General features: G+C 42.4%; 4 protein-coding genes, 2 long non-coding RNA genes and 1 other non-coding gene across 16 annotated transcripts; 5 read left to right on the forward strand and 2 right to left on the reverse strand.

Annotated features, from left to right (window-relative positions):
* Positions 1 to 12,858: 12,858 nt before the first annotated feature.
* On the reverse strand, positions 12,859 to 12,965 carry LOC137347857 (U6 spliceosomal RNA). The gene has a single exon (XR_010969031.1). It is a non-coding gene; the product is annotated as a U6 spliceosomal RNA (small nuclear RNA).
* Positions 12,966 to 15,448: 2,483 nt separating this feature from the next.
* Positions 15,449 to 38,399, forward strand: nelfb (negative elongation factor complex member B). Of its 4 annotated transcripts, none has more exons than XM_068012653.1 (14): positions 15,449 to 15,586; positions 16,209 to 16,487; positions 21,337 to 21,500; positions 23,188 to 23,287; positions 23,511 to 23,741; positions 25,349 to 25,534; positions 26,958 to 27,070; positions 27,149 to 27,251; positions 29,619 to 29,714; positions 30,993 to 31,135; positions 31,837 to 31,943; positions 35,414 to 35,555; positions 36,742 to 36,850; positions 37,461 to 38,399. In XM_068012653.1, the coding sequence occupies exons 2-14, from the start codon at positions 16,386 to 16,388 to the stop codon at positions 37,596 to 37,598; spliced, it is 1,734 nt and encodes a 577-aa protein (XP_067868754.1). In that variant the 5' UTR covers positions 15,449 to 15,586; positions 16,209 to 16,385; the 3' UTR covers positions 37,599 to 38,399. The 4 variants fall into 4 exon arrangements, with proteins under 4 accessions (XP_067868754.1, XP_067868756.1, XP_067868757.1 ...); XM_068012655.1 differs by having other exon boundaries at positions 16,224 to 16,487; XM_068012656.1 differs by having other exon boundaries at positions 16,300 to 16,487.
* Positions 38,400 to 58,574: 20,175 nt separating this feature from the next.
* On the forward strand, positions 58,575 to 72,714 carry LOC137347753 (uncharacterized). The gene is made up of 3 exons (XR_010969016.1): positions 58,575 to 58,724; positions 63,298 to 63,538; positions 71,398 to 72,714. It is a non-coding gene; the product is annotated as an uncharacterized lncRNA (long non-coding RNA).
* Positions 59,838 to 124,852, reverse strand: LOC137347752 (uncharacterized). Of its 2 annotated transcripts, none has more exons than XR_010969015.1 (4): positions 124,755 to 124,852; positions 116,016 to 116,112; positions 115,798 to 115,917; positions 59,838 to 62,117 (listed from the first exon to the last, which is right to left on the reverse strand). It is a non-coding gene; the product is annotated as an uncharacterized lncRNA (long non-coding RNA). The 2 variants fall into 2 exon arrangements; XR_010969014.1 differs by having other exon boundaries at positions 124,499 to 124,852.
* On the forward strand, positions 105,148 to 108,139 carry LOC137347445 (P2Y purinoceptor 4-like). Its single transcript, XM_068011889.1, has one exon. The coding sequence runs from the start codon at positions 105,159 to 105,161 to the stop codon at positions 106,137 to 106,139; it is 981 nt and encodes a 326-aa protein (XP_067867990.1). The 5' UTR covers positions 105,148 to 105,158; the 3' UTR covers positions 106,140 to 108,139.
* LOC137347751 (P2Y purinoceptor 2-like) lies at positions 121,372 to 135,294 on the forward strand. Of its 4 annotated transcripts, none has more exons than XM_068012657.1 (4): positions 121,372 to 121,452; positions 123,619 to 125,231; positions 130,501 to 130,574; positions 134,137 to 135,294. In XM_068012657.1, the coding sequence occupies exon 4, from the start codon at positions 134,206 to 134,208 to the stop codon at positions 135,211 to 135,213; it is 1,008 nt and encodes a 335-aa protein (XP_067868758.1). In that variant the 5' UTR covers positions 121,372 to 121,452; positions 123,619 to 125,231; positions 130,501 to 130,574; positions 134,137 to 134,205; the 3' UTR covers positions 135,214 to 135,294. The 4 variants fall into 4 exon arrangements, with proteins under 4 accessions (XP_067868758.1, XP_067868759.1, XP_067868760.1 ...); XM_068012658.1 differs by having other exon boundaries at positions 123,619 to 123,888; XM_068012659.1 differs by lacking the exon at positions 123,619 to 125,231 and having other exon boundaries at positions 121,406 to 121,452.
* A 9,309-nt stretch (positions 135,295 to 144,603) lies between these two features.
* On the forward strand, positions 144,604 to 212,692 carry LOC137347754 (glutamine synthetase-like). Of its 3 annotated transcripts, XM_068012662.1 has the most exons (8): positions 144,604 to 144,680; positions 178,737 to 178,867; positions 184,691 to 184,864; positions 184,975 to 185,136; positions 185,375 to 185,521; positions 200,984 to 201,111; positions 201,954 to 202,153; positions 211,828 to 212,692. In XM_068012662.1, the coding sequence occupies exons 3-8, from the start codon at positions 184,699 to 184,701 to the stop codon at positions 212,123 to 212,125; spliced, it is 1,101 nt and encodes a 366-aa protein (XP_067868763.1). In that variant the 5' UTR covers positions 144,604 to 144,680; positions 178,737 to 178,867; positions 184,691 to 184,698; the 3' UTR covers positions 212,126 to 212,692. The 3 variants fall into 3 exon arrangements, with proteins under 3 accessions (XP_067868763.1, XP_067868764.1, XP_067868762.1); XM_068012663.1 differs by lacking the exons at positions 144,604 to 144,680; positions 178,737 to 178,867 and adding an exon at positions 184,487 to 184,606 and having other exon boundaries at positions 184,670 to 184,864; XM_068012661.1 differs by lacking the exons at positions 144,604 to 144,680; positions 178,737 to 178,867 and adding an exon at positions 184,487 to 184,606.
* The last annotated feature ends 24,151 nt before the right edge of the window (positions 212,693 to 236,843 follow it).

Here is a 236,843-nt window from a genome sequence, read left to right on the forward strand (position 1 = left end):
GCGAGGCCCTAAAAAAATTGGCTGTGCCCCGGCAAAGCAAGGGGGGGGGGGGTCGGTTGGGGGGCGGGGGAGGAATAGTTGTGCATTGCTGGCAGCCCTCGTGAGGCACAGGGTGCCCAATCAGGAGTGCCTTAGCCTGCAAGAAGGCAGCCTGGTTTTACCAGGCGGGATTCTTGGGCCTTTGCCGTCCAGCTGCTGAGGGTAAAATACATGCGGTGGTGGGAGGAGGCCCTTAAGTGGTAGTTAATTGACCACTTAAGGGCCTTGATAGGCCTGGAGCGGGTGGGCCTCGCCACCCCGCGTAAAGTTACAGCAGGTCGGGGGGTGGGGGGTAGGTCGGGAATGGCCCCCACCACCACCAGCCTGCTCGTTTGGGGGGGGCCATAAAATTCTGGCCAAAGAATGATACAGCAGAGGAGGAGGCCATTGTGCCCATACTGACTCTCCGGAAGAGTTACCAATTGGTCCGACTCCCTTGCTCTTTCCCTAAGTTCTGCAAGTTTCCCCTTCAAGTAATTATTCAATTCACTTCTTTTGTAAGTTATTTTTGAGCCTGTTTCCATCACCCTTTCAAGCAGTGTATTCCAGATCATAACTCGCAGCATTAAAAAAAAATCCTCGTGTCATCTCTGGTTCTTTTGCTAATTGCCTTAAATCTGTGTCCTCTGGTTACTGGAAACAGTTTCTCCTTATTTCCTTTATCAAATCTCCCCTTAATCATCTCTGCTTTAAGGAGAACAACCCCAGTTCCTTTAGCCTCTCCACAAAACTGAAGTCTTTCATGTCTGGTTCCATTCTAGTAAATCTCCTCTGCACCATCTGTGTAATTGGACATTTGGCAAATGTTGAATCGAAATCATGGTCAAAGCAGTTGGTGTTGAGAATGCTCAACTCCACATTCCCACCTACCCCCAATATCATTTCACGCCCCCCCCCCTCCCCCTTGCTCATCAAGAATCTACCTCTGCCTTAAAAATATTGAATGACTCTCTTCCTCAAAAAGCAATGGAAGCAGAGTTCCAAAGACTCATGACCCTCAGAGAAAAAAATTCTCCTCACCTCTGTCCCAAATGGGTGACCCCTTATTTTTAAATAGTGACCCCCTAGTTCTAGATTCTCTTGCAAGGAGGAACCTCCTTTCCACATCCACCCTGTCAAGATCCCTCAGGATCTTATATGTTTCAATCAAGTCACCTCTTACTCTTCTAAATTCCAGCAGATGCAAGCCCAGCCTGTCTAAATTTTCCTCATAAGACAACTTGGCCATTTCAGGTATTAGTCTAGTAAACCTTCTCTGAACTGCTTCCAACGTATTTACATCCTTCCTTAAATAAGGAGACCAATACTCCACACAGTACTCCACATGTGGTCTCACCAATGCCCTGTACAGCTGAAGCATAACCTCCCTACTTTTGTATTCAATTCCCCTGACAATAAACGATAACATTCTATTAGCTTTCCTAATTACTTGCTGAACCTGCATATGAACCTTTTGCAATTCATGCAGTAGGACACCCAGATTCCTCTGAATCTCAGAGCTCTGCAATCTCTCACCATTTAGATAATATGCAGCAGCTTTTTCGGAAGCAGAGGCAGTGCGAGCGAGTGAACAGCTGGGAAGTCAGTTTCAGCCTAAAGTAGATTACCGTTTGTTTCGGTGGAACAGGGGACTGCTGGGTAAGTTAAAAACTTATATATTTGGGCAGTGTAAAATATCTTACCTTTTGTGCAGCAGCATTTTCGGAAGCAGAGGCAGTGCGAGCGAGTGAATAGCTGGGAAGTCAGTTTCAGCCTAAAGTAGATTACCGTTTGTTTCGGTGGAACAGGGGACTGCTGGCTTTTTCGGAAGCAGAGGCAGTGCGAGCGAGTGAACAGCTGGGAAGTCAGTTTCAGCCTAAAGTAGATTACCGTTTGTTTCGGTGGAACAGGGGACTGCTGGGTAAGTAAAAACTTATATATTTGGGCAGTGGCTGAACCCGAGACACTACACATGTAGTGTCTCCCACCCGCCCTCCTCCTCTAACCAAAAAAAAGGACTCTGGTGTGTTGATAAGGTAAGCTTTTTTTATTTCTTCTGTATCGTGTGATTGGTTAAAAATTTACTTTCTTTTTTTTACTTTTTTTTGATTTATCTATTGGTTATTTGAAAAAGACCATAGCAGAGAAGTATCAGAAAGTATTTAACTCGTAAATTTATATAAAGTAGTAAAGTAATTAACTAAGTAGAGATGGCTGGGCAGGTGATGTGCTGTAGCTGTATGATGTGGGAGCTGGCTGTCCCCATTGTGAACGGCAGGGACCACATCTGCAGCAAGTGTTGGTTGCTGGAAGAGCTCCGGCTCAGAGTTGATGATCTGGAATCTGAGCTTCAAACACTGCGGCACATCCGGGAGGGGGAGAGTTACCTGGACGTTTTGTTTCAGGAGGCAGTCACACCTGGTAGATTAAGTAGTTCAAATTCAGTTAGTGATCAGGGACAACAGGGTGTGATTGCAAGTGAGGCAGGTAGGGGGATCCTGAGTTCAGGAGTGGAGGAGCCTCAGCCTTTGACCTTATCCAACAGGTACAAGATACTTGCTCCCTGTGTGGATGAGGAAAAGGGCTGCGGGGAGGATGAGCCAACTGACCATGGCACCATGGTGCAGAAGGCCATTCAAGAGGGGGGAGCAAAAAGACAAGTGGTAGTTATAGGGGATTCTATAATTAGGGGGATAGATAGTGTCCTTTGCAAGCTGGATCGGGAGTCCCGCATGGTGTGTTGCCTGCCCGGTGCCAGGGTGCAGGACATCTCTGACCGGCTTGAAAGGATATTGGAGCGGGAGGATCCAGATGTTGTGGTCCACGTTGGGACTAACAACATAGGCAAGGCTAGGATGGAGGACCTGTTTGGGGATTATAAAGCACTAGGAACGAAATTAAGGAACAGGTCCTCGAGGGTCATAATCTCTGGATTACTGCCCGAGCCACGTGCAAATTGGCTTAGGGATAAGAATATTAGGGAAGTAAACACGTGGCTAAGGGAGTGGTGGGGGAAAGAGGGGTTCCATTTCATGGGGCATTGGCATCAGTTTTGGAACCGGGGGGATCTGTACCGATGGGACGGTCTCCACCTGAACCGATCTGGAATCAGTGTTCTAGCGAAACGGATAAATAGGGTGGTCTCCAGGACTTTAAGCTAGTGACTCGGGGGGAAGGGAAAGGGAAAACGACAGGGAGTATGATGATAAATAAAAAGGCAAGCAGCAGGCTAACGTGTGCATGAGGGTTTAGGTTCAAGGCAGACGATGAAAGAAGCAGAATGGAAGGATAACTCAGGAGTTATTATTAGAGATGTTGGGAATCATGAGGGTAAGAAAGCTAGCATAAAGGCACTTTACCTGAATGCTCGTAGCATTCGTAACAAGGTTGATGAGTTAACGGCACAAATCATCGCAAATAAATATGATTTGGTAGCCATTACGGAGACATGGTTACAGGTTGGTCACGACTGGGAGTTAAATATCCAGAGGTACCAGACTATTCGGAAGGACAGACAGGAAGGTAAGGGAGGTGGTGTAGCTCTGATACTCAAGGACGACATCAGGGCGGTGCTGAGAGATGATATAGGTTCAATGGAGAATGAGGTTGAATCCATTTGGGTGGAAATTAGAAACTCGAAGAAGACAAAGTCATTGATAGGCGTAGTCTATAGGCCACCAAATAATATCACATTGGGGCGGGCAATAAACAGAGAAATAACTATTGCCTGTAAAAATGGTATGGCAATTATCATGGGGGATTTTAACCTACATGTAGATTGGTCGAACCAGCTCAGTCAGGGTAGCCTTGAGGAGGAATTCGTTGAGTGTATCCATGATAGTTTTCTTGAACAGTATGTAATGGAACCGACGAGGGAGCAAGCTATCCTAGATCTAGTACTGTGTAATGAGACAGGAATAATTAATGACCTCATGGTTAGGGATCCTCTTGGAAGGAGTGATCACAGTATGGTTGAATTTAGAATACAGATGGAGAGTGTGAAGATAAAATCCAATACCAGGGTCCTGTGCTTGAACAAGGGGGACTACAATAGAATGAGGGAGGACTTGGCTAAAGTGGACTGGAAACAAAGATTTTACGGTGGGACAGTTGACGAGCAGTGGAGGACTTTGAAAGCAATTTTTCAAAGTGTTCATCAAAAGTATATTCCAGTGAAAAGGAAGGACTGGAAGAAAAGGGGTAATCTGCCATGGGTGTCTAAGGAAATAAGGGAGGCTATCAAATTGAAAAAGAAGGCATACAAAGTGGCCAAAAGCAGCATGAAACTAGAAGATTGGGAAAACTTTAAAGGTCCACAGAAAGCTACAAAAAGAGCTATAAAGAAAAGTAAAATGGGACATGAGAAAAAACTAGCACAGAATATAAAGACAGATAGCAAAGGTTTCTATAAATATATAAAACAAAAAAGAGTGGCTAAAGTAAACGTTGGTCCTTTAGAGGATGAGAAGGGGAATTTAGTTATGGGATATGATGAAATGGCCGAGGCATTGAACAGGTATTTTGTATCAGTCTTCTCCGTGGAGGACATTAATAACATGCCAGTAATTGACAAAGAGACGAACGTAGGTGAGGACCTGGGAACAATCATTATGACGGAAGAGGTAGTGTTGGGCAAGCTAATGGAGCTAAGGATTGATAAGTCTCCTGGCCCTGATGGAATGCATCCCAGGGTACTAAAAGAGATGGCGGGAGAAATAGCAGGTGCACTGACGGTAATTTTCCAAAATTCGCTGGACTCTGGGGTAGTCCCAGTTGATTGCAAAACAGCAGATGTGACGCCACTGTTTAAAAAGGGAGGTAGACAAAAGATGGGGAATTATAGACCGATTAGCTTAACCTCTGTAGTGGGGAAGATGCTTGAGTCTATTATCAAGGAAGAAATAGCAGGGCATCTCGATAGAAATTGTCCCGTTGGGCAGACGCAGCATGGGTTCATGAAGGGCAGGTCATGCTTGACAAATCTTTCGGAATTCTATGATGACATTACGAGCAAGATGGACAATGGGGACCCAGTGGATGTGGTGTACCTAGATTTCCAAAAGGCCTTCGACAAGGTGCCGCACAAGAGGCTGCTGCATAAGATAAGGATGCATGGCGTCAGGGGTAAAGTATTAGCATGGATAGAGGATTGGTTGACTAACAGGAAGCAGAGAGTGGGGATAAATGAGTGCTATTCTGGTTGGCAATCAGTCACTAGTGGTGTGCCTCAGGGATCGGTGTTGGGACCGCAATTATTTACAATTTATATAGATGATTTGGAGTTGGGGACCACGTGTAGGGTGTCAAAGTTTGCAGATGACACTAAGATGAGTGGCAGAGCAAAGTGTGCAGATGACTGTGAAACTTTGCAGAGGAACATAGATACATTGAGTGAGTGGGCAAAGGTCTGGCAGATGGAATACAATGTTAATAAATGTGAAGTCATTCATTTCGGTAGGAGTAACAGTAAAAAGGATTATTACTTGAATGGTAAAAAGTTGCAGCATGCTGCTATGCAGAGGGACCTAGGTGTCCTTGTGCATGAATCGCAGAAGGTTGGTCTGCAGGTACAGCAAGTAATTAGGAAAGCAAATGGAATTTTGTCCTTCATTGCTAAAGGGATTGAGTTTAAAAGCAGAGAGGTTATATTGCAGCTGTATAAGATACTGGTGAGGCCGCACCTGGAGTACTGTGTACAGTTTTGGTCTCCTTACTTGAGAAAGGATATACTGGCACTGGAGAGGGTGCAGAGGAGGTTCACTAGGTTGATTCCGGAGTTGAGGGGGTTGGCTTATGAGGAGAGACTGAGTAGTTTGGGATTATATTCATTGGAGTTCAGAAGAATGAGGGGGGATCTTATAGAAACATATAAAATCATGAAGGGAATAGATAAGATACAAGTAGAGAGGATGTTTCCACTGGCAGGTGAAGCTAGGACAAGAGGGCATAGCCTCAAGATTAGAGGGAGCAGATTTAGGACTGAATTAAGAAGGAACTTCTTCACCCAGAGGGTTGTTAATCTATGGAATTCCTTGCCCAGTGAAGTAGTTGACGCTTCTTCAGTAAACGTCTTTAAAGCTAAGGTAGATATCTTTTTGAACAATAAAGGAATTGAGGGATACGGTGGGAGCGCGGGTAAGTGGATCTGAGTCCACGAAAAGATCAGCCATGATCTTATTGAATGGTGGAGCAGGCTCGAGGGGCCGGTCGGCCTACTCCTGCTCCTAGTTCTTATGATCAATGCTTTTTTATTCTTCCTGCCATTTGATGAGGGCTGATGAGCTAGTAATGGTCAGTGGAGGAATTTACAGAGGTAGAAGTGTGAAGAACCAAGTTTGTGCAAGATGTTGGGCTGGAGATAATTTGAGCGATGGGGAAGGGTGATCAGAGTTGGAAGTATGTTTCTAATTGTAAATTTTCTGTCTGTAGCCCTGCTTTGAATGATCCTATGGCGAGTTAAGATAGGTTTGAACAACCCCAATTTCTGTTAGTTTTTTAAATTGCCTTTTCAATAAATAGATCATTTACTACTCGGAGAAAAGTAGTTGTAAAATAAAAATAATGCCAAAGTGGCGCATAGAGAATAGTTTTTAATAAAATTGAGGCACTTTTCTACTTTAAAAAGGAAAAATGTCAATGCCCATATTTATTGTAAACTTGTAGATTAGATTAGATTAGAGATACAGCACTGAAACAGGCCCTTCGGCCCACCGAGTCTGTGCCGAACATCAACCACCCATTTATACTAATCCTACACTAATCCCATATTCTTACCAAACATCCCCACCTGTCCCTATATTTCCTTACCACCTACCTATACTAGTGACAATTTATAATGGCCAATTTACCTATCAGCCTGCAAGTCTTTTGGCATGTGGGAGGAAACCGGAGCACCCGGAGAAAACCCACGCAGACACAGGGAGAACTTGCAAACTCCACACAGGCAGTACCTGGAATCGAACCCGGGTCTCTGGAGCTGTGAGGCTGCGGTGCTAACCACTGCGCCACTGTACAACAAACTACACAAAATGAAGTGTTAAAATTCAGAGTTTTGAACCCTATTATGACTGAAATAACCTCAAAGCATCCTTGGGAATTTTTTTAAATTCATTTCATAGGATGTGAACATTGCTGGCAAGGCCAATATTTGTTGCCCATCCCTAATTGCTCTTGAGAAGAACGTGGTGAGCTGCCTTCTTGAACCACTGCAGTCCATCTGGTCCGGGTATATACCATAATGCTGTTCGGGAGGGAGTTCCAGGATTTTGATCCAGCGATAGTGAAGGAACAGCAATATATTTCCAAGTCAGGATGGTGTGTGGCTTGGGGGGGGCATTTGCAGATGGTGGGGTTCCCAAACGTTTGCTGCCCTTGTGCTTCTAGGTGAAAGAGATCGCGGGTTTGGAAAGTGCTGTCGAAGGAGGCATGGTGAGTTGCTGCACTGCATCTTATATCTTGTACACACTGCTACCGCTGTCCGTCGGTGGTGGAGGGAGTGAATGTTTATGGTGGTAAATGGGGTGCCAATCGAGTGCGCTGATTTGTCCTGGATGGTGTTGAGCTTCCTCAGTATTGTTGGAGCTGCAGTCAGCCAGGCAAGTGGAGAGTATTCCATCACACTCCTGACTTGTGCCTTGTAGATGGTGGACTGGCTTTGGAAAGTCAGGAGGTGGGTTAATAGTGTCAGAGTTGCCAGCCTCTGACTTGTTCTTGCAGCCACAGTATTTATGTTTCTGGTCAATGATAACCCCCAGGATGTTGCTAGTGGGGGAATTCAGCCATGGTTATGCCGTTGAATGTCAAGAGGAGAGGGTTAGATTCTGTCTTGTTGGAGATCGTCATTGTCCGGCACTTGTGTGGCGCAAATGTTACTTGCCACTAGGCAGTCCAAGCCTGAATGTTGTCCAGGTCTTGCTGCATATGGACACTTCAGTATCTGAGGAATTGCAAATGTACGGATGTTCAGTACCAATCATCAGCGAACATCAACATTTCTGGCCTTTATGATGGAGGGAAGGTCATTGATGTTGCAGCTGAAGGTGGTTGGGCCCAAGACACTACCCTAAGGAACTCCTGCAGGAATGTCCTGGGGCTGAGATGATTGACCTCCAACAACCAGAACCATTTTCCATTGTGCTAGGTGTGAATCCAACCTGTGGTGAGTTTTCCCCAAATTCCCATTGACTTCAATTTGATTAGGGCTCCTTGATGCCACACTCAATCAAATGCTGCCTTGATGTCAAGGCCAATCATTCACACCTCTTGAGTTCAGCTTTCTTGTCCATGTTTGGACCAAGGCAGAAGCTGAGTGGCCCTGGCGGAACCCAAAGTGAGCATCAGTGAGCAGGTTGTTGCTGTTTATATGGCACTTGATAGCACTGACGACACCTTCAATCACTTTGCTGATGATCGAGAGCAGATTGATGGGGCAGTAATTGGCTGGATTAGATTTGTCCTGTTTTTTGTGGACAGGACATACCTGGGCAATTTTCCACATTGTTGGGTAGATGCCAGTGTTGTAGATGCACTGGAACAGTTTGGCTTAGCGTGCAGCCAGTTCTGCAACACCTGTCTTCAGTACTATAGCTGGGATGTTTTCAGGACCCATAGCCTTTTGCAATACTTGTGTTGTCAACATTTGTATCTCCCTTGAGGCTTCCGTTCGAGCTTATTTTTTCCAATACAGTAAAGGAATGCTGTTTATACCCACAACTATGTCCTATTGTGTATGTCATCACCTTGTTACGATCCTGTAGGCTATTTTTTGAGTTATATGCTTTTTTTGTGGCGATGAAAATAGTGTTTGTTTGCAAGTGCATGGTACTTAGCAACCTGGAAAACTAGCAAAAGCTTACCGTTACATTTCATAATTTTCTGCCCATTTTACCCATCAAAAAAATTTGCGAATAAGACTTTGTTTTAAAACACAACCCCTAAATGAAAATGTATTTATATTTGGATCTTTCAAAATAAATGAACCAGGCCAAAAAGTGGTTAAAATGCTAATAAGATGGGCTTTGAAGTTGTTTCCTGAAGGATTGTAAACAATAATAAACTATTAGCTTGTCCTACGAATCAATAAATACCTTACAACCATTGTGTTGGGCAGTCCCTGGTCCTAGGTGTTTGGAAAGGGTTGTCTAGCCTATGCCTTATGTCATAGTCATAGAGTTATACAGCACAGAAACAGGCCCTTCGACCCACTGTGTCCCCGCCGGTCATCAAGCCTATTCTAATCCCATTTTCCAGCACTTGGCCCGTAGCCTTGTATGCTATGGCATTTCAAGTGCTCATCTAAATACTTCTTAAATGTTGTGAGGGTTCCTGCCTCTACCACCCCTTCAGGCAGTGTGGCCCAGATTCCAACCACCCTCTGGGTGAAAAATCTTTTTTCCTCAAATCCCCTCTAAACCTCCTGCCCCGTACCTTAAATCTATGCCCCCAGGTTACTGACCCCTCCGTTAAGGGAAAAAGTTTCTTCCTATCTGTGCCCCTCATGATTTTGTATACCTCAGTCAGGTCCCCCCTCAGCCTTCTCTGCTCTAAGGAAAATAACCCTAGCCTATCCAGTCTCTCTTCACAGCTGAAATACTCCAGCTCAGGCAACGTCCTCGTGAATCTCCTCTGCACCCTCTCCAGTGCAATCACATCCTTCCTATAGTGTGGCGACCAGAACTGTACGCAGTACGCCAGCTGTGGCCTAACTAGCATTTTATACAGCTCCATCATAACCTCCCTGCTCTAATATTCTATGCCTCGGCTAATAAAGGCAAGTATCCCATATGCCTTCCTAACCACCTTATCTACCTGTGCTGCTGCCTTCAGTGATCGATGGACGAGTACACCAAGGCCCCTCTGACCCTCTGTACTTCCTAGGGTCCTACCTTCCATTGTATATTCCCTTACCTTGTAGTCCTCCCAATATGCATCACCTCACACTTCTCAGGATTAAATTCCATTTGCCACTGCTCTGTCCATCTTACCAGCCCATCTATATCATCCTGTAATCTAAGGTGTTCCTCCTCACTCTTTCCAACACCACCAATTTTCGTGTCAGCTGTGAACTTACTGAACATACCTCCTATATTCACGTCTAAGTCATTAATGTACACTACAAACAGCAAGGGTCCCAGCAACGATCCCTGTGGTACACAGACCCAGTGATCCAGGAAACTAAAGCCCTCCCTCCTGCGCCATCTCTCCAGCCATGCATTCATCTGCTGCATTCTGCTATTCCTATACTCACTAGCATGTGGCACCGGGAGTAATCCAGAGATTACAACCTTTGAGATCCTGCTTTTTAATCTGCTACCTTGCTCCCTAAGTTCATGTTGCAGGAACTCATCCCTCTTTCTACCTAGGTCGTTGGTACCAATGGGAACCACGACCTCTGACTGTTCACCCTCCCCCTTCAGAAGGTCCTGCAGCCGCTCCGTGACATCCTTGACCCTAGCACCAGGGAGGCAACATACCATCCTGGAGTCACGTTTGCAGTCACAGAAACGCATGTCTGTACCCCTGACGATAGAATCCCCTATCGCTATAGCTCTCCCACTCTTTTTTTTTCCTCCCTTCCGGTGCAACTGAGCCACCCGTGGTGCCATAGACTTGGCTCTTGCTGCATTCCCCTGAGAAGCTATCTCCCCCAACAGTATACAAAGGAAAATCTGTTAGAGAGGAAGACAGACCCAGGGAACTCCTGCACTACCTGCCTATTTCTTCTACTCTGCCTAGCGGTCACCCATTCTCTTTCTGCCTGAGCAGTCTTTACCTGTGGTGTGACCACCTTCCTGTACATGGTCTCCATGATGATGTCAGCCTCGCAGGTGCTCCACCGTGTCGCCAACCGCTGCTCCAGATCCGAAATGTGGATTGCGAGTAGCTGCAGCAGGAGCCACATCCTGCACACGTGTTCACCCTGGACACTGGAAGTGTCCCTGCCTTCCCACATTGCACAGGAGCACTGCACGCTGCCGAGCTGCCCTGCCTTGACTTTTCCTTAATTTACTCCCTTAACTTGCTCAAAAATTAGAGATTATTTACACTAGGGGCCTTGATTCCCTAAAAAAACACTACTTACTATATAAAAATAAACTGTAGACCTTACCTTTCTCTTTACTTTAGATACTAACCCAGCTATTTAGAGATAATCCCTAACAGCAATGTTGCAAACGGAGGTAGATTTTCTTTTAAAAAGGGATACTTTGTCACTCCAGTTTTTTAAAACTGAAAGCTGCAAAAGCCAGTTCAGCCAAGGACAGGAGAGCATAAGGTCCCGTGAAAACTCCAAGCTCAGTCAGGCTTTTAAAGAGAAAGCTGTGAAGGCAAGCTTTCATCAGGTGAAGAAGGCGGGATTGCAAAAGAAGTTGGAGGTTATTCGGTAAAAATTGAACATGATGACCTAATGATGTGGGGAAGCGTAGCATATTGATTCTTTTTTATAATATATATGATCAGTTGTTCTGATTGAAAAACAGAATATGATCAGAACTGTTGTGCTCCATTTTTTTAAAATAAAGATTCGACTGTCGTTTTGTCTTGCCACATACTTTCTCTCTAACCTTCAGAAAGATTGGAGCAATCCACGTAAGAGTAAATGCTAGTTCAGATCACAACAGAATATTTTACTGCATGTTAGCCTAAAAAAAAATCAGCTCATCTAAAACTCTGTTGCCGGTATCCTAACATGCACCAAGTTCCGCTGTGTTTGCTCACCTGCATTGGCCTCCTGTTCACCAATGCCTTGAATTTAGAATTCTCAGCCTCATTGAAGTCCCTCCTTATCTCTCTAGCCTTCTACAGCCCTAAAACACTTCAAACGAATTCTGCATTCTTCCAACTGTGGTCCATAACTCATCCTATGTTCCCTTCGCCCCACCATTGGTGGTCATGCATTCAGCCATCTGGTCCCTGAGCTCTTGAATTGCCTCCCTCTCGATCTCTCTTTTAAGACTCTCCTTAATACCCATTTGTTAAACCAATTTTTTAGGCTCTCTGAATATGTCCTCCTTTGGTCCATTGTCAGTTTCTGTCTGATTTACATTCCTGTGAAGTGCCTTGGGATGTTTTCCTACATTTAAGGGTGCTTCTATAAATACAAGCTGTTGTTATACAGTTGATCTTGGGCAGGACAGGCACACCCCTCAATGCACTCAAACCCTTTATGGGAGTGACTGGCATTGAGAGAGTATCTAAGGTGAGTCCTTGAATTTGTAACATTGATTAACAGCTTCAGAAAAGCTGATCACTTGAGGAAAGAACTTGGTGCATTTTATAAGGGATAGGGATGCACAACATTCCTTCACTTGTACTGATAGAAAAATAACAAAAGTACATGAAGTTGTGAAAGGAAAGTCAAAATTTTGAAGAAACACAACTGGCGCTGCATTTATTTATAGGTCTGACAGCATTATCCTTGAGAAAAATTTGTATTTGCACATTGAAGATCATGGATCCCATTCTTGGGTGTGAATATATACTTAGAAACAAACTTGAGCCCTCTACAAGTTAAGGATTAACAAGGCTTTAAATGTGTTTTTGACAGCAGGATAAACTATCATGTGAGCCACTTTGCACAATTTGATACAGTCAAGCTGCAGTCAATGATATTGAAACAGCAGCCGGATGCACTTGCTCATTGATTTATTTCCTTTGCAGTGTAAACAGTCTCTCTTCCCAGTACAGGAAAAGAGAGGTATGCACCTGTCTTTTACCAATTAAAGTCAACTGCTGGATTTTAAAGCCTCTCCGACACCGGGAACAGTGGCGGGGGGGGGGGAAGCAATGAAGATAGCAAAGAAGGAGGCCAGTCACCGACCCCAATGGCAGCAGGCCCCGTACCGATGTCTTTTTTTTTTCACGAATTTGCGTGTCATCCTTGCGCAGGGGCCATGCTAATCTTCTCTGTATCGTTCCAATTTTAGTATATGTGCTGCCGAAGCGAGCACGCGGCCGACCTGCTGCTCAGCGACGGGACCCGCATTAAAATATGGAAATGGCTACTTGCCTCTAATGAATATGTAAGCCGCAGTGACTATGCTAGTCGGTTGGTAACTTCATTCGGGCGGGCGGGCGGCAATGCCGCGCCTTTGAATCTCCGTTCGGGGAAAATGAGGTGCGACTCCTGTGGGGAGGTGGGAGGAGGAGCATTTCTCAGTGCGGGGTGGGGGAGTGGGGGTCAAACTCCTCGGATTGGGTGGGTGGGTGATGGGAAGGGATAAAGGACAAAGGATCTGAAGTTTGGTGGTGGGGAAGAGGAAAGGTCATTTAATGACGGTAGGTATTCCGTGGCAGGGGAAAAGGACTGAAATTAATTTTATAAGATTGGGGGGTGAGAAGGGCATGAGAAGACTTTTCCATTTTTTAAAAAACTTAACAGTAACTGCCCTTTTAAAAAAAAAAATTTAAATGCTCAGTTAGGGCTGTAAGCCCTTTAAAAATGGTGTCTGCGTATTGGCGCCGGACTCCATTGCTGGCGACAGCTCGCTCACCCGCCCCCTCACGTCATGGGGTGAGAAGGCGGCCGCCGCCCTGGACAAGGTAATGAGATGTTTGGAATCGTGGCAGCTCCGCTACGTGGGCCACAAATGTTTATGCCCGCTGCCTACTTTGGCAGCAGGCTCTTAAAAATGCAGCCCAACGGGTTGAGAAAGGCTGCAAGTTGGGCTTTGATTCAACCCAACCAATCCCAATCACATTTCCACTCCATCACAAGGGCCACCTCATTCTGCCTCCGTACTACCTCCCACCTTTACTTCAAACCATATGTCACTGAAACCCTCATCTATGCCTTCACATCCTGACTCAATTATTCAGATACTCTGCCTGTGGGTATGCCATGCTTCTGTTTCCATAATCCTCCCGTGAAGCTTCCGCTCATGCAAGACTTCTGCTCAAGTCCTATCATTTTTTTATTTGTTCATTCGTGGGATGTGGGCATCACTGTACCAGGCCAGCATTTATTGCCCATCCCTAATTGCCCTTGAGAAGGTGGTGGTGAGCTGCCTTCTTGAACTGCTACAAAGTCTGAGATAAGAAAATGAAACTGGATGGACCACCCGGCATCGACTGAGGCACTGGAACCGACAAGGGCAAACCCAGCCCTGTTGACCCTGCAAAGTCACTTACTAACATCTGGAGGCTTGTCACAAACTAGTCAAGCAACAGCCTGACATAGTCATACTCACAGAATCATACCTTACAGACATGTCCCAGACGCCACCATCACCCAACCTTGGGTATGTCCTGTCCCACCAGAGGTGGCAGCACAGTGGTATACATTCAAGAGGGAGTTGCCCTGAGAGTCCTCAACATTAATTCCAGACTGCATGAAGTCATATGGCATCAGGTCAAACATGGGCAAGGAAACCTCCTCCTGATTATCACCTACCAATCCTGGGAGGGAGTCAAGAGCGAGTTGGTCTCTGGGGGGAGAGGGGCTTGCTAGGCCATTTCAGATGGCAGATTTCATTCGTGAACCAAATGGGTTTTTATAACAATTGACAATGGTTTCATGTGGTCACCGTTAGTCTATTTCTTTTTTAAATTCCAGATTTAGTAATTGAATTAAAATTTCATAATGTCTTGTGGTGAGCTTTAAACCCATGCCTCTGGGTTATTAGTCCAGCGATATTACCACTATGCCATAGTCTGGCTTACCTAGAAACCCCGTCTTTCTGGCTACTGGTTCCCAAACATATCTCAAAATTAAATTTCTTATCCTGGTTTTAAAATTCCTCATGGCCTTTCCTCTCTGTATAACCTCATATAACCCCCTCCTCCTGACTTCCCTCTTCATCTGACTCTGTCCTTGCATGTTTCTCCCCTGTTCCACATGAAAATACTCCTGTTGTAAACACCAGAATCTCTCCTTCCTCTTTAAAACCCATTTCTTTGACCAAACTTCTGATCACCCCGCCCGCTCGCCCGCCGTCTCTGCTCCTTCAGCTTCGTATTTTCTCTGATGTTCTTTGGGGTGTTATAACTACATTAAACACACTAGGGGCTGAATTTTATGAATGCGCTGCAAATTGTGGCGGCGTGCTCTGATTTTGGCAGTCTTCCTGCGCGGATGCGTGTCACTGAGCCCCGTGATATTTCGCATGGGGGCTCGTTCGGTTGGAGGGGGCAGAGCCGTTGCCCCCTCTATGTCATTGGGGGCGGCTGCTCCGTCCCTGGCAACGGCGTCACCGCGCAGGCAATGGCACCATTTTTAAAGAACTTCAAGCCCTTAGAAGAAATTTTAATTTTGAAAGTTTTATATTGTGGTGCATTGTTTATAAAATATTTTAATAAATGCTGGAGGCCCTTTCCCATCCTAACCTCCCCCACCCTGGCACAAAATGTTTGTTTTTGGGCCTATATCACCAAAATGAACTTTATTCCCAACCTGACCACCGCCCCACCCCAAACCTCATAACATTTGTCCTTCAACCCCTTCCCACCATCCCCACAGCTAATACAAAGTGTTTGCCCGCACCCTCCTCCCCACCAGTGTCATGCCTCAGAACTCCGAATGGCATTGCGGCCAGTGGCCGGAGTGTTGGCATGGGACAGTCACCGGGACAAGGTAAGTTAACTTGCATCTTTTTAACTTAATCTTAATAGTAAAATGAAGGCCCCGCTGCCGAGTTTGCAGGGACCGCACTGAGGCCTCGCCACTGCCGATAAAATGCAGCGGGCCCTTCGTCCTGCTGGGGGTCGTGGCAGGCCTGTCCGCCACGACCCCCGAGGGCTAGTAAAATTCAGTCCAATATAACAGTTGTTGACAAACACGAAGTAAAGATGCCTTTAGATTTGATGGTTCGAGACTGTCATTTTATCAACTTTTCTGCCTCAATTTTAATGGTAACCATCACTGCGACAAACAATTCCACCAGCCTTCAGTTCTGCTCTCAACTGAGCCCGATAGCTTTATGCTGACAGCTTCAAATGCTATTTGAAAACAGCTGATTGTGGTGGTGAAAGGTTTTACACCTTGAAAAGATGAGCTTTCGCTTGTGTGGAAACAGGCGCTCTTTCAATTCCCCAACATTTGGAAAGTTCCCTTTCCGAGTTGGTCATGGCGATGTGTTTACGTGAATGAAAATTAAACAATTAATCAGAGAGGAAATGTAAAAGTGAGACTGAGGAGAGCTGCCTTTGCAACGACCAACGATTGTGGGCAAGTTTGTGATGGAACGTTACTTCAGTTTCTATCTCCACAGATGCTGCCAGACCTGCTGAGTATTCCCAGCACTTGCTGTTCTTTCAGACTGTGAGGAAGGTTTTGTTCGGTCGCAGGTGGAACCCGAGTGCGGGGCCGCTGGTTTGCAGCCGGAGCTGTGTGAGGGCGAACCCGGTCCCCCAGCGAGCGGGTAACAGGCGCCATGTTCTCGGGGCTGCAGGAACTCGGCATCGCGAGCGGAGACGATCTGAAGGAAACTTTAACCAACTGCACCGAGCCGCTGAAAGCCATCGACCAGTTCCAGGTGAGCGGGGCCGGGCTGAAGCTCAGGGCTTGGGCCAAGCCTGGCACCGCCCCGCAGTGTGTTGCTGTCGACCCACACCCGAGTCCAGGTCGAGAGAGTTCGGTGTTTACAGGGAGTCGCACCCTCCCCGCCCCCCCCTAAATCCTTCTCCTCCTCCCCCCCGCCCCCCAAATCCTCCTCCCCCCCGCCCCCCAAATCCTCCTCCTCCCCCCCCCCAAATCCTTCTCCTCCCCCCCCCAAATCCTTCTCCTCCCCCCCCCAAATCCTTCTCCTCCCCCCCCCCCAAATCCTTCTCCTCCCCCCCCCCCAAATCCTTCTCCTCCCCCCCCCCCAAATCCTTCTCCTCCCCCCCCCAAATCCTTCTCCTCCCCCCCCCCCAAATCCTTCTCCTCCCCCCCCCCCAAATCCTTCTCCTCCCCCCCCCCAAATCCTTCTCCTCCCCCCCCCCAAATCCTTCTCCTCCCCCCCCCCCAAATCCTTCTCCTCCCCCCCCCCCAAATCCTTCTCCTCCCCCCCCCCCAAATCCTTCTCCTCCCCCCCCCCCAAATCCTTCTCCTCCGCCCCCCCCAAATCCTTCTCCTCCGCCCCCCCCCAAATCCTTCTCCTCCCCCCCCCAAATCCTTCTCCTCCCCCCCCCAAATCCTTCTCCTCCCCCCCCCCAATCCTTCTCCTCCCCCCCCCAATCCTTCTCCTCCCCCCCCCCCCCAATCCTTCTCCTCCCCCCCCCCCAAATCCTTCTCCTCCCCCCCCCCAAATACTTCTCCTCCCCCCCCCCCAAATCCTTCTCCTCCCCCCCCCAAATCCTTCTCCTCCCCCCCCCCAAATCCTTCTCCTCCCCCCCCCCAAATCCTTCTCCTCCCCCCCCCCAAATCCTTCTCCTCCCCCCCCCCCAAATCCTTCTCCTCCCCCCCCCAAATCCTTCTCCTCCCCCCCCCAAATCCTTCTCCTCCCCCCCCCAAATCCTTCTCCTCCCCCCCCAAATCCTTCTCCTCCCCCCCCAAATCCTTCTCCTCCCCCCCCAAATCCTTCTCCTCCCCCCCCAAATCCTTCTCCTCCCCCCCCAAATCCTTCTCCTCCCCCCCAAATCCTTCTCCTCCCCCCCAATCCTTCTCCTCCCCCCCAAATCCTTCTCCTCCCCCCCCAAATCCTTCTCCTCCCCCCCAACAATCCTTCTCCTCCCCCCCCAAATCCTTCTCCTCCCCCCCCAAATCCTTCTCCTCCCCCCCCAAATCCTTCTCCTCCCCCCCCAAATCCTTCTCCTCCCCCCCCAAATCCTTCTCCTCCCCCCCCAAATCCTTCTCCTCCCCCCCCAAATCCTTCTCCTCCCCCCCAAATCCTTCTCCTCCCCCCCCAAATCCTTCTCCTCCCCCCCCAAATCCTTCTCCTCCCCCCCCAAATCCTTCTCCTCCCCCCCCAAATCCTTCTCCTCCCCCCCCCAAATCCTTCTCCTCCCCCCCCAAATCCTTCTCCTCCCCCCCCAAATCCTTCTCCTCCCCCCCCAAATCCTTCTCCTCCCCCCCCAAATCCTTCTCCTCCCCCCCCAAATCCTTCTCCTCCCCCCCCAAATCCTTCTCCTCCCCCCCCAAATCCTTCTCCTCCCCCCCCAAATCCTTCTCCTCCCCCCCAAATCCTTCTCCTCCCCCCCAAATCCTTCTCCTCCCCCCCAAATCCTTCTCCTCCCCCCCCAAATCCTTCTCCTCCCCCCCCAAATCCTTCTCCTCCCCCCCCAAATCCTTCTCCTCCCCCCCCAAATCCTTCTCCTCCCCCCCAAATCCTTCTCCTCCCCCCCAAATCCTTCTCCTCCCCCCCCAAATCCTTCTCCTCCCCCCCCAAATCCTTCTCCTCCCCCCCCAAATCCTTCTCCTCCCCCCCAAATCCTTCTCCTCCCCCCCCAAATCCTTCTCCTCCCCCCCCAAATCCTTCTCCTCCCCCCCCAAATCCTTCTCCTCCCCCCCCAAATCCTTCTCCTCCCCCCCCAAATCCTTCTCCTCCCCCCCCAAATCCTTCTCCTCCCCCCCCAAATCCTTCTCCTCCCCCCCCCAAATCCTTCTCCTCCCCCCCCCAAATCCTTCTCCTCCCCCCCCAAATCCTTCTCCTCCCCCCCCCAAATCCTTCTCCTCCCCCCCCCAAATCCTTCTCCTCCCCCCCCCAAATCCTTCTCCTCCCCCCCCCAAATCCTTCTCCTCCCCCCCCAAATCCTTCTCCTCCCCCCCCCAAATCCTTCTCCTCCCCCCCCAAATCCTTCTCCTCCCCCCCCCAAATCCTTCTCCTCCCCCCCCCAAATCCTTCTCCTCCCCCCCCCAAATCCTTCTCCTCCCCCCCCCAAATCCTTCTCCTCCCCCCCCCAAATCCTTCTCCTCCCCCCCCCAAATCCTTCTCCTCCCCCCCCCAAATCCTTCTCCCCCCCCCAAATCCTTCTCCCCCCCCCAAATCCTTCTCCCCCCCCCAAATCCTTCTCCCCCCCCCAAATCCTTCTCCCCCCCCAAATCCTTCTCCCCCCCCAAATCCTTCTCCCCCCAATCCTTCCCCCCCCCAAATCCTTCTCCCCCCCCCAAATCCTTCTCCCCCCCCAAATCCTTCTCCCCCCCCCAAATCCTTCTCCCCCCCCCCCAAATCCTTCTCCCCCCCCAAATCCTTCTCCCCCCCCCAAATCCTTCTCCCCCCCCCAAATCCTTCTCCCCCCCCCAAATCCTTCTCCCCCCCCAAATCCTTCTCCCCCCCCAAATCCTTCTCCCCCCCCAAATCCTTCTCCCCCCCCAAATCCTTCTCTCCCCCCCCAAATCCTTCTCCTCCCCCCCCCAAATCCTTCTCCTCCCCCCCCCAAATCCTTCTCTTCTCCCCCCCGTATCCATTTCTTCCCCCCCCCAAATTATTCTCTTCCCCCCCCCCCCCCACCCCCCAAATCCTTCTCTTCCCGCCCACCCCCCCCCCCCCCACTACCCAAATCCGCCCAGAATCACCATCCTTTCTCTCGCCCGCCCAGATTTCTCCTACCTGCCCGCCCGGATTTCTCCCGCCTGCCCGTATTTCTCCCGCCCGCCATCCAGGCTTTCTCCCGCCTGCCCGTACTCCTTCGGCCGCCCGGATTCCTTGCGCCCGGCTGCTCGGATTTTTCCTGCCCGCCCGCTTGCCTCGGCCACCCGCATTTCTCACGGGCCCATGGCTGCCCGGATTTCTCCCGCAAGTCCGCGGCCGCCCGGATTTCGCCCTCCCTCCCTCAGCCGCCAAGATATCTCCCGCCCTCCCTCCCTCCCTCCGCCGCCCAGATATCTCCCGCCCTCCCTCCGCCGCCCAGATATCTCCTGCCCGCCCAGATATCTCCCGCCTGCCCTCCCTCGACCGCCCAGATTTCTCCCACCCACCTGCCCGTCCTCCACCTCCCAGATTTCTCATGTCCGCCCTCCGCCGCCCTGATTTCACCCGCCAGCCCATCCAGATTACTCCTCCCCCCGCCCAGAAATTTTCTCTCCCTCCCCTCCGTCCAGATTTTCCCCTCCCCTCCGTCCAGATTTCTCCCTCCCCCCCCCGTCCAGATTTCTCCCTCCCCCCCCCGTCCAGATTTCTCCCCCGCTCTGGTTCCGCCCACAAATCTGCCGCCCTGCCTCCGCCCAGATTTCCCCCACCCACCTGCCCTCCCGACCAGAGGCCCCCCCCCCCCCCCCCCCGCAACCCGTCCCTTCTCTTGTTCTGATCTTGTCAACCCTCTCCTTGCGAACTTACATTGGCTCCTTGTCACCCAATGTCTCCAAATTGAAATTTTCATCCTAGTATTCAAATCCCTTCATTGTCTCACCCCTCCCTATTTCTTATCCAGCACCAGCCCCCAACTTTCTGTTCCTCTAAATCCGGCCTCTCATGCCCTCCCCCTCCCCTTCCCCATACCATTGGCAGATGTGCCTTTAACTGCCTAGGCCTCACGTTCTGGAATTCTCTCCTTAAACTGCACCACCTCCCTCTTCTTAATATCTCCTCTTTCAGTTCAACATCCATTTATTTCTGATTGTGCGTCTGTGAAGTGCCTTGGAACATTTTTCTCCATTTAAGGCACCATCTAAATGCAAATTGTTGCCCCGTCCCCAATTATTTTAAGCATCTTTTTCTGTATTGAAAGGAGAAATTTCTATCCAAAATAGTGATTTTAGGAAAAATTTATGATTTTCTAGTCTGCTGATCATTTTGTACTCATTGGTACTGATTTTGAATTTAATTTGTTAAATGCTAAGTTGCTGGTACTTGATAAAATAAGGGAAACGTGCTGAACGGAGGGAAGGTGCAAGCTGGCTGTAACAGCCGTTCAGCTGTAACCTTTTCTAATGATCTGTGAAGCCACAATGTGATATGTATGGTATATTGATGAATCGGCAGGAGAATGGTTATCATATTTGCATGCAAATCTGGTCAACTAATTCCTTGTTTCCTTAAATATGATGCTGAAACAAATGATCTTACTTGCTCCATGATCAGATTATAATGTCATGTACTGCTTACAGAATTAATGGTAAACAGATGTTGGTTCTGATGGTCTGCAGCTGTGACTTTGGAAAAAGCATTCAGTGCATGTGATGGAGGTGGTGTTGGAGCCTGTCTTCCTATATGCAAGTATTGCGATTCTGCTTCAATAGGTTAGGATTAAAATTTTGCAGCCATCAGATAAAAGTATAAATCCACTATTAGAACCCCACTAGTTGTTAGATTGTGGAGGAGTTGGCAACCTTTTCCCCATCTAATAGGCATGTTCAAAAGGTCAGCATCATCACACTTGAACCAAAAGTAGGATGGGATCGCAATTGATTTCTTCCCAGTTTCCTTTTGTATACAATTTGACTTGTTTTTTTTTTGATGAATTCAGATTGAAAATGGAATCTTGTTGCCATCCCTGCAGTCAGCTTTACCTTTCTTGGACCTGCACAGTATTCCCAGGCTGGAATTCCACCAGTCTGTATTTGACGAACTACGAGAAAAACTGCTGGATAAGGTTGCCACCATAGCATCAGAGGGAAAAGATGGAGACAGGTAGAGTTACATAAATCATATGGTAGTGTGGCATCTGGCAAAATTAATTAAATTTCCTCTTCCAGCTTTGTAACGATTGAGATATTTCACCTAAAATCTGATAATGAAATTTTATAACCACAAGCGGTAAATGGCTAGAGTTCGCGTTGGTTAGAAATTTGATACATGGCAAGTGTTGAGAATTATCTTGAAATGTCTATCCTGTTGCCAAGCCATGCTTGAAATGAAAGATTTCTGTCGCAGTGCAGTTTGTATATCCCTCAATAATAACTGACTTATTTAAAAAAAATACTTTTCTGAATATTCAACTGGCTTTGTAAGTTTTGTTCCTTTATCAACACTTTAAAAATGAGTGTCTTTTTCGCACATACATTGTGTCAACCTCCTTTTGAGTAGTAAACATAATATGTAGGGTTTTTAGAGCTTTTTTTGATAACATGTGTCTGACAGTACTCCAATTTAGCCCAATGTTGAGTTTGTAATCTTGTGTGAACACACACACAGATTGAAAGTTTCCACCTCCACCTCAAAATCTATTCTGTTTTATTAAGAGGGAAAAATCATTTTTAACTCTGGATAAAATTGTGAAGTCTTCAGTTTATTGAAGTAAGTTAGATGTTCAGAGTCTCAATTGCTTGTGGGGATACATTTCCCAGGATTTCAATTGTCAACAAGAACAAGAGGGGGAAAAAGTCCTGAAGTTAAGATCCACTTTATCAATGAGAAAACTGAACAAGTTAGCATTCCAGTACAGAAAAGTTACTCATACAAAATATGCAAAAAAATTACTCTGTCCATTTCCAAATCACTGATCATTCATCTATAGGTGAATGAGGTTCAAGCCAAATACATTATTTAATTATCTTAAATAAATAGAGGTGATTCCTTGATCCAGATACTTGCTCATCAAGTTAGTTCTTCATTCTTGTGCACATAGTGGGCTGGATTTTAAGAGCAGCGACCCCCCCCCCCCCCCCCGCCCCCAAAATCATGTGGAGGGGTGGGCTGTCTGATGCAGGCATTTTTAAAGGGCAGCCAGCCCTTATGGCAAATTTAAATTTTAAAAGATGCACCCCCTCCCCAAAATATATCAAATAAAATCCTAATGCTCCTTTCCAAACCCCAATAAAAATTTCATTAAGTATTTGCCCCCCCCCCCCCCCACAAAACACTTACCTTTGAAATCTGACTCCCCCCACGACTGTACAAAGTTAAAGTTCACCCCGTCCCACCATCCCCTACACTCATTACATTTATTTGACCCCGTTCCCTGCTCCCCTCACGCTAAAAATCTTAACTCTTCCCCCTTCCCCACCGGTGTCATGCCAGCTTTCCCCAGATGGGGAAGTAAAGGCGCAGGAGTGCCAGCCGCCGCACTGAAGATTGTGATGGGCCTGGAAGATTGGAGGTGAATGCATTTAAATTTATTAATTTTATTGATTTACATATTGAATTTTAGGTCCTGTCCCCCAATGGCAGGGGAGGGGACCACCATGTAGCCTCGACACCACCGGGAGAATCTGGCTGGGCCCTCCCGACTTCAAGCTCTGTGGCTGGCCTCTACTTGAGCAATCTTCGTCCCCACCCCCACCCCGCTCCCCCACCATGGAGCCCAATGTCGGGGACCCGGTAAAATCCAGCCCATTATTGCTACCATTTGGTTATTTTTCTGAACATTTTTCCTCAGGTACAACAAGCTTGAAGATCTGCTGGGGAAATGTTTTCCATTGGTTAAAGTTCCGTCTATACAGCCCGTTGTGATGTGTGTGATGAAACACTTACCTAAGGTCAGTAGAACAGCATTTGAAAAGTGACCAGCTGGTATTGTAATTAAATCTGTGCTTAAGATTTTCTCTGATGCAATTAATAAAATCTTGATCTAATTAATATTAAAAAGCTTATTGGAGTTGCCTCATGCTGGTATGTCCAATGTTCTTCCCTCCATTAGCTCTATCTCATCTAATCTTTACCTTGCATTATAATGGTCCTGTGTAACATATTTTTTCACAGGTACCAGAAGAGAAGCTAAAGCTGGTGATGGCAGATAAGGAGCTGTACAAAATTTGTGCCACCGAAGTGAAACGTCAGATCTGGCAGGATAACCAGGCACTGTTTGGAGACGAGGTCTCCCCTTTGTTGAAACAGTATATCGTTGAGAAAGAAAATGCCCTCTTCAGCAGTGAGCTGTCAGTCCTGCACAACTTCTTCTCAGCATCCCCCAAAATCAGACGCCAGGGAGAGGTATGGACCAGGGTAGCTTGTTGTCAGAAGCTTAGAGGGATTATTTCGCAACTGGCACAGAGACTCACTTCTGTCTTATACATGGATTGGTTCTTGTTCAAGCAAATCCTTTCATGTTACTTTCAGAAACTTCACAGTTTCTCACTGGCTTTTAGCTACTTAGCAGGCAAAGGCAGTATCGATGGCTGTGAGATATTTTTCTGTATTGTTGGATTCTGTAAATCTTTGTTTTAACAGTGGTTTGTCAATCTCTTCTCTGTTGGGACTCCAGTCACATTCTCAGGGACTCTTTAAAAAGCTTGGCACACTCCTGTTCTTACTTTTGAAAGACAGTATCAACTTTCAGAATAATGTGCTTTATTGGTATAAAACAATAAAAGTCACGTGATAGGTCAAGTGCAGAAGCTTAACTATTACGTACAGACAGAAATCTGAAGACCTTATGGAGCCCTGAGATCTCCCTCCCATCTCCCCATGTACCTATTGAAAATCTGTGGTGTTGACACAAGTGGATCTCCATGTTGATGGCAAGTCAGAGGTGAGGCTGATGTAGTGGCTGGTAGGAAGCAAGGATTTGGCAAGAAGTTTGAGAGAGATTGAGCAATAAAGTTAACTTTTGACAAACAATCAGAATTTTTTTTGTGAGAATAACACTTGGCATGAATGAAGACGTTCACTTGATGAAATATGCTTTCATGCCTACAACTGTATATAATTTCGCTTTTTTTGTACAATTGTAGAAAATCTTTAAATTCCTTTTCTAATCAAAATTGTGAACTATATAAAACTACATAGTGATGATTTGGAAAGTTGTGATGACTAGGGTGAACTGCTTAAGGGCTACAGACATTCTAGCTAACTTATATAAATATTCTTCTTTAAAAACCTTTGTTTTTATCTTTTAGTTTGTTTTTTCTTTTTCTTGTTGCAGATTTAGCATTACAAGTCTTACCATGGGGCTTTGTGTCAAGATAAAAAAGGGGAGGAGTTACTGGAGGATGAGAAGGCTGCTTCTTCAACCTCACCTTCATCTGGCAATAACTTAGACATGCGAACTTAGTTTTCAGAAAATGCATGAAATCATGGGCACGTGGTGGGGAACCTGAACGCTCAGTTGTTAAATTCGATGGGGATACTCTGTTCGACTTGAGCATTCCTGAGGTAGAGAGGATTTCTGCTAGTTGAAGACAAGTTTGGGTTATAGGAAATGCTGCTTTTGGTCAAGTATTTTGCCAGTATCCTGTGTAAACATGAAAATGGACACTTTGGTTGAGGTATGACAAGAAAACCAGCTAGAAGTCCATGCTTTCAACTCCAGAACAGAGGGGAGAAAATATTGAGCAAAAATAAATCAGAAATTGATCCCACAATTATGTGGAAAATGAATAGGCACTTGGGGGTTATTACTGGGGGAAAAGACATTTTATACCCAGTGTCTGTCACTGAGTATTCTCTGTCACAAGGAGGGTTTGAAAAATATTATTTATTACTTTCCAGCAATAATAAATGTAAAGTTTTGCTTTTGCAAGCCTTCAAAGTTTCATTGTCTGAAGATAACCTGCTTTGTTTGTAATATTTTCATGGTTCTGTTTCCCTTGTATGTTTAGGTTGTTCAGAAATTAACCAATATGATTGGGAAAAATGTGAAGTTGTATGACATGGTTCTCCAGTTTCTGCGCACTCTGTTCCTGCGGACAAGAAACGTCCATTATTGTACTCTGCGGGCAGAACTTTTGATGTCTTTACATGACCTAGATATCAGTGAAATATGTTCTGTGGATCCTTGTCACAAGGTACAGTGATGTTTTGACAGGTACATTACACATACTTCAACATGAAAAGTAGATCTCTCATCCCTTTTGCTGCCATATTTTTAAAGTGAGAACTAGTGACTGGGTAACAGATAACAGTTTTACTTGGCAGTAGCTTTTTGCTTGTGTCTTAACCAATTATTTTAGTGTTTTGAAGTCCAGAACATGTAACTACCTCATATAAAGAGATATTGGCTAAGAAATTCCTCGGGTTGCAATCCTATTCATTTTGCAGGGATCGTTCCCTCCAGTACTAACTCTGTTGGAGTTTTCAGTGTCATTGAGAGGGCATCCTCTTTACATGGAGCAACCTGGGCACGCCTGCCCGTGTGGCCAGAAGCAGTGGCACCCACCTGTGGTGGAGGGTTGTCCAGGGTGTTCACTTGACTGTGGAATTTAATTTTGTTAGTTACATGTTTGGGCAGTAAAAGTGCATTTGATCACATTGCATTATTCATTCACTTTTTTTGGATGCTTAATGTGGAACTTCGAAGTCAATATCAAATTTGAACTCCACTCAATGAAAACAGCTTTTATATACAGGCATTTAACCTTTTAGTATTTACATTCCGAAACTTGTCGCAGTGAAAAGTTTCTTGTGAGCTCTGAGTTGTGAGATGTCCAATTTGGAGAATTTCCCAGGTGGCCAGTGGGCATTCCTGTTGAACCCTTAGGCCTTGAAATTGCACTCTTGAGACATTAGACTTGGTTATCTCTGTTCCCCCACCACCTTGAGGACAAAAAGCTTCCAAATCCAAGAGGCGTCCTTATCTTCAGTAGTTCCAATGACCTGGCATTGTTTCAAAAAGCCTTCAGTACACTAGATATAGACTAGAAAATGATTCTCCACATTGCCTTGTTGCATTCACTATTTGAATACTGGATGCACTCTGCAGTTTTATCTTTGAACATCTCAAATTATTCCAGTTAACTGTCTTATGCTAGATAGTGCTAAGAAAGAACTGGAGATCGTATATGAAAGTACAGAATATTCTGTTATTGTAGAAATGATTTTGGTTGTGTATTAATAGATTAATGGAACAATATGATTCTTCATAATAAGCATTACATTGTATTCATTGTTTATATCTTTTCAAATTGTTTTACGATAGATGCAATTTAAATAATAAAATCGGAAAATGCTGGAAATGCTCAGTAGATCTGGCAGCACCTGTGGAGAGATAAACAGAGGACAGTGATCTTTCAGAGTTCTGAGGAATGGTCGTTAGCTTGAAACATTAACTCTGTTTCTCTCTCCACAGGTGCTGCCAGATCTACCGAGCATTTCCAGCATTTTCTGTTTTTTATTTAAGAATTCCAGCAACTAAGTATTTTTCTGTTGCAATTTAAACAACATCTTAAAACCAGAAATTGAAAATAAAAAAATTGACTTCTCTGTTTACAGTTTACCTGGTGCCTTGATGCTTGCATTCGAGAGAGATTTGTAGATGCAAAGAGAGCTCGTGAATTGCAGGGTTTCTTGGATGGAGTTAAGAAGGGACAGGAGCAGGTGTTAGGGTGAGTGAGCTCCCAGTGAACAATTATCATTCTTTATATGGGTGCAATCTGTTTTATTGGGTAACACTTTCTTTTCAGTGACCTCTCAATGATCCTTTGTGACCCCTTTGCAATAAATACTCTGGCTCTGAGTACTGTGAAAAACCTGCAGGAATTGGTCAGCCAGGATGCATTACCCAGAGTAAGTACTCATAGGTTAATTTCTGAAGACTAGTGCCCTAGTTCACCACTGTTTCATTTGAACTTAAAGTTCATAACTTGAACACACAGTTCCACCCAGTTAGTTTCCTTAACAGATTTAAATAAGGGCAGTGCAATGCCCAAAGTTGACATTCAGTGCCTGAAACAGAACTGTCATTAAGCATTTTTTAGTCAATTCTGTCACCAAAGTAGAAGTTCAAATAATAAGAAACCCCAAAGGTTTGGCTTTGGTCAAATTACAAAATGTAACCGGTCATTACATTGTGTTCAAGGTATGTCTAATGTAACTTTTGGTTTAATGTTAGTTATCAGGTAGCTTTAACCATATTAGAGAAGTGTTGAAAAATGCTAATTAGAGAATATACATATCTGCAAAGAATTGATGCAGCTGTTCAGAAAAAATGCTGATCATATTTTTTCTGGCCTTTCGTACCAGCAATACAGCATACACTCTTGATGGTCTTCATACTTATAAGCAGAAAATGTGCTTTATTGTCTATTTATTTTTATTTAGAGATGCAACACGGAAACAGGCCCTTCGGCCCACTGAGTCTGTGCCGACCATCAACCACCCATTTATACAATCCTACATTAATCCCATATTCCTACCACATCTCCACCTTCCCTCAATTCCCCTACCACCTACCTATACTAGGGGCAATTTATAATGGCCAATTTACCTATCATCCTGCAAGTCTTTGGCTGTGGGAGGAAACCGGAGCACCCGGTGAAAACCCACGCGGTCACAGGGAGAACTCGCAAACTCTGCACAGGCAGTACCCAGAACTGAACCCAGGTCGCTGGAGCTGTGAGGCTGCGGTGCTAACCACTGTGCCGCCCTATGTGAAATAACTTTCCATCCTGTTGTGTGATAAGCCATCATTTTGTTTTAATTCAGACCTTTGACAAAACTACAGAATTTGAACTTCCTTTTCCTTCTTTCCATTCCTCTGCCCACTCCCATCTCTCATGCCATTATTCTTGTTTAAATAGTAACATTAGTGCAGAAAGAATTTGGAGGGATTATTGAGCTATAGTGTGTAATTAACATCAGGTCTAACAGCAATTTACACAAATTACTTAATCAGTGATTTCAATCCAAATGTTTCAGTTCAGCTTTCTCCCACTATTGAGCTCAGAAACTCAACCAAAGTAGTTGCCCTGTGATGCAGCGGACACTTTTTAAATAATTATTGGGAAAAAAAGTTTATACTTCTTTGCAATTATTTGACATTTTAAAAGATGCCTTAAGCGTGAGACATTGACAGACAAAATGTGTAAAAAGTAAAACCACTGTAAATGAAGTCAACTGATTTTATAAAAGACATTTTTAATTGTTATAACAGTTACTTTCAATTTGTTGTTAAGTACTTAGCACCGCAGCCTCACAACTCCAGCGACCCGGGTTCAGTTCTGGGTACTACCTGTGCGGAGTTTGCAAGTTCTCCCTGTGACCGCGTGTGTTTCCGCCGGGTACTCTGGTTTCCTCCCACAGCCAGAGACTTGCAGGTTGATAGGTAAATTGGCCATTGTAAAATTGCCCCTAGTGTCGGTAGGTGGTAGGAGAATTGAGGGAAGGTGGGGATGTGGTAGGGAAATTGGGATTAAATGTAGGATTAGTATAAATGGGTGGTTGTTGTTTGGCACAGACTCAGTGGGCCGAAGGGCCTGTTTCAGTGCTGTATGACTCTATGACTTACTGCATTTCCTTTTTAGTGCTCGTTACATTAGCTTGTATAGTATTTGTTTTCCAGAACCATTTTGTGGTTAGCTTATAATATTACTATTTGTGGAATTTCAGGCTTTTTTTTTCTCTGAAAGAATTGTGAAAGCTTGTTAGTTTGAGCTCATTACTGAGTTACCAAAGCATTTCTCTTGCACTCAAAATGCTAATTTTCAGGGCAGGGGTGCCGTTCCTGTAGAGTCTAGACCCAAACTCTGGAATTCCCTCCCTAATCCTTTCTGATGTTCCACCTCTCTTCCCTCCTTTAAGACCCTCCTTAAAATCTACCTCTTTGACCAAGCTTTTAATCACCCTTCCTTTGGCTCTGCATCAATTTTTGTTGGCTTACCCTCCTGTAAAATGCCTTGAGATACTTTTCTACGTTAAAGATGCTACGTAAATACAAGTGTTGTTCCAATGTACAAACATCCATATTCTTCTTGTCTGCTACAAATAGAGGTCTGCATTATTCCATACTGCTTTGTATTTTTGTAGTTTTAGTATGATTTGATAGCATATTTTTTAAAAAGTGAGAAAGAAGTCTGTTCCTTAAAAATCTAGCTTTCCTTAAAATATCTTGAGATTACTGTATTACTGAAGACTCATAATTGTGGAACTCAACAGGACAGTCCAGACCTCCTCCTCTTGCTGCGTATGCTCTCACTGGGTCAAGGGGCCTGGGATATGATTGACAGTCAGGTGTTCAAGGAGCCAAAAATGGTAAGTTAGGAAACCTAATCTGTTGCTTTATGGTATTGGTTATTAATATTCTACACAGTAAATGAACTTACTGTGCAAGTTGAATTATATTTTGCTTGCCATGAGAATACAACTTGCATATGGTAGCCATTTCTACACCAGCTTTTCATTGTTTAACCTCTAAGGAAAAATTGAATGCCCTCCATAGAGAAGCAGCAATTCATATATTCAGTTATAAAGCACTCCATATTTGTGTACACAATATATTTTATGGGTTTATGGATAAGGTGGTGGGACATTCAAGATCCAGCTTTAGTAAGTCAGATTGTTGCCATTCATGTCACTTCCTTCAACTGATTGACAGCGTGGAACTTTTTTCCTTTTTTTAAAAAAAAAATCATTTCCTTTACACTTCCGCTACATTTTAGTAGATGTAAGATTTCAAAACGCTAACTGCTCACATTTGGTCTGAACATATGTCAATGATGATAAAACAGATGATGCAGGAGAATTCCTTCAGGCGGTGTTAACTGAAAGGTCTACACAACTGTTTTGCAGAGAAAATAGATTTACAAGGCTTAAAATAGGAACCATGACAATTATTGCATTCAAAACATATTTTTTGTTTTATTACTGATAGCTGCCATAGATCTGGCAAGGTTTTCATCACAGATTTACCATTTCCTTTAATCCTTACCTTTCTCCTCTAATTATCCCTCCTGATCCAGTTTTACAGATGGGGAGATCCAGTGCAGCACCTCGGTGACTGTTCATTGTGATTGTTGGCCAGTTAACCATGAAACTATGGGAGCTGTCACATCCAAATCTGACACTAATCACCAAGTATTTACACACGTGTACATCCAGCAGTGTTTACTGATTGACTCTTAACGAAATGACTTTTGCCTGTTTCTTAATTTGGTAGTGGGATAGTTCCCATATTTTCTGGCTGAGCTTGCATGACTTTGTGGCACACCATTTAGTGCATTTATTGACTGATTTATCACTGTGACACTTTTTTAACTTTTATATTGTGACACTAAGATGTTTAAATACCTTCTGTCTCAGTCTGCATCCAGTGCATAAAGCCTCAGTAACAGTACAAGTCTGCAGATGTTAACAGCAATATGCAAAGGCTTAGCATAATATTTATTGCCTATAATTTTTATAATAGTTTCTAAATAAGAAGATGGATGGGTGGACAAATAAAATATTTGGGGTCTAAAACAGTGGTCTTTATGTTCAAAGAATAAGTTGTTTTGTAAGTATTTTCCACTTCTGTCTGTGATCTTTCTGTAGGAGATAGAACTGATCACTAAGTTCTTACCCAATCTGATGGCATTTGTGGTCGATGATCATAGTTTCAATGTGGACCAAAAACTGCCAACTGAGGAGAAGGCTGCAAACTTGTATCCCACCAACCTGCCAGAATCTTTCATTAAGTATGTCTTTGTCCAGTTGTCAATTTTACCTTTTGAATTTTGGAAATAAATTTATTATCGCTATGAGAACAGATAGTTCATTAAGTATTGTATAGTATTTACAAAACATTTACACTGTCATGGAGGATTTGGGAAGAATATTGTCAAAAGAATTGGATTTGGCTTCTTGATACTGAGTTACAAAGTTAACAAAGCATGAAGTTAAATTATTATTTTTCAGTCACAAAATGAAAGTTTGATAGAAAAAGGGATTGAAGACACTGATAGGATTGCCCCTGAATAGTGAAGGAGGAGAAAATCGCTAACATGAATTTTCATCTTTAAAGAAAAGTGAGCATCAATACAAATAGTACTTAACATATATATTCCTTGCAAATCTCTTGTGAAGCAATGGCCTGGATTTTGCTCTCAGTGCCGAAGGAACAGAACCTGCTGACAGGTGTTGCAGGCTTATCAGCGTAAATTTCCTCTAATCCGACGTAATCCAGGGTAATTCTGGCGTCTGTGAACAGGGCGAGCAACAGCATGGTTCTTCCTCTAGTCAGAATGAAATATCCCCACTGAGACGTACGGAGTCCAAACCAGAAAGTGTAAAGCAGGAAATGATGTACAGAAAGTGAAATACTGCAGCTCATGCATGCTGCTTTCTAAGTAAAATAACTGGAGGTCAGACAAAACTTTCAGGTTTCTTCTGTTGCTAGGTTCATTCTGGAGAATCGTGTAGCTTGTGAAATCGCACTGTACTATGTGCTGCATATTACAAAACAGAGGAACAAGAATGCCATTCTCCGCTTGCTACCTTCACTGGGTGAGTACCTGCACTGATTACATGACAATTACTTTAGGAGGTTTATTTAAAAATTCCTTAATAAATATTTTACCAGCTCTACCACACATCTTTATTAATCATGTATAAAATAAAATTGGGTGCTTGGTATATCTTGACCTATGTCAGGTGCATGTATGGTGTATATACTGTGGTTCAGAGTGAAAGGGGCCAAGTGTCGTTGTCATAGTCTCTCAGTACCCATGCTATTACTGTACTGTAGTAGACACCCAAATATTTACTTTTACTCACTTCACTATCTGCAGTGTTCAGAGCTTTCATGCTTGGGATGAGTTGTGAATTGTTATATTTGCACTACTTGTAAGGATTCCAGTAAAATATAATGGTGGGTGGGTGACATCTTTGTACTGTATCCACTCCTCCTGTGGAAAAGCACCCAGCAGTAAAATAGACTTAGTCCTTCCAAACTTGGGATGTGTCTGTGGAGAGTATTTTGAAATAAAAACAGAAAAGGGTGGTAATACTCCGCAGGTCCAACAGCATCTGTGGAGAAAGAAACAGAGTTAACGTTTCTGGTCGATGACTTTTCGTCAGAACTGGAAGAAGTTGGAAATTTAACAATCTCTGAACAGGTACAGAGGCAGGGAAGGGAGGAGGGGGAGAAAAGAACAAAAGGGGAGGTCTGTGATAAGGTGGAAGGCGGGGATGATTAAATCATAAAAGGGATGATGGTGCAAGGCAAAAAGGATGGTAATTAGACATATAAATAAACAAAAGATGGCTCTGGGGGAGCTGGTAATGACAACTCCAGAACCATTACCAGCACCAGCTGTCTGAACTATAGGAGCTGTGATTATGATCTGAAGTTATTGGAATCAATGTTGAATAAAGTGTCTAATCGAAAGTTCCTCGAGTTTCCATTGAGCTTCATTATCACACTGTAGAAGGCCAAGGACAGAGAGGTGAGAGTGGGGTGTCGAATTAAAATGGCGAGTGACCGGAAGCTCAGGGTCACAATTGTAGACTAAATAGAGGTGTTATGCAAACTATTCACCCAATCTGCATTTGGTCTCCCTGTGCAGAGGAGATCACATCAAGAGCAGTGAATACAATATACTAAATTGAAAGAAGTATGAGTAAATCACAGTTCAACCTGGAATGAGTGTTTGGGGTCCTCGATGGTCGTAAGGGAGAAAATGAAAGGGCAGGTGTTGCATCTCCTGCGCTTGCTCAGGAGAGTGCTGGAGGAAGGAGAATGGGTGTTTTGAGTGATGAAAGAGTGGACCATGGTTTGCAGAAGGAATAGTCCCTCTGAGATATGCTGAAAGGGGAGGGGAAGATGCTTTTGGTGGTTTCATCACGCTGGAGGTGGCGGAGGGTAATCCATTGAAAGTAGAGGCTGGTGGGGTGTATAGTGAGAGCAAGGGAACCATATCATGGTTCTGAGAGGGAGGGGAAGAGGTAACAGCAGCGATGTGGTAAATTAATATTGTGAGTTGTATGATGCTGGCTTGAAGGACAGGTCTTTCACAGGTGGGAGAAACTTGAAGTGACAGGTTAAAACCATCACAAAACATGTTTTTCCTTCTAAAGGATATTGGTACCAAAATAAGATTCATGGCAACATTGGTGCTGTATATTTTTCTCTGTTAACTTTCAAGAGTATGCTTGCAGATTACTTTAATAGAACGGTAGCAAGAACACTGTTTTAAAATCTATCAAGAAAATTAATATCCCTCTAAAAGCATCCATCTGTTTACTATAAATTCATTTGCTGCAAGAGTAAAATTGTACTTGCAGTGATTAACTTGTATATTGCTAATTAGCGCACAGATAAGTAAAAGGTAGGGGAGAAGATTTTGGATGTGTGTGAGGTTTAGCAAAACATTAAAACTGTTTCTTATGAAACTGTATCTTTATGTTACACTTGGCAGTAGAACTGTACAGAACTATAGGGACATGTAACTGGTGCTGAGAAGCCCCAGTCCAGCCACCAAGTGTATGCAAACACTATAGATTTCACAGTCTGTGTATGAATACTGGCTACACCTCTGTAGCTTAGCATGATATTACTTCACAGATGTCTCTAGAGTCCTATTTAATTAAATTACAAAGCAATCACTGAGACCACATAGTGAGCAGTGAATACAGTATACTAAATTGAAAGGAGTACAAATAAATCACAGTTCCACCGAGGAGGAGTGTTTGGGGTGAGGATTTCTTTTTCTGCATAGAATCAAATATATAATCTGCAATATATTTCTATTTGTGAGACACCTTCCTTATTTGGGCATCACCATTCTGCAATATAGTCATGCCAATTGCTGCATACTTGTTTCATTTTGAATAGAGTTTCACAAGCTCCAGAATCTGCAGATCCCATACGTATACCTACGTACGCTATTCTACTCTGAACCAAATTTGCTTCCTCCTGATTTTCTGTGGACAAAGCAACAGGAGATCTGTTAGTGATGTTTAAAGTTTCAGTGATAGAGTTAGACTTCCAGACTGGAGTCTGTGGATACATTGCAGAGACAGAAATGACAGGAAGGATATTTTAATTGTGAATATGGTTCTGCTACTCCTAATTTTTTTAAAAGTGATGAATCATACTGCGGTACAGTTCCACTGGCACAGTCAGGTACCTTGACCGGTTTATATTCATGTATGAGCCCAGAAAATAAGCCTTGGCAGGTTATTGAACCATAGAGGGCGTCGCAGCCAAGCCCAAATTTACTTTCACCCAGTATTGATACGTGCACAGTTTTCCAAGGTGGATATTGGATATTAATCAGTGGAAACCCTGGCTTTTTTTGGTCTTCATCCATATCCAGGGTGCCAATTTTAACAGCCCAATCATTGACCAAGATGCGATCAGCTTACTCAGCACAGACCAGGAACTGAAACTGTGATCTTCTAGTCCTTGTGACTTTGTGCTATATTGGCCAGTGCCTTTACCTATTTTGAGATCTAACAATGTATTTAAATGTTTTAAAACTGTAACAGCTAGTTAAACTTGTTTTATAAAATACATTTTGGTACTGTTCTTTTCAAGTATTAACAGGAGTAGGTCTGGATCTGATCATAAGCTCAAATCTCAGGGAATGAGATGAGTGTTCTCACTTCCCAGTTTGAATGTATTAGGTAACTTGCATTCACCAATGAATTGTGCAGCAGAGTCAGACTTGCTGTAGTTTTGCAACACCAGCATAAATGTTGCTCTGACTATTTCCATTAGTATCAGGAAGGTAGGTGGGTTCCTCCATTCTGGTGGATAATGAAACTTCCACTATGATTGTCTAAATTCATATCAGAGGTCATAGAATAATTGCAAATTAGGTTTTTTGTTAACTTTTAAAGCAAAATTTCTAGTCTTTTATATTTTATGTTTGTAGATTCTCACTTCTTCCTGAAATTGAAAATGCTGCAGTTTAAGAACAAATTTCAGTGTGAACTGAGGTGGCTAAATGTCCTTTTATCTTTTATCACAGTGGAAACCTACAACGACATGGCATTCAGTGATATTTTCTTGCACCTATTTACTAGCCACTTAACATTATTGATGGAAGAATTTGCTACAGAGGAATTCTGTACTGCACTGTTTGATGGCTTCATCCTTACAACATTCTCCAGGTAAAAAACAAGAAAATTGTATATCCAGTCCCTTTTATAGAATGCATTGCAGGAAGGACTGTAATTACCAAGGAATATTTAGGGATATTTCATGCTGAAACCAATGAGGGAAAACATTTAACTCAAGTTTGCATTGTAATAAATGCTGAAACTGAATCCTGCATTCAATTTCAGTGTGTTCAAGAAGTTGGTTCCAGGAATGAGTTGAGATAAAACAGTTTGTATGGTTCAGAGTTCTGAACTAGATGTTCTTGACAAGCTTGGTATTAACTAAGTGTTTTAATGAAATCTAGTGACATAAAATCAATACTGTCCAACCTTTATTTTTCACTGCCTGTCTAATTTGGGCGGCGCAGTGGTTAGCACCGCAGCCTCACAGCTCCAGCGACCTGGGTTCAATTCTGGGTACTGCCTGTGTGGAGTTTGCAAGTTCTCCCTGTGTCTGCGTGGGTTTCCTCCGGGTGCTCCGGTTTCCTCCCACATGCCAAAGACTTGCAGGTTGATAGGTAAATTGGCCATTATAAATTGCCCCTGGTATAGGTAGGTGGTAGGGAAATATATGGACAGGTGGGGATGTGGTAGGAATATGGAATGAGTGTAGGATTAGTATAAATGGGTGGTTGCTGGTCGGCACAGACTCGGTGGGCCGAAGGGCCTGTTTCAGTGCTGTATCTCTAAATAAATAAAAAATAAATAATTTAGATAGCTTTGATCACAGTAAAATGTTGTAACTTAATCCAAGAATACTGATGTGGCAGTAAACAAGTGCTGCTTCTGTACTTTTCATGTCAGCAGCTTGGGTCTCAGAAGTAAAGGAGCAGTAATTTTTGAAGTTCTCTTGTACCAGAAATGGTGTCTGCTGTTCAGCGACTGGTCATCCAAATAACTGAACTGCTGTACAGAAAGAAAAATCTTGCATTAATATAGTGCTTTTTACAGCTCTGGGGTGTCCGAGAGTGCTTTACAGCTAAGAAGTATTTCTCGGATGTAGTCACTAGTGTAATGTAGGGAAACATGGCAGCCAGTTTGTGCACAGCAAGCTCCTACAAACAGCAATGAGATAACTGCCAGATGTGATATTGGAAGTTAGGTAACACAGATCCCTGCTTCTTGAAATGGCAACAGAATTTTTCATTTTCTAATTCTCTCTAAGGACCATAATGTTTTGACTCGCGTTCTATTACAGTAAAGAAAATGTGCACAGACATATCCTGCGACTGCTGCTACATCTTCACCATAAAGTGGTACCTTCAAAAATGGTTTCGCTACAGAAGGCATTGGAACCTACCAAACAGGTGAGGTAACCGTTTGTATAAAGATCAGAAGTGAGATATAAGGACAAGATATTGGAGACGAAGGGAAACAAGATGCAGATCAGTAATATGAATGCATGGTATTTTTTTCAGTTAATTATACAAGGAACATTAATATCAGAGCATGAGCAAGACATTCAAGCTAGTTTAAAGCCTGATTGCACTCTTATCTAACCAAACTTGGCTGAGTTTAACTTTGTTGATTAGATTGTAAGAACTGGTACTGTAATAGTATATTTTTCAGGCCATACGGCAGCGAAAGCTGTTTTACCAAAGGAAGGTGCTGTATAGATTTGTATACTTCACAGATTTGTGGTCAGAGTGGTGGGTTTATGGGTTTTGAAAGAGAATATAAATTGAAATTAGTGAATAGAAGTGCCCTTACTCAGACTGATAAATGTTTGGAATCATTTACTTGATATAGGGTGATAGAGACAAAAACATTCAGGCATTCAAATTGTAATTGGATCCTGCCTTGGGATAGTTTGGTACCAGGGGATAAGTATCAAATGGTATGTGATAGACTTTAAGGTCAAAAAATGTTAATTTTTAGCCTTGACATTTATGTACTTCATTTTAATTTTGTGTACAGAGTGCTGAAGCAGTGAAGGAGTTGTATACTCAACTTACTGAGAAGATAGAAAGCCTTAAGCAGAGCCCTGTGCCAACAGTGGAGACCCCGCCACTGGAACTGCCATTGAGGACTGTCTCTACACCAGCTGCCATCTGATTGAAGCATTATTGTGCATTCGAGATTGACTGACTTCATTTGCTATTTTAAGGTGAAGCGCAGTAACTGCATACTTATCAGTTATGTCATCCCTTATGCGTATTCATAAAATTGAAGTCCTGAGTGGTACATTTGATCGCTAAAATTTATGTTCTTCCCATTTACTGCAAAATAAAGAGAAATTAAATGAACTGTTCCATTTGGCTGCAGCCCATGTTGGGCACATGTTGGACACATAGCTCTGCAATGCCTAATTATAAGAAGCTGCAGATTAATACTTAACATAAGCACGAATGTGGCCAAAAGTCCAAATGAAGACTTCGAAGAACTGTAACTGAATTACTGAAGATCATTATCGCTGCAATTCTCTTTGAATGCATTTTTCAACTGTTTATTATTGGCATTTACTGTCCCTTACGAATATTATTTGGTTTATCCTGTCAGATATTAGCTGACCAGAAGAGGGTATGGAAACTATATTTGTCTGTAAAAGTATATACTTGGGATCGTGATCTTTTAAAAATGTTTTTTTAACAAGGAGCCGTTCAATTATTTTGTTTTAAAGTATACTGGTAACAGGAGTCACTTTCAAGATCCAAATCAGTATAGCAAGAAACTTTGTGTCTGTACTGCAATACATTACTTAATGGTGTTGCAGCAATCGAATGTTGAATAAATAATTGTAAATGTGTTTATTTCAACACGATTAACTAAAATATTTTGTTCTAATAGTTCATTTCTTATTTAAGCAATAAAAAGGTAGGTGCTGAAAACTTGGTATCATTTGTTTTTAAATAAAGTTTAAATATTGGCATTTTGTTGTGTGCACATTGCTTGGAAAAACTGTTCTCATCAACAATGTGAAGCTAATTACATTAGCTTAGAAGTTTTCTTTTGAATTATGTGTTCCCCAAAACCCCTGTTAGATCCTTCATTGTCAGTGCACTATAATTATAGTCTTGCTACTGGAAAGGTAGGATGGTGCTTAGGTGAGGTATGCACCCATAGGGTGGAAGTTATTCCTTCTCCACTGATTGATCATGCTGCTATTAATGTTGATCAACAATGAAGGAGAAGTAAAATTAGGCCAGCTTTGTCCCGTTAACTGGTATTGTTGAGGTAGAACCAATTAGGGGACTGGAGCATCTGAATATTTTTGCTGACTTTGGTGTGAGATTTAGTCGCTGAAGAGAAACATTATCGCAATGGCTAATATGATTACAACTTGGTCTACAGGGTTAGACAACTGTCAAATAAAGTGGTGTCTGTATTTAATCTTTGCCCTAAATTCTGAAATTCCCTTCCGAAACCTCCCCCGCCTCACTATCTCTCTCTCTCCTCCTTGAAACGTGCCTAATTGACTAAGCTTTTGCTCACCTATCCTAATATCTCCTTATGTGGTTCAGTGGCAAATGTTTGTTGGATAATCACTCCTACAAAGCACCATGGGACATTGTACTAGATTAAAGATGTTACATAAGTGCAATTTTTATTGTTGAAGTGTTTTAATATGCTTGATGGGCAAAACTCAACTAAATTTTGAGTTTTGGTACAATACCTGTGAAAACTGCTTTCGCTGTCCGATGACTGTAATGATCTACAATTGTAAAAATCTGTAGTAAGGAAAACTATTTTAAGTTCTGATACTCTTGGAGTAAGCAGAATTCAGAAGCATTGTGGGAGCAAAAATAACAGCTCTGGATGGGCAGTAAATGCAACTTTGCCAGTGTTGCTTGCATGCTGGAACAAATAAGAGAAACACTGAAAATGATTGCAACTAATTTGAACCTGCTGAGGAATAAATTAAGATTTTACTAGTTGCAAACACTTGTGAAATATTTTAAGATTTAGAAATGCAGCATAATTTGAGTAACTACATTTGTTTTATTGCAAAATGTTGTAAGCTGGTCAATCAATTGCAATCAGCTTCATTTCTGGAGCATCTTGACTTAACACTATTTAGCAATCTGCAAATCAAGTGCCACAGTTTAATTTTCACCATTAGCCCCAGGCAGATTTCAGTCAATGTGGTATCTTAATGTGTGACACTTTCTCTCTGTCATAAAGGTACACTTATCACAAGATGCTGAAAATTAATTTATTTGCTGACTGTAACTTCCAGTTCTGTTTTAGAAAGTACCAAAAATATTTTTGCAATGTTTTTAGCTCTGAACATTATTTGACTTTTACTTTCATTTCACATAAAGAAAATGAGTTGGCATTTATATAACACCTTCTGTGACTTTAGGATGTCCCAAAATGCTTTACTGGCAATTAAGTACTTTTGAAGTGTAGTCACTGTTGTAATATAGGAAATGCAAAAACCAATTTGCACACTAACAGCAATGAAATAATGGATAATTTGTGATTTCTTTAATTACGATATTGGTCACTCTTAAATCTATAAGAAGCATTAGGACAAATTGTTTTTTTTAAAAACATACTTATTGTCCAAATAGGTTCCTGGCTATATGTGAGTATCTACCATAGATATGGAGGCAACTATCAGGAGAAAATATGTTAATACCACTAATGAGTGAAGCTAACAAAGAGAGATGAGAGAGAGATGGCATCTGTCGGTCTCAGGAGACAATGGACTGCGCCTGAGATTTATATCACTTCTGGATTGAACGTTGTCTGCTGTGGCTGTAGAGACTGACTTGTGAGTGGCATTCCCTTCTGCAGCTGGTACAGATGAATAACGTTGGCCTGAGGTTGACTGATTTTTTTGTGCTTCCACCAGGCTCTTTTTCTTCTGCCATCTGGTTGTTTCTTTTGTCTTCTGCTTTCTCCATGCCCATTTTGACTGTTTGTCTCTGGGTATTCTGGACAGCAGCAAGGGCTTTCCATGCATCGAATCTGATCCCGGTCAACTTGAGGCCTCACTTGCAGATGTCCTTGAAACCTGGGTGACCTGCTGGTCTCCTACTGATAGCAAGCTCGCCATAGAGCATGTCTTTGGGGATGCAGCGGTCGTCATTCGACTCGCATGACCCAGCCAATGTCATCGCTGCTGACTTGAGTGCGATCATACAAGCTGGTGTACTTCTGTATTCAGCACCCTGTCCTGCCAAGAGATGCCCAAAATTTGTTGGAGGCAGCGGAGGTGGAAGCTGTTCATCTGCTTTTCTTGGGTTGCATAAGTTGTTCATGCTTTGCTACTGTAAAGGAGGGTGCTAAGAACACAAGCCTGGTACACGCAGAGATTTGTATTTTCGGTTAGTTTGCTGTTGGTCCCCACTTGCCCTCTCAACTTTGACATGACAGCTGTGGCCTTGGCAATCCTGGTGCTGATTTTTGGCATCAAGGGACAGGTTGCTGGTGATTTGTTGCTCCAAGGTATGTGAAGCTGTCAACGACATCCAGAGTGAGGTTGTCGATGCTGATGGAAGGTGGCGTCTCTGCGTCCTGGCCCATAACTTTGGTCTTCTGATGCTGATCATCAGTCCAAACTCCTTGCAGGACTGGGAGAACTGATCTACAAGCTGTTGCAAGTGAACTTGAATATGGAATGCCAGTGCGGCATCATCAAACAGCAACTTAGAATAGGACTTTATGTACTTTGGTCTTGGCGCACAGTCTTGCCAAGTTGAACAGCTTGCCGTCAGCTCTGGCATGCAGGTAGATACCTGCATTTGGGTTGCCAAAAGCATACAATAGCAGCATGGAGAAAAATACCACTAATGAGTGAATTGAAGTTAACAAAATTCACTCACATTTGGGGAAGCTGCAAGGATGGAACTGTGGCCCTGTGTCACACTGGTGCAGTAGAGGGTGCTCTTTTGATCAGGCTAAGGCATATTATTGAAGAAAAGAATCTTTTCACAATATGACCTGTAAATAATTGATCTCTTGTCATGTGTGGCTAAATTGACAAAAAAAGTTATGCTCCTCAGCACTGACGGCCTTCATCTTGATTAGAAAAATCACATTCTTCCTTCCAAAAATTTAATTGAGAGGGGGCATGTTTCTTGATTGATTTAAACTAATTTAACTAGCTGTAACTGAAAACCACATCCTTGCATTCTCAATTATGCTCTCATTGTCCTTTTTTCATGACTAACTGTCAATCTATCAATCGTTTAAAGATTAGGTTCAGCTTGTCCAGATAGCCACTGGGTTTCCTTTCTCTTTTCAAAGTTTCCTATTGCGACTCTTTTCTGACTGCTTGACTCTGTTGTGGTAGAATCTCCTGTCCTCTTGAAATGTGGAACACTAGATATGGTAAATTTATTATAATAAAAATAAGAAATGCTGGAACCACTCAGCAGGTCTGGTAGCATCTGTGGAAAGAGAAGCAGAGTTAACGTTTCTGGCCAGTGACCCTTCTTTGGAACTGACAAATATTAGAAATGTCACAGGTTATAAGCAAGTGAGGTGGGGGTGGGGCAAGAGATAACAAAGGAGAAGGTGTAGATTGGACAAGGCCACATAGCTGACCAAAAGGTCATGTAGCAAAGGCAAACAATATGTTAATGGTGTGTTGAAAGACAAAGCATTAGTACAGATAAGGTGTTAACGGACTGAAGATTGAACAGCAGCAAGTGCAAACATGAAAAAAAATAGTGGGTAAGCAAACTGAACAAACTAAGATGAAATGAAATAAATGCAAAAAAAAAAGAAAGATTGTAAAAAATGTAAAGAAGAAAAAATAACTAAAAATGAAAGTAAAATAGGGGGCTGTCATGCTCTGAAATTATTGAACTCAATGTTCAGTGCGGCAGGCTGTAGTGTGCCTAATTGGTAGATGAGATGCTGTTCCTCGAGCTTGCATTGATGTTCACTGGAACACTGCAGCAATCCCAGGGCAGAGATGTGAGCATGAGAGCAGTGGGGAGTGTTGAAATGTCAAGCAGCCAGAAGCTCAGGGTCCTGCTTGCGGACTGAGCGGAGGTCACCCAGTCTGCGCTTGGTCTCCCCAATGTAGAGGAAACCACATTGTGAGCAGCGAATACAGTATACTACATTGAAAGAAGTACAAGTAAATCGCTGCTTCACCTGAAAGGAGTGTTTGGGGCCTGGGATAGTGAGGAGAGGGGAGGTAAATGGGCAGGTATTACACCTGCGATTGCAGGGGAAGGTGCCATGGGAAGGGGACGAGGTGGTGGGGGTAATGGAGGAGTGGAGCAGGGTGTCACGGAGGGAACGATTCCTTCGGAATGCTGACGGGAAGGGAGGGGAAGATGTGTTTGGTGGTGGCATCATGCTGGAGGTGGCGGAGGATGATCCTTTGGATATGTAGGCTGATGGGGTTGTAAGTGAGGACAAGGGGAACCCTGTCACGGTTCTGGGAGGGAGGGGAAGGGTTGAGGGCAGAGATGCGGGAAATGGGCCGGACACGGTTGAGGGCCCTGTCAACAACAGTGAGGGGGAATTCTCGGTTGAGGAAAAAGGAGGTCATATCAGAAGCACCGTCATGGAAGGTAGCATCATCAGAGCAGATGCGTCGGAGACGGAGAAACTGGGAGAATGGAATGGAGTCCTTACAGGAGGTAGGGTGTGAAGAAGTGTAGTCGAGGTAGCTGTGGGAGTCGGTGGGCTTATAATGGATATTAGTAGACAACCTATCCCCAGAGATGGAGACAGAGAAGTCGAGGAAGGGAAGGGAAGTGTCAGAGATGGACCATGTAAAGGTGAGAGAACGGTGGAAATTGGAAGCAAAGTTGATAAAGTTTTCCAGTTCGGGGCGGGAGCAGGAAACGGCACCGATACAGTCATCAATGTACCGGAAAAAGAGTTGGGGGAGGGGGCCTGAGTAGGACTGGAACAAAGAATGCTCGACATATCCCACAAAAAGACAGGCATAACTAGGACCTATGCGGGTACCCATAGCGAAATCTTTTAATTGAAGGAAGTGCGTGGAGTTGAAGGAGAAGTTGTTCAATGTGAGAAAAAGTTCAGCCAGGTGGATGAGGGTGGTGGTGGATGGGGACTGGTTGGGCCTCTGTTCCAGGAAGAAGCGAAGAGCCCTCAAACCATCCTGGTGGGGGATGGAGGTGTAGAGCGATTGGACGTCCATAGTGAAGAGGAGGCGGTTGGGACCAGGAAACTGGAAATTGTCAAAATGACGTAGGGCGTCAGTCACTGATGTCGGTGGGAAGAGATTGGACCAGCGGAGAAAAGATAAGAGTCAGGATAGGAAGAAATAAGTTCAGTGAGGCTGGAGCAGTCTAACACAATGGGTCTGCCGGGACGATTTTGTTTGTGTCCGGCCCATTTCCCGCATCTCTGCCCTCAACCCTTCCCCTCCCTCCCAGAACTGCGACAGGGTTCCCCTTGTCCTCACTTTCCACCCCATCAGCCTCCATCTCCAAAGGATCATTCTCCGCCATTTCCACCACCTCCAGCGTGATGCCACTACCAAATGCATCTTCCCCTCCCTTCCCGTCAGCATTCCGAAGGGATCATTCCTGCCGCGACACCCTGGTCCACTCCTCCGTTACCCTCACCACCTCGTCCCCATCCCATGGCACCTTCCCCTGCAATCACAGGAGGTGTAATACCTGCCCATTTACCTCCTCTCTCCTCACTATCCCAGGCCCCAAACACTCCTTTCAGGTGAAGCAGCGATTTACTTGTACTTCTTTCAATGCTGTATACTGTATTCACTGCTCACAATGTGGTTTCCTCTACATTGGGGAGACCAAGCGCAGACTGGGTGACCTCTGCTCAGTCCGCAAGCAGGACCCTGAGCTTCTGGTTGCTTGCCATTTCAATACTCCCCCCTGCTCTCATACTCACATCTCTGTCCTGGGATTGCTGCAGTGTTCCAGTGAACATCAACGAAGGCTCGAGGAACAGCATCTCATCTACCGATTAGGCACACTACAGCCTGCCGCACTGAACATTGAGTTCAATAATTTCAGAGCATGACAGCCCCCTATTTTACTTTCATTTTTAGTTATTTTTTCTTTTTTACATTTTTTACAATCTATCTTGTTTTTTGCATTTATTTCATTTCATCTTAGTTTGTTCAGTTTGCTTACCCACTATTTTTTTTCATGTTTGCACTTGCTGCTGTTCAATCTTCAGTCCGTTAACACCTTATCTGTACTAATGCTTTGTCTTTCAACACACCATTAACATATTGTTTGCCTTTGCTCCATGACCTTTTGGTCAGCTATGTGGCCTTGTCCAATCTACACCTTCTCCTTTGTTATCTCTTGCCCCACCCCCACCTCACTTGCTTATAACCTGTGACATTTCTAATATTTGTCAGTTCCGAAGAAGGGTCACTGACCAGAAACGTTAACTCTGCGTCTCTTTCCACAGATGCTACCAGACCTGCTGAGTGGTTCCAGTATTTCTTGTTTTTATTTCAGATTTCCAGCATCTGCAGTATTTTGCTTTTATGGTAAATTTATTGTCTGATTGGTGTTTAAGAAGATAAAGACCAGTGGACCTGACATTCACAAAGCCCCAGATGTTCCATTGATGACGTTGTGCTGTTGCCAACTTGCACTTCATGCAATTTCTGGCACAAATTTTGGGCGGCATAGTGGCACAGTGGTTAGCACCACAGCCTCACAGTTCCAGTGACTCGGGTTCAGTTCTGGGTACTGCCTGTGCGGAGTTTGCATGTTCTCCCTGTGACCATGTGGGTTTCCACCGGGTGCTCCGGTTTCCTCCCACAGGCAAAGACTTGCAGGTTGATGGGTAAATTGGCCATTGTAAATTGCCCCTAGTGTAGGTAGGTGGTAGGAGAATGGGATTAATGTAGGATTAGTATAGTTTAGAGATACAGCACTGAAACAGGCCCTTCGGCCCACCGAGTCTGTGCCGACCATCAACCATCCATTTATACTAATCCTACACTAATCCCATATTCCTACCACATCCCCACCTGTCCCTGTATATTTCCCTACCACCTACCTATACTAGGGGCAATTTATAATGGCCAATTAACCTATCAACCTGCAAGTCTTTGGCATGTGGGAGGAAACCGGAGCACCCGGAGGAAACCCACGCAGACACAGGGAGAACTTGCAAACTCCGCACAGGCAGTACCCAGAATCGAACCCGGGTCTCTGGAGCTGTGTGGCTGCGGTGCTAACCACTGCGCCACTGTGGTTGTTGGTCGGCACAGACTCGATGGGCCGAAGGGTCTGTTTCAGTGCTGTATCTCTAAATAAATAAATAAATAAATAATTCTATTTGAAGGATGACATAAGTGCAATTCACAGCACTTGCTGCAGGGTGTGCCGCTGCACCAAATTCTGGGTCACAGATAAATGCCAGGTGGTATTGCTTGAGGGATGAATGTTGGCCTGGTGGGATCTTATCCTTCTTTTAAAAAGTGGCATGTGATCTTTTACCTGAGAGGGCAGACAGGGCCATGGTATAATGTTTCATGTGAAACTGGAAAAGCTAGGGTTGTTTTCCTTGGAGCAGAGAAGGCTGCTTGAGGTATACGAAATTATGAGGGGCATTTTGATAGGTTAGATAGGAAGAAACCTTTTCCCTTAGCGGAGAGGTCAATAACCAGGGGACATAGATTTAAGGTAAGGGGCAGGAGGTTTAGAGGGGATTTGAGGACATTTTTTTTCACCCAGAGGGTGGTTGGAATCTGGGCCATACTGCCTGAAGGGGTGGTCGAGGCAGGAACCTTCACAACATTTAAGAAGTATTTAGATGAGCACTTGAAAAGCCATAGCATACAAGGCTACGGGCCACGTGCTGGAAAGTGGGATTAGAATAGTTCGGTGCTTAATGGCCGGCATAGACACGTTGGGCCGAAGGGCCTGTTTGTGTGCTGTATAACTCTCTGACTCTTTGAAAGACACATGCATGCTCAGTTGTACAGTCAGATGGGTAAGTATAATGGTTTATTTTGTTTAATATTTGTACATTAACATCCTATAATTTACTTTGAATAACCTGGTGATATATGCTATCTTTAATATGCTAGTACCTTCAGGTTATGCAGGTGGCTCCTTTATATTCGGACATCATCAGAAAATCTCCACATCAAACAAATGGACCATGCACTGATTAAAAAAGCACATTTCAAAAGGCAACTAACTTTCTGTCAGAAATAAGATATTTCAAAATTAATTTAGAGCAGTAACCAAATCTTGGGATTATGATGACGTTGCAAGCTCCTTACTTTTTACTGTGGAGACTATTATTGATGGCTTGAAATTCACTAAGGGGTATCCATTGTCTTCACGTGCACAATGCTATGTTGGGGGGAGCCGGTGGCATAGCGGTAATATCACTACACTTGTATGCCAGAGGCACAGGCTAATGCCCTGGGGACATGGGTTCAAATTCCACCACAGCAGCTGGAGGAATTTAAATTCAATTAATTAATTAAAAAATCTGGAATTGAAAGCTAGTATCAGCAATGGTGCCATGAAACTACCATTGATTGTCATTAAAAAAAACTCATCTGGTCCCTACATGTGACTCCAGACCCACAGCAACGTAGTTGACTCTTAACTGCCTTCTGAAATGGCCTAGCAAGCCACTCAGTTGACCAGGGCAATTCGGGTTGGGCAAAAAATGCAGGCCTTGCCAGTGACGCCTACATTCCCAAGAAAGATTTAAAGAAGTATATGTTTATGCGTTGAAGAGTTATTCTTTATAGTGGAAAATGTGGTGCTTTACCTGCATTATTACTGTGATTACAAATAATTAACTTAATTGGGCACAAAGCAATACATGTTAACCCTGCCTTTGATCTAACAATAGCCACTAAATAGATGAGTAAAATCCAGTTCCTTTTTCTAATTAGATAGTTTGGCTTTTGGATATCTTTAGTTCAGAAGTTTGAGTTCTTCCTTGTGATGACTCCTTGCTTTAGTGGCAAGCACCGCAGCCTCACAGCTCCAGCAACCTGGGTTCAATTCTGGGTACTGCCTGTGCGGAGTTTGCAAGTTCTCCCTGTGTCTGCGTGGGTTTCCTCCGGGTGCTCCAGTTTCCTCCCACACGCCAAAGACTTGCAGGTTGATAGGTAAATTGGCCATTATAAATTGCCCCTAGTATAGGTAGATGGTAGGGAAATATAGGGACAGGTGGGGATGTGGTAGGAATATGGAATGAGTGTAGGATTAGTATAAATGGGTGGTTGATGGTCGGCACAGACTCGGTGGGCCGAAGGGCCTGTTTCAGTGCTGTATCTCTTTAAAAAAAAAAACTGAATCCAAATGATAGGCTTTTGATGGAACAAAAGAATTTGTCAGTTTTTAGCATTTATAACAAAGTCCAATGCAAATATGTTGAATGAATAATGTACAGCATAAATTTCAGGGATAACAGTTGACATTAAAAAGAATCTGAATAGAAATCGAATATGTTTCATGTGGTTTTCATGTTAATTCATATACTGCCATAGTTTTGACAGCACCATTGAAGAGAATATTCAATAAAAAAATCATTTTTATGTGGCTACATTTTTCTAGGTACAAATTCTTTGAGCTGCCAAAAATCTTAGGTCTACTGTGTTTTATAATCTACAGTGACCTCAGTGATGTCAGATGTTGCCAACAAAGAAAATCAAACATATCAGTTTCTTTAAGACAGATTGATCAGCTGTGAATTGTCCTGGTGAGATATTTAAGATCAGAAAATATATTAGGCAAACATCTGGCAGAGGTAATTAGCACTTGAATATTTATTTGTACTTTATGTATAGTTCTTTATTACTTCATGAATGCATTTAAGGGAAAGCTAGATAAATAAAAAGGATGAAAGGAGTAGAAAGGTATAGGGTAAGAGGAAGTTAGGTGGGAGAAGGCTCATGTGGCGCATGAACACTGGCATCGACTTGGGCTGAATGGCTTGTTCTATACAGTAAATACCATGTAATCCTACATAAGCAGTGCAACTCTTCGGGTTGATGCCATATTGAAGTCCACAGATTACTCGTGCTGATCCTTGAAGTAAAGACCTGAGAATTCTGACCAAGATACATGCAGCACCTTTTTGCAGTTCCCTGTGTAACCTAAGAATAAGATTCAAACAGGAAATCACAAAATTTTTAACATTCATCCTTAAAACTCAATAACACATTATTTAGAAAATGTTCCAAGGTGCTTTACAGAGGGGAGAAAGAAATGCGTCTGGAAGATAGGAACAAACCAGGAGAAAGTGAGTAAATTAGGAGAGCTGACCAATCGCTTGGTGAAAACCATGGGATTTAGAGTTTTTAAAGATAAAAAGTGGAGATGCGCATGTATTTTACACTGATATACATGAGGCAGTTTCAGAATATCGGTACTGAGGCAGCTTTTGGCTTTGTGACCATTGGTGAGGCAAAAGGAAAAGGGATCCCCAGGTTCAGGTGACTGAAAGATAATGGAGGGAATTTAAGGCTGGTAGAAGCTGCATAGATAAGGTGAGGTGGTGGGCGGATTTGAATTCAAGGATATGAATTTTAAATTGCGGGCATAGTCAGCATATATGAGCAATATCTAGGCAAGTAGAACTTATTGCAGGACAGAATAAGTTCAGTTGCTCTTCTGTTTGTTAGGGTAAGCATGTCAGACATTTCTGCAGCATTATAAGGTAAAGTTCAATTCATATCAACAAAGAAGTTACTTACCAATCACCTGATTTCCACTTGGCTAAACTCACTAAGAAAATAAGTCAAACGTTGGTGCTAATAACATGAAAAAGACTAAGCTAATATTTTTTCCTCACCTCATGAAATATTTTAAATAGATTTATTTGAAACAATAGAATCTCATTTCATGAAGATTGATGTCTTTAATAAAACAATCAATTTATCTCACATACAATTGTAATGGTTTTACTTCTGGGGCAATGTCAACTTTAAAATTCACTGAGTTGAATGGGTCTAAATTATTTAATAAGGGCACTTCATTATGTGCTTAAACACAGTTCAGCACAATTCTTATCCTATCAGAATTTTCCTTTGTGAGTACTGTTTTTAATCAAATACAATCGCATGTCCACAACCCTTTTATTTGGTGCCAAAAATAAACTTGAACCCATGTGTATTTATTTCTTATCTATTTTGGCATATGGAGAAGCAATTGACAATTAAAACTCAGCAAAATTGTACATTCAGGGAAAAGATGAAATTGCTGCAAAATTAATGCATTTACCTCCTTAAGTGGCTATTTTTGTGTTTTATGCACAGCCCCTTTTGGGGCCTGTGTTGCAACTTTCAGAACTAGTTTTTCTTCAGCAAAATATGACAATTTTCAGGTTTCAATCATTGGTACAATCACCTGGTTGTTTGTACTGTTTATTTGAAACAAAAATATGTCCCAAGTTCTAAAAAGATGTGTTTTCCTTTAAACTAGTTATTACTCATATGCTGCATTCTAAATTGCCACAATGGAGTGGTGCAGGATATATCCAGTGCAGGAAATAAGAAAAAAACACCTGACCTCAGCACGACATGTACAATAAATACACTGGAAGGGTTCAAGCAGTTTTCACACAACTTTATTAAATGTTCTTGTTCATGTGTGTTCAATGTTATCAACCTAAAGCAAGCGCAGACTGTAAGCCAAGATTCCAGATACAATACCTGTTTGATAAACACTCAAAGCAAAGCAGCTGTACCAACAGCTTTGAACAGGTGACGTACACCCTCGCCTTAAAGCCTGTCCTCCCATTAGTGATTTGCGATTCCAAAATATACAAAACATTAGTACGTGAAGTGAGTCCCATCACTGAGCACTCAATCTATTCTCAACTACTTAGTACTAAACTCTCTCGATCCTTTTATCTTCTTGGATTGTGTTCAGCTGTTGACAAAGCACATCTATCCCTTCCTCCCTCTCGCAAGTAGGAAGGATGTCCCATTGAGAATATTTTGACACATGGCCTGGATTTTGTGCCGGTAATGACAGTGCAACAGTCAGCATTTGGCTTCATTACTTTTGTGAAACTGACAGCATCTTCTGGAGTCTGCATGTGTGCAGTTAAATTCAGAAATGGTTGCTGGTGATTCTGTGCTTCTCCAGAGGATGCGCTGTTGGGGCTCCCCCAGACTGCAGTCAATGGAAAATCATTGAACCGATGAGAACTTCCACTCTTAGGCTCTTGGCTGTAAAAACCATTAAAAAAGTTATACCTTGCTGAATGGGTTGTAATTGGGTTTTAACAGTGTACTAACGTCATAATTACTCTAAACAGCCTCCCTGGCCCTGAAAGAGTAATTTTATTGAATATCAAATTTCTCCCTTATGACATTTCACATTTTTAAAAGAATTTTTTTGAAGTTTGATATGTGTATGCCTCAATCATTTATTTCACCAACTGTAAAAATTTAAAATTAAAACTGAAGGCATTCAGTGTTTTTTTAAACTTCCCTGTATTCTGAATGTGAGAATAGTTAAATGTGATTGGCTGGTTACCCTACTTGATGACATCACTGCTGATTGCATGGAGATCCTCTTGACTTGTCACCAGAAACAAAGAAATATCGGGAAAGGGGAAGTCTGCACCACAGAGACCACTGGATCATTGTGGGCTGCTTTCTTCGAGGTGGCAAGTGCTGTTGCTTCGCCATGACCACAAAATCCAGCTCAATTTTCTCATGTGGAGAGTGCACTATTCTCCAAGTGAAAATTATAAATTGAGAGGCTGCCATAACTATTCTGTTGATTAATCACCCTATATAATTGACCTGACTGATTTTGTAGGGGTTCAAGGACTCCAATTTCCTCAGGGAGATGTTAATAGTTGAAGTATGCAATAATGGGCTTGGAATCAGTCCAAAACGTTGTGCTTTGGGGCAGTCTCAGAAAATATGATGGAATAATTCCCTTCACCCCTTTACCAGCCACTACAATACACCAACAGAGTCAGAACGATGGTAATAGGTACATTAAAGCAGAGCCAGGTTACAATAGCATTAATAAATTATTTAATATGCTACATTTGCTGATGAATCTTGGCTCAATAATGCAGCACATTAATCATTCCCACAGAAAACTGGGTCATTGTGCTTTTTCACAGCAAATGTAAAACATGCTGGCAATTTGTTGAAAAGCAAAAACAGCATCAGTAAATTGTAAACCCAAGCTTCTTGCTGTTATTTTTCATTTCTGTTTTTATGCAGGATTTTGTTTGTTAATACATTTAAAGATCTTGAATAGCGTGACAGGATCCCCTCTCCCTCTTCTCTTCCCTGGTGTGAACAAACTCTTATTGTCACTCGGGTGCCTGATAACTAGGTATCAGATGGGTAACCCTTTGTTGCTCCTTTTCAGTGCTATGATGCCCGTCCTGTAATCTGGTGACAAGAACTCCAAACCAGTAATTCCCGATGTAGCTTGGCATCATGGCTTGTGATTTGCATTCTATTCCATGTGGTTGTGATGGAGTCCTTGTAACAGTCTGTGTTCTGTGCAGCTGACCTGTTGGGTGCTGTGACTTTGGATTCCAAGTGTGTATTTTTGAGACAGACCCTGGTCTGAAAATAAAACTAAAGGCTTCAAGGTTGTGGAAGGTTGTTGTCAGAACCAGGTTAACAAACAATTTTTTTTTAAAACAAGAGACATGTAATTGGAGCTAGGTTTCAGTTTTACAAGAAGACTCTGGGGCGGGTGGGGGGTGGTGGTGGTTGGGTGGGTTGAAACCAGCTGCAAAGCTGGGAGCCGTTGTTTAAAGAGAGAAGCTGAGAACTGCAGATTTTTGTGCTTCTGGAGAATTAGAGCAGATTATGAAGCAGCAGGCTGGAATAGTTGTTTTGACTGCAGCCAGAGAAACTTGGAATGAGAGCTCACCTTTGGAAAATATAAATTGTTATTTTTGGTGCCTTAAAGACTTACCTAAAGCAGGACCAGTGAAGCTGCACCATCAGAACTGTTGTGAGCAAAATCACAGAGGTTTTGAAAGGATGTGCAGTTTTGGTGGAGATGGTATCAGTGGGATTCGGATTGCAGAGAAACTGCCATCGAGGGGAAACCGGCATTTGCAATGTGGGAGGCGGGATGTGGAGATCTACTTGAAAAGTTCAAAGACCTGAAGGATTTTCTGACAGTTTAGCATCATCCTGCTGATAGGACTGGCAAAGGACTTGAGATACATCCTTGTTGCATCTGATAGTTAACGTGTACCTTTGATATATATATCAACCATGATTTAACTGTTAGTTCATATTTAATTTGTATTTATTTCGGTTTGAGTATAAAAGTAAAATATTGTCTGCTTGTTTTTTGTGTCCACGCTTCCCGTGTCCTGGATAACCATATGTGCAGTAATTGCTGTCAGTTGCAGTAGCTCGAACTCCAGATTTCGGAACTTGAGCAGCAGTTGACCTCACTGCGGTGCATCCACGAGGTTGAGAGTGTCGTGGATAGCACGTTTATAAATGTGGTCACCCTGCAGTTTAAGAATATTCAGGGAGAAAGGGAATGAGTGACCAGGCAGTCAAGAAGAAACAGGCAGGTAGTGCAGGAGTCCGCTGAGTGCATCTCACACTCCAACTAGTATTCAGTCCTGAATACTGAGCAAAGTGATGACTTATCTGGAGTGTGCAGTCAGAGCGAGGGCCACAGCATCACAGCTGGCTCAGCTGCACAGGGGGGTACAAAGAAGGTTGTACAAGCAATAGTGATAGGAGATTCTATAGTTAGTCATAGAGCCATACAGCATAGAAACAGGCCCTTCAGCCCACCGCGTCCATGCCGATCATAATGCCTATCTACATTAATCCCACCTGCCTGCATTAATTCCATATCCCTCTATGCCTTGCTCATTCATGTACCTGTCCAGATGCCTCTTAAATGTTGCTACTGTTCCTGCCTCCACCACCTCCTCAGGCAGCTCATTCCAGATACCCACTATTCTTTGTGTGAAAAATTTACCCCTTTGATCCCCTTTAAACCTCCTCCCTCTCACATTAAATCTATGCCCTCTAGTGTTAGTCACCCTTACCATGGGAAACAGACTCTGGCTATCTACCCTATCTATGCCTCTCATAATTTTATATACCTCTATCATGTCCCCTCTCAGCCTCCTTCGCTCCAGGGAAAACAGACCCAGCCTATCCAATCTCTCTTTATAACTCAAGCCCTCCAAACCAGGCAACATCCTTGTGAATCTTTTCTGCACCCTCTCTAGCTCAATCATATCTTTCCTGTAGTGCGGCGACCAGAACTGCACACAGTACTCCAAATGCGGCCTAACCAACATTATGTACAACTGTAACACGACGTCCCAACTCTTGTACTCAATGCCTCGGCCGATGAAGGCAAGCAAGCCTTCTATTGCAAGCCTTAGAGCAATAGACAGGTGTTTCTGTGGCTGTAGATGTGAATCTAGGATGGTGTGTGTTTCCTCCCTGTTTCCAGGGTCAAGGATGTCACTGAACCGCTTCAGAACAAATGGGTTATCTTTAAGTAAGGAAATCTTCAGGTGCAGGCTAGATACGTTCCAACAAGGCTGTAAGGTAGCGGAACCAAAAGCAGGCTGCTTGGATGACGAGGGAGGTGGAGATTATGATGAAACAAAAAAAGAGGACGTATGTTGCATGCCAGGTGAACTCATCAAGTGAGAACCAGGCCATATGCAATAAGTTGAGGGGGAGGAAAATAAGATTGGCAAAGAGAGAACATGAGAATAGAATGGCAGTCAACATAAAAGGGAACCCAAAGATCATCTACCGAGCATGTAAATAGTGAGCAAGTAGTAAGAGGTGCAGTGGGGCCTATTACCATAAAGGGGGTAATATATGCTTAGAGGCACAGGGCAAGGCTAATGTACTTAATGAATACTTTGTATCTGTGTTCACTAAGGAAATGGAATCTGACAAAATATCAGTAGAAGCAGAGAGAGTAGAGGAAATGGATAGGATTAAAAATTGAGAGGGGGGAGATACTAAAAAATGCTGGCCATGCTTAGGGTAGCTAAGTCACCTGGTCCGGATGGCTTGCAGCCCAGGTTGCTAAAGGAAGTGGGGATGGCGATAGCTGAAGGCCTTGCCATAATCTTCCAATCTTCCCTAGATACGGGGGAAGTGCCAAAGGCTTGGAGTGTGGCATATGTGACCTCTTTATTCAAGAAAGGGTGTAAGGACAGTTCTAGCAACTACAGGCCAGTTCCTTTAATTATCAGTGGTGGGTAAGGTTTTAGAAACAATAATCAGGGAAAAAATCAACACACACTTGGAGAGGTTCAAGTTAATTAAGGAAAGACAGCGTAGATTTGTAAAAGGCAGATCATGCTTGACTAATTGAATTTTTTGATGAAGTAACAGAGAAGATTGATGAAGGAAATGCAGTGGATATTGTTTATATGGATTTTCAGAAAGTGTTTAAGGTGCACATAAAAGGCTGGTTAGCAAAATTGGGGCTCATGGAATAGGGAGGGTCAGTGTTGAATTGGGTAAAAATTGGCTTCAGGACAGAAAACAGCAAGTGTAGTAAATGGTTGCTTTTCAGACTGGAAGATGGTAGGCAATAGTTTTCCCCAAGGGTCAGTGTTGGGACCACTGCATATTTGCTATATATAAATGACTTGGATCTTGGAATACTGAGTAAAATCTCAAAATTTGCTGATGACACCAAACTTGGAGGTGTGGCAAACAGGATCATATGAACCGCCTGCAACAAGACATAGTCTCGCGGAGTGGGCGGACAAGTGGCAGGTGGAATTTAAGACAGAGAAGTGTGAGGTGATGTATTTTGGCAGAAGGAATAGGGAGGGCAATATATACTTAATGGTGCAGTTCTAAAGAGTGTGCAGGAATAGCATGTGTATTGATCTTTGAAGGTGGCAGGGCATACTGAGAGAGTGGTTAGTAAAGCATAAGGGATTTTGGGCTTCATAAATAGAGGCATTGAGTACAAAAGCAGGGAAGTTATGCTGAACATCGATAAAGCTCTGGTTAGGCCCCAATTGGAGTATTGCATCCAGTCCTAATCACCACACTTCAGGAAGGATGTGAGGGTCCTTGAGAGGGTGCAGAGGAGATTTGCCGGAATGGTTCCAGGAATGGAGGATTTTAGTCACAAGGTTAAGTTGGGAAAGCTGTGTTTGTTCTCTTTTGAACAAAGGAGGTTGAAGGGAGATTTAATAGAAGTGTACAAGAGGATGACAGGCTTAGATAAGTTAGACAAGGAAAAACTGTTCCCATTAACGAATGGTATAAGGACTAGGGGACACAGATCGAAGGTTTTGGGCAAGAGATGCAGGGGGAATATGAAGAAGCACTTTTTTATGCAGCGGGTGGTAATGACCTTGAAATCGCTGCTCACAAGGGTGGTGGAAGCAGAGACAATCAATGAATTCATGAGAAAGTTGGATGGCCACTTTAGGGAAATAGATTTGCAGGGCTACGGGGATCGAGCAGGGGAGTGGGACTGATGGAATAGCTCCGTGAAGAGCTTGCATGGACTCAATGGGCCGAATGGCCTCTTTCTGTGCCGTAAATGACTGGCTTTAAATTGGGGTCAGTCGGCGGATTTGATTCTTTTGGTTTGCTGATGGTCTCTACGGGGGATCATAACATGGTAAACAATCCAACATCTTGTTTGGCTTAATTAAAGCTGGTAGATGATTTCAATAATCTTTCCACCAATACCCACAAAACCTTTTTACTGTGCTATATTGTTTAGGCTACCACCATTTAGTTCATAGTTCTCATGTTTATTCTCATCTATTCTCATCACCATGCTTCATTTTCATCACATATATTGGTGGATGAAGCACTGCGTCAGGAGTGATATTGGGAAAATCGTCCCCAAGAGATTGGTGAAAAGGCAGGTGAAGGTTTGAGTTCTATTTAAAAGGGCCAAGCTTGTTGGGATTAATGACTATTTGCTGTTCGCTAAAATCATGGTTTTCAACAAATCATCAGCCACAGTGATCACATTATAACAAAGTTCACAGAATAACAGTGAACTGTTACATGGCCTGTTCCAACAATTACATGAAATTCAGTTAAAACCGTGTTGTTATTGTACATTTTAAACCCATTAATATTGTATCAATTTTGGATCACATCAATGCCTTGTAAGTGCTCACAACTTACCATTGCTTTCATCTTTTCCATTTGAATGAAATTATTGTTCAATTGTGCACTGATAATATAATTCATCCTTGTCAAGTCTCTTCCCACTGCTCTTTGTGTCCCTTTGAGTAAATGTTTATTCCTGTTTCTTAGTTGATGTCCTGTGTGATTATGGTACTATCTTGCTCATTGCTTTTTACTATTCTAGACAAAACATAGCAGAATAAAGCAGCAAGGATGAAGGAATGTACCAGAGTCACTACAGCTGCTATGAGCTCTGCAATAGCTCAAGACAAGAAGAAAATGATGTTGATGAGAAGTACCACTAAAAATGGTAGCCCAAAATATTGCAAACCAATATTATACACCAATCCTAAAGGAAATGATTAATAACAGTAAAACATATTTTGTTATATGTTTTACATTTGCTTCTTTTGATACTGGGTAGTTAATATCTTGTGGTACAATCTGACATGTAATATATTGGCATATATTAGCAATCATACTGAAGAAAGTATGCCAGGCGTTAATAAGATAAATTGGGGAAATAAAACTATTTTGACTGGTTATAACTAGAGACCGTAAATTTAAGTTCATCACTAATAGAATGAGGGGAGAGGTTGGGTTTTTTTTTATGCAGAGATGTTATAGGACATGCATTGCCCTACCAGAAATGGTGGTTTGAGCAAAATCCATAATAGTTTTTAATAGAAAAATTGATACTTGCAAAAGAAAAGTTTAAATATTTGAGGCAAAAGGAGGGAATTGGGCAGGCCAGTCTTTCAGAGTTTTCAGATGGACCAAAGGGTTTTAAAATAGTATGAATCTAAGTTATTCCAAAATAGAAGTATTGTAGTAATATAAAAGCAAAATGCTGCAGATGCTGGAAATCTGAAATAAAAACAGAAAGTGCTGGAAATACTCAGCAGATCAGGCAGCAGCTGTGGAGAGAGAAGCAGAGTTAATGTTTCAGGTCTGTGACCTTTTATCACAACATCAGTAGTGTTGTCGGTTGAGTTTTTAGTGCCTGGTTATTGTCGGGAATTTTTTACATTTTTTGCTATTCATTCTAATTAAAAATGGTATACCAAGGTTAGCAGGATAAAAATAAATACATGCAGGTAATCAATATTTTAGTCTCTGTTTACTAATTGTTGTATACATTAGCAGGTCTGTTAATATGTGAGCTGCCTTTCAGTATATGTGAACAGCCTTTTTGCATGTGTTTGATTAACATCTACAAACTTCAGATAAAGGGATTGAGTACTCGACATTATTTACACTGCTGTCACTGGTCTGGTAGTAGCAGCTGCAGGTACCTGCTCTTCCCAAACCAGACATTTCCAGCTTCTTTCCATGGTTGTATCTGCTGCTCATATATTTAAAAGACTTTAAGATAGAGATATTTCATATTCAGGTCCCTGTGTGCTGAAGGATATTGTACGTCATAACTCTGTCCCTGCTTCTTGCTTCTATCTTCCTGATCTCTTATTTTGGATCCTATTTCCAACTCTGTCTGATTTTGTTATGCGAAGCTTAAAATTCAACCTTTTTGTGTTCCTGGTTGCCATGGAGACCAGCCCAAAGAAAACATGCAGAGAACATTTAAACCTTGAACAATGAATGAAATATCAAATGTATGATCAGAAAATCAGACTTGCCGCCCATAGTTCAATAGCAATTCCCTGGGGCTCGCCTCTTTATTGTTATTTTTCCTTTTTTAATATTGTAAAATATTACTGCCAAGAGTTAAAATTGATTTTCTATTGATCAGAACATCTGTTTTTTTCGATTTCACCTGCGATATCTGCCTCGAAATGAATGAATAGCATTCAGCGTGAGCCTGCTGCACCAACTTGAATGGGCTAATGAGTTCGGCAAATGATATAAGATGCACACTGAAATGCATCAACCTTTGGGACTCGCACATGTAGTCCAACCCCAATTGCCAAGCCCGCATCGACACCAGCAATATCTTTACCGAGCAGTCCTCCAATTATTTTGGAGGAGGCTCACTCTTGATTGAAAGACCGAAGCTGCTGCATCCTTTCGTTCCTCTTGCAATATCTATTCTTCGCTCGACACAGTCTAATGGGCTTGCAATTGGTCCCCTTATTTGAATCGTAAAGCTCCATCTTCTCAAAGACTTCCGAACCTCCTGGATCCCATCTGAGGGCTCTTATCTCGCAGTATGGAAAGGCTTGGTGCAGTATGATTAATACAAAGCGGATAATACTGTGTAACATGTATTGTTTGTATATAATTTTCATTTCCCTGTGGAATGTTCTAATGCCCTTTACGGTTAATAGCGATGTCCCCTGTAAATGTACATATGGTATTATTGCTGAAACTATGCAGACGTGATGCCATATAAGGGAAAGGCTAGACTTTACGATTGGAGCACGGAGCTGCTGCAGAATGAGAGGGGAGTCTGAGTGGCCAGTGTCTGTCTTGTCAGTGTCTGTGTCCGCTCTCAGTTCACTGGCAGACATGAGGCGAGAGCTTGTTCGGCGCCCTTCTATTCTCAGCCTTAAGCCAGGGACTGTGCTTCCACAGATACGCTCTGGAAACGCCACCGAGACGGAATGAAACTGTTTCATTCTGCATTGTGGCTGGACTGCATAATTCATGGATTATATCAGAACGAAGGGAAACTGCCGGAATATGTTAATAATCTCTTATATTATGGAATAATTCTGCTCAGTCATACAGTGAAAAGCAAATGAAGTGCTGACAATTCGCTTCCCTAATTTTTCAGCATCCTATTATATAGGCAGAAAATATTTATAGTACCAAGATGTTGAATAGAATTTATATCATCCGACTTCTCATTTATCTGTGTGTGGCGTGCTTTAAACTAGCAGACATGCAATGACTGCGTTACAGGTTAGCTCTGCTTTTACTCTTTCAATCCTGCGCTTTAGATATATTTTCTAATTTAGTTAAAAACTAAATCTGTACAATATTCATTTTTCGATTAGATGTCCCAAAAATGTCATCAAGCTAAGAGGCTACAGTGTTGTATTTCATTAAAATCAACCCCATCTCTGGCTGTGAAATGGACACAAAGTGTTTTAACTTGATGGAGGTGGGTGGATTTGCTCTTGGAAGTAGGGACAAGAATCTTCCAGAGTATCTTCATTTGCACATTTAATGATTGAGAGAAACACTTGGACTGAAGCCTCTCCAAATATTGAGTGAAAGTGAAACAAATCTTATTAGATTAACAGATCCAAAAATCCAGAATTTAATAGAATATTTTATTCTAAATTAAAATACATCTGTAGATAAACTGGCAGAATGGGCATATAACTTGCACATGAATGTCAACAGAGATTAGTGAAGTTTTACATTTTGGTTAAAAAAAAGCTTAGGTATTAGAAAATAAGAATCTAAATGGGATAGAGAAGCAAAAGGGATCTTGGAGTACAAATACACAAATCACTAAAAGTAGCAACACAGGGTAACAAGGCCAGAAGAAAGCAAACCAAGCAATTGAATTTATTTCCAGAGGGAGAGAATTGTAAAGTTAAGAAGTTATGCTAAACTCGTATCAAACCTTGGTTAGGCCACACTTGGAGTACTGTGTACAGTTCCGGTCACCGTATTTTATAAAGGATATAGAGTTGGTGGAGAAGGTGCAAAAAAGATTTACAAGGGTGGTACGAGAATTGCGAGGTTATACCTCTCAGAAAAGGATGAACAGGTTCTTGAAAAGAGACGGCGAGAATGTGGACGACCCTACCTACCACAGGGAGTGGTTGAGGTGTTTGGTATTAGCTGCATTTAAGGGGGAGCTAGAGAAGCACATGAGGGAGAAAGGAATAGAGGGTTATGCTGATAGAGTTAGGTGAGGAAGAATGGAAGTATGCTCGTGTGGAGCATAAAAGCCGGTATGGATTGGTAGGGCCAAATGGCCTGTTTCTGTGCTGCATATTCTATGCAATTTTATGCAATTACAGAATATTTTAATCTAAATATGAGGGTAGTGAATGGGATTGTGTTATCTAAGAATCCTTCATGTTTGTCACTTTGGGGCCAGTATTCTGTCAAAGAGTTCATGTTTAAAAAGGGAGTGAGGGATGGATCGAATAATTGCAGGCCAGCCAGTCTAACCTCAGTAGTGGGCAAATTATTGGAATCTATTCTGAGAGACAGGATAAACTGTCACTTAGAAAGGCACAGGTTTATCAAGGATAGTTGGCATGGATTTGTTAAGGGAAGATCTTGCTTAACCAACTTGATTGAAGTAACAAGGAAGATAGATGAGGGTAGTGCAGTTGATCTGGTCTACATGGATTTTAGCAAGGCTTTTGACAAGGTCCCACATGGCAGACTGGTTAAAAAAATAAAATCCCATGGGATCCATGGAAATGCAGCAATGTGGATACAAAATTGGTTCAGTGGCAAGAAACAAACGGTCATTGGTGACGGGTGTTTTTGTGACTGGAGGGCTGTTTCCAGTGGCATTCCGCAGGGCTCAGTACTGGGTCCCCTGCTTTTATGGTATATATTAACGATTTGGACGTAAATGTAGAGGGCATAATCAAGAAGTTTGCAGATGTCACAAAGATTGGTCGTGTGGTAAATAGTGAGAAGGATAGCTGTAGGCTGCAGGAAGATATTGATGGTCAGATGGGCAGAAAAGTGGCAATTGGAATTCAACCCAGAGAATTGTGAGGCATTTGGGGAGGTCAAACAAGGCAAAGGAATGGGAAAATACTGAGAAGCGTAGAGTAAGTGAGGGACCTTGGAGTGAATATCCACAGATCCCTGAAGGTAGCAGGACAGGTCGATAAGATGGTTAAGAAGGCATATGGAATCCTTTCCTTTTGTTAGCCAAGATATAGAATACAAGAGCAGGGAGGTTATGCTTGACCTGTAAAACTCATTGGTTAGGCCACAACTTGAGGACTGTGTGCAGTTCTGGTCACCTCATTACAGAAAGGATGTAATTGCACTAGAGAGGATTCAGAGGAGATTTACGAGGATGTTGCCAGGACTGGAAAAATGCAGCTATGAGGTAAGATTGGATAGGCTGGGGTTGTTCTCCTTGCAACAGAGAAGGCTGAGGGGAGATCTGTTTGAAATGTACAAAATTTTGAGGGGGCTGTATAGAGGAGGTGAAGGGTCTATTCACCTCAGCAGAGAGGTCAGTGACTCGGGGGCATAGATTTAAAGTGATTGGCAGAAAAATTTAGAGGGGAGATGAGGAAACATTTTTTCACCCAGAGGGTGGTGGAGGTCTGGAATTCACTGCCTGAAAGAGTAGTCGAGGCAGAAACCCTCAACTCATTCAAAAGGAGTCTGGATATGCCCCTCAAGTGCCGTAATCTGCAGGGCTACGGACCAAATGCTGGAAGGTGGGATTAGAATAGGTGGATCGTTTTTCAGCCAGCACAGACACGATGGGCCAAGTGGCCTCTTTCTGTGCCTTAAACTTTCTATGATTCTATGTGGCTCCGTTCATCTCAGTTTATTGGTCCCAAGTGTTTTAGCTGCCGTCTCGTAGAAATTCTGTGACATCATTGGCGATAATCGGTAACGGTGAAGCCAATATTGTAACACGAGATATTGCAGAGCTGGAGAAGGCAAACACAAAAAATCAAATGAAACCGACCGTTTCTATGGGGCTTATTTACAAAGAGAGTAGGTAATTTTGAGACTATTTACAAAATGAATGGTCATTTCAGTCATGGTGATTCAGAGATTGAAGATTATTTTTTTTCCATAACCTCTTACAGAGAGAAACGTACAAAACAAATACCAGCAGGGCTGGAAATTTACAGTTCCAAGACTCGCGTCATCTCAATTCAATTCTAACCAATTCGAGGTGGTACTGGGGCTCAACAAAGTACACCTGTTTCCATAGAGACGGCATCATCCTCACTCCAAGGACAATAGCATCCTTGTCTAATTATTAAGCAAACAACATCCGCCAGGAATTCAGCGGCACAGTCAATTGTTTCTAGTCCCCTACACACACGCCCATACACAGACACATATAACCCCCACATACAGACACGTACACACATACATATAGACATACAGACACACGCACATACACTCATACAACCCCCACATATACATAGACGTGCACACATATACACAGACACACCTACACGTATCCACATGCACATGAATATTTGACATTTTCAGCATTTCAGGGAATGTTCAGAGGTGTTAACGTTTCCTCCCGCCCATCACTTTTTCACCGTCCCGCCGATGTCTGTTTTTCCCGCCATCGTTTAAACGTGATTTCTACACATATCAATAAGCAATCTTCACATTTTTCTTGGGCTATTAATTTATGACTGAGGGACCTTGCTGCAAAACAAGTTTATGAAGTGGCCGATTATCAACAATCCATGGTTAAACACAAACACCACGGTGGTTAATAATACGCTTTATTGAAGTCGAACTAACACACAAGACATATGAGATACATCGCTTTTCTCAAATGCATAACTTCAGTAATAAACTCGTATTAATAAACTCGCAGCATTTTAACAGCAGGCTTCCCCCCCCCCCAGTCAATCTTTACTGCCTTTAGCAAAGATGGAAATCGTGCACAAAATTGAATATATGGCAATACATGGCTTTTCCTATTCCTGCTGAGGAAGGAATGGTCGGTTCCTAAATCCATTGAAAATGCAGCGAGCTTTCCCAGTGCAGCTGCATTGATGTGTGTGTGTTCTGTGACGCTCCTCAGATTTTATGAGCTTTAACCGTCCTTTCCTTTTCATCTCCAATGTGATTCAGCTCAGCCCTCTGACTCAGAGCAATTGCAACATCACAGACACCCGCCGGGACAGGCACCTCAGCTTCATACAATGCCTCCTCTGTCAAATGCTTCAAATCCTCACCATCCCAGAATGGAGCCGGGAGTTCTTATCTTCTTGCTGTACTTGATGATCATTCACGAATTGGTTTGCGGTTGGATGGAATATAAAAGGCAAGCAGCCAAACCCAAAAAGCAAGCCCGTCCTGTTTGGTGTTCGAGGTGAGTTTCAGTAAAATTTGAAAATAAAAACTAATTGCGTTATCCATATTTAGTTAAAATAAAAGTCTAAATACTTACTTAAAATATTCGCATTATTTATTGATATTCTTTCAGCTGAAGATTTTAATAGTTCTGACAGCAGATTGGATCTACCTTTGCCAGCCAACAATCTCCTTTCACCTCAGGAGCTCCCAAAACACCTTTGAGCCAGCAACAACAGCAGCTTGTATTTATATAGAACCTTTAAAATAAAACGTCCAAAGGCACTTCACAGAGACACTACAAAACGAAATATGACAGGAAGCCACATAAGAAGATATTAGGCAGATGACCAAAAATTTGGTTAAAGAAGTAGGTTTTATGGAGTGCCTTAAAGGAGGAAAACAAGAAGTGAAGAGATTTAGGGAGGGAATTCCAGAGCCTAGGGCCTAGGCAGCTGAAGGCATGACCACCAACAGTGGAGCGATTAAAATTGGGGTTGCTCAAGAGGCCAGAATTAAAGGAGTGCAGATATTTCGGAGGGATGTAGGGCTGAAGGAGGTTACAGAGATAGGGAGAGGGCAAGGTCATGAAAGGATTTGAAAGCAAGGATGAGAATTTTTAAATATAAGCATTGCTTAAGGGGGAGGCAATGTAGGTCAGCAAGCAGAGAGGTGATGGATGAACGGGACTTGACGTGAGTTAGGACGTGGAGAGCAGAGTTTTGGATGACCTCAAGTTTACGGAGTGCAGAATGTGGGAAGCTGGCCAGGAGTGCGTTAGAATAGTCAAGTCTGGAGATTACCAAGATATGGATGAGGGTTTCAGCAGCAAAAGAACGGAGTCGGGCGATGTTACAAAGGTGGAAATAGGCATTCTGAGTGAGGTGCAGATATGTGGTTGAAAGCTCTCTCGGTGTTAAATAAGACCCTGAGGTTGCGAACAGCGTCGTTCAGTCACAGACAGTTGCCAGGAAGATGGATGGAGTCAGTGACTGGGTGGGGGGGGGGGGGGGGGGGGTGGTATTTGTGGCAAGTATCAAAGACAATGGCTTCAGTCTTCCCAATATTTCATTGGTGAAAATTTCTACTCGTCCAGTTTTGGATGTCAGACAAGTAGTCTGACAATTGAAAGATAGTGGAGAGGTTTAGCGAGATGGCAGCAAGGTAGAGCTGGGTGTTGTCAGCATATATGTAGAAACTGGCATGTTTTCAGATGATGTTGCCAAGGGGAAGTATAGAGATTAGAAATAGGGGGGGGGGGGGGGGCAAGGATGGATCCTTGGGGAACACCAGAAGTAATAATGCAGGAGTGAGAAGAGAAGCCATTGATGATAATTGTCTGGGCAACAACACGTTTAAGGACTTCGGAGAGGAAAGGGAGTTGCAGATAGAACAGTACTTTGTAAGGACGGAGGGCTCAATGATTTTCTTTTGAGGAGAGGGGTGATGACAGCAGATTTGAAAGAGAGAGAGGAACAGAACATAAGCAGAATTTATTTCATTGAGAAATGGGGAGCCAGAGGTGATGGGTGAGGAGAGAGTTGAAGAGGAGCAAGACTTAATGAGGAATAGGACATGGGCATCAATTTTTGGATGATAGTTTATGCAGGATGGAATTTGGGAGGCTGGCACAAAGCTTTTGGTGGAGTCAAGCCTCGAGGTGATGAAGGTGCAGATATGCATTTCAGAAGCAATGGGTGTGGGGTAGAGACAGAGGTGCAAATAGACATAGGTTTTGTGGAGCTTAAAATAAACAGTTTTAGTGGTAGTTAATTCTGGGGTGCAGGGCTTAGCTCAGCATCAAAAGGGACACCAAGGTTGCACAACATCTCTTTCAGCCTGTGTAAGGATTCAGAGAAGGAAACATGACCAGCCACTAGGATGTAGTGATTTTGGTAAAAACTGAGCACAGTGGCTTCCATCTTACCAATGCTGGAGAAAGTTTGTGCTCATTCATGTCTTGGTGTTGGGCGAATAGTCATATAGTATAGAAGGTGATCATGGAGTCAAGGGTGCTCAAAGTTGCAAAGTAGTATGAGAGGGTAAATAATAAAGGATTATTTACAATAGTAGATGAAATGGTAACATGGAGGCATAAACTTGAGAATCATACTGAAAGCATAAAAGGGGCAGTTAGATTTTTTTGAATAAAAAGCGTTATTAGAAAAGTTAAGATGTTAGAACCAAATCAATGACAATATTGAAGAGGGAAACACAATTTTTTAAAAATTCATTCATAGTATATGGGCGTTGCTGGCTAGGCCAGCATTTATTGCCCATCACTAATTGCCCTTGAGAAGGTGGTGGTGAGCTGGTTCTTGAACCGCTGCAGTCCATGGGAGGTAGGTACACCCACAGTGCTGTTAGGAAGGGAGTTCCAGAATTTTGACCCAGCGACAGTGAAGGAATGGTGATACAGTTACAAGTCAGGATGCTGTGTGACTTGGAGGGGAACTTGCAAGTGTTCCCATGTATTTGCTGCCCTTGTCCTTCTTGTTGTTAGAGGTCGCGGGTTTGGAAGGTGCTGTATAATAAGGAGCCTTGGTGGGTTGCTGCAGTGCATCTTGTAGATGGTACACACTGCTGCCACTGTACGTCGGTGGTGGGGGGAGGGAATGGCACCCCATCCATGAACAATCAAGCAGGCAGTCGATGGTGTCGAGCTTCTTGAGTGTTGTTGGAGCTGCACCCATCCAGGCAAGTGGAGAGTATTCCATCACACTCCTGACTTGTGCCTTGTAGATGGTGGACAGGCTTTGGGGAGTCAGGAGGTGAGTTACCTGCCACAGGATTCCGAGCCTCTGACCCCCTCTTGTAGCCACAGTATTTATATGGCTACTTCAGTTCAGTTTCTGGTCAATGGTAACCCCCCCCAGGATGTTGATAGTGGGGGATTCAGTGATGGTAATGCCATTGAATGTCAAGGGGAGATGGTTAGATTGTCTTTTGTTGGAGATGGTCATTGCCTGGCACTTATGTGGCACGAATGTTACTTGCCACTTATCAGCCCAAGCCTGGATATTGTCCAGGTCTTGCTGCATTTCTACACAGACTGCTTCAGTATCTGAGGAGTCATGAATGGTGCTGAACATTTTGCAATCATCAGCGAACATCCCCACTTCTGACCTTATGATTGAAGGAAGGTCATTGATGAAGCAGCTGAAGATGGCTGGGCCCAGGACACTACCCTGAGGAACTCCTGCAGTGATGTCCTGGAGCTCAGATGATTGACCTCCAACAACCACAACCATCTTTCTTTGCGCTCGGTAATGACTCCAACCAGCTGAGAGTTTCCCCCCTGATTCCCATTGAACTCAGTTTTGCTAGGGCTCCTTGATGCCATACTCAGTCAAATGCTGCCTTGATGTCAAGGGCAGTCACTGTCACCTCACCTCTTGAGTTCAGCTCTTTTGTTCATGTTTGAACCAAGGCTGTAATGAGGTCAGGAGCTGAGTGGCCCTGGTGGAACCCAAACTGAGCGTCACTGAGCAGGTTATTGCTAAGCAAGTGCCACTTGATGGCACTGTTGATGACACCTTCCATCACTTTGCTGATGATTGAGAGTAGGCTGATGGGGCAGTAAATGGCCGGGTTGGACTTGTCCTGCTTTTTATGTACAGGACATACCTGGGCAATTTTCCACATTGCAACCTCTCCTCATAGCTAATGCCCTCCAGACCAAGCAACATCCTGGTAAACCTCTTCTGTACCTTCTCCAAAGCCTCCACGTCCCTCTGGTAGTGTGCGACCAGAATTGCACGCAATATTCTAAATGCGGCCTAACTAAAGTTCTGTACAGCTGCAGCATGACTTGCCAATTTTTATACTCTATGCCCCGCCCGATGAAGGCAAGCATGCCGTATGCCTTCTTGACTACCTTATCCACCTGCGTTGCCACTTTCAGTGACCTGTGGACCTGTACGCCCAGATCTCTCTGCCTGTCAATACTCCTAAGGGTTCTGCCCTACACAGGACTATCTCAATGTGAAGGCGGGACTTCATCTCCACAAGGACTGTGCGGTGGACATTCCTACCAATACTGTCATGGACAGATGCATCTGCGGCAGGCAAATTGGTGAGGACGAGGTCAAGTATGTTTTTCCCTCTTGTTGGTTCCCTCACCACCAGCCGCATACCCAGTCTAGCAGCTATGTCCTTTAGGGCTCGGTCAGTAGTGGTGCTACCGAGCCACTCTTGGTGATGGACATTGAAGTCCCCCACCCAGAGTACATTCTGTGCCCTTGCCACCCTCAGTGCTTCCTCCAAGTGCTGTTCAACATGGAGGAGTACTGACTCATCAGCTGAGGGAGGGCAGTAGGTGGTAATCAGCAGAAGGTTTCCTTGTCGATGTTTGACCTGATGCCATGAGACTTCATGGAGTCCGGAGTCGATGTTGAGGACTCCCAGGGCAACTCCCTCCCTACTGTATACCACTGTGCCACCACCTCTGGTGGGTCTGTCCTGCCGGTGGGACAGGACATATCCGGGGATGGTAATGGCAGTGTCTGGGACATTGTCTGTCAGGTATGATTCCGTGAGTATGATGATGTCAGGCTGTTGCTTGACTAGTCTGTGGGACAGCTCTCCCAACTTTGACACAAACCCCCAGATATTAGTGAGGAGGACTTTGCAGGGTCGACAGAGCTGCGTTTGCCGTTGTCGTTTCAAGGTGGTCGTCCGGTTTCATTCATTTTATTGACTTTGTAGTGGTTAGATACAACTGAGTGGTTTGCTAGGCCATTTCAGAAGGCATGATGAAATGTCACAGACCTGAAACATTAACTCTGCTTCTCTCTCCAAATAGACAAAGGTTCAAAGTTATCGTAAGGTCAGCTGATGGAAGCAGATTATCCAAAGTATTAAAAGTTAACACAGAAACTGAAGCCACTACACTGAATGTTTTCTAAACTGATTACACATGTTACAGATGGTTCTGCCATGCTGGTGAGACTGTAACATATTGCTAGGAGCCAACAGTGCTATGACAACATATTGACACTTGTATTGCAATTAACACACTAAAAAGGGATGACCTGCAGATTGGCTTTTCTTATGAATATTGTTCTGTAACCTGCTTACTTACCGGACAAATCCACTTCCAGAAGCAGCTGTTTCTTTGGGGTTTTTATCCTGGTAATTAAATCAGCCAACATAATCTACTCATGTTTACTTGAAAGAAGCTGGAAACAATGGTTAAAAACATGGTCACCATCAATCAGACTGAGCATGTCCTGCTTCCCTCCTGCCTATACAATTATTGACCCAGATTTTCCTGTCAAAAGAACAGTGAGGCTAATGGTGCTTGGCATTATTTAAGTGCAAATGGCACAGCAAATTCAGGCATGGGGCAGATGCACAGTTAAACTCAAAAGTCTAAAAGTTGCTGTCCAAGTTGCGCCGCTCAACTGTTAGCTTCTTGAAAATGGCATTAACTATTAAGTGTAACATTTGACCCAAATGTCCCAAACAGGATTACGAAATAGATACAAATGAAAAAGGCCATTCAACTCATTTAAGCTCATTCATCCAGAGGAACTTAAATCACCCCATTAAAGTATCTAATTGTTTCTTAAATGATTTCTGTGCTTTTGCATCCACTTCCTTGCCCAGTGGTCCATTCCATATGTTGAGTATTCACTTTGTGACAGATTTACCAAAATCAGATCTACGTTTTTCTTTTTCTTCAATGGACCTATGACCCCTTGTCTGAAGCTATGTTGTGGATTTACATTTTGTGTCTGGATTAATATTTTAAACACCAATATGAAATCCCCTTTATAAGGTTGCCTTCTTTTGATGCTGAATATCCAATGTTTTTGGTCTTTCCTCATAATTCATGAGCGATCAGCCCCTAGTTTTTTACGTGCAATGTCTCCAAGATTAAAATATTGTAGTGCTCAATACACAGCATGCAAGGTATAGTTGCAATGTTAGTGTGGGATCCTCCAACTTATTCTGCACTGATTAGTTCAACATTCTGTTTGCTTTGGTGATTGATGCTCCATTGTGACTGGGCATACACAATCTAGCGATACACTCCAAAAGCACGCATGTGTCACCCATTTTCCTTCATACATACATACATTTTACTCTACTAATGTTGAACATCATCTACTACTGGACATCTCAGTGGCCTGTGTCCAGTTTTGCCATTAATATTTGTTAATAGTGGTTGATCTAACCTTGTTGAACTGGGACCTGTAACCTTAGAGGAGTGTGATGTATGTTGTCATTTAATGCAACTGGACTATTTTGCAGTCTTATTAATTTGATATCCAAAATATAAGATAATAAATAAATAGCCTTAAACCCAATATGTATAGAACAAATGGAAAAATAGGAAGTAAAGTGAATAATTTAAGAATGCAGTATTTTTGAAAGTGTTTGTTTTTATTGTCTGAGAGGAAAGTATCAAGTGTTGACTTTATCAGTGTCATCACATGTAATAACATTTCAAAGTGATTGATATCATTGTTTGCCAGCAAATTAAAAGAAATGATTTCTCAGACATCTTTGTAAAGCCCTCTTAAATACCAAATATTCATATCTTGTGCTTATAAAATCTGGTATCCTCACAATGTATGCACGATTACATGCTTCACCTTACATGGTGACAGTCCCAGTGGTTGGGCTTTTTTGTAACTGAAGGACTGGATAATTGCAGTGTTATTAGTAAGACCTTTACAGGCATTTGTGAAATAAATCTGTGTTGAAGTGCACACCATGAATTCAACAGCTGCTCGACTGATTCGTTAGAACTAATGCAGTGAAGTGTTTACGAGACACTGTCTGTAGTTTGAGGTTTGTTACCTCCTTATATGCACTCTTGAGCTATTCTGTTTCCAAAAGGAGGCAACTCATAGTCAACCCCACATTAGAAAATGCCATGGAAAAGATAAAGGCGGAAGATTAATTCAAGTTAAATTGTGACAGTAGGACAGGGGCCACAAGTTCAAGGTAGTTCAAGGTGGTGAAAGGCAAATTTACGACTGATGTCAGTCAGTGCCTGTGATCCAGAAGTGATCAGAGCGTGGAATGGACATCTGGTAGGTATTGGAAGCAATATCCCCAGAATAATTTAAGAAACAGATTGTGTAAAAGGGGTTTCTTTTCTGGATGAATAACGTCAGATGGGCAAATGCCTTTCTCATCCATATTGTAACAATTTGGGCTGTACCACAGCCCTTTTTATTCATGGTCACAATAGTTTATAATTTCTGTAGGTAAACTTGCATTCCTTGTGATCTGAAACCTACCATTTAAAACATGCAGTGACCAGGAATTGTGTGTCTCAGTTTTAACAATACACCCCCATATACCTTATACACTCCTGTACTCATATGTTACACATCATAAAACATGTGGGATGCCTGCTGTACCCTTCTGATCTCTTATGTCTGGAATGACTTGGATACAAGTGTTTTGGTACTTCTATCTGCAAAAATACATTCTGTTCTTGGAACACCACTGATAAACACTTCCCTAATTCTATCTTAACTAGAAACTGCTGTCGTGCTGAATCCCCTTAGGACACATGGTTACTGAAAGTTATTGTTAATTTTCAATTGTGATTAAAATAACTAAATTTGTTACATTGTCTAAATAAGAACTTTCTCCTGTTCAGAAATTTATAGCACAGAAGGAGGCCATTTTCCCTGGTTGTGTCAATTTGAATAAGGAATTAATTAATCGAATTAGGAAATTTAGCTTTGAACTATTGAGCAGAAATTTTGATAGAGTAAAAAAAGGCAATGACGTTAATGTTTCTTTAAGCACTTGCCTATTTAAAAATCAGCACACTTCAAAACATAATTTCTTATGTGAAGCACTTTGAGTCTGGTTTTACTGTGTTAAACATATTCATCTCTCTAATTCTAGTTATGTGAAATGCGGAAGCTTTGCACACTCCAGATCTCCGATCCGTTATATGAAACGGGAGAAATTCAGGGACTGGAAAAAGTCTGGACGCATAGTGAGAAAAGCATGAACAAAAAATGTAGATCAGAACTGATTATCAGCCTGGAAATCCATCACATTCCTAATGTGTGTATGATTTCTGTAAACCTAAGAAGCTGCCTACATCCACCAGAGTACATTGATGCAGCCTGCCACATCAAACACCTTTGCAGTGTCTTATAGTGTCTACAAAGGAAACATGCCATATGAAAACAATTAGAATGTTGATGTATTCATTATTTTGCATGAGAACTAAAATCATTTGCATTATATAGTGTAATTCTGTATGCTGTGTTGAGTTAATGTATTATTACATATGACAGAACTGTGGTGATATCTGTAATGTGATTAGTTGCTATGATCCACTGACAAAGAGCAGTGCTTTTCACTAATTTCTCTCACAAAGGCTTGTGTTGTCTGCACATGAAATTGCAGTCATGCAGAGCGATCCATTAGAAAACACCTGCAACATTGGAGAAAGGTAAGAGAAATATAGGACCAATTTCCCTCCCGCCCCCCCCCCCCCCGCCCCCCAACCCCATGTTGTAAAGCTTAAGGACAGATGAGAATGAAACAATTGAAATGGTTACTGCATTAGGCGGCTGACCTTGCATTTCACACTTTGGTAACTTGCCATGAGCTGAAGTCTTAAACCCACTATCTTTGCAGCTAGGCAAAATTAGCAATCAAATGAAGGAAAAAACAAACCTTGGTCTCCACATATGATTGAAATTTTATTTCACTTACAAATATCTTTAAATAAGGATGAGTCCTGTTCCCAATTCTACAACATACATTCTGGTTCAGAATCGAACATGCTTTCCCGGTTCTTGGAAGACTTGTTGACTGGTCTTAAAGAGCCACTGAAGCTAACCTTCATCTCACAAACCTGCTATTTCTAATAAGAATGCACCTTTAGTTCTGAGTATTAAATTATTTCTGTTTTTGAAATATACATATTGTTTCTTCCATAAAATATGCCAAAACATTTTCTTTAAGCTTCAAATAGTGAATATTAGAACAGACAGAAATTTAGGGAGACAGAAATTCATAGTATCCCTGGAATAATGTTTAAATATCAATCAAAATATTCTTGATTTTTATTGCAATAAATGCCTCCATAATTTATATCAAAAGCCCTGGCACAACAGTATAAGATTACAATCACTTCCATATATATTACTGATAAAAATAACTCTCTCTTTCAGAAGAGTCTCACATGATCTATGGAAATGTCACAAAAGGCATCCAAACTTGCATTTTCTGATATTATACATATGATTCTGGATATATATTCTGTGATTATTAAAGATCTATGTTTAATGTTTTTTTCTAATCTGTATGAATTTTGTAGGCAATATGTTTAGCTAATTTGTGATTTAATTAGGACTTGATGGCCTACATCCGAGGGTTCTAAAAGAGGTAGCTGCAGAGATAATGGATGCACTGGTTATGATTTTCCAAAATTCCCTAGTTTCTAGAACGGTCCCAGTGGATTGGAATTTAGCAAACATAACATCACTATCAAAAAAGGAGGGATAGAGAAAACGGGGAACTACAGGCCAATTAGCCTGACATCAGTCATCGAGGAAATGCCAGAATCTATTATTAAAGAAGTCTTAACGATGCACTTAGATAATCATTGCATTCTCAGACAAAGTCAACATGGTTTTATGGAAGGGACTTTATTAAGTTTTTTGAGGATGTAACTAGAGGGGGAGATAAAGGGAAACCAGCAGATGTGGTGCACTTGGATTTCCAAAAGGCATTCAATAAGGTGCCAGATACAAGGTTAAAATGCAAGATAAGGTCTCATAGAGTTGGGGGAAATATATTAGCATGGCTAGATGATTGGTTAACAGACAGGAAGCAGAGAGTAGGGATAAACGAGGCATTTTCAAGTTGTCAGGCGGTGACTAGTAGAGTGCCATAAGAATCAGTGCTGGGGCCTCAGCTATTTACAATCTATATTAATAACTTAGAGATTGAGAGTAATGTATCCATGTTTGCTGACGATACAAAGCTAGGTGGGAATGTAAGCTGTGAGGAGCATACAAAGAGCCTGCAAAGAACCATAGACAGACGAAGTGAATGGGTAACAAGGTGGCAGGTGGAGTATAATGTGAGAAAGTGTGAGGTTATTGACTTTGGTAATAAGAATAGAAAAGCAGAATATTTTTTAAAAAGCATGGAACTTGTAAAATTTTGATGTTCAGAGGGACTTGTGGGTACTCATACGAGGAACACAGAAAGTTAGCATGCAGGTATAGCAAGCAATTAGGAAGGTGAATAGCATGCTGGCCTTTATTGAAAGGGGATTGGAGTACAAGTATAAAGGAGTCTTGCGACAATTGTACAGGGCTTTGCTGAGACCACAGCTGCAGTACTGTGCACAGTTTTGTTCTCCAGATTTAAGGAAGGATGTACTTTCCTTGGAGGCGGCACAGCAAAGGTTCACTAGATTAGTTCCTGGGAGAACAGGTTTGTCCTATAATGAGAGGCTGAATAAATTGAGTCTATACTTTCTGGAGTTTAGTAGTATGAGAGGTGATCATGTTGAAACATATAAGATTCTGAAGGAGCTTGACAGGGTAAACACTGGGAGGTTGTTTCCCCTGGCTGCGGAATCTAGAATATGAGGGCAGAGTCTCATGATAAGGGGCGAATCATTTAGTATTGAGATAAGGAGAAATTTCTTTACTGAAAGGGTTGTGAAACTTTGGAATTCTCTACCCCAGAGGGTTGTAGGTGCTCCATCGTTGAATATATTTAAGGTTGAGACAGACAGCTTTTGGTCTCTCAGGAATCAAGGGAAATGGGGAATGGGCGGGAAATGGAGTTGAGGCCGAAGATCAACTGTGATTGTATTGAATGGCACAGCAGGCTCGAGGGGCCGTAGGGGTCTACTCCTGCTCCTATTTCTTATGTGCTTACATCCTTAAATGTATGGGTAGAATTTTTGATCACCGGAGGAATGGAACCGGAAGCAGGCTAGGACACAATTACTGCAACACCAGGGTTGTACAATCATGTCTCTGAATTGTGATTGCAGATCTTTATCACACTAAGACAGGATGGATTTGATAATCCATCAGTCATATGGTGTCACTAACTTAGAGTGTCTCGAAATGGGAAAAACAGAAATTCTGAAACAAAAATAGGGACAGTTGCAAAATACACAACAGGTGAGTTAGTACAAGATAAAGAGAAACCATTTGTTAAAATTTTGCTTGCAAGACACTTCCTCAGAACTAAGGGAGGGTCATATATTGGACGTATTAACCTACCTTTTGTCTTTACAGGTGCTGACTGACCTGCTGTGTATTTCCAGCACTTTCTGTTTTTTGTACTTAACTAAAAGTTCATTTCAAAAGTGAGATTATCAACAATGACATGACTTTTATGTTAGGTATAATGTATTAAAGTAAACATAATATATGACACAAGGAGTGCTTTATAACAACTGAAACCATTCCTGTCCTCTGGCTTAATGGAACCATAACCCATGAAGCACAAACAGTTATTCTACAGTCACACACATGCCATGACTAATAGCAAGACAGAAAATAGCCATTGATAAAAAGGGAAAACAAATGAAATAAAAGCAGAAAATGCTGGAAATACTCGGCAGGTCAGGCAGCATCTCTGGAGAGAGAAACAAAATTAACGTTTCAGGTCAGTGAACAGGTCAGTGACCTGTTTCTCTCTTCATAGATGCTGTCAGACTTACTGAGTAATTCCAGCATTTTCTGTTTTTATTTCAGAATTCCACCATCCACAGTATTTTGCTCTTGGCTTTTGATGAACTTCCTCATATTTGCTTCCATGGCACTGCTTGCCTCTCTGAAGCTGGTATTGCTCTGCAAACAAGTCCATCGAGTCATAGAGTCGTACAGCATAGAAACAGGCCCTTCGGCCCATCGCGTCCATGCCAACCACAGTGCCTATCTATACTAATCCCACCTGCCTGCATTAATTCCATATCCCTCTATGCCTTGCTCATTCAAGTACCTGTCCAGATGCCTCTTAAATGTTGCTACTGTTCCTGCCTCCATCACCTCCTCAGGCAACTCATTCCAGATACCCACTATTCTTTGTGTGAAAAATTTACCCCTTTGATCCCCTTTAAACCTCCTCCCTCTCACCTTAAATCTATGCCCTCTAGTTTAGGTCACCCTTACCATGGGAAACAGACTCTGGCTATCTACCCTATCTATGCCTCTCATAATTTTATATACCTCTATCATGTCCCCTCTCAGCCTCCTTCGCTCCAGGGAAAACAGACCCAGCCTATTCAATCTCTCTTTATAACTCAAGCCCTCCAAACCAGGCAATATCCTTGTGAATCTTTTCTGCACCCTCTCTAGCTTAATGACATCTTTCCTGTAGTGCAGCGAGCAGAACTGCACACAGTACTCCAAATGCGGCCTAACCAACGTTATGTACAACTGTAACATGACGTCCCAACTCTTGTACTCAATGCCTCGACTGATGAAGGCAAGCATGCCATACGCCTTCTTCACTACCCTGCCTACCTGTGTTGCCACTTTCAGGGAACTACGTACTTGCACCCCAAGGTCTCTCTGCTCAACAACACTCCCATCTATAGCTTCACTTTCTGTGGTGCCCCTAATACTTTCAAAGAAGGAAATAAAAACCTCAAAGAAATCCCCATTGCCAATCATGGCGATTACACCAGATGTTGTGGTCAACAAGAGCTAACATGTAATGCTGGTATTGGATTGAATGTGCAGAAACCATTCTTAAAAAGGAACTTCTACCCAACGTAATGTACTTACTGTTACATTTCATAAGTTTATTCCTGACAAAATCCCCTGTCAACTGTTGTGAGTTGTGTGCTATCTCTAGCAGAGATATTTATCAAGTAACATCAATTTTTCCATAGGAACAGTCAAATCTTGCCTTCTTCCTTGTCACCTGATAATTTTATCAGAACTAAATTTCCTGGGAAACACAGTAGGAAGAGATTTCTGATAATGGTCTGACAAGGGATGAGGGACTTCAGTTACGTGGGTAGATTGGAGAAGCTTGGGTTGTTCTCCTTCGAGAAGAGAAGGTTGAGAGGAGATTTGATAGAGGTGTTCAAAATCATGAGGGGTCTAGACAGAGTAGATAGAGATAAACTATTCCCTACACCGGAAGGGCTGAGAACCAGAGGACACCGATATAAGGTAAATGGAAAACCAGCGGTCACATGAGGAAAAACCTTTTTACGCAGCGAGTGGTTAGGATCTGGAATGCATTGCCTGAGAGTGTGGTGGAGGCAGATCTTAGCTTTCAAAAGGGAACTGGATAAGCACCTGAAAAGAAAACATTTGCAGGGCTATGGGGAAAGGGCAGGGAGTGAGACTAGTTGAGTTGTTCTTGCAGAGAGCCAGCACAGACATGATGGGCTGAATGGCTTCCTTCAGTGCTGTAACCATTATATGATTCCATGATTCTATAACTCTTCACTTTAAAATTATTTCTGCTGTCTGTGAAAAGCTGTGTGCAGCTAATGACAGAGTACAGCAGATGGTGCCACCCACAACTGCCTCTTAGTAGCTGGAAGTTGTGAGAGAACTAAGGAAAGACTCCAGCTAACAGAATCATTTATGAACCAGGATTTCTGGTATGCTCTTAATTGGAGGCGACTCTAATATTTTTGACATTCACATGTAATGTCCACGTCAAAAAACATCCAACTTTAAAATGCAATGCAATATAAAAATAAAATTAATGGCAAGTTTTCAAGACTAAATGATATCATTACAAGATATACTAGGCCTGCAAACATTACATGGTGGCTAATTATTAAATAGAATGGAAACATAAGCTAAGTACCAGGGGATGTTCGGTGTTGTACCCCAGCAGAGTGCAACCGAAAAAGAGAGGGAAAGAGAAAATCGGCAGGAAAAAACAAGGGAGATTTTAAAAAGTAGGTTTTGCACTGCTGCAGTTATACTACAGATACACATTTCTTTCATGGGATGTGAGTGTTGCTGGCAAGACCAGCATTTATTGCCTAACCCTAATTGCCCTTGAGAAGGTGATGGTAAGCCACCATTTTGAACCACCACAGTCTGTGTGGTGACTTTTTTTTACATGGGAACATAGAAAGATTTACAACATGCCAGAAGTGTAGTAGTTTGATACAACTAGTGGTTTGCTGGGCCATTTCAGAGGGCAGTTAAGAGTCAACCACATTGCGATGGCTCTGGAGTCACATATAAACCAGACCAGTAAGGATGGCAGATTTCCTTCCCTAAACAACATTAGTGAACCAGATGGGTTTTTACTACAATCCAATAGCTTGGTGGTCACTGTTAGTGATATTAGCTTTTTATTCCAGATTTGATGAATGAATCAGGCTGAATGTGGAGTTTGTAAGGAAATTGTGAGCTGTTGAATGTCACGTTATTTTCAACCATCATAAATCTAATTGGAAGATTAGGAACTGTAGCAACAACTTGAGAATGTTACAGACAAGAAGGAAAAATGGACAAACAAGTGGCAATGAACAGCAAGGAATATAAGAAGCTCTTCAATGTGTTGTACCAAACAAGTCATTACGGCAGAAATAAGACGTAAGGCAGCGAAAGGGGAAGCAGTCATAAAAGAGAAAGCAAGGTATGGTTGAACCTTTACATAATCTTTTTTCATAAGTATTCACAAAAGCACTTTGCAGAAACTAAACAGGGAAGAGGATTAATCCGAGTTACAGAAGTTGTTTAAGTTCCCTCCAAAGTCTTAGTTTTTAAATTGGGATTACTCTCTGTGAAAATGAGCTCACTATCACCTCTATTTTACAAGATTTTGTATGCCCTGTGATAAAGAACATCAGTTGATGCCACCCACAACTGTCACTGAGAACAGGATGATGTGATTCAGCTAAACAAAACTGGCAGCCAACTGTTTGAAGGCTGATTACTTGACAGCATATAATTTAACCAGAAAGGCATTTGAGGATGGTTGAACGAGACTGCTAGTTAAAATGTGAATGTAACTGAGAAACTACAGTTGACGTTTGATAATAGAGCTGATTGTGATAGAATGTACTGAGAGACCACTGGTGGAACTTTTCATAGCCTTTAAAATTAGAGGTTAACACCAGAATAATGGAAACTAACTAATGTGATTGCAGTCTTTAAGAAAGAATGTAGGTAGCACCATCAGGATCATAGGCTGGTTAGGTTGAAAACCAACACAAACCTGGAGCCAATAATTAAGGAAGCAAATTTGGATCAGTAAGCAGTATTCTTCTTAAACCTTGTTCAGTGTAGGAGACTTTTCTCTCTTGCGGTTCATATGTCCTCAGTGGGTCCAGAGGCTTGTGAGAAAGAGATGGGAGCAGACAGGAGAGGTCTTCTCACTCCAAGAGCAAATAGTATTTCTCAGTTCAAAAACTCTGTGGCAGTTCAAAAAACCCTGGACCAGCCAGTTAGTCATGTGATGAACTGGTTTAACCAGTCTTGGCTTTTGTGGATTGTATCACTTTAGCTGTTTTTGGAATGCTCATCCTTGCACCTTCAATATCTGGTGATCAAAATCCATTGTGGGTTGAATGTGTCAGGGAATGGTCCTTTTGTCTCCACAAACACTGTTCGAATGCAAATGTTTTTCAGCTAAGTGTCTGGCAGCCCTTGTAACAGGCCTTCTCTTCTTCCCAGCAAGTTTAAAATCAATGTTCATATGACAAAATTAATATGCCTTATTCTTGGCAGGGGGGGACCTGCATGACAGGTGTCAAGTCTAGTTTTAAAAGTACTTAAATCCTCCTTGCCATTTTGTAAATTGAGGCCCAGATAATTTAAATGTCTTAAGAAAGTATGTGCTCGCCATACTTTTAAACTTACTGATAGTGGAGTGGAGATCAGTAGCTACAGTACAACTGCAGCCTATGAAGCGCATTGGGATGTTTTATTAGGTTAAAGGCACTATATGAATGCAAGATGTTGTTGTCTGAGAGATGAACTGGAAAAACATAGTTCTGTGGCAAAACAGAAACTCATTAGAACAGTAGTAACATTGTTTACTAAGCATTTCTATGGTAAAGTAATGAATTTTCCCCACTTTGCAGCCATATTAAAGCATGGATCTTTGGCAACAATAACAACTTGTATTTATATAGTGCCTTTAACATAATAAACTGTTCCAAGGCACTTCACAGGAGTGTTGTAAAGCCAAATTTGACATTTAGCCACTTGACAGAACAAAATGGAATTCTTAGAGTTATAACATATGGAATAAGCTGCCAATAAATGTTTTTGAAAATGTCTGCTGGAATAGTATTTTAAAATAAATGTATGCAACTCTCGATTGGTTTGTAACATAGTCATGTATTTCAGACTGAAAAATGCATTGGTTGTTATAGCCTATGATCTAATTCTCTTTCTTTCCTGACAACTTGTCTCATATGTTGATCACCTTTTGGTTAAAAAAGGTTGTTTGAATTGCCAGCTTAATTTTCCTTATCCTGAATCTATGCTCCTGATTCTGGAATTCTGTCTACATCAAAAAAATGTATCTGTTTGCAACTCATTGAAGTCCTTCATAACCTTAAAAACTTCTCCCACATCTCCTTGTATTAAAAGAGTAAAATCCTCGACTCCACAATTGCTCTTCAAGTCAACAATCAAACCAAACTGACCAAGTGGACTGATATTAATGCTAAGTAACGGAATGCTCCATACAGATCCAGTTCTGACATCAGCTGAAACCCTTCAGATATTGAATTCTTTCATTCTCTTAATGGTTTTATTAAAAAAATAAAGATCCACTGAGAATGCATCAAGGAACAGGGCAGCCAATCATTCAAAGTACTTCAGAAGCCTTTGCTGTTTAAATTTTCCGACCGTGCACAAGACAAATATTCAGTGGAGCATTTATGTGGATCTGTATCCAGCAGCATCTTTTTGGCTATAATTTGAAATTTTAAATAGATCCATGTTCTCTCACTAATCATTGATTTTCATCTGTTGCTTAGAACAGAATTTATTTTGCTATACAGTGTTAACTTGAAGCAACATGGATTTGTATTTAAAGTTCACATATCTGGAGGATATTCCAGTCTTGTTCCATTACTCATAAATGTAGCAAATAATGGAGCACCTGATATTTCATCATTTAATTCCAAAGTATACACAGGTCCTAATAGAACTGAATCATTTCTTTAAGTGGATCACGAGAACATGGCATGTAAAAGACCTGTTTGATATCAATAAGTTCCTTATATAATGTGTATAATATATAATATGCAATTAATCATCAAAGAAAATTCTTATATGCAGTGTTACAGAAGTGCCTCTATGTTTTGTTAAATATATTTTTTGAGGATTCATTTTTGAAAGATTGAAGAAACGTTAAACTTTGGGGTTTTCAAAGGGGGTCATGTAAAGGCCACTTGACTTTGAAAAATAGTCCCTAGAAATGTTTTTAAAAGGAGCACTGAGTGGCCTTGTGAGGAAAACAAGTTTTTCCGCGAAACCACCTGACTTCCAGCTCAATAAACAAAGAACTTTGGACACCTGGAGAAACTGTTTACAATGAAGTGACAGATCAAGATTGATGGAGGTCAGAAGGTTAACCTCCTGTTGTCAGTTTCGCTTTTGAATTGTTTTGAGTTAGGATTGAATTGTATTAAAAGGAAGAGAACTTCCAAGGAGAGAAGAGAACTTCCAAGGAGAGAAGAGAATTCCGAAGGAAGGAGAGAAGACCACAACCCAGCTCAGCTTTCCAACACCTCTCTAAAAGATCCTGAGAAGTCCACTGTATCAGCTCATCTCATCTCTTGTCTTTGAAGAAAAGCCTGCTAAATTAATCCTCAACGCGCCTGAAAAGAACTGTTCTAAAAGATCCCAGTGATTCGTCTATGTGTACTTCGAGGCCAGACTGTATGCCAGTTTTGGAACACAACATATCTCATCTGCTGTTTCTTCAAGAATGAGCAAGTATTCAGCCCAAGTGTTTTTTTTGTCTGTAATAGAGATCTAAAAACAAAAATCTCTTTATTTTTCCAGTTAACCAGTATATGTGGGTGTGTGAGTGTGAGGGGCTAAGGTAAAAAGGGAGCTTTAATAGTTCAATCTGTGTGTTTATGCTTTACCTCATTACTGGTGAAGACTTGTTTTATAATAAACTGATAATTTTGTTGTTTGTTAAAGAAACCTGGTTGGTGTGTTTTATTCTGGGATAAAAAGAGTCCATGATTGATCGTATTGGTAAGTGGGAATAAATTTAAATATATGTTGTGACCTGTGGAGAAGTGGAACTAGAATAAACTGTGCACTCCTCCCGCCTCAGTCATAACAGCAGGAAGAATGAGGAGATTGGCTATAGCACTACATAAACATGTTCATCGCACCTTGTAGGTCTACTGTCATTGGTCCAAGATTCAATCCTTTCGCAGTAAGGCTTCCTACAAACCACGCATGAACAAATTCAATCAACCAATGATGCTAAAGGTGGTATTGGTTATAAGAGTCTACAGAAGAGTTTGCTCGAGAAAAGGAAACTAAAAAATATCAATTTGTTCAAACATTTAATTTGCCTCAGTTCCGAAGAAGGGTCACTGACCCGAAACGTTAACTGTGCTTCTCTTTCCACAGATGCTGCCAGACCTGCTGAATGGTTCCAGCATTTCTTGTTTTTATTTCAGATTTCCAGCATCCGCAGTATTTTGCTTTTATTTAATTTGCCACGTTTGTTTTAAACTGGGATTGTCAACATGACAAGAGCTATGACTCTCTTTATAAACAGGGACAATGCAGCATTATGACTTGTAATATAATGTGACTATGCCACTCAAACAGAACCGATGACACACATTTATTGACTTTTATCTCAATTAAAATTGGATTGGAACCTTGGTAGGAGTAAACAAATAAGTAAAAAGTAAATTCAACTAAACTTTATGCAGTAGAACAAAGTGTAAGCTCTTCACTCATTTGTCCTTGCTAACTTCTCACAGTTGGAATTCCTGCAACAGGAAGATGCTTACTCAACTGTGCAGAAGTATGTTAATAAAATAACTACTTTCTATTACAATAATCAATAATTAAAAAACTTCTGGTGTACTATTTTCGACAAATTGGTAAATGCATGAATTATTTTCTTGTTAGTTGTAAAAAAAGTAATTAACCTGTTTATTTTAAATATTCTGGATACCTGGTTACGATGTCATATGGAGGAATTTTTATTGTCCCATAAAGTTTATCCTCTGTCCTTAAATTTTTTGGAATCAAGTACCATAAGTAGCACTTGTTGTGAAATGTTCCAAGGAGCTTCACAGGAGTGTTATCAAAGAAAATTTGACACTGAGCCACATATTGAGCCACATATACGATGATCAAAATCTCAGTCAAAGACTTAGTTTTCGAGGAGTGTCTTAAAGCAAGACAGCAATGTCAAGAGACAGAGAGGTTTAGGGAGGGATTTTCAGAGGTTAGGGCCTAGGCAGGTGAATGCACAGCTGGCAATGGTAAGGGGATTAAAATCAGGGATGTGCAAGAGACCAGAATTAGAGAAGCGTTGAAGGGTTCTAAGGCTAGAGGAGATTGGGGAGATAGAGGGAAGTGAGGCCATGGAGGGACTTGAAAACAAGGATGAAATTTTTAAAATTGAGGCATTGCCGGACTGGGAGCCAATGTAGTTCAGTAAGAACAGAGATGATGGGTGAATGGAACTCAGTGCAAGTTAGGATAAGGGCAGCAGCATTTTGGATGAACTTTCAATGAGATTTCTTCTTCTTCTTTTGGGCCTCCTTATCTAGCTCTATGTAAATTCATTCAATTCATTACTGAACTTTAGGTATAAGACACCAAAATCTGTGAGACTCTGACAATTGATTCTAAGGGATCCATGTTTTCATCGATGAAAATATCCATGGATATTAACCGATTGATTGCTCTTCACCCATCAACAGACTCAGATTTGGCTGCCTGTGGAGAGAAGGGATAAGGATGCAATATTCTCGGAAAAGGGAGAATTTTTTTTTACACACTGGCACATCTCCAATTTGAAGGCGAGGGAGAGTTATAAAACCTATTTCAATTAGTTGGTACAGTTCCTCAAACTCCACTTCCTAGCCCCAGGACATGTCCTGAATGTAATGTCTCACCACTACACATGAACAGCTCAGAACTATGTTGCTGTAGCTGCAGTCCCAAAGGGCCATAGGCATCACCCTCCATTAGAAAGGGACAGTTGGTAATGTATAGCTTGATCAGCACCATTCCTCAAGTATTGGATAAGGCAAGGAGACAGGCCTCTTGGAACTACCACAGCAAGTGGAGGAATTGCACCCATGCTGTGGTATCTTTTTATAGCACACTCTAGCTGCCTAGCCAACCGAGCTAACCAACTTCCTCAGAGCTCTGTGAGATGCTGCATTAACCAATTAAGCCTTTGGGGAGACCACATTAGGAGATAATATTACAAAATTCTCCCCTTCCTGTGGTGGAATAAATTGTAAGTATTGAAAATGCAAGAATAAAGATGAAAAGTGTACATATTGTGATAATTTAGGCAAATGCTTTTTTGTTAATGAAATACAAATCCACATAGAGAAACTAGGTAGATGGACTCTTCACATAAAACCAAAACCCTGGATGAAAGAAATCATGCAAATCAATATTTTAAATTAATCAATCTCCTGTAGCATTGCACATAGCGAATTTAATCTTCAGATGAAGCAGGGTTAGAGGGCAGGGAATAACTGCACTTAGGCGGCAGGTGCAATTCAGTTCCCATTTTAATGTCATATATTGTGTACTTATAGAAACATAGAAACATAGAAAATAGGAGCAGGAGTAGGCCATTCGGCCCTTCGAGCCTTCTCCGCCATTCATTATGATCATGGCTGATCATCCAAATCAGTAGCCCGTTCCAGCTTTCGCCCCATACCCTTTGATCCCTTTAGACCCGAGAGCTATATCTAACTCCTTTTTGAAAACATTCAATGTTTTGGCCTCAACTGCTTTCTGTGGTAGTGAATTCCACAGGCTCACCACTCTCTGGGTGAAGAAATTTCTCCTCATCTCAGTCCTGAAAGGTTTATCTTAGACTATGACCCCTGGTTCTGGACTCCCCCACCATCGGGAACATCCTTCCTGCATCTACCCTGTCAAGTCCTGTTAGAATTTTATAGGTTTCTATGAGATCCCACCTCACTCTTCTGAACTCCAGCGAATATAATCCTAACCGACTCAATCTCTCCTCATATGTCAGTCCCGCCATCCCAGGAATCAGTCTGGTAAACCTTTGCTGCACTCCCTCTAAAGCAAAAACATCCTTCCTCAGATAAGGAGACCAAAACTGCACACAATATTCCAGGTGTGGCCTCACCAAGGCCCTGTATAATTGCAGCAAGACATCCCTGCTTCTGTACTCGAATCCTCTCGCTATGAAGGCCAACATACCATTTGCCTTTTTTACCGCCTGTTGCACCTGCATGCTTACCTTCAGCGACTTGTGTTCGAGAACACCCAAGTCTTGCTGCATATTCCCCTCTCTCAGTTTATAGCCGGTCAGATAATAATCTGCCTTCCTGTTTTTGCTACCAAAGTGGATAACCTCACATTTATCCACATTTTACTGCATCTGCCATGCATTAGCCCACTCACTCAACTTGTCCAAATCACCCTGAAGCCTCTCTGCATCCTCCTCACAACTCACCCTCCCACCCAGTTTTGTGTTACCTGCAAATTTGGAAATATTACACTTAGTTCTCTCATCTAAATCATTAATGTATATTGTGACTAGCTGGGATCCTAGCACCGATCCCTGCGGTACCCCACTAATCACTGCCTGCCATTCGGAAAAAGACCCATTTATCCCTACTCTTTGTTTCCTGTCCGCCAACCAATTTTCTATCCATCTACTTATTTTAATATAACACTTTCATTTTGTATTATTCTACGTTAAATCTCAAAACCTATGGCAATTTGAGAAGCAGAGTTGTTTGCAGCATATAGTTAGGTGCAGTATAGATAGAGGGAGATTGGGGGAGTCAAAACTGATCCATGACAGTGCCGGTAGTGATGGGTGAAGAAATTACAGTTTTTCAAGATTTACAGATGTAAATGTTGACATGGGAATTTATAATGGACAAGTTGGCAGTACCCTGTGGCGATAAGAAGTAAAGTTTTATAGACAGGATGTATCTTTAAATAAAGATAAGTTCGTCTTTCTGTTAGTATAACAAGCAAAGGAATTTCACACTGTTACTGACTTGACCTCACTGGAGCTAAAATGAACTGAGATTGAGCAAATATGAAAGCAGGAGAACTACCCAAAGAGGAACTATTACAATATTCTAATGGTAGACTGAATCTTTAAAAATACCACGTATGACGTGTTTAAAAGAAGACTGCACTATTAAAATGGAAACTGCCATTTAGGTGCTCTCCGTCTTAAGGGACAGACTGCCATTCGAAAGTTTTTATCTTTTGGCATTAAAAGTCATGCTGCAGCTTATGACTTTGCGCAAAATGCTGCCAGTCTCAAGACATAGTGATGGAGACATAAGAACATAAGAAATAGAAGCAGGAGTAGGCCATTTGGCCCCTCAAGCCTGCCCCACCGTTCAATAAGATCATGGCTGATCTGCCCCAGACCTCAACTCCTCTTTCATGCCAGCTCCTCATAGCCCTCAAATCCACGATATTTCAAAAATCTATCTACCTCCTCTTTAAATACTTTCAGTGATCAAGCCTCCACAACTCTCTGGGGTAGAGAATTCCAGACATTCACTACCCTCTGAGAGAAGAAATTCTTTCGTATATCAGTTTTAAATGAGTGTCCCCTTATTCTGTAACTATGTCCCCTAGTTCAAGATTCCCCCACTAGTGGAAACATCTTCTCAACATCTACCCTGTCAAGCCCCCTCAGAATCTTGTACGTTTCAATTAGATCATCCCTCATTCTTCTAAACTCCAATGAATAAAGGCCTAACCTGGTTAGCCATTCTTGATAAGTCAAACTTTTCATCCCAGGAATCAGCCTGTATAGTGAATCTCTTTTGAACTGTTTCCAATGCTAGTATATCCTTTCTTAAATACGGGGACCAAAACTGTACACAGTACTCCAAGTGTGGCCTCACCAACACCCTGCACAGTTGTAACAAGACTTCCCTATTTTTAAACTCCAACCCCCTAGCAATAAAGGCCAATATTCCATTTCCCTTCTTAATTACTTGCTGCACCTGCATGCTAACTTTTTGTGTTTCATGCACAAGAACACCCAGATCCCTCTGTGCTGCACGTTTTTGCAGTCTCTCTCCATTTAAATAATAGTCTGCCTTTTGATTCTTCCTACCAAAGTGCATGACCTCACACTTTCCTACATTAAACTCCATCTGCCAAGTTTTTGCCCACTCACTCAACCTATCTATATCCCCTTGTGTCCTCATCACAACATGCCCTCCCACCTATTTTTGTATTGTCAGCAAATTTGGGTATATTACACTCTGCCCCCTCCTCCAAGTCATCAATATAGATAGTAAATAATTGAGGCCCTAGGAATGATCCTTGTGGCACTCCACTAGTTATGTCTTTCTAACCTGAAAAAGACCCATTATTCCGACTCTCTGTCTTCTGTGAGTTAACCAATGCTCAATCCATGCTAATACATTACCTCCAATACCATGAGCTCCTATCTTGTGCAATAATCTTTTATGTGGCACCTTATCGAATGCCTTCTGGAAATCCAAATACACTACATCTAACGGTTCCCCTTTATCAACCCTGCTTGTTATATCCTCAAAGAACTCTAACAAATTTGTCAAACATGATTTCCCTTTCATAAAACCCTGTTGACTCTGTTTGATTGCATTAAGCTTTTCTAAATGTCCTGCTATTTCTTTTCCCAACGACCGATATTAAGCTGACTGGCCTGTAGTTTCCTGCTTTTTTTCTCCCTTCCTTCTTGAACAGGGGTGTCGCATTAGTGGTTTTCCAATCTGCTGGGACCCTCCCGGAATCCAGTGAGTTCTGGAATATTTCGACCAATGCCTCCACTATCTCTGCAGCCGCTTCCTTTAAAACCCTTGGATGCAGGCCATCAGGTCCTGGCAACTTGTCTGCCTTTAGTCCCATTAGTTTGTCAAATACTTTGTCCCTCGTGATAGAGACTGTCACAAGATCTTTCCTCCCATTAGCTCCTTGCTTATCTGCTATCTGTGGGATGTTTATAGTGTCCTCCACTGTGAAGACCGATTCAAAATATTGATTTAAATTATCCGCCATTTTGCCATTTCCCTGTTCCCCGTTGTCAATTCTCCAGTCGCATCCTCCAAGGGTCCCAGGCTCACTTAAGCTACTCTCTTTCTTTTTATCTACCTGTAGAAGCTCTTGCTGTTTGTTTTTATATTTCTTGCCAATTTACTTTCATAATCAATTTTCTCCCTCTTTATTAGCTTTTTAGTCATCCGCTGCTGGTTCCTAAAAAAATCCCAATTCTCTGCCCTGACACTAGTTTTCGCTGCTTTGTATGCCTTAGTTTTTGATTGGATACTCTTCTTGACCGCCTTTGTTAACCGCAGGTGGTTCAGCCTTCTCATCAACTCCTTCCTTTTGACTGGGATAAATTTTTGCTGAGCGTTATGAAATATCTGCTTAAATGTCTGCCACTGCTCATCCACTGACCTTCCCCTTAGAGTATTTTCTCAGCCCGCTTCAGAAAACTCTTTCTTCATACATCCGTAATTGCCCTTGCGTAAGTTGAGGACACTGGGTTGAGACCCGAGTTGCTCACCCTCAAACTGAATTTGAAATTCTACCATGCTGTGATTGCTCCCTCCTCGAGGATCCTTAAACTACACATTACTAAATTTAAAATAGCCCGTTCCCGGGTAGGTTCTGCAACGTATTGCTCTAAGTAACAATCCCTGATGCATTCTACAAATTCGTCTGCCATGTTACCTCTGCCAATCAGATTTGTCCAGTCAATTTGCAGATTAAAATCACCCATGACAATTGTAGCGCCCTTCTTACACACCTCCATTATTCCCCGATTTACTCTTTGTCCTGCAGTGAGGCAACTCTTCGGGGGCCTATAGACAACTCCCATCCATGACTTCTTCCCCTTGCTACTCCTTATTTCCACCCAAACTGATTCCACATCATGATCTATTGCACCTATATCACTACTCACCACTGCACTGATACCTTCCTTTAATAACAAAGCTACCCCACCTCCTTTTTCCTTTTGCCTATTTTACCGGAACGTCGAATATCCTTGAATATTGAGTTCCCAGTCTTGGTCACTCTGCAGCCACGTCTCTGTAATAGCTATCAAGTCATATTCATTTATTTCTATTTATGCCATCAACTCATCTATCTTGTTACAAATGCTGCGTGCATTCAGATAAAGAGCCTTAAGCTTTGACTTTTTGCCATTATTGCTCATTCTGGTTAATTTCTGCTGCACCAATCTGCACGTGGCTCAGGTAGTAATCCGGAGATTATTACCTTTGAGGTTTTGCTTTTTAATTTAGCCCTGAGCTGCTCAGCAGAACCTCTTTCCTAGTCCTACCTATGTCATTGGTATCTACGTGGACCACGATGACTGGATCCTTCCCCTCCCACTCCAAGTCCCTCTCTAGCCCAGAAGATATGTCCTTAACCTTGGCACCAGGTAGGCAACACAGCCTTCAGGACTCCCTGTCTTTGCTGCAGAGAACTATTCCCCTAACTATGCTATCCCCTATTACTGCTACATTTCTCTTTTCTCCCCCCACTTGAATGGCACTCTGAACCACGGTGCTGTGGTCAGTTCGTTCATTCTCCCTGCAGTCTGTGCCCTTGTCCACACCAGGAGCAAGAACCTCATACCCATTGGATAAGGGCACTGGCTGAGGCTCCTGCAAAGCTAAATTCTGGATTCCCATATCTACCTCACTCGCAGTCACACCCTCCTGTCCCTGACCATGGTCCAAATTTGATGTAATTAATCTACGGGGTGTGACTGTCTCCTGAAACACAGTGTCCTGGTAACTCTCCCCCACCTGATGTGTCGCAGTGTCCACAGCTTGGACTCCAGCTCATCAACTCTGAGCCGAAGGTCCTCGAGCAGCCAACACTTGCTGCAGATGTGGTCACCGTGGATCACACCGCGTCCACCAGCTCCCACATACTACAGCCGCAACACATCGCCTGCCCAGCCGTCTCTATTCTATTTAATTAATTAATTTGGATGTTAAATATTTGGATGTTTGATGCTATGTTTGATTTAAAGTAAATTAAATTAAAAGTGCCTGTTTAAACAATATTTGTAATTAATACTTCGAGTCCTGCTCTATGTATATACTCTTATTATAACACTTACTGTTACACTACCACGATTGAAAAAAATTTAATTATCCATCTCCTAATTTGAACCAATACTGCTGGTCCCTCTCTCTCTCTCTCTATATATATGGTAAATTATAAAATCCACCTTAGTTTTTAGTTTTTATATTAATGAATTGATCATGTCTTATTTTAGATTTGATTAACTTAGATTAAATTAAAAGCTTACTGGTATACTCACCTCGGCCTGCTTTCACACTGTGCACCCTCCATTTAACATATAGATTATTTGAAGGCAGGTGAAGAGCAACAAAAAGTTCATTGACAGCTCTTGAGTGCCTTGCCCTCCCCTGAGCCACTGATTCTATTTTCTTACAATAAAGTAAGAATTCTCCCTTACTCTGATCATACCATTGTTCCATTCCAGGCCAAACCAGGGCTCTACTCCTTTTCCAGTAATATTGTTCCTCTTACCCACATCTGTCTTCCTGTTCCATCAGCTGGAGTTCTTTCTAAACTCTGTCGCCTGTATCTTAACTTGCACCAATTTCCGTTCACCCATCACCCTTGTGCTTACTAATCTGTCTGGGCACCCAGTCGAGCAAGACTTAGTTTTAAAATTCTCATGCTTGTTTTCAAATCCCTCTAACCCTGCCTATCTCTGTAACCTCCTCCAGCTCTACAACCCTCCAAGATATCTTCACTCCTCCAATTCTGGCCTCTTGTGCATCAATTATTTTAATGACTTCATTATTTGCGGCTATGTCTTCAGCTGCTTAGGCCAGGGGTTTGCAACCATAATGACAAGCAGGGCCATTTACAAAGAATTTAGTCAAAACCACTTATCTTAAGAGCCACAATGCTGTTACTCAAGTGCCAATAAGAACGAAAAGCAAGACAGAGACACATTTATGGATTTCTATGTAATACCGTTTCACTGATGCTTATAAACGAATATCAATGAAAGAGGACATTTGATTATCGACAACATTTTAAAGGTTTTCATAAAAGGTTGTAATTTGAATGATGCTTTCTCACAAATACAATGTTAATAAAAGTTTAAAACATCTAAATATGCCATTTAATTGACATCAACTCCTTCTTTAAATGAGAAAAAGTGATGAAAGGTGTCGTTGACAGTGCTATTAAGCGGCACTTACACAGCAATAACCTTCTCACTGATGCTCAGTTTGGGTTCTGCCAGGACCACTCGGCTCCAGACCTCATTACAGCCTTGGTCCAAACATGGACAAAATAGATGAATTCAAGAGGTGAGATGAGAATGGCTGCCCTTGACATCAAGGCAGCATTTGACCAAGTGTGGCATCAAGCAGCCCTAGCAAAATTGAAGTCAATGGGAATCAGGGGGAAATCTCTCCAGTGGTTAGAGGCATACCTAGCACAAAGAAAAATGGTTGTGTTGCACATTGCTGCAGGAGATCCTCGGGGTAGTGTCCTAGGCCCAATCATCTTCAGCTGCTTCATCAATGACCTTCCTTCCAACATAAGGTCAGAAGTGGGGATGTTCGCTGATGATTGCACAGTGTTTGGTACCATTTGTGACTTCTCAGATACTGAAGCAGTCTATGTCCACATGCAGCAAGACCTGGACAACATTCAGGCCTGGGCTGATAAGTAGCAAGTAACATTTGCACCACACAAGTGCCAGGCAATGATCATATCCAACATGAGATAATCTAACCATCTCCCCTTGACATTCACCATTGTTGAATCCTCAATCATCAACATACTGGGGGTTACCATTGACCAGAAACTTAACTGGACCAGCCATATAAATACAGTGGCTACAAGAGCAGGTCAGAGCTGGGAATTCTGTGACGAGTAACTCACCTCTTGACTCCCCAAAGTCTGTCCACCATCTACAAGACACAAGTCAGGAGTGTGATGGAACACTCTCCACTTGCCTGGATGAGTGCAGCTCCAACAACACTCAAAAAGCTTGACACCATCCAGGACAAAGCAGTCCGCTTGATTGGCACCCCATTCACCACCTTAAACATTCACTACCTGCGCCACCAGCACACAGTGGCAGCAGTGTGTACCATATACAAGATGCACTGTAGCAACTCGCCAAGGCTCCTTCGACAGTATCTACCAAACCCACAACCGCTGCCACCTAGAAGGACAAGGGCAGCAGAAGCATGGTAACACCACCACCTGCAAGTTCCCCTCCAAGCCTCACACCATCTTGACTTGAAATTATAATCGCCGTTCCTTCTTTGCTTCTGGTTCAAAATCATAGAATTCCCTCTCGAACAGCACTGTGGATGTCCCTACACCAGATGGACTGCAGCAATTCAAGAAGGTGGCTCACCACCCCCTATCCAAGGGCAATTAGGGATGGGCAACAAATGCTGGCCTTGCCAGCAACGCTTGCATCCCATGAAGAACTTGAAAAAAAAGCTCTTACTTCAATGCGATTTCTGCTGCAGCATTTCTTTGGAGAGTCATTCAATATCTGGATATTATCATGTTGCTTTTGTTTTCAAGCAAGACTATAAGGTTTTATTGTTCAATTGGCTTCTCAACTTGCTTTTTATGAAATTCAAACTTGAAATCATTTGCTCACACAGATAAGTACAATAAAAGCTTTGTTATTCGGCACTTTACCAATTGAAAAGCTCTGTTATTCGGAATTTCCAAAATGTTCCGAGGCTTGTCTCCCAGTGTCGAGTTTTCCTGAGGGCAGCCAATTGTTCTCAGCATTACTGTACTGTAGTTAGTGATGTTGCCAATAGTCATCTTAGTGGTGCTGCCAGCAGTCCATCTCATTGTGTCGCTGTGCTTATGCAGTATCACGATTTATCTCCCCATCACCTTCTACATCCAGTGCTTTAGTGCAATTTATACATTAAGTTTCCTGTTCCTCAAGAATTCTATGCATCTTTACTGCCTCAAGATTTCTGTATTGTACATATTCTTGTTCTTTGCATGTAATCATTTCTCTTAAAATTAGAACTATTGCATTGTATTGCATTGGTGGTACAACTCTTGATTAACCAGAATTTTCGATTACCCGGCACCTCTCAGGTCTGATGCATGCCGGATAGCAAAGCTTTTACTATAGATCTGAAGATGGACTGTATGTCATATGTGTATCTCTTCAAGTTACAGTAAGTGTCCGACAAAGAATTCCAGGCTTCAACACAATTTGGTCTTGTTCTTTAAGATCATGTATTTCAGCCCATCTGTATTGAAGTGCCAAGGTAGATTTCACCCTTTCCAGATCTTCAAGTTGGGTTACCAAGCTTCTGAATTTAGAGGCCCACATATCCTTGTAAACCTGCCAGTTCAAGTTCTGATGAAAGGTCACAGAGCTGAAACATTAACTCTGATTCTCTCTCCACAGATGCTGCCAGACCTGCTGAGTATTTCCAGCACTTTCTGTTTTTAGTTCGAACACTGCTTGGCTCGCTCCTGAAAATGCTTGAAAAGTTGAGTGCTGAGGTGTCTGCTTCAAGAGGTTTGAACACAAATTGTAAAGTTGCCCTTTCCTTTCTAAATTCCTGAAAATGTCCTGCAGAAGCTTCTGCATTTTCAGAAATGCATCTTTTAGGTTTTCCTTGTCAAGTACACCGTTTACTTGTTCTTTGAATTGCTTCACTGATGGGAAATGAGCAAGGGAACCGGTCTCGATGTCTTTCACAGACAGTGCTACCTTGCAATCAAAGGAAAGTACTTCATCCAAAAGCGATAGAGATGTGTTTCGCTTTCCTTGCAGTTTTCTATTGAGATTGTTAAGATGTACTCTGATGTCTCTCATCAAGTAAAATTTCAGCAGCCACTGTGGATCTGTTACCTCTGCATAGTCACAGCCCTTTTCTCGTACCGAGCACCTTCACTTCTTCCGGACAGGTTGAAAAACGTGCAAGAACTCTCCCCTGGAAAGCCAGTGTACCTTGTTGTGGAGAAGAAGGTCCAGATACTGGCAGTTGACCTCTTTAAGATAAGTTCACAAAACTGCTGGTGGTTTAATCCTTTCGCCATTATTTTGTTAACTATCTTTATAACCAGGGACATCGTTTCCATGAACTCAGGAGGAAATTTGTGGGTGCTGAGTGCTTCTTGGAGAATTATGCGATGAAATGATATCACATTGTGATCTAACATTTTCCGCAACAGAGCAACAAAACTCTTGTTTGTTCCTCTCATACTCAGCAGCCATCAGTAGCAACTGAGATTACATTGTTGGCATGTATTCCTTTTGTTTTTAGGCAGTCAATAATTCCCGAGAAAATATTTTCTCCCTTTGAACAGAGGCCGCTTAAAAAAAAAGAGCTCCTCTTGGGGTCCCTTGGAATTCACATACCTGCAGAGAGGAGCAATTTGTGCAATATCATCAACATCACATGATTTATCACAAGCAATAGAAAAGCCTGGAGCTGAATTTATATCCTCAATCTGCTAGCTGGTGATATCGCAGGCCATTCTTTTGCTCTGTCATTCACAGTCTTTGCAGATTTAGACATTTCTTTAATTTTAAAAATAATTTTGATTTTTGTTTTTAAAATCACTGTACAGCTGCACTGAGACTTTGATAAAGCACTCTTTTACATATTCACCATCTGTCACATATTTCACAACTTTTTGAGCTGCCGCAAAACCAGCAGTAGTTGAGCGACCTGATGACTTCACCCACATAGCGAACGTGTTTCTAGATTTCTCTACCTTGTTCTTTTGCTCCTCTGCCGTTTTCTTTCGGGCATCTCCAGCTGGATAATTTTCGGCGAAGGCACAGTGCTTTTTAGTGAAATGCCTCTCTGGGTTTAATTTCTTGTTATTGGCAAATTTCTCATTGCAAATGAGACATACTGGGAGGTCAGCAGAATTTGGAACGAAATGTGGATGAATCAGTCCATTCATCTTTGAATTCTCAATTTTGCTCTTCAATTCTTCTCTTCTTTGTAGCGGTCCCAAAACAAGGGCTACGGTAATGTTGTTCCTTCAATGATTTATCTGCCTGCCTGCACAGGAAGCACATGCTCACCAACACAGCCTCAACACCAGGGTCAGAGTGACTGCATTCTTTTATTGATTAATGTGTCTGCCTGCATGTGCTCACCAGCACAGCATCATGACCATCAAGAGCACTTCTGTTACAACTGACCAATCAGTACCCTACTTGGTGTACATCCACCCAATCACGGAGCACGATTCCATTAATACCTATCAATCAGGTTCTGAATACGGTGGCCAATCAGAATGTGCCATTTTGGGTCAGTTTTTCGAACAGACCAACCAGGGCCAGAGTGAGTGAACATAACATAAGCAATAGCAGCAGGAATAGGCCATTCAGCCCCTCAAGCCTGCCCCACCATTCAATAAGATCATGGCTGATGTGTCCCAGTCCTCAACCTCTCTTTCGCGCCTGCTCTGCCTAACCCTCAACTCCCTAAGATTTCAAAAATTTATCTACCTCCTCCTTAAATACATTTAGTGACCCAGCCTCCACAACTCTCTGACGCAAAGAATTCCAGACATTCACCACCCTCTGAGAGAAGAAATTCCTTCGCATCTCAGTTTTAAATGTGTGCCCCTTATTCTGTAATTATGTCCCCTAGTTTGAGATTCCCCCACTAGTGGAAACATCTTCTCAACATCTACCCTGTCGAGCCCCCTTAAAATCTTATATGCTTCTATAAGATCACCTCTCATTCTTCTAAACTCCAATGAATAAAGGCCTAACTTGTTTAGCCATTCTTGATAAGACAACCCCTTCATCCCAGGAATCAGCCCAGTGAACCTTTTCTGAACTGCCTCCAATGCAAGTATATCCTTCTTTAAATATGGGGACCAAAACTGTACGCAGTACTCCAGGTGTGGCCTCACCAACACCTTGTACAGTTGTAACAGGACTTCCCTATTTTTAAACTCTAACCCCCTAGCAATAAAGGCCAAATTCCATTTGCCTTCCTAATTACTTGCTGTACCTGCATGCTAACTTTTTGTGTTTCATGTACAAGAACACCCAGATCCCTCTGTACTGCAGTATTTTGTAGTCTTTCTCCATCTAAATAATAATCTGCCTTTTGATTCTTCCTACCAAAGTGGATGACCTCACACTTTCCCACATTGAACACCATCTGCCAAGTTTTTGTCCACTCACTCAACCTATCTATATCCCTTTTCAGATTCTTTGTGTCCTCATCACAACATGCCTTCCCACCTATTTTTGTGTCATCAGCAAATTTGGATACACTACATTCTGTCCCTTCCTCTAAGTCATTAATGTAGATACTAAATAGCTGAGGTCCGAGGACCGATCCTTGTGGCACCCCACTAGTTACGGCTTTCCAACCTGAAAAAGACCCACTGATCCTGACTCCCTGCCTTCTGTGTGTTAGCCAATCCTCAATTCATGCTAACACATTACCCCCAATACCCTGAGCTCCTATTTTCTGCAATAACCTTTTATGTGGCAGTTTATCAAACGCCTTCTGAAAATCCAAATACACAACATCTATTGGTTCACCTTTATCCACTCTGCTTGTTATATCCTCAAAGAACTCTAACAAATTTGTCAAACATGATTTCCCTTTTATAAAACCATGTTGACTCTGTTTGGTTGCATTATGTTTTTCTAAATGTCCTGCTATTTCTTTCTTAATAATCGACTCAAGCATTTTCCCAATGACAGATGTTAAGCTAACTGATCTGCAATTTCCTGCTTTCTGCCTCCCTCCTTTCTTGAATAGGGGTGTCACATTAGTGGTTTTCCAATCCGCTGGTACCATACCAGAATCCAGTGAGTTTTGGTATATTATGACCAATGCCTCTGCTATCTCTGCAGCCACTTCTTTTAAAACTCTTGGGTGCAGGCCATGAGGTCCTGGCGACTTGTCTGCCTTTAGTCCCAGCAGTTTGTGCAGCACCTTTTCCCTCGTGACAGAGATTGTTACAAGTTCCTCCCTCCCATTTACACCTTGTTCATCTATTATTGTTGGGATGTTTATAGTGTCCTCCACCATGAAGACCGATGCAAAATATTGGTTTAAATTATCTGCCATTTCCCTGTTCCCTGTTATTAATTCCCCATTCTCATCCTCTAAGGGCTCCACACTTACTTTAGCTACTCTCTTCCTTTTAATATACCCATAGAAGCTCTTACTGTTTGTTTTTATATTTCTTGCCAATTTACTCTCATAATCAATTTTCTCCCTCTTTATTAGTTTTTTAGTCATCCCCTCCTGGTTTCTAAAAACTTCCCAATCCTCTGGCCTACCACTCTTTTTCCTTGCATTGTACGCCTTTGCTTTTGATTTGATACTTTCCTTAACTTCCTTTGTTATCCACGGGTGGTTCATCGTTCTCTTCGAGTCCTTCCTTCTGACTGGAATAAATGTTTGCTGAGTTGTTATGAAATATCTGCTTAAAAGTCTGCCACTGCTCATCCACTGACTTTCCCTTTAGTCTATTTTTCCAGCCCATTTTAGACAACTCTTTCCTCATGCCTCTGTAATTGCCCTTGTTTAAGTTGAAGACACTGGTTTGAGACACAAGTTGCTCGCTCTCAAACTGAATTTGAAATTCTACCATGTTATGATCGCTTCCCCCTGAAGGATCCTTAACTATGAGATCTCTTATTAATCCTACCTCATTACACAATACCAAATCTAAAATAGCCTGTTCCCTGGTAGGTTCTGCAACATATTGCTCTAAGTAACAATCCCTGAGGCACTCTACAAATTTGTCTTCCATGCTTCCCTTGCCAATTTGATTTGTCCAGTCTATAGGGAGATTAAAATCACCCATGATAATTGCAGTGCCCTTCTTACATGCCTCCATTATTTCCTGATTAATATCTTGTCCAACAGAGAGGCAACTCTTCGGGGGCCTATAGATCACTCCCACCCGTGATTTCCTTCCCTTGCTATCCCTTATTTCCACCTAAGCTGATTCTACATCACAATCTATTCTGTTCTTCTAGTTCTTTGGGCCTCCTTATCTCGAGAGACAATGGATACGTGCCTGGAGGTGGTCAGTGGTTTGTGAAGCAGCGCCTGGAGTGGCTATAAAGGCCAATTCTGGAGTGACAGGCTCTTCCACAGGTGCTGCAGAGAAATTTGTTTGTTGGGGCTGTTGCACAGTTGGCTCTCCCCTTGCGCCTCTGTCTTTTTTCCTGCCAACTACTAAGTCTCTTCGACTCGCCACAATTTAGCCCTGTCTTTATGGCTGCCCGATCACTCCCACCCGTGATTTCCTTCCCTTGCTATCCCTTATTTCCACCTAAGCTGATTCTACATCACAATCTATTACACCTATATCATTACTCACAACTGCACTGATCCCTTCCTTTAATAGCAAAGTTACCCCACCTCCTTTTCCTTTCTGCCTATTCTTCCGAAACGTTGAATATCCTTGAACATTTAGATTCCAGTCCTGGTCATCCTGCAACCATGTCTCAGTGATAGCTATCAAATCATATTTACTTATTTCTACCTGTGCCGTCAGCTCATCTATCTTGTTACAAATGCTACATGCATTCAGATAAAGAGCCTTAAGCTTTGACTTTTTACCATTTTTACCTACTCTAATTTCTGCTGTACTCTTGTGCTTGTATTCTCTGTCCCTTCCTGTCACTCTCTGATTAATGTATGTTCCTTCACTACCCAGCACTTCTGCTCTCTCGTTACTTTTCGACTTTTTAAACTTCCCTTCAATTGAACCCACCCCCCCACTATTTAGTTTAAAGCCTTATCTACAACCCTAGTTATACAATTTGCCAGGACACTGGTCTCAGCATGGTTCAAGTGAAGCCCATCCCAACCGAACAGCTCTCTCTTTCCCCAGTACTGGTGCCAGTGTCCCATGAATCGGAACCCATTTCTCCCACACCAATCTTTGAGCCACAGAGTGTGATGTTTCATTGATTAATATGCCTGCCTGTGCACAACCCACGTGATTGGATGGTGGGCAATAGTGAAGGATGCCATCTTTCCTGGTAAAGCATTTGACAGGCAGGGATTTTTAGATAACTGATTTTTTTTAATGTTTCTGCATTGGGAACACATTGGGGGAACAATTCCCTGAAAACCCATTGCAGTCAATGTTTGAAAGATGCATTTGTTTGGGAGCTGCACATCGTACCCCAGGTAGCGGCAGGTTGCCCACCCCTGGCCGAGGCGTTAAGCTCTGCAATTCCCACACTAAACCTCTCCCCCTTTCTACCCCTCTCCGCTACTTTAAGATGTTCTTTAAAACTTATCAATTTCCACCTGTCCTAATAGCTCTTTGTGGTTCAGTGGTAAATTTTGTTTGAAAACGCTCTTGTGAGACGCCTATATGTAAAGATTCTGATCTGATTTTGTTTCCTCAGTGAGCCTTTTTCCTCCTCCTTCGTAAGTTAACACTCAGAAGCACGTACTTCCCTTTTAAAACTGCTGAAACATAATGATTCACAACTTTATTCCCAACACTTCTCTTTTCTTATAATTGATTGTGCTGGTGAGACACAAGGTAAGTCCAAGTTGAGCTTAAACTGGTTAGAAATTATATATGTATATTTTTCCACCAAATTGCTCAAATGATCATTTGTGTTATTTATTAAAATAAAATGAAGTCCTGTGATTGTTAAGTAGTTCAATATTATGGCTACTGCATTAGATATAAAAAGGTACATAGAGATTGAAGATTCTTTTATTTGTTCATGGGATGTGGGTGTCGCTGGCTAGGCCAGCATTTATTGCCCATCCCTAAGTGCCCTTGAGAACGTGATGGTGAGCTGCCTTCTTGAACCGTTGGAGTCCATGTGGTATCGGTGGACCCACAGTGCTGTTAGGGAGGGAGTTCCAGGATTTTGACCTAGTGACAATGAAAGAACAGCGATATATTTCTAAGTCAGCATGATGTGTGACTTGGAGGGGAACTTGCAGGTGATGGAGTTCTCTTGTACCTGGTGCCTGTTGTTGTTCTAGGTGTTAGAGGTCATGGGTTTGGAAGGTACTGTTGAAGTATCCTTGGCGAGTTGCTGCAGTGCATCTTGTGGATAGTACACACTGCTGCCACTGTGCACCAGTGGTGGAAGGAGTCAATGTTTAAAATGATAGAGGGGGTCCCAGTCAAGCGGGCAGCTTTCTCGTGGATGATATCAAGCTTCTTTAGCTCTTTAGCAACACTCTTTAGCAATTTTCCCTTTCAAGTTTAGTTGTTGTGCACAGTCAGCTTTTTACAATGCACGGTCCCCTTAAATTTTTTTGCATGCCCTTATTTAGCACAGAACAAAACCTGCGAGGTACATTTTAGCTGCTGCACGGCCAAACACCTTCGCAACTTAGCAGGAATTTGGTCCTGATTTGAGCCTTGTATATAGTGGACAGACTTTAGGTAGTCAGGAGGTGAGTTACTCGCCACAGGATTCCCAGCCTCTGACCTGGCCTTGTAGCCACAGTATTTATGTAGCTGGTCCAGTTCAGTTTCTGGTCAATGGTGACCCCCCAGGATGTTGATGGTGGGAAATTCAGCAATGGTGATGCCATTGAATATCAAGGGGAGATGGTTAAACTCTCTCTTGTTTTGGTATGATCATTGCCTGGCACTTGTGTGGCACAATTGCTACTTGCCACTTATCAACCCAAGCCTGAATGTTGTCCAGGTCTTGTTGCATGCGTACATGGACTGTTTCATTATCTGAGGAGTTGCAAATGGAACTGAACGCTGTGCAATCATCAGTGAACATCCCCACTTCTGACCTTATGACGGAGGGAATGTCAGTGATGAAGCAGCTCTGGAGGATTAGGCCTACGCCACTGTCCTGAGGAACTCCAGCAGTGATGTCCTGGGGTTGAGATGAATGGCCTCCAACAACCACAACCATCTTCCTTTGCGTTAGGTATGACTCCATCCAGTTCAAAGTTTTTCCCTGATTCCCGTTGGTTTCAATTTTATTAGGACTCCTTGATGCCACACTAGGTCAAGTGCAGCCTTGATGTCATGGGCAGTCACTTTCACCTCAATTCTGGAATTCAGTTCTTTGTCCATGTTTGGACCAAGGTTGTAATGAGGTCTGGAACTGAGTGGGCCTGGCGCAACTCAAACTGAGCGTCGGCGAGCAGGTTATTGCTGAGTAAGTGTCGCTTGATAGCACTGTCGACGACACCTTCTATCACTTCGCTGATGATTGAGAGTAGACTTATGGAGCAGTAATTGGTTGGATTGGATTTGTCCAGTTTCTTGTGGGCAGGACACACCTGGGCAACTTTACACTTTGTCTGGTAGGTGTCAGTGTTCCAGTTGTATTGGAACAGCTTGGGTAGAGTGTGGCTCGTTCTAGAGCAAAAGTCTTCAACACTACAGCTGGGACGCTAGCAGGGCCTGTCAGCTTTGCTGTATCTAGTATGCTCAGCCATTTCGAAATATCTCATGAAGTGAATCGAATTGGCTGAAGACTCGCATCTGTGATGGTGCAGACTGCAGGAGGAGGCCGAGATGGATCATCCACTTGGCACTTCTGGCTGAAGATGGTTCCATGCCAGCTTGAAGGGGCTCCCTGGTACTTCAAAAGAAAACATGCTACTGGGGACAGTACTTAACCTGAAAAAGATGAAGCACAGAGGAAGTGCATAGAGGAGAGCAAACAAATATGCAGAAGGAGGCAATCAGAATAAAATGATAATTGTATCAATTAGGGGGTTATGTTTAAAACTGCACCTTTAAATAGCTTCAGTATGAGTCTCATAAACTACAATGAATTTGTGATGGGAATTCAGGTCTCAGGGTACTTCTGAAGGTGACATTCTTCTTCCAAATGCAATAAATGACAGTAGTTGCAGACACAATCATAATAAAACACAAACTGGTTTGTTGTCAGCAAGAACTGTACAGTGATGGTGAAAACATGAGACCAGTTAAACACGTTAATCAGGAACTAAGCTGTAAATGACAGCTCCCTTAATGGTCTAGTGAGTAAGAGATTGTATGTAAACTTGAGGTCCAAGGTTCAACTCCCAGCCTGTGGTGAATTAATAAAAATAGTACCAGTTGAGAGTGCTACAGTTCCCCTGAACATCTCTATGCTAGCAATGCATGACTAAACATTTATTCACCAGATGTGCTAAAGTCTGCATCCTTTGGATCTGAAAGAGTGAAAGCGGGGGCCATACTAGGGAGTTTACTGGAATGAGAGAGAGTAAAGGTTTTGTTAAGGATAAATCAGGATAAAATGAACCATTCTTAAATTGGATGCTTAGAATAAATTGTAGATAGGCCAGCCTTCATAAACAATAAAATTATATTTGGAAATAGAATAAAATATCACAATTGACCTATGGCCAGCAAAGTATTTAATCAGTAATTGGACACCATTCCCCTTCCCCTCACTGATGGTAGCAGATTTACCAATGGTGTTGCGATTGGTAAATCCAGAATGGCCCAGAACGTTCATATTTTTCCTTGGAGCCAGTTTGACTTTATTATAATGTGCAATAAGCACGGTTTCTTTAGCTGCCACCTAGGATGGTAATTATGCATATTTACAGAATCATTTTCCCTTCGTACTTCTTTAAGCATTTGTTATTAAGTAGGCCTGTAACATATAGAGCATCTGTCTAAAATGCAGTTGATTACAACTGTACTTTCAAACTCTCAGTTCTCCAGTTTTTGGGTCTCCGCTCACTGTGATTCTGCAGCCATCTGCTCAACCACTCCTTCATCTCCACTTTTTTCCTCAATGGTTCATTTTAAGCTGTTTCCAGCTGGACTGGTACATTTTGGACCTGAGGTGAAAGAAATGATCAAGATTCCCCCCTTTCCTTGATGGTTCTGGGTGAATCTAGTGAGCCACATAAACCAGTATGGTTAGGATAGATCATTTTCTTTATTAATTAAGCTTATTTCATGGTGGCTCTATAATTAATCATTTAAGTTATTAGAAATCTGAACAGGTGGATATTAGGTGAGAGCAAAAACCACTTAATCTATTACACCTTTGTCGTTAATCAGGAACTAAAAAGTCACTAGGTGTGACTTTTCCAATGCTATTCTAGCAGCTTTTTGAAGTACAAAGATAAAGAAACCAACTTCTGTTTGTACTAAATATACTTTAGATGCATAGCCCTGGCAGAAGTGAGCAGTACAACGGAATTTTTATCAACACAACCTGGATTTCTTGGCAGTCACTGGTAGCACATGACCCAATATAACATTTAGCAATTACTATGCCTGGTCATGGAAGCCACAGATTGGAATCCACTGCCTCAGGAAACATAAAGGTTTGTACATTTGAGCATTGCTGAAAAAAGAGACATGCAGTTGAAGCTTCTCGTCTTTCACTCCTCAGGACAGACTCAAGAATGGCAAATTTCAAAGGGAGCAACAATTTATACTACATGAGGAAAGGATGCTGATTGTTTGGCAAGTCGACTCTAATTGGTCAAGGCATTGCCATGGAGAATGAACCAGGGAACTATTGTCCTCTGTTTTGTTTAATTCAAAAAAGGTGCAGTGCCTGGACATGTTTCTTTTGCCTGCCGAGGACATAGATGCATATATGTAGCTTCTAGCAAACATGTGAGCCACATTGCGAGCCTGACTGATAATCTTAAATTTGTTGTTAGTGTAATTCTTAGCACACCCGGGATTGTTCAGCAAGTGCTGTTCAATCGCGGAATCACATCTAACATTAGATATTGTGTTCTAAGTTTTGTAAGTATGGGCTGATTGAGTACGGTCAATACTCTGCCTTTTGAGAACAGCCAAAGGGACGTGCTGTTTGATACGATCCACCAGTCATTGGGATGTATGGCCTATGTATCTGGCATCGTACCGGCACTGGAATTCATATACCACATTACTCATTTGTATGGTAGGCAGAACATTCATTTGGCTTGACGGCAGCATCCTGTTCATGGAAAATACCACTTGTGTTGCTACTGCGTGGTAGCAGTGTGAAATGGCTAGCATCACCTGTGCTACGAATTACACTAACAACCAATTTAAGATTAACTGTCAGGCTTGCAATGTGACTCACTTACTCTTGCTAGAAGCTACATATATTCATAAGCAGGGACCTGTCCTCAGCAGGCAAAAGCAACATGTCCAGGCATTGTGCCTATTTTGAATTAAACGAAGCATGGGGGACAATAGTTCCCTGGTGCATTGTCCGTGGCAATGCCTCGACCAATCAGAGTTGACTTGCCAACCAATCAGCACCCTTTACTCATGCAGTATAAATTGTTGCTCCCTTTGAAAATGGTCATGCTTGCATCTCTACTAATGAGTGCAAGATGTAAATCTTCAACAGCATGTCTCTTTTTTCAGCAGTACTCAAGTTCTGTACTATCAAGTGACTGTACATTTGTTCATTTGGCGATTTTCCCTGCATATGACATTTGTAACCAATCAGGGTGTTTGGTCACACTGATGTCACATGTATGAACATAAAGCTGATTTCCCTGGGCAGGTGCAATGACAACGTAGGGTACTGGAAGACCACTGTGCCTAGAATTTGAATTTCCTGTTACCCTGCATTTTTATGCGTTTAGGTGCACATAGAAGTGTATTATTGGATACGAGATCAATGAGGAGAGGAAGTTCAAGAGCAATTTGGTTCTTAAAGGCAGCAGCATTAAAGGGACTGGCACAATAAATGACCCATGCCAGTACTACATTGAGACAGTCCATTTATACTGTTTATTGAAACTCGCCTAGGTATGCTTTTCTCATTATTTCATACAACTTTGGTTTTGTAATAGCAGTGTGACTTTTTTGTAATAGTCTGGCCAACTGGCAATTATTACTTTGCAAATGTGAGTATTTGATTCAATACATCACAATTAAAGAAACACATTGAAGCTTAAGTCAGCTAACTATTGTCATGTGCCTTTGTTAAGGAAGGGGGATTTTCTTGTATTAACTTGGACATCTTTCTCATGTTGTGGAACTTTTTGCAATTTTCCCCAATGATCCGATAGTGACGGGGTGAACTTCGGGTCTACCAATAGGTGCATTGGGTCCTCATGGACGGTCCCCAGGTCATAAAGTGTAGCATATATTTCCCCATACATGGTCTATGAGGGCATTCAGGCATCAGTCAATAAGCCTTACTTTAAAGGTGTTCTCTTCAGAGCCTGTGCACTCCACTGCTGGTTGAATGAATAATTCACCATGTATAATAACTAAATGACAATTTCTATGATCAACAAATGTGAACACAGCCTTATTATTACAGGTGGGTTCTTCAAGGCCTGTTCCCTTCTAACAGATTCACAAATCATGCAGTCTACCTTGGCAAAATGGCACACAGGAACCATTTTTAAACTGGTCTGTCAAATTCCACAGGAACTGTCCATTTCCTAAAATAGAAAACTGTACATCTTTGTATTAAATTGTATTTTTGCTGAAAATAATATTTTGATTTTCTCCCAGATTCAAGTGCTGAAGATGGACAACAAATCCTTCACGACTTCCTACTGGGAAGTGAGCTCCAATGATTCGACAGGGAGCCCTTCCTGTAAACCTGAGGAGCTTGGTGCTTTCATTCCGATTTTTCTAAGTTTGGTCTTTTCAATAGGTTTCATGTTAAACAGCATCAGCCTGTGGATCTTTTGGTTTTGCATTAAGCGATGGAGTGCTGGAATGGTTCTGCAGTTCAATCTAGCTTTGGCAGACGCCATTATAACTCCTGCTGCACCATTTATGATCATCTACTTCTCACTGTCACACTGGCCCTTTGGACAATTTCTCTGTCAGCTGAAGGTCTTCTTATTAAGCACCAACATGTACGGCAGTATCTACTTTCTCACCCTAATTAGCATACACCGGTACATCGCTGTGGTGCACTGCACAAAGAAAACTATTTTTAAGGAGGAGAAGTTTGTAAAGCTAGTTTGTGTGGGAGTCTGGGTTCTTCTATTTGCCCAAGGATTTCCATTCTTTTTTGTCCTCAAAACCACTGAGATGAACAATTCCACCCACTGTTTGAGCATACATCAGGATGAGCTGGTCGTCTTGTACTTTGTGTGGAACACTGCTATTTTATTCACTGGGTACATCATTCCATTTTGTGCCTCCATCGTTTGTTATAGTTTACTTGCCAGCTTCATTGTAAAATTGAACATCAATCAACTTAAGAGTAAATATATGAAGAGGAAGTCCATGCAAATGATTTTAGTGTCCCTAGTGATTTTTATAATCTGCTTCCTACCTGTACACGTGTCCCGAACATTGGGAGTTACACTTAAGCTCTTTCATCCTGATCAGTGCCAATCATTGAATATCGTCGAACTTGTTTATTACAAGTGTTTGGCGCTGTCGAGCTCAAATTGTTGCCTGGACCCTTTATTATATTTCTTTGCTTCTAAAAAATTTCAGGGGTCACTCAGCAATGTTGTGAGTTCTTTAAGATGCTGTAACAGGAGGTGAAAATGAATATTTTCTAAGGCCGCCTGGACTAATGGTCCAGAAACACGAGTTCAAATTCCACCATGGAGCTTTCAAAGTTAAATTCAATTAATGAAATGAGTCTGGAATTAAAAAGCTGCTATCAGTAACAGTGATGGTAAAACTACAGATTGTCATTAAAACCCATTTGGTTCACTAATGTCCTTCACAACAACAAAAACTTTTATTTATATAATGCCTTTAGCACAATAAAATGTTCCAAGACCTTTTATCGGAGCATGATAAAAAAAGATAGGACACCAAGCCACATGAGGAGATATTGGTTACTGGTCAAACAGGCAGGTTTTAAGGAGTGTCTTACAGGAGGAAAGCAACGTAGTGAGGTGGAGAGGTTTAGGGAGGGAATTCCAGAGCTTAGGGTCCAAGTAGCTGAAGGCATGGCCACCAGTGATGGAGCAATTAAAATTGGGAACATTCAGGAAGTGAGAATTAGAGGAGCACAGATATCTGGAAAGGTTGTGGGGCTGGAGGAGATTACAGCAATAGGGAGGGGTGACACCATAGAGGGATTTGAAAAAAAAAATGAGAATTTTAAAATCAAGGCATTGCTTAACCTGGAGCCAGTGTAGATCAGCAAGTAAAAGTTTGATGGGTGAACTGGACTTGGTGTGAATTAGGACAGGGGCAGCAGAATTTTGAATGACCTCAAGTTTACAGAGGTTAGAATGTGGTCGTCCAGCCAGAAGTGCAATGGAATAGTCAAGTCTAGAGGTAACAAAGACATGAATGAGGGTTTCAGCAGCAGATGAGTTGAGCCAGGGGTGGAGCCGGGTGATGTTACAGTGGTGGAAATAGGCAGTCTTAGTGATGCCGCAGATATGTGGTTGGCAGCTCAGCTCAGGGTCACATATGACACCGAGGTTGTGAACAGTCTGGTTCAGCCTTAGATAGTTGCCAGGGAGAGGGATGGAGCCAATGACGAGGGAGTGGAGTTTGTGATGAGGACTGAAGACAATGGCTTCGACCTTCCCAAGATTTAATTGGAGGAAATTTCTGGTCATCCAGTACTGGATGTCAGTCAAGCAGTCTAATAATTCAGAGACAGTGGAAGAGTTCAGAGAGCTGGTGGTGGGGTAGAGCTGAGTGTCGTCAGTGTACATATGGAAGCTGATGTGTCTTTGGATGTGTCACTGAGGGGTAGCATGTAGATGTGAAATAGGTGGAGGCCATGAATTGATCCTTGGGGGACACTAGAGGTAACTGTGCAACAGCAGGAATAGGAACCATTACAGTTGATTTTTTTTTTACAATGATTAGATAGATAAGAATGGAACCAAGCGAGAGCAGATGACAGTGGAGAAGTATTGGAGGAGAATGGTGCAGTCAACTGTGTCAAAGCTGCAGACAGGTTGAGAAGGACGTGCTCTGGCCTATATGTATCTCCAGCCTGTAACAATGTGGTTAATTTTTAATGGCCCACTGAAATGGCCTAGCCAGACTCTCAGTTGTATTCAAGGAAACACCCCCGCCTTCTCAAGAGCAATAGGCATGGGCAATAAATGCTAGCCTTGCCAGCAATGCCCACATTCCCAAAAATGAATATTAAAAACAAACATATATCTTCAACCACTTGTTTTGGATGTTCTGATGAAAAGTCATCGATCTGAAACAATTGCCAGGATTTTGCCATTGCGATTATAGTGAAACCAATGGTGTCGCCATCACTACAGCTGTGAAATTAGCAGTGGCTTCTGGCATCCACACTTGTGCAGTTAAACATGGAAATCCAGAAGTTCCTGTCAATAATTCACTACTCTTCCAGTGTTCGCTGTTGAAGTCCCTGCAGATGGAAATCTTTTGAAACAGCTTGAACTTTCACTTTTATGCTATTTGTCTCGCTGTATAAACCCCTGAGAAAGTTACTCCTTGTTGAATGAAATGTAATTGGATTTTTAACAACATACTAAGTTCATAAATACTGCTGAATAACCTTTCTGGTCCTGAAAAACTAATTTTATACTTGTGGAATAGTTCCATAGGCTTTTAAAATCATTATTTTTAAAAAGTTTTTTTTATGATAATTCAGCTTCTACCTTAGTCACATGTGTATTTCCCAATCATTTATTTGCTCTCTGTAAAATGATTAAAAAGTGAAGGATAATCAGTGCATTTCGTTTCCTAGTTTGTTATCTGAGAATTCATCAATGTGATTGGCTGCTTAACCTGCTTGATGACGTTATGGTTGCTGGACACCCATTGTTGGGCGCAGAATCAAATTAAAGTCAGGAAAGGTGAAATCCACGTCACAGAGATTGCGAAATCTTTGTGGGCACCTTTCTTCGAGGTCAATGGCGAGCGTCATCACATTGCCGCTGACCGCAAAATACAGACCATTAACTCTCGTTCTTTGTCTACAGATGCTGCCTGCCCTGCTGACTATTTCTAGCATTTTCTGTTTTTATTTCAGATTTCCAGCATTTGCTATATTTTGCTTTTGTACTTGTTTTTCTAATTGTCCTTAGATTAAATAAAACACAATCAAGTATTTTGTATGATTAAAATTTAGCAATAATGAGAATTTATGCAGATTATCCTACTTTTATAATCACTAAATTTTAAGTTGAGGACAATTCAAAATCTGTAGAGGATATTGAGTTTAGTAGTGTTTCTCTTGGCATTTCTTCGCAGAAGAAAATTTTGTGAAGGTTGTAGTCATCGGTTGCAGGCCCGCTGATGGCTAGTCAGGCCTATCCGTGACCGGCAGATTCTCCCACAGCAGGTACAAGTGAAGGTGTAGTTGCTGCTGGGGGCAATTGGATCTATTCTTCTTCTCCTTTTCTCTTTCATGCTGGTTTTTCGATTTGTCTCAAAGGTGTCTGTCACACAACATGATGTAGCATCTCCAGGCATCACAATCTATGGCCTGCACTTCCCACTGGTGATGGTCGATGTGGCACACAGAGAGGGATTTCTTCAGGGAGTCCTTGAATGCGTGGATCCCTCTGTTCCTTATACCTGTGGTCAGCTCTCCATACAACATGATCTAGGGCAGGCGAATGTCATCCATCCGGGCAACGTGACCCACCCAACGCAGTTAGCTTTGCAGGAGCATGGCCATGATGCTGGTGATGTTGGCTGTTTCTAGGACTTCAATGTTTGAGATGCAGTCCTGCCAGTGGATCTTGAGGATGCTGTGGAGGCAGCGCTGATGGAAGCCGCTCTAGAAGGCGTACATGACGGTGGTATAGGACCCACGACTCAGCGCCATACAGAAGGGTGGTGAGGACTATGGCTTTGTACACTTTGAGTTTGGTCTGTGCTCTGAGGCTGTGGTTGCTCCACACTCGTTTATAGAGTCCACCGAATGTACTGTTTGCTTTTGAAAGCCTATTGTCCACTTCCTTGTCTATGGTGGCATCAAACAAGATGACGCTCCCCAATAGGTAAATTGCTTGATGGCATTCAGCTCAGTTCCCTCAATGCCAATGCTTGTTTAGTGCCGTGCCAACTGCATTTTCCCTTAAACCAGCAGGTTAGTGCCTTGTTTGAAAAATGCAGTGATGAAAAGGAGAAAGCACAGTGGAAGGAAGAAGTAGAGTTTTTAAAGTCATCAATAACATAGATGACAGCGAATAAAAACAGAAGTTTCTGGAAATGCACAGCAGGTTCATCATATAAAATTCAGTTGGAAACTCTCGGGGCTGAATTTTATTCATTGAGGTGGGATACAGGAGCTGGGATTGTTTTCAGGTCCGGGACCCACCTATGGTGGGAAACTGATTAAAATCAAGATTATCATGTGGCTGTATCTTTAATTGCCATGGAGACAGGTTTCCTGTCCAATTAAGGGTGGTGGGTGGGCTCTTGGAGCTGGAGGGCCAATCAGAGGCCTTCCTGCTTCAGAGAAGCACCTGGCTGCAGTACAAGGTAAGTAACTGGGAGGGCACTTCAATAAGAAGGTTCCCTCTCAGCCACTTTTTAAAACTTCAATAAAAAAATATAAAAAGCGGCCAAGTCATCTCTGTGGGTGGGGGGTGGGTGCATTGGGAACCCATCTACAGGGTGGCCTTTGGCTTTACCCCTACCCAGGCAGGCATGAGGGTTTGTAGGCCTGCCAGGAAGATCCCAGTTGGCCTCCATTCCTTACCTTTAACAAGGCTCTTAACGAGCCTAATTGCCTGCCTGCCTCGTGGGGGCGGGGAGCCTTCCAGAGCCTGAACCCATGTTGGCCAAAATGGCTGACATTGGGAAACAAGCACACTGGCTGGCCCAGTAAATTTCGGGCCACGTCCACCTCTGTTCCCAACATCAGCAGGGCCTGCAAAGTCAGCCCTCTGTCACCACTGTTCTGATGGTGAGTCTGCATGTGTAATGTTAATCTGTTTTCAAATGCCAATTAATCTGCTTTGTATTTCTGCCTTTTTCTTTTTGTAGTTTTTACTTAAATTTATCTTCCTTGCCACAAGGGGAAGCTCCTGAGCTGTGAAGCAGTATGTCTGAGAAGTTGCACTCCCATCTATAGTGCATAGACTAAACAACAGTCCTGAGAGACTAAAAGCCACAATGACTGTGTATGGGAGACCAGCTCCCTCTTTCCTGTGCCTTTGTGATTTTCAAAATTGTACAATTTTTTTTAGTCATTCATGGGATGTGAGCATCGCTAGCAAGGCCAGCATTTATTACCCATCCCCAATTCCCCTGGAGAAGTTGATGGTGAGCCACAGCCTTGAACTGCTGCGTCTATGTGGTGTATGTACATCAACAGTGTTATTCAGAGGAGGGAGTTCCAGGATTTTTGACCAAGCGACAGTGAAGGAATAGAGATATAATTCCAAGTCAGGAAGGCGTGTGACAGCATGATACTGCAAGGAAGAATGGCTGGTGTTGGTTAAACTGGAAAGATTATAATAGCAGCACCTGGAGAGATCAGAAATAGGCAGGATAGTTTAGGTAGCTCGTACTCAAATTCAGTGCTTAAATAGAGTAAGCACATGACACAGTTCCCAGTGCCAAAAGAGTCAATTTCTTTCTGCTTACACTCCTGTGAAGTGCCTTGGACATTTTACTATATTAAAGGCACTATTTAACTGTAATTATAGACATTTAACTTGTATTTGTAGATGAACTTTTTGCACGCATAACACAGACTTTTTAAAAAAAAAACCTGTGGTTACCATATAAATATCGTGAATAATATACATTGAGTCTTTATATGTCAATCATTGAGATGACAAAGATTCTCTACTATTTAATATATACAGTATTTGCCAAAAAAGGATTTCCTCTCTGGGCACTAAAAGTACAAACACTGACAAAATATACTCAATAAAAATAAAAATTATAGCTTTCCAATCATTGCTTTAGTTGATTTGGACATCTCCTTTGGGTTGGATTGGGAACATCTGGCAAGTTAAATCAGAATATACAGTGATGATGGGAAGATTGAGGCCTACCCAAGTAACTCTTCCCATAATATTCATGTCTTTGAGAACTCAGTAGGACCCTAAATTTTCAGAACATGAAATAGAACTTCCCCCCCACCACCCCCCCCCCACCCCCTCCCCCGCCCCCCCCCCCCCCCCCAACATTGATTTTTCCAATAGAAGTTCTTGGGTTTTGTCCACAAGGAGTAACACAAAGACACAGCACTTCATTTTGTGAAACTCTTTGAAATGTTAACCTGTAACTGTAAATATCATTTTTGAAAAATAGCTGTAATGAAATAAGCAGTCAAATAAATTAAGAAAAATAAAAGCCATCATTCAAATGATTCTCCTTGACTGCACCTTATCTAAACCACCATTTTTGCTGACTACTTCATCTATTTCGCTGTCTAGTAAATGTCTGTCATATTTCAAGCAATTCAATTAACACTCTCAGAAGTATAAGAAATAGAAACAAATGATCACTTTATTTTTTTTTGAATGGGAACTGGAAATTAATAAGCATCTGCCCACAAACAAACTTGTCTCACCAGCAACAGTTAACTTTAAATTGACTTCAGGCTTTATAGCAATTGGAACAGGTAAGAAACCATTGTTCGGGACATTTTAATGTAGGCGATTTGAACTTCTCTATTAATATGCAAGACAGTTATGTCAACTAAAGGCCTGCTCAGGTCAGAGAAAAAAAAACCCGACCTGAACCGAACAGAACCACATCGGACCCAAGCCCGACCCAGCCCGAGTCCCTCCATTTTTTTCCTGCGCCCAACCTGACCCAAGCCCGACCCCGACCCGACCCAAGCCCGACCCCGACCCGACCACCAGAAGGTTCCATTTACCTACCTTGCGACTCCAAATCTGCAGGAAGCTGCAGCATGAGCGCGATGACGTCATAGAGACGCTCACTCGCTCACTACGCAGACTCAGAGTTTCCCTCCTTGACGTCCAGACTCGCAGCTCAGGTAGGTTTGTAACTTTTAACACTTATCAGCAGAGCAAAATGCAATACTTACTATGTGTGTCCGACCTGGATCCGGCCCGATCCGGACCCGGCCCGACCTAACACGAGCCCAAAAGTCGGACCCAGAAGAGCGACCCCACCCGAACCCGAAACATGTTGTCAGGTCCTGTCGAGTTCGGGTCGGGTAGCTGGCCTTTAATGTCAACAACATGTATAATCTTGTAGTGTTATTTATTTTAATAGAAAACATTATATTAATACATCCTTATGATTTTTTTAATTTTATCTTGAGCTGAGATTATGGAGCATTTTTTAAAAAGCATTGAAAACATTCATGAAAATCACAGCCATGAGAATTATTTTTTAAAATCCCATATAACATTCTTCAAAATGCTGCAAGAAACTGAAGACCACCAAAAGTAAGTCTCTTGTAGAACTGAGCTCTGTATTAATTTAAACAAAAATTGTTTTTCTGCAGCATATTTCTTTTCAATCGTTTTTGTTTGGATGTTGTGACTCATAAGAACGCTTGCAAAGAGTTGCTCAAGAGCAGTGTAGGGGAAGTTTGGTTCAGAGGTGAGCATGCATTAGAGATGAAAATTTGGGGACAGCTGATGAAATTGAGTTACCTATTGCCTGTCTCTGCTTGAACATTGGCAAATATGCCATCTTCCAAAATTTGATCTCTTTGCCCATTGAATGCCATGAGTGATCTCATGGAATTGCTCTTGTTTTTAATTCAAGCTGCGCTTTGGTTGGGTATGTATTTCATGTGTGGAAACTGATGTAATCAGCCTTTTCTAATCTCAGGCTCCAGATATCTGAGGTTAGAGGCCAAGAACTTAAGAGTGAAAATGGCAATCGGTAAAGCAAACATGTCACCAGAGAAAGCAACAGTTCTAAGACAAAACTGTGGAGTGCAAAGGTTAGAGAAGTATTCTGGAGTTTAACTTGACTTATCTTTAATGAGCAAGGTGACACTTTACCACAAGCGATTGAGTGGATTTAGCAACGCCCAAGATCAGACAGACTGCTGTGTGGAAAATAAATTGACCAATCAGCCTTCTTTTGTTCAGTGCTTTCTGCAGTTCTTTTTGTTGATTAGTTCTGAGCATCTTATCATTTTGCTTCAGTATTCGATATAATTTGGTTTAGCCCCAGCAGATGGAGCTATGATGACAGTTTTATATATGGAGACAACAGTAACAACTGGCATTTTAAAGCACCTTTAACACAGAAAAATGCCCCTACTTGGTCAAAGAGATGGGTTTTAAGCAGGATAATACAGGAGGAGAGAAAGGTGAAGAGGTGGAAGGGTCCCAGATTTAGGAAGAAAATTCCAGAGTGCACCCTCTGTGGCTGAAGGCACGCCAGCAATTTGGGACGATGGGAAAGGGGATGCATAAGAGGAATGAGAGTTTGTGGGGGAGAGGAAAGAAGGAGCTGTTCCAAAGATGGAGAAGGGCAAGGCTCTGGATGGATTTGAACAGATGAATGAGAATTTTAAATACAATTCATTTGAGTGACAAAGAGACTAAGTAGGTTAGAAATGACAGCGGTGATGATGTGATCAGGGTTTTGTGTGGGATAGGATAATGGCAGCAGGGTTTTGAATGATCTGTATTTTATGGAGGGTGGAGAATAAGAATACATATTAAAGGGCAAAGGAATAATCAAGTCTGAAGAAGCAAAGAAATGGATAAGGGTTTCAGTGGCAAATGGGCTGAAGTAGAGGTATGTTATGAAGGTAGAAATACTTAGGCTTTGTGATGGAAATGGCATAGGGTTGGAATACAGCTTAGGGTCAAGCAGGACATTAAGGTGGCGAACAGTCTGGTTCAGCCTAAGGCAGTAGTCAAAAAAGGAGATGGAGTCAGTGCCAAAGATGCAGGGTTTAAGGCAGGAGCTAAAGACAATGGCTTTGGTCTTTCCAGTGTTTAGCTGGCTCAGGTCGATGCAAGCCAAGATATTAGAGAAGCAATGTGACAGTATGCAAGCAATGGAGGGGTGGAGAGAACTGCTGGAGCTCGCTGGCATCAACAGAGATGTAGAAACTGATTCCATTTCTGCAGACGATATAATAGCAGAATTGTTATGTTACTGATCGAGTAATCCAGAGGCCCGGATGAAAAATCCAGTAGACTGTGAATTCAATTCCCAACATGGCAGTTTGAAAATTTGAATTCAGTTTTAAAAAGCTGGAACTGGAAAGGTAGTATCAGTAAAAAGTGACCAGATTATCATACAAACCCAACTAGTTCATTAATGTCCTTTAGGAAAGAAAAGCTTTGCCTGGTCTGGCCTATGTGACTCCAATTCCACACCAACATGGTTGACTCTTGACTGTCCTCTGAAGTGGCCCAACAAGCCACTAAGTTATATCACCACCTTCTGAGGGCAGCTAGGAATGGGCAATAAATGCCAGCCTTGCCAGCAGCACCCACATTCTGAGAATGCATTAAAATGATGATGCAAACCTGCAGCTGGAGAAGAGGATGGGAACTCCAGAACGGTTCATGTAGGGATGAGGCAAGAAGTCATTGCTAGAGATGCAATGGCTAAGTAAGATATTGATCAGCATTCAAACCATTTCAATATTTTAACACTTCCCTTTCATTTTATTTATTTTGGTCCTATCCTATATAATGGTTGTGGGCTATTGAGTTACCAAATGCCTTTCATAATATTGGCATACGAACATACGAATTAGGAGCAGAAGTAGGCCATTTGGCCCCGAGAGCCTGCTCGGCCATTCAATAAGATCATCGCGGATCTGTTTGTGTCTCGAATTCCACACTCCCATCCATCCCCGATAGCCTTTGATTTCCTTGCCTAACAAGAATCTATCTACCCCTGCCTTAAAAATATTCAATAACCCCACCTCCACCACCCTCTGAGGCAGAGAGTTCCAAACTCGCATAACTCTCTGAGAAAAAAAAATTCTCCTCATCTCTGTCCTAAAAGGGCAACCCCTAATTTTAAAACAGTGCCCCCTAGTCCTGGACTCCCCCACAAGAAGAAACATCCTCTTCACATCCACCTTGTCAAGACCATTCAGGATCTTATAAACTTCAATCAAGTCTCCCCTCACTCTTCTAAACTCCAGTGAAAATAAGCCCAGTCTGTCCAACCTTTCCTGATAAGGCAACCTGCTCATTCCAGGTATCAATCTAGTAAACCTTCCCTGAATCACCTCCAATGTATTTACATCCTTCCTTAAATAAGGAGACCAAAACTGCACACAGTATTCAAATTCTGATGAAAGGTCACTGACCTGAAACGTTAACTCTGTTTCTCTCTCCACAGATGCTGCCAGACCTGCTGAGCATTTCCAGCATTTCTTGTTTTTATTATCACAGTATTCGAGATGTGATCTCACCAATTCTCTGTAAAACTGAAGCATAATATCCTTGTTTTTACTTTCAATTCCTCTCGTAATAAGGATAGCATTCCATTAGCCTTTGTTATTACTTGCGATACCTACATACTAACCTTTTGTGACTCATGCACTAGAACACTTAGATCTCTCTGCAGCTTTGAATTCTGCAGTCAATCTCCATTTCAGTAATCCTCTGCTTTTTTATTCTTCCTGCCAAAGTGAACAATGAATTAAATTATCATAATTGTTTCCTCAGTGCTATTCAACAACTTCCATTAACATAGCACATTTAACAAGAGCGATATCAATAAAAACATTTCTGACATTGAACCATAGAAGGAGAAATCAGGAAAGATGGCTAAAAGCTTGATAAAAGAGGTAGGTTTTTAGGAACATCTTAAAGGAGGAGAATGAGGTCAAGAGACGGTGAGGTTTAGGATGGAAATTCCAGAGCTTGGGGCCCAGGCAGCTGAAAGCACGGCTGCCAATGCTGGAGCAATTAAAATCAGGGATGCGCAGCAGGCCAGAATTGGAGGAGTGCACAGATCTCAAAAACTTGTAGGGCTGGAGGAGACTGCACAGATAGGGAGGGGGAGGCGATGGAGGGATTGGAAAACAAGGGTAAAGATTTGCAAATGGAGGCACTATCAGACGGAGAGCCAGTGAAGGTCAGCAAGCACAAAGGTGAGGGGTGAATGAGTTAAGATATGGGCAGCAGAGCTTTGGATGAGAACATATTTATGTATTTATGTATGGTGGAACATAGGAGGCCGGCCAGGAGAGCACTGGAATAGTCAAGTCTACAGATAACAAAGACAGTGAAAAATAGTGGAAAGGGGACAAGTAATGTTAAAAAGACAAGCCTTAAGGCTTTGTGCCTTAACGCGCGGAGCTTTCACAATAAGGTGGATGAATTAATCGTGCAAATAGATGTAAACAGGTATGATATAGTCAGGATTACGGAGACATGGCTGCAGAGTGACCAGGGATGGGAAATGAACATCCAGGGGTATTCAGTATTTAGCAAGGACAGACAAAAAGTAAAAGGCAGTGGAGTTGCATTGCTGGTTAAAAAGGAAATTAATGCAATAGTGAGGAAGGATATTAGCTCTGACGTTGTGGAATCTGTATGGGTAGAGCTGAGAAGCACTAAGGGGCAAAAAACGTTAGTGGTGGTTGTATATAGACCCCCAAACTGTAGTGGTGATGTTGGGAATGGCATTAAACAGGAAATTAGAGACGCATGCAATAAAGGAACATCTGTAATTATGGGTGACGTTAATCTGCATATAGATTGGGCAATTCAAATTAGTCATAATACCGTAGAGGAGGAATTCATAGAGTATATACGGGATGGTTTTCTGGACCAATACGTTGAGGAACCAACTAGAGAACAGGCCATCCTAGACTGGGTATTGTGTAATGAGAGAGGAATAATTGAGAATCTAGTTGTGCGAGACCCCTTGGGGATGAGCGACCATAATATGATAGAATTCTTCATCAGGATGGAGAGTGACATAGTTGATTCTGAGACTAGGGTCCTGAATCTTAATAAAGGAAACTACTGAAGGTATGAGGTGCGAGTTGGCTATGATGGATTGGGAAATGTTACTTAAAGGGATGATGGTGGGTAGGCAATGGCAAACATTCAAAGAGCGCATGGATGAACTGCAACAATTGTTTATTCCTGTGTGGCGCAAAAGTAAAACGGGAAAGGAAGCCAAACCATGGCTTACAAGGGAAATTGGAGATAGCATTAGATCCAAGGAAGAGGCATACGAATTTGCCACAAAAAACGACAGACCTGAGGATTGGGAGCAGTTTAGAATTCAGCAAAGGAGGACCAAGGGATTGATTAAGAAGGGGAAAATAGAGTACAAGAGTAAGCTTGTGGGGAACATAAAAACTGACTGTAAAAGTTTCTATAGGTAAGTGAAGAGAAAAAGATTGGTGAAGACAAATGTAGGTCCCTTACAGTGAGAAACAGGGGAATTTATTATGGGGAACAAAGAATTGGCTGACCAACTAAATGCATACTTTGGTTCTGTCTTCACAAAGGAGAGCACAAATATCATACCAGAAATGTTGGGGAACACAGGGTTTAGTGAGAGGGAGGATCTGAAGGAAATGAGTGTTAATAGAGAAATGGTGTTTGGGAAATTGATGGGATTGAAGGCCAATAAATCCCCAGGGCCTGATAATCTACATCCCAGAGTAGTTAAGGAAGTGGCCCTAGAAATAGTGGATGGATTACTGGTCATCTTCCAAGATTCTATAGACTCTGGAACAGTTCCCACAGATTGGAGGGTAGCTAATGTATCCCCACTATTTAAAAAGGGAGGTAGAGAGAAAACAGGGAATTATAGACCAGTCAGCCGGACGTCGGTAGTGGGAAAATTCTAGAGTCCATTGTCAAAGATTTTAATAGCAGAGCACTTGGAGAACAGTGGTAGAATTGGACAGAGTCAGCATGGATTTATGAAAGGGGAATCATGCTTGACACATCTACTAGAATTCTTTGAGGATGTAACTCGTAGAATTGATGAGGGACAGCCAGTGGATGTGGTTTATTTGGACTTTCAGAAGGCTTTCGACAAAGTCCCACATAAGAGATTAGCATGTAAAATTAAAGTGCGCGGGATTGGGGTAGTGTATTGCGATGGATAGAAAATTGGTTGGCAGACAGGAAACAAAGAGTAGGAATAAACGGGTCTTTTTCCAAATGGCAGGCAGTGACTAGTGGGGTACCGCAGGGATTGGTGCTAGGATCCCAGCTATTCACAATTTATATTAATGATTTAGATGAGGGAACTAAGTGTAATATCTCCAAATTTGTAGATGACACAAAACTGGGTGGGAGGGTGAGTTGTGAGGAGGATGCAGAGAGGCTTCAGGGTGATTTGGACAAGATGAGTGAGTGGGCAAATGCATGGCAGATGCAGTATAATGTGGATAAATGTGAGGTTATCCACTTTGGTAGCAAAAACAGGAAGGCAGATTATTATCTGAATGGCTATAAACTGAGAGAGGGGAATATGCAACGAGACCTGGGTGTTCTCGTACACCAGTCGCTGACAGTAAGCATGCAGGTCCAACAGGTGGAGTTCAGAAGAGTGAGGGGGGATCTCATAGAAACCTATGAAATTCTAACAGGACTTGACAGGGTAGATGCTGGAAGGATGTTCCCGATTGTGGGGGAGTCCAGAACCAGGGGTCATAGTCTAAGGATACGGGGTAAACCTTTCAGGACTGAGATGAGGAGAAATTTCCTCACCCAGAGAGTGGTGCGCCTGTGGAATTCGCTACCACAGAAAGCAGTTGAGGCCAAAACATTGTATGTTTTCAAGAAGGAGATAGCTATAGCTCTTGGGGCGAATGGGATCAAAGGATATGGGGGGAAAGTGGGAACAGGATACTGAGTTGATCAGCCATGATCATAATGAATGGCGGAGCAGGCTCGTAGGGCCGAATGGCCTACTCCTGCTCCTATTTTCTATGTTTCTACATGGATAAGGGTTTGAGCTGAGGGAAGTCTAGAGTCAAGTGATGTTACAAAGGTGAAAGTAGGCATCTTGGTGATGGTATGAATATGTGGTCGGAAACTCAACTCATTTAAACGCAACATCGAGGTTGCAAATGGTCTTACTTAGCTGAAGACAGTTTCCAGGAGTGGAAGCGGTGATGAAATTGTGAAGAAATACTGTTCCAATTAGAAACTGAGAAATGTCACAGCAAATTTTTAGAAAATAGTAGGTTCTATGTTCCAGCCCCAATGCTGGAACCTGATTATTTTTGCAACTGTTGAAAGCTGACATCCAGTATCTTATTAAATATTCACTACTTCTGTTTGAGAGCATGTTTTTACCATCAATGTATTTTATTAATGCTTCTAATTCCCTCTTTTCCTGATCCTTGTTTGGTCACAACAGGTTTAATTATTTCTTAAAGTGGATGTATTGGCCAATTCAGCAGCTGTTTGATTACTTACTTGCTATGATCATAACAAGAACCAATCGGACAGGTTTTCCTGAGTTTAACAAAGAAGTTAACGTTATTGTACCTAAACCGAGCTAATAAAAATAATAAACAACGTGCCAACTTTCACTCACACACACATACTAGAGGTTTACACACACAAATAGGTTACAGAGTGGGGAAAGATAGATTAGTTGAGTTAGAGTCCGTAGAAAAAAAGGTATACAGTCTGTGGACTTTGTTGATTCGGCTGGCTTCTAGCTGAATTCAGTGATCCTGAGGATTTTAGTTTGAAGAGATAGATGATGGATTCGGTGGGTCTCTTGGAGATAGCAACGCAGATGATTTCGTCCAGCGGGGTTTCTGATTGTAGCCAGAGTATGCAAAGGTGGTCAGTCAACAGGCAGGATTTGAAAGCTTTCAAGCTGGAATGAAGAGAGAGAGCACCCCCCACCCCCCCCCCCCCCCCACCACTCAGGTCTGTACGTGTCAGAGTCCAGTTGCTTCTCCTCTCTCTGCTAAGAAAGACATCAGCTTAAAACCATAGATGGGGAAGGGCTTGTCACATGAGTCAGTAATTCAAGTATAGTAGTTAACAATATTTCTCTCTTGCTAAAAAGAGAAAGAACAAGCAGTTCCCTTAAACTTCCTGGGTCTTGGTTCTTGCTGGGATATGAGCAGACATTCCATCTCCCTCCTCACAGCAGTGCAGTGTAGGATACAGTGTTGCAAATTAGGTGATCATCTTAAGCTGCCAGCAAAATCATTAGCTTTTTAAAAAAATGTTTTTTAAAAAGAAATATAAATTCAGATCTCCAGTTGGTGGATTAAAGAAAATTATCATTCCACAAAACACATTGGCATAACACTCTGATTATGTGTGTAACAGGTTCATGTGAATAGAATCTTGATGAAAATGCGCACAGTATTCCTTTTGTTTGTTTGTTAACATTACGCAATAACGTAAGAAGATCCTGAAAGACAATGTCCCCTTAAAACACAGTAAAGAAGATCATGCATAATAGGAGTGAGAATGACTAAACATGGTGGTGGGATATCCAAGTGCCGTTGTGTCCATTTGTTACCCAGTTATTATGTTCATTTTGCTTGCATGTCTGGTGGTGATAGTTACAGTCTGGGGGGAGGGGAGGTTTTTTCAACTCCTGCCAGCCTAGTGGTAAAACATGCATGAATCCATTCAATCTGACTCCTGGTGCTGCAGACGTTAAATCGACTGGGAGAGTGCAGGCATCTCTGATCTTAACAGTGCAGGCAGCTGTCTAATTTTTCTGAACGCCATAGCCAAATTTGAACCCATGATAGGCAAATAAAAAAGAAAGAACTTGCATTTATTCAGCATCTGGAATGTTCCAAAGTTGTTTATACCCAATCAAGTATTTTGAATTGTAGCCACTGTTGAATTTATGTAGGGTATTTCATTTCCTTTCATATAAAGCACTAACTTAATCACATGACCATCACTTCCCTTTTTGGCACTAGTTAAGTGCTTCATGCTTCAGTAGAATTTGGTAGAATTAATTGAATGCAGATACGTTTTGGTTTACAGCACCAAAGGTAAGTGTTGCGAAAGATGCGTTGCAAAAGACGTGTTTTGTGGTGGTGTGACAAAACTGTGGTTTGTCTAACAGCAGATGCAAAAGCAAGTTGAACCGTTCAATGTTTAAATGCTTAAACTACCAATTGTTTAAGCAAAACACAGATTTTTTTTCAATTGCTTGAAAGCCACACTGTGCCTCAGGGTAGACACGCTCAGCCAGCTTCTGGAGTCTGTTTAAAACAACTGAGCCAAGACTTTCCCCACTATGCTGAGCAGGGAGATTCTGCGGCAGTTGTTGCAGTCACTGTGGTCACCCTGATTCTTACGGAGGGTGATGATATTGGCATCGCGCATGTCCTGTGGTACTGCTCCCACATCCCAGCACAGGCAAAGCAGTTCTTGGAGTGCTGAGAGTATAGCAGGCTTGGCACTCTTGATTATTTCAGGGGTAATGCCATCCTTTCCAGGGCTTTTCCACTGGCTAGAGAATCAATGGCATCACTGAGTTCCGATTTTTTTGGCTGTATGTCCAGCTCATCCATGACTGGCAGAGACTGGGCTGCATTGAGGGCGGTATCAGTGACAACATTTTCCCTGGAGTACAGTTCTAGGTAATGCTCCACTCAGCAGTCCATTTGCTTGCGTTGGTCAGTGATCATTTCCCCGATTTAGACTTGAGAGAGGCGATCTTCTTGATGGCTGGCCCAAAACCTCTCTTAATGCCATCATAAATTCTTCTGATGTTTCCGGTGTCAGAGGCCAGCTGAGTACGACTGCATAGGTGTTGCCAGTAGTCATCTGCACAGCGCTTGGCTGTTCTTTGTGCAGCGCTTTTGGCTACTTTAAGTGCTACGGATATTAACTCGCTGGGGGCTTTCTTGTAGTTCAACAGTGCTTAGCGGCTATCACAGGTTCCAGCTCTTCAAAGTGAGATTGAAACCAGTCTGCATTCTGCTTCTCACGTTTACCAAAGGTGGTCATTGCTGTCAGAGATAGCCTCTCTGATGTGGGCCCACTTCGTCTCTGCATCCCCTCCAGGAGTGTTTTGAATGGCTTTTTCAAGTGAATTTAGAAACTTATGTAACAGCTGTGGATAAGAAATTCTGTTAGTGTTGATGCACAGACGGCCCTTCTGCTTGGAGTGATGTAGCTGCTTTGCTGTACACCGGGGAGTAATCGGTGTCGCAGTCTGCACTGTGGAAGCTGCGAGTGATTTGGACACTGTTTATCGAGGCTCACCTTGTGATGATGAGGTCCAGCTGGTGCCAACGATGTGATCCTGGGTGCCTCCATGAAACCTGGTGACATGGTTTATTATGAAAGAATGAGTTGGTGATGCAGAGGTTGTGATAGGTACACAACTCCAGCAGTCTCTGTCCATTCTCATTCATCCTTCCAATGCCATAGCGCCCAAGGCAGGAGGGCCATGAGTCATGGTCGGCCCCAACCCTGGTGTTAAAGTCCCCCAGCAGGAACAAATGTTTGATATTAGGAATGTTACTAATGATATTATGGAGTTCCTCGTAGAACTGGTCTTTAACTTCAGGTGGGGAGCAGACTGTTGGAGCATAGATGCTGAGTAGGTGTACTGGACCAGAGGCGGTGAGCAGTTGGATGGACAGTATGCATTTTGAGCCATTTGAAGGTGGCTCTATCATGCTGAGCAAAGAGTGAAGCCCACTCCATGTCTTGGTTCTTCAGGATCCCTACCCTGCCAGTAGAAGGTGTAGTCTTGCTCTCTTAGAGATCTGCTCGCAGGGAGGCATGTCTCCTGAAGTGCTGCAATGTCCACATTCTGTCTACTGAGCTCATTGTTAATGATGGCAGTCTTCCAAGAGTCGTTGATTTGTGTAAGGTCTTCCGACAGGCCAGGACACATAGTTCTGACGTTCCAGCTTGGAAAATGAAGGGCTGGTACCTTCTTTCCTTTTTTGTTGTGCTGTTCAGCCTGGCTTATTCACATGAAATGACCCTGGGAACTTTTAAGTGTCAGTACTTGTGAGGAGATCAGTGAAAATATTTGATCAGAGGGAATTTTGATTAATAGGAATCTACATAAATTTCCTAAAGAAAAAGGAATTGAGGATCATGATTAGCCTTGCACTAGTTGGTTCTCGTGCTGGTATGAGGTACAATTCCAAGCAGTATTGCACTAATTAATTGTTTTATTCTCTACTTGCTAGCAAAATTGAATGAATATTCAATTAACTGCATTTCCTGGGGTTCTTCAGCACAGGCTTGCTGATCAACTGACATCACAACAGACCATTGCGAAACAAAAACTGTGCTGCAAGAACCTTTCCTGCTTCAGGACTATTTTTAATTCTAATTCAAACTTCAGCCAGATGATTACAGTGAAGGTGAAGATTCTGTGCCGGGAGTCAGCAACCTGGAAGTTAAGAGTTTGTGGGACTGGGACTGGGACCAAGGCCAATGATTGACTATAAAGATTGGTAGTGTTTTATTTTCAGCAATTCCTGCACCCTATAATTTACTCGACTTTCAGTACCACAAAAATGCTGTAAAACTGTCGATAGGTAGAAAATAAATCAACCCAAGGAAGATTTCCTCTGTTTTGCTATGTGATAATGATATTGTACATCTAAACTAAAAGGATGATTTCCAGTCTACAATATTTCTAGCAAGCACATAAGTCTGTCCTTTTAGAGGACTTCCATCCTTTTGTCAAAAATAATAAACACAATAAATTATTCCTGTATCATTACAATGTCACTAACATATGAGAATCTTGCCCCAGTTTGCCTGCTTTTGTTTAGCAACAGTGTGATGGCAGTACAGTTGGCTCTCTTTCATTGGTCTTGCACTGCTAAATGTGACATGCTCAATAGCTTTTGATTCATAATTTAGCGTATTCTCCTCTGGACATATTGGGCCCAATTTTTAACTCCATGTAAATGAATAGGTTTTGAGTGAATTAAAATCTGGCCCATTCATTTCAAAATTCGAATTAAGTAATTTGGAGCTATTTGGAAAAACCTCATGTGGCTATTTGTCACTCCTGCTCCTCTTGGCCCCACAAAGAAAAGTTTAAATAAAAGTTACCTTGAATGGCATTTTTTGCTTCTGCTTCTTTTTTGACTGGCCTTCACCTGGCGGCAAAGCTGCAGCAGTTTCCCAGCTCAGGCCAGAGTTAAAATTGCAGTCAGTGACCCAATGATGTCATTGGACCCCGATCCGCATATTTAAAGCAGCACCCTGCTGGCATTGAGCCGGCGCCTGTCCAGAAGTTCCAGTAAAAATTTGCAATAGTGAGACATCAGCAAGTAATTCACCTGGTGTATTTTAACTGATTACCCACCAGATTTTTGTTGGGTGAGTAGAGTTACCATTCATCCCATGGTGTCAATTCTCAGTAGAGAGCCCCTCTGAAGCCAACATGCCAGCAGCCTCCTGAAAATGATACTGTAGAAACGGGAAGTATAAAAATAGTAGAACAAGTTGGTTGGTTTAGCTTGTACAGACTGTGAACCCCACTCAAACCATAATATGGAAACAAATTTTATTGATGAGACAGCAGGAGTAAACTTAAGCACACAAGTTGGATGGAAACCACTCAATGCAGATCTTTGCAACTGGGTTTCTGTTTTTGGATCCACTCTTAAGGCTGACCATAACTGAGTCATAATATTGCCACTCGTGTTACCTCACAGGCCGGCCACTTTAACACCTTTTTATATATAGGACCAACAGGCAACACCAGAGTGCATATCTAAGAGTAGCACTCGATTAGAGATTGTAAATGACTGCTAAGCCACAAAGACTCAAATCAAAAAAGGTATTTTGCTGATTTTTTAAAAAGTATTTAGCCTAATTATTACTTGATGGTGATTTATATTCGGTGCTGAATATAGATACTTGCCGCGAAAGTGAACTACAAGGTGGAGTAAAAATGAAATGAAGAACAGTTTATCACTCTACTCGTAAAATTATGTCTAGTATGACTGAGCTGTAAAGGGGAACTAGTACAGCGACAGATCTGAGTGGATTAATTATAGTTTCAACAAAGGCAGAGCAAAAAACTGAGTCTGACATAGATTTAGTAAATTGAAACAAGTTGCTACTACAGAATAAAGCTATATTGAGATAAGCACTGCTATTTTATAATGTATTTGTCCATGTGTGTAAAACCTTGTATAAAACAGATGTCTTGTAAGTCATTAACATACTTTCATATTCAGTATTCTTCAGGATCACTCAATGTTTTTCCTCTGGTTGTGTCAATTTGTGTAGAGTATTTTAAGTGTGTTAATGAAACATAATGATTGGTATAAGGGCTTTTACACTAACAGTAAGCAGAGGAAATTCATTGTGTCTCATGGGAATAATAAATACATTTGAATTCTGTTGCAATGTGTGAAATAATGAATTTGATTAAAGGAGATGAAACCAATAATAGGAATTAAGATAGTTTTGTAGGAAGTGTGTCCTACAGGATTCTGTTCTGGGTCCACTTTTGTTCACTGTGTACATCAATGATTTGGATATGGATCTAGAATAAGTGTTGTCCAAATTTGCTGACTATACTAGGATAGGAGGCTTAGTAAATGATTGAGGACAAAAGGAAGCTGCAAGGGGATATTGATATTGATGGTGGGATGGGCAAACAAGGGGCAGATGGAATTTAGTGTCAGTAAACATGAGGTGGCACATTTTGGTTCAAAAAATAAAAGTAATTATACTTTGAATGCGGGAAGTTCTGATGATGGTGAAGAGCAGAGGGATTTGTTTAGTTTAGAGATACAGCACTGAAACAGGCCCTTCGGCCCACCGAGTCTGTGCCGACCATCAACCACCCATTTATACTAATCCTACACTAATCCTATATTCCTACCACATCCCCACCTGTCCCTATATTTCCCTACCACCTACCTATACTAGGGGCAATTTATAATGGCCAATTTACCTACCAACCTGCAAGTCTTTTGGCTTGTGGGAGGAAACCGGAGCACCCAGAGGAAACCCACGCAGACACAGGGAGAACTTGCAAACTCCACACAGGCAGTACCCAGAATTGAACCCGGGTCGCTGGAGCTGTGAGGCTGCAGTGCTAACCACTGCGCCACTGTGCCGCCCTGGTCTGGTTCAAAAAACATTAAACGAGAGCTGGTGATCAAGACAACTTTTTACAAAAATCAACGTACTGTGTTTTATTGAAAGAGGTATAGAATATGAAAGTTGAGAAGTAGTAGCAAATCTAAAAACAACCGGAGTAAGACCATGGGTGGAGTACTGTGTTCAGTTTTTAGGCTCTACACTATTGGAAAGACAATAACAAGGGTACAGCTCAGAATCATATGCCTAGCAACAGCAAATACAAGGACAAAATTGAAAAATTGGGGCTACTTTCATTATAACAGAAAGGATTACTGAGTGATTTGATAGAGGTGTTTAAATATTATGAAAGGATGGGACAGAATAGGTAGAAACAAACTCTTTCAGAAAGTGAGGGTCTAGAATGACGAGCTATAAATTAAAAAAAAGTAAGAGATTTAGAACAGCGAGCAGGGGAAGATTTTTTTATGCAGAGGATTGTGGGGTTGAAGCAGAGATCATGTCAACTTTCAATAATAGGTTAGATAGGTGGTTGAAGAAAAGGTGCATGGGACTAGCGCGGGCACATCGGATAAGGCTTACTGTTTGTGCTGAGGATAAACACCAACATGATGGGTTGAGCTGAATGACCTGGTCTGTGTAGTAATTTATATGTACTTGGATGAAAAGTATATTATTACAGGATGTGAAAAAGGGGAAACAAATAGAAACGGAATGTAGTTCTTAACTATTGAAAACTTTACCCTGGATCACAGCCAATGGGTTACAGAAAATCTAAGTTGTGTTCTACCAGTTCTTCTAGATATGGACATTAAAGTAGGCACTCTGCCTGAAACACTTCAATCCTACTTACTGATAATAACTTCGGAAAGTACCTATTCATCAGTGACTTGTTCATGATCAGATTCTATGTGACTTTCTCCTATTAAAGCAAATCTTCTCACAAAATTGACTGTTTAAAAGCCGAGGGCAGTGGCATTTCAATTTTCTTCTGAAGCCTGTCATTTCGAAACCGTTGTCATCCTATACTAATATTATACTTCTTTGTTTTTTTTTCCTCTCATAAAACTGTCACAATCAAATGAATTCCAAATTGGGTGGCAACATTTTTAGTTTTTTGCGACCACAGTAACTTTGAAACTGTTCAGTCATTTAGTTAATTCAAGTGTCTTTCTGCCATTGAGCTGTTTTTTAAAATCAAATTGGATATTGCTGAGTAAAATGCACTGAACATTGGATGTTCCCTTACCTGCACACAATACCAGTTAGTTGATCTAAAATTTTTGTACAATAGAGTTTCGCATTCTGTAGGGATGGTCATGGTTTAGTGTTCCTTAGAAAACAAACCAGTTCATTATAAATTTAGCAGCGGAAGTACTTTTGCAGTACAGTAATCATCATTAATAAAAGAAGTCAAATTGAATGCAGTAGGTCAATGTGTAATCGCTAAAACTTTCATTTCATTCTTATCCCAACAGATGAACAAATGCAACATAAATACATCTCTGCTGAGTTAGCTGATCTGAGCGAGGGTGACAGTGGATTCTACAATTGGTTTCAGAGCCAGGCTAGGGGAATAAGTTAGGCAGGATCTTTCTCTTGATTTGTTTTCCATTGATCCCTTCTGGACAGTGGTTGTGATGAGCACCAAGGAGCAGATTGAACTCAGCTGTGATATCTAGGTTTATACACAGAGTGTGGCCACCATGGAACTTTACCACAGCACCTTTAGGAGAGGAAACGTAGAAAAGAAAATTGGAAATGGTTGGGGAAAGAGAGGGAGTCTTTCCTTTTAAGAATGGTCTAAATCTCTTTTGGCTTGGAGGCAAAATCCTTGGGAGTTAAATTGGCTAACCCACAAAAACTGGCATGGGAATCATGCTACCTAATTAACCCATGCCCATTAATTGTGCTGCAGGCAGCACGTTAACTTGGTGCTGCCTGGTGTTTTAAATGATTGCCATGTGCAGCCAGCACTATCCAAGCTGTTCAGTGGCTGCATGCATCAGCAGGGGCCCAATATCACAAGTGCCCAGCACTGCTTAAAGGCAGCCTGCACCTCTTAAAGGGGAGGTGCATTGTGGCTGCAAGAAATGGATGGAGTGTTTTAAAAAGTGAATCTAGGCACTGATAATTTGAGGAATGGCTGGACCTGGAAGAGAACGAGAACCGAGGTTTTCTGACAATGCATTGGAGGTCTTGGTGCAAGACTTGAAGAGATGGAGAAAGAGACATCCTGTATCTATGAGGAGAAGGGGGCAGGGTAGGAGCCCCTTGCCCCCCCAATCCCGCAGACATATGCTCAGGAGGCAGTGGGAAGAAATAACCCTGAGGTTAGCTGATCTCAACCAGGCCAGTGTTCAGGTACAAGTGACTGTAACATCCCTGGGTGATTGAAGGGAAATTGTTCAGAATTCCCTCTTCTGATTCTATCCAGCAGTTCCTTCTGGAAATCTGGATAGAACTGGGCTTGGCTGAGATGTCCCTACAGTCAATTAGCCCATGGCACTCACTGACAAGGTTCATAGTCACTTTGATGAGGCATGACAGCGGGACGACTGCCATTGAACCATACACAAACAAGACAGTCAATGAGTCCAGAAGCAGGGAGGAGAAAGTTGAAGAGGAAAAGAGTATTTTTTTAAATTAAGCTCTATTAAAACTATTGAGATGTTTTAAATAACATAAATTACTGACCTTTCATTTAATCTACTTTGAGGAACACAAGAATTTATTTTTGCTATATTTGTGGTCTAAAATAACAAAAGTTATTAAAGATCTGTCATAGGTAAGAAAATGTTATCTAGTTTCTTAATAATTGATCTCAGCAGTCCAGAATAAACAAGACCCTGTACACCAATTATGCCAGCAGCCTCTTACCACTCTATTTGCATGTAAATTGATTGGGACTTTCCATTTCTGCTTTCGCTGGCCTGTGATTTTCTCCCCAGACTGAGGAGCAAAACGTGGAAATGAGCCAGTTAAAGATTTAATAACTTTAAGACTAAGGTGAAATAAAACATCTCAAACTGTGGTCTACTGTGCTAAATGGTTGCATTGAATATTAAAAAAGGAACAGAGTGGAATTTCTGTTGCTCACATGTACCATCTATACACCCTTAATACTGAATGGTGTGGGCTAGATCAAAATCTTTCTTAAATTGCAAATATAAGACTGATTGTATCATTCATGTTCTCTGTTTGAAAAGGAAGTGTGAAATCTTTGCAAAGTACAAAGAAAACATCAAGACTTGCAGTGCAGCTCACTACAAATTACATGATTTAAACTGTTGTCAGGACATTGGGAAAGTATTGATCAAGCACAGCCTAGGAGCCCAGGGTGCCAAAAACTTTTGAGAGCCTTTCAGCACTCCTAGCGCAATTCCCCGCCCCCTTCACCCTCAATCCAAACACAAATATGTAGGGAAATACACAATACAATACACCATGCTTCAATGAAGCTACTTAATTCTACAGGGTCTCTATTTTTGGCTTGACATGAGCCTTGTTGACCCTTGCATTAGTTTCTTTGTTGATGAAAAGTGGTCACTTGGGAAAAGTACTAGAAAACTGTTGGTGCCCATGGAGAAAGGAGGAAAAATACAAGTAAATAAGTGAATAAACTAAAACCGATTGTACCCATATTCATTCTGCACAGTTAGGGAGCTTTGCACGTGTGTGCTGTTACAGTGCTAAACTTGGCATCGGGTTCTGTGGTCCATATTCCTCAATAAACTGTTGCCCACTACTCTACTTTGTTTCTGTGAACAATTTCTGTTAAAAGCACTGGAAGCTCGTTGCTGCTGCTGTACTAGACTGACAATAAATGGAATTAAGTCAGTGACACAGATATTTTCTGTCTGCAGACCTTGCTGAATTAAGTAATTGAACTGCTCTACTTTTAAGTATTTTCCTAATGTATTTATAAGCACCTTTAATTAATTGTCCCTTTTTGGTTATTCACATTGCAGTATGTTTTTCTTTCTCTGCAGTAAAATTTACAATATTGCCTGTGGAACAGGCAATTTGCTTATGAGCCACTGAGGTAGATCCTGACTTGATACAGGTAATAATGAGTCAACAGCCCATTTTCTCACTCTCTTGATTTTTATCTGCATTGAATTCAATGGAAATGAAACATTGAATTAATCTGTTTGCCAACTCGCTGCCACTTGTTTTATGTAGTCGTGCAAAGCCAAGATCCAACCCACTGCCTCTGTCACTCAGTATCTAGCTGTTGAGTGATGCACAGATGGCTCAGGCACTTTATTGAATTACTGGTCCAAGATTAGCAAAGTGGCATGTGGGGGAATCATAGCAAGAACTTCTATCTGACTATTCTCTGCTGCACCAATCAATTGCCTTGCCATTTAATATTACCTAACTTCGGCTATGAAAATGCAAATAATAATTTTACAATTTTGTGAGGTAAAATAAGGTGCAAATATTTTTGGGTATATGAGGAACATACTCAAAGTAGGCAGTGTTGAAACTGCATTTTTGGCCTATCTATAGAAGGATCACTCAAAGACTTTTGCTTTAATCAAGCATTGAGCAACACAAAATCAACATGTTCCTTACAACATTATGCCACCCATAGGCCTTGAAATTCAATCGCACTGCACCTGTTTTTCAGGCACAAAATGGGTGCCTAAGCATCCAATGTAGAGGGTGGAAAGTCTGTGCCCATTATGTGCTGTCAGTGCATCTCCCACCATACTGAGGAAGGCAAGAAAAGAGGCACCCAGGGCCCATGCATGAAACAAGTGTCAGGCACTATGCATACACAGATAGGGGGTATAAAGCCTGTTTGAGGCTCCCTTTATAAAAATGACCTGCCCTGAACTTAACAAGCGCTGAGCCAGCTACATGCAGGAAAACATAGTCTGCATGCAGCCTAGCTAAAAATGCAAAAAATGCTTAACCTGAATGTGGAGCCAGATAGAATGGAAGTGCTCTTCCCCGCAGCACCGCAGTACCAAAGACTGCTGCTGACCACCACCCACCCCCCCCCCCACCCCCCCTTGGCTCTCTCCTGATTGCTGCCACCCTCCCCAGGTCCCTTGCAAACCCCCTGCCTCCCATCCCACCACCTTCTCCCAGAACATTCCTGAGGGGTACAATGAGGCTGTCCAAAATTCAAATCTTGTTGGCTAGTGAGCTGTTTGTGATGTCCAGCAGGCAACTTCATCTCGCCAGCCTGACATTATTGGGACCCGAGGTTCAACACTAAGTGGGCCTTGGACCTACCCATTCAGATGTAGGGATCATCCCCTGTGCCCAGTTTGCACCAGCAGGTTAGCACAAAGCAATTTTGCAGATATAATAATCTTCCCCGGTATTGTCAAAACAAGTCGAAATTGTAAACAGTCAGAATGGGTTTTAAACAACCTAATGAAATAATTTCCTTCACATGATTAATTTTTACCAGAATAATTTCAGCTACGATTTTTCAACATAAGTTCCCAGTGTGTCAGCATAATTAGCCTTGAATATCCGTTAAGAGGTTTTTGATCATTTGTTGAATTTATAAATCTTGTACTACAAAGCAGGGTCATGCGCAAGATTACAAAAAGGAATCTTATTGTTGTATTTGATTAATGAGCTATGCCTGTGAATGGTCCCATTTAGCGTACACTATGTGCACTGCTACTTTCCCCAGGCCTGCACCTTGTACTTGTCTGGAAGGTGGGTTTCATGGCGGGGGTGGGGGGGGGGGGGGGGGAGGTGGCGGGGCGGGGGGTGGTGGTGGTGGCTGAGAATCAGACCGAACCGCCCTCTACGGAACCCAACGCCAGGATTCCCAATCCCGATCTTCCCAGGGACAGGATAAGCCAACGACGACCTAACTGCCCAGTGGTCTATTAACGGCCAATTAAGGACCTCTTCCTGACACCGCTGGGGGTGGGGGGGGAGGGGGCGGTCTCCGCTGTGCAGGGAGGATGCCTTGTAAAACAAGGTGCCCCTCCCTGCAGGCTTCGAGAGGGGTCCCTCCTTCGTGGGTAACTTGTGGCCCATGGAGGCCACCCCCCCCCTCCCCCCCCACAGGAACAATTGTACTGTATCCCGGACCCTCCCTCTTCCTGGACCAAATGACCATCCACCTCACTCCCCACCCCCCCCCCCCCCCTCAGTGGGGCCTTCCAGATTGGCCCTGGCAACCCCACCTCACCTACCTGTGTTCCAGAGTTCCACGGCTGGGCCTGGGCCCGAGGCCTATGCAGTACCGGCAGTGGTCACCGCTCCAGGATGAGCACAAGATCCGGCCCTGGGGAAACTAGCAGTACACATAGTGTATGCTAAATGGCCCATTCACAGGCATAGGGTCATTAATCAAATACAACAATAAGATAACTTTTTGGAATCTTGTGCATGACGCTGCTTTGCAGTAAAAGATTTATAAATTTAATAAATGATCAAAATAGCTCTAAAGGTCTTTAAAGGGATGGGGATCCCACCTCCTGAAACTTTGACCCCAAAAGAGGAGAGGATCGCTCCAGGGGGCCAGAAAAACACACAGGCGGTGTTCCCTCTGCCTTTTCGGCCTGGTGCCAGGAGCCCCGCCTTCTGCACAAATCCAGCCCTGATAGTGAGTTTACACAGCACCAGATACATGTGAAATTGTTTCAAAAATTAGCTTTATGATAGATCAAGACAAAATGTCAGTGTTCCGTATTAGCTTTCTAAGTTGCAACAATGGAAAGTTAGCCAATGCACTGATTTAATCAATAACATATAGTTTTGCTGTCTGACTCTGGGGGTTTCCAGATTTCAATAAATTAAGCATGCAAGACTGGGAAAAGTTACCAACCAATGTTACAGAGGTCTCAAGCGAATGTAGTTCTGCCATTGTTTGGGTTAAACCAAGGTCCCGTCTGCCCTTTCAGGTAGACCAAAAAGATCCCATGGCACTATTTCAAAGAAAATCAGGGAAGTTCACCCCAGTGTCCTGGCTAAAATTTATCCGTCAACAAACATCACTAAAACAGATTATCTAGTCGTTATTACGATGCAGTTTGTGGGAGCTTGCTGTGTGCAAACTGGCTGCTTTTGTTCCTACTATATAACAGTGACTACACTTCAAAAGAACGTCATTAGCTGTAAAGCACTTTTGGGAAGTCCTAAGGCCATGAAAGGTGTTATCTAAATGCAAGACTTTTTTTTACCTCAAATGAAGATAGGTTCATCTCCAAGAGGCCTCAGATGCCCGGAGAGTAGAAACATCACTTTGTGGGGGTGGTTCTTAGAGATTTGTATTTCTATGCAGACACATTAATGTTGAATTAGCCTAGCAATACTGCTACCACACAGGAAAACCAACAACCATCTCATCAGGAATACAGTTCAACTCTGATTCCCCAAATGGAAGGATAGCATTCAGCTGGAAGGTAATATGGAAACAGATTTTTGTTTTCATTTTACACTCAACAGTGTTGTTGAGCTAGTTTTAATGTAAAGCTCCTCACACATGGCTTAGCCAACAAGCCAAAAGGAGTTTCCTTTGGCTCCATCTGAGGAGGTCTCCCAGGGCCGCAATTCTAATTTCATATTTAACATGCATTTCTAAACTCTAAAATGATTACAATTTTGTCTTTAATTTGAATATGCATATTCACTTATTTTCCTAGGTTATTCAACTGGAGGGAGCTGATTAATCTGACTGCTCTGCTGCCCTCGATGTAGGAACACCTCTTGCAATGACCTTTCATACTTCGATCAGTAATACCACATGTAAACCTCAGAAACTGGTTATTTTCATCCCTGCTTTTCTAAGCGTTCTTTTTATAATTGGTTTTGTTTTGAGTGCCTTGAGCCTGCATACGTTTTGGTTTCGCTTCAAGACGTGGAAAACCGGAATGATCATCCAGTTCAATCTAGCTTTATCAGACATCAGCATAGTTCCAGCAGCACCGCTTATGATCATCTATTTCTCAATGTCAAATCATTGGCCATTTGGACAGTTCCTGTGCCAGTTGAAAGTATTTGTATTATCCATACATATGTATGGCAGTATCTACTTTCTCACTTTGGTGAGTGTGCACAGATATATCACAGTTGTACGCTTGACCAAAAGTAGTATTTTTAATAACAAAAGGTTTGTCAAGTCAATTTGCATGGCCATATGGATTTTCCTTTTTATTAATGCATTACCATTCTTTTTTGTCCTCAAAACCTCTGAAATGTCTAACATTACCCAATGCTTAAGTGTGCATCAAAATGAAATGTCATCTGTATACTTTACATGGAGCATGGTCATTTTATTCCCTGGGTTTGTCATTCCATTTGGAGTTTCAGCCATTTGTTATATTCTACTTGGATCTTATATAGTTAAAATGGACACCAGCCTTTCAAGCGGAAAAGCTATGAAAGTGAAATCAATGGGGATGATTGCAGTGTCTCTGGTCACATTCCTCGTTTGCTGTTTGCCAGTACAGGTGTCACGTTTAGCTGCTGTTACTGTGAAAGAGTTCTATCCTGAGAAGTGCGAGTTGCTGTACAGCATCGAAAATATTTATTATACATCTTTTGCACTGGCCAATGTGAACTGTTGCCTGGATCCTCTACTCTACTGGTTTTCCAGTGGAAAATTTCAAGCAGCTTTCAAAAGTACTCTAAGTTTATTCAGATGTCATTGCAAAAAGGAAAATCCAAGTTTCAATACAGATATTCAGTTACAGCAGCAAGACCCACAGATTAAACAATGAAATGTTTTGGCTACAATTTTATTCATGGAAATAACTTTACTGCTTCTAATTACATCTAACTTGAAAACAATCATGTATCTTTTTTGTAAATATATCTATTATAACCAGAGAAATGCAATAGATCTAATGGCACAGTGGCGCAGTGGTTAGCACCACAGCCTCACAGCTCCAGCGACCCAGGTTCAATTCTGGGTACTGCCTGTGTGGAGTTTGCAAGTTCTCCCTGTGTCTGCGTGGGTTTCCTCCGGGTGCTCTGGTTTCCTCCCACATGCCAAAGACTTGCAGGTTGATAGGTAAATTGGCTATTATAAATTGCCCCTAGTATAGGTAGGTGGTAGGGAAATATAGGGATGGGTGGGGATGTGGTAGGAATATGGAATTAGTGTAGGATTAGTATAAATGGGTGGTTGATGGCCGGCACAGACTCAGTGGGCCGAAGGGCCTGTTTCAGTGCTGTATCTCTAAAACTAAAAAACTAAATTTTAGCATTTCCTAAATTACAACAGTAAAGACACTTCAAAAGTACATCCTTGGCTGCGAATGCTTCTGGACATCTTGTGATTGTGAAAGGTGCTATATAAATGCAAGTGCATTCTTTATTCCACAGGAGTTCCTCAGGGTAGTGTCCTAGGCCCAACCATCTTCAGCTGCTTCATCAATGACCTTCCTTCAATCATAAGGTCAGAAGTGGGGATGTTTGCTGATGATTGCACAATGCTCAGCACCATTTGCGACTCATCAGATACTGAAGCAGTCTGTGTAGAAATGCAGCAGGACCTGGACAATATCCAGGCTTGGGCTGATAACTGGCAAGTAACATCTGTGCCACACAAGTGCCAGGCAATGATCATCTCCAACATGAGAGAATCCAACCATCTCCCTTTGACATTCAATGGCATTACCATCGCTGAATCCCCCACTATCAACATCCTGGGGGTTACCATTGACCAGAAACTGAACTGGAGTAACGATATGGGCAGCACAGTGGTGCTGTGGTTAGCACCGCAGCCTCACAGCTCCAGCGACCCGGGTTTAGTTCTGGGTACTGCCTGTGTGGAGTTTGCAAGTTCTCCCTGTGACTGTGTGGGTTTCTGCTGGGTGCTCTGGTTTCCTCCCACAGCCAAAGACTTGCAGGTTGATTGGTAAATTGGCCATTGTAAATCGCCCCTAGTGTAGGTAGATGGTGGGGATGTGGTAGGGAATATGGGATTAATGTAGGATTAGTATAAATGGGTGGTTGTTGGTTGGCACAGACTCAGTGGGCCGAAGGGCCTATTTCAGTGCTGTATCTCTAAATAAAATAAATATATATACTGTGGCTACAAGAGCAGGTCAGAGGCTAGGAATCCTGCAGCAAGTAACTCACCTCCTGACACCTCCTGAAAGCCTGTCCATCACTGACAGGCACAAGTCAGGAGTGTGATGGAATACTCTCCACTTGCCTGGATGGGTGCAGCTCCAACAACACTCAAGAAGCTTGACACCATCCAGGACAAAGCAGCCCTGTTGATTGGCACCCCATCCACTAACATTCACTCCCTCCATCACCAGTCCACAGTGGCAGCAGTGTGTACCATCAACAAGATGGAATGTACCAAGGCTTCTTAGACAGCACCTTCCAAACCCATGACCTCTACCACCTGTACTGATCTCCATCCTTTATAACAGAGCTACCCCACCTCCTTTTTCTTTCTTCCTATCCTTCCAAAATGTCAAATACCCTTGAATATTCAGTTGCCAGTCTTGGTCACCTTGCAACTACGTCTCTGTAATGGCTATCCTATCATACTCATTTGTTTCTATTTGTGCCATCAATTCATCTATCTTGTTATGAATGTTGCATGTATTCAGATAAAGAGCCTTTAATTCTGTTTTTTTTTAACCATTTTTCCCTATTCTGACCCTGTTTGCTGGTGCAGCCTTACGTATGTATGCTCTGTTCCTTCATGTCACACTTTTGTTATCATTACCATATCGCTAACCTGCACTATTGCCTTGTCCTTGTTCTTTAACTTTCCAAATCTGCCCTCACTTGAACCCGCCCCCCTACTATTTAGTTTAAAGCCCTCTCTAGAGCCTTCGTTATATGTTTAGTCAAGGACACTGGTCCCAGCGTGGTTCAGGTGAAGGCCATCCCAATCGTACAGCTCTCCCTTTCCCCAGTAGTGGTGCCAATGCCCCATGAATCTAAACCCATTTCTCCCACATCAATCTTTGAGCCATGCATTCAACTCTCTGAGCTTACTGACCCTATGCCAATTTGCTCATGGCTCAGGTAGTAATCCAAAGATTATTACCTTTGTGGTTCTGCTTTTTAATTTAGCCCCTAGGTGCTCATACTCACTCAGCAGAACTTCTTTCCTAGTCCTACCTATGTCGTTGGTACCCACATGGACCATGACAACTGGATCCTTCCCCTTCCACTCCAAGTTCCTCTCCAGCTCTGAAGAGATGTCCCTAACCTGGCACTGGACAGACAACACAGCCTTCGTGACCCATGCTCTCAGCTGCAGAGAACAGTATCTATCCCGCTAACTGTACCGTCCCCTACTACAACTACATTCTTTTTTACTCCTGCCACTTGAATGGCCCCTGCACCATGGTGCTGTGGTCAGTTTGCTCATCCTCCCTGTAGTCCCTGCTCTCATCCACACAAGCCACAAGAACATCGAACCTGTGGACAAGTGCGAGGGCTGAAGCTCCTCCAGTGCTACCTTTTGGATCCCCATACCTGCCTCACTCCTAGTCACACCCTTCTGTCCCTGTCCATGGACCAAATCGGAAGTACTTAGTCTAAGGGATATGACTGCCTCCTGGAACAAAATGTCCAGCTAACTTTCCCCCTTTTTAATTTTTAATTGACCTAGCCTCGACAGCTTTCTGCAGAGAGAATTCCAGATTTCCACTACCCTTCATGTGAAGAAGTGCTTTCTGACATCACCCCTCAATGGTGAATTTTAAAGTTATGTCCCCTTGTTCTCCACTCTCCTACCAGAGTTAATAATTTCCCTCTCTTTCTACCCTATCAACTCCTTTACCTATCTTAAACACTTCAATTAGATCACCCCTTAATCTTCTATATTTAGGGGAATACAAGACTCGAACATACATAATTTAACTTTTTTAGCGCTGGTATCATTCTCTTGACTCTAAGGGGAGATGGTGGTGTAGTAGTAATTCGGAGGGTTCAAATCCCGCCATGGCAGTTGGTGGAATTTAAATTCAATTAATTAATTTTAAAAATCTGGAATTGAAAACTAGTCTCGGTAATAGTGCCATGAAACGATCACTGATTGTCATAAAAACCCATCTGGTTCATTAATGTCCTTTAGGGAAGGAAATCTGCTGTCCTTACCTGGTCTGGCCTACATGTGCCTCCAGAGCCACAGCAATGTGGCTGACTCTTAATTGCTCTCTGAAATGGCCTAGGAAGGCACTCAGTTGTCAAGAGCAATTAGGGATGGGCAACAAATTTTGGCCCTGCCGGCAACAGCCACATCCTATGAAAGAATTTTTTTTAAATCTGTGCTGCACCCATTCCAAGGACAACATATTCTTCCTGAGGTGTTGTGGTCTGATTGGGACCTGAAGTGAAAATGTACATAGTGGCATCAAATTATCATTTCACAGAGGAGTAAAAACAAGAGTGGGAAAAGCCTGGAGATGAAAAACAGGAACAGAAGCAGCCAGGAGAAAAAAGTAGGAACGAGAGCAGCCTGCAACAGCGATGGGTTGATTTTGTTTTTAAATGGGTCTAGAGGAAGCAGCACCAGAATGGAACTTGGGCAAGGAGAGAGGGTGTGGTGGCAGAACAGAAGCTAGTCTTAAGAGTTGGATTTTTAAATTCTCCAGATCAGAAGTTTTGCAATGCACCCAAGCAGCTCTGTAACACAGGAGTCTGGGCTCTACGGGCTGTTCCCAGGGACGCACACCGAGACAAACATCAACTGCTGCTGGAGGACTATCAATTCGGTGAAAGACGCCCTTTGGTCTGCCCGAAACTTGCTGGTCTTCCAGCGAAGAGTTGTCCACCACCGAATGTTGCAGACTGGCACATTCCAAGGTCCAGGACTACGTGCTGAGGGACGCACTAAAGCTTGGGGCAGCCGCAGCAAAGGCTCAATGGGGAAAGACCACAGTGTAAGGTCCCCCCACCAAGCTGAACTGAGGGGCTGGATCCATGGGAAACCCCTCGAACTGTATCGTTGATATTTTCATTTGCTGTAAATGTGAAACTGTAATTGGCATGACAATAGTGAACTGGAAGGGTTGTGAAGAAACTCATGATAGTATAGAAGGAAACTGATCTCCCTTGCAATGTTTTGTATTTTTTGGTGCTGTTTGAAACTGCTTGGCAATGTAATTTTTGCAGATTTTTATGAATAAAGTATATTTTGGGGGAAAAAAAAGAAGTTTTGCAATGCAGTCTCTTACTCCTGTGAGACTTCCACAGCCTGGCACCTGCATGCTATTCAGTGAATGTACTGCAAGCTATATCACCCTATAGTGTCAGATTCATATTTCTTATGTCCAGATTCACAAATGTGAATCTCTAAAAAGACCTGCAATTAAAAATTTGATATATTTTCTTCAAAGCCTATTGCTAGGCCTTTCTTCATTAGTACTGATGTGCTTGACCGAAAAACCTAGCAAGTGGTGATGAATAATCCTACATTGTTCAAGTGGGATGAAATTGGACTGTGCATCAACACACTTTATTGAAATTCCTCAGTACAGTATTTTAACAAAGATGTTAACCATTTGAAATGTTCTTACATTGTCGGCCCATGCCATCCCTTGTTCCAGCTAAGTTGAATGCATAGAGTCATAGAGAGGTACAGTATAAAAACAGGCCCTTCGGCCCACCGAGTCTGTGCCGACCAACATGCCAAGCATAAGCTTGGTACAGAGTCAGTGCTCGAGCTCCTATTTGTGCCTGTAGCCTAAATTCAGCAGAATTCATAGGCCAACACATTTCAGATACATGCGTTGTGATCCGTGGTGGGGGGGGCGGCGACCCTGAAGATGGATCCGGATGAGGCCTGCCATGGACCTTGACACCAGCAGGGCCAAGCCCGATCCTCCTGGCAGCAGCGAGGTTCCATGATAGCACCCCCCTGCCGTTGAGCGACGAGATCATAATTAACATATTCAAATCGATAAATTGAATACATTTCTAGAGGGCCCGCCACAATCTTCGGCATGGCGGCTGGCACTCTCGCGCCTTCAGATCTCTGTCCGGGGAAACGAGGAATGACACTGATGGAGAGGTGGGGGTTGAGGTAAGTTTATCAGTGCGGGGGTGGGGGTAACGGGGTCAAATACGCGTAATGGGAGTAGGGGATGGAGGGAAGGGTTGCACCTTAAACTTGAGGGGGGAAGTTCAGATGTAAAAGGCAAGTGTTTGGGGGGGAAGAGCAAATACTTACTGTAATTGTTATTGGTGGGGTGGGAAAGAAGCATAAGAAATTTATTTATTTACTATTGGGGGGAACACTTTAAAAATTAAAAATGCCAGCAGGACTGGCTGCCCTTTAAAAATGGCACAGGCAGATGACGCCATTGCCGGCAACGGACAGCCCGCCCCCTCCACCTGATTGGAGGGGTGGGTGGGCTGCCCTGGCTATTTAAATGAGCTGCTGCGCTTAAGATCGTGGCAGGTCTTTGGCGTGCGGCCAGCACAAGTGGGCTGCCATTTTTTGAGCTCGCCGCCGCTCATAAAACCCTGCCGACAGTATTCCCCATGTGGGACCAGACCAATATGGAGACAGGAAGAGGGCCGGGTAAGTGGACTAACTTTATTTTCCAATTTTCTGACAGTTCCATATTTTCTTGCTTGAATCTAGCAGCATTGGTTAAGGACGCAATCCAGTTCGTAGATATTTTCAGTAATTATTCTAATCAGAAAGACAGATATGAAGCATTTGACACCTGTAATTCTGTGCATGATGATCCCACCAACTCAGTTTATCTTCTAATGGTACAAAAATGGAAAAATCTCCTTAATACTTATTATTTTATTTTAATCAGTCTGGTAGGGGAGCAGGGCCATTTCAGACCTCAGGGGGTGTCATTCCTGCCCTTTTGCGTGTCACCCAGACCCAATTAAGGGTTTCATGATCAGGGTCATGAGCCAAGGTCAACGGCGGAACCAGCAAGTTTTCGGTGGTGATGTCGGAAGAGTTGGAACCTCAAGGGGTAATGGTTGCTTACAGGCAGAGGATCCTTCAGGAAAATGACTTGTGTTTTCCTTTAAAGCACTCCATGAGGAAGGCAATGGAAAACCATCTCATGTACGTTTTCCCTAGTATTTTTTGCTCATTTCTCTTGGAAGTCAAAAATGGGCGGATCTTATGAACAACTGAAGAGGAAAGCGCAGGACCGTGAGGCGTGGAGAAATGAGCAGAGGACCTGTCCTTGGGCAGATCACCACTACTGCATCCTGCAGGCTTGAGTAAATAATCCAGGCTGACATTGTGCTGTACTGAGGGAGCGCTCATTTGCTGAGATGTTGTCTTTCACGCCATACATTAAACCATGGCACTGCCTGTCCTCTCTGGTGGTTGCAATATATCCCAAGGCACGATTTGACAAAGAGCAGGGGATTTCTCTGGCCAATATTATCCTTCAACCAACACCATTAAAACAGCTATGTGATCATTTATTTCACTATTGTTTGTGGAACCTTGCTGAACACAGATTGGCTGAATTACAACAGTGTATATTACAACACTTGAAAAGTACTTAAATGTCTGTGGCACATTTTGAGGACACGAAAGGTACTAATAAATTTCAAATTCCATCTTCTATTTATATATATTAAAAAAATTCTAAATTACTTTGGCCGCAACTGCTGTATGGTAGTAAGCTCCCAAATGCCCGGAAATGCACAAAAAAAGAGTCAAAGGTCAAACACTTGATCCTTCAAAATTTCCAAACCTGCCATTTCAAATTTGCTGCTTTAGTTTTCTTCCCCTTAATACAACTGCTAGAATATTGGATATGGTTTCAGCTTTCGCTAGGGCATGACTAGGGCGTGTCCCTCGTGTCCCCCATTGTCACTGCTTTTATTGAAGATCATACGGAAAGTTTTAAGTTTCAGTCTTCAGAGAAAAACAAACTAAATTGCACAATGAAATTCCCAAACACAAATAATACCCAGGAAATCAGTGTAGTTAAAAAGGAATTTAATTTATTCAGTTGCCTTAAAGTGATAGGCTCAGTTGCAGGCCACTATTCCAGGTTGTGTTTCAGCTGTACGTTTGTTTTGTGTTGTCAGTTGTTTTGAAGCTGCTCATCGGGTTTTCTGAGTTTTGTAAGTTGGCATTTATGTAGCCATAATATAGAGGGGCAAGTACATTCCAGCATCAAAGAACATTTGAAAGATGTTATTAATCCATTTTGACTACTACAATAACAAAGCTCTATCAACTCCACTTAGTCCTTTCATGACGCATTTAAACAAATTTCAAGCAAAACAGGTTGAACCAATATTTTTGGTTGGTTTTGCACGATTCCTGTAAATTTCTGGTGAGCTCTGTCTTGAATGGATTATGATGGAATGAGGCCCTTGAATTCGAAGTGGCAATGAGCAGAAAGATCCGTTTAAGTAACCTGTTTATATCACTGTTACAAACAGAAATAGCATTTACTGAAAGCATGTTTTTCAGGATAATGTTAAACTTTTCTGTCTTGCTTTTAAAGCTGGAGACAGGAAGTTTTAAATTGATCAATTGTAACACTTCATTCGGAACAAAGAACAATGACTTATTGGGGCATATTGGGAATTTTTGGATAGTTTCTGTTGGCCAATAGAAAGTATGTACCCTGTTGCAATTAAGAAAGTTGTTTCAACACAAAGTTCCTCTACATTGTTTTTCTTATTTTTTTCATGCTCTTTTTAATGTTTAACTTACACTTATTTAAATAGGACAGAATGTGTGAGATGATGAAATGGCTTTATGTTATTAATTGACTCATGATAGGACAAATTACCAATCATTTGACCATTAATCACTGACATACAAGTGTAAATTGTTTAGAGGACTTGGAGGACAGTTATCTCAATATGAAAGCACCACCAAAGCACGATACTCAGCAAAATCCAAGATGGATCACTCAGTCAGTGTAACAATTGACAGATAAAATAGGCTTATACTAATTGGGTCATCTGACAGAAAAATTCAACTGGCTGCAAAATTATCAAATTACAGGTACTTTCAAATGAGAATAAGAGTTAAAAATTCAGAGACTTATCAATCATGAATGTTGCCCTCTGCCAAACCTTGTTGTGAAGAAACCCAGGGGCTGAAAGCAAAAAGCATTCAAGGGCACTCCTTAACTCATGTAACAGTGGGCTGAAATTGCCTAAATACAACAGGTCCTCATCTAATATTGTAATTTGCATCAGTCAGTAGCTTAAAAGAGGCCTGTGTCAGGAGCTGTTGGGACTCTCAATGTTAGCAGTTTCTATGTTAAAGTCTATCAGATATGTATTTGGCACCACAAATGGCTTTTTCCAGGGCGAAAGCATGGAACAATTTGGGATGCAGAAATTGGGAAATTCACAGTTAGTTGGAGTTTGTATGATTGGTAAGCATTCTTTATCAACCATGCTCGAATATAAAATAAATTAACACAGGACAAAACTGTCTTGAAAAAGGTTAATTAATTTTAAGTGCCATTTCCTTTTAGTTGGAGAGCCTAATAATTGTCAAACTGATACCACCTTTTTTATTCATTCATAGGATGTGGGCATTGCTGGCTAGGCCAATGTTTATTGCCCATCCCTAATTGCCCTTGAGCAGGTGGCAGTCTTGTTAACTACTGCAGTCCATGTGGTGTAGGTACACCCACAGAACTCTTAGGGAGGGAGTTCCAGGATTTTGACCCAGCGATGGTGAAGGAATGACGATATATTTCCAAGTCAGGAGGGTGTGTGACATGGAGGGTGGTGGTGTTCCCATACATCTGCTGCCCTTGTTCTTCTAGGTGGGAGAGGCTGCAGGTTTGAAAGGTGCTGTCAAAGGAGGTTTGGCGAGTTGCTGCAGTGCATCTTGTAGATGGTACACACTGCACCCACAGTGTGCTGGTGGTGGAGGGAGCGGATGTTTAAGTTGGTCGATGGATATCTGTGGTACAAAATGCAACACATGGGCAAAAACAAAACTTTAGGTCCTGATTCAGGTGAATTCATTGAAAAATTCTTCATGTAAATATTCGTACATACACAATTAAATATCTTGTATGGTTGATAATGGGAGGAAGAGCAGGCCCATCTGCAGAATAGATGAAAGAAGAAGTAAGTTGCTTATCTTCACAAGCTTAAAGTCTGTGACTACATCATTCAGGAAACCATTAGGCCTGTCTTGTTCTTTCCCCATTCTTGACAGTTTGTACTGCCCTCTCAGTCTTCAAGTTAAGACCTGTGAAAGTTTACAACTATAATTGTGAGAAAACTGCAGACAGTGAGTATATAATGCCATGACATCTGTACTTTTGTAACTGCATCAATATTCGTGTAACTTGAAGTCTATATTTAAGTATCGGAAATTACTTGATAGTTTTTTCTGACATGAATGGTTGTATGATTGACATTTGGAGGCAGTGTGCTAAAATGGCTGAAGAATATACAATACATTGTTTTGAAGCTCTTCAGTTTTTCCTTGGTTTTATTTATATTCACAAGATATGGGCAATGCTGGCAAGGCTGCATTTATTTGCCATCTCTTGTTCTGGGAAGCACTAAGAGAGGAGATAAACTAGTTTTAAAAGGAGTGACAGTGAGGGAAAAGCCCCAGTCAACCCAAAAGCACTGAGAGAGTAACTGTCGAGCACAAAAAACCAAGGATTCTCGGAGTTCTGAAAGAGTGAAGACGATGTTGAGGTCACAGTGAGCACGCAGTTGGAGCTCTGAGGGTGAGTAAACAGAAAATCATTTCTTTCCTTTTTTAAAAATGTTAAGAGAACCCAGAGGTAAGGAGAGTGGGCCTGAAGGAGTTCTGGGGCAGAGCGGAAGAGCAGCAGGAGCCCAAATGAAACGTGAGGGAGTGGGAACGAGGTTTTTTTTTTTTTAAAATGATATCAGCAGAAGGAAAGGTGCTCATTGGTGAGAAACTGTTCAGTTTTTTTTTAATATTACTCTTTAATAAGTCTTTAGTTTATTTCTGTTAAATTTTAGTTAGTCTAATGAATAGTGGCATGGCAGGGCACTTCAGTCCCGTGGAATGCGCATCCATGTGAGAACTCCAGCACACTCCTCGTGTTGTGGACAACTAGATGTGCAGGAAGTGTTGGCATCTGGGGCAGTTCGAGCTTCAGGCTTCGGAGATTCAGCAACATCCGTGAGGCTGAGAGTCATGTGGATAGCATGTTGCTGGATCTGGTCATCCCGCTTAAGAAATGGAATGGGTGACTGCCAGACTGTCAAGGAGGACCAGGCAGATAGTGCAGGAGTCCCTTGAGTGTATCTCACTGTCCAACCAGTATTCAGTTATAAATACTGGTGAGAGTGATGGTTCCTCTGGGAAACATACGAATTAAGAGCAGGAGTAGGTCACGTGTCCCCTCGAGCCTGCTTCGCCATTAAATAAGATCATGGCTGATCTGATTGTAAACTCAACTCCACAATCATGCCTACCTCTGATAACTTTTCACCTCCTTGCTTATCAAAAATCTATCTACCTCTGCCTTAAAAATATTTAATGACTCTGCTTCTGCAATCCTTTATTTTTAAATAGTGACCCATAGTTCTAGATACTCTCACAAGTGGAAACATCCTTTCCACATCCACCCTGTCATGACCCCTCAGGATCTTATATGTTACAATCAAGTCACCTCTTACTCTTCTAAACTCCAGCAGATACAAGCCTAGCCTGTCCAACCTTTCCTCATAAGACAACCTGCCCATTCCAGGTATTAGTCTAGTAAACCTTCTTTGAACTGCTTCCAATGCATTTACATCCTTCCTGAAATAAGATCAATACTGTACACAGTACTCCAGATGAGGTCTCACCAATGCCCTGTATAACTGAAGCATAACCTCCCTACTTTTGTATTCAATTCTCCTTGCAATAAATGATAACATTCTAGTAGCTTTCCTAATTACTCACTGAACCTGAGCAGCACAGTGGTGCAGTGGTTATTACCATGGCCTCAGCTCCAGCAACCCAGGTTCAGTTCTGGACACTGTCTGTACGGAGCTTTGCTAATTCTCCCTGTAACTGCATGGGTTTCCACTGGGTGCTCTGGTTTCCTCCCACAGCCAAAGACTTGCAGGTTGATAGGTAAATTGTCCCTAGTGTAGGTAGGTGGTAGGAGAATGGTGGGGATGTGGTACGGAATATGGGGTTAATGTAAGATTAGTATAAATGGGTGGTTGTTGGTCAGCACAGACTCAGTGGGCTAAAGGGTCTGTTTCAGTGCTCTCTCTCTCTCTCTCTCTCTATAACCTGCAATAATAACCTTTTGTGATTCATGCATGAAGACACTTAGAGCAATCTGCAATCTCTCACCATTTAGATAATACGCTTTTTCATTCTTCCTGCCAAAATAGACAATTTCACATTTTTCCGCATTATACTTCATTTGCCAGATCTTTGCCCACTCACTTAACCAATCTATATCCCTTTGCAGCCTCCTTATGTCCTCTTCACAACTTATTTTCCTACCTATCTTTGTTATCAGCAAATTTAGCAACAATACCTTTGGTTCCTTCCTTATAAATTGTTAAAAGTTGAGGCCCCAGTACTGATCCCTGCGGTATACCACTCATTACGTCTCGCCAACCAGAAAATGAGCCTTTTATGCCTACTCTCTGTTTCCTGTTAGCTAGCCAATCTTCTATCCATGCCAATATGTTACCTCCTATACCATGCGCTTTTATTTTCCACAATAATCTTTGATGTGACACCTTATCAAATGGCTTCTGGAAATCTAAGTACAGTAGATCCACTCATTCCCCTTTATCCACAGCACATGTTACTTCTTCAAAGAACTCTAATAAATTGGTTAAACATGATTTCCCGTTCACAAAACCATGTTGACTCTGCCTGATTACCTTGAATTTTTCTAAGTGCCCTGTTATAACATCTTTAATAATAGCTTCTAACATTTTCCCTACAAAAGATATTAAGTTAACTGGCCTGTAGTTTCCTGCTTTCTGTCTCCCTCCCTTTTTGAATAAAGGAGTTACATTGGCTATTTTTCAATTTAATGGAACCTTCCCCGAATCTAGGGAATTTTGGAAAATTAAAACCAAAGTATAAACTATATCACTAGCCACTTCTTTTAAGACCCTAGGATGAAGTACATCAGGACCCGGGGACTTGTCAGCCCGCAGCTCCAACAATTTGCTTAGTACCACTTCCCTGGTGATTGTAATTTTCTTGAGGTTCTCCCTCCCTTCCATTTCCTGATTTACAGCTATTTCTGGGATGTTATTTGTATCCTCTATAGTGAAGACCAATGCAAAATACCTGCTGAATTCATCTGCCATTTCCTTATTTTCCCTTATTAATTCCCCAGACTTACTTCCAAAGAACCAATGCTCACTTAGTCAACTCTTTTTTAATATCTATGGAAACTCTTACTATCTATTTTTATATTTCTAACTAGCTTTCTCTCATACTCTCTTTTTTCCTTCCTTATCAATTGTTTAGTCATTCTTTGCTGTTCTTTAGTTCTTGCAGTGCAGCCAGAGCCAGGTCCACAGCACCATGGGGGGTTCAGCTGTGTGGGAGGCAGGAGGAGGATTCTATTGTTAGGGGAACAGACAGGCGTTTCTGCGGTGGCAGACGTGAATCCAGGCTGGTATATTGCCTCCCTAGTGCTCGGGTCATGGATGTCATTGAATGTCTGCAGAGCACTTTGGGGGAAGTGGGGGTGGGGTGGGGGGAGGGGGGGGGGGAGTGCAGGATGAACAGCCAGAAATCATGGTTTATGTTGGAACCAATGACATGGGTAGAAAGAAGGACGAGGTCCTGCAGGCTGATTTTACAGAGCTAGGAAAGAGTCAAGCAGGCAGGACCTCAAAAATAGTAATCTTTGGATTACTCCCAATGCCACACGCTGGTGAGTATTGAAACAGAAGGATAAAACCGATGAATGTGTGGCTGGAGAAATGGTGCAGAAGGGAGGGCTTTAGATTTCTGGGACATTGGGACTGGTTTTGGGTGTCAGTGGGACCTTGAAAGTCCGAACAGGTTTCACCTCAACAGAACTGGGACCAATGTCCTCGTGGGGCAGTTTGCTAGTGGTGTTGGGAACAGTTTAAACTAATTTGGCAGGTGGATGGGCACCAAAATGTAGCATTAGAAAGGAGAAACAGATGCATGATGGATTGGGAGAGGCAGATAGCACTAGAGTAAGAAATAGTATGGTGGGACCAAATAAACAAGAAATACAATATGTTCTAAGTTAGGTTTCACTGCATTTTGTAAATACATGAAGCGTGATAAACAAGACTGGTGAACTGCAGACGCAAATAACCACATGGGAATATGACGTTGCGGTGATAACAGAGACCTAGCTCAAAAAAGGCCACAACGGAACACTAAACGTCCCTGGAATCAAGGTGTTCAGGAAAGATTGGGAAGGAAAGAAAGGAGGAAGGGTGGCAGTATTGATTATGGAGAATATTACAGTGCTGGAGACAAAGAATGTTCTGGAAGGTCAAGGACAGCATCTATATGGTTAGAGTTAAGAAATATTTGAGGTGCCATTGCACTATTGGAAGTATTCTAAAGGCTACCAACTAGTGGGAAAGACATAGAGGAGTAAATTTGCAAGGAAATTACAGAGATGTGCAAAAACTATAGAGTAGTGATAATGTGGGACAAGGAGGAGTATAAAGGGCAGAGAGGGGAAAGAATTTCTGAAGTGCATTCAGGAGAATTTTATTGATCTGTATGTTTCCAGCCCAATGTGGAGGATACATTGCTGGATCTGGTTCTGGGAAATGAGGTAAGTCAAATGGATCAAGTGTCAGTAAGGCAACATTTAGGGAACAGTGATCATAGTATCACAAGGTTTAGGTTATTTATGGAAAAGGACAAGGTGCAATCTAGAGTAAAAATTCTTAATCAGAGGAGGGTCAATTTCAGTTCAAAGAGAACGTCCAGGGTATATTGGAATCCAAGATTGGCAGGCGAAACAGTCAAAGGACAATGGGCTGCCTTTAAAGGGGAGATGGTTCAGGTACAGTTGAGATACATTCCTATGAGGGGGAAAGTCAGGGTGACCAAAGCCAGAGCTTCCTGGATGACAAAAGAGATAGGGAGTAAGATGAACAAGAAAAAAGGGGTGTATGATAGATGTCAGGTTGATAATAAAAATGAGAACGAGGCTGAATGCAATAAATTGAGAAGGGAGGTGAAAAGGAAATGAGGCAAAGAGGAAGTATGAGCAGAGACTGGCAGCTAACATAAAAAGGAATCCAAAAGTCATCTATAGGCATATAAATAGCAAAAGGTAATAAAAGGAGGGTTGGGGCTGATTAATGACCAAAAAGGGGACTAATGCATGGAGGCAGAGGGCACGGCTAAGGTACTAAATGATTGCATTGCCTCTGTCTTTACCAAGGAGGAAGATGCTGCCAAAGTCATGTTGAAAGAGGAGATAATTGAGATACTGAATGGGTTAACAATTGATAAAGAGGAAATATTGGAAAGCAGATGCATTCAAGGACGCTGAGGGAAGTAAGGGTGGAAATTGCCATAATCTTCCAATCCTCCTTAAATATAAGGATGGTGCCAGAAGACTGCAGAATTGCAAATGTTACACTCTTGTTCAAAAAAAAGATGCAAGGATAAACCCAGAAACTACATACCAATCAGGTTGACTTCCATGGTAGGAAAACTTCTGGAAATGATAATATGACAAAATTAACAGTCACTTGGACAAGTATGGATTAATTAAGGAAAGCTAACATGGATTTATTAAAGGAAAACCATGGTTAACTAACATGATTGAGTTTTTTGAGGAGGTAACAGAGAGGATTGATGAGAGTACTGCAGTTGATGTGGTGTACATGGACTTCCAAAAGGCATTTGATAAAGTGCCACATAACAGGCTTGTCAGCAAAGTTGAAGCCCATGGAATAAAAGGGTCAGTGGCAACATAAATACAAAGTTGGCTGAGGGACAGAAAACAGAATAGTGGTGAACGTTTGATTTTCAGACTAGAGGCAAGTATACAGTACGGTTCCCCAGGAGTTGGTATTAGGATCATTGCTTTTTTGGATATATATTAATGACCTAGACTTGATGTATGGGACATATTTTCAGAATTTGCAGATGACACAAAACTTGGAAGGATTGTGAACTATGAGGAAGATAGTGATAGACTTCAAGAGAACATAGTCAGGCTGGTGAAATGGACAGACATGTGGCAAAATGAAATTTCATGCAGAGAAGTGTGAAGTGATACATTTTGGTAGGAAGAACGAAGAGAGGCAATAAAATCTAAAGGATACAATTCTAAAGGGGATGCAGGAGCAGAGGGACCTGGGGGTATATGTGCATAAATTATTGAAGATGGCAGGGCAGATTGAGGAAAAAAGGTTAAAAAGGCATATGGGATACTGAGCTTTATAATTAGAGGGCATAAAGTACAAAAGCAAGGAAGTTATGATGAACCTTAAAAAGCACTTGTTCAGCCTCAACTGGAGTATTGTGTCCAACTCTGGACACCACCCTTTCGGAAGGATGTGAAGGTTTTTGAGAGGGTGCAGAAAAGGTTTACGGAAATGGTTCCAGGGAGGGGAGACTTCAGTTATGAGGAGAGGTTAGAGAAGCTGGGGTTGTTCTCCTTAGAAAAAGAAAATAAAGGTGTTCAACGTCATGAGGGGTCTTATGAAAGTACTTCCATTTTTAAAATATTTCTGTGAGGACTTGTGTTTTAAAATTGTGGAAATGGATTCATTTGAGACTGAAGAAATTCCATAGATGTTGGACTTTTTTGAAAAAAAAGTCACTGGAAGGACTTTTGGGAAACTTTGTTTAAAACACACCCTTACTGGATGTCACATGCCTTAAACTAAGTAAACAGCAGATGCCTTCTGGCTATGGGAGTTATTTACATAGAAATGACATGACAAGATATCATGTCACCGCCTGCGGCGGTGGGAGGAGGCTCTTAATTGGCCAATTAACTAACACTGTCTTGAAGAACATTATTGTGTGTTTTAATCACACATTGTGCTTTTTATGTTCAAAGCAGGGGCAGTGAATAGGTACTTTTCTCCATTGAGCATTGTATGACCTGAAAAGAGTCAAACCCACTCTTAGCAAATGCTAAATGCAGGTATCTGAGTGATTTTTTTTTTCCACTCAAAATGCCTTGAGTCAGCCTGTGGACAACGGCTTGGGGCAGAACTAATTTTCACCAAAAAACCCCAAGCCTAGTCTTGGCTTTGTGGCAGTCCCCTGAATTCAGTCAGAACAAGGGTCATTGACCTGAAACGTTAACTCTGCTTCTCTCTCCACAGATGCTGCCAGACCTGCTGAGTTTTTCCAGCACTTTCTGTTTTTATGTAAATCCCCATCTGTTGGGCTATTTCCCAACCCTGTTCTCATTGTCGAGATCTGGGAAATGTGCACATACCTGACCTTTAACAGGCAGTAGCAGAGATTGACATTTCTCTGCTTGTTTGTAGATTTGGGCTAGAATTTTTTTAAAAGGGAATTCCACAATCTAAGACAATCACAGTATTCTTGTACATCACCATTGCACATACCACAGTTTTACATTACAGTATTCACTCAGTTAATTCATGATCTTTCTCTACTATCCTGCTTCCAAATGATAAACAGCAAGATGGAACTGATGCACATTCAAAAGGCTTACTTCTGTACCAAGGGTGGAATCAGTAGTTTCTTTCACTTCCACATTGTAAATAAGGGCGTTAAACATGCACAACCAAAAAGAGTCAAACGGAACAATTTGGTTTTAAAAATTAGTATCAATTGAGAAACTTGTATTGATACGAAACATTACAGCATATGTCTATCAAGAATGGAGAACTATTTTCGACAACTCCACCAAACAAACCACAGGGAGTAAAAACATGTACAGCAAATATCGCAAACCCAACACTTTGCTTTTTTTTGGTGAGTTTTTTGCCCTTTATCACCTGCCCACCACATGCTACAAAGGCATTGACTTCTGCTTGGGTAGGGTTCCACAGCCCCTTGGCAACCCTGCAGTTCGTGACCCAAGTGGCAATTATTCACGTTTGCCTATACAGTGAGTGTTCACAAGGATGGGAAAAGGGTGCAGTGCGCACAATTCTGCCAGTTCTGTTCATGCCCACTGTCCATACTGGTACATTGTTCATTGGCTAATTTTTCTATTTCTTAACTTGGGGAGCTGAAACCTTCTTGGTTGTGCGAAACTAAATCAGCAAAGTTTTAAAAAAAAATTCATTCATGGGATGTGGACGTCGCTGGCCAAGCCAGCATTTATTGCCCATCCCTAATTGCCCTTGAGAAGGTGGTGGTGAGTTGCCTTCGTGAACCGATGCAGTCTATGTGGGGTAGGGACACCCACAGTGCTGTTAGGAAGGGAGTTCCAGTATTTTGACCCAGCAACAGTGAAGGAACGGCGGTATAGTTCCAAGTCAGGATGGTGTGTGACTTGGAGGGAAAATTGCAGGAGGTGGCGTTCCCAAGCATTTGCTGTCTTTGTCCTTCTAGGTGGTAGAGGTTAAGGGTTTGGAAGGTGCTGGCTAAGGAGCCTTGGTGCATTGCTGCAGTGCATCTTGTAGATGGTACACACTGCTGCCGCTGTGCGTCGGTGGTGGAGGAAGTGAATGTTAGTGGATGGGGTGCCAATCAACCGGGCTGTTTTGTCCTGGATGGTGGCGAGCTTCTTGAGCATTGTTGGAGCTGCACCCATCCAGGTAAGTGGGGAGTATTCCATCACACTCCTGACTTGTGCCTTGTAGATGGTGGACAGGCTTTGGGGAGTCAGGAGGTGAGTCACTCGCCGCAGGATTCCTAGCCTTTGACCTGCTCTTGTAGCCACGGTATTTATATGGCTACTCCAGTTTAGTTTCTGGTCAATTGGAACCCCCAGGATGTTGATAGTGGGGGATTCAGCGATGGTAATGCCATTGAATGAAGGGGAAATGGTTAGATTCTCTCTTGTTTGAGATGGCCATTGCCTGGCACTTGTGTGGTGCAAATATTACTTTCCACATCAGCCCAAGCTTGGATATTATCCAGGTTTTGCTGCATTTCTACATGGACTGCTTCAATATCTGAGGAGTCGCGAATGGTGCTGAACATTGTGCAATCATCAGCGAATATCTCCACTTCTGACCTTATGATTGAAGGAAGGTCATTGATGAAGCAGCTGAAGATGGTTGGGCCTAGGACACTACCCTGAGGAACTCCTGCAGTGATGTCCTGGAGCTGAGACGATTGACCTCCTACAACCACAACCATCTTCTTTTGCGCTAGGTATGACTACAACCAGTGGAGAGTTTTCCCCCTGATTCCCATTGACTTCAGTTTCGCTAGGGCTCCTTACTGCCATACTCGGTCAAATGCTGCCTCACCTCTTGAGTTCAGCTCTTTTATCCATGTTTGAACCAAGGCTCAATGAGATCAGGAGCTGAGTGGCCATGGCAGAACCCAAACTGAGCAGGTTGTTGCTAACCAAGTGCCGCTTGATAGCACTGTCGACGACACTTTACTGATGATTGAGAGTAGACTGATGGGGCAATAATTGGCCAGGTTGGACTTGTCCTGCTTTTTGTGTACAGGACATACCTGGGAAATGTTCCGCATTGCCAGGTAGATGCCAGTGTTGTAGCTGTACTGAAACAGCTTGGCTAGAGGTGCGGCAAGTTCTGGAGCACAGGTCTTCAGTACTATTGTCGGAATGTTGTCAGGGCCCATAGCCTTTACAGTATCCAGTGCCTTCAGTCGTTTCTTGATATCAAGGGGAGTGAATCGAATTGGCTGAAGACTGGCACCTGTGATGCTGGGGACTTCAGGAAGAGGCTGAGATGGATCATCAACTCGGCACTTCTGGCTGAAGATTGTTGTAAATGCTTCAGCCTTATCTTTTGCACGGATGTGCTGGGATCCCCCATCATTGAGGATGGGGCTATTTGTGGAGCTACCTCCTCCAGTTAGTTGTTTAATTGTTCACCACCATTCACGGCTGGGTGTGGCAGGACTGCGGAGTTTAGATCTGGTCCGTCGTTTATGGGATCGCTTAGCTCTGTCTATCGTATGCTGCTTACGCAGTTTGACACGCAAGTAGTCCTGGCTTGTAGCTTCACCAGGTTGACACCTCATTTTGAGGTATACCTGGTGCTGCTCTTGGCATGTCCTCCTGCACTCTTCTTTGAACCAGGGTTGGTCTCCTGGCTTGATAGTAATGGTAGCGTGGGGGATATGCCGGGCCTTGAGGTTACAGATTATGGTTGAATATAATTCTGCTGCTGCTGATGGCCCACAGCGCATCATGGATGCCCAGTTTTGCATTGCTAGATCTGTTTGAAATCTATCCCATGTAGCACGGTGGTAGTGTCACACAACACAATGGAGGGTATCCTCAATGTGAAGGTGGGACTTTATCTCCACAAGGACTGTGCAGTGGTCACTCCTACCAATACTGTTACGGACAGATGCATCTGCCACAGGCAGATTGGTGAGGATGAAGTCAAGCATGTTTTTCCCTCAGCACTTGCCACAGACCCAGTCTAGCAGCTATGTCCTTTCGGACTCAGCCAGCTTGGTCAGTAGTGGTGCGACCAAGCCATTGTTATTGATGGACTTTGAAGTTCCCCACCCAGAGTACATTCTGCACACTTGCCACCTTCAGTGCTTCCTCCAAGTGGTGTTCAACATGGAGGAGTATTGATTCAGCAGCTGAGGCGGGGCAGTAGGTGATAATCAGCAGGAGGTTTCCTTTCCCATGTTTGGCCTGATGCCATGAGACTTCATGGGGTCTGGAGTCAATGGTGAGGCTCTCGGGGCAACTCCTTCCTGGCCACAACTGTGCCAGCAACTCTGGATGATCTGTCCTGCCGGTGGGACAGCACATACCCAGGGAAGGTGATTGTGATGTATGGGACATTGTCTGCAAGGTATGATTCTGTGAGTATGACTATGTCAAGTTGTTGCTTGATTAGGCTGTGGGACAGCTCTCCCAACTTTGGCACAAGCCCCTAGATATTAGTAAGGAGAATTTTGCAGGGTCAACAGGGCTGGGTTTGCCATTGTTGTTTCTGGTGCCTAGGTCAATGCTGGGTGGTCTATCCAGTTTCATTCTTTATTGACTTTGTAGTGGTTATATACAACTGAGTGGCTTGCTAGGCCATTTCAGAGGGCATGTAAGAGTCAACCATATTGCTGTGGGTCTGGAATCATATGTAGGCCAGACCAGGTAAGGACAGCAGATTTACTTCCCTAAAGGACATTAGTGAACCAGATGGGTTTTTAACAACAATCAACAATGGTTTCATGGCCATCATTAGACTAGGTTTTAATTCCAGATTTATTAATTGAATTCAAATTCTACTGTTTATTTTACCTTCCTATGGTGGGTTTGGAACCCATGTCCCCAGAGCAATACCTGGGTCTCTGGGTTACTAAATTAAAAGCAAAATACTGCAGATGCTGGAAATCTGAAATAAAAACAACAAATGCTGGAAATACTCAGCAGGTCTGGCAGCATCTGTGGAGAGAGAAGCAGAGTTAACGTTTCAGGTCAGTGACCCTTCTTCAGAACTAGTAAATATTAGAAATGTAAAAGGTTATAAGCAAGTAAAGCGGGGGTGGGGCAAGAGATAACAAAGGAGAAGGTGTAGATAGGACAAGATCACAGAATAGCTGACCAGAAGGTCGTGGAGCAAAGGCAAACAATATGTTAATGGTGTGTTGAAAGACAAAGCAATAGTACAGATAGGGTGTTAAAGGTCAAGAAAATTGAACAGCTGCAAGTGCAGACATGAAAAAAAACAGTGGATAAGCAAACTGAACAAACGAAGATGAAATAAAATGAAATAAACACAAAAAAAATTTTTAAAAGGAAAAAGAAAAAAATAACTAAAAATAAAATTAAAATGGGAGACCAGTCATGCTCTGAAATTATTGAACTCAATGTTCAGTCCGGCAGGCTGTAGTGTGCCTAGTCGGTAAATGAGATGCTGTTCCTCGAGCTTGCGTTGATGTTCACTGGAACAGTGCAGCAATCCCAATACAGAGATGTGAGCATGAGAGCAGGGGGGAGTGTTGAAATGGAAAGCAACCAGAAGCTCAGGGTCCTGCTTGCGGACTGAGTGGAGGTGTTCCACAAAGCGGTCACCCAGTCTGCGTTTGATCTCCCCAATGTAGAGGAGACCACATTGTGAGCAGCGAATACAGTATACTACATTGAAAGAAGTACAAGTAAATCGCTGCTTCACCTGAAAGGAGTGTTTGGTGCCTGGGCTAGTGAGAAGAGAGGAGGTAAATGGGCAGGTATTACACCTCCTGCGATAGCAGGGGAAGGGGATGAGGTGGTGGGGGTAATGGAGGAGTGGACCAGTGTGTCACGGAGGGAACGATCCCTTCGGAATGCTGACAGGGGAAGGGAGGGGAAGATGCGTTTGGTAGTGGCGAAAATGGCAGAGGATGATCCTTTGGATGTGGAGGCTGATGGGGTGGAAAGTGAGGACAAGGGGAACCCTGTCGCGATTCTGGGAGGGAGGGAAAAGGGTGAGGGTAGAGGTGCGGGAAGTGGGTTGCTAGAGTTTAACCAGCTGCAACCACACACCTTGCCAGATTTTTTTTTTTTTGAAAGGACACTTGCTCACTTGTTTGTCCAGCTAAAATCACCCTACCCATTAGGGTATTAGCCTGCAAGATTATCTGGATCTGTAAAAAGAATCTCTGTCCCAAGAAAACCCAATGCTAGCTTCACTCCAAGATCTGACTTGCATACTTCCAACAAGGATCAGAGGCAGGAGCCCCTGCTAACTTTCCCCCTCCCCGAACCCAGGGCTGCTGGGGACAACCCTGCCTATGGTCAATCAGCCAATTTAGCACAGGTCAGGGATTGAACCAGAGATCAATCTGTATTGCTCAGTTGATAAATTTACTCGATAAATTCCCTGAGTTGTCAGGGGGAGCCTAATCCTATGGAAAGTTGATTCTATTTCTGTAAAAGAGAAATTAGGTTTACTTGACAAACTGTAAACAATATCTTGGCATATCTGGGGAATTAGTAATTTCTGTGTTTATTAAAATCGAAAAGCCCGTGGAATAAAAGGGACAGTAGCAGCATGGATACAAAATTGGGTAAGGGATAGAAAACAGAGTTTTGGTGACTGGCTGTTTTTTGGACTGGAGGGAGCTACACAATGGAGCTCCCCAGGGTTCAGTACTAGGACCACTGCTGTTTTTGATATACTTTAATGATTTGGGGCTTGGCAGTACAGAGCACAATTTCAAAATTTACAGATGATACCAAAGTTGGAAGTGTAGTAAGCAATGAAGAAGATAATAGTAAACTTCAAGAGAGCATCGACTGGCTGATGGAATGGACAAACACATGGCAGATGATATTCAACACAGAAATGTGTGAGGTGATACATTTTGGTAGGAAGAATGAGAAGAGACAATGCAAGCTAAATGGTATAATTTTAAAGGGGGTGCAAGAATAGGAAGACCTGGGTATGTTTGTGCACAAATCTTTGAAGATGGAAGGACAGGTTAGTAAAGCAGTTAATAAGGCATATGGTATCCAGGGCTTTATAAATCGAGGCATCGAGTACAAAAGCCAGGAAGTTATGTTAAACCTATATGGAACACTATTTCAGCCCCAGTTGGAGCCTTGTGTCCAATTCTGGGCGCCACGCGTTTGGAAGCAAATGGAAGCTTTGGAGAGGGTACAGAAGAGTTATACTAAAATGCATCCAGGAATGGGAGATTACAGTTACATGGATAGATTGGAGAAGATGCAGTTTTTCTTCTTGGCACAGTGAAGGCTGAGGAGATGTGACCGAAGTGTTTAAAATCATGAAGGGGTTAAATGGAGTAAATAAAGCTTTCCAATGGCTGAAGGGTCAGTAACCAGAGGGCACAGATTTAAGGTAATTGGCAAAAGAACCAAAGACAGCAGGAGGAAAAACTATTTTACACAATGATTGGTTAGGATTTGGAATGCACTGCCTGTAAAGGGTGGTGGAGACAGATTCAATAGGAGCTTTCAAAAGGGAATTGGATAAATACTTGAAGAAAAAAAAACTGAAGGGATGTGGTAAAAAGCAGGGCAGTGGGACTAACTGAACAGTTCTTTGAAAAGCTGGCACCAACCCAATGGGCTGAATGGCCTCCTTCTATGGTGTACTATTCTATGATTTTATGAGGTATTTATTGCTGAAAGATCTCTTAATGAATGGAAATTGCCACTTTGGAGCCATGCTTTGGTTGATGATCAAGAAACTGAACAGAATCGTTATAAAAAGATGATTGTCGTGAGAATGCTTAAAGTTTAATGCTTTAAGATAATTAGGATGTCATAGAGTCATGTACCTGAGTGTGTATATATAGCCATATTGCCTCTGTAAGTAAGTTAGGCTATAAAGGCCAATTCTGGAGTGACAGGCTCTTCCACAGGTGCTGCAGAGAAATTTGTTTGTTGGGGCTGTTGCACAGTTGGCTCTCCCCTTGCGCCTCTGTCTTTTTTCCTGCCAACTACTAAGTCTCTTCGACTCGCCACAATTTAGCCCTGTCTTTATGGCTGCCCGCCAGCTCTGGCGAATGCTGGCAACTGACTCCCACGACTTGTGATCAATGTCACACGATTTCATGTCGCGTTTGCAGACGTCTTTATAACGGAGACATGGACGGCCGGTAGGTCTGATACCAGTGGCGAGCTCGCTGTACAATGTGTCTTTGGGGATCCTGCCATCTTCCATGCGGCTCACATGGCCAAGCCATCTCAAGCGCCGCTGACTCAGTAGTGTGTATAAGCTGGGGATGTTGGCCGCTTCAAGGACTTCTGTGTTGGAGATATAGTCCTGCCACCTGATGCCAAGTATTCTCCGAAGGCAGCGAAGATGGAATGAATTGAGACGTCGCTCTTGGCTGGCATACGTTGTCCAGGCCTCGCTGCCGTAGAGCAAGGTACTGAGGACACAGGCCTGATACACTCGGACTTTTGTGTTCCGTGTCAGTGCGCCATTTTCCCACACTCTCTTGGCCAGTCTGAACATAGCAGTGGAAGCCTTACCCATGCGCTTGTTGATTTCTGCATCTAGAGACAGGTTACTGGTGATAGTTGAGCCTAGGTAGGTGAACTCTTGAACCACTTCCAGAGCGTGGTCGCCAATATTGATGGATGGAGCATTTCTGACATCCTGCCCCATGATGTTCGTTTTCTTGAGGCTGATGGTTAGGCCAAATTCATTGCAGGCAGACGCAAACCTGTCGATGAGACTCTGCAGGCATTCTTCAGTGTGAGATGTTAAAGCAGCATCGTCAGCAAAGAGGAGTTCTCTGATGAGGACTTTCCGTACTTTGGACTTCGCTCTTAGACGGGCAAGGTTGAACAACCTGCCCCCTGATCTTCTGTGGAGGAAAATTCCTTCTTCAGAGGATTTGAACGCATGTGAAAGCAGCAGGGAGAAGAAAATCCCAAAAAGTGTGGGTGCGAGAACACAGCCCTGTTTCACACCACTCAGGATAGGAAAGGGCTCTGTTAGGCTCTGTACCCCAGCTATTTGCTGGTTGGGTGTTAAGGACAAAATAAATTTGCTTCCAGTGTGGTTCAGGTATTTAGTGTCTCAATAAAAGCACCATATTAATGAAGTGCCATCTGTTTCAGAATGCATTATGGATCAGTATCCTTAAACCGGAACTGCCACCATGACTGTCCTGGTATTAGACTCCTGCATATGTGGACATCTTGTGAGTCTGCCATACCAAGACTTAGCAAGATTGTAATATTCTGCAGTAACTCTGTTCAGTAATGGAGTGGTGCTGTTTTATCAAATATTGCACTGATATCGAATGAGGGTTACCACTCTCAAGATGTAGGGATTCTGGGAAGGCATTAGTCTTCTTTAAGCGGCATGTGCTTCAAACTCAAAGTCTTTTATGTGTTTCTTTTAGCTGTATTACCTAAATATATCTTGTATAGTATATATAAAATTTTAAATTTGAATGGACAATTATTCATCAGTGGCAGGATTTCAGGGTGTGCCATGTCAATCTGAACTCCATAGTCCATGAAACATTGTTTCCTGTTCTGAGCTCTGAAGCCATGATTGTCTTTTGGTCAACTGACGTCATCACTAGGGTTATGCTTCTTGATTCAGACAATACCATTCTTGTGATCATTTATCTTGAGGATGCATTATTCATTGGTCTGTTAATATAATATTTTTGTCCACACAAAGCTGCTAAAAATAGTTTAATTTGGGTTAGCCAAGCTTTGGCACAATTAGAGTAACTTTAGTTTTAGAGATACAGCACTGAAACAGGCCCTTCGGCCCCACCGAGTCTGTGCCGACCATCAACCACCAACTTATTGGATGTGTGCCTGTGGTCAACATATTGAAAACACCAAGGATGATGGAATAAAAACAAAAAATGCTGGAACCACTCAGCAGGTCTGGCAGCATCTGTGGAAAGAGAAGCAGAGTTAACGTTTCGGGTCAGTGATCCTTCTTTGATGATGGAGTTTGTTTCTGATTTACAGTGATAGGCTTGCTTATTAAACAGAACAAGGATGCATGCTAAAAGTATCACACAGTATCTGTGTATGTGACACTAACAAGATGTTTGAAAACCTAAGTCTAGGCCAGATTTGAACTCTGAAGTATGGATTTCAGATAAGTTTTAAGATGGTATGGCATTGTGCCTGTTTTTGTTTTTCTGCAATGTAACCTGAGTTCAGAAATTCAGTATAAAAGAAACAAAGACTTGTATTTATATAATGTCTTGCAGACCCTCAGGACATTCAAAACTGTTCCACAGCCAATTAATTAATATTTGAAGTGTAGTTACTGTTGCTTTGTAAGCAAATACAGCAGCCAAAAATGCGCACAGCAAGTTCCCAGACAGCAATGAGATAATGATTAATTAAACAATTTTGGTGGTATTGGTTGAGGGATAAAGAGCCATCTCTTCAAATAGTGCCATGGGATCTTTTTTGTTCACGTGAACTTTAGATAGGTTTTCCACCTCACATACAGCACTGAACCTACTTGTGTAGTTGCGCATTTATATGATGCCTTTCATGTTGAAACTTCTCCAAGTTCTTTACAACGGTCCCATGATGCTTATGGATGAGGAAAACCCTTTTGCCTATCTTCTTTCATCCATCTCGAAGGATCCTAATTTTCCTATTGTAGCTTCCAATTATTTCTTAGAATGATTTCAGGGTTTGTGGCTCCACTATTCTATTTGGAAGAAATTTATTCTGTGAGTTGATTACTCTTGTTATGAAAAAGAATTTCATGATGCCAGACCTAACATGATATTTTACCAGTTTCAACCTATGCCCCCAAGTTCTGCTACCACAGTTTAATTCAAAGTAATATTCCAAGTTAACTTTTTGTCTACCTTTGACAATCATATACCTTTTATACCTCTCAGTCACCTTCTTTTTCTAGACTGAAAAGCCCAAGTTTCTCCAGTCTTTCCTCATAACACACAGTCCTGAGAGTGGGGATCAGCCTCCTGGTTCTTCTCTGCATTGCCCCCAGCACTTGAATGCCTCTGTTGTATTTACTTCAAGCGTAGCATGTGATTATGAATGCTGGGCACTATACATGTGAAGCTGAATTTTATCAGCTCTCTAGGGACAGACAGGGAGGCAGGAGAGTCCTTAGAATTGCGAGGGAAGGCGGGGGAAGGGGTGGAGTGCCTGTCGCCTTCCCGATGCCATTTAACTTAATCGAGGCGGGTAAGGCCGAGGATGACACCCAGAGGCCACTTAAGGGCTTCATCCCACTGCCCACCACTGGCATTTTACCAGTGGGGAGGGGGGGGGGGGGCAGGGAGCGGGGGTGGGGGGGCCTCCACCATATGCAGAGGCCTCCCAGGAACTCCACGCGGCTTCTGTGTGGGCGAGTGGGGGGGGGGGGGGGCCTTCCTGTTTGGGGCAATTTGTGAGTCAATAGCGATCAGGAGTGAAAATTTTAACTGATATTCCTCACCAGGGGTACTGAAGCCAGCTCCTCTGTCAATACTATTGCCAGGTTAACATGCTCAATATACTGGGTATTAAACTTGGAACTTTTTTGGTCAATAGGTCTCAATTGTTCACTAAATAAGATCACTGAGCCATTGTGGGACCGATTTATAATAATTTCTGCATCCCTCCAAACAATGTTCAACTGAACCAAATACATAAGATTATCTGGAAGGAATAGACAGTTAAAGGTTCTGATTCATTTTTCAGGCTTGATCTCATTCCAGTATAATCACTACATCAAAATCATGTTTGTTCAGTTGAGTGTGGATCCTACCAGGAATGTCACTGAACAGGCCCAAGTGTACACACATGCCAACTCCTGTGGTTTTTACGGGCTTGTGGCGTCACTAGCGATGCCAGAATTTGTCACCCAACCCTAATTGCCCTTGTGCAATCTGCTTTTAAATCCAATATATCCTAAACCAGTGCAGTCCAATAGAAATAGTTGACTAGCTACATATGTGACTATGGTGACACTGTTTCAGCCACATGCACTAACATTAGGAGGAAACACCCTGCAGAAACTTGCACAATACAGGAGAACATACTTTACATGTGTATATTTACTTAAAACATCCAGCCTCATTCAGTAACCAAGGATGTACAGCATACACAATGACAAAAGTACACATGCACACTCTGCTTCTCGTCTTATCACATTACCAACCAATGCACAAAAAGGTTAAAATAAACATGCATACGCTGTGTGAACGAGTGAGTATTGAGGTCACAAGCCCAACGACAGTCTCGAATACTTATTTTCAATTTACAAATCCAAAATGCAATTCACCATATCTGGATTCCTATCGGAAACATTGTCCGAAACAAAGTTGTTTTTTAAACTCCCCTCCTTTACTTTCTGAAATAATTGGAAAAACCTGGAAAGTAGGAAAGGTGGACTAATAGAAAATGTTGTAAATACACGGAGAATCAATAAAGAACTGAAAGAGAAAAAAGTTAACATTTTAGATGGAGCCCCTTCAGCGGAACTGGTTCTGTCTCACACAATATAAATTTCACTAAACTAGGTGTAATACGGCTCCTTGGATATTAGCAGGTCTTAATTATACCTTATCTCTAATCTGGCTGTGGCATACCATTCGTGACAACATAATCTCCATTTTATACATTACATTTGGCATTTTAGAATTGTACAAATTTTTTAGATGTTCATATCAAATTCCTCCCTCCATTATTTTTAACCAAGAGTCGTTTTCTGTTAAAATAAACTGGTTACTGCCTCCTAAAATAGATTAGATCAGAATTATCAGTGAAGGACGTTTCCGTGCTTTAAATTATTTCTTCACATCAATGGTTAAAGCGGCGGAAATGTGTTTGTGTTCAACTCCAACTTTGAGGTTTAACTCTGATATGCTCAGCAGGTTGCTGTGTAAACTATTCTGGAGAACAGGGTCACCAATTTAAATATGTTAATCACTCTTCTAGCAATATTTCAACCTATGATCGAATTTAATGGCACATCCCAGGCTTCCTGAAGCTCGTCATTAACACCAAGGTGAGAACAGAATGGCATTTCACTGGGCTCAGGAAAAGTCAGGCAAAAACTGCAATAAATGCTCAGTGCACACAGCTGCTTTCTTACCTTCCACTTGGAAATGCATTGTACAGAGTACTTGTGGAGAGAGGCTTTGAGACTTTAATCGGAATGGGTGGCGCCTTGGCTGCCTTCGATCAGACCTTGGACGAGGTGCAAGATGACCAACAGCAGCAGCAACAGTCTGCTGTTCAGAGTCCTACAGGTGGTCAGCAGAGAGGTTGAGCTTGCAGGAGGTACTACCCACATAACAGAGTGTACAGGCAGCGGCTAAGCTTCCCTGACCTCTTAAGAACAGTGTACTGGAGACGAAGGTTGTAACGTTGGGGTGGTGGCAGACATCTGCAGCCTCATAGAAGAAGACCTGCTCAATCTGGTGGCCACACATTACCAATTGCTCTGAAATTGACCACTGCCCTCAACATTTTTGCCTCCAGATCTTTCATGGGCGCTGCCCGCAGCATGAACAGGATCTTCCATGCAGTTGCACGTCAATACATAAGGCAGATGACACATGGAAGATGAAATTTAATGCAGAGAAGTGTGAAGTGACATATTTTGATAGGAAGAATAAGGAAAGGCAATATAAACTAACTGGTACAATTTTTAAGGTGTGTAAGAACAGGGAGACATGGGAGTACACAAATCTTTGAAGATGGCAGTGCAATTTGAGAAGGCTGTTAAAAATTCATATGAGATCCTTGGCTTTATTAATAGATAGAGAGTACAAAAGCAAAGAAGTTATGCCAAATGTTTATAAAACACCGGTTGGGTCTCCGCTGGAAGGATGTCAAGGCAGTAATGAGGGTGCAGAAGAGATTTACTGGAGTGGTACCAGGTATGAGGGGCTTCAGTTCTGTGGAGAGACTGGAGAAACTGGGGTTGTTCTCTTTAGAGCAGAGGAGGTTAATGAGAGATTTGCTAGAGATAGTCAAAATCATAAACAGTTTTGAGTAAATAAGGAGAGACTGTTTTCAGTGGCAGAAGGATCAGTAACCAGAAGAGATAGTTTTAAGGTGATTGGCAAAAGAACCAGGGGCAACATGAGAGAACTTTTTTTACACTGCGAGTTGTTGTGATCTGGAATGCACTGCCTGAAAGTGTGTTGGAAGCAGATTCAGTAGTGAAATTCAAAATGGAATTGGATAAACACTTGAAGGGAACAATTTACAGAGTTATGGGGAAAGAGCAAGGGGAGTAGGGTTAATCGGAGAGCTCTACCTAAGAGCCAGCAAAGGCACAATGGGCCATATGGCCTCCTTCTGTGCTCTATCATCCTACAATTCTATCATACCACAATATCATAAAGAATCTGAAGACCTCACACAGTCACCATTCTTGGTGTATTACTTCACATGTTTCTATTCCTCTCTCTTGCTCTCTCTCTACCATATTTGATCGAATGTGAGGAAATGTCAGTGCAAATAAAATGGAAGACCCAATTTACACTTGAAGTAAGTTTTTTCTCAGGATAATGTTCTCCAGTCTTATATTTCTCTGTTTTAACTTCCTTCTCCACTGGCACCATCTTGGGCCGAGTATATTAATGCCGGGCTGCAAAGCTGAAGATTATCCATGTGCTTTTATGAATATATTTTTGGGTAAAGTAGAGCATTTTGACTTTGCCTAGTTATTTTATCAAATCCATTATAACATAACATGGAGCACGAGCAAAAACTGCCAAACCGCTTCAAAAAAAACCGGACACTTCAGGAATAACCTGATAATAAAACGAGAACAAATAGTGATCGGAGCTTTGTAATCTCAGTGCTTATAGTGCACATTTCTTCAGTTTGTTTTGAAAGAAGTGCAGCATAAATGCATGAAAATCTGTGGGGAAATGCAAATGTTGACTGCATAACATTAGTGGTGCAGTTCTGTGAGCAGGAGTGTTGCCACATGATTTCACCTAAAATGTAGGATTGGCTCACAGAAAATGTTGCATTCTGGGTAATTTTAAACACTTTTTCATATTTCATAATAGATTTTTAATGGACAAAAGTCATCGATTTTCAACAACCAACCAGATTATTACTTCCCCAGTAAAGAACTTGAGCAGGGAGTTGGAAAGTGACTGTCAAGTTCACAAAGGCACTCTACCACCTCCAGACCCAGCTCAAAGAGATACTGGGCTGAATTTTCCTCCATTGTTGAAAGAACTTGCATTTATATGCTGCTTTAGGATGTCCCAAAGTGTCTTACAGCCAATTAATTACTTTTGAAGTATAGTTACTGTTGTAATGCTGAAACACAGCAGCCAATTTATGCACAGCACTGTCCCACAAACTACCATGTTATAATGACCAGATAATCTGTTTTAGTGATGTTGGTTAAGGGATAAATAAATATAGGCCAGGACATTAGGCAGAACTCCCCTGCTCTTCTTTGAAATTGTGCCATGCAATCTTTCACCTGAGAGGGCAGCTGACAGTAATTCACCTTCCACCGTCAGCTATCCCTTTCCCACATATTTCCTTTCTTTCCCACTCCCTCTTCTGTTCCTCCCCTTCTCCTTCTTCCCTCATTCTCTCTCCCCACTCTCTATCTTTTTGTCCTTTCCTCTCCCTGTCCTTGATTTTTTTTTCCCCTTACTTATTGTTCTTTGTCTCTCACTGGCTTCATCTCAAACTGATTTACAGTAGTTCATATAATGACTCTGCTGATCAAACTGCAACCCACAGCTGAAACTGCTGAAAGTTAAAGCCTGTTCAAAGTTTTTGTTTACAACCCAGTTTGTTTCATTTAGAATTTAAAAGGTGCTGCGTGAGCTGACCAGCTGTCTCTGATTTGCATTTTATGGCACTAGCAAGGACTCTAATCTTTTCTATTTTAAATGTTGTTTATATCTTAGTAGTGTTTAAGAATTTAGTTTTTCTAATTATATAGTTAATTTGTTGATATAAAGACACCTGGTTTGATTAGCCTCATTCGGGGGTTAATAAATGGTACAATTTGGCTGGGTCTTTCTTTAATTTGGAAAGTTTTAAAAGATATGTTAGGCAATCTGTGGAGGGATGGGATTGAATTAACAGTGCGTTTCTCCCACCACAATCAGAATCGTATATTTTGATTGGGGGCTTTGACTGGAGCAGTCGGTTGTAACAGAGGGGATGTTGTCTTATCAATATATACATACGCACTTGGGATATTTCCTCGGTGGCATGTGGGCTGTGTTAATTTATCTTGTTCAGTAACAAAGTAAAACACCAAACAGCTGGATGGAATTATTTTTGTTTGTTTGAAGAGACTGAGTGGATCACAGCTGCAGAATTCTGAAATCAGGGTGTGGAGGCTAAAATACCACTTATTTCCTCATTCTTTATATTGTTTAACCAGGGTTGCTTTATATTTAGTTTTAAACCGCTGTCCTTTTCTCAGGAAGCCCAATGACATTAAACCAACCACTTGTCATTCACTAACCTTGAGGCAAACATACTGAGTTTCTTATTTCCTCGCTCCTAACAGCCATTAAGGGACTCTCTATGCTATTCTCCTTATACTGTGAAGCATGGCTCAATGGATAGTGCTCTTGCTTCTGAGATAGAAAGTTATAAGTTCAAGTCCCACTCCATAGGCATCAGCATGTATCTGAGGGACTGCTGCACTATTAAAGTTGTCATCTGTTGAATGTGATGTTAAAGTGGGTCCCTGTCTGCACTTTCTGGTGAATATGAGAGATTGCATGGCATTATTTGAAGAAGATGAGTTCCTCCTGGCCAGTATTTATTATTTAGCTAACATCACTAAAGCATTTTTTGGCGAGACTCTCCTCACAGGTTTTTTTTCATTTTACATTTCAAGTTTTATTGTCAGTGTATTCTTTTTACCTTTTTCTGCAGGAATTTTAGAAGCTACCGTCTTTAAGAATTGTCCATGGCACTAAGAGAACAAGCAATCTCCTGTCAATTTACAATTATTTATAGATTTAGGATTGTTACGACCAGGTGAGAAAGGGGGTCTAGGGTTCCCTCTCAGCCTTATGGTCTTACCGTAACAGGGTTTAATTTTAAACCCACCTTTTTTGTTTTAGCTCCCCCTTAGTGAATCCTTGTTCACTAACTTCCAAATTATAAGGCAAATTAACTAGCCAAACAGGTTTTCTTAGGTTTAAAGAAAAAAGGTTGAACTTTATTAAACTTAAACTCTAATTCAGTTAATGCCTATGGATACGCAACACGCCCATGCTAGCATGCATATGCAATGTACACATGCTGGTAGAGACAGAAAAGAGCAGGAGAAATGAAGTGGAAAAATTTGAGGCAATATCTGAAGATGGTTTTGGTTACTGTTCTTCAAACTCGCTGTAAAGTCCTTGATTGTAGGTAGGTCTTTTCATTGGGGCCCAGTATTCTTCTTGAACCTTGTTCGATGTAGGAGACTTTTCTCTCTTGAAGTTCGTGTTCCTTAGTGGGTCCAGAGGCTTTTGACAAAGATGGGAGCAGACAGGAGAGGTCTTCTCACTCCAAGAGCAAACCATCTTTCTCAGTTCAAAAACTCTGTGGCTAGTCCATGTGACCATCTGGCTTTTGTGGATTGTATCACCTCAGCAGTCTTTGGAATGCTCTTCCTTACAACTTCAATGTCTCATGATCAAAATCCATTGTGAGTTGAATGTGTCAGGGAATGGTCCTTTTGTCTCCACAAGCACTGCCTGTTGGTATGCAAATGTTTTTCAGCTAAGTATCTGGCAGCCCTTGTAACAGGCCTTCTCTTTTTCCCAGCAAGTTTAAAATCAATGTTCATATGACAGAATTAATATGCCTATTCTTGGCAGGTGGGGGCCTGCATGACAAGGATTTACGCAGATTTCCACTCCCCTGCCATTTACAAGGACACTTTTTAATTGTGGGGCACTATGTGCAATGTATTTACAATAGGGTATATTTTCTAAGACCTTGTAGGGTTTTGTACACCGGCAGTGTGATCACAATCATGGATTCTCTGCCCATGATTTTCTGGTCCTTGACTGGAAACAATAACCCTGTTACTGTAACGTTTTGAGAGTTGCTTGACTTTTTTTACTCTAGATTTTTTTTTTTGTTTCCATGCTACTTCCTACTCTTTTAGATAAGCCCTAGCTGGCTATGTCCCAAAAAGGCTGGTCACTGATTTGCCTGAATATCTAAATAAACTTGCAGCATGATCAAATAACAAATAGTTCATTTCTGCCCTTGATTTTATTATTTGATCTCACAGTTGGATTGTAGGAGGCCACAGAATATTACCACACTTAACTTGGATTATGGCTTGAACAAATTCTGGAGTGTCTAGCACATTTTATTTGGGTGAGGGAGTGATGGTGATTCTTGAGATTTTTGAGCCAGATTTTGTTTTACAGCCAAACCAAATATATCTTGGGTACTTTTGTGCTTGTGACCCATAAGTTTGCTGTAATAGACATATGATTGTATCAGAAGAGTGGAGAGGATGAGAAGTTGTTCAAGAGCTAGTGAAAAAAGGGCACTGAAATGAAGAGGTGAGGCAGCTGTAGAAGAGGTTAGCATAGGCAGTAAACCAGAGGCTGCTGAGAGTGCAATTTGTGAGAGTGCAAGAGAAGACATGAAGAAGTCATTTTTCTTAAGGACAGAAGGAAAATGTGCAGGGAATTTGGGTTGTCTGTAGAATGAAAGAGATGAGGAAGTGATTTCTGAGAGTTCAGTTAATCTCTGTGCTCTTGAGGTCCGATGCGGTAATGGAGAAGAGTCAATATGGAGGGAAAGATTGAGAGAAGCTGTGGTGTTTTGAAAATTGCATTGTGCATTTTGTCCACTGGAGACTACCCTACACGCACATGCCAGCAGAGGGGCTGGAAAGTGAAAAAAGAATAAAGAAGAATCGATTTAGTTCAACAACATGCTGCTTCATATCTGTTACTAAACTCAGCTGATCCTTATTTCAGTCCCAAGAACCTCACAGAAGCGAGGAGGGCAAACAAGTCAAGTGAGGGAAGACTGAGTTGAGGATAAGAATTCACTTGGTGCAGAGATTGAGGGTGGACAGGGATAGAGAGTTTAGCAAATAAATCACCCAGTACATTAACAGAACTTCCAAGGCAAGATGGATAGGATGGTAAAAAGTGACATGTTCAAAAGTGGAGAAGAGAAAGGAGCCAATTCACTCTTAGTTTGCACTGAGTAATATTAGCACTTACCTATCAAAAACTCTCCTTGGTAAATATTTACCAACAGGTGATTAAGATTGTGCTCTTCCATTGAGAAGAACCAGAAAGATTCCTGAAGGGTGTGACCTCTGCTGTGATATAAATCCACTGCTGTCGTGTGTCTTTAGGCATCTTGTTCAAGAGGTCAGTCATCATGTGTGAGCCTATTGAGTGTCAGGTGGCTAGTCCACTGTGCCCTGCATCCCAGCTGAGATTGATCCCATTGCCTTTTGATCTCCACACACAATGCACACTTCAGCTGTGATTATTGAATAGCAGTGAGTCTTTGGAACCCTGACGTTCCAAGCCCAGGAGTGCAACAGCAGTATAGATACCCGACTTACTGCCCATGTTGAGATCAGATCATTTAACACAGACTAGGAATCAAATTGGGACTTTTTGGTCTGTACAATGCAATCCATTTGCCTATATAACCACTAAGGGAATCTGAATTATGAGCACTTTGACTTTTATTTTACAGATGCAAACCATCCAGAATAACAGAAGTATAGAAAATAGTCTGTTAAGAAATGACATTTTTCATGATAACCATAAGGTAAAGAACAAGAGAAAAGACTTACTCCAACCTTTATTTTACTATACATTGTGGGGAGGTGATGGCAAGGCGGTAATGTCACTGAACTAGTAATCCAGAGGCCAAGGCTAATGCTCTCAGGACACTGGTTCAAATCCCACCATGGCAACTGGTGGAATTTAAATTCAATTAATTAATAAAAATCTGGAATTGAAAGCTAGTCTCAGTAATGGTGCCATGAAGCTATCGATTGTCATAAAAACCATCTGGTTCATTAAATGTCCTTTTAGGGAAGGAAATCTGCCATCCTGATCAGGTCTGGCCTACATATGACTCCAGACCCACAGCAATGTGGTTGTCTCGTAACTGCCTTCTAAAATGGCCTTGGAAGCCACTCAGTTGTCAAGGGCAATTAGGGATGGGCAACTAATGCTGGCCTTGCCAGCAATGCCCACATCCCATGAAAGAATTTTTAAAAATTAAGTAAAGCAATTCTGACTCTGTTTGCCTGTTTGGGTGGATATGAAAGATCCCAGAGTACTATTCAAAGAAAATCAGGCAGTTCTCCCAATGTCCTGACCACCATTCAGCCCCCAAGGAAAGGTCCGACTGTTTGTCGGACCTGCCTGTTAAGTTTGCCTGTATAACAGTAACTATAACAGTAATTTATCACTAATGGAGGGCTTTGGGATGACCTGAGAATGTGATAAGGTTACAATATAAATACAAGTTCTTTCTTTTGTTAATGCAGATGATACAATGTGATGAACGAGAAGGGTACAGCCACGTTAATGTCTCAGTCAGGCAGAAATCAAGATGCAGTGACAAATATGTAATACTATACCATAATGCTTGTGTAAGCTTCATGTTTTAGTGTTTCTCCACCACACAACAATCAAGTTAATTTTCTCCAAATCTCTAAGGTGGCATATTTTTTCCAAAATTATAATCTGTTTAAAAAGAATTGCCAAACCGTTCAAAACACTTCAAATGTGACATTTCGGTAAGTACAATAAAGGTCAGATTTCTTCGATACAACTCTTGCCATTCCATTTGATATGCAATGTACATTTGTATTACACAGCAAAAACATATTTTGGTGCATTCAACTCGAGGGGTTCTACATGGGTTTCAGCCCCTCGGTATACTACGGGGGGAGGGCCTTACACAGTGGCCTTTCCAAATCTCTAAGATGGCACATAGAGCAACCCCAAAGCAGTTTTATGTTACAAATGTATCACAACTGGGGCTGACCGGACAGTAGGGGTTTTCATCCAGTATTCCTCCCAGACTTTCTTTAATCTGCCCTCTTGGTCGCTTTTTCCCCTTCCTTTCTAAACTTTTGCCAGCCCTGTGCCTGCCTGTCTCCTTTTGTTCTCAGCGGGGGTCCCTTACAGTTCACCAGCCCTCTGCTGGAGGGTCCTCCTAACACTAGTACAGGACTTAGGGGTGCAGGTTTCACTGTAGGTTCCCCTCAACCTGGCACATGTGGCAACTCCTGCAGTACTCCACCACATCTTTGTGAAGTTTTGGCCAGTTAAACTTCTGTTTTATGCAGACTTTGGTCTTTCGTATACCGGCATGTACAGCCACTGTAGTCTCGTGGGCCCTTCTTAATAGTTCTCTCCAGTACCTCTGCGGCACCACTAACTGGTGAACTACTGCCCACTCTTTGCCCTCAGGGCTGTGAGGAGAACTCCATTTCCTCATCAGTACCTCATTCTTTAAACTGTAGCAATCAGGGACTCCCTCTGCTTCACTTTCAGACTGGGCAGCCTGTGCTAACTCTCGCAATACTGGGTCAGCTCGCTGAGCCTCAGCTAGGAAAAATTTATTTAATTCATTCCCTGGGTCTTCTAACTTTCCAAAGAAAGTCTCGGACAGGCCGACCTCATGGTCATCTGCCTGCAGTGCCATTGCAGTCTCCTCTGGTGGAGCTGGTTTGATCATGGCCTGATCCACTACACATTCAGGGAAACTGCAGGGGTCTGTCTCCTGCCACTTCCCTGTCTCTCGGACCTCTTGCAGTCTTTCTGTCACCACTGGGGGAGCTACCACCTTCAGCCCCGCCAGATCATTACCTAGCAGTAGATCAACCCCATCCACAGGCAAACTTGGGACAATCCCTACGGTCACCAATCCCAAAACTAGGTCACACTCCAGGTGCACCAGGTGTACAGTAAAGGCATGCACTCCCTTCCAATACCATTCACCACCATTCCGGGGTTCACTGCACTCTCTGGGAGAAAGGTCAGGCCGTTTCCCAATAAAAGGGATCTAGTGGCCCCTGTGTGCCTGAGAATGACTATGGGCTTGCTTGCCCCACTCGAGGGGTATGGGGTTACTTTCCCTTCAGACACAAAACCTTGATAACCTTCAGGAATCATATGAAATTTTCCTGCACTTGCAGCCGTAAGCTTCCTGGGTCTCACTCTTACTGCAGTTAAAGCCGCAGCTTGTTCTGCTGTGCTTTCCATCAGGTTCCCTTCTTCACTGAGCAGGGGGACCCTGATTAACCCTATAGGTTTTCCCTTTAGTTTGCATCAGTCAGCTTTTAAATGCGCTGCTTTATTACAATGGAAGCACACAGGTCTCCTGCTCCTGCTCATACACCTTCCTTTTTGGCTAGAGGAGGACCCCCTGTGTCTTCTGCTTTTCTTTCTCTCCCAGGACTACTTGGGTTCCTATCACCTTCCACTCCTTGTCCTTTTCGGATTTATGGGGGTGATTAGGAAAGGTTCTCCCCGGGAAACCAACTTATAAATTAAATCAAACTTATCAGCCAGAACAGCCTCTAGCCAGGCTCTCTGAACCCACTGCTCCTCTACATGAGTCTTTAAGGAGAATGGGAGAGAGTGTTTGAATTCCTCTAACAGAATTACTTCTCTGAGATTCTCACAGCTGAGCTGTAGTTTAAGAGCCCTCAGCCACTGGTCAAAAGCCAACTGCTTACTTCTTTCAAACGCCAGTTAAGTTTGATTGGCTTGCTTCTTGATGGTTCTAAACTTTTGGCGATAGGCTTCGGGTACTAATTCATATGCCCCGAGGATAGCATTTTTTGTCAGTTCATAATTTGATGAACTCTCATCTGGCGACAGAGAAAAACCTCATAGGCTTTTCCAGTTAGCTTGCTTTGAAGTAAAAGAGGCTAGGTCTTAGCTGGCCATTTTAGCTGCCTTGCCAGTTTCTTGCTCATAGAATTTTGGAATTAGTTGAGCTGGTTTTAACAATTCTGTATGCAGCCCTGAATTACGCTTCTCCATGTTGGCCATGCTTTCACTGGTGTTACTCTGTTGCCCCCTAGTTAACTCAAGCCGCTTCAGCTCTCTTTCTTCACATTCCTTCCGGAATATTCTTTCTCTCACCCTCTGCTGCCTTTCATTTTCTTCACGTTCCTTCTGGAAGGCTCTCTCTCTTTCTTTATCCCTCTCCTGCCTCTCTTTCTCTTTCTCTGTCTTCTAATTCAAGTTTCCTTTGTAACAATTGTATCTTTGCTAACAATACCCTGTCAGAGTCTGCTTCTAATCCTTTTTCTGCTTCTTCAGATTCAAGGGAAAAATGGTTGGCCACTAGTATTAGGAGTTCAGACATCCTCGCCTTGCCACATATAGTGATCCCACACTGCTCAGCCATTTTTCTCAGCTTTTAACTTATTCCAAGTTACTTCACCCTGGCATGGGGAGCCACCAGTTTCAGTTGCAGACATATTAGTATTCAAGCACACACAACCACAAGAAAACCTGTATTGAAATCTTGCTCTTTTTTTGATTGGGAACAATTTGGCTTCCCACTTCCAATTTCTCTCATTTGTCTGTGGGTCAATTCCGGATGCTAGCACCCAAATTTCTGTTACAACCAGGTGAGAAAGGTGTCTGGGGGTCACAGCCTTCACCTGGTCTAACTGTAACAGGGTTTAATTTTAAACACATTGTGTTTTTAGCTCCCCCTTGGTTAATCCTTGTTCACCGCTTTCCAATTATAAGGCAAAGAAACCAGAACAAACAGGCTTTCTTAGGTTTAAAGAAGAAAAGTTGAAATTTATTAAACTTAATCTCTAATTCAGTTGACGCCTACGGATACATAATGCGCCCACGCTAGCATGCATACGCAATATACACATGGGCAAATAGAGACAGAAAAGAGCAGAAGAAAAATAAAGTGGAAAAGTTTGAGGCAATGTCTGAAGAGTTTTTATTACGGTTCAACATTTTGAGTTGGTTCTTGGCAGCTGCTACTGTCATACAACATGTGCAAAACTGAATAAAACACCCCATAAAATTAAGCATCAGTATATATTAGAAAGATGACCGGTACCACAGATTAACACCACAGTAATCTAAGTCTCAAGGTACGGATAAATATTAACTGCTTATGTCTCAATCTTATGTTTCCTGATGTCATTTGAATTAAGTTTTTACACTATATTAACTCTCAGATATTCATTAATGTTTTATGTATATTTTCTCTCATTATAACAGTGACTATGCTTTAAAAGTACTTCATTGGGTGTAAAGTGCTTTGGAATATTTAAAATTTGTTTGGTAGTACAGAACTTGAGTATTGCTGAAAAAAAAAGACATGCTGTTGAAGCTTTTCATCTTGTACTCCTCAGGACAGACAATGTACCAGGGAATTATTGTCCTCCACACTTTTGTTTAATTCAAATAAGGCACAACAGCTGGATATGGTCTTTTTGCCTGCAGAGGACAGGTCCCTGTGAATGAATATGTGTAGCTTCTAGCAAGCGTACATGAGCCACATTGCAAGCCCGACTGATAATCTTAAATTGGTTGTTGTGTAATTCTTATTTATTTAGAGATACAGCACTGAAACAAGTCCTTCACCCACCGAGTCTGTGCCGACCAACAACCACCCATTTATACTAATCCTACATTAATCCCATATTCCCTACCACATCCCCACCATTCACCTACCTACACTAGGGGCAATTTTACAATGGCCAATTTACCTATCAACCTGCAAGTCTTTGGCTGTGGGAGGAAACTGGAGTACCCGGCGGAAACCCACACGGTCATAGGGAGAACTTGCAAACTCTGCACAGACAGTACCCAGAACTGAACCCGGGTCGCTGGAGCTGTGAGGCTGTGGTGCTAACCACTGCGCCACTGTGCCGCCCTTAGCATACTTAGGATTGTTCAGTAAGTGCTGTCCAATCGTGGATCACATCTAATGTTAGACAAAGCATTCTGAGTTTTGCAAGTACAGGCTGGTTGAGTACAGTCACTACTCTGCCTATTGCGAACAGCCAAAGGGCTGGTTGATATGATCCGCCACCAGTCATTGGGACACATGACCTACATACCTGACATCGCACTGGCACTGAAATTCCACATTAATTATTTGTGTGGTAGACAAAACATCTTTTTGGCTTGATTGCAGCATCCTGTTAATAGCTACTGCATAGTAGCAGTGTGAAATAGCTAGCTTCACCTGTGCTGAGAATTACATTAACAACCAATTTAATATTATCAGTCAGGTTCGCAATGTCACTTACGCTTGCTAGAAACTACATATATTTATATGGAAGGACCTGTTCTCTGCAGGCAAAAGGAACATGACCAGGCGTTGTGCTTTTTTTTGAATTAAACAAAGTGTGGGGGACAATAGATCCCCAGTGCATCCCCTTTTCGCTTTTGTTACTCAGGCCCACAGATATCCTATTCAGGAGAACCAGATTCCACGATCGCCAATACTTGATGGGGATCAAACAGATGTCACATTCTTTTCTGCTTCATGAATTACCATTTAGGAAAAAAAATGGAAAAAACAATTCCTGTAACTGCAGCCTAGGAATTGATTAAAAGCTGCCTTTGTCCACACTTCAAAAAGTGCTGAGCTATTGCTGCAAAAGTAACTTCCACAATACATAAAGTCTAAACTCCTCAAAGTGCCCAGCCTCCTTGCTACCTTAGCTAATAAGCCTCACAGAACCAAACACATCCGTGTTTAAAGGGTGAGACAGTTTAAAAGAACCAACTGCATGGATTGATAATATGCTGTTTATTCTATAGATGGCAGAATACTTCTAAGTAACTAATGTACCCCATTGCAATTCAACTCCACAATCAGACTAATATTACTCTGTTTTAAAAATTACCCAGTAAAGAAAAAACAATAAGCCAGTGTCTCTCAATTGTGCAGTAGAGCTTTTTATTAAGCTTTGATTTCACCTTTTCAAAGAATACTGCTAGTCTTGCTATGCAACAAGGCAGATGCTTAATAAAAACAAAAAATGGTGGAAATACAAGGCAGGTCTGTGGAGAAAGAAACAGAGTTAGCTTTTCGGGTTGATGGCCTTTTGTCAGAACTGCAACAAGTTAGAGATGTAACAGGTGTTAAGCAAGTACAGAGGCAGGAAAAGGGAGAGGGGAGGAAAGATCAAAAGGAAAGGTCTGCGATAGGGTAGAAGATTTTAAATGACAAAAGGAATGATGATGCAAGGCAAAAGGAGATGGTAAAAGGACAAGTAAAGAAACAAAAGATGGGTCTTGAGGAGTTGTAAATGGGAATAGTAGAATCATTAGCAAGAGCTGCATACAAAAAAAAATGGGGACAAGGGTTATGATCTGAAATTGAACACAAAGTTGTGTCCAGAAGGCTGTAAAGATGAGGTGCTGTTCCTCGAGCTTATGTTGAGCTTCATTGGAACAGTGTAGGAAGCTGATGACAAGAGGTTGGAGTGGTAGTGAGGCGGAGAATTAAAATGGCAGCTGACTGGAAGCTCTGAGACACACTTGCGGACTTAATAGAGGTACTCTACAAAGCTGTCATCCAATCTGCGTTTGGTCTCCTCACTGTAGAGGAGACAGTATTGTGAGCAGTGAATACAGTGTACTAAACTAGCAGAGATCTGCAAAATATTTGAGCAAATTAGTATCTTTATTGCAACAGTACTTCTTTAAATACAGGATTTCTAGTTATTCTTTCACAAAGACTTTAACAGAATCAAAACTCCTCACTCTGGAAAAAGCTACATAAAGCTGTCCATGTGTAAAAACTGGCCTTGGAATATAAATACAAATATCGTCAAGAGTCTGGCCCTGTGACTTGTTTATAGTCATAGAATATAAAAGTCCAACCGGAACTGTTTTCTCCTGTGTTGAAAGGGCTGGTTGACATTTGATGGGCTCAATATTATTTGAGGAACAAATATTCAATTTCAATGAAATCTTCCTGTTTCTATCAATTTCTATCTTCAAAGAAAACAGCTTCCTAACTATCAATCTTGCTCTATGACAGAGTCCTTGTTTAGGATTCAAGTTTTGTAGCAACATTATTACTGCTCCTCCCTTGAGTCTAAGTTTGTACGATGACATGCCCATTGGAGTTAGACTGTGTAGAAACTCTAGAGGGTATAAAGTGTTATCATCATCTTTGTCTATAGAATCAACGCTGATGTATTCTTTTAATTTACCTGACGGCTTTTCTAAAACATTTTCATTCTGATCTAGTAAATCTTCATTTTAACACTAAGAATAACTTTTGAACAATAAGCTGTATCAAATAATTGTCCCTGCCATTTCGCCACACATAACCAATTACATCAACTCATCCATCTATACCATGCTACCTCTTCCATGCAATCCCCTCACTCCCATGCCATCCCGATCCCATGCCAATCCAACCTTCCCACGCCAACTCCTTCCTGCTCTTACCATCCTCATCCATCCCATCCCTCACAGAAACAATCTCTTCAGCCATGGTAACTTTGTTGTTGGGCTCCCTTTACCTTCTGCTGTTTTTGTTCTCCACCAACACTCCCCAGCCTGCTGCTGCTGTCACGCTCTCCAGTCATCTGTGCACACCATGTGCCTCTGCATGCACACATCAAATAAACCCAACAACTTACGCGCCCCTTAAACTGGCCAATCAAAACATTCCAGACAGACAAAAATTGAGTATTATTATAGATTGAAAGAAATACAAGTAAATTGCTGTTTCACCTGGAAACAGCAGTCTGAAACAGCAATTTACATGCACTTCTTTCAATTTAGTAGTATGATGTCATCCCTCTTAAATTCTGTGACTTCCCTCTTCTAATGCATCCTTAGGATTGTACTATACCACTGTGCAGCCGACGCGGTTGCCCTGATCATCAAGGTGGAAGAAGTTGTTTAAAGAGAAGCTCCAGAAAGTGAGATTGCTTTTGCAGACTTTGATCATTTCTTGGGATTGGCTGAAGGTAAGTGCAAAATTTTTGTATGGTTGTATACAACTACATTCGCCATTGCCAGTGGAAAGTCTATGCTTAAGGAATTTAGAGAGCAAGTATTTGAAATTGCAAAACGGACTTTTATATGATTTCCGTGTTGGAGGAAGAGGACCAGAAGGAAGCAGAGGGGAAATGGGATTAAATCTTGAAATTAGATTAACCAGCATGGATTTGGAAAGTGTAGGTCATGCCTGATGAACCTGATTGAATATTTTGAAGAGGTGATATTGAAGTAGTGGATAGGGGAAAGTCTATGAATGTTATTTATATGGATTTCCAAAAGGTAAATTCTGATAAATTCCCTCATAAGAGACTATTAGCTAAAATTGAAACTCATGGAATTGAAGGTAAATTATTGACCAAGTTAGGAAATTTTCTGATTGGCTGGAGACAGAGAGTGGGGATAATGGACAGGTACTCTAATTGGCTGAAAATAATTAATGGAGCCTCAACTATTCACTGTGTTTATTAACAAATTAGATGATGGGGTAGAAAGCCACAAATTGGCTGCATGCAGGAGACAAAGAGCAGGGATAATGAACAGGAATTCTGTTGACAGAATCTGACTAATGGCGTAAGGATCTGTGTTGAGGCTACAACTATTCACCATATTTAATAATGACTTAGATGATAGGATAGAAAGCCATATATTGAAGTTTGTCAATGATATAAAGACAGGTGCCATCGTAAGCAGTGTTAATGAAGCATAACAACAACTTTTCTTTCATATAGTGCCTTTAATGTAATAAAACATCCCAAGGCACTTCACAGAAGTGTTATAAAGCAAAATATGACTATGCCACATAAGGAGATGTTAGGTCAGATCACCAAAAGGTTGGTCAAATAGATAGGTTTTAATGACTGTCTTAAAGGAGGAAATTGAGGTAGTGAGGTGGGGAGGTGTAGGGAGGGAATTCCAGAGCTTGCGGCCTAGGCAACTGAAGATTTGCTGATTAAAATCAGGGATGCTCAAGAGCCAGAATTAGAGGAATACAGATATCTTGGTGGGCCGTGGGACTGGAGGAGATTAGAGGTAGGGAAGGGGAATTTGAAAACCAGGATGAGAATTTTAAAATCAAAGCGTTGCTTGACCAGGAGCCAACAAGGGTGATAGGTGAGCAGGGCTTTTTGCAAGTAAAGACTCCGGCAACAGAGTTTTAGATGACCTCAAGTTTACAGAGGCTGGAGTGCATTGGAATAATCAAGTCTTGAGGTAACAAAAGTATGAATGAGAGTTTCAGCTGCAGATGAGCTGAGACAGGAGCAAAGTTGGGTGATGTTACAGAGGTGGAAATAAATGGCCTTAATAACACAAATACTTGGTCGGAAGGTCATCTCATCATCAAATATGACATCAAGTTTGCAACCACGCAGGTTTAGTCTCAGACAGTTGCCAGGGAGAGGAATGGAGTTGGAAGTGAGGGATTGGAATTTGGAGCAGGCACCAAAAACAATGGCTTCTATCTTCCAAATAGTTACTTGACGAAAATTTCTGTTCATCCATTTCTGGATGTTGAATAAGCAGTCTGATAAATTTAGCAACAGTGGACGGGTTGAGACAGGTATAAAATTACAAAGAGATATTCATAGATTAAGTGAATGGGCAAAACTGCATCAAATGGATTTCAGTGTAAGCCAGGGGAGGTCATTCACTTTGGACTCAAAAAGGATAGAATAGAGTAGTTTCTAAATGTTGGAAAGCAAAAAACAGGGGAGGTACAAAGGGACTTGGGAGTCCTGGTACCTAAATTATTGAAATGTCATGGACGGGTACAGCAAATAGTTAAAAAAAGGCTTATGGAATGTTGGCCTTTTTATTGTTACGACCAGGTGAGAAAGGGGTCTAGGGTTCCCTCTCAGCCTTCACCTATCTTACCGTAACAGGGTGTAATTTTAAACACATTGTTTTTTTTAGCTCCCCCTTAGTGAATCCTTGTTCACTACTTTCCAATTATAAGACAAAGAAACCAGCACAAACAGGTTTTCTTAGGTTTAAAGAAGAAAGGTTGAAATTTATTAAACTTAAACTCTAATTCGGTTAATGCCTACGAATACACGACATGCCCACGCTAGCATGCTTATGCGATACACACACGCAGATAGAGACAGAAAAGAGCAGAAGAAAATGAAGTGGAAAAGTTTGAGGCAATCTCTGAAGAGGGTTTTTGATACGGTTCTTCGAGCTCATTGTAGAGTCCTTGATTGTAGGTGGTTCTTGTTTTTCGTTGGGCCCAGTATTCTTCTTAAACCTTGTTTGCTGTAGGAGACCTTTTCTCTCACAGAATCACAGAATTGTTACAGCGCAGAAGGACGCCATTCGGCCCATCGTGTCTGCAGCAGCTCTTCGAATGAGCAATTCACCTAGTGTCATTCCGCCGCCTTCTCCCCGTAACCCTGCACGTTCATCCTTTTCATATAACAATCTAATTCCCTTTAGAATACTTCAATTGAACCTGCCTCCACCTCACACTCAGGCAGTGCATTCCAGACCTCAACCACTCACTGCATCAAAAAGTTTATCCTCATGTCACTTTTGTTTCTTTTACCAATTACTTTACATTTGTGCCCTCTCGTTCTCAATCCTTTCATGAGTGGGAACAGTTTCTCCCTATCATTTGTGAAGTTGGTGGTTTCAGCAAAACCCTCTTGAAAACATTTCCTCAGCTTCACAGCAGAAATTTACCTGAGCAATCTGGAGGAAGGCAACAGACAGAGCAGGATTAATTGAAGAGATCTCATTAAAATGTTGAATATTTGGAAAAACAAAGATGGCTGCTATATTCAGACAAAGAACATAAAAGCAACATTCTACTATGCTTTTGGTCTTTTGTGATGATGCCAACCACTGAAGGACTGCAAATTGGCCTAAGCACAAATCAACTTTTTGCAAAACACGGCATCTAATGAATATTAATCCTTGCCTTAGTTGCTTATTTGACTTGCATTACTCATAATGACACCAGGTTCCCAAATATTTTTTGGACTGTTACCCAAATCGTCTCTCAACAATTAGATAATAGTGGAAGGTGCTTGCCAAAGACAGAAAGTCATTTCCATGAGCACCACAGGAGCCAAGAAACCATATAAGTATTACATTATTAACTGCAACCCTGAAAACTGAACTTGCAGTACAAAAGGTGGCATCCTTTGCATCTATTACAGTCAGTTAGTCCCTTGGACTTTCATGATAAATCTTGAGGCCCCAGTTGCTGGCTTAATAACAACCTAAACAACCAGCTAATTTTAGAAATGTGAACTGTCTTCAGTGGATTTGGAGTTCCGTGAGAAAGAGAGGGAAAGCCAGACCCGAGAGGTCATCTTCAGTCCAGGAGCATACAGCAGTCTCTCTGTTCAATTTGTTCATACAATTCAGAGAAAACAGGTTGCCAAGCAGGTAAGTCACAAGACCAGCTGGTCTGACCATGTCTGTTTGTGAATTCGGCCATCCCAGCAGTTATCCTGAAATTTGAGCTCCCTCACCTTCAATGGCTGGTGCTCAAAGTCCATTGTGGCTTAAATTGGATAACGGAAGTAACCCCTTTTGTCTCCACAAACGCTGTCTGTTAATATGCAAACGTCTTTCCAGCCAAGTCCTTTCATCACTTCTGCAACAGTGTTCAAATCAATGTTCATATGGCAAAATTAATATGCCTCAGTCTTGGCAGGTTGCGGGAGTGGGGGGGTCTGCATGACAATTTCTAGAGGACTATAATACAATGGGAGTAAAAGTTATGCTACAGCTATACAAAGCCCTGGTTAAGCTGCATTTGGAGCACTATGAGCAGTCCTGAGCACCGCACCTTAGAAAGAATAAATTGTCCTTGGGGGGAGTGTAGTATAGATTTACTAGCTTGATACCTGGACTCCAAGGGTTGAATTTTGAGGGGAGAATACACAAACTAGGATTGTATTCCCAGGAATTTAGAAGCTTATGTGGTGATTTGATCAAAGTTTTCAAGATATTAATGGGAACAGATAGGTTAGACAGAAACTATTTCTGCTAATTGGAGGGTCTAGGACAAGGGGCATAGTCTAAAAATAAGAGCTAGCCCTTTCAGGACTGAAATTAGGAAAGGGTGGTCAAAGTTTGGAGTTCTCTTCTGTAGTATAAGGGCCAGAAAGGGTTAATGCTAAAGAGTGTAAATACCTCCTACCATCATGTAAGAGATCACATGTGAGGGAGACTTGAAGAGAGATGCAGCATAGCTTCAGAGGAGTCACAGACTGGTGTGAAGCTGTACATAGTTATAATGTAATAAAGAGTTAATGTTCTAATTACTCAAGACTAAGGAATCTCTCTAAGCTAGACTAACTCAGCATATTAAAGTGGCAGCATACCCAACAAACATACAACATCTTCTACAAATGGCAATTGATATTGGATCAATTGTTAACTTTAGATATGAGATTGATCGATTTTTGTTAACCAAATATATTTAGCGATATGGGGGCAAAGATGAGTATATGGAGTTAAGTCACAGATCATGATCTCAATGAATGATGGAACAGGCTCAAGGGGCTTAATGGCCTACTCCTGTTCCAAGTTCCGAGCGCCAGTGGACAAACATGACTATCCCATCGGCATTCACTCAGCAGGATGTATTGACCCAGGCAAACGTTCCAGTCTTCTCACTAGCTACCTCTTGGGAGGTTATGATTCAACTATGGAGCTTTGGAAGAGCTATGTGCTTTGCTTCAGCCAGATCTGCAAACAGGGTCTGCAACATGAACAGCACTGACTGTGGCAGACAAGGAGTCCCTCCCTTCCCTGTATCTGGGCTGGTAGTGCTCTTTCCCTTAAGTGATGTTTTTTAATATATTTGTTGGTGGGCTTTGGGCGTCGGTGGCTAGGCCATAATTTATTCCCCATCCCTAATTGCCCTTCACAAGGTAGTGGGGAGCTGCAGGTCCACCCACAGTGCTGTTAGGAAGGGAGTTACAGGATTTTGACCCAGCAACAGTGAATGGGTGGCAATCTGCCAATGGTAAAGAGGACTGCAACTCTTGGTCATCATCATTCTTCTCATCTGCTTTCTGGCTTGAACCCCCACCCCTTTCCCCCACTTCCTTGTCCCACTGATCCATATTTCCAGCCCCCTCCACTCATCTCAGATTTACTATTTTGATATCACTAATTTGAATAGGGCTGTGACCCACTGTGCACTCTAGTCAGTTCCATAGTTGCTTTCAATTCCCTTGACCCCCAACTCCCTCTAATCTTCCTCCGCCTTTGCCACACCACCCCACCCACTGCAGTTTACTTTCCCGCTCTGGCCTCGTATGTACTCCAAATTCACAGGCTCACCTGTGCCCCAATGCAACTCAGCCCACTCACCCTGAACGCTGCAGTTGCTCATCATTCTCATGCACTATGCTACGGGGGATCGGGTAGCATATTTGAACTCTGATCTATGCTTCAGGCAAATTCTACTTGCCCACGCGGCACAGCGGTTGTACAAACATAACCAGTCAGCTACGCCCTGGATATTGTAATTATTTTCAAGATATTGGATCTACGTCAATCAACTAATAAATGTCCCAACTCCATAAAGCCCCACCTTCTCCACAAGTCAGCTGATAATTCGTACTCCACAACTGGGCGGGACAAATATTGAAACGAAATCTACTGCGTTGCTTGCATCAGTCAGTCGGAGAGGCATTCTGGTCATTAATTTTGTCTTCTGAAGCTACTTCTAGTGTTGGGAAGTGGTGAGTACCGAAACATTCCAATGTAGTCTTTATAAGAACTTGTATTTTTGTAAATGAAAATAGATCTTATTTTTATACTTTTAGAAGTCAAGATGTCAGTGGCTGTAAGTTCCAAGTTGAACAAAACCGCAAGGGAGCATTACCTGAAACTTCCCCAGGACGGGAAAGTGCAGGTTACCTACGTGTGGATCGATGGCACTGGACAAGGTCTTCGCTGTAAAACCAAAACCCTGGATTACGAACCACAAGCCTTGAAAGGTCCAGTATAATCTTAAAATGCCACACATACAAACTATATCATTGACTGATGTGACTTTTCAGATGACTGTTAAACTCGGCTGATTGCTTTTCTTTTGTCCCCAAACCAGAGATCCCGGAGTGGAATTTTGACGGCTCCAGTACCGATCAGGCGGAGGGCTCCAACAGCGACATGTATCTGATTCCGGTCCGCATATTCAGGGATCCATTCACCCTGGAACCAAACAAGCTTGTGCTCTGCGAGGTTCTGAAGTACAATCGAAAACCTGCAGGTGAGCCTGTGAAACTGAAACACCGCCAGCAGTTCTTGGCTGAGTGGTTTGGCATCGTCCATCTACGAAAGATGGTTGGTTGAATTTTTTTCTTTTGCATTGAAGTGCTAATTCTGAACCCTATTCCCAGGGTTGTGAAGCACTCTTCGTGCCCCAGATTATTGCATTAGTAATGTATCTGTGCAAAGTTGTCCATGTGTGTTTGTTTTAGGAAGCTAACAGCTAAAATATGTTGTAGAGAGGAACCTGAGGCACACGTGTAAAGAAGCAATGGACAAGGCGAAGGACTCTCATCCCTGGTTTGGCTTGGAGCAAGAATACTCTCTGTTAGGAATCAATGGACATCCCTACGGCTGGCCTGAAAATGGATTTCCAGGACCGCAAGGTTAGGACATTCTGCACTTAAAACCAATTTTCTTAAACATGTAAAGGGTTCACTACAGATATGAATGGAACATATATATAGTGAAATTGTTGCAAGTGTGAACCCTTAAGAGGTTTGTATGGCAATTTTCTGCCTTCTATTTTATAGAACCATAGAAAAGTTATGGCACAGAAGGAGGCCATTCAGTCCATCATGTTTTGACCGGCTGAACAAAACTAGCTGCCCAATCTAACCCCACCTTCCAGAACCTGGTTTGTAGCCTTGCAGGTTGCAGCACTTCAGGTGCAGGCCCAGGTACTTTTTGAAAAGAGCTGAGGGTTTCTGCCTCCACCACTGATCCAGGTAGTGAATTCCAGACACCCACTACCCTCTGGGTGAAAAAAGGTATTCCTGTTGTCCCCTCTAATCTTTCTACCAGTCACCTTAAATCTGTGCCCCCTGGTAATTGACCTCCCCACCAGGGGAAACAGATCCTTCCTGTCTACTCTATCTAGGCCCCTCATAATGTTGTACACCTCAATTAAGTCAATCATTACCCTTTGGTTCCTGTTTCTGAGCCAATTTTGGGTCCAACTTGCCACATTCCCCCTGTATCCCATGGGCATTTTCTTTTCTGACTAGCCTGCCATGTGGGACCTTGTCAAATGCCTTTCTAAAATCCATGTAGACCACACATCCACTGCACTACCCTCATCAATCCTCCTTGTTACTTCCTCTAAAAATTCAGGTGTTTTAAAATAATTAACAGGTTTGCTCCTCCCAGCTTGCATAGTAATGTCTTGTCAAAACTTCATTGTGCCTTTCGTTAATATCACCAACAGTAATTTGTACCCTGAAACCAGTTTGTTATGTTGCCGTTCACTTGTCTATCTAAAACAGTTTTGGGGTACAAATAGACATGAAAGTGTGAGCTTAACTTGGGTATCAGGAGCCGATTTGTGCACTCCACAGTGGTGCAATCACCTCTCTCCCTGAGGTGATCATAACCCACTTGAAGTTTGTGCCTAATGTTTAATGCCAAGAGCACAACCAGAACAGTCCACTCGAAAATTGGGGCAAGCTTTTTCATCAGCTGTCAGGCAGATCACCCAGGAACTTTTAAAAGTGTAACTTTGCACGACACTCGTGTACCCCAAATGGGATGTACCAAGAAATCTCAAGTTAAACACCTGAAGAGGAAAAAATTGCAGGGCTATGGGGAAAGGGGAGGGAAGTGGGACTAGCTAAATTGCTCTTGCACAGATTTGTTGGGCCAAATGGCCTTCTGCGCTGATTCTATGATTATGCATACAGCAGCCATTATGTTGTTGCCCCTTTCCACCAGTACACCCTCCAATCTTCCTGGGTAGGCATATTGTTGTTCATCCAATTTGCATAAACTTACATTTAGTTATGAACACTAATTGTTAAAATTTACATCCAGTCACCCATCATTTCCCACTATTTCCAGAGATCAAAAAAAGCAGATTTTGCGGGTTCTGCCAGAACCCATGATTTGTTTTGCAGATCTATAATTATCGTCTAGAATCAGGGCTGGGACTTGGCCTAGGATCATTAAAGTTCTTTTTTATGAGCTGTTGGTCTCTCTTTAAATCATTGCATGATTTTATTTTTGCAATTTACTGCAGGGACTGTGCCTTCTTTGTAAAATTGTTGGCAGATTAGGATTTCTTCCAGTGCAAACAAGCACATCAGTTGTGCAAATAATTGTTCATTGGAAGCAAAGGATGTACATTCTAGTGAGAAAAAAAAATCAATCAGGGTTAGTGAAACAGTAAGTGAATCAATAATAAGAATATTAGCACAGAGCGCAGATTTCACCTGAGTGCAAGGGATTTTGACAAGTGTGGTAATTTGATGAGGTGGAGATAAGCGGCACTGCTTGATATATATAAAATAAATATAAACAAATAGGGTTGAATTAGGACTGTGGACTAAGTTACAGTAAAGACCTAAAACATATAACTAAACTTAATAAAATAGACAAGATTGTTATCTAGATTAAAAACTATAGACAATTGAGTGATATTTCAAAACTTGAAAAGCTAATTAGTTAAATGAAATATAATAGAGATGTCAGGACAGGTGATGTGTTGCAGCTGTAGTATGTGGGAGCTGGTGGACACCAGTGTGATCCACAACAAGCACATCTGAGCTAAGTGTCTGCAGCTCAAGGAATTTCGGCTCAGAGTTCATGAGCTGGAGAGTGAGCTTTGGACACTGCAGTGCATCAGGGAGGGATAAAGTTACCTGAAAGTTACTTTGATCCAGGAGGCAGTCACACCCCTTAGGTGAAGTATTACATTAGATTTGGTCCATGGACAGGAGGCTGTGACGAAGAGTGAGGCAGATATGGGGCTCCAGAAAATAGCATTAGAGGAGCTTCAGCCCTTGCACTTGTCCGTGAGGTACAAGGTTCTTGCAGCCTGTGTGGACAAAAGCAGAGACTACAGTGAGGATGAACAAACTGGCCATATAACCGTGGTATATAGGGCCACTCAAGTTGGGGAGGTAAAAAGGAATATAGTAGTGATGGGGGATAGTAGACTTAGGGGAATAGATACTGTGAGTCCCGAAGGCTGTGTAGCCTGTCCAGTGCCAGGGTTAAGGACATCTCCTCAGGGCTGGAGAGGAACCTGGAGTGGGAGAGGAAAGATCCAGTTGTCATGGTCCACGTAGGTACCAACGATATAGATAGGACTATGAGGTTCTCCTGAGGGAGTATGAGCAGCTAGGAGCTCAGTTATAAAGCAGGACCACAAAGTTAATACTCTCTGGATTATTACCTGAGCCACGAGCAACTTGGCATAGTGTCAATAAGATCAGAGAGTTGAATGCGTGGCTCAAAGATTGATGTGGGAGAAATGGGTTTTAATTCATGGGGCACTGGCACTGGGGAAAGAGGGAGTTGTTTAGTTGGGTCAGGCTCCAATGGCAGATCGAATAACTAGGGCTGTAGATGGGGCTTAAAACTAAATAGTGGGGGAGAGGGCTCAAGTGAAAGGAAAATTAAAGAGAAAGGACATGGCAATACTGCAGGATAGTGATATAGTTAATGATAACCAGGCTGTGACAGGAAGGGATATAACAGATACAAACATAAAAATGCACCAGCAAATAGGGTCAGAATATGGAAAAATGGTAAAAAGACAATATTAAAGGCTCTTTATCTGATTTCACACAGCACTCGTAACAATGTAGATGAATTGATGGCACAAGTAGAAATAAAAGAATATGATCTGATAGCCATTACAGAGCTGTAGTGCAAGGTGACCAAGGCTGGGAACTGAATATTCTGGGCTACTTGGCCTTTTGGAAGGATGGGTAGAAAGGAAAAGTAGGCGGGGCAGTCTGTTAATAAAGGATGAAATCAGTGCAGTAGTGAGAAATGATCTTGGCTCGGAATATCAGAATGTAGAATCAGTTTGGGTGGAGATAAGAAATAGCAAGGGAAATAAATTGGCCCCTAACAGTAACTACACTGTAGGACAGAGTATAAATCAAGAATTACTGGGGGCTTGGAAGAAAGGTACTGCAATAATTGTGGGCAACTTTAATCTTCATATAGATTGGACAAACCAAATTGACAAAGGTAGCCTTGAGGACAATTCATAGATGTTGTATGTTTGGTTTGTACGCTGCCACATTAATATACTTAGTCCAGTTTAGAGAGATTCCTGAGTCTTCAGTACTTTGAACATTCACTCTTTATTATATTATAACTATGTACAGCTTCACACCAGTCTATACGACTCCTCTGAAGCCACGCTGCATCTCCATCCAAGTCTCTCATATGTAATCTCTTACATCATCATGGTGGCAGGTATTTTTTACACTTTCTCAACATTAACCCTTTCAGACCTTTATACTACATCTCCCCCCAAGTCTTTATCATATATTTAGACATTCATTTTATATTTATTTTTACATACTATCCCACTTCCCCCCAAGTTTCTGATATCACAGATTCAATCTGTCAGGAAGCTTCACAACTCTCCCTGATCGTGTTGTTGTCAGACGCAGAAGATCAGTCGTCTTTCTCTGAACTCTTGTTTGTTGAATTGGACGGCCTTCATTGAGGTTTGTAGTATCCAGTCCTTTCTGAATTTGAAGTTTAACATCTGGTTCGTCCAATTGGATGACTGATTGATGTCTTTGGTGAATAGGAATAAGATTCCTCCTGTTCTTATTTAGTCCATACTTTAGTAGCTACTATAAGATTGCTGTTGATTCTCATCTCTCTGGATGATTACTCCTTCTCTGCCTTGGTCTTGTACCCATACCTTTTGTCCTTCAGTTAACTTAGGAAATACCATACCAGGAACATACCTATTATAATGATAGACTTGTTGCTTTCCGTAAGATCTGCCTTGAACTCTCTGATAATCCTGGACTTGTAGCCCTAGAAGTAACTTGTTGGGTAGGATTGGAAGTTGTGTTTTAAGCTTCCGTCCCATCAACAGTTTGGCTGGTGCTAATCCGTATAGCAATGGAGTAGTTCTGTAGTTCAGATGTGCCGTTTGAAAATCTTGATTTTTCTTTAATAGTGCTTTGATAGTTCTGACTCCTCTCTCAGTTTCTCCGTTAGATTGTGGATATCTAGGGGAACTTGTAGGATGTACAAATCCAGTTTTCCACAAAGTGCGTAAAATACTCATTTGCAAATTGGGGTCCATTATGGGAAACTATCTGGTTAGGTATATACCATGTGTTGCAAAGATTTCTTGTAACATTCAAATGACTGTTTCTCAGTTGTCATTGTGTACAAACATTTGACCTTGATCCACCTTGAAAAATAGTCGATGACAATCAGGTAGGATTTTCCATTAAACATAAATAGATCCATCACTAGATGTTCCCATGGTCTGGTTGGGAACTGGGTTGAGATAAGAGGTTCCCTCTGATCCTGTCTGTGCACTGTGCATACCTGGCAATTTGCAATCATTTGTTCTATATCTTTCGATATTTCCGGCCACTACATGGATGCCTGAGCCCATGCTCTACATTTCGTTATACCCATATGACTCTGGTGTATTTTCGCCAAGATATCTACCCAGAGTGAGTCTGGAATCACCAGCCTCTCGTCCTATACCAGCATCATCCACAATAGTAAAGCGTCTTCTGTGTGCGAAGAAGATTTTCATCCTCTTACCACTGGGAGGCTACTGAGGCCAGCCTTGCTTGCAATATTGACGCTCTAGATGCATTCTTGATCTTGCACCTGAGCAGGAAGAATTTCTTGGAGCTTTTTTGAACTTGACGGCCATTGTGATGCAGTGAACTGAGAATATGACTCCATTTCATTAATAAGGTTAACACCCTGTTGTGTAGAATGGTCGACAGTAGCTCTGGACAATGCACCTGCTCTTGTTTGTTGCTTACCCTGCACATATACAGTTTCGTACGTGAACCTCATTAGCTTCAACTGGAATCTCTGGATTCTTGGAGGCATCCTAGCGAGTTCCTTTTCATCATGTAAGGAAACTAGAGGTTTGTGTTCTGTCTCTATGCCAGCGTTTAAGTCGATAATATAGTCTGAGAACTTCTCACAAGCCCTCGTGACTGCGAGAGCTTCTTTTTCTATGACGGCATACCTCATGTCAGCCTTGGACAATGCTCTAGACACATAATAAACCGGTCTGCAACATCCATCTGGTTGTTCTTGAAAAAGGACTGCCCCTATCCCTGTAGATGAGCAGATGAGGCGTCTGCTGCAATTGTGGTTGGCAGTGACTGGTTATAATACGCTACGGTATCCTGGCAAAATGAGCATCTCCTTGATCCTTTGACATGCTTGCCTCTGGTGTGCATCCCAACACCAAGCTTGAGCTTTACTTAATAGTCATCGAAACTGTTCAGTAACTTGTGCTAGATTTGGTAAGAATTTTGCCAACTGATTAACCATGCCAAGAAATCGATGACGATCTAGAACAGGAGTAGGAAGTGGGAATTCACTAATGGCTCTTGTCTTTTGCGGGTCTGCCATTATGCCGCTGCCACTGATAATGTGTCCTAAAAAGCAAATAGATGTTTTTGAAAACCCATGCTTCTCATTGTTAGGCTTTCATCTCGATGATTCAAAACCACTCTAACCCTCAGGTTATGTTCTTCAGTGGATTCACCGTGAACTAAGATGTCGTCCATGTGGCATATTTCTCCTTTAAGGCTCTACAGAATGTTCAACATAGATCTTTGGAATATTTCCATTGCTGATATTATACAGAATGGTAGATGATTAAAACAAAATCTCCCAAATGGAATAATGAAGACTGTCAATAACCTTGACTTCTTATCCAATGGAACTTGCCAAAAGCCACTATTCATGACAAGCTTCGTGAAGACGGTACTTTTGGATAACTTTGCCAAGCTTTTGTCCACTAAGGGCATAGGATGAAATTCTCTTACCACGGCCTTATTAAGTTCGGTCTACACCAATGAGAAGATCACCGTCGGGTTTAGGAACTGGAACCATTCCCGAACACCACTCTGTAGGTTCAGTGACAGGAGAAATGACTCCCATCCTGGTCATCGCTTCTAACTGATGTTGGACTTGCTTCATCAGTGGATGTGGCATCTTCCTAGGCATGAAAAGACATACTGCTCTAGCATCTTTTTGCAAAGTAATACGATATTCGGTCTTCAGTCTCGCTGGACCAGTAAATAATTTCAGAAAGTCTTTTTGGAAGTGACTCCCTGGATTCTTGTTGCTTAACTTCTTCCACTTATAAGATGAAGGTCAATACAAGCTCTTCCATTTAAGAGAGAGAATTCCTGATTCCTTAGAATATACAGTGTTTCCAACATCTGTTTTGCCTTGTACTGTTGCCTATAGCTTTCCCTTGACTTTCAGTTCAATTCCTTCTGGACTATGTAACTGAGTTTCTGTTGGTTGCAGGTAACACATTGATAAGCAGTGTTCGTTATCTGATAAGACAGTTAGGCTTGCTTCAGTGTCTAGTTTAAAATTAGTGATATGTCCGTTGGCATATAAATTTGAAGACCAGAATGGCTGATTAAGATCACTGGTCTCACCAAGGAAGTTTTGTGATTTCTTCCCTGATGGAGGTTGTTCAACTTCATTAACAACTCTATGTTTAAAGATTTTTTCTTTTAAACTTGTGGGAGTAGCGATTTTTACTTTGGCACGTCTTCCCAAAATGGCCTATTTTCTTACAGTGGAAGCATTCTGCTTTGTTTGCAGAACATTGTTCACACCTGTGGGTCTTTTTGGTGCCACAGCACTGGCAAGGTTTCATGCCGTCTTGCGCTTTCCCACCCAAGTGTACCTTTTCTGGTGCTTCTTTTACAGCCCTCTGGTTAACGAACTGTGTGGTGGCTGGAGGTTTTCTGAACCAAGGTCTTTCTTCACCTTTCAGGATTGCTCTGTTTTTCTTCCAGATCTGCTTGTCTCACCAGCTGAATTGCTTTGTCTAAGGTGAGGTCTTCTTTAGACTGCAATAAATCTGATAGGAATTCATCAGCAATACCTACTACAATGCAGTTTCTTATTAATTCTGCTTTAGGTCTCTATGTTCACATCCTTCAGCTAGGCTGTAAAGGTCATTAATAAAAGCATCAATTGTTTCACCTGGTTTCTGGACCCTTCTGTTAAATTTAGCCCTTTCCAGAATTTTATTGCTGCTCAAGTTGAAATAACTATCAAAGGCTTTTAAAACTTCATCAAATTTATCTGATGTCTCATTAATGCCTTTTCTTGCAATAACATCATCTGATATTACCCCAATGGAATACAGCAATGTGTTAACTTGTTCTGCTTCAGACTGACTGTCTAATTTGGAAGCAGGTCTATATCTCAAATCCTTTTTGCCAGAGTGACCAATTTTGAGTTTGATTTGGTCCTTCCGTGTGTCCAAACCTCTCTGGTATTGTGAATTTAAGACCCATAGCTTTCTATTTGGTTTACTTTCTCTTTTAAATTATTCCCTGCAGTATCAGAAGTTTCCCATGCTTTTGAGCCTCGCACTGACTCCCGCTATGGTCACCATTTCTCCCCGTGAAATCTCATCGCTGGACTCTGGATTTATTTCCTCCTTGTTTTGCATACAATTTTGTAGCATTTCTGCTATACTCCTTTAACTCCCTTGTCTTAGAGTATTGAGTATTTGCAGCTTTTCTTTTGGACTCGTTCTGGTTACCTCATGTAATGGCGCCAACATCCGATCCGCCTTCACCAAGGACTTTTGATTTTCCTGGTGCTGCCTGCCTAGTGCCGTTAGGAACACATTTTTACCCTCTTTCAGGGATGCACACCAGATCCCCAATCGTTGCTTGGGTCTCCAACTCGAAGCCTGTGGTTACTGGACCAGATTTTTTTATTCACACACTGCCCACCTCTGGTGCAGCCTGAATGGCTCTACAAGCCAATTTCCTGACTCTCTGTGCCTCCTTCATCCACGGAGCAGTTCGAAAGGTTTTTCACAGCCTCTTCTCGAGATCTGCAGTTTTGGTGCTTTTCCAGGTCAGCCCTCTTCAAAGTATTTCTTCACATTCTTCTTCTGGGTGTTGCATGTAAGAACCACGCTGTTCACCATGTTGTACATTTGGTATACTGCCACCTTAATATACTTAGATAGTCTCACTTGGAGATTACTGAGTCTTCAGTACTTTGAACATTAACTCTTTATTACATTATAACTATGTATAGCTTCATACCAGTCCGTGTGACTCCTCTGAAGCCACGCTGCATCTTCCTCCAAGTCTCTCTCACATGTGATTTCTTACATCATCATGCTAGGAGGTATTCTTTACACTTTCTCAACATTAATCCTTTCAGACCTTTATACGACAATAGAGTGCATTCGGGATAGTTTCTTGGAGCAATATGTTGTGGGATCAACCAGGGAGCAGGCTATTTTAGATCTGGTAATTTGTAATGAGACAGGATTAATTAATGATCTCATAGTAAAGGATCCTTCAGGGAAAAGGAATCATAACATGATAGAATTTCATATTCAGTTTGAGGGTCAGACATGTGGGTCTGAAACTTGTGTCTTCAACTTAAATAAAGGCAATTACGCAGGTATGAAGACATAATTGGCTTAAGTGGGCTGGAAAAATAAACTAAAAGGTAACTTGGTAGAGAAGCAGTGGCAGACATTTAGGAGATATTTCATAACTGTCAATAAAGATATATTCCGTTGAGAAAGAAGGACTTTGAGAAGGATGAACCATCCATGGGTAACTAAGTACTTTAAGGATGACATCGCATTGAAAGAACAGGCATATAATGTTACTAAGATTAATGGTAGACCAGAAGATTGGGAAAATTTTAGAAACTAGCAAAGGATGACTGAAAATATAATAAAGAGGAAGAAAATAGATTGAGAGTAAACTAGCAAGAAATACAAAAACAGACAGTAAGAGCTTTTACAGGTATATAAAAAGGAAGAGAGTAGCTAAAGTAAATGTCAGTCCCTTAGAGGATAAGACTGGAGAATTAATAATGGGGGAAAAAGGAAAAGGCAGAGACTTTGAACAAATATTTTGTATCTGTCTTCATGGTACAAGACACTAAAATCAACCCAACGTTAGTAAGTCAGGAAGCAAAAGGGAGGGAGGAACTTAAAACAATCATTATCACTTTTATCATTATCATTTTAGAGAAAAAGTACCAGGAAAACTATTGGGACTAAAGGCTGAAATGTTCCCTGGACCTGATGGCCTGCATCCTAGGGTCTTAAAAGAAGTGGCTCCAGAGATAGTGCATGTATTGGTTGTAATCTTCCAAAATTCCCGAGATTCTGGAGCGGTCCTAGCGGATTGGCGAACCGCAAACATAACGCTCCTATTCAAGAATGGAGGGAGACAGGAGGGAAACTAAAGGCCAGTTAGCAAGACATTTAGAAAATCATAATACAATCAAGCAGAGTCAACATTGTTTTATGAAAGGAAAATTGTGTTTGACAAATTTATTAGCGTTCTTTGAGGATGTAACAAGTAGAGTGGATAAAGGGGAGCCAGTAGTGCTAGTGTATTTGGATTTCCATAAAAGGTAACTGCACAAGAAAAGAGCTCATGGTGGTGGGAGTAATATATTTGCATGGATAGAGAATTGGCTGACTAACAGAAGACAGAGAGTCGGGATAAATGGGTCATTTTCAGGCTGGCAAACTGTAACTGGTGGGGTGCCTCAGGAATTGGTGCTGGGCTCTCAACTATCTACAATCTCTATTAATGACTTAGATGAATGGACCAAGTGTATTGTGGCCAAACTTGCAGAGAAGGCAAAGATAGTTAAGAAAGCAAGTTTGAGGAGGACAGAGTCTGCACAGTTTTACGACCAGGTGAGAAAGAGGTCAAGTCAAGGGTTCCCTTTCAACCTTCACCTGATCTTGCTGTAACAGGATTTAATTTTAAACACACCATGCTTTTTAGCTCCCCTTTGGTGAATCCTTGTTCACTGCTTTCCAATTATAAGGCAAAGAAACCAGCACAAACAGGTTTTCTTAGGTTTAAAGAAGAAAGATTGAACTTTATTAAACTTAAACTCTAATTTGGTTGATGCCTATGAATACATGACGCGCCCATGCTAGCATGAATATGTGATACACACGTGCAAATAGAGACAGAAAAGAACAGAAGAAAAAATAAAGTGAAACGTTTGAGGCCATATCTGAAGAGTTTTTGTTACGGTTCTTCGCGCTCACGAAAGCGTTCTTGATTATAGGTAGTTCTTGCTTTTCTTTGGGGCCCAGTATTCTTCCTAAACCTTGTTCGCTGAAGGAGACTTTTCTCTTTTGGGGTTCATGTGTCTTCAGTGGATTCAGAGGCTTGTGAGAAAGAAATGGAAGCATACAGGAGATATCTTCTCCAGGAGCAAACAGTCTTTTTTTTCAAACTGTTTGTACAATTCAGAAATACACAGGTTGCCAAGCAGGTTAGTCATGTGACTAACTGGTCTGACCACATCTTGGATTGTATCATTTTAGCAATCTCTGGAATGCTGCTCTTACACACAATACCTGGTGATCAAGTTCCATTGTGGGTTGAATGTGTCAGGAAATGGTCCTTTGTTCTTCCGAGAACCGTCCTTTAATATGCAAATGTCTTTTCCAGCCGCGGCTGATCTGTTTAACAAGTCCTTTCTTCACTCCAGTAACAGTTTAAAATCAATGTTCATGACAAAATTAATGTGTCTCATTCTTGGCAGGTAGGGGCCTAGCATGACAACTGGATATAGATATGTTAACTTAGTGGGTAAAAATTTGGCAGATGGAATATAATGTGGGAAACTGTGAGGTTATCCACTTTGGCAGGAAGAGTAGTAAAGCAAAATATTATTTAAAGGCTGCGTTTGCTGACAATGCACCCACTAGGTGGAGGGGTGACAATCCCAGGCAGTGGAGGCACTCAGGTTAAAACCTCCCTGTACATGGATGACGCCGTCTTCTGCTCGGGTCCGCTGTCTGTGCGCAGACTGATGAGCATCTGCGACAAGTTCGAACTGGTCTCGGGAGCCAAAGTTAACCACGGCAAGAGCGAGGCCATGTTCTTTGGGAACTGGGCTGACCGATCCTTTGTCCCCTTCAGGTAGTCTGACATGACGGTGAAGGTGCTGGGGATATGGTTCAGAAGGGCAGGGGCGTGCACCAGAACCTGGGAGGAGCGAGTAGCCAGGGTTCACCATAAACTGAGCATGTGGGGGCAGCGATCTCTCTCTCCATTGTGGGTAATAACCTCGTCATCAGGTGCGAGGCGCACACGTCGTTGCTGTACGTGGCGCAGGTCTGGCCCATACCCCACTCCTGCGCTGTGGCAGTCACCGGAGCCATTTTCCGCTTCATCTGGGGATCTAAAATGGACCGGGTCCGGAGGGACACGATGTTCAAACCTCTGGATAAGGGCGGGAAAAATGTACCCAACGTCGCCCTCATCCTGATGACCACCTTCGTGTGCGGCTGCATCAAGCTGTGTGTAGACCTCCAGTACGCAAACTCCAAGTGTCACTACGTGCTGCGGTTCAATCTGTCCCCGTGTTGCCACGGAACGCTCCATCCAGTTGGACTGTTCCGTACCGCCTATCCTTCGTGGAGCAGTTTCTGCGGAAAAACACCTTTGACCACCGATCCATCAGGCAGTGGTCTGCACAGAATGTCCTCAAGGCCCTACGGGAAAAGGAGACGGTGGATCCTGTCGGATGGTTCCCCGAGCAGACCGTCAAAGTCATTTGGCGGAATGCCTCATCACCAGAACTTTCAAACAAGCACCAAGATGTAGCTTGGCTGGTGGTGAGAAGAGCCCTCCCCGTCAGATCCTTCCTGCACGCCCGAAGTCTCACCCCCTCGCACAATGCCCTCGCAGTGGCTGTAGTGGGGAAGAGACAGTTGCCCACCTCCTTCTGGAATGTATCTTTGCAAAGCAGGCGTGGAAAGAGATGCAGTGGTTTTTGTCGAGGTTCATCCCAAGCAGCTCTGTAACACAGGAGCCTGTGCTCTACGGGCTGTTCCCAGGGACGCACACCGAGATAAACATCAACTGCTGCTGGAGGACTATCAACTCGGTGAAAGACTCTCTTTGGTCTGCTCGAAACTTGCTGGTCTTCCAGCGCAAAGAGTTGTCCACGACCGAGTGTTGCAGACTGGCACATTCCAAGGTCCAGGACTACGTGCTGAGGGACGCACTAAAGCTTGGGGCAGTCGCAGCAAAGGCTCAATGGGGAAAGACCACTGTGTAAGGTCCCCCCACCATAGTGAACTGAGGGGCTGGATCCATGGGAAACCCCTCGAACTGTTATCGGGAAAATTTTTGTTTGCTGTAAAATGTAAAAATGTATATGGCATGACAAATGAAATGGAAGGGTTGTGAGGCAACTCATGATTGTATTGAAGGAAACTGTTTGTATTTTTTTGACTTGGTGCTGTTTGAAATTGTTTGTATTTTATACAGATTTTTATGAATAAAGTATATTTTGGAAATAAAAAACCCCCACTAGGTGGCGCAACACTTGCACATGTGCAATTGGAAGGTCAGTGTCTGCGACATTCAGGCAGCTGCCAGGATTAAAGATGGCACTGCTTAATTTATCACAGAAAATGCTTATGGCTGGATCATTCTAGCAAACTTACCTTACATTAAGTTGGATGGAAGCTCAGTAATACGCTATGTAGTTATAGGATATTAACTGCAGTCCTCAGATCCATTTAATATTCCAGTAACCCTCTTAAATACAAAAGGAATTTTATGATTTGAATTTCTATTGGGAGAAAGTGAATTGGCACCCCGATCAATGGAAAAGAAAATCAGGCAGACTATAAAATGTGCTGCCAATTCGTTATTGTATTTAGTTTATATGACCGACCAGAACTGATTTCTCCTGAACTCAGCTACTAGCTCCCGCCCCACTGGCCGCTCTCTTCCCTCGGCAACTCGCTTTCTCCCCCTCCTCCCCACCGGCCAGTTCCCCATCTGCCCATCCCCCAGCCGCTTGTTCCAGACCTCGCTGCTCCCCACTTCCCTGGCCAATTGTTCCCTGCTCGCGCCACCTCGCGCTCCGTTCGGTCGGTTGCTCCCCGCCCCCCTCCACCCGCTAACTCTAGGCCACATCGCTTCCCTCCTCTTGGCCACTCGCTCCCACGTTTGATCAGTCACCACGCGCCGCCCGAAGAAGCAAGGTGGGCTGCAAGGGGTGACGTAGGAGCGAGTGGCCGAGAGGAGGGAAGCAGCATGGCTTGGGAGCTAGCGGCTGGAGGAGGTGCAGGGAAGCAGGGAGCGAGCGGCCTGAGAGCAGGGTGGAGCGATGTGAGGAACAAATCGGCCAGGGGAGTGGTGGAGAGCAGCGAGGTCTGGAGCAAGCGGCTAAGTGGAGGAAGCGTCGAGGCCTGGAGCGAGTTGCTGAGGGGGGAGAGCGGCCAGTGGGGTGGAAACGGGTAGCGGAGATCGAGCAGCAGCCTCAAAGTCTCCCAGTCAGCCGCTTCCTCCAGCCAAGTGGGGGGCTGGTTACCCAATGACGCTTTATTGTGCATGCGCGAAGATGAACCAGGCACGGATAAGCTATGACGTTGGCGCTGCACGATGACGTCATCCCGCGCATGCGCTACTTAGTCCTGGCAAGATGTAGCTGCACATGTGCGCAGTTTGGCGCACTCCGATGACGTCAGCAGGCCGCTGCATTATCAGGAATCACTTTGTTATTTAAATGGAAAGAGATTACAGAATGCTGCTGTACAGAGGAATCCAGGTGTCCTTATGCATGAAAGACTAAAAGTTAGCATGAAGGTACAGCAAACAATTAGGAAGGCAGATGGATTGTTGGTCTTTATTGCAAGGGGGATGGAGTATAAAAGTAGGGAAGCCTTGCTACAACTGTACATTGGTGAGACAACAACTAGAGTACTGCATACAATTTTGGTTTCCTTATTTAAGGAAGGGTATATTTGCATCGGAGGCAGTTCAGAGAAGGTTCATTCGGTTGAATCCTGGGATGAAGAAGTTGTCTAATGAGGAAATGTTGAGCAGGTTGGGCCTATACTCATTGGAGCTTAGAAAAATGAAAGGTGATCTTATTGAAACATATAAGAATCTGAGGGGGCTTGACTGTGTAGATTTTGAGAGGATGTTTCCCCTCATGGGGGAATCTAGAAGTAGGAGGCAAAGTTTCAGAATAAGTGGTTGACCATTTAAGATGGAGATGAGAAAGAATTTCTTCTCTTAAAGGGTCATGAATCTTCAAAATTCTCTACCCAGAGAGTTGTGGATGCTGAGTCATAGAATATATTCCAAGTGAATAGGTAGATTCTTGAACTACAGGGGAGTTGAGGGTTATGGGGAATAGGCAGGAAAGTGGAGTTGAGGCTAAGATCCGATCAGCCAAGATCTTATTGAATGGCAGAACGGGCTCAAGGGGCCGTATGGCCTTCTCCAGCTACCACTTCTAATGTTCTTATGTTCTTGAGAGTTGGCCACTTTCTGATTCTACCATCAATACGGCCCCTGCTCCCTTGGCTTTAGTTTGTTATTGTACCACTACCCCTTGTATCTATTCCCCACTGTCTCTAATTTATGTATACCGTTGCTAACACCAGGTTATTATGAAAAGTCCTGCACTAATAGGGTCCACCACCCCCAACCCACAGCCTACTTGCCATTTGTACATGTTGCATTACCCTGTTCCTGGTATAACTGTGGCCAATATTACAAAAGGCAAAAAAAAACTGATCAAGGGTAATATATTCATCTGTTTTTTTTTCTACTAATCGTTATTTATTTTGCTTAGCTGGTACACCTGAGACAGACAAAGTGGATATGTGAGGTAATTAATGGCCTGGGAAGTTGGAGGCAATATCGTAAATATTTGTTTCTACTGGTTTGTAAAGCCATTTCTAATAAAAATACAGAGGGGCAGGAATAAACATTGTAAATGGGATATGAAATAACTGATTTAGAATTATGTTGTAGATCCTGCACATTTAAGTTACTGCATGCTAACCAATATATCTGTCATAGGACCCTACTATTGTGGCGTTGGAGCAGATAAAGTCTTTGGTAGAGATATAGTGGAAGCTCACTATAAAGCATGCCTCTATGCAGGAGTGAAAATATCGGGCACCAATGCTGAAGTCATGGCATCACAGGTATCCAGTTTTTTTTTTATTCATTCATGAGATGTGGGCATCGCTGGCTAGGCCAGCATTTATTGCCCATCCCTAATTGCCGTTGAGAAGGTGATGGTGAGCTGCCTTCTTGAACTGCTGCAGTTCATGTGGTGTAGGTACACCTACAGTGATGTTTGGAAGGGAGTTCCAGGATTTTGGCCCAGCGGCAGTGAAGGAACGGCGATATAATTCTAAGTCAGGATGGTGTGTGGCTTGGACGGGAACTTGCGGGTAGTGGTATTCCCATGAATCTGCTGCCCTTGTCCTTCTAGGTGGTAGAGGTCGCAGGTTTGGATGGTTGCTGCAGTGCATCTTGTATATGGTACACACTGCTGCCACTGTGCATCGGTGGTGGAGGGAGTGAATGTTTATGGATGGGGTGTCAATCAAGTGGGCTGCTTTGTCCTGGATGGTGTCAAGCTTCTTGAGTGTTGTTGGAGCTACACTCATCTGGGCAAGTGGAGAGTATTCCATCACACTCCTGACTTGTGCCTTGTAGATGGTGGACAGGCCTTGGGCAGTCAGGACATGGGTTACTCGCCGCAGGATTCCTAGCCTCTGACCTGCTCTTGTAGCCACGGTATTTATATGGCTACTCCAGTTCAGTTTCTGGTCAATGGTAACTCCCAGGATGTTAGTGGGAGATTCAGCGATCATAATGCCATTTAATGTCAAAGGGAGATGATTAGATTCCCTCTTGTTTGAGATGGTCATTGCCTGCACTCGTGTGATGCGAATCTAAGGCAGAGGTTGCATGTGTACCTAACCCTTTACTAGGAATTTAATTAAACTATGAACTTATTTATCTCTTTTTCTTCCAGTGGGAATATCAAGTAGGGCCATGTGAAGGGATTGAAATGGGAGATAATTTGTGGATTTCCAGATACATCCTTCATCGCGTTTGCGAAGACTTTGGAGTTGTGGCTACATTTGATCCAAAGCCAGTAACTGGAAACTGGAATGGAGCTGGATGCCATGCTAACTTCAGCACAGAAAAGATGAGAAAGGAGGGAGGGCTCAAGTAAGATGGTTTGAATTATTTGTAACTGCTTATATCGACAATTGAGAAACTAATGTCATGGGTTCAATGATATCAAGAAGACGTGTTGCTTAAGTGTAGGAGGCTCAGTTAAATCTGATAACTAACTTAAGTATAGTTAGTAAGTATCTATGCTGTTAGAACTGCTCAGTAATGACAGTGATTGATTAACTTATGCATTTGAATTGCTAGGATCCCTAAATTGTTCCAAGCTCATGATTAATTTTTAGAAGAATAATTGCAGTATCAATAATTGTGGCTCTTGGCAGACATGATATTTAAAGCTATTACCACTTTGAAAGTACTGATAGGATATGTTGTGTGTCCCCTAAGAGCTTTACCCTCTATATACAGAATGACATCTGTCGTGTATATAATTTCTGAGCTACATTCACTAAATTTAAATGTTTCTTTTCTTAATTGCAGTTCAGAAAAGTGTCCAAACATGAATAATTGATCATTCAAATGCAATAATGACTTGCATTTATGTATCACTTCAACCTTAAAAAATCCCACAGTGCCTTGCAGAAGCGTAATCAGACACAAAACAGCACTGAGTTCAAGAAGGAGATAGGAGCACAAGCGACTAAAATCTTGCTCCGAGATTGGTTTTAAGGAGGACATTAAAGGACACGAGGGAGGTAGACAGGCAGTCAGGTTTAGGGAGGGAATTCCATAACATAAGATTTAGAAACTAGAGAATGATGCAGGTTCTGGGCTGGGGTGGAGAGGGTTGGGTTGGGGGGGAGGTGGTGGAAACTTGGAGGAGGTTTGGCTTGGTGGGTATCGGGTAGGAGAAAGATTCAACACAGGCTGAAGAATAGATGATCTCGGTGACAATCAAATCCTTGAGCTCCTGTCACTTGTTGGAGGTGATGGTGGAGCAGCATGGAGACTGATTTTATAGAGTTGTTTGGCAGAGGAAAATGGAAGCAGATCATCTTTGCTCTCCAGGATAATGCTACAAGCAATTTTGACAGATTAAAGCAAGCCTGTTGGTGTTTGATATGATCTAGCTAGACCAGGTGGTGGATGACTAAACCCATGGTATACCAGATACAAAGTAATATTGATAAAATGGAGGAATAGGCTAAAAGGTGGCATAGAATTCATTGTCAGTACATACAAGGTGATGCATTTTAATTTAAAAGAAATAGCCCTGACTGTACTCCAAATGGAAATAGGCTTAGTGCTATGAAAAAGCAGAGCAATTCCATCTTCATTTCCTCTGAATCTGTCCCTGGAAAAGCTCTTCCCCTAAGTAATTTATAACTGTGCTTTGTGTTTCCCAACTACAAAGCTTTATTCTCTCCCATTGTTCCCTCCGGTATAGCTCCCATTTTTGTTTCCTCAAATGCAAAGGTCACAGACCTGAATGTGTCTGGCACAACTGGTTCAATCATCCATTAACAGATTTGGCTGGACCACAGTAGGTGGTATCAAGCCTCACTGCTCTCTACCAAAACCATCCTCTACTCCAGAACTATCCTGGAGAGCAAAAAATAAACCTCAGCTTATTTTCTTCCCACCCACCATCTGCTTAAACCTCTCTCCTCTACCCCATACATTCTCACTTGCAATAAGTGCAAGGAGATCTTGCACTTGTTTGTCACTATGATTGAGACCACCATTCAGCTTCCCTTTACTGCTTCTTCACCATTCCCTTGCTAAACCTTCCCCCATGCCTGAGCACTGAACTGTTTTTTCTCTCTTGTTTCACTCCCATGTCCACTCAATCTCTCTGAGCTCATCTTGTCCATGAGAATCACCTCTTGCTCCCTTGACTCCAGTCAACAGCTGACCACCCAGTTTCCCTCGGTTTCCGCCCCCCCCCACCCCCCCCCACCCACCACTGCCATGCTCGGTGACATTATAAATGGTCTCCTCTTCTCAGATATTATTCCTTTCCTTTCAAAACTGTCACCACCTTTTGACCCCTCTGTTCTTGCAGACTATGGCCCTTTCCCCAATCTCCCTTTCTTAGCTAAAGTCATTGAGCATGTTGTCGTCTCCCAAATATCTGCCTGTCTTTTCCCCAGCTGCCTGTTTGAATTTTTCCACTAGATTTTCATCCCAACCATAGCATCAAAATGGCCTGAACCAAAGTCACGAATAACATTGTAATTGTGAACTTGCTGCATTCTCCTTCTTCAAACTTTCAACAGCCTTTGACGCAGCTGACCACACCATCCTCCTCCAATGCCTTTCCTCTGCTCCCCAGCTCTGTGCAGTTCCCTCATTTTGGTTCCACTGTTGCCTATCTGATCATAGCCAGACCATCTCCTTACCTTTCCGATCATAGCCAGACCATCTTCTGCGATGCTTCTCTTCCTGTCCCTGCAACATTATCTCCAGATTCCCCCAAAATTCTATTCTTGGCAACTTGCCCCTTCCTCATCTATGTGCTTCCCCTTGGCCACATCAACCATACACATGGGGATGTGTGCAGTGTGTTGACAGCACCCAGTCTACCTCCCCACCACCTCGCTCAATCTCTCTGATGTCGGTGTTGTCAGACTGCTTGTCCAGCATCAGGTCTTCAATGAGCTGGAATTTCCTCCAGCTAAACATTGGTAAGACTGAAGCCATCACCTAAGGCTCCTACCACAAACTCCATTCCCTTGGCCCCACCAATCTCTAGCTATTTTCATTGGCTGAAGCCTATGTTTTGCAACCTCAGCCTCCTGTTTGAATCAGAGCTGAGCTTTTGACCCTACATCCTCTCCATCTAAAATAATGCCTACTTCCACCTCTAGTGATTTTGTAAATGAAAATAAGGAAATAGCAGAAATGTTGAATACTTAATTTGCATCAGTAGAGGAAGAGAATAGCATGCTGGACACCTCAAGGAAACTAATATTATATCAATGACAGGGACTCCCCAAAATTAATGTAGGCAAAATAACAATAATGAAGAAAATAATAGCACAATGACAAAAACAGTGACAAATCCACAGGACCGGATGTTTTATATCGCAGGGTTTTAAAGGAAGTAGGTGAGAACATTGCAGCTGCCCTAATTATAATCTTCCAAAGTTCTGTTGATTCAGGAGCCATTCCTTTACATAGGAAAATTTAACATGTTACTCTGCTATTTAAGATGAGAGAGGGAAACCGGAGAATTCTAGACACATTAGCCTAACATCTGTTGTTCGGAAATTGCTCGAGTCTATCAGTGAGGATAAAGTGATGGAACACCTTAGAAATGATCAGCTGGTCGGAGAGAGCCAGCATAGATTTGTAAAGGGTATATCATGGCTGACGAACCTGATTAAATATTTTTGAAGTGGTGACTAAAGTTGTGAACGGGGGAGTGTCTAAGGATGTTATTTGTATGGACTTTCAGAAGGCATTCAAAAAAGTTCCTCATAAGAGACTGTTAGCTAATGTTGATGTTCATGGTATTGAAGGCAAGTTATTGACCTGGTTAGGAAACTAGCTGAGTGGCAGGAGACAGAGAGTAAGGGTAATGGGCAAGTACTCTAATTGGCAGGTTGAAATTAGTGGCACAGCACAAGTTGAAGCCTCAACTATTCACTGTATTTATTAATAATTTAGATGATGGGATAGAGAGCCACATGTCAAAGTTTCCCGATGACACAAAAATAGACAACATTGTAAGCAGTGTAAATGGAAGCATAAAATTACAGAGATATTAACAGATGAAATGAATGGGCAAAACTGTGGCAAATGGATTTCAATATAGATAAGTTTGAGGTTATCCACTTTGGACCTAAAAAATGTCCTTGTGAAATGTTCTAAATTGTGAAAAACTAGAAACAGTGGAGGTCCAAAGAAACTTAGGCATCTACATACACAGATTGTTAAAATATCATGAACAGATACAGAACAGAGGCTAATGGAATACTGGCCTTTTATATATAGCAGCACAGTGGCACAGTGGTTAGTACCGCAGTCGAACAGCTCCAGCGACCCGGGTTTGGTTCTGGGTACTGCCTGTGCAAAGTTTGCAAGTTCTCCCTGTGACCGCGTGGGTTTCTGCCGGGTGCTCTGGTTTCCTCCCACAGCCAAAGACTTGCAGGTTGATAGGTAAATTGGCCATTGTAAATTGCCCCTAGTGTAGGTAGGTGGTCGGAGAATGGTGGGGATGTGGTAGGGAATATGGGATTAATGTAGGATTAGTATAAATGGGTGGTTGTTGGTCGGCACAGACTCGGTGGGCCGAAGGGCCTGTTTCAGTGCTGTATGACTCTGTGGCTAGAATACAAAACCTGAATCTTAATAAAGGAGACTACGAAGGTATGAGGCGTGAGTTGGCTATGATGGATTGGGAAATATTACTTAAAGGGATGATGGTCGATAGGCAATGGCAAACATTCAAAGAGCGCATGGATGAACTGCAACAATTGTTTATTCCTGTCTGGTGCAAAAGTAAAATGGGAAAGGTAGCCAAACCATGGCTTACAAGGGAAATTAGAGACAGCATTAGATCCAAGGAAGAGGCATACAAATTTGCCAGAAAAAACGACAGACCTGAGGATTGGGAGCAGTTTAGAATTCAGCAAAGGAGGATCAAGGGATTGATTAAGAAGGGGAAAATAGAGTACGAGAGCAAGCTTGCGGGGAACATAAAAACTGACTGTAAAAGTTTCTATAGGTATGTGAAGAGAAAAAGATTGGTGAAGGCGAATGTAGGTCCCTTACAGTCAGAAACAGGGGAATTTATTATGGGGAACAAAGAAATGGCTGACCAACTAAATGCATACTTTGGTTCTGTCTTCACAAAGGAGGACACAAATATCATACCAGAGATGTTGGGGAACACAGGGTTTAATGGGAGGAAGGAAGTCAATATTGGTAGAGAAATGGTGTTGGGGAAATTGATGGGATTGAAGGCCGATGAATCCCCCGGGCCTGATAATCTACATCCCAGAGTACTTAAGGAAGTGGCCCTAGAAATAGTGGATGCATTGGTGGTCATCTTCCAAGATTCTATAGACTCTGGAACAGTTCCTACAGATTGGAAGGAAGCTAATGTAACCCAACTATTTAACATGAAAAGTCGAGAGAAGACAGAGAATTATAGGCCAGTCAGCCTGACGTCGGTAGTGGGGAAAATTCTAGAGTCCATTATCAAAGATTTTATAGCAGAACACTTGGAGAACAGTGGTAGTATCGGATAGAGTCAGCATGGATTTCCGAAAGGGAAATCATGCTTGACAAATCTACTAGAATTCTTCAAGGATGTAACTAGTAGAGTTGATGAGGGACAGCCAGTGGATGTGGTTTATTTGGACTTTCAGAAGGATTTTGACAACGTCGCACATAAGAGATTAGCGTGTAAAATTAAAGCGCATGGGATTGGGGATTTGGGGATAGTGTATTGCGATGGATAGAAAATTGGATGGATAGGAAACAAAGAGTAGGAATAAACAGGTCTTTTCCCGAATGGCAGGCAGTGACTAGTGGGGTGCTGCAGGGATTGGTGCTAGGACCCCAGTTATTCACAATATATATTAATGATTTAGATGAGGGAACTAAATGTAATATCTCCAAATTTGCAGATGACCCAAAACTGGGTGGGAGGGCAAGTTGTGAGGAGGATGCAGAAAGGCTTCAGGGTGGTTTGGACAAGTTGAGTGAGTGGGCTAATGCATGGCAGATGCAGTATAATGTGGATAAATGTGAGGTTATCCACTTTGGTAGCAAAAACAGGGAGGCAGATTATTATCTGAATGGCTATAAACTGAGAGAGGGGAATATGCAGCGAGTCCTGGGTGTTCTCGTACCCCAGTCGCTGAAGGTAAGCATGCAGGAGCAACAGGCGGTAAAAAAGGCAAATGGTATGTTGGCCTTCATAGCGAGAGGATTCGAGTACAGGAGCAGGGATGTCTTGCTGCAATTATATTGGACCTTGGTGAGGCCACAGCTGGAATATTGTGTGCAGTTTTGGTCTCCTCCTTATCTGAGGAAGGATATTCTTGCTATAGAGGGAGAGCAGCGAAGCTTTATCAGACTGATTCCTGGGATGGTGGGACTGACATGTGAGGAGAGATTGAGTCGGTTAGGATTATATTCACTGGAGTTCAGAAGAGTGAGATAGGATCTCATAGAAACTTATAAATTTCTAACAGGACTTGACAGGGTAGATGCAGGAAGGATGTTCCCGATGTTGGGGGAATCCAGAACCAGAGGTCATAGTCTAAGGATAAGGGGTAATCCTTTCAGGACTGAGATGAGGAGAAATTACTTCACCCAGAGAGTGGTGAGCCTGTGGAATTTGCTACCACAGAAAGCAGTTGAGGCCAAAACATTGTATGTTTTCAAGAAGGAGTTGGATATAGCTCTTGGGGGCGAAAGGGATCTAAGGATATGGGGAGAAAGCAGGAACAGGTTACTGAGTTGGATGATCAGCATGACCATAATGAATGGCGGAGCAGGCTCGAAGGGCCAAATGGCCTACTCCTGCTCCTATTTTCTATGTTTCTATAAAAGGGTAGAAGTTATGCTGCAGCTATACAACGTCCTAATTGACCACAGCTACAGTATTGTGTTCAGTACTGGTTGCCAAACCTTAGAAAGGATATATTGGCCTCAGAAGGAGTGCAGCATAAATTTACCAGAATGATACCTGGATTCCAAGGGGAGATTATATCATAAACTAGGGTTGTATTCCTAGGTCTTTAGAAGGTTATGGAATGATTTGATCCAAAATTTCAAGGTTATTGAGGGGAACTGATAGGATAGATAGAGAGAAACTATTTCTGATGGTTGGGGAATCTAGGACTAGGGGACATAGCCTAAAGGTTAGACCTCGGTCTTTCAGGAGCGAAATTAGGAAACGTGTTTATATAGAAAGGTTCATAGAAGTTTGAAATTCTCTCCTGTAAATGACAGTTAATGATAGATCAGTTGATAATTTTAATTGAGATTGACAGATTTGTTTTTGTTAACTAAAGGTATGAAGGGATGTGGGCAAAGGTGGGTATATGGAGTTAGGTCATAGACCAGCTGTGAACTCATTGAATCGTGGAACAGGTTCGAGAGGCTAAATGGCCTAATCCTGTTCCTATTTCCTGTGCCTCTGCCTCATCTCGTCTGCAGCTGAAACCATTATCAATGGCTATGTCACCTCGAGACCTGACCATTCCAATGCTAGCCTGACCAACCTCTCATTCTCTACCAGAATAAATAAACTTGCCATAAATTTCAGCTCATCAACTCTGTGCTGCTCGTATCCTATCCCACACCAAGTCCTACTTATCCATCAGAACTGTCCTTTGTTACGACCAGGTGAGGCAAGGGTCTCGGGCTCCCCTCTCAGCCCTTTCCTGGTTTCGCCATAACCAGGTTTAATTTTTAAAACACCATGTTTTTAGCTTCCCCTCAGTGGGTCCTTGCTCACTGCTCTCTAATTGTAATTACAAAGAAATCAACCAGACAGGCTATCTCAGATTTAAACAAGAAAAGTGTAAGTTTATTTACCTTAAAACTCTAACTCAGTTAAAACTAAGAATACGCAATGCAACCACGCTAGCATGCATACACGATAAACACACATGCAAATAGAGACAGAGGAAGAGAAAGAATTAAGGGGGAAAGGTTTTACGTTTTAGATGGAATTCAGTTATTGGTTCTGGGTTGGATATAAAGTCTTTGATTTAAGTTAAGACTTGCAGTTCTCGTTGGCGCCCAGTGCACATTTTCAAACTTGTTTAGCTGGTACCAGAAGGCTGCAGGAGTCTTCTGTCTTAAGGCTTCAGTTACTTCCGTGGGTCCCTGGAACTTTTCATGAGAAAGAGAGAGACAGACAGAGAGAGAGGTGCTCTCTTCTTGAAGTTCACTTGCAGTCTCTCCCAAAAACTGTTCTGTGAGCACAATTCAATTAACTCCAGGTTGGTCAACAGGTTAGTCATGTGACTAGCCTTTTTCTTGAGACAGCCTCGCCTGCGAGGTTTGTGGATTCCTCAGAGCTTACCAGACATTCTCAGTACGGGGTGGAATGCTGGCTCCTCCACATTCAATGACCCTCAATATCTCTTGATCATCACTATTGACAAACAAAGTGATTCTTGACAACGCAGCCTGCCACTGATGACATCCGGCTGCGCCTATGTGCGCACATGCGCAGACGGGATCCTGCTCTCTGCGTGTGCACTGTGTTCCGACTTGTCGGGTCTGGTTAGCGCATGCACCGATGACGTCATCGCGTGACGTGTGCATCTTCGGACACTGTGCCTGGTCGGCTTCTGCTCATGTGCTTTACCCGTACAGCAATGCAACGCCAACGGGTATACACGCATGCGTCAAGCTCCGCTCCCCCCACCCCACCACTCGCTGCTCTGTGGCCACTCTGCTCTTTCGGCCACCCACCCCCCCCACTCGCTGCTCTCTCCGGCCACTCTGCTCTTTCGTCCGCTCTGCTCCCTCCCCCCACCCCCGTCCCCGGCCCGCTCCCATCTCTGTCCCGCTTCCCCCTGTCCCGCTCCCCCCTGTCCCCGCCCACTCGCTTGCTCTCTCCCTCCCACCATTGTGTGCTGCCATGTGTTTAGGATAGGTTGCCTTGGTGTGATTATTTGAGCAGCGCCATCTTTAGTCCTGGCAGCTGCCTGAAGTCGCAGACTGACTTTAAGTGGCACATTCTGCATTTGCGCATGTGCCACTGCAGCACCACCTAGTGGTAGTGTTGTCAGCAAATGCAGCCATTCTGTGGTCTTTTCAAACAAGTTATAAATGTTCAAATGATGTTCCATTTGACAAAATTAATATGTCTCATTTTGGCAGCTATGGTTTCCGTCACACTTTGCTAACTTGTATTAGCTGCCAGTCACTCAAAATCTCACCTTTAAATTTCCAATTGTCATGTTTAAATCCATTTTTGACCTTGCCCCACCCAATCTCTCCAAGCTCTTGCATCCCCACAGCCCCTTTGAACTTTCCTCTAACTGGTGCCCATGTTTTCTGTTGTCCAGGCCCTATGCTTCAGAATTCCTTCCGTAAACCCTTCTCTTCCTCCCTCTCCTACTTTAAGACCTTCCAAAAACTCCATCTCTTTGACTAAGCTTTTCATTTCTCTATCTAATGAATCTTTTTTATTATTTACATCTCTGTGAAGCATCTTGGAAACTTTTCCTCTGTTAAGAGCATTGTATAAATGTAACTTGATGATGATTGGATATGATCTTCAAGATCCCTTGGCACGGCAAATCATTTGATAATTTATGACCATGTTGCACAGTTAGTGATCACTCAACTAGGAGCACAGAGAACTGAGCTGAGCTGAGGCGATCAACAGATATCCCCCTCTCTTGCGCAGAACAGATTTGTGCTTTCTAGCAACTGATTGCTCGAATTGTCTTCATGCTTTTATATAGCAACCATTAATGTTGATCATTTTTCAACTAGATCCTGCATGATTTTATTATTGTTAATTGATCACAATCCACTTTTCAATTGGGTGTTTTTTTTTGTCAATTGATTCTTCAAATATGCTGTGTTAAAGGGCAGGACCAGCATTGTTTCTTTGTTCCACTACCACCTACTGTCATGAGAATCTCATTACTATGTAAAAGACAATAAAGCACATGCTGTAATACACACTCCTCATTTTGATGTAGATCCTAGATTGAAATAACCCAGGATGAGGAATGAAACACTCATATTTAACATTTGCATTTACAAAATATTTGGTTTAGGTATATTGAAGAAGCAATTGAAAGGCTGAGTAAGAGGCACCCATACCACATCCGAGTGTATGATCCAAAAGGAGGGATGGATAATTCCAGAAGACTAACTGGACAACACGAAACATCAAATATCCATGACTTCTCAGCTGGAATAGCAAATCGTGGGGCTAGCATCAGAATTCCGCGTTCCGTTGGACAAGATCGTTGTGGATACTTTGAGGACAGAAGACCAGCTGCAAACTGTGACCCTTATGCTGTTACCGAAGCCCTGGTCAGGACCTGTGTCCTAAATGAAACTGGAAATTAGCTAAAATGTTGCACTTAGTGATGGGATTTAGCACTACAGGGCTCCGTAGTACAACTGAGGTTGAGTAGTATTTTATCCAATCCAAAAGGGTTGTCTTTTAATCGATATCTCTTAAAAGCCAATTTGCACAAGGCTTTCAAACACTTTCTTGAATGATGATTGTTTAATACTTGTTCTATTTGGAAATGGGATTGTACCTGTTTGTGTGTATATATAGCACATTTAATATTCTTAACAGTTTCCATTGATGAATTTAGCATCAAACTTTAAGTCCAAATAGGATGAAGTTGCAGGGTAACAGGAATTACTCTTATTGATGTGCAGCTTTCTGATATCAAGTTTTTCCTTGAACATAATAATTTCTATAAAATGCAGCATAAAAGACTACAATTTCAATCTCCTCTAAGATACTCAAATATTTGCAGTATGATAATAGAAGGGGTCTCATTTTAGTTTGTATTTTTTGGTTCGTGACTTCAATATAAAAAGCAAAATGTGTAAGTGAAATAGTTCATGTTTATTCTGATATTTCGAGTTACATGGAATAAACCTCTTTGGGCAGATATGTATGAGTTTCAAAAAATTTGATAACTAACTTGCTGTTCTTTATACTTGCACTTTCCCACAGACTTCCTATTGGCTTTAGCACTGAAACGTGCAGTAATTGGAAATCCATGTTAGTACATGCCCACTACAGAGGACCCAGCACCTGTGTGAACAGGACAAGCAACTGTAAAATGCGCAGAGGCCAAACAAGGAAGTTTAAATTAGGATAGAGTCATAACGGGGAGAAGGTGGATGTGGTATATTTAGATTTTCAGAAAGCTTTTGATAAGGTCCCACACAAGGGCCAGGTCATCTTGTCCCGCAGCCAGGAGCAGTGGCGGGTGCAGAAAATGGTGGCCAACCCCCACGGAACCTGCACCACTGCGATTCTGTGATGGACGGTCACAACATACAGATGGCAGCCGCCCCCATAATCACATTGCGGGGCAGTATCGGCAACACCGTGAATGGCATCATCCAATGCGGGAGGAGGTGCTGCCGTCATTTTTAAAAAGCTGCCAGCCTTACAAACAAAATGCAGAGTTGTTCCCGTTTCCACCCACCCCCCCCCCCCCCCCCCCCCGCACGCAAATCCATTAAATAATGCAGAGTTGACCCCCTCTTTGGTGGCACCAGCTTCTCATGGATGGGAAAGTGAAGGCGTGTGCGTGCCGCACGTCGAGCTCAAGATTGGGAACGGATGGGAAGATGACGGCGGATAACACTGAAATTTATGCAGAGAGGTATTTCCAATATTTAAACTAGGATCCCGTCGCAGAGTAGCAGAGGTGCCGCCGCAAAGCTTCCCCAGCCCCAGGAAGAAAGGGCCTGGCATTTCCAGCATGGGTTCCGTGGCGGTCACTGCCACTCCGATTCTCTGGCCCCTCCCCTCCATGGAACCCGCCGTCGGGAGGACAAGATCCAGCCCAAGAGGTTAGTAAACAAAATTACAGCACATGGCATTGGGGGGAATATACTGGTATGGATTGAGAAATGGTTAACGGACAGAAAACAGAGTAGGAACAATGGGTTATTTTCAGATTGGCAGGCTGTGACTAGTGGGGTATGGCAAGGATCAGTGCTTGGGCCCCAGCTATTCACAATCTATATCAATGATTTGGATGTGGGGATTAAATGTAATATTTCCAAGTTTGCGTCTGGCACAAAACTAGGTTGTGAGGAGGATGCAAAGATGCTTCAGGGGATTTGGAGAGGCTAAGTGAGTGGGCAAAAATTTGGCAGATGGAATACAATGTGGAGAAATGTGAGATTATCCACTTTGACAGGAAAAACAGAAATACAGAGTATTTCTTAAATGGTGAGAGGCTGGGAAGTGTTGAACTTCAAAGGGACTTGGGTGTCTTTGTTCATGAGTCACTGAAAGCTAACATGCAGGTACAGCAAGCAATTAAGATGACAAATGGTATGTTGACCTTTATTACAGGAGGATTTGAGTGTAGGAGTAAAGATGTCTTACGGCAATTATGTAGAGCCTCGGCGAGACCGCACCTGGAGGATTGTGTGCAGTTTTAGTCGCCTTACCTAAGGAAAGATAACTTGCCATAGAGGGAGTGCAACAAAGGTTCACCAAACTAATTCCTGGGATGGAGGGATTGATTGTTTTATGAGGAAAGATTAAATAGACTGGGCCTTTATTCTGTGCAGTTTAGAAGAATGAGAGGTGATCTCATTCAAATGTACAAAATTCTTACAGGGCTCAACAGGGTCAATGCAGGAAGGATGTTTCACCAGGCTGGGGAGTCTAGAACCAGGAAACACAGTCTCACAATGAGGGGCAGGCCAGTTAGGATTGAGATGAGAAGGAATTTCTTCAGTCAGATCTTTGGAATTCTTTGCCCCAGAGGGCTGTGCAGGCTCACTCGTTGAGTACATTCAAGACTGAGATCAATAGATTTCTACATATTAAAAACATCAAGGGATACGGGGATAGTGCAGGAAAATGGTGTTGAAGTAGAAGATCACATGATCTTATTGAATTGCGGAATGGGCCAAAAGGGCTGAATCACCTACTCCTGCTATTATTTCTTATGTTCTTAGAGAATCAGAACGGCACAGAAGGAGGCCATTCGCCCCATCAAGTCCATACTGGCTCTATAGAGCAATCCAGTCAGTCCCATTCCCCCGCTCTATCCCCATAAGCTCTGCAAGTTTATATCTGTGAAGTGCCCATGCAATTTCCTTTTGAAATCATTGGTTAGCCCTGCTTCCATCCACGTCATTACTACTCACTGCATTAAAAAAAAAGTTCTTCTTCACATCCCCTTTGTATCTTTTACCCAAAACCTTAAATCTGCATCCCCTAGTCCTTGGACCATTATCTAATGGGAACAGCTTTTCTTGAATTCAATGCCAAATCAAACACAAAGTAAACTAAAGAGAAGGAAAGAAAGATGGGATTAACAGGAAGAAATAAAAGAGGCAAAAGAATAAGTTTAAAAATGTTAACTTCTTTTAGATCTCCGACAATGATTAAAATCCGAAGGAATGGGACTTCACACTTGTAAAAGTTGATTTTCTCTGGCAGAGAAGGTGTTTGGCAGTAATTAAGACTTATCACACCATTAAAAATCCACTTACACGAGAATGGACAAACCTTAACTTTTTCTGGCATGTTTATTGGGTTTCCCATGGGTAAGTACCACAACCTCAAGCCATTCCATTTGTTTCAAGGCTGAGTCTCTCGGCGAGATACAAGTACAGTGCAGCTTCTGGAGAAGCAGGGCAATTCAGACAGCAGCTTTCTGATTTCTGCGTTTAATTGCGTATGTTTGGTCGCTGGTAACTGCTGTTCAATTTACTCTTTAATAATGGTGAGCACTGCTAACCTTACCATTTTTAACCACAAAATCCAGGCCAATATCTTTTTCAAGGCCACTCAGGTGGGCATAGGTCTATGATTGCCTCAAACCTTAACTTCTGATTTCAGTCATATCAATGTAAACAAAGTGGAGGTCATGCACTTCCGCGCCAGTGCGGGGGGTGGCAGCAAGGGGCTGTATAGAACCAATAGTTCTTTTTGAATAGGACCTATTCTTTGGCCTCCTTATCTCGAAAGACAATGGGTATGCGCCTGGAGGTGGTCAGTGGTGTGTGGAGCAGCACCTGGAGTGGCTATAAAGGCCAATTCTAGAGTGACAGGCTCTTCCACAGGTGCTGCAGAAAAATGTGTTTGTCGGGGCTGTTACACAGTTGGCTCTCTCCTTGCGCTTTTGTCTTTTTTCCTGCCAACTGCTAAGTCTCTTCGACTCGCCACACTTTAGCCCCGCCTTTATGACTGCCCGCCAGCTCTGGCGAACGCTGGCAACTGACTCCCACGACTTGTGATCAATGTCACAGGACTTCATGTCGCGTTTGCAGACGTCTTTAAAGTGGAGACATGGACGGCCGGTGGGTCTGATACCAGTGGCGAGCTCGCTGTACAATGTGTCTTTGGGGATCCTGCCATCTTCCATGCAGCTCACATGGCCAAGCCATCTTAAGCGCCGCTGACTCAGTAGTGTGTATAAGCTGGGGATGTTGGCCGCCTCGAGGACTTCTGTGTTGGAGATACGGTCCTGCCACCTGATGCCAAGTATTCTCCGGAGGCAGCGAAGATGGAATGAATTGAGACGTCGCTCTTGGCTGACATACGTTGTCCAGGCCTCGCTGCCATACAGCAAGGTACTGAGGACACAGGCTTGATACACTCTGACTTTTGTGTTCCGTGTCAGTGCGCCATTTTCCCACACTCTCTTGGCCAGTCTGGACATAGCAGTGGAAGCCTTTCCCATGCGCTTGTTGATTTCTGCATCTAGAGGCAGGTTACTGGTGATAGTTGAGCCTAGGTAGGTGAACTCTTGAACCACTTCCAGAGCGTGGTCGCCAATATTGATGGATGGAGCATTTCTGACGTCCTGCCCCATGATGTTCGTTTTTTTGAGGCTGATGGTTAGGCCAAATTCATTGCAGGCAGCCGCAATCCTGTCGATGAGACTCTGCAGGCACTCTTCAGTGTGAGATGTTAAAGCAGCATCGTCAGCAAAGAGGAGTTCCCTGATGAGGACTTTCCGTACTTTGGACTTTGCTCTTATACTTGCTGTATAAAGGTATGTAGGAGCCTGCCAACTAATAGCATTCCATTGCCTCCTTTTGGAAAAGACAGGAAAAGAGCAGGAATTACCATCGAATTTCTCTTCCACCATCATGCTTTGAGTGAAGAGATTGATGTGGAGAACAGAAGGTCTTTCAAAGGTAAAGGGCCAATGACTGCCAATGACCACAAACCTTATTATATACAAGCTTGTAGATGCTTATGAGTCATTTGGTCTGGCTGAGAACAGTTCTTTTAATAGCATGTTTCAGCTGCAGTGCACTCATTTTTCTCATTGGCAAAGGACAGCAGGTACACACGATAGTCCCGATATTTGTGGGGAAGGAGCGGGGTAGAGGAAACCCAGAAACTGGGCCAGGCAGCTAGCCAGATAGACAGGCTGCCCTGCTGCTAGGTGGGAATGCCAGCCAATGGAGACAGTCCACAGAAACCGGGAGAGATCAGGGCTTGGTGAGGGGGTGGGGGGGACGAGGCCTGTCAATCAGGAGCAAGAGATCAGGGCCTGGGATCGGAGCTTGGTGAGGAGGTGGAGGCAGAAAGAAAGACTTACATTTACACAGGACCTTTCATTACTTCAGGATGTCCAAAGCGCTTTACAGCCAATTAAGTACTTTGAATTGTCATCACTGTTGTAATGTAGGAAACACGGAAGCCAATTTTGCCCAGCAAGCTCCCACAAACAGCAAAGTGATGTCCAGTAATCTGTTGTGATATGAATTGAGGGATAAATATTGCACATGGATAACTCTCCAGCTCTTCTTGGAAATAGTGCAATGGGATCTTTTGCATCCACTGAGAGAGCAGACGGAGCCTCGGCTTAACGTCTCATCCGAAAGATGGCATCTCCAATGATGCAGCACTCCCTCAGTACTGCACTGGAGTGTCACCCTAGATTTTTGTGCTGATGTCTTTGGGATGGGACTTGAATACACAACCTTCTGACTCTGAGGCGAGAGTGCTACCAACTGAATCACAGCTGACGCTCAATAGCACTATTTTAGCAATAGATGTTGCTTATCTAATGTGTATACATTATATACAATTTAAGATGTGCAAAGGAACCCACATGTACACATGGTTGTGTAATTTTTTCCAAGTTTAAAATCGCTTGTCCTTATTGAGACTTTTGCAATGTTTAGGTATCTAATGTTTATTGTGTATGCTTTAGTCCATTTTGCAGTGCCTGAAATAATTTGAGAATTGCTTGTATACCGACATTGATTTTCAAATTAACTAATAGTTTTAAAAAAAATTTTTACAAAAGGGCCTTGAAATGCATCGTTCATATGATTGTTCTCTTCACTCCATGATTTGGAAATTAACCTTTCCAAATGCTGAGAGTTGACATTTGACTTAATGACCTATACCACGATATATCACAGAGGAAAGTAGAGGATTCACAGTCTGCAAAACTTTAGATTTGTTGCTTTAAGCTTTTACTATTGTATCTATGTGTGCTTTTCACTATTGCTAAAATTTTGCTCTCATTTTATCTACTTTTTTGTATGTTTTGAAGATTTTTTGTATCCAACATAGGTTCTGAAACTTCATTGGTTACACTAATCAGTGAACCTATTGGGGTAGAGTTTCTGCTCAGTTTATCTACTGTCCCCAATACATCTAGCAAATGATTCTGTGTAGTTAATTTTCAGAAACTTAAAATTGGTTTGCTCACAGGTTCTGGATTGGCTGTATGATTAGAAATGCTTTTTTTGGAATCAGCCCATTTCTGCTGCATTAGTTGAACTTTTATTGATTTAAGTGGCCAATTACCTGGCACTTTAGGGTATGGGTATTTTACCCTTGGCTGGTGGGCGGCTGAGGCCTCAAAAAGCTCACCTGATGAAACCAGGCGGCCTTCTTGCCGGCTGAAGGTGGTCCTCCTGATCGGGCACCCTGTGCCCCACGGAGGGCCGACCCCGAAGCCCCAACTACCCCCAATGCATAGCACTCCCCCCCCCCACCCCCCCCCCACCCCCGACAGACCCCCCTTGCCTCACTGGGACCTGACCGATTGTCCCCAGTGAGGCCCTAAAAACCTACCTTTTTTTTCCAGAGCCATCTCATCTTCTGCCGATGGCTGGGTACAGTCCCAGCAGTGGCCACCGCTCCCAGTGACGCTGCTGGGACTAATTTGGCCGGCAGCTCCATTAGGCGGGACTTCCTGCCTGAAGGAGGTGGAAGTCCTGCCCAAGACCAATTAAGGGCCTGGGAAGCGAAAAATCCAGTCTGGCTCCCCAGGCCCGGCGGTGGCGGGTTCCCCACCGACTTTTCGGCCACTGGACGGGGCCCTTCTCGCCCAACGAACAATTCCGGCCCATGTCTCTGGAGCATCAGTCTGGGCCTCTGGATTACTAGTCCAGTAACATTACCACTATGCTACCCTTATCTGGACTAAGGACAGGATTTTCGAGGCCTGATGGGGACGGGACCAGTGGCAGGCAGGCCGGGAATTTCCAACTGCTGGCCGGCGTGCCAGTTTTCTGACATAGTTCTGACCAGTAGCCATTTTGATAAATGCTCGTTAAAGCTAATTAAGGAGCCTATTACGGCCCCTCTCCCATACCGACTGGAAGTTTCCAGTTAGTAGGTGGGCCCCCTGCGGTTGCCGAAACACAGCCAGTGAGAGGAGGTGGTCTCCTGGCGACAGACTGGGGGGCCGGGGGCAGTGCTCCAGTGGGCTTTTTAAACCTTCCCTGCCTTCACAGCCACCACACCATGATGGTGACAGCTGCAGCCACGGGCCACCCTGTGGATGGGTTTCCCCTTCACGAGGACAAGCTGGCAACTGTGGCCTCTTTGCATTTTAATATTTTTTAAATGTGTTCAGAAGGTGCCTCACAACGGAGACTCGCTCTCTCTCGCTTTCTCTCTTTCTCTCTCTCTCTCTCTCTCTCTCTCTTTTTCTCTCTCTCTCTCTCTCTTTCTCTCTCTCCCTCTCCCTCCCCTACATACATCGGCAGTTGCCACCTTGATGGAGGGGCTGCCAATGCGTCATTGCTCGAGGGCCTCTTTTTGGCCATCCAGCCTTGGGAGCCTTCCCACCAACCTTAATTGTATGGCCAGTATGCCCTCTGGCCAGTAATTTGCCTGGCACTGAAAAATCTACTTCTAATGCGCTGTGGGACCTGGAAGTTCTCCCGACATCAGGTTTCCAACCCCAGATGGAAAGGCCAGTCCCAAGTTACCACACTTAAATATACCAAGCAATAGTTTGTAAGGCTTTTTTAAAAATTACGTTTTAAAACGCTGTCCGACTACACTGGTTCATGGCAGCTTTTGCGTTCAGTGATGTGAAAATGCTTTTGAGCAGAAACTCGAGCGGAAAAATACACTTTTCCAAATTGGTGTAATTCGCACCTGGATCACTGATTGAACCCAAGTGAAACTCCACCCCAGTATTGGGGCTGACTTTTTGTCACAGAGGCAGGAAACTGGAGTTGGGTTTGTTTATGGGTCAGAAATCCGCCTCCAGAGGAAAACCGATTAAAGTTAAGATTCTCATGGGGGGCGGTGAGCCCTTAATTGATATGAAGATGGGTTTCTTGTTCAATTAGCACCAGTGGGGGGAGAAATGGAGAGGCTGAGGTGAAGTATGGGACTGATTTAGACTCCCCATGACAATTAACGTAAGTAAAACATCAGTAACAAGGAAATTAATGGAACTAAAGAGTGAGAAATCCCCAGGACCTGACGATTTCCATCTGAGGGTGTTAAAGGAAGTAGGGGAGCACATTGTAGATGCCCTAACTATAGTCTTTCAGAGTTCTCTAGATTCAGGAGTGGTCCCTCTGGATTGGAAAGTTGCACATGTCACTCCACTTTTTAAGAAGGGTGAAAGGGGGAACCAAGGAAATTACAAATCAGTTAGCCTGACATCTGTTTCTATCTTCCTGTGTTCCTATGTTCCATCACTGAGGCTGCTGGTTGTACTAAGGGAGAAATCTGCTGATTATACCAAAGTGTTCCACAGCACCAGAGGGAAGTGAGATGTGACAGGAGAGCCAGAGGCCTGGCAGCGAGGGCAGGTCTGCCCCTTGCTTCATTGAAGTGTTGGAGGTCGTGAGGCAGAAGAGGGAGTCCTCTTCCCAGAGGGTGTCAGGTAGAGGACACTGCGTCGCGCAAAGCACTGTAGGTCTCTGTCTACTGTTTTCCTCTATTTGGACTGTGTAAATGATGACCCTTTAAGCCACACCTCTGGGTGTCCTTTTATTGCTGCCATGACAGGAAAAGTGTTATGAGGTGGTGAAAGAGATAATGGGATGCTCCATGATCAGGGCAAAGCCTCTGGGCAGATGTGCTTCCTTTATTGATGGTAACTGATTAGATGTTCCAGGCTATGTCTTCCATGCCTGTGTTAGCACAGCTGTCTCAGACTCCCTTCCAAGCCATGCCCCTCAGCCTGGGTCAGAGGGTTTCAGTTGAAGCTTTCCTGGATCAGGAGATCCCTGACATTTAAGGCATACTCATGAGCCCTTCGCGCCCAAAGCTGTTCCTTGCCACCTCGTTGTGCAGCCAGGGCACTCCTCAGTTCAGCATCATCTCTCTCTGCCGCCACTTACTCTTCTCTCGCTTCCTGCTGCTGCTCTTCCCCCAATGAGCTGTCTCCTTCCAGGGGCCCACTGTCCTCAAAATCCACACCTCTCTGGAGGGCTATGTTATGCAGAAAGTAACAAACCACCACAATGACCAAGACCCTTCCAGGAGGGTATTGGAGGGAACCACCTGACTGGTTCAGGCAGAAGAGGCACATCTTCAGAAGCCTGATGGCCTGCTCAATGGTTGTCCTACTGAGCAGGTGGCATTGGTTGTATCGCCTCTGTGCCTCTGTCTGGGGCTCTGCTCGAGGGCTGAGTAGCCATCTCTTCAAGGCATATCCCCTGTCCCCCTAGGACCCATCCACGCACTTTGTGATTGGAGTAAAAATCTGAGGCAGCCTGGACTGGCGGAGTCCTGGCAGTTGCCAGGAAAGCGAGCAGACACATGGCGGAAGCTCTTGTTGTGGTCGCTAATCAGTTAGATGTTGAGGGAGTGGAAGCCCTTCCTGTTGATGGATCTCATTGGCTGGTCACTGGGTGCCTTGATGGCCACATGTGTGCAATTGACGATGCCCAGCATCTTGGGGGAATCCAGCCATAGCGGTGAAACCCAATGTCCTTTGGCCCTGTGAGGCCGCATCTCTCATGAATGTACTGTGCAGCTCTAAGAAAGAGGGCATCAGTGACAGTGAGGTGCCACTAAGTTTCACAGCTAATCCTTGGAAGGAGCCAGGAGCGAAGAAATCCAAGGCCACAGAGACTTTGACATCTACTGGCAAGGCATGGTGAACAGTGCTGCAAGGAGCAAAGTCTTTGGCAAAGAGATGTAGGGCATAAGAGTCCCTTGTTGAGTCTCATTTAGGTTTGGAGCTGTACTCTGGACATAAGAGGAATGAGTGACTCATATAATGTGTTAAAACAAAAGTTGTATTAAATAATTATTAAACAGTTATTTATAGTCATTTAGTAGTGCAGAGCTTGAGTATTGCTGAAAATAGAGACATGTTGTTGAAGCGTTTAGTCTTGCACTCATCAGGACAATCGCAAGAATAACCAATGTAAGGGAAAACAACAACTTATGCTGCATGAGAAGAGAGTGCTGATTGGTTGGCAAGTGAACTCTGGTAGAGGCGTTGCCATGGCGAATGTACCAGTTTACGGTGACTGACAGTGAACTGCCAAGCTTTGTTTAAAATTTAAACAAGGCAGCTTGACTCTGGTCAAGGCATTGCCCTGAGGAATGAACCAGCGAATGGCTGTCACTTATTTTGTTCAGCTGAAACAGGAGCAATGTTTGTACATATTCTTTCTGTCTGCAAAGAACAGGGCATTGTGTATTAATATATGTAGCTTCCAGTATGTGCAAATGCGCCACACTGCGAGTCCAACTGGCAATCTTAAATTGGTTGTCAGCGTAATTCTTAGCACACTGTGGATTATTTAGCAAATGTTATCCAATCGCAGAATCACATCTAATGTTGGACACTGTGTTTTGAGTTTTGCAGGCACAGGCTGGTTGGGTACGGCCTGTACCTTGCCTGTTGCGAAGGGACATGTTGTTTGATACGATCTGCCATTCTTTGAGAGGTACGGCCAATATGCCTCGCATCACATGGCATTGAAATTCATATATCATATTACTCATTTGTGTGATAGGCAGGGCGTCTTTTTGGCTTGACGGCAGCATCCTGTTAATGGTGAACACTACATGTGTTGCTGCTGCATAGTAGCAGCGTGAAACAGCTAGCTTTACCTGTTTGCTCAAATTTTTGTTCAGCAAATGCAGGGTGGCATTAATGCAGATTGGAGAAGACTTGTTAATTTCTAGTTGCAGCTCCGTAACGGGCTTGCTTATTGTCTGTTTTCATGGTTTCTTTGCGTCTGAAATAAAGTGTGATGTCTGCAGTGTGACAAATATGTTCCAAGTGCAAGACTTTATATATTTTTATTTGCATTAAACTTCCATTATCCACTTAAGAACATAAGAACTAGGAGTAGGTAATTCAGCCCCTCGAGCCTTCTCCGCCATTCAATATGATCATGGCTGATCTCCTCTTGGTCTCAACTCCACTTTTCTGCCCTTTCTCCATAACCCTTCAAACCTTTACTAATTAAAAATCTGTCTATCTTCTCCTTAAATTTACTCAATGTCCCAGCATCCACTGCACTCTGGGGTAGTGAATTCCACAGACTCACGACCCTTTGAGAGAAGTAATTTCTGCTCATCTCTTTTTTAAATCTGCTACCCCTTATCCTAAAACTATGCCCTCTTGTTCTAGATTGCCCCACCAGAGGAAACATCCTCTCTACATCTACTTTGTCAATCCCCTTAATCATCATATATACCTCAATTAGATCTCCTCTCATTCTTCTAAACTCTAGAGAGTAAAGGCCTAAACTGCTCAATCTCTCTTCATAAGACAAACCCCTCATCTCTGGAATCAATCTAGTGAACCTCCTCTGAACTGCCTCCAATGCAACTACATCCCTCCTCAAGTATGGGGACATCCCTCCTCGAGTAAGCGGTTCAGTTGGTAGCATTGTTGCCTCTAGGAGAAAAGATTGTAGAATTTGACATGCTAATCGAAACAGGTTCACTAGCCCAGTACAAATCATCTGCTATATTGCTGAAGATGCCCTTTTTTGGATGACTGAATCAACATTGCACCACCTGAATTAATATTTGTTATTCAAATTAATAGTTTTTTGATATTGTAATCACCTACAGGCTGATGCAACCCTGCATTATAGGCACTTGGGTTTTCGAATTTCATCTTAAAATGCAGTCATATAGATTTTTAAAATCTATTTTGAAAAAATCATCAGAAATTCTCGTGATTTAAGTCCTTTTTATTTACTTGCAGTCCTGTTTTGGGTACTGGAAATTGCTGCATATCTCATTTCAATACTCTGTGCATATTTAATTAGAGGGAGCTATTTACTGATAATTTTATTCATCAGCTCCTTGATGAGAGGGAGATAGTGATATTATGGTACCTATTTATTCTTGCTTTTTGCAGCATTTTGATCCTGCTCTCTTGCCATTCCCTGTTAATTAAATGGCAGTTAATAGTTCAGTGAATCAAGTGAAATTTGATCAAATCCTAATAATTAAGCTGCAGTATACACTGACAGACTGACATCTATGTGAACATATGTGACCTCCACTAGCAGATAACAGAAAAATTGCATTTGGACTGCACCTTTAATGCAGAAAAACATCCCAAGGCACTCCAAAGGAATGTAATCAGACAGATATTGACATCAAACCAAAGAAGCAGACATTAAGACAGGTGACCAAATGTTTGGTCGAAGAGATAGGTTTTGAAGAACATCTGAAAGGATGAAAGATAAGTGGAGAGACAAAGAGATTTGGAGAAGGAGTGATAGAACCGAGGGCCTGGGCAGTTGAAGGCATTTTCTTTCTTTCTTTTACTCTGTATCTAACCCCCTTTTTTTTTTTTGAAGGTGGCCTTTAGACCTCATGCCACTTTTATATTGTGTTGAGGGGGCCTTCATTCCCCAGGCCCCCTTTATATACATTTTAAAATAACTTTATTAAAAACAAATACAGCTGAAGGCATGATGTCAATTGGTAGGGCAAAGGAAGTGAGGGATTCACAAGAGGTCAGATTTGGAGGAATGTAGTGTTCTCAGAGGGTTGTAAGGTTGAAGGAGATTCTTGAGATGGGAATGGGTGAGGCCTTGGAGGGATTTGAACATGAGGGTCAGAATTTCAAAATTGAGTCTTTGGTGGACCTGGAGCCAACGTACGTTAGTAAGCACAGGGGAGATGGATGAACGGGACTTAATGCGAGTTAGATTATGAGCAGCCCTGTTTTGGATGAGCTCAAGTTTATGGCGGGTTAAAGATGGGAGAGCCAGGAGAGCATTGGAATAATTGGGTCTGGAAGCATGGATGAGAGTTTTAGCAGCAGATGGGCTCAAGCAGGGCAGAGAGCAGTGATATTACAGAAGTGGAAGAAGGTGGTCTTTGTGATGGAGAGGATATTGGGTTGCTCAGCTCCTGGTCAAATAGGATGCCGAGTTTGCAAACAATCTGGTTCATCCTGAGACAGTGGCCAGGGGGTTGGAATTGATGACTACGGAACAGAGCATGTCATGGAAGCCTAAAATAATGTCTAAATGATTAAAATGATTAGGCTGAATTGAAAGTTAAAGATGTTGAAATATTATTTGCTTTTACTAATCAGTTGCAAACGGCTTTTAATGAGCAGTTTATAACAATCATCTGGATATAAACATCAAATCATCTTTATAAAATTATATTAATCTTCCTGGCTTTCCATAGATACTGATCATTTGCAGCATTTTCTGTTTTTATTTTTGACCTTCCTTGCAGTTGGCCTCAGCATGTGTTTGTATTGTGAACCAGCAGCACCAACTCAGCAATTAACCCCCTATGAAACCCCCTAATGTTTACATTTAGTTCCTTTACACTGATCAGTAAAAGTCACAAGATGAGTTTGCATGAAGAAAGTCTAACCATCTATAAAAGCCCCAAATGTTTCGTTTCTTTACATTGTTGAGTAAAAGCCACAAGGTGAGTTTGCATGAAGAAGGTCTTTTTCATTTTATCCCAGTAGAATACCAACGCATTTGCCTCCCCATTACAGCATTCAGCCAGTCCTTCCATAAATCCACTGTACTGACCTTGACTATTTGACTTGGCAACCAATTCAAGCTGTTGATCACCATCTCTGTAAAGTATTACTCTCTGGTATTGATTTTATATTCAGTTACATGGGTTAGTTTAGTGCTGTTTATTCTACTGCTTAGGTACCGTACCAGAAAAATGTCCACACCCACTTCTCATGCCATTGGAAAGTAAATCAGTAACAAACTTAACGCAGATGGATATTTGACTTTAAATCCAGCTATTGTTCTTTTGCAATCCCTCCTCATCAACCTAACGGGCGAAGCCATGCCACAAAAAAGGTTTTAGCTTTCAATATGGGTAAGATTAGCTCCACTGCACAGCTGATTTGACAGGTAATGTGTCACTTCAGAATTTCCACCATCTACGTGCTTGTGACTTTACTGCCCCCATTACAAGCTCAAAATGGGTAATTTTAAGAGTCTAAACTAATTGAATATAAGCTTTGTCTCAGTTCATATTACCTCGGGTCTCTCGTTTAAGATAGTGTCAGGTCTCCACTAACCTCATTGACAGTTTTGCTGAGATTAGTATTGGAAAACATATCATGATGTAAATTAAGGGAGAGGTTAGCAAGAATTAGCATTTATATAGAATCTTTCATGACTACATGAGATCCCAAAGCACTTCAGTGAATTAAGTAGTTTTGAATGGCAAGATCCCACAAACAGCATTGTGATAAATGACAAGATAATCTGTTCCAGTGATGTTTGTTGAGGGATAAATATTTTTTAGGACAGAATTCCTGTGCTTATCTTTGATAAATGCTATGGGATATTTTACATCCACCTGAGAGGAGAGAATGATGTTTCATCCAAAAGACAAAAATCCAAAAATGTTAGCAGTCAGAATGTTTCTATAACTTTTGAAGATACCCATTTCAGATATGGCAGGTCAGTGGGGGAAGTTCAGAACTGCCAAATTACCTGTGCAGCACATCAAGCAGGTTGCCTTTTCATAGTGATCAGCAAGTTATCATGCTCAAACTGACGTGTGCAAATTAACCTTAAGAAAATTGCAAAGTATTTACTGGAGGAGAAAGCTGATTTGTTAGTTCATTATTGTACCGCAATGAATATCCTTAAGGATTTTGACATCAGGGTGAGGAGAACATTGGAAAGTTGAAAGGACTGATGAGGGAGGAAATCTGTGACTAGCTGTAGTCATGAAAGAATCTTTGGTACTGGAGAAGTTCTACATGATTGGAAGAAAGCAGGCACAGTAAGTGTATTTAAAGAAAAGGAGAAATCTAATGCAAACAAGTATAATCCCATTACCCTAACTTCAAAAGCAGGTAAAATAACTGAAACGATTCCAAAGGGTAGGCTGAAGAATAACTTATTTAACAACAGCTTGACAAGAAATAGCCAGCCAGCGTGGAGTTGGAAAGGAAAGATCCTGCCTGATAAACCTCCTTGATGTTACAACCATCTGAACAGACAGGGCCTGGTTTAAATTCTCATCCAAAAGATGGCACCTTTGACAATACAGCACTTTCTCACCTCTGCACTCAAGTTTTGTAATAGGGCTTGAATGCACAACCTTCTGACTCAAACATGAGAGCAGTACCATCGGTCCAAATTGACACTACAGCCAAACTGCACCATTATCCCAAGTCACCAGTTGGTCCTCACACACAAACGCCAGATTATCAGATGATCATGATTGCACAGCTCATGATTTTCTGTTGTTTAATATCTGATTCTATTAAAATGTTGGTTTATGCCCGGTCTTCAATACTAAAGAAGAACCTGCCTTCTTCTCGGCAGATGCTGTTTCCAAAAATTTCTGTTTTTGTTTCAGATTTAATTAGTTTAATTTTTTTTTTCAAACAGTGGATGTCTGGCTATAAGAATTGGTGTACTGAAGGAACGAGCTTTTACTGGGCAAATGTCCTCTTCTTATTCCTATCTTTCACTTGTGTTCTTCATTTTAAAAATCTGGCCTGTTACATATATTTCAAAATATTAGATTTAATTTCAAATCTATTTTTGTTTCCTTTCAATTTGGTTTATGGAAGTAGGATATTATGATCATTTTAAATATTTTATGAATAGGTCTGAAATATGTATATGCAGTTTCTGCCTGTATTCTATTTCATACCAAGTACCAATCACTCATCGCTCCAGTCCTTTCTGACCTACATTGGCTCCTGGTTCCCCAACATCTCAGATTTAAAACTATCACCCCTTATCTTTAAATAACCTTCATGGCCAATGCCTCCTCCAGCCTTATAAGCCTGTCTCCAAATTTTCCATTTCTCAAACTCTGGTCTCTCATTCAGCCACCGCCTCCCCTCCCCCCACTTCCCCTCCCCTTCCCTTCCCTCCCCTCCCACCTTCACCCACCATTGGTGTTGTACATTCAGCCACCCAAGACTGGTATGGTGTAATTCACTCCCTAAACCTCTCCACCTCCCTCCTCAAAACCCAAACTCTTTGACCGTGCTTTTGATCACATCTAAGAAGTCTATCTTTGGCTCTGAGTCCATTTTTTTGGTAATGCCTTTATGAAGTTCTGCTGAAACATTCTACATTAAAGGTAATAAATAATGACATGTTCTTATTGCAGTTAAAAGAAGAGTATAAAGCAATAAAAATGGTAGAAGCACATAAATATAGAAGTGAGTGGCCACAAGATACATAACAAAGCAAAGATCTTAAAAGGGGGAAGAAAGACTGTTACAGCTGATAAGTTGATTTTAATAACCAGCAGCCCTGCTCCATCTCATTTATTCTAGTCTGTACAATAGCAAAGAAATGTCCACCAGGCCGGAACATATACGTCAGCATAATTGTTCTTTATGTCATGACTAGTCCGTTTACCTGGAAGGACAAAAATCCACTTGAATAATTCTGGGACACATGGTTTGTTTTATAGGTGAGGGAGGCCACATAACTGATATGTGACCAGTCACCTCCTCACTATTCCATTTATACAATTCTATCACAATATCGCACCCCCGCAAAAAAGTGATACAATGCATCCTTTCACATAAAAGTTCAATGGTGACTATTATATTTGCATTTAGGTGCTCTGGTACCAGCCGTATACTACATTTCAAGACTATGTCCAGTCATTGGAAATCCCTAAAGAACAAATTGAGGAACGACTTGAGTTTTAAAGAGCTTTCAAGAGCTTTAGAGATTTAGATGTTAAGTGTTCCTTGCTCTGGACATTTAAAAGCTATGAATGAATATGAATAAGCAAATGAATTCTTTCCAAAATATTGATCAAGTGTGACTTTATAACATTAACAGTTAAGAAACAATAGCCCCCATCTCGCTTTCAGGAAACATGCTGGCCCTGAATTCAAAGCACATGTCCCTGAACTGCTCCCCTTAATTGATAACACCATTGAACATTTTTCAGACCATACTATTTCACCGGTACATTAGTACATTCATTAGGCTGGTTAACTAGGTGCACCAAGTGCAGCGAGAAATGACATAACTCTTTTAAAATATTGTTTATTTATCACTTCTCAGAAATAGTAATGATAGTTCAGTGATGAAAGAACATGAAGTAGCTGCACGACGCCCACAAAAGAAGCAAAATGTATTTAACATTAATGACATCCTACTGTGGGAAATGTGTAGGATGAAGGATGAGGTCCTGTGAACAATAAATATGAAAGCATGAAACAGCTCATCATTAAGTTTGTAGATAATGTGGCATTACACTAAAACATATAGACCAGAAGAATCCTGGGTTCAATCCCTAATGTCTGCTGACTATTTCCATACCTGATCACTATCCTGTGAGTTCTTGTGGAAGCTGTAGGAAGTGTACATGAGTGTATAATGTTATGATTAGTGAGGAGGGGTCGAAGGGCTCCCCACTTGTCCCTCTCCTTGTTTGACCACAACAGGTTTATTTATTTTTTTAATTGGCTATACTTCACAATTCAGTCAATGTTTAAATATTTACCTGCTGTGACCATAAAAGAACCAGTGGGCCAGGTTTTCTTGAGTTTAACAAAGAAAGAGGCTAGCTTTATTGTAATTAAACTGATCTAAGTAAAATAATAAACCACGCTCCCAACTTTCACACACACACATACACATAGGTTACAGACTGGGGAAGAATAGATTAGTCAGATTAGAGTCTGGAGCAATAAAAAGTGAGATACAGTCTGTAGAGTTTGGTGACTTACCTGGCTTCTGGCTGAACTTGATGGTTCTGAGGCTTCTGGCTTGCAGATGTGGTCAGCTGATTCAGGGTTTTCCTGGAGACAGTGATGCAGATGATTTCCTTCACGGGGTCTCTATCTGCAGCAGTGCTAGGCCTAGGTGGTTGCAGCAGGTAGGCATGATTTGAAGCTTGTATGATGGGCTAGAGAGAGAGAAAGAGAGAGGATGGACCCCACTTGGGTCTGCTCTCGTCAGTGTCTAGTTGTTTGTTTCAGCTGCTGCAGAGAAAATACCAGCTTAAACATACAGATGGTGGGCCTGTCACATGATGTCACCCAATGATTCAACATGATGGCTCAGTGTGTATTCCCTGTTGCAACTTAATCAGCTCATGTCTAAGAATTCCCTTCTTTCAACCAGGGTCCCATTGTTCAAATGATTAGGGTTTAGTGGTTCATCTCCACGAGTTTAATGTCCCAAGTGATAGTCTTAATGTCTTCTTAATGGGAGTAGGATGGGTAGTTCACTCAAATATTACCCAGGTCATTGTTCTGGAGGGGACTGGACAGCCAACTCATCTCCACCTTGTGCATTGGAATGTAGGGTATAGTGATGCAAATTGTGGTGGCCATCTTAGCTGCCAGCAGTCACCTTTTATCTGTTCCTTTTTTCTTTTTTAAAAATTTAATTCGGGTTTCCAGCCGATGGATTAATAAATCATCATTCAGCATAGCACGTTTTCATGACAATAATATTTACGGAATGACAGGATTGGGATCAGCTGTGATGCCCCCGTAACTGAATAGTCTGCCAATACTCACTGTCCAGGTACACATGAGTTGCTATTTGAGAGAGGGGGATAACTTAATATATCAAAACCAGAATTTTACTACCCAAAGATGCAGAAGCCAATAGGAAATTAGACAAAACATACAAAATCAGTGGTTCTTCATATCAAAATAGTTAATTTGGAAAATAGGACAGAATCTTAGAATGGTTACAACACAGGGAAGACCATTCAGCCCATCAAGTCTGCACTGACTCTCTGCAAGAGCAACTCAGCTAGTCCCACTCCCCAGCGCTTTTCCTGCAACCCTGCACATTTTCTTTTATCTTTGGGCACTTAACCAATTCTCTTTTGAAAGGCACAATTGAATCTGCCTCAACCACTCTCTCAGGCAATGCATTCCAGATCCTAATTGTTCACTGTTTAAAATATTCAACAAGTTTGCTTGAAAGAAGTGAAGATGATGATGCAGTCTGTTTATTCTCCAACTAACTTGTAGAAAACCTGCCAAAACCCAGAAGTGGAAAGAATGTATTTCTCAGAGCCCCTCCTAGCTTCACATACACCTCTGCACCCAACATTTTCAAGGTTCCTAAAGTATCAAGTTTCAAATCATATCTTGTGAGCAGTGAGGCTCAAGTTATCCCATATTTATCTGGATGCATGGAACTAGCACTTGTCATGATCCTGTTAGTTTTTTGGGGGAAATATGCAGTGCAACTTTAAGACCGCAAGAGATCAGTACTGTTTTAAGGCAGACAGCTTCAGAAGTTACCAAATGAAGGTGCATCTTGATTTCCCTGGATACAACCATTCAGGGACAGAGAACAGGACATACAATGTTGCATTTCAATTTTTGAACCTAGATTTGCAGACAGTTGAGACACAGACTGTTCTGGCACATGAAGGAAAGAGGAGTGCTCTCTCAATCTATTCAAATTCTATTTGTTTTTGTCTCGCAGAATTCTGAAAAATCAAGCCAGATTAATTATTTTTTAAAAATAACTATTTGTCAATCTACTGTGTTCATCGCTGGAAAGAAGAAGAGTTTGATGCTTCAACTATTGACCTGTATCTGCTGAACTTCTATCGTCAGATTCATCAGGCCTTGGAAGACTTCAAGCAACCTTGGACTGTTCCACATTGGAAGATTCCACTTCGTCAGGACCATAAACCTGCAAAGACTTTATTGTTCTTTTTTTATCGGACAGCTAATTATACACCAAATTAAAAGCAAAATACTGCGGATGCTGGAAATCTGAAATAAAAACAAGAAATGCTGGAACCACTCAGCAGGTCTGGCAGCATCTGTGAAAAGAGAAGCAGAGTTAACGTTTCGGGTCAGTGACCCTTCTTCGGAACTGGAATTATACACCAAACCTCCAATAGCTTGGGTATATGTTATAAGGTCTTTAGATATTGGTTTATCTTAGTACTGTTTAAGATTTTAGTATTTTTAATATACAGTTAATTTGTTGTTATCTGAAGATATCTGGTTTGGTTCACCTCATTCAGGGGTTACTAGATTGGTTCAGTTCGGCTGCTGCTTTCTTTGATTTGGAAACCTTAAAGATATATGTGAGGCAACCTGTGGGGGGGGGGGGGGGGGGGGGAGGGAGGGACTGAATTGACAGTGCATTGCTCCCACCGCAGTCAGAAACATATATTTTGATTGGGGGCTTTGGCTTCAGCAGTCATGCCATAATACACCCATATTTCCATTTCAGACAATCGGGAGGAGCGAATCAAAGGCAGCTAATTCAATAATGTTCATTTTACACCATCGCCTGAAGCCAGAATGTTCCCAGTTGATCCAAAATGTGACAATGGTAGAAATGACAAATCAACAAAACATAGTTACATTTAGTGACAATCAGATTTAGCTGCTTTCTCAACATCTGAAGAATTCAGGATTTTAAATCATTTGACATCAATTAATTTGTTTCAGTTTTGATCATGTGGAGATGGCATAGGTTATTTAGATGACACATGAAGCAATAATGACAGACAGAAAATAAACTATGCTATCTGTTTTGATAGATTAGCTTTATACATATCTAAAGAATATGTAACAGGAGTGCAGCTGAGCTTCTGGAACCAACCTTTCAAGTAAGCTTTAAGGTAAAGGAAAATAGGCGGGTGGACATCTAGAACAGATGCATGAGCTGCCAACATCCAGAGGGAATTATGAAGACAGTCAACAATAATCGATAAATGTGGGTAGTTTGAAAAGCCCAGAATGAGGCAGTCAGTCAAATTCATACATGTACACAAAATATAGTCAAGCGTTTTTTTTCTAACACTATGCTTCCGTATAGGTTCACAAAATCACGAAAATAGGCATATAAGTGAGCCAAAGATGGGTTCTAGATACCTTGGTTTTTTTATTCATTCATGGGATGTGGGCATCGCTGACAAGGCCAGCATTTATTGCCCATCCTTAATTGCTCTTGAGAAGGTGGTGGTGAGCTGTCTTCTTGAACTGCTGCAGTCCATGTAAGGTAGGTACACCCACAGTGCTGTTAGGAAGGGAGTTCCAGGATTTTAACCCAGCGACAGTGAAGGAACCAAGATATAGTTCCAAGTCAGGATGGTGTGTGGCTTGGAGGGGAACTTGCAGGTGGTAGTGTTCCCATGCAACTGCTGCCCTTGTCCTTGTAGCTGCTGGAGGTCGCAGGTTTGGAAGGTGCTGTCTAAGGAGCCTTGGTGCATTGCTGCAGTGCATCTTGTAGATGGTACACACTGCTGCCACAGTGCGTCGGTGGTGAAGGGAGTGAATGTTTGTAGATGGGGTGCCAATCAAGCAGGCTGCTTTGTCCTGGATGGTGTCGAGCTTCTTGACTGTTGTTGGAGCTGCACCCATCCAGGCAAGCGGAGAATATTCCATCACACCCCTGACATGCCTTGAACAGGCTTTGGGGAGTCAACAGGTGAGATACTCGCCGCAGGATTCCTAGCTTCTGACCTGCTCTTGTAGCCACGGTATTTATATGGCTACTCCAATTTAGTTTCTGGTCAATAGTAACCCCCAGGATGTTGATAGTGGGGGATTCAGTGATTGTAATGCCATTGAATGTCAAGAAGAGAAGGTTAGATTCTCTCTTAGTGGAGATGGTCATTGTCTCGCACTTGTGTAGCACATATGTTACTTGCCACGTATCTGCCCAAGGCTGGATATTGTGCAGCTCTTGCTGCATTTCTACACAGACTGGTTCAGTATCTGAAGAGTTGCAAATGGTGCTGAACATTGTGCAATCATTAGCAAACATCTCCACTTCTGACCTTGAGATTGAAGGAAGGTCATTGATGAAGCAGCTGAAGATGGTTGGGCCTAGGACACTACACTGAGGAACTCCCGCAGTGATGTCCTGGAGCTGAGATGATTGACCTCCAACAACCACAACCATCTTCCTTTGTGCTAGGTATGACTCCAAACAGCTTTTCCCCATAATTCGCATTGACTCCAGTTTTGCTAGGGCTCCTTGATGCCATACTCAGTCAAATGCTGCCTTGATGTCAAGGGCAGTCATTCTTACCTCACCTGACCTCATTTATGCTTATGCTATTTTATGTTTTTCTTTCTCATTTCCTAATTTTTTATATATATTTATAAAGACAATACTTAGGCAACCCAAATCTAAGAAACAAGATCAACTTCATATATAGGTGTAATGTTTGATGTCAAGTTATACAAAAAAGAAACTCAACATTCAACTGTTGCTGTTGTGTTCTGACAAGCAAAATGAGAAACTAAACCAAAACGATGAGTAGAATTGAAACTGATGACAATGACAATTGCAGCTGGAATTCAAGTGAATTATTACATTGAGTAATAATATGAGCAATTGAGATGCAACTTTGGAAACAGGACGTGAGCATACCTGCCAATCATGAGTGTTCGAAGCTAGCAGTTACTGTTTCAACTCTAGTGGCCAACTGATTTGCAATTCAGAAGAAAAATCAGCCAATTTCCTGGAGTTGGAGATTGTCACTATCAGTCAATGAGTTTGGTTGGAGAGTGTATGGGAAAATTTAGAGATATTGGGAGATCTCTGGAAGAGAATGGAGACAAGGTGAAAAAAATTTAAACAAAATGAGAGAAAGAGTGAGAAAAAAAGAATCAGAAGCAAAAGAGAGATACAGACCATGACAAGAAAAGGGTGAGCAAGCAAAAAATGTAGAAGACAGTAGAAAGACACAGTCAATCATGTGTGATGTTCTCGGGACTGGAGTGAGGTTTAGCCGGATTTTATATAAGATAACTGAGACAGAGACTTCAGGCTGTTGAACATAATTGAGTCTTCTTTATTCTGTTTTACTTTCACTTTTCCTTTGCTAGCATGTGTGTTCTACAGCAGTCCCAAGTGTACACAATACAATTGCAATTTCAAATGACTATAACACTACATCATGCAGAATGAATTAGGCAGTAGCAAAGAATAACCCAGTAGCAGGAAGAGCAATTTGCTTTTTCTTGGTGAACACCACCATGGAAGATCAATTGCATAATTGTACATTACACAGTGTTACACTCCTGTCTTTATAAAGCAGCATATTGTCCAATTTATCAGCACCAGTGTCATTAGCAGTTTGTTCCTATTAAACAGAACTTACACTTAGACAGTGCCATATCATGTTGAAACATCTCAAACACGACACAATAAATCACTGATTTTATGGAGACAAACAAAGTCAGGCCTTGAAACAATAACAGCAGAAAAATATTTAATGTTGATTAGAAATTCCTTCCTCTGCGATTTTTATTAGAAATATTGAACAATTTATTTCAAGCAGGCTAATACCTCTGATCAAACTGCAGAGGGAGTGTTATGTATTCTTCGCTATGGAATAATTTCAGGACTGTAGCTCTATAACTGGATGGAAATTGAACCTCACTTATTTTAATGTATTTTAATAAGCAGTTATCGCCTGCAACAGTCTCCCCATACTTTGAGTAAGGCCTCTCACTCTCTATGAACCAGAAGATGCAGCCTTGTAATTTTCTGCTCCTGACGAGACCTTGTACCCTTTGGACTCATACGAACCTCACCCACCAATGTTTTCTACGTTTTGTTTCTCTCTGAAAGCAGTAGTATCAGCCATCAAAGTCAAGTTGAGTTCAGATTCCAAATTAACCACTTATTTACTCAAATTAAGCAAGTCGGACATCTACAGAAGAGCACAATGACAGCAGTAAATGACTTAATCTATAAAACTAAATCAAACTCTGGACAGTAATGAACACAAAAATATAAATATAAACCAGCAGTCTCACACTTTGCAGCACTTACTTTTGGTTCCACCTCACGCACAACCACCTTTATTTCCTTTCTTTTGTAATTGGGTCAAAATTAAAATCGGATTAATTGATGGTCGTGTGGTTTGACCAACACTCATTGTTACATTTGAATGATTTTGAGTTATTTTCTATTCAGATAAATTGCAACCCTTTCCTGATACATGTGAAAATCATGGAATATTTTTGTCCATAGTTTATGGGTCCTCACTTGTATTACATTATGTAACTTAAAGAAGGGTTCTTTTGAGAAATATACCACCCTCAAAATGTCTTCAGCAAATGGATGCTGAGAAATTGTCTTATTTTCTTCAGGCTCTGCCTGGCAAATATCAGAAAGAATCTAGTTAAACTGTTGATTACCAATAAGACATAGTTGTTACATTCTTGGGTTCAGCATTACACACCCACTCCCATTGATGATTCCCTTATTCCTAAGTGTTCAAAATGTACTTACAATATCTCTTTAATATATAGTGATCCCAGGGATTGTACAAACCACCATTCTTAACTCTAGTTCAGCTACTGGCTATAAGACATGCCATCATACAATCTTACTTAATTTTGAAAGATGGTAGAATAAACACTGCTCTGGACTGTAGCATAAGCGATAAACCACAAAACAGATT

Source organism: Heterodontus francisci, chromosome 32 (genome assembly GCF_036365525.1).
Source record: "Heterodontus francisci isolate sHetFra1 chromosome 32, sHetFra1.hap1, whole genome shotgun sequence".
Lineage (NCBI taxonomy): Eukaryota > Metazoa > Chordata > Chondrichthyes > Heterodontiformes > Heterodontidae > Heterodontus > Heterodontus francisci.

Excerpts from the sequence above, each read along its gene's own strand:
- nelfb (XM_068012653.1), top strand. The coding sequence starts at position 16,386 with ATGTTCTCGGGGCTGCAGGAACTCGGCATCGCGAGCGGAGACGATCTG. Across the intron at positions 23,742-25,348 it reads AAATCAGACGCCAGGGAGAG|GTTGTTCAGAAATTAACCAA; the intron begins GTATGGACCAGG and ends TTGTATGTTTAG. Across the intron at positions 36,851-37,460 it reads CATTGGAACCTACCAAACAG|AGTGCTGAAGCAGTGAAGGA; the intron begins GTGAGGTAACCG and ends TTTTGTGTACAG.
- LOC137347445 (XM_068011889.1), top strand. The coding sequence starts at position 105,159 with ATGGACAACAAATCCTTCACGACTTCCTACTGGGAAGTGAGCTCCAAT.
- LOC137347751 (XM_068012657.1), top strand. The coding sequence starts at position 134,206 with ATGACCTTTCATACTTCGATCAGTAATACCACATGTAAACCTCAGAAA.
- LOC137347754 (XM_068012662.1), top strand. The coding sequence starts at position 184,699 with ATGTCAGTGGCTGTAAGTTCCAAGTTGAACAAAACCGCAAGGGAGCAT. Across the intron at positions 184,865-184,974 it reads CGAACCACAAGCCTTGAAAG|AGATCCCGGAGTGGAATTTT; the intron begins GTCCAGTATAAT and ends TCCCCAAACCAG. Across the intron at positions 202,154-211,827 it reads AGAAAGGAGGGAGGGCTCAA|GTATATTGAAGAAGCAATTG; the intron begins GTAAGATGGTTT and ends TATTTGGTTTAG.